This window comes from Lemur catta, chromosome 1 (genome assembly GCF_020740605.2).
Source record: "Lemur catta isolate mLemCat1 chromosome 1, mLemCat1.pri, whole genome shotgun sequence".
Lineage (NCBI taxonomy): Eukaryota > Metazoa > Chordata > Mammalia > Primates > Lemuridae > Lemur > Lemur catta.
The window spans coordinates 75687873-75934882 of NC_059128.1; the positions used below are offsets into that span (position 1 = coordinate 75687873).

General features: G+C 39.2%; 5 protein-coding genes and 1 non-coding gene across 6 annotated transcripts; 3 read left to right on the top strand and 3 right to left on the bottom strand.

Annotated features, from left to right (window-relative positions):
* Window positions 1-1879: 1879 nt before the first annotated feature.
* INO80 (INO80 complex ATPase subunit) lies at window positions 1880-117559 on the bottom strand. Its single transcript, XM_045536394.1, has 36 exons — window positions 117249-117559; window positions 96580-96765; window positions 96158-96327; window positions 95999-96066; window positions 93041-93202; window positions 91083-91203; window positions 88890-89104; window positions 87469-87522; window positions 86667-86870; window positions 83391-83586; window positions 82093-82160; window positions 80997-81206; window positions 80360-80440; window positions 79452-79547; window positions 74170-74229; window positions 73602-73744; window positions 72431-72515; window positions 71045-71162; window positions 69816-69901; window positions 66707-66874; window positions 66357-66490; window positions 64750-64817; window positions 63783-63876; window positions 62145-62316; window positions 49714-49854; window positions 43720-43945; window positions 39287-39414; window positions 29426-29520; window positions 20862-20934; window positions 11455-11613; window positions 10748-10850; window positions 9926-10014; window positions 6805-6960; window positions 6382-6541; window positions 5453-5668; window positions 1880-3490 (listed from the first exon to the last, which is right to left on the bottom strand). Exons 2-36 carry the CDS (start codon window positions 96720-96722, stop codon window positions 3273-3275), a joined length of 4680 nt encoding a protein of 1559 aa, XP_045392350.1. The 5' UTR covers window positions 96723-96765; window positions 117249-117559; the 3' UTR covers window positions 1880-3272.
* A 285-nt stretch (window positions 117560-117844) lies between these two features.
* Window positions 117845-127953, top strand: LOC123627078 (EKC/KEOPS complex subunit LAGE3-like). Its single transcript, XM_045536511.1, has 2 exons — window positions 117845-117968; window positions 127102-127953. The coding sequence occupies exon 2, from the start codon at window positions 127193-127195 to the stop codon at window positions 127502-127504; it is 312 nt and encodes a 103-aa protein (XP_045392467.1). The 5' UTR covers window positions 117845-117968; window positions 127102-127192; the 3' UTR covers window positions 127505-127953.
* A 17748-nt stretch (window positions 127954-145701) lies between these two features.
* LOC123631163 lies at window positions 145702-145810 on the bottom strand. Its single transcript, XR_006733032.1, has one exon. It is a non-coding gene; the product is annotated as a U6 spliceosomal RNA (small nuclear RNA).
* Window positions 145811-156847: 11037 nt separating this feature from the next.
* On the bottom strand, window positions 156848-184248 carry EXD1 (exonuclease 3'-5' domain containing 1). Its single transcript, XM_045536628.1, has 11 exons — window positions 184116-184248; window positions 181667-181735; window positions 178637-178694; window positions 178204-178331; window positions 174901-174959; window positions 171120-171206; window positions 164276-164380; window positions 164117-164197; window positions 162104-162247; window positions 160711-160902; window positions 156848-158281 (listed from the first exon to the last, which is right to left on the bottom strand). The coding sequence occupies exons 1-11, from the start codon at window positions 184246-184248 to the stop codon at window positions 157613-157615; spliced, it is 1725 nt and encodes a 574-aa protein (XP_045392584.1). The 3' UTR covers window positions 156848-157612.
* Window positions 184249-187734: 3486 nt separating this feature from the next.
* On the top strand, window positions 187735-222145 carry CHP1 (calcineurin like EF-hand protein 1). Its single transcript, XM_045536708.1, has 7 exons — window positions 187735-188049; window positions 196100-196172; window positions 204484-204564; window positions 209025-209152; window positions 216737-216798; window positions 219929-220051; window positions 220181-222145. Exons 1-7 carry the CDS (start codon window positions 187983-187985, stop codon window positions 220232-220234), a joined length of 588 nt encoding a protein of 195 aa, XP_045392664.1. The 5' UTR covers window positions 187735-187982; the 3' UTR covers window positions 220235-222145.
* A 534-nt stretch (window positions 222146-222679) lies between these two features.
* On the top strand, window positions 222680-237714 carry LOC123633381. Its single transcript, XM_045544622.1, has 4 exons — window positions 222680-222691; window positions 225754-225959; window positions 227501-227590; window positions 237331-237714. The coding sequence occupies exons 1-4, from the start codon at window positions 222680-222682 to the stop codon at window positions 237338-237340; spliced, it is 318 nt and encodes a 105-aa protein (XP_045400578.1). The 3' UTR covers window positions 237341-237714.
* Window positions 237715-247010: the final 9296 nt, after the last annotated feature.

Sequence of the window (247010 nt, forward strand, 5' to 3'; positions counted from 1 at the left end):
GCAGTCTCAGAGAAGCATGGAAGAGCAGCCAAATTGTCTCCGTGCCCCTGAGAAGGGCTCAGGAATTAGTTAAGGAAGCTGACTGATCTGGAAGGAGTGTGGTGGTCATGCTAAGAGGACACACTGCACAGGAAACAGCGAGCCCAGGGATCACAGATGCTCTAGTGAATGACAGCAATAAGAGACAGGTAGAGGCCACAAAGGAAGGGGACAGTAGCAAATCAGAGACCTTCTCTCAAACTTAACATGCTCAACAAAGGTGCCAGCCAGGAGGGAGAGGGGGATGGAGAAAATCATGGACTGACAGTTTTAAAATGAGGAAAAAACAAAACAAAAAAACAAAAACCCAAGAAAACATGTATATGGGACTGAATTTTCCTGGAAATGCTAGGATTTCATTTTCTGTCATCAGGTGAATTAAGTTCAGTGATAGAAAAAATAAAGTAGTATTTCCTGCACAGGGCTTCCTGGCTGTGGTGGGGGCATACAGGCAAAGATTAGAGTTTCTTCTGACTGGCAAGGCTGGAAGGTACTCTACGGCCTTGTTGTTCCAGGTGTGGTTTGAGGACTAGCAGCTCAGCCTTCACCTGGGATTTGGTCAGAAATTCAGTCTTGGCCAGGCACAGTGGCTCACGCCTGTAATCCCAGCACTCTGGGAGGCTGAGGCAGGAAGACCTCCTTGAGGTCAGGAGTTTGAGACCAGCCTGAGCAAGAGTAAGACCCCCGTCTCTACTAAAAAATAGAAAGAAATTAGGTGGACAACTGAAAATAGAAAAAACTAGCCGGGCATGGTGGTGCACACCTGTAGTCCCAGCTACTTGGGAGGCTGAGACAGGGGGATCTCCTGAGCCCAGGAGTTTGAGGTTGCTGTGAGCTCGGCGGATGCCATGGCACTCTAAACAAATTGAGACCCTTTCTCCAAAAAACAGAAAAGAAAAAAGAAATAAAAGAAATTTAGTCTCAGGTCACACCCTAGACCTTAGGAAACAAACCTGCATGTTAAGATCCTAAGGTGATTCATGTGCATATTAAAGTTTGAAAAGCATTGCCTTAAGGGATGATTCAGAAGGTTTCAAATTATTTATTTTTAAATGAAAAAATCTTTACATAGCAGGTAAAGACATAGCTGCTCTATTCTGATGTTGGTCAGTTTGGTGCAAGGCCTTGGTCAAGTTTAGCAGCAGAGTGATAATGCTTCTCGAGATCAACAAAATGAAGAAAGGCTGATGCTTGTGACTGTGGGTGAGCAATAGCTGCCCAGGAGCCGGCCCACCCTGATCAACAGTGTGCAGGGTGAGCACGGCTAGGGAAGCCACAGCCAGCACACTCGGGAACAGCACGAGCCCTGCTCACAGGTGACACAAGAGCCTATCGGTGTTTGGCCCAGAGAAACACTGGCTGCTGGTCCAGGCAGAGCTCTTTTCCCAGTTGATCACTGAGCTGTTTTCCAAGCCTGGATGTCTTTTGAATCCCTAGGAACGTATTTCACTGTTTCTTTCATGATTCTTACAAGTACAGCTACCTTGGAGGACACTGTCAGTATTACGATTACCGCTATGTCACTGTGCTCAATGGTGGAACAGGCCAGGGTGCCCACGCCTAGGTCCTGAGTCATAAAGAGCCCACACCCAAAGGCCTGGGCCGCTGCATGCCAGGCACTTGGTCAAGCCTCCTCTCTGATGGCTGGAGGCAAATTCTTAAGCCTAATTAATTGTCACTGGGGAAACACCCACAGCCACCCCCTCGTCCCACTAACCCCTGTCCTCTCTGATCACAGGAACAACGCTAGGGCTCTGCCTTCCCTTTATCCTGCCACATCCACCAAGGGCCCGACTTTGCCTCCAAGGAGAAGCAGCTGCAAAGACCACAGACACCCTAATTTACATAAAATTATCTCACTCCATTTTATTTAAGATTTTTTTATCCAGTTAGTAAAAGAAAGATGTGTCTCTCTTTATACATATGTACAAGTTCAGTTATAAAAATAGACAGCACATTCAAAGAGAAAAAAGGCTTGGCATTTTTCTGATTCCCTCTAAATAGCATCTGTACACAGGAGTCTGGGTTTGGGCAAGGGAATCTTAATGATTTAAATTAAATGATTCCCCTACAACCTCTACTCCCCCCAAAAAAAAGTTTTAAAAATCAATCTATCTAAACTCAATTCCGCGATTTTCAGGTGTGCAAATTAGAGGCTGGCCCGCCCGGAAGCACCTGCTCCATCAGGGACATCAGGCCGGCCGGCAGAAACACCTCCATGCAAACACTGCCCCTCTGCCTGTGCTGGAGGGCGCACACTCAGGCCCATGGGGCTGGGGCTGGGGCTGGGAGGGCCGGTGTCCAGCTTGCCCTCTCTCTCCACCCTCTCTCCCTCACTCCTGCTGTCCCTTCCTTTCTCAGTGCAATACAGACAGTGCATACAGCCAAGCAGGGGGCTGAAGGGCAGGGGCAGGGAAACTGTGCATTCAGGATGGACAAAGGGGAGTCTACAAGAGGGGCAGGGAGGATGTCCTGCTGATTGAGGTGGCTCCTGGTCTCTTTACTGGCTTCTGGGAGTCCCTTGGGTGGGAGCTGCTGCTACTGTTGCTGGTAGGACCTGAAGGTTCTCTGGTGTGAACCATGCAGGGCAGTGGAGGCAATGCTGGGAACACAACCGCTGCCTGTGGGTATGCTTCCTCTAGCCTGTCACCCTTATCAGCCACTACCTTCTCTCGCACTCACTGTTCTCTTCAACAATAACACGCTGGCAAATAGTGTCTGGAGACCTGGAGAGCTGCCCAAAGGCTGTGGACACCAGGTACACGATCTCCTCCCTTCCTAACCTTACAGGAAATCATCACAACCTTAAGAGAAGTCTCCACCATGGAAGGCTCTTCACAGCATCTGTGGAGCCTTTGCAAGGGACGTGGTCAGAGCCAAAGAGTGGAATGAGGATGGAGACAGTGTGCCTGAGCATCTAAAGGGGGCTACTATGTCAGGCCCTTCCCTGGTAAGAGGTTTAAGACTTGGCTATACAGTTCATCTGAGATGCTGTGGGGCTGATCCCTGTCCCGGGCCTTGCTCCCATAGGTACCTCAGACACTCCTTTTGAGACACAGGTGATAAAAGTGCTCACACCAACCACCTGCCCATTCTTCCCTTGCCACACTGGACATCTCTGCCCTCTGACTCAGGATGTTAAGATGCTGCACTGGGCAAGCCATCCAAAGATGATTTGCAGGCCAGGACTCTAGACCTTGGTTTGGTTGAAGGAAGTTGGAGGGTCCAGATGGTTACCGTCCTCCAGACAGATTGGTGCCTTTGCCCTGTTTCCGGACTAGGGAGTCTGAGGCTAGGCTGCTGGTCATGTGGAGGTTTTTGGGGGTCCCAGGAACATTATTTCCTTTGCTCAAAGGGGAACTCAAAGGAGAAGAGGCGCTTGAAGGTCCAAAGTCAGCAAGGCCAGCAGGCCGAACAAGGGATGTCTGCAGAGGACTGCTGGCGGAGATTCCTGTGGGAATGGAGAAAGAGACAAGAGTGTAAGCACCAGTCCTGCAAGAGCTTTCTTGGAGCCTGTGATCTTGGTAACCAGAGTCCAGGCCGGAGGACAGGTGGTGGAGAATCGCTCCCTGCTACTCCTTGCCAACCTCTTCCTATCAACTGTCTTTTCAGTAAGGGGGATGGGGTTTTAAGAGCAAATGACATCTGCCTAGCCCTCTCCATATTACTTCATCCACAGACAGTAAAATGTTCATCTTGGCATTCCAGACAGTGCACACACAATTTGGGACACCAAGGCCGCAGGATGAGAGCTGTAACTTAACAGACACCAATGCATTTTCCTTTCCTTTTTTCTCAGGACATCACTTGTGGTTAGCGGTTTAATTTCATAGAAGATGTTTTCTACTCCCCCAGAAGTCTGGCCAGGGGGCATAAGGCTGCCCACTATCTACCCTGTGTCTATACTCACGCAGTTCTACTTACGCAGGCTGTGGCCACCCCTGCTCTCCAAGCTATACCATTGCAAGAACGCAGTTCAAATCCCTCATCTTTAGTGATGACTCCCTGGGCAACAGTGAACTTTCCTTTTTTCTAGTATGAGCCAGGCAAATCTACTTACGTTGCCTAATATGATTCTTCAACTGCTTCTTGTGTAAAAGAATTCTAAGTGTTTGGTGGGTAGACATGCCTCTCTCCTCATCCACAGTAGAACTGCAGGTAACCTCTAAACCCCTCGCTTCCCTCGTTGCCAAGCACAGCTGATTTTCCTCATGCTGCTGTACCCTCTTTGTCTCCTTCCCCCTCCGGCCCCCTTTTCAGTCATGTTCCTAGGAGAAACCCTGATGAGTGTCATGCTCTGCCCCATCTATGGGTGAGACCCTGCAACAGCAGCCTTGACTACTGGCATGACTGTTCTCCAAGGATGTGATGAGTTGGCAAAGGGTTAAGAAACACTGGGCTAGGCTATTATAATTCATATTTCCTGGATGAACCAATAATGAAAGGTGAGATTCCTGTAGTAGGAGAGAGGGGAGGTAAAGTAACACTTACTGAGCACTTACTACAGGCCAAGCACATTCTATTTGAGAATGCCTTTACTTGCTATAGTGATTGATACTAAGCTCACATTTTGAATGGGGAGACAGGTCTATAAATGGGCTCTCCCTTTCTCACTATGCTCCGATGTCCATATTCCATGGCTACCATCATTGTTCATATATCACAGTCACAAGAGCCACTTCTCAGTTTGGCCCTTGCTGTACACACCTGCTAAGGTCCTGCCTATCAGGTCTCGCCATGTCTTTCCAGCCTTGACACCCACTGCTTCTCTTCACTGCAACCTGGCTGACCTGCTTGGTGACCCCAATGCCTGTCACCAGTTGAAATCCTTCCTCATCCTTTTCCTTTTTGAATTGCAGCTTGGCAACCTTATCAGCAGATCCATGGTTCCTCCTCCTGACCTACAACCGCAGTGAAGCCTCTGCTCTCTTTCCCCGCATCTGTATACTGCCTTGCATGGCTGCTGAACATACTGCACACATGGCTTCCCCTTCTCATTGCTATAGTACACACAGGAGCAGGGTCCATGTGTTATATTCCTATGCATACAGCAGGTGCTTAATGCCTAAGGTGATGGATCATCCCATAGCTGAATGAATGTTAATTATGCTAGTGTGGATTACTGAAATATGCCTCTTAGAAAAAACCTACTAAGAAAAATAAAATCAATTTCCAAAAGGAGGAAAAACTCTGAATGTCTAAAGTAGTATAGCCCACAATTTAGCACTCTTTTCACAGCTACTTCCAATTCAAAGGTGGCACTGTACCAAGTCATGAGGTCAAGGGGAGAATCAAGACTGCTCAATGCAAAGTGGAACCTCAATCTGGGCTCTGGGAAGGAGGTGCTGGCCTGAGAGTTTCCCACATGTTCTACCTGGCAGAATGAGCCTAAAGCCACATGGGGCCTCCGCACCTTTAGACACGTTGTACCCGTACGCAGCATAGGCAGCTGCAGAGGCCGCCGCAGCCCCTGCTTTGGCTCCTGCCATTGCGGCGGCACTGCCCGCCGTGGACTTCCGGCTTCGGCCCTTCCCTGCTCCTTTGGCTGTGCTTCCTGAACCTTTGGGGCGGCCTCGGCTTCGGGCTGAGTGACCACGTCCTGCAGCTGGCATTTCCTGAATGGAAATTCCTGTGGGAACAAATTGGCCAAGAGGAAAAAAATGCATCTCTTTAAAACGTTAACATAATCTTTCCCTGACAGGGAAAGCTGGCTCTCAGGGTGTTTGTTTAAGGACCCCTGAGGAGGTCTATGTCTCCATTCAATGGCTAGGCCATTGAGTCACACAGAGTTGCTAGGAATTCTGAACAGCTAAAACATCCTTACTCCTCACACCACTTTTCATTGTAAAGAGTGGTCCTGTTACTCCCGAACTTCTTCTTTAAACTAGTCCATTACTAATTGAACCTCAGGGACTTGCTATCTGGGATTTACCTGCCCACTCTCATGTGCTCCTGTCTTGAAGAGTCAACTATCATTCCCAACTTTTAAATTTAGAACTCCCCAAGAAAGAGCAGCAACACTGGTCCCCACAACAAACTGAGGAAAGGCCCAGAAAAGATAACATTAATTCAAAACTAGACAGGGATGACTGGAAAACAAACAAGTTTTGAATCTTTATAAAGTTCTTATTTTGTTTTCTCTAAACCTTCTCTTTCTTCCTTTCACTTGACAGGGCTACTGAAAGAATAAGCTTACAAAAATCTTTTTGCTCCATTCCACTCTTCTCTAAAGAAAGAAGAAAATGCCATAATTCTGGAAGGAATCAGGACTTTACCCCATCACCACTCCAATGCTGGGCAGTGGACCAGGCCCAAGCTGGAAGACATAGCAGCAGCACTTACCATTTACGGTGTCTGAGACAGAGCCTGTTATGGACGCAGGAGAGTTGGTGGCTCGAGACTGAGGGGCCGAGGAAGCTGGGTCATCCACGATGACCAGCATGTCATTGCTACTCTCATCAGGGGGAATGGACCCAGTGTGCAGTTCACTGCTGATGGAGATCTAGAAAAGGAAGGGTTGAGATCTCTACTACTCCCAGTACCCACTGCCCGTGGCCTTGCACCTATATAAGAACATGCATCACAGTGGAGGCTAGATCCACCTTCTCTGGCTCCCAAGAAGCCAACCTGTCCACATTTGCTTTTCTCCATATGGATCCCATATGCAACCCTCTTCTATTAAGGCAGGAGGACTCTAGGAGAAGCAAAGGCTGCCCAGCAAAGCGTCCCTAGTATAAGGTCAGGACACAGTCCCCACCGCCTCACCTCACTGAAAGGGCTGGGCATGGCTGAGTCCACACTAATGAAGGAGTCATCCCCATCAGCAGAGAGGTTGGAGTTATCAGCGGAGGGAACAAATGGGATCACCAGGTTCACACCTTCTTTTCTCCTTTTCCCATCCAATTCATCTTCCTTTTTCTTCTGGGGAACACAGATTGGGAAAATTGGAAAAACTATGAGGATGCACTCTGAAGAGTAAGTGGGATTAAGGAAGAAAACGATGACAGAACTTTTATACTTTATTTTATAAACACCTCAATTAGCATATTTTTAAGGAAGAAAAACTTGATAAGGAAGAATAAATGGCTTAAGGAGAGTTCATGTGTATTTTGTGAGACCCCATTTCTACAAAAAATAGAAAAATTAGCCGGGCATGGTGGCATGGACCTGTAGTCCCAGCTACTCAGGAGGCTGAGGCAGAAGGATTGCTTGAGCCCAGGAGTTTGAGGTTGCAGTGAGCTATGATGACACCACTGCACTCTAGCCCAGGTGACAGAACAAGACCCTGTCTCAAAAAAAAAAAAAAAAACCAAGCCTGATCCTCGTAGGGTGAGGGGTGTAGCCAGCCTCTGGTACATCCAAGCTGCAGCACTTATGGGGGCTGAATGAATGTAGTTTCACAAAAGATTGCAGTGCTGTCAATATATTTTCTGCATATCTGTTTTTTTAAAAGACTTTATCTTTTTAGAGCAGTTTTAGGTTCATAGAAAAATGAGAGCATGCATATCTACTTTTTCTCTGCACGTTTTAAATATGCATGAGGAGACTGAAGAGCTTTATATCCAAGAAATAGTGGAGTTCCTTTGTCACTATTTCCTCAAACTACACACAAACTCTTATGGGTTGAGTGACTGAGATACACTAAGCAGTTGTAAATCAAGTTCAGTAAGGCTCTGTCACAGTTTAAGGACCTGAAATCATAAAATGAGCTTGGATACATCTGAGAATCTCATTCACCCAAGGTACCACTACATTTTTGTCTACATCTATAATATGGTTAATATGCCATGTCTTTGTGCAGTTTTTAGTAACATTGGGCATTTATTAGTCTATGCTTACAGCAGAGATAGTATCTGCTGCAAACTATTAAATCCGACAGTGCTCTATGTGAGAAAATAATCTTTTCTTCTTTGATATTATTTCTGAATATTAAAGCTATTTTACTTTAAACAGTAGTAAGTAATAGGTTAGACATTTGAGGATGGAATCATAAAAGAGCCTGGGGAAATGGGTAGAGATGGCAGCACAGGCTAGAAAGATTTTTTTTTTTTGAGACAGCGTCTTGCTCTGTTGCCCCAGCTAGAGTACAGTGGCATCATCATAGCTCACTGCAACCTCAAACTCCTGGGCTCAAGCGATCCTCCCACCTCAGCCTCAGTAGCTGGGACTATAAGTGTGCACCACCATGTCTAGATAATTTTTTAATTTTTTGTATAGAAGGGGTCTCACTCTTGCTCAGGCTGGTCTCAAACTCCTGGCTTCAAGCAGTCCTCCCACCTTGACCTCCCAGAGTGCTGGGATTAGAGGCATAAGCCACCACACCAGACCGGATTTTGATCCTTCATTCATAGGATTTTTCTACTTTGTAAATGATGTGAGTACCAGGGGCATCCTTTAGACTACAAACAGTTCTGCTTAGAGGAGGTCTAAGTGAGGATGTAGATTTTGCAGCAGGAAGAGCTGGTACATCTACTGGAAGATGATGATATAATACAGACAGGCACTTAGGCTGCTGACCATCAAGCATGCAAAGAGCCATGAGGTCCAATACAAGCATGGGCAGGGGTAAGAAGCTGACCTCCACTTAAAAGCAGAACCAGGCCGGGCGCAGTGGCTCACGCCTGTAATCCTAGCACTCTGGGAGGCCAAGGCAGGCGGATTGTTTGAGCTCAGGAGTTCGAGACCAGCCTAAGCAAGAGTGAGACCCCGTCTTTACTAAAAATAGAAAGAAATGATTTGGAGAGCTAAAAATCTATATAGAAAAAAATTAGCTGGGCATGGTGGCGCCTGCCTGTAGCCCCAGCTACTCGGGAGGCTAAGGCAGAAGGATTGCTTGAGCCCAGGAGTTTGAGGTTGCTGTGAGCTAGGCTGACGCCACGGCACTCACTCTAGCCTGGGCAACAGAGTGAGACTCTGTCTCAAAAAAAAAAAAAAAAAGCAGAACCAGTCTGAACATGTAGCAGATAACAGGTTTCAGGTAAACCAAACAGGCCAGGGAAATGGGGCACGAACAAGGATGGGATTTGAGGGACTAGAGCTATGGAGATACTTGAAGCTCAGGTGGCTATCTTGTTTAGGAGTCCAACCAGGGCTGGTGAAGATGGGAAGGGTAGTATAACCCAAAGGTAAACTAAACCCACTAGAAAAATTTAGCACTCTCAAGAAGATAGTAAAATGGTACGAAACCATAGCCTGCAGGCATAATATGTCTGGAACCTAATCAGAGCTAATGGGCTGACCCCTGAAACAAGAATAAGTCCTGACAGTCTCACTTCCAATTTACATGTCAATAAAGATCGGGGATAAGAATTACTGATGCAATACTTGAGTAGAAACAGCAAGATAGGAAGAAATGTAGAGAAATGACATCCCACTTTGTAGCTAGCCTGGTAGGCTCAAGCAGGAAAACTCAGAAAGCAGACAAAAAACAGCTCAAATCGTTGGCATGAATTGGATAAAAAGAGATGAACAGACTGGCCAGGGATTTATTTTTCCAGTGGTAGGAGACACTGAATGATACACTAGCAGAATTACGGTAGAAGGATTAGATCTCATGACCTCTTAGGCCCCTCCTAATATTTTACGGAATCTAATAATGTATGTAAATAATATCCACCTTACTCATACTTTAGCCTTGTGCTTTGTAACAGCCCTGAAAAATGGTTTCCATAATTAAACTGTGACCACTGAAACGGGGTATGTGTAGGGAGTACAAATCTACCAAGGCTGCATTTCTCCTGAAGTCAACCCAGAACTGCAACTATCACACACAGCTGGAGCTGGATACCAACCAATAACCAAGATAACAAGCCATGTACACCAAAGCCTTTTCTGTAAGCACCCCACGCCCCACCAGCCCCTATCTGCCACTCCAGGCTGAATATACCTTCTCTGCATACTTCTCCCTCTTACGCTTGCGCTCTTTCACTCGGTTGCTTTCCTCCTGCTGCCGTTTCTCTTCCTGTCGCAGTCTCACTACCAAGAAAATAAAAAAAAAAGATCTGATGAAGTACTTGTGGCAATCATGATCCTCGTTCTCTGAAATTAAGGTGGCCATGTCCTCTGATGTTTATGTTCTAAGATATGATTTCCGTCTATTTAAGGCAGATAACCGGTAGTTTTCTAACTTAGAGAAAGAACAGAGTTCTCGAATTCCTAATAGGTTTTAGGCTTAAATTGAGATTTCATTTAATTATTATGGGCCTTTTCTTGCCTTGTCTTTCCCCTTTTTTATTTTCAGCCTTTTACTATCTCTGCTTTGCACAGAGTTCTGAAAGGCTTTTAGAAGGTGCTGGCAAATGTGAACTTGTTTTCTGGATATGATGCTGTGGGAGTCCTCAGAGGCTCACAGGATAAATCTGAACTCAATGTTCTCAAAAGCCAGAGACACACAGGAGAAGGGTTTGTATGGCTACAGCAGTGTGCTGCTCTAACTTCGCCACATAAATATTTCTGCTGAGGGGTCAGGTATATAGCAGTCCTTGAGCAAGCTGAAAGTTACGTGAAGTCATATTTACTTTTTAAAACACAAATTTCACCTGGTCTACAACATGTTCTTGTTTGGGTTTTCATATGAAATATTAATATAAAAATGTTTCCCCAAATACAGCCTTGGCTTGCCTACCCTTGGCACATAGCCAAGTACCCCTTCCATTCTAGCTATGTGGGGCTAGAGAAAAGAGCACATGAAGCAGTTTAGAGTACATACGTTTCTTCTCCAACTCTTCATCGTCTAGAAGAAGACTAACCACCTCTTTGGGCTTCAAGGTATCTGGTTTGAAGTTCCCACCTGAAATCACCATCCGCTGAATCTATACAAAGACAGATCAAAACATCACCTCCAGGCATCCATTCCCTTATGGCAAATATCCAGAAGGAAGTAAACATCTTTCTCAACTCGCTCCTCAGGTGAGGCCTCTGTTTTTGCTATTTCTTTCCTGTTCATCTGACTGGCTCATCCAGATTATTAGTCCAAAAGAAAGGACAATGAGAACTTCATTGCTTGGGACTGCTAATAGACAGCTAGAAAGTCCAATAATACTGAATTAGGATGAAGAAAAACAAAAACAATCATTTCTTCAGAAACTAGCAAATTTGGCATACAACTCAGAGGCAGATAAGCTGAGAGTTCAAAAATGTCAATCCTTCTTCTGAATGTGAAAGGCCATTACTGGTGTCAGTCTCATATGAACAATAGGCAAATCTGGGCTGTGGATACCCTCTGGTGGAAAGGGAATGAGGCACGGCCAGGACAGTCGAGACTGCTGTTGCATAGGACCTGATTTTATTTTCTATTCAGAAGAAATTGTAGTGTCTTCATGACCAACGAAAGGCAAGAGAGTCTCAGTGTAGTCATTGTGACTGGACTTTCTATTCTCTCCACTGGTACAGTAATTCCTCTCCCTTGTAGCTTACCTCACTCTTCTCCTTGGCTCTCTGCAGAATACGTTCTTCAATGGTGCCTTTACAGATGAGCCGGTACACAGTAACCTGCTTTGTCTGCCCCAAACGGTGGGCCCTGTCCATGGCCTGCTGGTCCACAGTGGGATTCCAGTCGCTATCATAGAAAATCACCTGTATAGGCAGGATGAGAATACAGCAAAGACTGAAGCACTCTTAGGGTAGACAAGAAATTCAGACTGCAGCTAAGCCACTGTCTGTCTTCACCTCTCTGGTGTTACCAGGGTCAGATTTCTTTTTAACATTACGATGAGAAGATACATCTACTCATAAAACTAACCATTCCTTTACATCGCTTGAGCAAAAGAGACATGCTCCCGGCTTTTTTCAGTTTTCGTTAAAAAGTGAGAGTATGGCTGGGCACAGTGGCTCAGCCTGTAATACAGGCACTTTGGGAGGCCAAGGAGAAAAGCTAGCTTAAGGCCAGGAGTTTAAGGCCAGCCTGGGCAACATAGTGAGACTCCATCTCTACAAAAGGCAAAAAAATAAAATTAGCTAGGCATGGTGGCCCACCCTTGTAGTCTTAGCTACCTGGGAGGCTGAGGCAGGATTGCTTGAGCCCAGGAGCTCAAGGTCACAGTGAGCTATGATGGTGCCACTGTACTCCAGCCTGGGCAACAGAGGGAGACCCTGTCTTTAAAAAAAATAGGAAAAAAAAAAAAAAAAGAGGCCGAGCACGGTGGCTCACACCTGTAATCCTAGCACTCTGGGAGGCTGAGGTGGGAGGATAGCTTGAGCTCAGGAGTTCGAAACCAGCCTGAGCAAGAGTGAGATCCCGTCTGTACTAAAAATAGAAAAAATGAGCTGGGCATGGTGACACATGCCTGCAATCCCAGCTACTCGGGAGGCTGAGGCAGTAGGATTGCTTGAGCCCAGGAGTTTGAGGTTGCTGTGAGCTAGGCTGACACCACGGCACTCGCCCAGGCAACAGAGTGAGACTCTGTCTCAAAAAAAAAAGGTGTGGGGGGGGAGCAGTAATATTAGTAGTTAACATTTAGTGCATAGTACATCAATAATAGTAGTTAACATTTAGTGCAGTCATTGTTCTCAGTGGATAAACTAATTTAAATCCCACAATCACTATGATTTGGGTACAATTAAGAACCTCCCATTTTACAGATGAGGAGAATGAGGCACAGAAGAATTAGAGAATTTACCAAAGATCACAGGGCCTACAGTGGTGGGCCTGGGATGTGAGGGATGGGAGAAAGCTTTCTCCTTAAGACTGAAGCTATCTTGGAAAGAGACAAACATGGCCTTCCTGGCATTCTCAGGCTCCCATCAATGAGGTCATTACCTGTCCCACAAATTCTAAGGATGGAATGCTGAATAGGTTCCCTGAAAGCTACTTCTAGTTTGCTGAACAAACAACAACAACAAAACAGTACTACCGGCCAGGCGCGGTGGCTCATGCCTGTAATCCTAGCACTTTGGGAGGCCGAGGCGGGAGGATCGCTCAAGGTCAGGAGTTCAAAACCAGCCTGAGCAAGAGCGAGACCCCGTCTCTACTAAAAATAGAAAGAAATTATCTGGACAACTAAAAATATATAGATAGCTGGGCATGGTGGCACATGCCTGTAGTCCCAGCTACTTGGGAGCCTGAGGCAGGAGGACTGCTTGAGCCCAGGAGTTTGAGGTTGCTGTGAGCTAGGCTGATGCCACGGCACTCTAGCCCAGGCAACAGAGTGAGACTCTGTCTCAAAAAAAAAAAAAAAAAAAAAGTACTACCACCAAGTGGTCCTAAAATCAATAGACTCCTGTGTCCTTGAGGCTACTATCCAACACAGGAGACCTCCAGAAAGAATCCCAGTTCAAAATGGCTCTCATCTCCCATGTGTGCTCCTTGATATTCAATCAAAAGTCATCAAACCCAGCCAGTGCTTCTTCAGAAATGAACATGTCCTTTCTATAGTCCCACTGTCACCATTCTGGACCAGGCCCTCACTACCTATGTCTAGATCACTAGTGCTGTTACATTAGTGGTCTTCCTAGATCTCAGTCTCCTTCTTCTTCAGCCTGTCTTGGGTACCAATGTACACCACTCCATCTCTCTGCTCATTATGCTGTAACATACCAAGTCCAAACTCCCCTAATAATCAAGCCCTGATATACAGAGCCAACTTCATTTCCTATTCTTTCCTAACACAAACACACCCCCCCTTCTCTTTAGTCAGATGGGTTTCTTCAGTGTTCCTCACTTACATTTGTTTGTACCTCTTTTTGCTCAAGTTGTTTCTCTATAGTGGAATTCCTCAACTTTTCTTTCTTTTTTTTTTTTTTTTTTTGAGACAGAGTCTCACTCTGTTGCCCAGGCTAGAGTGAGTGCCGTGGCATCAGCCTAGCTCACAGCAACCTCAAACTCTCGGGCTTAAGCGATCCTACTGCCTCAGCCTCCCGAGTAGCTGGGACTACAGGCATGTGCCACCATGCCCGGCTAATTTTTTTCTATATATATTTTTAGCTGTCCAAATCATTTCTTTCTATTTTTAGTAGAGACGGGGTCTCGCTCTTGCTCAGGCTGGTCTTGAACTCCTTACCTCGAGCGATCCTGCTGCCTTGGCCTCCCAGCGTGCTAGGATTACAGGCGTGAGCCACCGCGCCTGGCCCTCAACTTTTCTTTATTGGTCCTTTTAGGTTCAGTTCAAGCTTTCAGCAAGGCCTCCCTGATTTCTCTTGCCTATAACATTTCCTTTTCTTATCCCCCCTGAATTCTTATTAGAAATAATAATGGCTAACATCTGTTGAGTAATTACTATGTGTCTAGGACTAGTGTGCCTACGTATCTTACTGGATTCTCACAGAAACCCTATGTATCTATCCTACATTTTACAAATAAGGAAGAGACTGGACTGAGATCACAGTGAGTGGCTGAGTTGGGGATTGACCTAACAGTCTCCCTCCACAACCTACACTAGCAACAATACTCTGCATTGGCTACCTATCTTGGTCCAAGTCCCCACTTAATCAATATCTTCTATGGACATCCAATTATTTCATGTATACTATTTTAAACAGTGAGTCACCTTTTTGAAACTGTTTCTCTATGACACTTTTCCCATTGCTTAACATTAGTCCTATGGAATTTATTTGCTTTCTCATTTAAAGATGGAGGCAATTCTGCTACCCTCTGCATAAATTCAGACCTTGGGTGAAGATGGACAAAAGGCATCGGCGTTTTCAATGCTCTTGCCTCTACTGATAAGAACCCTACTGGCTCTTTCTTAGGGTGTTCTTTTGGTCTTGCTTCTCTATGAGGCATGATCCCTTAATTTTTAAAATAGGTTACAATCCTTGGGGAGAAAATTGCAAGCTGCTGGCCAAAGAAAAAGTCATTGTGAAAGCTTACTGTTAAATCCACAGTGTCCTACAGATCTAAGATTTGGAATTATCAGTGCCTGTCACTTGTAGAAGAACACACCAAACCTGACCATAGGACATTTTGGAGTTTCAAACAGGACATGTAAAATTCTAGAAAACTGAGTTTAAACTTTCAGGGAGAACAAAAGAAGTGATGACAGAGTTAACAAAAAGCAGGCCTCCAGTTGGACTGGGGGTAACATTACTTGCCCAAAGTACCTAAAATGACTACTTATGTGGAAATTGAGGGCTGATGTCCTACCCAAAAGACAATACCTTGAGTGGCCCAAGCCTGAGCCTGTGGTTCAGCATGAATTCATAACAAGGAGGCCTATGTCATGAATCATTTCATAGCTACAGCCTTAACATTTACATTTTTTCCTAGAAGTCTCAGTGGCAATGAAACCCGATTAACTCTGGTTCTTTTGAGCTCACAAACAGTAAGAAGATTAAAGCCCAAGCAGACAGGTTTACAATTTAATTAAAAAAAAACAAAAACAAAAAACAAAAAACATATTTACCCTGTCTCTACAAAAAATAGAAAAATTAGCCGGGTGTCGTGGTGTGTGCCTGTGAGTCTCACCTACTCAGGAGGCTGAGGCAGAAGGACTGCTTGAGCCCAGGAGTTTGAGGTTGCAGTGAGCTATGATCATGCCACAGCATTCTAGCCAGGGTGACAGAGCAAGACACTGTCTAAAACAAATAAACCAAAACAATAATAACAACAACAATAACAACAACCCCAATTTAGTGGTTATTTATCCTTTAAATGGATTAAAAGAGGTGGGAAATCTGGGAGGAAAATAGAATAAAAATAGGATTCTATTTAGAAAAATAATTACACAGGAAAAAAAGGAAATACATATCAGCTAATAGGATAAAAACAAGAGAAAACTAAAAGTTAAGAACAAGAGTAAGAAAACTAAAAAGCAAGACAGATGTATGGTTATCATCCTATTTGACAACCAAACACTAAATCCACTGCGACGTGACCCGGCGGGGAGGGCTGGGGAAACAATGCTCCACAGTGGGTTAGAGATGACACCTATATTTAGCAAGCAGGTCTATGGAGCTCAGTGAGACATCCTAGAGAAAAACAAGTAACAATTAATTAAAGGACTAGAGCAACTGACTTAACTAGGAAAAATTAAAGCAAGTAAATCCACAAAGCGTGGCCCAGCAATGACTAAGGGGAAATATATTAATAGTCAGCACCTTCATGCAGTTGTAAACACCAAGTTGGGCGGGCATAGGGGGCGGGAGATGAGAGTGGAGATGGGTGGAGGGGCCTGGCTATATAGGTCAATGAGGAAGAGTTTCAGGGGACAAGTGAATGAAATGGAAAACAGGAAAATTTCTAGAGGAACAACCGGAAAAAGTTGGACCAACATTGGAAGGTGGAGCCTTCTTCTCCCAGGAGAATGGGGGGAAGTTCAGTCCCTTAGGGGGAGGGGGGGACTAAAAGCTGACCCATGGGACAAAGAACTTCTCACATTGCTACTAAAGGACAAAGGCTCCTTCCTCATTCTCTTTACATGTAACCATATAAAACAAGTCTGACACAGAAACGAAAAACGAGGCTGTTTATAACAACCCCTCACTAAACAGAGTCAAATGCAAAGATAACCCTACTCCAGGGAGAATACACAAAGATCAACACAGACAAATAAGGGGCAGCTGCCATTCATCATCTGCTAAAATCATGTTTTACTAACAGAGCGGGCCAGATGGACCGCCACTATTTACAAATACATGTTTACATATGCATTCTCAACCACAAGACATTATTTCTGACATTTGCAGGTTGACTAACCTCTTCCTTGTCTATAAATAGTTCTGGGATCTCCCCAAACTAAATAAATCTCAGGGCAAAAGAAAAATGCCAGACAAGCAGCTAAACCCATTGTTTCTCTAAAGTACACACACACACCCCACCCCCTCCCATAATTTGAGTTTATACAAAGCATAAACTAGGAATTAATTTCAATCTTGCTGTCCTATTTTTGGAAGGAATATTCTAGGAGCTTCTAATTTACAAGTGATCCCTAGGCCGTTCCTCCCTGCAAAATTAAAGTATAAATTATTTTAGAATTCAGAGCTTTTCTCTAGAAAAAAGAATTTCTACTTCTATTCTTCTAGCTGTGAGTCAGGGGCCTAGGCCCACTTTGAGGCTTTGTGTCTGGCAGGAACTCCTTACCCCCACAGGGCAAACTATGTGAACCTTGTAAACATGATACCTATCTCCCCCTTCAAATGTGCTTATGTTTTTGACTATTCACATGAACAACTAGAGGAACTATCCCTTAAGAAACCACAGACTGAGATAGGTAAGCTAAGAAGAAGGGAAATACATTTTAATATAATGAACTTATGCCAGACCTCCCCAGGTGACCTCATCTAGTCTGATGGTCTCAAATATCCTCTACAACCTGATGATTCCAAAATACATCTTTGGCCCTAATCTTCCTCCTGAACTTCACTGCCACTTAATGTCTGATACCCCTAACTGATCTTTCTGCTTGTACTTTTCTCCCTATAGTATTTCATCTCCCCCCCTTTCCAAACAGAAGCCAGAGGGATGTATTTAAAACCCAAGCCAGATTAGCCAGGTGTGGTGGGTGCACCTGTAGTCCCAGTTACTAGGGACTGAGGCAGGAGGATCATTTGAGCCCAGGAGTTTGGGATGTAGTGAGCTATGATGACGCAACTGCACTCCGGCCTAGGCGACAGAGCGAGACCCTATCTCAAAAACAAAACAAAAACAAACAAAAAGAACCAATCCAGAACATGTTACTCCTCTGTTCAAATTCTTCTAGTTGGACCCCCATCTCAAAGCCCTTACCAAGGCCTACTAAGATCGCACACGATCTGCTTCTGCAACACCCATCTCATAACACTCTCGCCCTCATTGATTGTTCCACCTACTCTGGGGTCCTTGCTGTTGCTTGACTATGCCAAACATGTTCTCACCTCAGGGCTTTGCACTTATCTTCTCTGCCTGGAATGCTCTTCTTTCTGCCAGATACACGCTTGGCTTGCTTCCTAACTTTCTTCAGATATTGGCTCAGATGTCACCTTATCATAGAAACTTTACCAACTCATATAAAACAGCACCCCCTGATTACTCCACCACTCCTTACCTGCTTTATTTTTCTTCACAGCATTCATATTATTTTTTTCCATTTGTTTATACTCTGTGTCCCTCCCACTTCTCACTAGAAATGTAATTTCTAGTAATTATGAGGACAGAAATGGAACTTTGTGTCACTGCATGCTGAATTCCTAGAGCATAAAACAATGTTGCGCCCTTGGTGGATACTCATTAAACGTTTGCTGAATGAATGAACGAATTACCAAACTGTTACAGGCACCAGAAATACAGACTTATGATACTTCCTTCCATTGATGAGCTCAAAGTCTAGTATGTAAAATAGTTACTTACAATATGATTAACTTGAGTGGCGGGGGGGGGGGGCGCCTAGGAAGGAATGCTGACACCAGAATGGCATTATAAAGAGCAAATAGAAGCTTACTATGTGAAGAGGAGGCTCACAGGAGGAAGGAACACTTTATGCAACAGTGTGTGATATGGCATGGTGTGTTCTGGAAACTACAAGTCAATCATTATTTCTGGAACAAATATTTTGGAAGGGAAAGTGGTATGGCAATTAGGCTGGAAAGGCCACAAGTGAAAAGCTTTGTATGCCATGCAAAGCTTATACTTTACTTTATTCCATAAATGATGGAGAATCTCTGAAGAGTTTTAAGCAAAGGAGAATATAAACAAACTAATGGAGTAGCAGCATAGCAAAGAATGCATTTGGATTAACAAGTATAGAGCTGGGAACTGAGACTGGAGCCCAAAAGATCAGCTAAGAGAAAGTGATGAATCTTGTACTCACAGGGAGAGTATGACTATGCTGGAACTGTATAAAATGCTTAAAAAAACAGAGCAAGAACCAAGAAGAAGAACAAGGAGAAAGGCAAGTTTCTACTATCTGATATGGCATCAAGTGAACCACTACATCAGAGAACCCACAAGAACACTACCTACCACCACGTGACAACCTTCCCATAAGATGACAGAGGCTGATGATGTGCATCTACCCAGCTATGCCTCCAGCGAATCTCAGGCCCTGAAGCCCTGCCCCATCTGATTAACTGACTGAAGAGGTTTGGATGCCAAGAAAGGCACAACTGAGTCCTATGACTGATATTACAGAATCCATAATTTCAGATAAATAATTTTACACAATCTGTTTTTCATTCTTGAAGGCAGGCAGTGTTCTATGGCATAGTAAGGAGAAAGAGTCGACGTATCATAGGAGTGGAGACTGGGAAACAAGGGATGTGGTTTCAGCTTTGCTGCTGTGAGTCTACTTAAGCCTCCACAACTCTGTACCTCATTTCTCCATAGCCCTACCGAGTGAGCATCTTCCTCATACTTGTGAGGATTTCGATGCTCTGTATTTCACAGACAAGCATCTCAACAGTCACAGTAAGTGCCATTTTTAGAGGCATGTCTTTTGTAAAACGATTTCACACTTATGCATTTTTAAATCTCAAGGTTCTGCAATTGTTATTACGTATATCTGAACACTTGAGCTCAGGAGTTTGAGGCTGCAGTGAGCTATGCTCATGCCACTGCACGTCAGCCTGGGTGACAAAGTAAGATCCCTGTCTCTTTAAAATAAGTAAATAAATAAATAATAAATTAACTAACTAAATAAATTTGAATCCTGGGAATAATTCTGAGATTCAAAAGTAATGTTCTTTTCTTCTCCCTTTCATACACTGAAGGATTACTATAAGGAGATTGGGTATAAAAGGATAGATAATTTGTCAAAATGTCTTTTTTATCTTTGAAATTACCAATTTTGTTGCTCTCTAATCGCCTTTTGAAGTTTAGGATACAAAAAACATGAATTTTCCCGGTAATGGAAGAATGCATAAGAATAATGAAACAATCCTTTCTGATTTGTTCAATTACATTAATAGTTCCTAAAACAAATCTGATTGGATTTTTTTTTTTTTTTTTTTTTTTTTGAGACAGAGTGTCACTTTGTTGCCCTGGCTAGAGTGAGTGCTGTGGCGTCAGCCTAGCTCACAGCAACCTCAAACTCCTGGGCTTAAGCGATCCTACTACCTCAGCCTCCCGAGTAGCTGGGACTACAGACATGGGCCACCATGCCTGGCTAATTTTTTCTATATATATTTTAGTTGGCCAGCTAATTTGTTTCTATTTTTAGTAGAGACGGGGTCTCACTCTTGCTCGGGCTGGTCTCGAACTCCTGACCTCGAGCGATCCACCCGCCTTAGCCTCCCAGAGTGCTAGGATTACAGGCTGAGCCACTGCGCCCGGCCTTGGACTGATTTTTTTTTTCCAGTCTGTTTTCACTAATGTATCCCAAGTATCAGACATATATGAGGCATTCATGAAACATTTGTTGAATGAATGTGTAAAAAACTTATTCGAAGAAAATGGATCAAAAAAGTCCCAAAGGAAAGCTAAAATGCTTCAGTTCCAGTGAAAGCACAACTATAGTATGTTTTGTTTTGTTTGTTTGTTTGTTTTTTTAAACAGACAGGGTCTTGCTCTGTTGCCCAGGCTAGAGTACAGTGGCGTAATCACAGTTCACTACAACCTTGAACTCCTGGGCTCAAGTGATCCTCCTGCCTCAGCCTCCTGAGTACCTAGGACCACACGTGCACACCACCATGTCCAGCTAACTTTTTATATTGTTTGTAGAGATGGGGTCTCGCTCTGCTGCCCAGGCTGGTCTCAAACTCCTGGCCTCAAGCAACCCTCCTGCTTTAGCTTCCCAAAGTGCTGGGATTACAGGCATGAGCCACCATGCCTGGTGCAACTATAGTCTCTTAACACAACAAAAGGCAAAGAAAAAGAAATAAAAAGTATGTGACAACGAAGCAAAGGATAAAACAAACTGAATGGCATTTACAGTAGAAAACCTGTACCTCCAGTGTACAATGGTCTCATTACTTACTGTATCTGCAGCAGTGAGATTGATACCCAGTCCTCCAGCTCGTGTGCTTAACAGGAACACAAAGATATCATTTCTGCAGGAAAAGGAGGGATATGTTAAGAGGAAAAACTGAAAAGGAAAAATGGCATGTAGCAAAAGAGAGAGATCTATGAATATATAACACAGAGTCTAGGACACTGTACAAAGCTGCTCTGTTGCTTAAATCAAATGATGGATGCCATCTTCTAATTTCCAGATAACCTTTTGCTGCCTACTAATGTCTGACTGATAGACAATACAAATATAGACATGAAGTAAACATAACAGAAAAATATGTTACCACAGAAATACAGAACTCTCTCTACCCAATAGTCATATTTTTAATAAGTCAAAACATTCTTAATTCATACAGAGGGCCAAATAAAACAGTATTTCCCGGTTTCCCCCAAGAATCATGACTTCCAATAGCTTGGGAACTAATGACTACTATTTCTTTCTTTCTTTCTTTTTTTTTTTTTGAGACAGAGTCTCACTTTGTCACCCGGGCTAGAGTGCTGTGGCATTAGCCTAGCTCACAGCAACCTCAAACTCCTGGGCTCAAGTGATCCTCCTGCCTCAGCCTCCCAAATAGCTGGGACTACAGGCATGTGCCACCATGCCCGGCTAATTTTTTCCATATATATATATATATACACACACACACATTTAGTTGTCTTTTTTTTTTTTTTTTTGAGACAGAGTCTCGCTTTGTTGCCCGGGCTAGAGTGAGTGCTGTGGCGTCAGCCTAGCTCACAGCAACCTCAAACTCCTGGGCTTAAGCTGATCCTACTGCCTCAGCCTCCCGAGTAGCTGGGACTACAGGCATGCGCCACCATGCCCGGCTAATTTTTCCTATATAGATTTTTAGCTGTCCAAATCATTTCTTTCTATTTTTTGGTAGAGACGGGGTCTCACTCTTGCTCAGGCTGGTCTCGAACTCCTGATCTCGAGCGATCCACCCGCCTCGGCCTCCCAGAGGGCTAGGATTACAGGTGTGAGCCACCGCGCCCGGCCCATTTAGTTGTCTATATAATTTCTTTCTATTTTTAGTAGAGATGGGGTCTTGCTCTTGCTCAGGCTGGTCTCTAACTCCTGAGCTCAAAGGATCCACCCACCTCGGCCTCCCAGAGTGCTAGGATTACAGGCGTGAGCCACCATGCTGGGCCTAGATCAGTATATTTAAATTGCAGTTCACACCTATCATGAAAACAGTTTAGGGGATCTGGACTGCATTAAAGCAATAAATTAATAAAGGAAAAAAAAAGATTAGAAAATATTCAAATGCATCACAGGAAATAAAGCTAAGCACTGTTTTGTCAAGTTTCAGATACGGTATACAGGTACTAAATCACAATGTAAAATGATTTTATTCTGTGAGTTCCAGTAACATAAATAAAGAAATAAAATAAAATAAAGAAACATATTGACATCAGGATGCTCCCATCTCTTCAGGCTATTCTTCCTTGGTAAAGTCACTTGACTGTTGAATGCCTATTTCCTGGACTATAAAATGAAAATGCTCTGAATACAGTTGAAGTGACTAAGTGATGACACATCAGTGTCAAATATGAATATCAGTGAAGGAACTATTTTGAAATAAGCATCCTGGTTAATCACTAAGCTGGGGAGATTTTAGTAGAAATCTGCTCATTATTTTTATTCAATTAAACACAACTTTCTTAGAGGCAGGCATGGATAACAGAACATGTCTGCAGGTCTCTCTTACCTCATGATTCCAAAAGCTTTGTATCCCCAGGAAAAGTTCTACTAGTATATCATTGAATTTTATCATGAAGTTTAATATTTCATAATTTTACTTATTTGATTTATAAAATGTCATCTTTTATGATTAAACCATACAGTGAAAACCAATAAGTTGAAGGGTGCCAAATATATTGATTTTGTTTTTGAGACAGAGTCTCTCACTCTGTTGCCTGGGCTAGAGTGCCGTGGCATCAGCCTAGCTCACAGCAATCTCAAACTCCTGGGCTCAAGAAATCCTTCTGCCTCAGTCTCCTGAGTAGCTGGGACTACAGGCATGTGCCACCATGCCTGGCTAATTTTTTCTATATGTTTTTAGTTGACCAGCTAATTTCTTTCTTTTTTTTTTTTTTTGAGACAGAGTCTCACTCTGTTGCCCGGGCCAGAGTGCCATGGCAACAGCCTAGCTCATAGCAACCTCAAACTCCTGGGCTCAAGCAATCCTACTGCCTCAGCCTCCCAAGTAGCTGGGACTACAGGCATGCGCCGCCATGCCTGACTAATTTTTCTATATATATTTTTAGCTGTCCATATAATTTCTTTCTATTTTCAGTAGAGACGGGGGTCTCGCTCTTGCTCAGGCTGGTCTCGAACTCCTGAGCTCAAACAATCTGCCGTCCTCAGCCTCCCAGAGTGCTAGGATTATAGGCATGAGCCACCGCACCGGGCCTCTAGTTTTTTTTTTTTTTTTTAGTAGATACGGGGTCTCGGGGTCTCCCTCTTGCTCAGGCTGGTCTTGAACTCCTGAGCTCAAACAATCCTCCCACCTCGGCCTCCCAGAGCGCTAGGATTACAGGTGTGAGCTACCACATTTTGATTTAAATGGAAGCATGGTATCTCACAGGTCCACAGAATATTTAACCACAAAAAGTCTTCAAATGAAAACTGATTGAGTTTCTTTGTTTTCTGTTTTTGGTAGAAAGGGGGTTCTTGCTCTTGCGCAGGCTAGTCTTGAACTCCTGGCCTCAATGAATCCTCCCACCTTGGCCTCCTAAAGTGCTAGGATTACAAGTGTGAGCCACCACAGCAGGCTCTGATTGAACTAGTCTCTAAAGAATAATCCCCCCTTCCCACCCTGGCATTGAGAAGATTGCTTTTGTTCCATATATCTTCCCTCCTGCTTTGGTAAGTACAGAGGCAGGGGGTCAGAAGTTTCTCTTGTGGTACCTGTGTCAGAGCTGACAGAGCCACCCAATGGCTGGGGTTTTTCTGGCAATTCCTTAAAGGAGCCCAGGATCTGAGCATGGGGTAGGGGTGGGGGTAGAGGACGGTGGGGGAGGTAGAAGGCAGTTGAGAAATACAACAAAAGAAAGGATAGAAGCAGAAAGAGGGGTCATTTCCATAGTTTGGACAGCCAGAGAGCTGAGTGTCCAGATGTTATAATCACTTACAAATAGGGACTATATACAGAATAATACCAGTGAAAGAAATGTAGGCAAAAATAAGTTAGTAGAAAAGCTTAGAAATATAATGGCTTCTTCTGGATATCAATTATGTATTAAGAAAATACCTTCTGATGATGAGGTAGATGGTATGTAGCAAGCTTTGGCTACATTCAATGTAATTTTATCATAATGGAAAGAACAGATTGTAGAAATCTTGCATTGTTATAATCAAATAAATTAGTTCATATCCTAGATTATACTGCTGTATTATTTATAAACAAAAACATCTAAATCAAACTGCTAACAAGTTCCTTTCTACTTAATAAATCTAGTATTAGGGCCAGGCATGGGGCTCACTGCATGTAATCCTTGCACTGTGGGAGGCTGAGGCAGGAGGATCACTTGACCTCAGGAGTTCGAGACCAGCCTGAGTAAGAGCGAGACGTTGTCTCTACTAAAAATAGAAAAAATTAGCTGAGCAACTAAAAATAGAAACAAAAAATTAGCCAGGTGTGGTGATGAGAACCTGTAGTCCCAGCTACTCAGGAAGCTGAGACAGGAGGATCACTTGAGTTCAGGAGTTGGAGGTTGCTGTGAGCTGGGCTGATGCCATGGTGCTCTAGCCTGGGCAACAGAGTGAGACTCTGTCTCAAAAAAAAAAAAAAAAAATCTAGTATCAGGCTGGGCATGGTGGCTCATGCCTGTAATCCCAGCACTTTGGGAGGTCTAGGCGGGAGGATCACTTAAGCCCAGGAACTTGAGACCAGCCTGGGCAACATAGTAAGACACCCATCTCTACCAAAAAAAAAAAAAAATTAGCCAAGCATGGTGGCACATGCCTATAGTCCCAGCTACTTGGGAGGCTGAGGTAGGAGGACCATTTGAGCCCAGGAGTTCGAGGTTACAGTGAGCTATGATCAGGCCACTGTATGCAGCAGCCTGGCAACAGACAGAAACCCTGTCTCAAAATAAAATAAAATAAATCTAGTATTGATAACGTGAATTAATGTTTCAGGGGCTCTGACTGAACAGAAGAAAAAATACCAGAAGGCTGGGAGGGAAGTGGAGGGGACGGGTAAATTCACACCTAATCGGTATGGTGCACACTGTGTGGGGGATGGGCATGTTTATAGCTCTGACTCAGGTGGTGCAAAGGCAATATAGGTAACGTAACCATTTGTAGCCCCATAATATTCTTGAAAAACAAAACAAAACAAAACAAAACAAACACAAACCCAGAAGGCAAGATGGTGGTTTGGGTGCCCTCTAGGGGGCTGAAAAGGAATCTCAACCTAGAGTCTTTGATGGAACAGTCCTTAAGAGACCAGGTTCTGGGTAGTCTGTAGGGCGGCCTATGAAACCATACAGCAAAGACATGTGTAGGTCTCACTCTCATTCTTCTTTAATGATCCACTGAGGCTTCGCTGCACCAAAATACCCAAATAGTGCTAGACACATAGCTGATAGCTATAAAGGCTTGTTGAATGACTGAAAAAGAACCACAATTAAAGATGACACTAGAGCTCTATAATACTCTCAGCAAGGAAAAAAAAAAAACCCACGCAGTACTCACTTTCTCTTTTGTTTTCCAAAGAGTTACCGTGAGTGGTCAGATAATGGGGTGGGGATCCATTTGGTAAAGGTCATGGTGTAAGAGGAAGGGAAGCAAAGGCCAAGGCACCATAGAGCAAAGACCTTGTTAATGGTTTTTAGGATCACACATTGGTCACATGTTCTGAATGTTGCCCAGTCAGGACATCCTGGCCAAACAGTCTTTAGTCTCAGTCAGACTTTTTCCTGGAAGGATCCCTCATAAATAAATCTTGTATGATGGGAATGTAAATGGCTTTTTATAGGAGCTCTTGTTTACTCTGGCTGACCCTTGAGCCACGGCTTTCCAGTTGAAACTACAATTTTTTCCTTTGATGTCTTTCATTAATAATATGAAAATATTTGGCAAGGGATGCTTTTTTGTTTTCAAAAACACCTGTCTTTTTCTCTATATTGGGCTACTGCAGCCACTCAAATTTTAAGTTGTACTGTACTGTTTTCTCCCCATTTGGAGGGGTCAGATTGACAAGTTTCTGGTCAGCAGAGGCACAGTTCAGATTCTGTACATGAGAAGTAAGTAAATTATTTCTGAGCCATTATTCCAACTCTAAGCATCTAGCTTATAATGTAGGCAGGGATCAGAAAGGAGACTTTAATTTCTTCATTTTGCCTAATTTTAGACAGAAGGTGTTAAAACAATGGTTACCCAAATGTTCACTATATACACAGTCACTGCTACCTAGGAAATTCTCAGTTGTAGGATGTAGAAGCTCAAATAAGGTTTCCTAATAAGAGCTGTGCAAAGTGAGATATTTACTAACTAGATTTAGTACAATTTAATGGTTAAAATACCATTCTTTCAGAGATAAGCTTTTCAAAACAATTATGCACTACTGGGATTGCCCAAATAAATCTGCTTCATAAGTTAAGTGGGAGATTTTAGAGGTAATAAGTTAGATCCATTTACTGATTTTTTTAAACTGCAGAATACACTGAGACCTGGATCTCATAGCCCAGTTTTCTGGGGAATTGGGTCAGCTAGGAGAACAGTTATAGCTCTACAGCTCAGAAGCCCAAATCACTAGAAGTCAAAATACTACAGCTGTGGTTGGAGTCTACAGCAGTAGAAGTTTTCCATCAAGCAATATGACAATACGCATAGAGTCTTAAATGTTCTTATCCCTTTAGCTAGTAATTTTCCTTGTTTGAATCTATGTTTGAAAGTAGGCCGGGTGCGGCGTCTCACACCTGTAATCCTAGCATGCTGGGAGGCCGAGGCAGGCGGACCGTTTGAGATCAGTTTGAGACCAGCCTGAGCAAGAGTGAGACCCCGTCTCTACTAAAAAAATGGAAAGAAATTAGCTGGACAACTAAAGATATATATAGAAAAAAAAAATTAGCTGGGCATGGTGGTCCGTGTCTGTAGTCCCAGCTACTTGGGAGGCTGAGGCAGTAGGATTGCTTGAGCCCAGGAGTTTGAGGTTGCTGTGAGCTAGGATGCCACGGCACTCTAGCCAGGGCAAAAGAGCGAGACCCTGTCTTCAAAAAAACAAAAAGAAAGTAATCTAAAAAAGTATTGATAACAAAGATTTATACACAAAGATATTCACTGAACATTTTAACAGTAGAAAAGTGGTATATATACCCAGTGTAATGGCATTTTGGTCATAAAAATGATTGAAAAGACTTTTAAATGATATGTGAAAATATCATGATATAATGTGAAGTGGAAGAGATCAGGGCACAAAATCCTATTTACAATATGTTATCAACAGTGTAAATACAACCATATACATAACACTTAAGACTAGAGGAATAGGCCAGGCGCGGTGGCTCATGCCTGTAATCCCAGCACTATGGTAGGCCGAGGCGGGTGGATCATTTGAGCTCAGGAGTTCGAGACCAGCCTGAGCAAGAGTGAGACCCCGTCTCTACTAAAAATAGAAAGAAATGATTTGGACGGCTAAAAATATATATAGAAAAAAAAATTAGCCGGGCATGGTGGCGCATGCCTGTAGTCCCAGCTACTCGGGAGGCTGAGGCAGGAGGATTGCTTGAGCCCAGGAGTGTGAGGTTGCTGTGAGCAAGGCTGACGCCACGGCACTCACTCTAGCCCGGGCAACAGAGTGAGACTCTGTCTCAAAAAAAAAAAAAAAAAGACTAGAGGAATATATCAAAATGTTAACAGTAATGGGATAGTGGTGGATTTTTATTTTCATCTTTACATATTTTTCAAATTTTTCTCAGTAGGCATTTCATGGTAATATATATGGACCTCAATTCTTACTGAAAAAAACAAAACATTACTGTTAACAAGATCCTCAAATGTATGATATCAAATATACTAGTGGAAAATAATGCAAACAGTACTAGGTGAAAGACCTATTACTTAATGGCTCTTGTCATAACACACAATGCATACCATCCCATACCAATGTGTCCACACCACAGACGCACTGGCATAACTGGAGAAAATACAGTCTATACATCTTGCATATAAGATTCTTGTCAATCGGAGGTCTTAGGTTGGAGTAGGTAAGGACATGGTAAAATACAACTCACTGATTTCAGAATCAAAAAAAGACAAAGATCACCTGATACGCTTTTTTCTCTTTTTACCATAACAATGTGGTGTGTTACGTGGCACTGCTGTGCTTATTCATGTTTCAAATAATCAATTTTAGGATCTGTGGATAACTTCTGCTAGGTGAGAAGCTAGGTCAGGCTATCCACACAGCTGCTCCAAAGTAGCAAACTGAAATAGGTTCAAAGTAGATCTTCCCCTCCATTGTTGTTCAAATAGCTACTTATAATACTGGTGTATAGTTTTAACTTAGGAGTTAGTGGCCTAATGGGGTACACACTGTAAACAAAAACATCAGGATATATATCTCCTTATCTGTGCTCCATTGTAAAAAATAGCATAATAGCAAAAATTCTTAGTCAGAGGGCATTCTTTGTTCAGTTATGGATGTGTTTTGTGCTAATTTTACATGTGAATTACACCATGCTTTAATACTGAAATGCTTTAAAACAAATTAAAAATTGTAATATAAATACAAAAGGCTATGTACTTAATTTTCTCCCCTAGAATTCAAAATATTAACAGGCCACAAAATTAAAGGGCAGAAAGTCAAAATTGTTCTGATTTTCAAACATTAAGATCTACTTTATTCCTCAGTTTTCCAGGACTAAGGAAGAAAATAAAGATGGAGTTCAGCAGACCTGTCAATAGCGGAGCTTGGCTTTCTCCTCGGAGAGAGGGGTAACAAGACTCTGCTTACTACAAAGAGAACGTGCACTCAGGATAATTATGGCTCTATAAACCATCAGCATTCAACAGGTGGTACTTGAAATTTCATAGGCTCATTAGCAGGTAGGAGAGGTGCTGTGGGTGAGAGCTGCCAGCTGAATAGACTGCACACACTGTAATTTGTCATATTGCACTGTACTGCTGCTATGCTAGAAGGAAAGCAGCAAAAAGGTACTTTTCCTTAAACTTATACAAAATGAAACAGAGAAATAAACTAAAAATCAACTCTAAAGTCAATGCCCAGAAACAGCTATTGTTAACAATCAGGAATACAGCCTTGTGGACTTTTTTTCTACATACGTATTATCCATTGAGGACGATCTTGGTTCATACTCAGATCCCTCTCCCTCTCTCTCTCTCAGATACATAGATCTGAATCACTATAAGCAGATTTAGCAATTTAGCAACCTCTTAAAATGGTAGGAATTATATGATTGTTTAACAACATGGATGTCTTGGCATTTCTTTTAAATCCAACACTTCAAGCACTACAGAAAAATAAAAATAAGAATTTTTATAATTTCCATTAATGTTACCTGTTCTGAAAATCAGCAACCATGTCCCGCCTCTCCGAGATCTTGGATGAGCCATCAAGCCTCATGTAGGTGTGCTTCCTATAAACCATATATTCCTGCCAACCAGGGAAAAAGAATATAATAATTCTAATGCAACTGTATTCTCATTCTCACAAACATCTAGCCACTTTCTACCTCATCCATACTAGGGGGCACGGGATTATATCTAGAATGGGGAGACAGCAACCCCCAAAGCACAGTAACTTAATTTGTAAGTAAGTTTATAGCCAGTGTTTGAAAATCTAGGGCAACCCAAAGATTATAATCACACTCATTTTCAATTTGGAACCTAATCTTACTCCTGCAGATTTCTGTAGCTTTCATGAAAAAAAAGAAGAAATCTCCAAACCAAAATGTCTTTTCAGTCATCAACCAGATGTTTTTCACAGCTATGAAAATATCCAGTTTTCTTTCAGTGAGTAACATTCACCCTAATGTACTTCCCTCCAGCAAATCCTTGCTGATCAAGCCCTTGACTTATAATCTGAGCTTCCTTCTCCCATCAGAGCATGCATCACTGTTAAGCAAGGGCTAAGCATCAGAGTGAAACAGAAGACAAGCTGGTTTTCCATGGCAGAGAATGTTCTTGACATCATATATGAGAGGAATTACAACTTTTAAAAATAGAGAGGAGACATCAAGAGATTCAATGGAGAGAATGTCTCTCCATTTTATAGAAGTTGCAATTCCTTTCAGTTATGTCCAAATGAAGACTGATTTCCTCTTTTGTTACCTCTGATCAAACTACAAAAGTCCATTTGTAGAACTATTATCAGAAGCTCAACACAGCTGCTTATTTATAAGAAAAACCATGATATAGTTACTTTGGTTCTAAAATAACTTTTCTTTATTGAAAAAGACTAATCATTTGTACGTCTGGGAAATATTTGTGTTAATTAGTTTTCTGTGGTCAAGTGTTCTTATATCGCAATATTTTCACATGTAGCTCTTATACTTGGCTGGCATTTGAGCACACAAGGTTGCTCTAGTTTGGTATGGCTCGTTCAGCGTATGTGGCAGCCTATTCTTTAAGCAAGTGAACACCAAGAACATGGCAGAGGTCTCCCGCTTGGATACCTGTGAGGTGAGGCTGGTTAACAAAGCAGACAAGCTCATTGACACACACATCGTCATTGTGTTTTATGGGTTTTTTTTTGTTTTTGAGACAGGGTCTCACTCTGTAACCTGGCCTGGAGTGCAGCTATGCACATAGCACACTGCATCCTCAAACTCCTGGGCTCAAGTGATCATTCTGCCTCAGCCTTCTGAGCAGCTAGGACTACAGGCGTGTGCCACCAACCCCAGCTAATTTTTTTGTTTCTAGATTTTGTAGAGATGGGATCTTGCTTATGTCGCCCAGCCTGTCTTGAACTCTTGGCCTCAAACGATCCATCTGCCTTGGCCTCTCAAAATCTATGATTACAGGGATGAGCCAAAATGCTCGGCTCCGTAAGGGTTTTGATAATCAAAGACGGGTGGAAAATATTCATTCAAAGTGAGCTTCAAGTTCACACTTAGTGGTATAGCCCTAAAACAAGACGGAATTAATGGTAGAAAAAGAGGCGGTGTTTTGGACAAGAAGGAATTCAGGAAAGAAGGAGAAAGATGATAGCATGATGATGGTCTTTAGAGGTTTGTTTTGTACATTGGCAGCTAATCCAAACAGAGAATGTTGTAGTCTGGAACATCAAAATAACTAGACTATATCAAAACAGCTTACAGAGAGTCATCCATGCCACAGATTTGGGTTTTAACAAAAAGGTAGGCTTCCTGCACAAGTACCCTTTTTGCCTTTTAAACTAGAACTTCTAGATTCATGAAAACACTGATGAATGAATCTTCCTGTAAATTTCGCTGTTCACATATTTATACATCAAGGTTACCACAACACCAAGGGTATTAATCTTAGACCATAATCAAACCAACCCTTATTACAGACAGCCTGTTACTCAGATAACAGAAGTGAATTTCTCCTTTTTACTGCTTCAAGCCTTAGCTTTCCCACCCAGGGGAGTAGTGGGATTTCAGAGGCTTTAGATAAGTTTAGATTCTATTTCAATAAATATCTTCAAAATAACAAGAAAATGGATACGGAAAAATCTGTTAAAAGCTGAATAAAGCAATGTCTATATCCTTGTGCTATAGGAAAAAAACCTAAAAGATACACACTAGGCTAAAAAAGCAATTCAATATGTCTTTCATTCAAAAATTCTAACTATTCCAAAGCTATTCTAGATGTCTCTCTAAAATTTCAAGTTGTTTAGAAAAAGATAAATGTTAATTTGTAAAGAAATCCTTAATTTTTTCGAACAATAAATTTTAAGAATTGTGCCCACCTCCATTCTTCGTTCAGTTTTCACATGATCTAAAAAAATCTAATGTTTCAGTATACAATTCTATACTGTTAAAATGAAAATATAAATGTTAGTCAGTTGTGGTGATAAGCACTTGCACCTCCCCCTAGCTACTTGGGAGACTGAGGCAGGATATCACCTGAGCTCTGAAGTTGGAGACCAGCCTGGGCAACACAGAAAAACTCTATCTCCTAAAAAATAAATTCTAACAACAAATGATATTATGGTACTTACAGCACTTTTCTTGAAAATTTATTTTAAAAATCTCAAAAAAAAAAAAAAAAAACCACAACCCAAAAAACCCCTGTCTCTACACACCAATTTCTATACCAAAAGATTTTCTAAGATCTACATTTTTTTTTTTTTTTGACACAGAGTCTCGCTGTGTTGCCTGGGCTAGAGTGAGTGCTGTGGCATCAGCCTAGCTCACAGCAACCTCAAACTCCTTGGCTTAAGCGATCCTACTGCCTCAGCCTTCCCAGTAGCTGGGACTACAGGCACGCGCCACCACGTCCAGCTAATTTTTTCTATATATATATTTTAGTTGGCCAGATAATTTCTTTCTATTTTTAGTAGAGACGGGGTCTTGCTCTTGCTCAGGCTGGTCTCGAACTCCTGACCTTGAGCAATGCACCCGCCTCGGCCTCCCAGAGTGCTAGGATTACAGGCATGAGCCACCTCGCCCGGCCTACATTTTTTTTTTGACACCAGGTCTCACTCTGTTGTCCAGGCCAGAGTACAGTGGCATCATCTTAGCTCACTGCAACCTCAATCTCCTACCTCAAGCAATCCTCCCGCCTCTGCCTTCCGAGTAGCTGGGACTACAGGTGTGTTTCACCACGCCCGGATAATTCTTCCATTTTTTTTTTTTGTAGAGACAGGGTCTTACTCTTGCTCAGGCTGGTCTCAAACTCCTGGGCTCTAGTGATCTTCCCACCTCAGCCTCCCAAAGTGCTAGTATTACAAGCGTGAGCCATCATGCCAGCCACTCTAAGATTTATCTTAAGAGCCTTGCTTAATATGTTAACAAAGCCAGCAGCTGAGACCTGGTTAATTAGAAACTGTCTATCAGCTGAATTTTGCAGCTAGATCTCGCATCCCTACAGGTGTGCACCACTGTGCCTGGCTTAGATTTCTTTTAAAGGTGGTACAATCATTCCCATTCATTTCTCAACTGTGTACAGTTCACTCTCATGTCTAAGGACCACTGCTGGATGATTAGTATGACATTACTATGGTTTGCAGTAACTGTGTTATGCTCAGCACTTCTGTGTATTAAAGAGGGCTTAGATATAGGCACAGAAAGACCAACCATCACCCAGTTTTTCCTTACACAGGGCACTCTGTTGAAACCAAGGATATCTCTCACTCAAATCCATTTTTGGCATTTAGGAAAGGCTCACAAAATGATCCATTAGTATGACTGAATTTCCCGGAGCCTCATAAAGCAATTAGAATTCCTTTTGTTCCATCTAAAGCAGCAAATAGAGAAGAGAACGCAAGCACAGACCTTTGTCCTCTCCTGGAGGTCTCAAAATTTACGACCTCCTTTGATTAAACAAAAATGAACACAAGTACTTTTTCTTTTTCTTTTTTTTTTTTTGAGACAGAGTCTTGCTCTGTTGCCCGGGCTAGAGTGAGTGCCGTGGCGTCAGCCTAGCTCACAGCAACCTCAAACTCCTGGGCTCAAGCAATCCTACTGCCTCAGCCTCCCAAGTAGCTGGGACTACAAGCATGTGCCACCATGCCCGGCTAATTTTTTCTATATATATTTTTAGTTGGCCAGATAATTTCTTTCTATTTTTAGTAGAGACGGGGTCTCACTCTTGCTCAGGCTGGTCTCAAACTCCTAACCTCGAGTGATTTGCCTGCCTCGGCCTCCCAGAGTGCTAGGATTACAGGTGTGAGCCACCGCGCCCGGCCTGAACACAAGTACTCTCAAGATGACTCTAGTAGGATCAATTAGCTGTGAAGTAAATAAGCTCTAACACTACTTGCATAAAATAATAATTATGGCTCTTAACATTTAGGAAGCTTTGAGACTTATACGGTTCCAACAGATAATATTTTATGTTACACTTCCATGTTCATTGCAGCATTATTCACAATAGCCAAAACATGGGACCAACCTAGGTGTCCATCAACAGATGAATGGATGAAGGAAATATAATACATATACACAATGGAACATTATTTAACCTTAAAAAGAAGAAGGAAATCCTGCTATTTGCAACAATATGGATGAACCTGGAAGACATTATGCTGAGTGAAATATGGCAAACACAGAAAGACAAATACTGTATGATCTCACTTATATGTGTAAACTCATAAAAGCAGAGAACTGAAGGGTGGTTGCTAGGGGCTTGAAGAAATGGGGAGATATTGGTCTAAGGGTACAAAGGTTCAGTTATGCAAGATGAAAAAGTTCTGGAGATCTAATGTACAGCATGGTGGCTATAGTTAATAATATTGAGCTGGGTATAGTGGCTCATGCTTGTAATCCCAGCACTGTGGGAGGCCAAGGCAGGAGGATGGCTTGAGGTCAGGAGCTGGGTATCAGCCTGAGCACGTGCCAGACCCTGTCTCTATAAAAAAGCAAAAAAAAATAGCTGGGTATGGTGGCATGCACCAATAATCCCAGCTACTCTGAAGGCTGAGGCAGGAGGATCCCTTGAGCTTAGGAGTTCAAGGTTACAGTGAGCTGTCATTGGGCTACTGCACTCCAGTATGGGTAACAAAGTGAGACCCTGTCTCTAAAAAAATGATGATGATGATGATGATAAGAATAATATTGTATTGTATACTTGAAATTTGCTAAGAGAGTTAATTTTTTTTTTTTTTTTTTTGAGGCAGAGTGTCACTGTGTTGCCAGAGCTAGAGTGCCATGGCATCAGCCTAGCTCACAGCAACCTCAAACTCTTGGGGCTCAAGCGATCAACCCTCCTGCCTCAGCCTCCTGGGTAGCTGGGACTACAGGTCTGCTCCACCATACCCAGCTAATTTTTTCTATTTGTAGTCGTCTGCTAATTTCTTTCTATTTTTAGTAAAGACGGGGTCTCGCTCTTGCTGAGGCTAGTCTCGAACTCCTGACCTCAAGCAATCCTCCCGCCTCAGCCTCCCAGAGTGCTAGGATTACAGGCATGAGCCACCACACCCAGCCCCCAAGAGAGTCGATCTTAAGTGTTCTCACCACACATACAAAAAATCATATGTGAGGTATGTTAATTAGCTTGATTGTGGTAATAATTTCAAATGTATACATATATTAAAACATCACATTGTCCACCTTATGTAGAATACAATTTTTATTTATCAAGTATACCTCAAAAAAGCTGAAGGAGAAAAAGTGTCAAAGACGATTTGAACACATACATTATATCAGCAGCTGAGAACAACCACTACAGAGGGAAGGCAGGACAGTGCCCCTTTGAACCTTGTTGTTCAGATATTCAGGCATAGCCCTCAGGCAAGCAGCACTGGCAACACCTGAGGTTTGTTAGAACCTACACTTCTTTTATCTAATACAGGGCCCTCTGGAGCAAGACCCTAACACAAGGCAGTCTTGGGCCCATAATAATCTGCCTTCAACCTACTTGTGTTAAATATTTCCTTTTCTCCTATGCCATATGTTTCAGTCACAGTGGACTACTCTCCCCAAACATCTTATATTAATACTTTCTCATCTCTTTGCCTTTTTATAACCAGTGTCCATAGTCTTAAATTCTCTTCTCCCTGATGGGTAAAATTCTACTGAAGTTCAGTTCGGATGTCATTGTCTACGTGATACTTTCCTCAAGAGTGACCCAGTTAAAAATAAACATATCCCTCTTGCTGTGCTCAGTTCTGTTCATGCTTCACTTTGGCACTAGCATCAGGGTTCACTTATTTGTGTCTGTATGTCTTTTCCGCTAGATACATTCCTTAAAGTCAAAGGCCATGTTTAACTGGTATTTGCATCTGCCTAGCATAATACTTGCTCACAGGTGGCATGGAAAAAAAAACAATTTAAAAGATTATAAACAGCATGGTTCTAAGATGAGAAATTTCCTTCTATCATTCCTAAGACCTAATGCAAAGTGTAGTTAACAGTCACCCCAATTTGCTTTTCATTCCATGGGGCAGTTTTAGAATACTCAGCTTCCTAGTATGTTCAGAATCACAGCTCCCAAAGGTAACTTGGTAGTTCTAAGAGAAATTAGATCATAGATGATAGAATGTCTGTTCAGGATGAATCCTTCCCCAGTGAGGTACAGCACTTGTATAGCTGTCTGGGCAAGTTACACAACCCAGTGTCTCAAATGTCATCATTAGCTATGGAATATCTGGATTTAATTCTGTGTTGCACTAGTTTCATATACTGGTACAGTTCAAGGTTTGTCTAGATTTCAGTACTTAACAATCACACCACATATAGCATCAGCTGGCTGACCCTTTCCAAGTACTTTTATGTTGCACAGAGAATACTGAGTGGCTAATTTTCTTAAACTACAGACTTAGTTGCTTAATGCAACAGGAATGAAACTCAAAAGAGAAGACCCAGAGATAATATAAGTCATTTGTAATGAGTTAAAAGCTCTCTGCACCTACTAAAATATGGAGGGGGTTCCCCGACTATGGTAAAATTGGTGGTGGTAGGAAAAGTTTTGTCTGCTATGCAGCTGGACACCCCCATCCCAACTGCACAGGGTTAATGTCTGTTTCCCATAGTACACCCCCAACAGCCAAAACTTTAGAGGTGGTTCAGTAAATATAAAATAAACCCATAACATGACATTTAGTGATCTATGATATCCTCATGTATTTATGTCCTTGCCTTCTGTCTGTGGCAAACTAAAAGTTCCTAGACCTGGAAATTAAGAAGTCACTTTTTTTTTTTTTTAAATCCCCTATCCACAAATACTAGTTGGATGCCATGTGAAAGTATAAAACATTTCTGAATACAGAATTCTATTTGGAAGAAGATTTAATATATACACAAGAAATTTAAATTAAAGTCAGATTTTTACCCAGGAGAAAAAAGAAGCTATCAATCACTTCAGAAAATACTGAGCAAATACTAAGTGTCTAGAACTAGTATTTCTCACAGAATAGAAACCTGGCCATATAGAAGTATTTGAATTTTTACTGTCTTCTAGTTCTGCTGAGTCCCAGAAATAGAGACAAACAAATAGCCAGGGCTGAGGCACAGAAAAACAACAAACCAAAACCGCTGTTGGATAAGAGAAGTTGACATACTCCACAGATACAAAACAGAGCTTCAATGCCTCCAATGTGAATTTCTAAATCTTACTCTATTGGAAGCTTTTGTCTCTCTCCTTGTATAGGGTATAAGATTTCAAGGGAAAAAGGACAATCCTGAAAAAAAACAAAACAAGCAACATTTTGAGACCGAAGAAGTAAGGCAAGATTATTTTGTTGTTGAGTTTTTTAAGAGACAGTGTCTTGGCCAGGTGTGGTGACTCGCATCTGTAATCTCAGGACTTTGGAAGGCCCAGGTGGAAGGATCAGTTGAGCCCAGGAATTTGAGACCAGCCTGGGCAACAAAGTAAGATCCTGTTCTCTACAAAAAGTTAAAAATTAGCCATGTGTGGTGGCATGTGCCCCTGGTCCTCGCTAATCAGAGGCTGACGCAGGAGGATTGCTTGAGCCCAGGCATTGGAGGCTGCAGTGAGGTATGATCGTGCCACCTGGGCCATAGAGCAAGACCCCGTCTCAAGAAAAAAAAAGAGAGAGAGAGAGATGGGGTTAGTTTTTGAAACATACAAATAGTTGCAACATTTTCTGGCTTCAGCATTTAGATGCATGTTATACATATGGCTAAGGAATGTCAGCAGTTGTGAAATTCAGGCTTTGAATTTGCTTTTCCCTAATTTGGAGTCCCCATAGGGAGATGCATCTAAATTTACAGAGGTTTTCAAGCTGCCTTGTTTATAAAACCTACTTACCAGGTCCATGCCCCCAAAATAACTGCTGGATTACAGATAGGTAGGAAATGATCTTTATAGACAGGATTTACAGAACTCACCCTGAACAAAACTCATTATCATACTTTGAATTACTTATTTTAGTAATGTTTTATGAAAACCTAGAAGTGCGCAACATACAGAAGGAAGGACTAAAATGTAAGGCTGTATCAAACTTAATCCACCTACACTTACCTTCACCTACCAGAGTTAGCTTATTTTTTGATTGCTCACCCACAATCCCTAAGAATTTCCCTTTAGTATGAATCAACTTTTAGGACTCTATAATATACTGTTATAACCTTGGAAAAGAAGGATCATTACCTCCCTTGCTAAATCTTTAGCATATTGCTTTTTCTATAATTCTTAGCAGCTAAAGATCACTACTGCATCTATTACTTTCCCTGACTCCTATGGACAACTCAAGTGCACTTTACCTAAAAAAGGGAGTTACTCAGATTGGTTTGACTTTTGACATCACTTGGTTTGAACAGAACATTAGAGATGCAGGCAGTCCTTTTATTTTGGATTACTGCTGTTAGGACCTTCCCTATTGCTACTCTTCATTCCTTCTGTACTGATATGGTCCCTATGCTTTTATTCCTAGACAGGGACGATTATGGCCAATTTCCACTTATCACTATTCCATAGAGTAGCAAGGCTAGAATATTAAGACTTATATATAAAAAACCCAAGAAAAAACCACGAGAATATTTATACACCCCTGATACCCAGGTGCTTTAGCCTCTCAATCTTTCTTGTCTAAAGACTTACTCTTGTGGTTTGTTCTCATTTTCCCTCTCCTGTTTCTAGGTCTATGAACTCTCCTCTGTCAAATAATAAGCCACTACTCAGACAAGAAAGTAAGAGAGAACCTCACCACACAAGTATTAAATAATTAAAGAAACAAAAGCTGCCTTGCACAGTAAGACACAGCTATTATCTTTCACTACTAACTCAGAAGCTGTCAACCTTGGTTGCATATTAGAATCACTGCAGGAGCTTTCAAATATCCTGATGCCCAGGCCTCATTCCAAACTTATTACATAAGTAGCTCTGGGGATGGGACCAAACATTCATATTTTTTGAAGCTTCCCAGGCAATTGCAGTATGTAGTGAAACTGAGAATCACTACATTAACTCGGGTTGAATAGCTAGCTACTCTCTAGTTTTTCACATGCAGAACTAATCTCAAATCTTGCTTTCTACACAGAATTGCAGAGGACTTTCCAAGATTTCTAGGTTGTGATCTACTTTAAAATCAGGGAATTTCTTCCTTAGTAAAAGAAGGGCATAAGAGGTGTTCTATTTCATTGGTATAGGGAAGGGGGCAGCAGATGTCTTTTGCCATCTGCCACGAGCTGCTTCTGTTCCCTTTATAGACTGTAAAATCAAAGGAGGAGTTTAGGGGTTCTCACTAAGTAGGACTGACATTAGTCATCGTCATCTGATTTCTACAGGTTAAATGTCAAGGTATCCTAGTTCCCCAAAGTTCCTTCTCCTACCTCCAGCAGGTCTATCATCCTGGTCATCTGGGAGTAGATAAGAACCCTATGCCCTTGAGACTTGAGTCGAGTCAGCAGGACATCGAGGGCATACAGCTTTCCACTGTCAGTGATGAGGCTCTCCTTGCCTGGGGAGAAGAAAAGGGGGAGGGGGGAACGGATTTAATTGAAGCAACAAAATCACTCACTGCAAAGCTGTATGCAACCAAAATTACTACAACCAAAATGCTTGTCATCATGAGAGCAGGAAAGTACTCTAGAGGAAGAATGCAAAACCCTGAAAAAATCATGACTCCAGAAGCAATCTAGGAAGAAATATCACGAAAAGAGGGAGGTGTAGATTCCCTCCCAACTGACAGCTCCCAATCAGACATCTGCTGCTAAGGCATTTTAAAACTCCCCTGTTCCATATCTTTACTCAAGGGACACCAGGTATACATGGACATCTTTGCGTCATGTCTATGTCCTATCTGCTGTGACTTGAAAAATCTGTTTTTACTTTGTTCATCTTATCTCTAGATATCTGTGTTTACTCTTTTTTCTTTTTTTCATTGCATATTTCACTGCAAAATGTGCTAGATCTGTGATTAAGTGTTTATATCTTGAAAGCATGAGAATTTATAGAAACAAGAATTGCTCCTGGCCGGGCACGGTGGCTCATGCCTATAATCCTAGCACTCTGGGAGGCCGAGGCAGGAGGATCGCTCAAGGTCAGGAGTTCGAGACCAGCCTGAGCAAGAGTGAGACTCCGTCTCTACTAAAAATAGAAAGAAATTATTAAGAAAAAACAAACAAAAAAAAGAATTGCTCCTGCCTGCCCTTAGAGACACTTAAACACCAAGAAATGCAAATAAATATACCCACCCTTGACTCCCCCTCCTCCCCCTATACTTTTTTTTAAAACCAAAACTACTACTCCTGGAGAACTGCAAATAGGTTGGCTCGTAAATATCATTTACCCAAACTGTAATTCAATGAAGACACCAGGGCTTGTTCTGCTTTTCAGAAGACCGACTTTTGGGTTTCTCCGCAATGAAGCTGCTTTCACTCACTAACTTGTGCTTTCTCCTTCCTCTTCCCATAAGAAAAGCATTTCAGCCACAGATCTTTAAAGAACACTCAACTCACGAATTTTCTTATCCATTCAGTATCATTAAACTCCCATCGTATTTCAGGAAGGAGAGTTTCCTGTTTGCACACTGGTCCATAAACATGCCCTGAACAATTGCTGCCATTAAGAGGAGAAGAGATGAGGCACTTAAGGAGTTGGGTAAAAGTATATGTGGAATTGGCCACAGGACACAAAAAGGGAGAGAGAAAGGATGGAGATAGTACACAGACAACTGAAAACTAAGAGTAAAAGAGAAAACTGGTAAGAAAAACACTGTCCATCCTTAGTTTCTGGGTTTGAACCCACAGCTTTTCCTCAGAACCACAGAGGCTGACTGTTGAGAGCAATCCAAGAGTTCTTAACAGTCATTTCTCTGTTCTCACCACAATTTGCCAAGTGCACAATTATTGTATAAACTGAACAAAAACAGATGTGCTGACAGTACCATAACAAATCATCAACCACTTTGTTTTTGCTACAAAGTCACAGGTCCTAGTTGTTTACTCCCGGGCACCGAAGCCTGTTTTCTCCCACCTTCAGAACACAGCCAGGCCATATCTCTCCCTCCATGTGCCCCCCTCCCTGACACTATTGTACACACCTTTGTTCAGTCTCTTTGTTTGGTCCTGTTTAGATTATTGAAATGCTCTTCTTTTTGTTGGTCTCCTTACCAACACAATCAAATGACTGCAGCTGGGACAGGACTGACTGCTAAGCTCTCTCTCTGGTACCAGACAAGGAGGCCTATATAAATTCCAAGTCTTAGCAGGCAGAAAAGCTTTCATGACAACTTTAAAGTTTTCTTCTTATCACAATTACCCTTGTCCATTAATTGGATTTCCTGGGGTCTCTCGACTTTGATAGCTCCTAAACATTCCCCACAGAGCTACCAATCAGCTTTAACCATGTTTCTTTCTGTTTTAATTAAAAGCCCAGGAAAGTAAAAAAAAAAAAAAAAAAAAAGAAGCCGCCTATGTTTTTTAGCCATTGAGTGACAGTGCACAAGTTAAATTCATCAGATTTCTGCAGCCTGCTTATTTTCTCTCTCCATTCAGATATACTCTCTCAGCACAAATATTAAAGCATATCCAAATCTGTCTTGTGTCCAAATTTTGAGAAGTTTCAATTCACTTCAAAGTCAAGATTCAATGGTTTTCACACATTCCTGCTTCCCACATCTATTTTACTTTGCTACCAGAATGAGCTGATGTAGGATTAGAAAAGCTTAGAGATGAAGATGTGCATACACTTATAAGGACGGAACTCTGATGCACCTAAAGGAAGCAAGAAGTGGTACCTGCTGTCAACCTGTTATTATGTAGGTGGGAGAGGTGAAAGTGGATGGACTGAATTTCTTTGGACTTCCCTGAAGAAACAGACTTCAGAGGTAGCCTTAAAACAGACAATGAACAACACTTCTGATTCTCTGGTGAGCATGTCAGACAGAGGAAATCAGCCTCTAGTATTTGACCCTAATAAGATATATAGAAAAAATATGTTTCCTTTTCTACACACACTGACGTTTTTTGGGCCTGGCATTCATTAACCAATTTTTTGGAGTACAACTTTTGGAGCTACCAAAGTTGTACTGGACAAGAGCACCATCTATTGCTAAGCTGGGCACGGAGCCATGAGGAGCACAATTCCCTAGGAATCGGGCTGATTTTGCCAAGTCAAATCCAAGTCCAGCCCTTTCTTCACAATAGGAGCTCAAAAAATATTGAAATGAACAAACCTATCCTACTGCCTTACAAACCTATGGTACAATCTTACAGTACTTTCATTTAGATACAAGTTCTTCCTGTCCACAGTATAAGATCCTGTTCAGAGACAAAACAAAAAGAATACAGCCCATGGCACCAAGGAGGCTTCTGAAAGGATTGCACATCTTTCTGGTGAAGCCACAGAGAAGGAATCAAGGTGTGAAATCCAGGAGATTTTGGTCAGTCTCTCAAGGAATATGGAACCAACCCATCCCAAGGAAACAGCAAATGTAAAAGTATAGAAGAAAGAGAGGTAAAATACAGGTTCCAGTGAGCTCCTCCCCCCTCCCGCCCCAGCTAGTCTACAGAGCACAATGGGGTCAGTGAGGAGCTGGTTGGTTCTCACAGTAAACAGCCAGTGAGGCTGGTGCTTTTTATCGATGCGAAAAGAACTCAGACACTTCCTGCTATTTAAACAAGGCCCATTTTTCTTTCAAAGAACAGGAAAAGCCACAAGAGATTCCCACAGCACCAGCAATAAGCTTTCTACTCCTGCACTGGGAACTTAACAGCTAGAATGAAGAAGGGAGAAAGAAGTAAGGTGCTATCTTGCGTCTTTCAATTACGGGTGCTCAGCTCCTGCCTGGGATTCTGTGATTTCTCTGCAGGCTTGTTTACATTTAGGTTTCCCCCTGATTTTCAAACAATATACCTCTACCCGCTGCTTTCATGTGTTCTAAGTCAGCTATGAGGCCATATGCAATACCGCCTCCATATACCCCAAAAGGCATCTTTCAGTTCAAAGCACTCCCAAAACTACTAACAGGCTGACACAAACCCCTTGACACTTGATAAAGTTAACATTAAATGGAAAAATCAGGCCTTAAAAACTGGAATCCAATTATCTCTTAGAAATAGCAGATGTTCTCTTTTGAATGCTTAGCTCTAGTTTACTTCCATTACAGGCCAATAAGATGAATACAATCAAGATATCAGAGAATTTGGATAATCAAAACTAATACTGTAGCTACCGCTCCAGCTTGTGCAGCAGGTATAATCAAAGAACATGAGCCTACGAACCTTCTGTGTTCAGTTTCCTTAAAAGTAGTCTCACTAAAGCAAAGATGAAAACCTAGTTTCCTTTCAACTCTTGACCTTGACCCCAGGGGGTCTGGGAATTCGCTAGCATATTGGCACAAATGCACTATTTTTCCTCTTGTTATCATTTTGATCTCTAGTACTTCATGCAGGATGCTGTTTATGCTACTTAAACTAGACTTTCTGGGAGTGACAACATTCTCATTCACTTCACTGGCAACAGCATAAGACAACGGTACTCCTTTGACCTGGAGCCTTTCCTACCAAGGCTCATTTCTACCTTTTTTTTCTTTAAAGCAGCATCCCTTTCAGATGTAAGCACAAATCTAAAAATATTTATCTCTCCACTCAAGTCACAAATTACTAGTATTCTTATCTATAAATTACTTAGGGGAAAAGAGAAAATAAAAACCTCAAGAACACTGAATTTCAAACAACTGAAAGTACCACATGGAGTAGTATCTCTCTGGTTCTCCACTTGCCAAATCTGGGAATATATTCCAAGAGAATGGTGAACTTACCTGGAATCCTGATGAAAGACCAGCCGTTCTGAGGCCTGATGCTCCACAGCCCTCCAACTGGCTCTGGGAAGAACTGGGATCGCCGATTTAGCCAGTCTGCAGCCAGTTCAGGGGCCCCATTCAACAAACACTGCTTGGCTGGCAGACTCCCTCCTTCCTTCAGAATTCGTCGCTCATATTCTGCACTTCGGTCATTGCAGTAAGAGTCCAATGGCACTGCGGTAACCTGCAGTGAAAGATTCACATGAGATGGCTCTTTTATATTGTCCCCATGTAGTAAGCCTTTTGGGTACCTCTACTTTGAAATCAGACTAATATGGATAATTCTTAGGCTAATGGCTTTAAATATTCTGTTCTGACAAACTAAGCCATCCCTAGTGGCTGACATAGTGAGCTTCTCCACGTGCAAGGCCAACCTCTTATAAAATGAACCTGCAAACAAACTAAAGATCCAAAGGGAGCTGGAGTTTGCAGATAAACCAACATACCAGGTCAGCAATAATTCTATTACATACATATATATCTGATCACTTTGCCATCTCCTTTCATTGCTAAATATTGTTCTCGGCAAAGTTCTATAGCCATGCACATGATAGTAATGCCAGAAAGGGAGCTGGAGCTAGTTAGATATCATTAAGGAACTAAAGAGTATTAACTTAGTGTATCTGAAGCTATCTTTAAAAGATGGTTTTGAGGCAAAGCTCCCAAGTTTATCAAGACTTCTTTCCCCTCTTCCCTGACCAAGGTGCTGACTGACAATCTAATAGAAAATAAAAACAACTTTCTTTCAGTCTGTAAGCTGGGAAAGGGAGAGTCAGGAGGGTAGAGGATGGGAGGGAAGCAATTGCCAGAGAGTAGCATATTCATTTCCTGGCTAGGGCAGAGGCTATGCACAGATTCTTATCTCACCAGATGTGCAACCCAACAACACTTAAATGCTGCCCTCCCTATGGAATAGGGGGTTCCTGCAAATTTAGAAACATAGGTTTTATCCTTCTTCACTATCTGGGTCTATTCCCACTCTAAGAAGCAGCTGTGTATTTAGATAGCTATGAAATCAACTGATAAGGAGCCCGCTGAAGATGACAAGGCTACCTTTTGTTAAAATGTGGAGGCTGTGATTATCTGCCAAGTCTAGCTTGATAAAATGCTAAAAGCCCATTACAAATTGAGTGTCCCTAATCCAAAAATCCAAAATCCTAAATGTTACAAAATTTGAGTACTTACATGACACTCAAAGGAAATGCTCATTGGAGCACTCTGAATTTTGGATTTTTGGATAAGGGACACTCAGCATATATTAGCAGTGAATTGCTCAGAAGAACCCTGGAGCTAGACTAAGAGCTAGAGAGAAACTGAGTGTAAGAAGCAAGGGCCAAGGTATAGGACAGATTAGAACATAAAACATTGGTTGGACTTAGCAAGGAAGTTCAATTATTTCTTGGAAGTTAGGCACCTAGCAAACTCTATCTTGCTATTTATTAACTCTTCTATTTTCATGTCAATCAATCTTTAGGGCAATGGTTGTCAAGTTTTGGTATGTATAAGGGCCTCCAAGCCCTGAGAATACTGCCTTGGGGCATATGAAGAGTCAGCTAGCTGGCCATGGGGCTGCAGGTGCCTCTGCTGGGAATAAGAGGGTACCAAGGTTACAAAAAGAGCATCATTTACCAATAACCAGAGAATAAACTACTCTGGCTTGCAGATGAAGCTCAAGTGAGTTTGCTAGGGAGCAATGCCATCTACGGTCCAGACGGAAAACTACAGAGGGGCACAGCAAACCGGGCCTGAAGTTCGAAAACCCACACGGGTTCACCACAGAAATCAGTTTATACAGACAGTGTAAGGAGCTCATATCACCTTTATACTCTCCAGAAGTTTAGTTTCTTGCTTTCTACTTATTTGTTTTTCCCACTCATACGTGAGCACAGGCAAATAAAGACTGAAAGACAATGCAGGTGGATAGAAATTGGGTCTCTCTTGCTATGGCTTGTTCTGGCAGTACCCCAGCAGGTCCTGGGCCACAGCAGACATTTTGCATGTAGGATATGTGTCCCAGACCCTCACAATTAATAGCAGCTGTACTTCTATAAAAATAGTTAAATAAGTAGTGGGATGGATTATAGAAGTATGACCAGGTCTTTATATCTCAAACAGCATGTATACTTTTGGATGAGTAAAGCACATTAGTCTTTTTTAATGGAGAGACTCATACAAAACAATTTTGGTTTTTTTTTTTTGGTGGGGGGGGTAGAAGAGATTAATAAAAACTTTGGGCCCATATTCTCAAGATGAAAAGTCAAAAGCTAGAAGTTCAACATGAAGGAATAAAGGGAGAACAGTCACACAAAAAGATTGTTTTTTGTTTTTTTGCCTGGGACTCATTTCTAGGCATTCTTATAGTTTGAAAGCAAAACAATTTTTTCCAGTTATAAACATTCACCTATTTTCCAATTTTCATCTTGCTGATAACCTTCCAAGTCCAGGGCTGAATACTGGGAGGTTTGCAAGACACGGTTCTTAGTGAAATATTTTTTAATGTTTTGATAAGCTTCTTTGGCGAGGAGCCCTGGATCAAGATATATGCAGAATCACAGAATGCCATGTTGTAAGTGCGTAAGCAGTGTACTCATGAGGTCCAAAAGAGGACAAAAAAGTCCATTTCTACTTAGAATAAATCCTGCTTTCTAAGTCAGCTTTATCCTACACAGCCTCCACCCGTTCTACTAACCCCACGTGGCTTTCCTGATTGCTTAGAAGCAGGCGGAGATGAAGCATGACATATCATTCTTCCCTCCCCACAAATGGAAATGCATACTCCCTCTAGTCCCACATGAGCTAGCCTGCTTCTTGCTTCATTAAGCTCTGAAACTACCGTACCTTCAGGGGTTGTCTCCTCAAGTATTCAGTGCATTCTTCCCAAGGACACGTATGTTCCTGCTCTAGCTCTAAGAAGCGTAACGGCTCCAAGCGTTGCAGTATGTTGGTAAGATGAATTCCCAGGGTCATAGTTTATTAACTCTGTGGAATTATTTCCTCAGCCAATGATAAAACAACTCCTATAATTCCTTCCTGTCACAAAGAAAGTTCTTCCTAAACTGACCCTAAGGTTTTCATAGCATGGGCTAGGGAAATTAATTTGTATTAACTTAAGGCCATGATTGAGGATTCAAAGGAAGTCAGTTTCTCTTTCCCCACCACAGACGGGTTACAAATCCATATAAGATAATTAAGGGGCCGGGCATGGTGGCTCATGCCTGTAATCCTACCACTCTGGGAGGCCTAGGCGGGCAGATTGTTTGAGCTCAGAAGTTTAAAATCAGCCTGAGCAAGAGCGAGACTCCGTCTCCACTAAAAAATAGAAAGAAATTAGCTGGACAACTAAAAATATATAGAAAAAATTAGCCGGGCATGGTGGTACATGCCTGTAGCCTCAGCTACTTGGGAGGCTGAGGCAGGATTGCTTGAGCCCAGGAGTTTGAGGTTGCTGTGAGCTAGGCTGACGCCATGGCACTCCAGCCAGGGTGACAGAGTGGGAATCTGCCTCAAAAAAATAAAAAAATAATAAAAATAAAAAAATAATTAAGGTATCTCATGAAATGTTGCCTTACTTACTGATCTGAACTCCAGGTGAAAGCAGTGTATGTGTGTATGAAATACTGAGATATATTTAAAACTCTTCTTCCAGCCCTCATAACCATGGTGCAATTACTCCCATTTTCAGGTTTAGCACATGCTACTGAGACGAAACTCCACAAACAAATATGAGAGGGGTTGAGTTGGAAAGGCGGGTGCTGGGGAGCAGCCTTTCAGGCAAACAATAAAAACTGTCTCCTGTTCCCTCCTTGCCACCACACGTTTACAGCTATTATAGTTTTCCTCAGCTACATTTATTATTCTTGAGGAAAACAGCAGCACCAAGCATGGTAGTTTAGATTTCTGGCTCCTGTGAAAACAATACTGAAGAAGTACAGCTGGGGCATGCACATGTGACAGAGTGGGGCTGTTCTTGAAAGAAGATGGCATTAGAGATTTTGGGAGCTCTGAGTGATAACAAATGAAGAATTTTTATGTCAAAAAATGCAATTATAGGCCAAGACAGCTCACTTTTATTGGCTCTACAAAACATTGGGAATAAGAGAAGTAAAAAAGACTTGACATATCTCTCTCAGAAATCTAACTTCTTCCTATTAGGCCTCTTGGTATACACCAATCAGACTAAGAGAACAAAACCAACCGTGCAACCATGAAGACTGAAGGCTATCTTTTATGGAAGCACTTGGCTTTAGATGCTTCCTGGAAAAAGCGCATTTCCCTGCATCAACTTGAGCTTCCAAGACCAAGAATATTTTGGAATAACAGGATACATACAAAATCCAAATACTTTCTGGATAGTCGATATAAACTAAACAAAGTCGATAGTGGTACGATAATTAAATTCAGGGAGCACAGGACCAGCAAAAGAAACCCTGGCATGCAGGATTCAATAGTTCATTTCTATTCATCTTTCTTTGTATCCCCTGTCAGATTCTGTCTTTGATAAACTTAATAAAGGATGCAAAGTGATGATAATAAAAGGTAGAAAAATATTTTCCAAGAAAGACTGAAAAGGCTCCTTCTTCTTTAGAACTGTGAACCAGTAGCCTTGCTAGGATGAGTGGAGAAACAAGATAAAAACAGAGAAGGGTAAGAAATGTCAACCTCTTAGAGGTCCCTGGCTAAGTGAAAACTGCCCTTTGGAGCAAAAGGAAACAACAAACTGGGAAGACAGAAATTCATTCTTTGCTCTGATCACAGAATCTGGCTACATCTCTGCCTCTCTCCCTTCACATACTTCTTCATGGATGTGAGAAAAGATCTTTTGTCTGGCTCTGATCAACAAGGACAGGAAAGAATTGGAAGATGTAAGCAAAGTAAACAACCCCAATGTGCCAATGGAAGCCTTTGCAGTGAAGCCTGTCAGCAATTGCAGGAGTACTCTGTTTTGATAAACAGGGTATTAGGAAAGATCCAGACAGCTGCTCAAAATTGAAACTGCAAGAGAAACTACCCCCGCTCTGCAAATATGAGTACAACTGCTGAATGGTGAATAAGAACCAACAGTTCCTTTTCAGATAGAACAGCATTATGAACTATACAGTCCAGGCAAGGCTGCTTAGGAAAACAAGAAAACACCAGACTGAGAAGTTTCCTGATGCTGGAGTGTTATGTTTCCTTTTGTCGTTTAGAGACTGTACTGAGGTGATAAGGCCAGATCAAATCTCCCCCCTTAATATGGCCTCCTCCTATGAAAATCCTCAAAAACTTTAATGCCGATGACAAATGGCACCCTCTCCTCTGACCCTGCTGCTGGGTGATAATCTACCTGACAGATGGCTTATGCTCATCATAGTTTAGAGCCCCTGACTAAATGAGAGGAAGAAGCTATCCAACATACAACTATTCTCAAGTCAACAATTCAAGGTAAGAAAGTGCTGTCTTGGGAAGGAGAGATCCATGGATGACCTTTGTTTTGAATATGAAAGTTTATGTTTCTTTCTTTTTTTTTTTTTTTTTGAGACAGAGTCTCACTTTGTTGCCCAGGCTAGAATGAGTGCCATGGCGTCAGCCTAGCTCACAGCAACCTCAAACTCTTGGGCTTAAGCAATCCTCCTGCCTCAGCCTCCTGAGTAGCTGGGACTACAGGCATGCGCCACCATGCCCGGCTAATTTTTTCTATACATATTTTTAGTTGGCCAGATAATTTCTTTCTATTTTTAGTAGAGACGGGGTCTCGCTCAGGCTAGTCTGGAACTCCTGACCTCGAGCGATCCACCCGCCTCGGCCTCCCAGAGGTCTAGGATTACAGGCGTGAGCCACCGCGCCCAGCCGAAAGTTTATATTTCTTAAAGTCGAAATAGCTTAAAAAAGTTCCATTTAAGAAATGAATCCCTTGAAAATTGGGTTATTCTTCTAGTACCATCCATTTTGTCTCTTCCCTCCTGTGTCACTTACTCGTGGACTGGCCACACACAAAAAAGATGGCAGCTCAGTGAGCAGACAGCAACGAAGCGAGGAGGTAGCTGATCTCTGTTGATGGACGACCTGGTCTGAGTAGCCACTCACTGCTTTACAGTGGCTGCTAAAAACAAGAGACTACAAAATAAAAATGCAAATTAGTGCCAATGACAATAATGTTTAATGTTATCAAAATGGAAAAAATGCCACACATTAAACTTAAAAAACTTTCTTCCTAGTGAGTATTATTAATTCTAATATACAATGAACCACTAATTAGAACCAAGCATATAATACAGTCAAAACACATATTAATTTCAAACTGTGGTTTCATTAATGTACCTTAAGCAACTGTGATTTCTAATTCTACCCTTTTCTGGAAAAGATAGTGTTAATCACACCTAGGCAGAACAAAACTTCAGTGGACAACACACTGTGTGAATGTGGGGGGGAGTTTGGTTCATCTGCTATACTGTCGAAGAAAACTTATGTCTTGAGTTAAAAACAATGATGACTAACACTATTTCCTTCTAAGTCTTTCTTTAAAGCAGTTTAGCATCATGTGTACTAACATGGTACAATGTAGGTCTCGCAAGAGTAGTTGTCTTATTTATTTATTTGAGGACATCGATACAAGTAGTCAGAAACAGAAAATAGTTGTTTTTAGTTCCTCTGACAACCATTTATAATGGAAATATAAATTATTTATATTACTGTATCAAAAAATATTTTAATAGATTTCACAGCTCATGTTAAAGCTTCAGTTTACAGTCATTCAGATGAAAGATTTTAAGTAAGAAATGTTCATATACAAAGAATTACTCAGTGGGACACAGTATTCTATAATGGAGATGCAGAAGTTCTTTCTTCAGTATGTTATACATTTTATCTTTGGATGTGTATTCTTGATTACTTCATCTATTTGTTTTACTGGTTTCCAATAAGGCAGGCTGATAACGTAAATAACCATCTGGCTGAAGATAATAACACAAGGCAGTCTAATTTACACATTGTTGTAAGGTCAAGAATACAAACATCAAGGTCAGAACAGCAACCTGGACCCTCTACAGGAAAATAGTTATAATTTCAGTACCAAACCTCTTAGAGGCTTCTTTGTTTACTATAATACATATCTTGCTCTTCCACTCATGTAAGTCTATTTTACACAGGGCTTAAATCTCCTGAAGTAAATGGGTTCTTTAGGATCATAGTTTGAGAGGAGTCATCTCAAGTTGTCTACGAAGACACATGCATCATTACCTGCTTCCACAAACCAATCAGCATCTTCTATAATAAATAACCGTTATGAACAAACTGAAAAGACTTTAACTGTTTCCCAGTATAGCTAGGCTGTCTTTGGAGGTTTCTAATCACACAGAATGGAGTCTTTACACTTGATCAGTGGTACCCAACCTTTTTGGCGCCAGGAACCAGTTTCATGGAAGACAATTTTTCTGCAGACCAAGGGAGGTGGGGTGGGGGGAAATGGTTTTGGGGTGACTCAAGCACATTACATTTATTGTGCAGTCAAACCTCTCTGCTAGTGATAATCGGTATTTGCAGCTGCTCCCCAGTGTTAGCATCACCACCTCAGCTCCACTTCAGATCATCAGGCATTAGATTCTCATAAGGAGTGTACAACCTAGATGCCTCGCATGTGTAGTTTACAGTAGGGTTCGAGCTCCTATAAGAATCTAATGTTGTAGCTGATCTAACAGGAGGCTGGGCTCACATGGTGATGCGAGTGATGGGGAGTGGCTGTAAATACAGATGGAGCTTTGCTCACTCTCCCTATGCTCAGTTCCTGCTGTGCAGCCTAGTTCCTAATAGGCCAGGGACCAGTACCGGTCCAAGGCTCAGGGGCTGGGGACCGCAGCACTTGATTAAAAGCTGGGCCCATGTAGCTATGACATGTTTGGCCTATTTTCTAGATGTTGAGGTCCCTGTCATTACCCAGAAAAAAAATTTTAACCTTCTGATAGAGTTTTTCAACAGCACCTTTGTTCTCATCTTTATTTTGGCCAGCATTTGCAGTGAAGTTCATCCAACTCTCTATATGTTTGTGTCCATTATCATCTGAATGCCTTATTTGAGGATCATTACAAAGAATATTTAGCTGGGTACCACCCTGTTATTCTAAGATTGGATACTGAATAGCTAGGAATATTACCCCAAAAAATCCTATTGCTAATATACAGATGGAGGTAAAAAGATGTTGCCATTTTTTTTTATTTCCTAAAAGTCCATTTCTGACATTAGCAGTAGCCCCTCTTGCCCATTGTAGGTGACAGAAGAGGTGACTCAAGTCTAACTTCTGCTCATCTCAGCCAACTACGTAGTAGTTCAGGGCTGGTAGCCAGGATATCCACTGGCACTCGGACCATTCCTGGATAGGTAACTGACGTAGCAGCAGTAGTTGACCTAAAGACATTTGAATTCTTGGCCAGGTGCCGTGGCTTACACTGGTAATCCCAGCACTTTTAGAGGCTGAGGTGGGAGGACCACTTGAGGCTAGGAATTCAAGATCAACCTGGCCAACATAGCCAGACCATGTCTCTACAAACACATGAAGTAAATAATAATAATAAAAGCCTTCTGAATTCTTACTAACTTCTAAAGAACAATAACTACACAATGTCTCTTGTAAGAAAGCTCTTTAAATCACCCTCATTTTAGGAACCTGATTCAGATTAGATTTTGTTCTCTTTTTTTTTTTTGCAAATAAAATCTATTTAAAAAAATCACCCTCATTTTGAATATTCTCAAATGGCAAAATTCAGCAGAAACCTATTTAGTCCAAAAATACAAAGGTAGAAAATAAGAGAATGAACATTTCCTCCAATTATCTTCTCTTAAACATTGTAGTTATTATTAACAAAGGGATACAACTCACCATAGAAAGTCCTTTTAATAAAATATATTATTTGTAATACCTTTCTGGAAAAATGTCTTTCTAGCAATATTTCTATTCCCAGGGGTGGTCATTCCCAAATTAGAACACATTCACTTGTCTTTTATGAGCTGGGTTAAGATAGTATTCTCACTGGAAGTCACTAAGTCAAGGAGATTTATAGTTTTCTTATTCCACGTTAAAAAAAAAACAGCTTACTCGTTCAAAATCCTTAACATACAGACTTAGCTTTAGAGAAACCCTGACTACCCCTGGAATATTATGTAATTTATACTTTTCTAGAGTATCTTCTCTTAACATTAGTTCCATCTCTCGTCCTTGGTACCATGCTATCCAATTCCCCTTCACATAATGACATGAACTGCTATGGATCGCCAGACATAGAAATATTTAATGGTTGACATAGAAGACAAGGAACACCTTAAACACCAGCGTGTAGAAATGACCACAGAAAAGGAGGTTCATTCATTACTTCCTCAGCTTATTTTGGCCACATAAAATTTAGAAAAAAAGGAAACAGAATGCCACACTATGGGGAATGTGACTCGGTTTTAATGCAGTCACAGCTTTTGCTATTCTGTTGTGCCTTTCTCATGCTCTTGAACGTCTCATTAGCCTGTAAGCACTGGCAGCTGTGTGCGTCTTGCTGCCAGAACTACAATATGCACATAGTAGTGAAGAGTCTTTTCTAAAGAGTCTTTTGGCACCATGCAAAAGTCTCAAGTGAAAATAAGTAGGCCAGGATGACAGGCCCCACAGCTGCACTCTTCTTGCCAAAGCATAGCATAGAAAACACACAGATGTTTTTCCCTCAGATATAGACTTACTCTTAACAAGAGGCAATGCTTCACTCTCCATGTTTTGTTTAAAATTAAAAAGAATACTTATGTTAAAATTTAGGTCTCCATTATTTCGAAACTAGTTTTCTGCTTCTCTTCTTAACATATCAAACTTGGATATAGAGGAAAAGTTCTCACTTTAAATGAAAGAGTATAGTGTTTACAAATCAGCTGCTAGATACACAGATTCTGTTTTCACAGATATTTTAAGTGTCCAAACAAAACGGGAGAAAATAAAATGCAGAAAAACACAATGGTTTCCCAGAGCTTTCCACAAGGGGCATAGGCTCACAATCTTAGGAAATGATGATAGATTTAGATTGTGTAGCTGAAAATTAACATTTAGTAGAGGAGTTTTGAAAAACTTCCTGTTCGGAGATTCTTCATGAATAGCTAGCCAGCCAATGCTCTCTAAGCATTGAATAGAGTACAGTGTTTAAAACTTAAACACACGCCACACTTTTCAAAGCCATTCTTTGTTTACAACCTTTTGTATATATTAATTAAACTGCAAAATCTGAAATGTCCCCAATTTCTATGAACTACCTGACTCATGAGAGTTGTAGATTATAGAAAGATTTTAACACATACTATGCCTAAGTAGACCATTACTATGACAACACTTTCACTGAGACTGAGATAGGAGATGAAATCAATTTTGGTACTATACTTGCATTCTGACACCATCATATCTATCTATCTATCTATTTATCTATATATATTTTTTCTTTTCCTGGAGATAGACTCTTGCTCTGTCACTCTGGCTAGAGTGCAGTGGCATCATCACAGCTTGCTGCAACGTCAAACTCCTGGGCTCAAGCGATCCTCCTGCATCAGCCTCCCAAATAGCTGGAACTACAGGTACGCGCTACCACGCACGGCTAATTTTTTTATTTTTTGTAAAGACAGGGTCTCGCTCTTGCTCAGGCTGGTCTCTAACTCCTGGCCTCAAGCGATCCTCCTGTTTCGTCCTCCCAAAGTGCTAGAATTATAGGCGGGAGTCACCACACCTGCCCTAACCATCATTTTTAACATGACATTTAATTGGGTATAGACTAAAATCTGTTCTGCCCCAAGAAATATGACTAAACGGTATATTTCCTATAGGTTCTGCTTTTGTCTTTATTCTTCTAAGTAAAACAAGATTTAAAAAAATTCGTATACATGAGATTCATACTCTTTATCCCCTGCAAAACAGTATGAGAAAAGAGCTCTGGGCAGAGTACCATAGAAGGCAAGGAAGTATGTGAGACTGAATTGATGAAAGTTTTGAGCTAAATACTATTCCTGAAATTCTTGGCCGGGCGCGGTGGCTCACGCCTGTAATCCTAGCTCTGGGAGGCCGAGGCGGGTGGATCGCTCGAGGTCAGGAGTTCGAGACCAGCCTGAGCAAGAGTGAGACCCCGTCTCTACTAAAAATAGAAAGAAATTATCTGGCCAACTAAAAATATATATACAAAAAAATTAGCCGGGCATGATGGCTCATGCCTGTAGTCCCAGCTACTCGGGAGGCTGAGGCAGTAGGATCACTTAAGCCCAGGAGTCTGAGGTTGCTGTGAGCTAGGCTGATGCCACAGCACTCACTCTAGCCCGGGCAACAAAGTGAGACTCTGTCTCAACAAAAAAAAAAAAAAAAAAAAGAAATTCTTAGCAGTAAAGCAGAGTGGAATACAATACAAATTAAATAGAATACAGGAAAGCATACTGGCTTTTGCTCCATAAACATAAAAGAAGGAAATATCAAAAAAGCACTCACATCAAATAAGAGATTTTTAAAAGACCCTAAACATTGTCCAAAACACCCCTAAGAGTCAACTGATCAGTGTCCTTAGCCTAATTCTTAGTTCCCTGATGTTTACATATCATCCTGAAGCCAATAACATAAAAACGGTACTTCCTTGAATTCTGTAAGACAGAATTTAAATTTAATATTCACTGCAGGGTGAATACAGGCATTTTATAGGCACACTGTGGGGGTTTGGGGTAGAGCTTCTCACTGTCTAGCTTCATTCATATCCATGAGGAGAAAGGGAAGAAGGGAAGGATTTGGTTAGGCTGCTCAGTGTGGCTAAGACAGTAGGGGATCTGAGATAACTTACCAAGAACAAGATGACAACATGTAGCTAAGTTTTTGTTTGTTTGTTTTTTTAACAACTCTATCTCCACCCTCCCATGTAGCTAAAGTCAACACTCATTATCTGTCTTCCCAGAGGAATAAGAACAAAACCATCACCTTGATCTGATGATAGGATGCTGTATTTAGGAGATAGGCTGCTGGAACAATATCTAATACTCCTATAAAACAAATGAAGGCACAGAAGGGAACAGAATGAAGGATTTTCTGCCTTAACAGGACAAAGCTGAATTTGAGAAAATTAATTCAAAGCTAATTTGGTGGCTCCAAAGGAGTTTTATTCTGAAATATTGTGTGAATTTTACAAGAGAAAGAATGGTGACATTCCTTCTAATTTCTGCATTTCCCCTTGTCTCTTCTCTCAGGTCTATTTGCCTGAGAATAACCCCAAACCTCACCTTAAGACTGATCTGTAACATGGAATCTGGGTTCAACTCACATATTCTTCTGTTAAATCCCTGAAACATAATTCGTGTTCACTTTGCATATTAAAACATGGCTACTCCACTTCCTAGTACCACAAAAGAAAACAAAACAAATAGCTTAAGAAACTGCATCTCTTGTGAATTATGTTTTCAAATAATTAAAGTTACATAATCAGATCTGACATGGCAAATTAAAAGAAAATGCAAAATATAGAACAGACCTTGCAACCAAAAAAATGCACACAAGGAGTTAGAGCTTGTAATAAATCCCTGTTGAAGATGAAAACCAGATATTATACTGTACTTAGTATCTTTCCCAGCTGATATTTTCTGTAGCTAATAAAACTGTGAAGAGACATTGGTGACAGAGAACAGAGAACAAGGAGAAATTCCAAAATCCTTTCCAGTTTAAGAAGTTACATGGTGCCACAGATAGAAACCATCTATAGCCTAAGCCAAAATCTCACAACAGGGAATCCAAAACAAACTTCATAATAAGGTACCTAATACAATGGCATCAGCCTGCCCACAAGGGGCTGTGATAGTTTTAAGAATTGGCCACAAATTCTTTCATGCCCTTCTCTTCAAAATTTGGAGCCCAATTCCTCTCCTTGAGTGTGGGCTAGACATAGTGACTTCTAAAACTAGGCCACAAAAGGCATGGCACTGTGGCTCCTCCTTGCTTTCTCTCAAATCATTCACTCTACGGGAAGCCAGCTGCCATGCTATGAGGACATTCAAGTGGCACTGTGGAGAGGTCCACACAGCAAGTAACCGAAGCCATGCTATGAGGACATTCAAGCGGCATTGTGGAGAGGTGCACACAGCAAGTAACCGAAGCCTCTGGCCAAAAGCTAGCACAAACTTGTCCGGCATGTAAGCAAGATACACTGGAAGCATATCCTATGGCTCCAGTTGATCTTTAAGATAACTGCTTGACTATTAACTGCAACTTCATGAGATATTTTGAGCCAGAACCACCTAGCTAAGCTGTTCCTAAGTTCCAGACCAATAGAAACAGTATGAAATATCACGTGTTTAATTTCTATGTTTTGCGTTAATATGTTATGCAGGTATAAATAACTATTACAGGGATGATACCTACAGTTGAGCCATTTTGCAATTTCTCTTGCTGTTTCTATATATTAGCTTTTTTCTAGTGTTCCTCACTCCCCAAGGAATGTTGCCTCTAGTTCTCAGATCAAATGCAGGGCAAAAATAACACATGTACAATAAAATCAATGAATGATCAAACAAGTTACTTATCCCACCCACTTTTCCCAACCCCCTAGGAAAAGTTAAAAGTCTTCACAAAATTCTATTTTAATACTGAGTAAGACTACACATGTAATTTTAGGCTGGAGGACATTCCCTCAGATAAAAATATATACCATGTTCCAAAGAGTAATACACTACAACCGATATTCACTAAGTCATTCAACAAACATTTATTTAACCTTATAAGTGCCTAAAATAATCAGACCAAAAAGACAAGATGAACTACATAAAATGCCCAAACATCTGAACTGTTTCTCACTTGGAGGAGAAAAAGGAACAAAGAAAAAGAGACAGAATGGCTTAATAGGTCTTTTTTTTCTAATGTTAAGCTTTGTTTTAATAGTTTTAGACATTGTAAAATATTCTTTGTGGTAGAAAAGTCTCTTTCTGTTAATTTTTGAGTTCCTACCAGTATTCACGAGAGTTTTCCACCATATAAGAAGTGTAGTTAAACACATCTGTACTCCTATCCTTTGCTTCTCTTGCATGTTCGAATTCCCTCTTTAAGGTCATCTTCTCCTTAGTCTTCAAATCTGAAAGTCTCTATTCTTTTATAAATTCAACTTTTACTTAAACCCAGCTCCCCTCCCAAAATACTTACCTGTTCTTTTTAACTGTTACACTTCACTGCTCATTCTCTACATCTCCTAACCAGAATCTTTCTCCCTATAAATCCCTGCAATTGGGTTTCTGCCTTCTCTATTTTATGTGTACTCACAAATCAAAGAGCAACTTTAAATTTGAAAGTAGAACTTAATATTCCCATTGGATTCTGCGTTGAACTCTGGCTTTTGGAAGTGATTCCTTCACCTCCAATGTCCATCCATATCCAAATCAATCACAGTCCCTTGATCCTTTCTTTTTTTTTTGAGACAGAGTCTCACTCTGTTGCCCAGGCTAGAGTGCCGTGGCATCAGCCTAGCTCACAGCAACCTCAAACTCCTGGGCTCAAGCAATCTTCCTGCCTCAGCCTCTCAAGTAGCTGGGACTACAATCATGTGCCACCATGCCCGGCTAATTTTTTTATATATATATTTAGCTGCCCATATAATTTCTTTCTATTTTTAGTAGAGACGGGGTCTCACTCTTGCACAGGCTGGTCTCGAACTCCTGAGCTCAAACAATCTGCCCGCCTCAGCCTCCCAGAGTGCTGGGATTACAGGCGTGAGCCACCGTGCCCGGCCAAGAAATGTTTCTTGAGTAAGAAAAACTCAATTCAGAAAAACCAGTGTGAGAAATAGCACAATAGTGGTGATAGGCATATTCTCATAAGCCATTCTTAGAAGGTAGATGCCATAAACAAACTACTTTGCACAAGTTTGAATTACTTGTTTCTTTCAAACTTGCTTAATTTATACTATCTCTGAATAACAGGGATATAACAGATACCTGCTAGAATACAGAGATGGGCCTTGATCAATAACTGCATGTCAGGGTAACTCTGAAATGAAATATATGCATATTACTCTCTGAGTAGATTCTAGACTTCCCTTTTATATCCACAAACTAAGACTTCCTAAAGTTCCAAAAGGTCAGTACTGTGGACCAAACTGTATCCCCCCAAGAATTCACATGTTCAAGCCCTACCATCTATGTGATGGTTTCTGGAGATTGGGCCTTTGGGAGGAAATAAGGTTTATGAGGTCAAAAGAGTACGGCCCTCATGATTAGATTAGTGCCCCTGTAAAAAGAGACATTAGAGAGTTTGGGTCCCCTCTCTTTTTTTCCTCCATAGGAGGATGTAGTGAGGAGGTGGCCACTTGCAAGCCAGGAAGAAAACTCTCACTAGGACCTAACCATGCTGGCACTCTGATCTTAGACTTTCAGACTGCAGAACCGTGAGAAAATGAATTGCTGTTGTTTAAGCCACCCACTCTATGTTATTGTGTTATGGCAACCCAAGCTGATTAAGACAGTAAGTTTATTTCCACTCTTACTATTTAAAAGATTGATACAAAATCATATAAATGGGGACTGTATCTAGTCCTTTGGCTATTTTAATATTTTGTAGTCATCAAGTGCTGTATTTTTTAAACTGGGAATTGTAAAATCATTTTTTTAAAAGGTTTCAACTAACATTTAAAAAAACAGTCTGCATTCTGTGCCTCATGCCTGTAATAATAGTATTTTGAGAGGCCGAGGCAGGTGGATTGCTTGAGGCCAGGAGTTCGTGACCAGTCTGAACAACACAGCAAAACCTTGTCTCTACAAAAAATGGAAAAATTAGCCAGGTGTGGTGACGTGCACCTGTAGTCCCAGCTACTTGAGATACTGAGGCAGGAGAATCACTTAAGCCCAGGAGTTTGAGGTTGTAGTGAGCTATGATGATGCCACTGCACTCAAGCCCAGGCAACAGATTCTGTTTTCAAAATCAAAAACAAACCAGAATGAAAGAAAAGAAAAAACATCAGGGGACAAATATTACTTTGTTAATGTTTTAAAAATATATGTATGTATGTTATGTAAGTAATTTTTGGTATATGTATATACTTGTCATTTGGTGATGTAAAATATTGTTGACATGAGTCATATCCAAACTTCAAAAGCCACAGATTTAGTGGGCTTTATTACATTTTTATTAATTGTTACACCTGAAGCTTTAACAAAATAAATCTATTTTCAAAACCCAGGCTAATCTTTAAGACTAGCCACCACCTAAGGAGCATTCTGCTTAGCTTACAGCAGAGATTTCTTAAGGTTGAGAGTCATATAATTAATTACAAGATCAATAAACTCTAGCAAAATACATTGCTTCATTGGTATTTCAATATACACATGCTGGAGACGAGGATGATGAGATTGAAAGCAGAATAGTGTCTCCACATATACATGACAATCTTTCAGCTACCTGTATCCCACTACAACAGCAAATGACTTTCCACAACACAGATAAAACTAAAGAAGAGGAAATGCAAGAGAATCTTTAAATTAGGTAAACTTTCAGATTTTATTACCAATTTCCCATAAAGCATACTATCCACATATCTAAAATTCTCAGGCGATTCTAATTGATATAAGGACCTCAATGAGCAGATTCTCTAACATATTACTGTATTTTCAGAAAACACAGAAGAATACACAGAAGTGATGCATATCTCCAGGCGTTAACATACAGATGTCAACATAATAGGGCATGAAAAACCCTTGGGAGAATGATGCTTTGTGTACCAAAAACAGCAATAGTAAAAATGTATTACTACAGTAACATATATTACCAAAATTAGGGGTTGAGAGAAGGAAGTAGTCTACAGGAGGTTAAGCAATTCTTCACACATACCAGTGTTTCCAGATGCACTAGAAATATTTTACCAGTAGGAAATCACCCCGCCACCACTGTATACATTATTCCAAAATTGAAACCCAATTTTATTCTCCTTTTGCATTACTGACCCTATTCCAAAGTCCAAAAAAGTATTTGGACCAAAACTTGAGAAATCAACTACAAAATAGTAGAGAAGGAAATTATACGGGCCTTCCAGTGTACAGAGGGAAATACTGGATCTAGCAAAGAATGTCCTGTGCTTCCCTACGAAAACACATAGAATTTTCTAGAGGATATAAAAAAAATGATCTAGCATCTAAACTTTTAATCTAGTTGAAGGACTACATAACATACAAACTAACTGTCATTCCTCTTCTCAAAATTCTCTGGTAGTACCGATTTCATTGGAAATAAAATCCAAACCCTCAGTAATACCTCTGAGGCTCCCTACGACCTGGACCTACATCTATAACTTCATTTCCTATCACTTTCTGTGTCACGTACTCTGCAATGGCCAAAAACTGCAAGAAAAAATGCACAATGTCACTACTTTTCACAAAAACACACTTTAAAAACCACAATGATTTGTTTATATTTATCTTCCTCACTACACCAGAGCAGGCCATCTTATTATTCTTGTCTATATCTCTAGTGTCTTACACAATTTCCAGCTCCTTGTAATAGGTACTCAATAAATATTTTTCAAAAAAAAAAAAAGAAAGAAAGAAGAAAATAAAAGGATTCACAATGTCAGGTTTAGTGGAGGATGCTGAAACAATAGCAAATCTCACATTTTTGGTGGGAATGTAAATTTATAAAACCATCTTGGAAAAGTGTTTGGCAACAGCTACTAAATCTGAACATACTTACACCTGATGGTGCAGCAATTTCACCCCGGATATATAACCCAAAGAAATTAGTACTTATATTCATCAAAGGACATAAACAAGAATGTATACAACAGTTTTATTCATAATAACACCAAACTAGAAACAACCCAGAGTAGAATGGGTTAATAAACTGTGGTTCTATACTGACAATGTAACACTTCAAAGCAATAAAAAAGAATGCTATATGCAACATGGGTGAATATAATAAACATAATATTGACACAAAAGTATATACAAGATAACTCCATTTATATAAAGCTCAAAAACAATCTATGGTGATAAAAGTAGAATAGTGATTACCTTTATGTGTTGGTTGGTTTGTTCTGAACTGGAGGCATTAAAAGGGAAGGAGCATGAGGGGAGACTTCAAGGTGCTGAAAGTGTTCTATACCTTAATCTAGGTGGTTGTTACATAAGTGTATAGACATGTATAAATTCATAGAGCTGTACATTTAAGACTGGTGTACTTTACAGTAAAGTTATTAAAAACTTTATATTTTCAAAAGATATATACACTTAAAATGTATATACAAAATGAACATTAAGTTATAAATGAATACACTGCACCTATTCCTCTGGGAACTCTTTGGCTCTGTCAGGCCTTCATTTACTTTATTATGTTTTTTACTGATTCAAAGAAAAGAGAAGTGGGGACTCAGTAGGTAATTTACGCTCAAGTAATTGCTTACCTTTAACAAAGGGCAGCTGCTAAGGTTGGGATAGGAGAGTGGAAAATTAACCCCAAGAAGGAAATCCTTGTTTCTCAGATATCTCTGCTGGCTCTCCCCTTCTGGCTCTCCCCACGAGCGCAGCTGATGGAGCCTGTAGGAGGCTTTCAGAGACAGGAAAAGAGCTAACCATCTGAAACAAACCATAGCAGACATGCTTATTCAGTGCTCCATGGAGGTTTGAGGGTCATTCACAGCAGCGAGGAACCATCCAAGGGTTGTCTCTCATTAACACAACTTATTTGTAAATCTTCGTCACTTTAGAAACAGTCTTTCCTACTTTCAGATAAAGCTGATTTATACTTTTATTCTGTAAATTCTTTGGCATGACGTGGTTTGTTAATATGAAAACTAAAATCCTCCAAAAAGCTCCTCTCAGTATTAAAAAATACTCATCCTAACCACAAAAAATCCGTATCATAAAAACATCTTCATGGCCGAGTGAGGTGGCTCACGCCTATAAGCCTAGCACTCTGGGAGGCCGAGGCGGGAGGATCACTCAAGGTCAGGAGTTCGAGACCAGCCTGAGCTAGAGTGAGACCCCCATCTCTACTAAAAAATAGAAAGAAATTATCTGGCCAACTAAAAGAACATATATAGAAAAAAGGAGCCGGGCATGGTGGCGCATGCCTGTAGTCCCAGCTACTCGGGAGGCTGAGGCAGTAGGAATGCTTGATCCCAGGAGTTTGAGGTTGCTGTGAGCTAGGCTGATGACACAACACTCTAGCCTGGGCAACAGAGTGAGACTTTTGTCTAAAAAAAACCCAAAAAACAAAAAACAAAACCTTCATATTCAGGGGAGAGCCATTTCCAATGACACAAATACAATTATGCCAAAGAATAAGAACACAGAACTAAATTTCCCAGAACACTTGAAGGAAGCTATGCTGCCACCACCACTAACTAAATGAATCTCCAGCCACTGTTTGCACTATAGGAGCAAGTAAAACATAAGAGACTAACTAGAAATGAGAAGATTTGAAAATCTTCTAGTAGCATATGGAAGAAAAGTCTAAATAGTTTCATGGTATATCATGAAGAATCATGTAATTATTAAATGATCAAAAGAAAATTGCAATTCCCTTACAAATAACAAATCTTATTCTTTTTTTCCAGCTCTACCTATGACTGAGCATTATTCATAACAATAGAAAAAGAATGAGGCCGGGCGGGGTGGCTCACACTTGTAATCCTAGCACTCTGGGAGGCCAAGGTGGGTGGATCATTTGAGCTTAGGAGTTCAAGACCAGACCAGCCTGAGCAAGAGAGACCATCTCTACCAAAAAAAGAGAAAGAAATTAGTTGGACAACTAAACATATATAGAAAAAAATTAGCCGGGCATGGTGGTGCATGTCTGTAGTCCCAGCTACTTGGGAGGCTGAGGCAGTAGGATTGCTTGAGCCCAAGAGTCTGAGGTTGCTGTGAGCTAGGCTGATGCCACGGCACTCTAACCCTGGCAACAGACAAAGACTCTTGTCTCAAAAAAAAAAATAAAAAGTGAGAGGCTCTCTAAGATGATAAAATATTCCACAATATTCAATCTTTGTCCTAGTTTATTCCCTACTGCTCTCTTATCAAACAATAAGCAAACTTCTTACCTGGCCAAAAGTCCCTGAAGCATGAGGTTTGCCATTTCTGCTGGAGATACATCAATAAATCGAAGGAAAGAGAAACAGCTTTCTTCATTAATCCCTGGAGTTATCAAAGGACAATTTAAAACCCAATAGCAAACTAAGAGACTATACTCAACTAAAACCTGCTGAACGGCTGAATTTTGACTTAAGAATCAAAAGATACTCTAAAGGCTCTGATCTAGCCACTTGGATGGAAGTTAGAGTGTCATATCTTTGTACTACAATCACAGGTATAAGACGCAAGTCTACAAGATACGGCACATAGACCAGACTGGAGATGGCTCATCAGTTAACTTTGGGATTTTGGGAAACTTGGCTAAATGCCTTTTCTTTTTATCATGCTAGGAAAAAGAAAAGGACAGGACATGCAGAGTGAGGTGGCTCAAGCCTATAATCCTAGCACTCTGGGAGGCCAAGGCAGGAGGATTGCTTGATGTCAAGAATTTGAGACCAGCCTAAGCATAAGTGAGACTCAGTCTCTACTAAAAATAGAAAAAATTAGCCAGGCGTGGTGGCACATGCCTGTAGTTCTAGCTGCTTGGGAGGCTGAGGCAGGAGGACTGCTTGAGCCCAGGAGTTTGAGGTTGCAGTGAGCTATGATGACGCCACTGCACTCTAGCCTGGGCAATAGACCCTGTCTCAAAAAAAAAAAAAAAAAAAAAAAAAAGAGTCTAGCATTGACTTTGGAAAGAAACTCTTAAATAAAGATGGAAGGTCAATATAACCATTTTCTACTGCTCTCTGTTATAGCCACAAATCATAGAGCCTATACAGAAAAACACGACTAACTTACTTAAACCTTATCAATATTTTATAAAGGCCTAGTATATAGGCAAAACTACTACTAATTCCAAAGCAGTCACTCAGCCAAAGAAAGAGCACCCTGGTAAAATCCTGACATACTTTCCTTCCCAAAGATCAAAACACCTACCTTTTCTGTGAAAGAGAGACTGTTGGATGTAGTCTGGTGCAAACGGAGAAAGAAGAACTCTTAACCACCTGTGAAGTAAGTAAATAAAATAAATCTAAATCCAAATATACATAATGGGAAGTTAATTAGATTGGGGGTTCCAAATTAAGGAGAATCTTTTTGTTTTGAAAATGTTTCTACTTTTAATAAGTTTCTTGCCTTATTACCACACAAAAATCATGGAACAAATATCAAAAAGTATAAATTACTTAATGAAAGTGTAAGAAGATAATACAACTTCAAAATAGTCCCATTTTATTTCAGAGAATCATAAATTCTAGCACTGTAAGTTATCACATACTTTACTAAACAAAAAGTACTATAGCTCTGGCCTTTTATCCCTGCTCATCCACTTAAATATTAACCTGGAGCTATCACAGAGAACTCACAAAGTAAAATCCAAGAAATGTGTTTCAATTTCAGTTTCATTAAATTAAATATTGTTTTTTTTTTAACTTTTTTTTTTTTTTTTTTTTGAGACAGAGTCTCGCTGTGTTGCCCGGGCTAGAGTGAGTGAGTGAGTGCCGTGGCGTCAGCCTAGCTCACAGCAACCTCAAGCTCCTGGGCTTAAGCGAGCCTACTGCCTCAGCCTCCTGGGTAGCTGGGACTACAGGCATGCACCACCATGCCTGGCTAATTTTTTCTATATATATTTTTAGTTGTCCATATAATTTCTTTCTATTTTTAGTAGAGATGGGGTCTCACTCTTGCTCAGGCTGGTCTCGAACTCCTGACCTCGAGCGATCCACCCGCCTCGGCCTCCCAGAGTGCTAGGATTACAGGCATGAGCCACTGCGCCCAGCCTAAATATTGTTGACAATTATTTTTATAACACAGTTTATACTGTTCCTCTACAGAAGGAGATTTCTAAAACCATGTTTCTCAAATATTGGTGTGCAGAAAAATCCTCTGGGAGCTTATTATAAAATGCAGAATCCAGGGCCCTCCTAATTCATAAGTGTAGAATGGACCACACACCTGTTTTCTGAGTGGAAGTAGTCTCTAGCATATCAGCTAGGGCCTTTAAGGTCATCTAGTTGAAGCCGTATTAGTGCTCAAATTTCTACAAAAAGATCACTCAATAATAATTGTCCACCCTATGCTTAAATGCCTCATTATTGGGGAACTCATATTCTCTACTAAGCCATAAAACCCCAAATTAAAAAAACACTCAGGTTTGGCCAGTCCCGGTGGCTCACACCTATAATCCTAGCACTCTGGGAGGCCGAGGAGGAAGGATTGCTTGAGCTCAGGAGTTCGAGACCAGCCTGAGCAAGAGGAGACCCCATTTCTGCTAGAAATAGAAAAAAAAATTAGCCAGTCAAGTAAAAATAGAAACAAAAAATTAGCTGGGTGTGGTGGCTTGTGCCTGTAGTCCCAGCTACTTGGGAGGTTGAGGCAGGAGGATCACTTGAGGCCAGGAGTTTGAGTTTGCTGTGAGTTAGCCTGATGCCAAGGCACTCACTCTAGCCCAGGCAACAAAGCCAGACTCCATCTTAAAAAACAAAAACAAAAACAAAAACAAAAACAAAAGCACTCAGGTTAAACAGATATTATGACTTGCTTACCTGTCTCGTGAATGATTGAAGACCCTGATCTGTCCATGACGGTAGATAAACTTTGAAATCTGGTATGGCTTTAGGGAAATATGAAACGGAGACCAAGTTTCCTGCCGTTCAAATAACTCTGGGTGATTACATACCTAGGAGGAAAGGAAATAGTAAGAGAACATTTTCATGTGTAGATATTAGTCTATGAAATAATGGGGGATCCCAAATGCCAAATGTTTACCTCTGAGAATGTATACTTTTCCATTTTCCACTCTTTTTAATGAACTTTATTTGGCATCAAGACTAAAGCCTTTTTCTTGAAGTGGGATAATAAGAACAACTTCAAGGCAGCTGACTTAAGTTCTTACCTTCCTAAACTGCATGACCAGATTCATCAGGCTGCTGGTGGTGTTCTGTGCTTGTTGGGTAGAGCCCATAGAAGACTGCAATAAATCCTCAATAGAAATTTTGTTCTTTAGTGCTTGATATAACAGTTTCTGTCGGCTGGTCAGTTGGCAGTACATGAGAATCTCAATCTAAAAAGCAGTAAGAACACTTATACTTGGAAAAATAGTTTGTAAGAAAATTCAGTATCATCTTAAAGTTGAAAACACATACAAACCAGATTATGATTGACTAAATAAGACACATCCATGAACTATCTCTATAAACCTGTGATGTGTGGATCATTACCCAGAAAAAATGTTCTTTCCTTGGCCTTCTTCTCTTGTCACTCACTTTACACATGCTGTCCCTGGGGAATGTCTTCCATTTCAACTAGCACCAATGCTCTCCTCCCATATTACCACCTTAGCCACAATGGTCTGAATAATGTTTGTCAAAACATGTTACATATTTTAATATGACTCTACCTTTGCTCATGCCACCCTGTGGCTAGCACCCTGTTCCCATCGTATTTTGCTAGTACATGTCAAGTCATCATTCAAGACCTAGCTCACATGTCATCTCTGCTTTATTGTCTTCTCTAACCTTCCCTAACTATAAAGAGATTAGAAACATTAAACGATAGTTAAGAAATGTATACCATGTACACTGGTTAAGAAGAACCATACTACATCTTCTGATAACCTATTTACCACTAAACAACAAAAGTTATGACACTGCTATCATTTTATAAGCCCTTTCTAATATAAATGCCTGAAGGATTCACTTTTTTTTTTTTTTTGAGACAGAGTCTTACTCTGTTGCCCAGGCTAGAGTGCAGTGGCGTCAGCTTATCTCACAGCAACCTCAAACTCCTGGGCTCAAGCAATCCTCCTGACTCAGCCTCTAAAGTAGCTGGGACTACAGGCATGTGCCACCATGCCCGGCTAATTTTTTCTATATATATTTTTAGTTGTCCAGCTAATTTCTTTCTATATTTTAGTAGAGACGGGGTCTCTCTTTTGCTTGGGCTGGTCTCGAACTCCTGAGCTCGAGCAATCCTCCCACCTCAGCCTCCCAGGGTGCTAGGATTACAGGCATGAGCCACCACGCCTGGCCAGGATTCACTTTTTAAATAAAGTATTTTCCTCCTATGACACTGCTAATATACTTCTCAGCTAAAATCAGCCAGTTTGACAAAATAGCTGTCAAAATTTTTAGAAAAAGGGATAAAATGTAGGTACAGTTCTCGTCCTGTCTTAAGAAGGTATACATAGAATGCCTGACTCAGTGATTTTCTGACATTATGATGGGTTTATCCACATGTAGGTCATGGAGCTCCTGGTAACTTAGGATGGGATTAGAGTTTCTACTGAATAAGTATGGATTCTGCATAATCATAAAGTCAAAAAATCTTAAGTCATAGTAAATCATAGTAATCATAGAAAATCAAAGTAAGCTGGGGACCATGTGCTATGTTGTCAGCATTAAATATTAATATATTTTCAACTTAACCATATTTTCAACTTACAATGGGCTTTATTGGGACACAGCTTCATTGTAAGTCAAGAAGCATCTGTATATCCCTACCACAACCTTCCAGAGTTACTAGTTTCAAAATGATAGACCTTTCTGGCAGGGATGGGGAGAATCTGGGAAATTATCAAGATATTATCTGATAGATGGAAAGATATTAGATATTAGATAGATGGAAAGATATTATCTGGAAAGATGCATTTTAGGCAGAGAGTAGAATCATGAGGAACAGGTGAGAACTATGGAAGATGGGGAAAACTCCCAAACAACCAGAAACTGGGGAAAAAAGAAGGAAGAAAAATATAGGAAGGATTCACAGGAGATAACAGAAAATTATAGAAGTCTGATAAGGATCCTGCCCCCACCCAATTTTACCAGCCGGTAAAAAAATTACTGGATTTGTAGTAGAAAAAATGCTACAACCCGAAGCACATTAAACTTCTACATCTAACTCTCAGATTGCAGAAATACAGGAGACAGAGTAACATGTCAGGCAATATCATGATCATGCATTTAGCAAAATCTAGCATGTGGGAAACTACAGGACAAAAAACTCTGTTTCTTCAACAAAGAATTATAAGGTAGAAAAAAGAATGAAGGGACTGAAAGATACTTAAGGGACATATCACTCAAATGCTACGTTTGGACCTTGCTAATATCTTGATTTCAACAAACTAATTCTTTAAAAAAGACATACACACACATACACAAAGACAAATGGAGATATTTGAGCACTGACTAGATATGTGACATTATCAAGGAACTGTCTTTTTAGTACGGGTGATAATGGCATGTGGTTATATAGTTTTTAAAAGGACCAACTCTTTCAGAAATACACATGAAAATATTTATAAGTGAATTAAAAGACATCTGGGATTTGCTTTAGAGTAATCTAGACAGGTAGGGGTGGCTATGACTCATTGTTGACACTGTATGATGGAATACAAGAGAGTTCATTACATTACACTATTGTTTTTACTTTTGTAACATTTCAAATTCTCCCATTAAAAAAGTATAAAACAAAAAGAAGGGGGGAAATATTACTTTCCTTGATTATTTGCCTCATTTTGGGGGGGGGGGACAGAGTCTCGCTCTGTTGCCTGGGCTAGAGTGCCGTGGCGTCAGCCTAGCTCACAGCAACCTCAAACTCCTAGGCTCAAGCGATCCTCCTGCCTCAGCCTCCCGAGTAGCTGGGACTACAGGCACGAGCCACCATGCCCGGCTAATTTTTTCTATGTATGTTTAGCTATCCAGCTAATTTCTTTCCATTTTTAGTAGAGATGGGGTCTCGCTCTTGCCCAGGCTGGTCTCAAACTCCTGAGCTCAAACGATCCTCCTGCCTCGGCCTTCCAGAATGTTAGGATTACAGGCTTGAGCCACTGCGCCCAGCCGTATTTGTCTCATTTTAAGTTCTCTTTGATCCACTCAAGTTTAAAAGTCTTCACTCAAACATTCTAATTACCCTTCCACTAAACGTATATCAAAAAACTTCCCAAACCTTGAAACCCTAAGTTGGTGCCTACTGAGGCTTAAACTCATGAGGTCTTCTTTCCTTACCTTGTCAGACAATTCATTTTCCACATCTTTCTTGATTCTCCTCAGCATAAATGGCTTCAAGATCATGTGTAAGCGAGAGAGTTGATCTGAAATGCCAGGAGCCCCCCAGAATAATATATTATACTGATTTAACGCAACCAATCAAAACAAATACTATGCTTATCTCTCATTAAACCCTTCAAACACATTTTAGCTCAATGATTCTCTGAAAGTAGAATGGAACTTTTTCCCCAAGTAGAAAACCAAGGAGTTTTAATTTTCTGTAATATCTTGTTATAGTCAAATGGTTAAATGCATCAGGCTCTATTTTCATTAGAATTCACTTTTACAAGTTTTTAGGAACGCTTTTTTTAAATCAATAATAGGGATTTCATATAACTCTAATGAAAACTATCTGGGACTCTCAGTATTCCCTAAAAATTATCTTTCATGGAATGTCAGCATATTAACAACTTACAGTATACAATCGCTTAAGGACTTTTATATCAGTAAGTAGATGTCACCTCATGTCTATGTAATAAACACTCCAGATGCTCTTAAAATCAGGCAGATATAATTCAATAAAATACAAAGTATTGATAAACAAGGCTAAATACAATCTAAGCATTTGTGATAATTATTCAGGATCTAAAGACAGGATTGCTGCTCCCCAGGATTTCAAAATGTAATGGATAAACAGACGAATATAAGCACTGGAAGGTATGTGGAATACTAATCGGAAGAAAAACTGGAGGAGAATTTCTATTTCCTATAGTATTATTAAATCTCACTTTTAAAATTAAAAAAAGGCTAAAAATGTTCAAATTGTAAAAAATCCTAATATATGTAGAAAATAACAAAAATGACCCTTCTAATATTTTCTGGTTTTACTACAGGAAAAAAAGCCTTGACCCATTACACAAAGCATATAATTCTAATATGAATTTTTCAAGATATATGTGGATAATGGGGAGTCAGCAAGCCAAAATGTAGTACTTTATAAACTAAACCTATTTAGCATTCATTAGTCAAGAGTACAGTAGCCAACACCTATACTGGTCCTTTACTTTTTGACTCAGTTAAATATATACAAAGAACGTAATTATTTTATAAGAGAAAAAACCTCTTTTGCCCTAATTCTTCTATGTATACTTCAGAAAAAATTCTTCACATAGAAGAAAATATACAATTATGTGGTTGCCTACATCAATAAGTAGAAAGAAAGAAAGAAAGCTCATAATGGTACTCACTCTCATCAATGGCAGATTTGTTTTCGGCATGGCTCTCAATGTCCTTGGAAAACCATTCATTAAATTCCTCATGTGAATCAAATAATGTTGGCATAATGAAATGCAGCAGAGCCCAGAGCTGGAAACAAAGAAAAAACAAAACAGGTGTAAGGCAATAAAATGACAGTTTGTAAGGATATATTAGGAGAGAAAAAGTGAGAGAAAGTTGAAGGTGCCTATGTATGTATGTGTGTAGACACAGTGTGAGAGAGAGAAAGTGAATTGAGTACAAGCACATGCCTCATCAAGCAACTTTAATTCTGTTAGATGCTGTGATTATTTTTCAATTAATTTCAAGTTAAAAGTTTGAAAGTGCAAGTCCTGCTCAGATTTTATAGTGGGATAGTTTAAAAGATCTTATTTTTAAAATCCATTCCACAATTGAACACAATCTGAGGTGGCGTAACTTGCTACTAATAACACTACACCAAAGGTCACAAAATTATGGCCTGTAAGGTCAAGTCTGGTCAACTACCTATTTTTGTAAATAAAGTTTTATTAAAACATAGCCATGCACTAGCACTCTGGGAGGCCAAGGCGGGAGGATCGCTCGAGGTCAGGAGTTCGAGACCAGCCTGAGCAAGAGCGAGACCCCTGTCTCTACTAAAAATAGAAAGAAATTATATGGACAACTAAAAATATATATAGAAAAAATTAGTCAGGCATGATGGCGCATGCCTGTAGTCCCAGCCACTCTGGAGGCTGAGTCAGTAGGATCGCTTAAGCCCAGGAGTTTGAGGTTGCTGTGAGCTAGGCTGACGCCACGGCACTCTAGCCCAGGCAACAGAGCAAGACTCTGTCCCCTCCCCCCCAAAAATAAAAAAACCAAAACATAGCCATGCTTATTCATTTATATGTCATCTATGGCTTCTTTCACATTACATAGGCAAAGTTGAACAGCTGCAACAGTGACTGTATGGCCTACAAAGTCTGGAATATTTACTATCTGGTGTTTTATAGAAAGCATCCTGACCCTTATTCTAGATGATTAAGTTTCCTAAAGAAAAATTTTATTGTAACTTGTCTCAGTGTTAAATAATATTACTTTTTTAACTCTAGCATAAAAACATCTCTGCATTAGATGGATAACATTTCCTAATGAGGTCACTATTTATTACATAAAGGAATAAAATAATTCATTGGCCTTATGCCAGAGAGTATGAAAATAGGAATGATGCCTAAAAGATGACTTAGGGAAAGTTATAGTCAAATTCTTCCTTTTACGTGGGGACTATAATTTATAGAGAGGAGTAACACTCCAGGGGGACAGAGGTAGAGAATTCTATGCTTTGCTGGAACCATTCTGTTTTATGAAGACATAAACCTGGGACCTAGACTAGTGCCTACCTCTGCCATGGTGTTCTGGATAGGGGTCCCAGTTAGCAAAAGTCGATTCCGACACTGGAACTGTAAAAGGATCTTCCAACGAACACTGTTTAATAAAATAAATTACAAATTCCATGTTAGCAATAAATTTTCCTTTAATTACTCTATTGACTCCAGATTTCTAAAAATGTTTTCCAAAAAAAGTAACACTCAGAACCTAATACTCCATCACGTACACAACTGAAAAAGATTATTCAACAAAGCTGATAATAGAAAATTTCAAGGGAACTGACTCTTCTATACCAAAAACACGATATTAGGGCTTAGAAAAAATAGCCCTCTAATAGGCAAAGTAGGATCATTTCTGGCTTCATAAACTCCTCTGTTATCTTTGGTCAGTTTTGTTGACGTAAGTCATTTAATCAGAAGTTACTTATTTGTAGTATTTACACTACAGTAAAATTATTAATCTGTGCACTTCCATTGTAAGTGTGGAGGAAACAATGGAGGAAGAGGGGATATGAGAAGAAAATATAAAATTAGTCTGCATTGCTCCTGGCCACAGGCATATCCTCCTTCAAAAGAGTGCAATATGAAATAACGCTATTGAGAGGATGGAAAGTTCCATGGAAAATACCATCCAGCCACTTAACATAGAAAGTTCTTTGGCCTCACCAAGAGGTAATAGAAATACATCAAATCTGAGGTTTAATATCACCAAGTAACATTTTATATTCAGTCTGGGATGTCAAAGGTATTGAAATACTTTAAACATGTAACTTAAGATAAAAGGATTTTTGGAGATCTAATAACCTTTCAAGGACCGAGACAATCTACTAGAACCTAGAAATCACATAATGTAACATTTTATTTCCTACTTAGCACTCCCATTTAAAACAACCTCTTAAAGAAAGGGAAGAGACCCCTTCGTCTATAGACATTTTCCTTGAAGAAAAACAACCTGTTAAAATGTCATATTAATTATGAAATAGGGAGATAAAAGTTTATATAAAGCTTTGTATTCTGTGTATTAATATTTGTGTCCCATGAAAAAATATAAAAGGGAATTTCTGCCTTCTGCTCAGTTACATGGCTGATGCAGAGACCATGTCGTGCCACGTTCTTTGATCTCATTCATTCATATATAGGAAAGGCCCAATCCACTGAGTTTGGTTTCTACTGCTCATATTACCTGGAACTACTCTTGAGCGCCTGAGCCTCATCCAGTACCATGTATTGCCACTTGACCCGCTGGAAATACTTTACATCTTGCACCACCAGCTGGTAGCTGGTGATAACCACATGGAAGGGGGCATCCTGAGTGTAGAGGGTTTTCTGTAAATTAAATATAAGAGGGGAAGGGTGAAAAGGGATACCTAACAATTCATAATAGGGTAATGAAGTATGGACTATATTTTCTAGGGCCTGGATATTTAAGATAGCCCTGAAAATGTGTTTCTCCCATGTGGTAGGGAGATGTGCAATGAAGTGAACCATAACTATTTTTAAAAGTCACCTTTATCACAAACTATGCTAAAAACTGGTTTTCAACTTATTAAAGAAAAAAGTAATTACTTAATCTTGGACTTCAAGTCCAGCTGATTGCTTATAACATGAAAAGTATATTATCAGAAAAAATGGACAGTTGCTCAGTATCCAGAAATATATAATACATAAGATTTTGTCCACAAGAAGTTATTCAAATCAATCAGAGAAATAATGACTATATATATGTACGTTTGCAGTAAGCAGAAAGTTACCTGACTCCAAAACCTCCTGATGACTTTTCTATCATGAGGATTTCCCCAATATGGTAGCACCTGGAAAAAGGGCCAACATATACATTATTTTCTATCAATAATCTTAAGATTATCATCACAAATATGTTAGTTATTTAGAATGATTTAAAATAGAATGAGTATAGGAGTTCGTCTGCTGTCAATGGTGGACTAGGTGGTTTAACCAATCCTTATGGAGAACAAATAGAAACATATACATGATACACTCGTTTGAAGGCATCAGAGAACTACTACCCAGTAGAGAATTATGGAGCCAAGAACAAAAAAAAAAGGAATCCCAGACAGGTAAGCCTACTATGTGGTATACTTTCCCATAATTATCTCTAGAATTTTTCCTATACAATGTCTAGCATATAATTTTAAAAAATATGGAAGACCACATCACAAGACTGAAAACCAACACAAAGGACAGATAACAGAAAAAAAAAAAACCCAGAGGAGATCCACACAATGGAGATATAAAAAAACAGACTTTTAAAAACATGCTAATTTAATTTGTTCATATACAAGATTGAGAGTATCAGTGGTGTATTATAAAAGAACCAAGGGGAATTTTTAGAACTTAAAAATTCAGTAGATGGGTTTAATGAGAGATTAGATGTAGGTGACAAGGAAATTAGTGAATGGGATGATAGGATAGAAGAAAATATCCAGAATAAAGCATTGGAGAAACAGAAGAATGCAAAATGCAACACTTTTAGCCAGATGGAAGCATAAATATGTAGGAAGAAATGAAGATCAAGAAAAACAGTGAGCATGTAATATGAATAAATCAATAAATGTAAAATGTATAAATAATAATGTCTCATGGGATTTAAAATACGAAAAATATAAAAAATCAACAGCATGTAAGTCTAGAGAAAAGGGATGTAGTTAAAGTATACTGAGGCCCTTGTACTATCTAGGAAATATTAACAGTATTGATTTATATTACTTTTTTAAAAGTTAAGAATGCTTGTTGTGTTCTCCAGATTATCTTATCTACTAAAGAATAAAATGAATATATAACTAGTGCTATGGTTTGGATGCATCCCCTCAAAGTTCATGTGTTGAAAACTTAATACCAAAAGTAACAATGTTGAGAGGTATGACCTTTAAGAGGTGATAAAATCATGAGGACAGACCCCTCATGAATGGATAAATGTCATTATCATAGGAGTGGGTTACTACTAAAGGATAAGGTTAGCCCCTCCGTCCCCCACCACACATGCACCACCCTACCCCTCTTTGTACTCTTCTTGCTCTTCCACACCTTTTGACGTGGAATGACGTAGCAAGACAGCCCTCATGAGATGAGAGCCCCTAAACCTTGGACTTCCCACTCTCTGGAACTGTACGAAATAAATCTCCTTTATTAATAAATCACCAATCTCAGGTATCCTGTTATAGCAACACAAAGAAAGACTAGCACAACTAGCAAGCTAAGAGAGGGGGGGAAAAATAATAAAATTTAATCAATCCAAAAGGACATAAGAGAGAAGAAAAATTGAAGAGGTGAAACAAGTAAAAAACAATCAGCAAAGCAGTAGATTTAAACCTCAACATATCAATAATTACATTCAGAGCACAGCTGGGCGTGGTAGCTCATGCCTATAATTCTAGCACTTTGGGAGTTGAGTTGGGAGGAACCCTTGAGCCCAGGAGTGTGAGATGAGCCTGAGCAACATAGCAAGACCCTGTCTCTATAAAAAATAAAGAAATTAGCCAGTCATGGTGATGTTTGCTATAGTCCCAGCTCCTTAGGAGCCTGAGGCAGGAGGATCACTTCAACCCAGGAGTTTGAAGCTGCAGTGAGCTATGATGACGCCACTATACCCTAGCCCAAACAACAGAGCAAGATCCTGTCTCAAAAAAAAACAACAAAACACAAATAATTCCAAACAAAAGACATGAAAGATACTTTAAATGTAGAAAGCAGAAAAAAAAGGGAAATGAACAAATCTATAATCATGGTATAATTTAACATACCTCTCTAAGTCAGTGATAGAATAGACAAAAAAAAAAAAAAATCACTACAGATACAGAAGAGCTAAACAAGTCAACAAACTTGACCTAATCAAAACACACATAATACTGGGCGGAACTGCAGAATACCTATAATTTTCAAACACACAAGGAACATACAAAAACTGACCATATGCTAGGCCATAAAAACAAGATTCAACAAGTTTCAAAGCATTAAAATCACAAAAACTATGTTCTCTTACCAGAATGGATTTCAGCTATAAATTAATAATAAAAAAAAAGGCACCTGGAAAATCCTGTTGTTTGAAAATTAAAAATTATACTTTTAAATAAACAATGAATCAAAGAAAAACTTGCAATGGAAGTTAGAGATTATTTTAAACTGAAAGATAATGAATATGTGACACATCAAAACTCTGGATGGCTAATGTCACAGAAAGCAATTAATTCCTTTAAATGCACACATTTTAAAAGCTGAAAATCAATACTCTAAACTCCATCTCAAAGCATTAGAAAAATAAAAAAGCTTAAAAAGAAAGTGAAAAAGAGAAGTAGAGAAGAAAATGATATAGAAAACATATAGAATAACCAATTTCAGGAATAAAAATTGGTACAGTAACTATTAATATAACATAAATCACATTTCATGGGGAAAAAGAAGGAAGTCAGAAGAAACAAAGAGGAAGTTAGAGGCACTAATCACAGCAGAACCATGAAGAATATTACCTTAGATACCTGACAAATAAAATGAACCTTCAGAGTCCACATCTATGTTCTATAGGGAAGTGAACACATTTCTGACAACATAAAAAAAGCAACTGTAATTGAAATAATAAATTAGCTACGGCAGGGGCCAGCAAACCTTATTTGTAAAGATTCTAGGCTTTACAGTCCACACAGTCTACATCACAACTCAACTCTGCTACTGTACTGCAAATAAGGCATAAGTAATACCTAAATAAAAGTGTGGCTGTGTTCTAATATGTATGTATTTCAATTTCATATATCACATCTTAAGAAATATTCTCTTTAAATCAATAATTTAAAAATGTTAAAACTATTTTTAGCTTACAGACCATACAAAAAAAAAGTGGCAGATTCATAAGTAGAATTATGACCTAGCAATCCAAAGGTATACACCCCAAAGAAGTGAAAAGAGGACATGTATTCAAACAAAAGACTGCAAACAAATGTTCATAGCAGTACTATTCACAACAGCAAAAAGTATTAACCAATGAATGGATAAACAAAATGTGATATATACATATAATAGAATATTATTTAGCCATTAAAAGGAATAAAGCACTGAACGAACATATGCTACCACATGGGTAAACCTCAAAAACTTTATACTAAGGAAGTCAGAATAAAAGACCACATATCGTATGATTCTATTTATATGAAATGTCCAGAATAAACAAATCCAGTGCCAAAAAACATATTTGTGGTTGCCAGAGTCTGTAGGCCGAGGGGAATAGGGAGTGACTGCTTAATGGGTAGGAGGTTTCCATTTAGGGTGGTGAAAAAGTTCTGGAACTAGATAGCACTGATGGTTGCACAACATTGTGAATTGATTTAACGCTGCTATACCATACACTTTAAAACAGTTAAAATCGGGCCAGGTGCACTGGCTCACACCTGTAATCCTAGCACTTCCAAGCCTGGTATTGCTTGGGTTCAGGAGTTCGAGATCAGCCTGAGCAAGAGCGAGATCCCATCTCTATTAAAAATAGAAAAGACTGCTGGGAGTGGTGACACATGCCTGTAGTCCCAGCTACTTGGGAAGCTGAGGCAGGAGGATTGCTTGAGCCCAGGAGTTTGAGGTTGCAGTGAGCTAGGCTAACGCCACTACACTCTAGCCCAGGAGACAGAGCGAGACCCTGTCTCAAAAACAAACAAACAAACAAGACAGTAAAAATGGTAAATTTTATGTTATGTGTATTTACCACAATAAAAAATATTTGGGGCGATAGAAAAAAAAAAATCAAAGATGTGGCAACCAGAATTGGCCCACAGGCTATATTTTACTAATCCCTAAACTAGACTTTCAAATAGAAGCTCAACATACAAATTAAAGCTTAGTGTCAGGCATAGGTATAAAGTCAAAGGAGAGATACCAATCACACTAGTAGTACCACATTGCCATCTATCAGCCAGTGGAGGAACTATTGAAAACTTAAGTGGTTTGATGAAAATTTTTTATAAGGCTTTTAATTTTTCAACATCCTGATTGTTCAACATGTACTGAACATTATATGAAAAAAAAGAGGGAGAAAAAGATGGTGATCTCCATATTCCATATGACAAACAATTCAAGAATATTCAATAAATTATCATAGAATAATCTCATCATCATCTTAGACGAAAATGAGTCAGTCAAGTTAAAAGCTATATACCTAATATGTCTTGTAAACAGTTTCTATATCTACAATTTAGCCACAAAGATAGAACAACAGCCATAAAGCTGCCCCCAAGTGGGAAATTCCAGATAATATCCTATTCCTTACAAAGCATAAGCCTCCCATCTCCACCATACTCCAGGCCCTTTAAACTACATCAAACTGTTACGTAGACCCAAAATTAGACAGATCATGTCAACAGCTCTTGATAAGTATTTCATAAAATCCTCCTGACCATGCCCCTTTAGGGACAGAAGACATAATTACCTCATTTTCCCCCCTTTTAATTTGCAAACAAAATGATAAATCCTACCCATTCTTTTTTATTAATACATCCCTACAACTTTCTATCACTAAACCCTTGTTTAAATCTTGTCCATGTCTTGCCCAACCCGAGACAACATACTTCCCTGATGATCACTTCCTACCTCAAACTCAATTCTTTCTCTCAAATTAGTTAAATCAACTTTCACATTATTTATTTTAAACATTATGAGCTGGACGAAGACCAAAGATCAGCCTTTACAGTAAAAAAAATGAATTATTTATGAATAGATTTGAAGGGAGGAAGCAACATCATAAATTATAGGATATGTGTCCTAATGATATGATTTGTCAAAATCTATGCTAAACGAAACAAGGTAGACATGTTCTATCATGGCAGTTTGACCAGAAGTGTCAATTCACGTTGCTAAATGTAAAATATCATCTCTTATTGCTCCCATCAATAACTTTTATAGTGAATATATGCAAGGTATTTTGGAAACAATGGAAAAAATGTAAAACGATTATGAGGAAACAAATTAGTAAAGGAGCAAAAGAAGAGTCAGAAAGCTTATTTTAAACAGCAACAGATTTTTTTGTTGGGCTGATTTTTACCTTAAATTTAGGAACAAATCTTGTAAACTCCTGGTGCCAATTGTTAAGTGTAGAAGCAGGTGAAATTATTAAGAAAGGTCCCCAAATGTTCTCTCTCTGTAACAGAAAAACTGGGTCAGCCAACTGTAGAAAAACTGAAGATATTTAATATTAATTATTAATGAAAAGAGCAGTTTAAGAATAGGAAACACATTATAACAAGAGAAATAGTGCCTAATTCCCAAATCTGCACAGTAAATAATAATATACTATGTTAATAATAACAACATAAGCAAAGATATAGCTTGAGAAAAAAATACCAAGCAATTACTACCCTTTCTGGCCTCTTATAGGGCTTAGTTTATATCATTCACAAAGCATTTACAACAAACTTGCTTAAATGTATTGTTTTTTCTTATACTAGATTATCATAATAATTTTATGATTACTTAATTGGTATACAGCTTTTGCTTTTTTCAGTGTTTTAATTTTCTTATTTAATTCTCACAATACTCACTTTATGCTCACTTTACAGAAGAAGAAACTAAGCCTCAGAGAGTTAAAGTGAACTGACTAGAAAAGAGATTAAGTGAATTGCCCAAGTTTATGTTGCAAGTAAGGACAGAGTTCAGACGTGAATCAAGGTCTTCTAACTACAGTGTCCTTGCCACTACACTGGTGGTAATCAATACGGAGTGGGAGGGAGTTTATCAAACCACACATGCTCAAAATAGTCCTAGCCTTCTTGAAAACCAAGAAGTTATACTATACCATCCCCTTGTAAAAAGCCTTGAGGGCAAGGATTAAGTGCTACTACCTTGGTATGCCACAGAGTGTAGGGAGCATAGTGCTTTGCAAGTAGCTAATTCTCGATGGAAAATGACCCTAAATTCTGAAAAGAGGAAGACAGAAAAACTGCATCTACCTACCTCAGCCAGATGGGCCAGAAGGGCAATGCTCTGTACTGTTTTACCAAGGCCCATTTCATCTGCAAGAATGCCGTTAATACCCTGAAAAATAAAATACATGCTCATTACCTCGTGTTTTATCACATAGGGTTCAACCTAATGCCAAAAGTAACTATCCAGGGTAATAGACTTGTTCAAACAAATGTGATTAGAAACCAAGCCCAGTGGCTCACACCTGTAATCCTAGCACTTTGGGAGGCTGAGGTGGGAGGATTACTTGAGGTCAGGAGTTCTAGATCAGCCTGGGCAACACAGTAAAACCCCATCTCTACAAAAAATTTAAAAATTAGCCAGGTGTGTTGGCACAAGCCTTTAGTCCTAGCTACTCAGGATGCCGAGGTAGTAGGATTGCTTGAGCCCAGGAGTTTGAGATTGCAATGAGCTATGATGATGCTACTGCACTTTAGCCTCGATGACAGAATGAAACCCTGTCTCAAAAAAATTAAAAATAAATAAATAAAGATAAAGCTTTTTAAAGGGCTGAAATATAAAACATTATCTTGTACTCATTTCACAATTACATTGAACTGATGACTTCAGGAAAACAATAAATGGAGAGAATTAGTAAGGTAGCAAAAGTCAGAAAGCTAAAATTCACCTGTTCATAGAGATTGGCCAACCAATTCATGCCTTTCAGCTGATAACCTTTCAATTTGCCATTAAAAATTGTGGGCTGTGGAATATCTTCACCAGCCCGGATAGATGGATTTGCTAGGCTATAACTCTCCCCAAAGCCAGTGCCAGACTTGTTTGCAGCCCGTAGGGCAGCTGCTCGACTTTCTTTTGCATCTTCATCAAATGACCTTGTCTGGAAAATTTTAAAAAGTAGAAGAAAAATATAAGAGGAAAAAATATGAAATGCAAATAAAATTCACAGTAACAACATATCTATCTATCCTGTGCTAAGAAAAATAACTGGAACAAAATTTCTGACAAAATAATCTGATAATATAATATGATATGTATAAAACATTATAATAAAGTATATTACTCATTTAGTTAATATAACAATTAATATATATAATATAATATATACAATAATATAACAATTATATTATTAGCTTCAAGGAACTTGTTAAAGATTTGATATAAAATTTGTTTGGTTAGGGGTGGTTGGGGGAAGGTTGTTCCATGTCTATCCTCGACTTGAACCCTGTCAAAGTTAGTCTCCTATGCAGAAAATTGCATTTTCTTTACTTAGTTCAACCTAACTGCAATTTCATTCTGATTTTATTAAACTCACTATATCATGACTAACACAGAGCAAGTTATCACTAAAGTGAAAGAAAATAATAACTTAGCAGTTTTTTCCAAGTATGATAAAGCTTTCTCAATAAACCAAGAGTATGGGGGTCTTTTTCACTAAATAACCACAATATATTTCATACTATATTACCCCTGATAACTCAAGAGGAAAAAAAATACAAAAACTATTCTAACTTTAAATCAACACACTCCTAAAACTTAGGCAAGTGAATGCCAGTTTTTCTGCCTTTCCTCAAGTATTCCTACGACTCTAGACAGAAATGCAGCCCCCAGGACTCTATACACATAATCACACACATATACAAGCTGGCCAGTGCCTTTATTAAAACTGAAAATATGACTAAGACTAAAGGAAGACCACCTAAGTAAAGGATTGTGAGGTACTTCCAGGGCCAATTACACGATACCTTTTCATTTTTAATACTTACCCGAGCTTGGTGAATATGGTAAGCATTTTCAGCATTCTTCAGGGCCTGGGCTTTGAAATGGTTACTATCTGAAAAGGAAAACTTGTAGATTATCATACTTCATCAATTAATCTCCTTCAAAGATGCAATTCACACAACATGTGTGGACCACTAATTCCCTCATTCCCCTTATCCCTAAGCGCACAGAAGGTGGGGGAAGAGAAAGGCTAAATTCTTAGATGTAAGGAGCTAGAAGTGTAATGGAGGCAGAGGGCTACCATGGTCTTCAGTAGCCAAAGCTAGCTCACAAAAACCACCTGAGGTCCACTATCTCTCAGCCCTGGGGTTTCTTCTTTGACTTGATGCCAATTGGCAGGAAAAGCAAGACACTGAGGATTCAAATTTTCATTATGTTTATGCTGGGTGAAACTATTTAAACAGAAGACAGACAGATGTATAACTCCCAGGATACTCTAAAACACTTCCACTCTTATTTCTAGCTCAACATGATCTGAATCACTACTCTCTGTGAAATTCCTTTCAAATGTCACCCCAATTCCTTCCTCCCCTTTCAGTCACGAAAATACCAAAACTAAACACTCTCTTTCTCATGATTGCATAACCAACAATCTTGTTATATGAAAGATTATTTTTCTCTGATCAAACATGTTCACTGAATTCAATTCACCTTTTATTTCTATTAACAAATCACAACAGGCCGGGCGTGGTGGCTCACGCCTGTAATCCTAGCACTCTGGGAGGCAAGGCGGGTGGATTGCTCAAGGTCAGGAGTTCGAAACCAGCCTCAGCAAGAGGGAGACCCCCGTCTCTACTACAAACAGAAAGAAATTATCTGGCCAACTAAAATATATATAGAAAAAATTAGCCGGGCATGGTGGCGCATGCCTGTAGTCCCAGCTACCCAGGAGGCTGAGGCAGGAGGATGGCTTGAGCCCAGGAGTTTGAGGTTGCTGTGAGCTAGGCTGACGCCACAGCACTCACTCTAGCCCGGGCAACAAAGCGAGACTCTGTCTCAAAAAAAAAAAAAAAAAGAAAAACAAATCACAACAAATAAAATTTCCAAATTTGCAAGATCACATAACCATACCCTTTCCTTTTTAAAAATTCTTCAGTAAGTTATTTTATAGGCTTGTTTTATAGAAACATACACTTTCCTAACTCCAATACAATAAATCCCCCTTTTCTGATCAATATTACCAATGAAACAGGATAATACTTGCAAGAATTAATAATGTATATAACATTGTATTTGAAAAATCGGGGTATCCACTTCCTCTAGCTCCTAATTCAGGACTCACCATAATCCTCCTGTGTGATGTTAACTACCACACCTCCACCAATGTCAATTTGTCTCTGGGTAGAACTGTCTTCCAGTTTCCTTAGGATTTCTTCCTGAATACCATCATGACCAATGTCTCGTTTGCGACTCATGAAATGGGCATACAATTCTGTCTGGGTGATTAAGAAGTTGAGTTTTCGCTGTTGCCTCTTCGCCTAAAGGGGAGAAAAGTTGAAAATGAAAATAGAGACAAATCATCAATTATATTCAAGAAGTCAGCAGAATTCACCAAACCTTTATATAGTTTGCATACAAGTCCTTTACAAATCCTTTACTTTTATAAAGGCAAAAATTGCTAATGAACAATTTTATTTTAGTAAAGTCAGTGGCACTAAAAGCAATGAATAACTTTCATTCATAGTATAATAATGACCTGTGTTTTGCTCTCCTTTACACTATGTATCTTTTATCCATTACTTACTCGCTATATTATTTTATATAGTGGCACTGAGACATCAACTAAATTCAAACACCACATTCTATTTTATAACCTTGGTGGCAGATACATGTGTATAGCCTTATTATTTTTAAAAAGGTAAACATGTCAAAAACTTGTTATCTATCACTGAAAGTCAAAATAAGTGGCAAAGAGCTACGCATTATACAGTATTTCAATATAACATCATATGAGATTAAGAGGCCAAAGGAAGAAAACACTCTCCCCAAAACAATCTACAGTTCATCTGTGATTATAACAGCTACAAAACATGAATAAAGACTGATTATGTGTGTGCAAAAATTTTTTTTTTAATGTGAGAAAGCTAAGTTAAAATTGCCTCTGAAATAAGCAGGAAAGAAAAATAATCACTGTGTCAATAAATAAAATTATTCCTAAGATAAACAATAAAATGAATAAACAAAATCATCCAAAAGGCTAAATTATATGGAATATAGCGCACACTATAAACACCAAATTAAAGGCATTGTTTTGAATACCTATTTTAGAATAAAATATATATGAAGTATACTTGATTTATCCTTGATCTACCTCCCCACAGGAAAAATAATAAAATAAGGAACACAGCAAAAAAAGGACAAAAGTCCAAAACTATATTTTACAAACTAATAAGCTATATAAAATTACCCTTTCTCTTTAAGGCTTTATAGCACTTGACCAGATTCTAATTAGAAGAAAATCTGAGAGAAAATGAGAGAAAATTGAAGTTTTTCTCTTTTTGTTTCTTTAAACACATAATGTGACATGTTAAGAAGTTTTTCTCTTAATGGATGTTCACGAGTTAAAGCTAAAGTGCTATCAAGAAAAACTTTCTAAAGTACAAGAATTAAGAAAATGAATAACATTTCCCTTCATATTAAAGTAGTTAACTGCCACATGTTTAAATGAACAATGTAAATTTTTTCTTTTTAATTTTTTTTAGAGACGGGATCTCATTCTTGCACAGGCTGGTCTTAAACTCCTGAGCTAAAGCAATCCTCCTGCCTTGGCCTCCCAGAATGCTAGGATTACTTACCACCGCACCCAGCCTGACCAATGTAAATTAAGGGAACAACGAAAGTACAGCAAAGTTTTATTTCTCTCTCTCTTTTTTTTTTAAGACAGAGTCTCACTCTGTTGCCCGGGCTAGAGTGCCATGGCATCAGCCTAGCTCACAGCAACCTCAAACTCCTGGGCTCAAGCTGTCCTCCTGCCTCAGCCTCCTGGGTAGTTTGGACTACAGGTGCATGCCACCATGCCCAGCTAATTTTCTTTGTTTGTTTCTATTTCTGCCCAGTTAATTTTTTCTATTTTTAGTAGAGACAGGGTCTCGCTCTTGCTCTGGCTGGTCTCGAACTCCTGACCTCAAGTGATCCTCCCACCTCAGCCTCCCAGATTTCTAGAATTACAGGTGTGAGCCACCATGCCCAGCCAGCAAAGTTTTATTTCAAAAGTTAAAAGATACATAAATCAGCATAACCACAGAAGAAATTCATATCAACTAGCTATCAACAAAATTGAGAGAATCTAGGTCTCACAAATCTAGATTATAAGGCAAGCCACTTAAAAATTTAAAATTCTTGGGGAAGGGGGCGAGAAAGAAAAAATAAATAAATAAAATAAAATTTCCAAATGCCTCTAAACTCAGTGAGTTAAATAGTCCCAACAGCATCAAATGTTTACACTAATTTAGTAATACATTTATTTTATGTGCAAAGATACAAGTTACTCAAGGGACTTAAGAGAACTGAGCAAAATCCTTATTTATCCTCAAAGCCATGATAAAGAAGGGAAGATCAAGAGTTTAGAAGGGGCTCCAAAGCTGTACTTTGACAAAAGTTACTACCTATATCTGAAATAAAACATCATCCAAACCACTGATTCCCTTCTTGCTTTAAACTTCCACTTTCCTTCCATTTTTCTTAACTATTTTACAAATGGCAACATACTGACTTTGCCCTCTTGTTCCCTCCTCTTGCTTCCCTCAACAATATACACAGCCTAGATCAGCTGACATCAGGTCTAGCAAAAGTAGTGGCTGCAAATTAAAACAGTAAAGTAGGTGGGGGGTGGGTCTCAGAAAACTAACGTAATCATCCACTGTCCCTATCTGGCTCTAAATTTGGGATCTAGCCCTTAATACTCAACAAATCAAAACTACAGGCCAGGCGCAGTGGCTCATGCCTATAATTCTAGCACTCTGGGAGGTTGAGGCAGGAGGACTGCTTGAGCTCCAGAGTTTGAGACCAGCCTGAGCAAGAGTGAGACCCCATCTTTACTAAAACTAGAAAAAAAATTGCTGGACAACTAAAAATAGAAAAAATTAGCTGGGCATGGTGGTGTGCACCTGTAGTCCCAGCTACTCAGGAGCCTGAGGCAGAAGGATCGCTTGAGCCCAGGAGTTTGAAGTTGCTGTGAGCTATGTTGACGCCACGGCACTCTAGCCCGGGCAACAGAGCAAGACACTGTCACAAAAAATAAAACAAAACTATAGCCAGCATCTGGAAACAAGCCAAGATGAACTATAAAATGCTTTCTTTTCTTTTACTCATGCGTTGTTGAAGAATAAGGCTGCAGAGAATACAGGAAGATAGCATAGAAGAAAAGAGGCAAAGATCAGCAGGAGGGCATTACCGAAAGAATAAAACCAGAATTAGTTTACTGGAGTAAAATCTCTACCTTCAAGTTAAGTCAAATTGACAGTTTCATTGGTTAGATGTACAATTTTCAAATTGCAAACCAATCACTTGATATGGCTGTAATAATTAGGGTTTTCGAAATTTTATGCTTTTGCCTTACCTCCCGCATTTCCTCATCCAACTTCCGCTGTTCCAAAGCTTCCTTTTCTGCACGTTTGCGGTGCTCCTTCTCCACCTTCTCATATTTCTTCCAGTACAGAAGCATCTCCTTGGTGAGGCGGCGGGCACGAGGCAAAGTCTCCTTACAGTTTTTCTGGGCCTGCAAGGCAGCTCGACGCACCTCCTTCATGCACTGGTGGGCAAGCTGCAAACAACATCATTATCACAACAGGGCAGACCCAATACCACAGGATGGTTCTCCATGGACTCTACATCATTCCTTAATCTGTTTGGTACAAGTAGTAATCCCATGGCCACATCTCTTTCTCTCCCAACTTGATTAACGTCCCCGTATAGTAATGTGACCCAGACCCTGCAGTAATATCAGGGATAAGAAATCTATCCACATCTATCACTTTAGAAGATAAAACAAAATATAATGACTAAGAAGGCCCTAAGACGTGCTAGGAAGTTACAAAGTGTTATCACACACATCAATAATAATAGCTATCACCACTTATTATATGTTCAGCACCATTTTAACATATATTAAACTAATTTATCCCTCACAGAAACCCTATGAAGTTGGTATTACCGCAATCCTCATTTTATAAATGAGAAAAATGGTTTAATAAGTAGTGCAGGGAAACACAACTAGTAACTTTACCTCCTCTGATCCTCAAAACAACTCTTAAAGGAAGTTGTGTTATTTCCTTCTAAGGGAAGAAATTCACAGCATCATTTCTTAAAGAATAGATATTCCAGCAAAACATGAAATGGAAAATTTAAAACTACAATTTTACCTTTCGGCTATTGGTGAGAAACAGGTTACGAGCTGAAGCTTTCTGCTTGTTGGCCTAAAATATTTAAAATAATATTTCATTTAGGATTAACTTTTGAAATAACATTATGTAGACTGACATTGTCTTTTATTCAATTCCTAGAGGGTGGGAAAAATAAAATGTCAAAATGAAAAACAAAAGAAACTGTCAAGCCAGGCATATACGTAAGATTAAAGTCATCCAGATGTACTGTCTCAGCATTATACATAAGGCTATTAAAGAAGCATTAAGAAGAACAAGCTAGTATTGCAGCTGTCTTAAATAGAACTTTCTGCATACTTTTGGAAAGAATTTAAGTTATATATAAGGCTTTAAGTGGACTAGGAAAATGTGACACACCCAAACCTTAGCACCATCCTGATTAAAACATGCTGCTTTCCAGGGCCAATCTACAAAGCTGACAGAACAGGGCACTCAGATACAGGAATCATTAGGAGAAAGGTAAAAGAGTTTCCCAGGTTGTGATTCTAGACCCATCTCCAGCCAGGGCCTCCTGTCACTATTAATCAATTTCTGCCACCACTTAAGCTTCAGTTCCAATAAAAAATTCAAAGGCAGACCTAACACAAGAGGACCCAGCAGCCCACAACCCATTCTCCAGCTATTTGTGTCCACTAAAGTGTAAAAAACAAACCAAAAAAAAAAAGGTCAATAAAGAAATCTCACTTCCCTAGCTACTCTTGCATACTGACTTTATCCATATGGACTTCAGTATCAACTTGTCCAAAGTCATAAAATATCATAATTATGAAATATCCAATTTATAATGAAATATCCTGCTCATATCAGCATTAAATGTAATTCATCATTAAGGGTATGATGCAAACAATTAGGGAATCTCAGTAAAGGGTATGTGAACATTCCTTGCACTATTCTTGCAACTTTTAATTTTGTAATTATATCAAAATGAAATGTTAGCAAAACCAAACAAAAAGAGAAAAAAGAATGTTTATACATGTTTCTTTTTTAAACCATTCACATTTATTTCTAGTGCCTGTAATTATCTGCAACTTTCAAGTGTTTATAAATTCTGTAAGAAACATATCATCTCCTTCGTATTTTTGTTTTCTCTATTATCACCTATCAATCTGCTGTCAAATCTCTATTGCTATTCTTAAGAAAACTGCATTCCTTCCTCTAAGAGGTTTCCATCCATTTTTCTGGCCAAGGAGCATCAGACAATAACTCTCTTGTGAATTCTGACCAAATTCTAGAAAAAATAGTTAATAAAAGAATACTGCTCAGAATTCTCTTAATTCCAACAGATTAGTTTCCTTTCTGAATCCCTATTTGTATAGGTATCTAGCTGTCATAGCTCCTCCTTAGAGGATAAGGAGAGAAAATATTATCCACATCCCCCTCTACTGAAGCCACTCACTTACCTTTGGGAGTTCCTTTTTCACAATGCTGAGCCATACTTTCCTGCGACGAGCATTAAGCTGCTCAATGGATAAGTGCTTTTTCTTGGTGCCAGGGGGAGGTGCATCATGAGAAAATTTCGCAAAGACTTTGGTCTGGTGGTGATGACGACGAGGGGATTCTTCAGAGGAAAGTTCTTCATCTCTTCTTCTTTTTTTCTTCACTTTTTTCAACTTGGCTGCAAAGGAAACAGATGCTAACAAAGTTGTATTTCTCCCCCACCACAGGAGATAGTCACAAAGAAATTTTATCATTTTTAGAAAACTGAAGGTTCTTTCCTTATTCCACCTGAGAATGGCAACATTTATCTCTTTATCTAATCAGGCCCATGAATATTCCAAGAGGAAGATCTCACCAACCTAGAAAAGAACACTAGACATTTCCTGTTTACATGAAAGAGAAATACAGAATAAAACCTGAGTACCCAATTTCTTTTGAACTCGACAGTAGGAAAGGAGGTTTATGAAGAACCACAGGCTCAAGTAATAGTCACAAGATTAATATGTATTCAACTACAGTGTATATCTAAAGCCTTAGAGCTAGTCAGGTGTTCCTCCTACCTTATACCATTACTCTCTAATCCTACCTGGTCTTTAACAAAGCACTAATAATCCTGAAGATAATCACTAGTTTGCTGTGCTTTTTTGTAATTGTTTTGAATCAATTAATATGTACTATACAAAAACAAAAATCTGGCCAGGCATGGTGGCTCATGTCTATAATCCTAGCACCCTGGAAGGCTGAGGCGGGGGGAGGATTGCTTGAGCTCAGGAGTCAAGACCAGCCTGAGCAAGAGCGACACCCCATCTCTACTAAAAATAAAAAATTAGCCAGGCATCATGGCATGCACATGTAGTCCCAGCTACTCAGGATACTGAGGCAGGAGGATCACCTAAGAGTTGGAGGCTGCAGTGAGCTACGATGAGTCACTGCACTCTACCCAGGGCGACAGAATGAGACTCTGTCTCATAAAAAAAAAAAAATCCTGGTGAAAAGGTAGCTTGTAAAAAAAAAAAAATAACAGTAAAAAATAGTCATAAGAATGAAATCTTATTTCTACCTGGTGGCTATATAAAGTGGCTAAAAAAAAGTATTAATTGATATGACACTAAGAATTGTGGGAGAAAAATCATACATGAAACAGAAACTTAATTTGGGTTGGTGGGAGGGTATGGAGGATGAAAAAACACAGAGATAAACAATGAGCAAGTGGGAAAAAGTGAAGAAGACCAAAAAGAGCCTTTCTGAGTAGAGTTCATACTTTCAGAACAATAAAATATGCCTTACATAGATAGTTTAAATTTTTCCCATCATGTTTTCTTCCTGATTTCCAGCTGCTCTGAACTCAGCAAGAGAGGAAAGGACATTTCCTGGCAAGTATGCAAACAAACAATACAGACGATCACCAGGAGGTGATCTATTTTAAATCACCTCTAACAGCAGCAACTATAACTTATTCCTAACACATTGAGTTACTTTTCATACTTTCCTGAGCATAACCAATTTTCTCCTATCTCAGAATATTTTCAACATTTGTAGAGCATGTAGAAGAAAAAAGGAATAAAATAATTTGCCCAAACGTTTAGCTAGGAATCTGTGTTCTTAAGTCTTTCCAATTCTAGAAAAGACCATAACCCAAATATGAAATGAAGTTAATAACACAGTCAGCCCTTCATATCTGTGGGTTCTGCATCCATGGATTCAACCAAGAGAGGATAAGAAATATTTGGGGGAAAAAAATGAATAGTTGTACCTGTACTAAATGTGCACAGATTTTTATCATTATTCCCTAAACAATACAGTATAACTACTTACATAGCATTTACATTTTATCAGGTATTTTAAGTAATCTAGACATGATTTAAAGTATATGAGAGGATGTGCACAGGTTGTATGCAAATACTACACCATATAATATAAGGGACTTGAGCACCCCTGGATTTTGATATCTGCTGGGGGTGGGCCTTGAACCAATCCCCCATGGATACCAAGGGACAACTGTACTTACTACTAATTAGAAAGAGGAGACTAGGGTTTTTGAGATAAAGCAAATTTCTACCATATGGATTATATATAAAGTCCAAACACACTTGCAAGCCACACACAATTCTGAAACTAAGAATGAATAAATATGGAAGGCAGTTCAACATGCTCACCTTTAAGTTTCTTTTCCTCCTTGAATTTCTTTTTTTTGGGTCCAAGTAGGTGCCGCTGTTGCTCATAGAAAGGGTCATGTGTGGAGAGCAGGCCTGCACTGTAGTATTGATATTGCTGCAACTGAACCAGGCAAAGACCATGATGGGTCTGTCTGTATTTTATAGCACAGCCTTCAAATCATCTTTACTACAGAAAGCTGAGCCAGAAGAAATCATCGCTCTTAAATACAGTATTCTTCCCCAGAAAAGAATTTAGTCCATCAAAGGAAATTATTTCCTTAACTTAAAAACAAAATGAGTTCAACTGCTATGCAGAGGACCAGTTACTCAAAATAATTAAAGAAAGGAAAACTCTTCATGCTTCTGAATTTCTATCAGAATATTTACTTAAAATTATATACATTTGAGAGATACAATTAATTCCTTGTAGAAAGGTATTCCCCTGGAAATTTCTCAACAAGAAATAACCCATATTTCTACTACCAATAGCTCCTCAGAGTTACAAAGGCTCCTGATGTTGCTATTCTGGCTCTTGGTTTTACACTTGCTTTTAATGGTCACCAATCATTCCAATTCTTGACCCTTTCAAGTCTCTTCTCTCCTCATTTCCCACCAGAATTCTAACATATGAATAATTTTACTCATCCAAGAAGTGGCAAATACATGCAAGCACTTCACTTCAATTGACCCCTAAATCTCTCATTAATTTTGTCTGACTTATTACTAATGCATAAATATGAATATAAATTAAAATTAGGTACTCCACTGTTGAATCTCTTTCCTGGATTATAACCAAATGAATTGTTCAAGGACTGAAACTAAGATGAAAGAGCAACATGGAGTACTATTACTAGGTCCTATGTCAAAGGTCAAAATTAAATGAACATTCATCAAGTTAAATATTTAATGTCTGTGAACTCTCCTCTATGGATGTTTTACTTCAAGTTAAAAAACAAGCAAATATTTGGATCACCAAGTGCCTTAGCACTGACCTTTATGAAGGAATTCTGCCTGAATCAAAATGGTCAGATATTTTGTTTATCACTTCTATAGGTTGATATGCTTCAGCCTATTATTCAAAGCTCCCTGAACTAACTTTGGATGTAAAGTAATAGCTGGAAAATTATTAGGTCTTCAAATATGCTGTTGCTCATTATGTACAATGTACAATACTAGTGGAAAAACTCAGAAGGCTCTGGTGACAGTGTTTAAATAGTTGTCACTTAAAACTATCATAGTTTTAATGTTAGTGTGTGAAGAAAGGGAATTTTGCATTAAGAAGCAACCACTACAATGTAAAACATTCTGACAGTTCCTCAAAAGATTAAGCATGAAATTACCATATGACCCAGCAATTCCTCTGCAAGTATATTACCAAGTGAAATGAAAACATAGGTCCGCACAAAACTTCTACGCAAATCTTCATAATAGCATTATTTGTAGTACTCAAAAGTTCATCAACTAAACAATAGATAAACAAAATATGGTACAAACACAATAGAATATTTGGCAATAAAAAGGAATGGAGTACTAATACATGCTACAACATGGATGAACCTTGAAAACATTACACAGAGAGAAGCCAGACATAAAGAATCACATGTTTTATAAACTGTTTGTATGAAATGTCCAGAATGGGCTGCCTGGTGCCAAGTGGGATGAAGAAAATGAGGGGCACCAGCTAAGGGGTATAGAGGGTTTTTTTTATACGATGAAGTGTTCTGGAATTAGACAGTGATGACAGCAATACAACTCCAAGAATATACTAAAAATCAGTGAATTGCATACTTTAAAAGGTAAATTATATCTCTCTATGATCTCAGTATATGTGAATTATATCTCAATGAAGCTATTAACAACCACCACTAACTAAACAGTTAAAATGATGTATCCCTTAATGACTATAAACCAGAGAGTGAGTACCCAGTGTGAAGGTCTGTTTCTCCTGAAACTCTCACCTCTTTCTCTTTACTATATTTATTTTGGTGAAGTTTCTTATATTTGTGTAGTCTAAGCATGTTGTGAAGTTCTTCTCTGCTGAGATTGAGTTCTTCTTCATCATCATCATTGTCTTCACTCTGAGAATCTGCCTCACTAGACTCATCACTTAGCAGAATGCTCTGAAAAAGGGCAAAAATAGTAATATAACTTTTGCTGTGAAGCATTCTGTTTATAATCCAAGCATTTATTTTTTCCCAGATCCCAAAAAAAACAACAAAAGCAGCTAGGACAGTCATTTCAATTTCCCTCATCTTTTTTTCCTTTTGTTTTTTTAGACAGAGTCTCACTCTGTTGCCTAAGCTAGAACCATGGCATCAGCCTAGCTCTCAGCAACCTCAATCTCCTGGGCTCAAGTGATCCTCCTGCCTCAGCCTTCCAAGTTGGTGGAACTATACAGGTGCTCAACACGCCTGGCTAATTTTACTATTTTTAGTAGACACAGGGTCTCGCTCTTGCTCTGGCCGGTCTCGAACTCCTGAGCTCATGCGATCCTTCCCCCTTGGCCTCCCAGAGTGCTAGGATGACAGGCGTGAGCCACCGCACCCATCCTCAATTTCCCTTGTTATACACCTTATCAATTCAACAGAAAAACATGAGGATCTTAATTAAATCTAGTGAGCACAAATTAAAGTGCAACAAAGTATGGGATATGCTATAAACAGCAAAAATACTAAATTGGTCTAAGTACTTACGCTATATATAAGATATTCTAACCAAATGTCAAATACCAAGGAAAAAAATCAAAACAAAACAAAAAAACTACCTATAGCGTATGAAGGAATATAGAAAGCAAGCTATTAAGGCTAAAAAATGAGAAACAACCCAAATACCCACTAATTGACAAATAGATAAACAAAATATGGTATATCCAGACAATAAGATATTAATATTATTCAGCCATAAAAAGGAATGAAGCACTAATGGGGCCTACAACATGAAGAATCTTGAAAACATTTTGCTCAGTGAAAAGAAGCCAGTCACAAAAGGCCACGTATTACATGATTTAATTTATATGAAATGTTCAATATAGGCACATCAATAGAGACAAAAAGCAGATTAGTGGTTGACAATGGCTGAGGAAAGTAGAGAATGAGGAGTGACTACTAATGGGTACAGGATTCATTTTAGGGTGTTAAAAATGTTCTAAAATTAGATTGTGGTAATGGCTGTACAATTTTGTGAATATATTTTAAAACCACTAAATTGTATACTTTAAAAAGGTGAATTTTATGGCAAGTGAAGTATAACTCAATTTTTCAAAATGAGATAGCTAGCATAACAATTTCTGCACACCCAACAATCTAAAATCTTACTGATATGGAGCAAATCAGACCTTTTACACATGAGCCTTTTAAAGGGCCTAGTGATGATAATGAAGGTTTTAAATTGTTTTGAATACTTCACAGAAAAAGTATAAAATAGAGAAATAATTAGTTTCAACACAAGAAATACTATCCTCATTTCAGTTTGGCCACTGACAATAATCTTAAAGAGTATAAACGAAGCCGGGCGCGGTGGCTCACGCCTGTAATCCTAGCACTCTGGGAGGCCAAGGCGGGTGGATCGCTCGAGGTCGGGAGTTCGAGACCAGCCTGAGCAAGAGTGAGACCCCCCCCATCTCTACTAAAAATAGAAAGAAATTATCTGGCCAACTAAAAATATATATAGAAAAAATTAGCTGGGCATGGTGGCGCATGCCCGTAGTCCCAGTTACTCGGGAGGCTGAGGCAGTAGGATCGCTTAAGCCCAGGAGTTTGAGGTTGCTGTGAGCTAGGCTGACGCCACGGCACTCACTCTAGCCCGGGCAACAGAGTGAGACTCTGTCTCAAAAAAAAAAAAAAAAAAAAAGAGTATAAATGAGATTATACCACTCCTCTGCTTGTAAACATTCCAACGGCTTACAACTATAACTTAAAGTAAAATACAAATTCCTCAATTTGGTATACAAGGCCATTCTGTGATCATACTCTCTAACTTCATCTTCTACCATCCTCCTCATTCACTGTGCTCCAGCAATATAGACCTCCTTTTCCCCTAAACATAATAAGTTGCTTCTTTCCTAAGGACAGTTGTTCCTGTTGGCTAAAATGCTATTACCTTAGACCTTAACATGGTTCTCTCTGAACATTCATAAATCAGTTGAAATGTTACCTCTTTAAAGAAGCTGTCTTTATTTGTTTATAGGCTTACTCATTGCCTGCCTCCTTTAGAATATAAGCTCCACAGGGCAGGAAACTTGCCCATCTATAACAGTATCTGGCACATGGATGAACTCTAACAACACTGATGGAAGACAGATCAACTATCCTGATTACAATGTGAGCCCATGAGGCCAACGATCAATTTTTTAAATCCCTTTCCCCACAGGGATTTATAATAGGTTGTGCATTCCTACTCTGAAATTCTGATATGCCTCAAAATCTAAAACTTTCTGAGTGCAAACATGATACCACAAGTGCAAAATGCCACACCTGACCTCATGTGATGGGTCATAGTCAAAACACTGGTGCACAACAGAGTTTATTCAGTGTTCCCAAGGGAAAAATAAAATTACCTTCAGGCTATGTGTATAAGGTGTACATGAAACATAAATAATATTCATGTTTACAGACTTGGGTCCCACCTCCAAGATATCTAATTATGTATTGCAAATATTCCAAAATCCAAAAAAAATCTAAAACATTTCTGGTCCCAAGCATTTCGGATAAGGAACACTCCACCTGTACTCAATGTTTGCTAAAATGACTTCATTGACTCTTCCAGATTTTCTCTATCATCTCTTCACAAAACCATATCCACTATAAAAGACTAACATCTGGAAAAACATCTGTCCATGTGCAAAAATGACTGATAACTTTCCCGTCTATTAATAATGTTAGTAAATTATTTGAATTACATTCTGCATTATCCCTTACCTTTAGCCACTTTCTGCTTTTCTTCAACTTAGAGAAGTTATATAAATTCCCCTTGTCAGATTTTGATTCTGTATAAATAAACATAAACAATAAAAAAATTAAAGGATGACTGTTTCAAGATAACTGATAGTCCAAAGAGGGATGTTATATGACACTGACCTGACTGTAGAACTCCATTCAGGGAATATGTGTTTAACATTCCAGAACTGCCTGCTCCAGAAGTTTCACCAAGCAATGAATTTGGAGGTTCTTCCTTAACTTGTATTAAGGGATCCCCAGACTGGGGCAATAAGGGATTGCTATCATCCAGTCCATCTTCACTGTCATCACTATAAATTGAAAAATGATGAATCCACAATCACAGCTGACCCATCAAAATATTCTAATTTAAGATAGAAGAACTGGACATTTTACAGCAGAAATCTATCCTTTAAATAAGTTGAATATGTTTTATTTGAAAGAAGGAAAAGAATATACCAAACATAACAAAAATCCTAAAATACTTTAATCCAAAAATCTATAGGGATGATGGAAATCAGAAATGTGGTTAAACATTATACTGCAAAGATAGAATAACACACCTAGAAATATTCCTGTTGAAGATGGCTGATGTTTGTCGCAAGAAATGGTCCAACCGGAGGGCCCTCTCCAGGTACTGAAGATAGAGGGGCTTTGCCAGCTCAGTGCAGCCGCCATCGTCCCCGGCACCCAACTCCGAGGCCATAGAACAAATCTGTCTTCATGCACAAGGGCCTCCGACTGCACAGCTGCAGAATGGACATAAGTAGTTAAAGATGAAGTGCTACAAGAGAATACATTCTCCCTTTCTCTTGCCTACTTGTTCTGAAAGTGAAATCGGACCTTCTAGAACACAAGACACTGAAAAGATAGTAGTCTGTAGAAAGAGCATGATAAAGCCCTTGTTAGACACTGCCTCCTAACACAATGCAGGAGGACGGGAAGAACATCAAAATATAGAAATAGTGCCATATGTCACAATGAAAATTCATAGATTTTATTTGAAACTGTACCTTAAAATGTGCACCCACTTTCCTTTCTCCTCACAATTAACATTTACTAACAACTATGAACAAACAACTATCCAAATCCATACCACAAGCCATCTTCAAAGACTTAAAGGGTTAAGTCAGGATTAAATACTTAGAAAACTTAGAGCAATTAGCCCACCATCTGACATACAGTGAGTACACAATAACCCATAAATTATTTTTTAAAAACTCCCAATCCAACAAACTATTAATAAGCTTTAAAGACAATCATAATATCTTTGTGTTGACTTCTCTTATTCTAATTTTTTAAAATTTCATAATATAATCTTTCCACTTAAGACAATGTTAAAAATTATTATTTCCTAATTGATCTATAGACTTAATACCACCCCTATCAAAATTCCAGCAGGCTATAGAAATTGATAAACTGATCCTTAAATTTATATAAAAACATAAGGCCGGGTGTGGTGGCTCACGACTGTAATCCTAGCACTCTGGGAGACTGAGATGGGAGGATCGTTTGAGCTCCGGAGTTCGAGACCAGCCTGAGCAAGAGCGAGACCCCGTCTCTACTAAAAATAGAAAGAAATTATGTGGACAACTAAAAATATATGTAGAAAAAATTAGCCAGACATGGTGGGGCATGCCTGTAGTCCCAGCTACTCAGGAGGCTGAAGCAGGAGGATTGCTTGAGCCCAGGAGTTTGAGGTTGCTGTGAGCTAGACTGACGCCATGGCACTTTAGCCCGGGGAACAGAGTGAGACTGTCTCAAAATAAATAAATAAATAAAAGAAAAGAAAATTACAGCAACATACCATTTTATCCTTTAGAATATCTGCAATAAGAAAGGTAGACAATAACAATTTTTGGGGAGGATGTGGAGAAACTGAAACCCTCATACACTGTTGGTGAAAATGTAAAATATAGTCACTCTGACAATGTACAGCAGTTTCTTAAAAGCTCAATATAAATTTACCACATAGCCTGGCACTTCCACTCCTAGATATCTACTTGAGAGAAATAAAAATACATACACCCAAAACCTTTTATGTGAATGTTCACAGTATTTTTCATCACAATCAAAAAGTGAAACAATACAAATGTCCATAACTAGTGAATGGATAAACAAAATGTGACACATCCACACAATGGAATACCAGTCAGCAATAAAAAGGAACAAACTATTGACATATGCACAATGTGAATGAACCTCAAAAACATTATGCTAAGTAAAAGAAGCCAGACACAAATGATCATATCTTGTATTATTCCATTTATATGAAATATCTAGAAAAGGAAGTCTGTACATTAGTGGTTGGCTGGGGGGTACATACCAGAATGACTGTAAATGGGTATGAGAGAACTTTTGGGGGGAGATAAAAAATGTCCTAAACTCACATTATAATGATGGTTGCACCATTCTGTAAATTCACTAAAAGACATTAAACTGTACAATTAAACGAGGTAAATTTCACAATATGTAAATTCAGTCTTGATAATACAAAGAAAAAACAATGTTAAAAAATACTTCAAAGATTTCAATAAATTCACCTTTTCAAAGTGAGACCTAACATACCAATTCCTGAAGATTTCAAGAAATTGAGTTTTAAAGATACAGTAAAACTCCCTTAATTAGAAACAGGAAATAATTCACCTTGATGTATGCAATTATAAGTATATAAAATCCTGCTTGGTTTCTTCCTGAAGTTTTATTATAAACAATTGATCTCATGCTCTATTTATTTGACCTGATAATGAAAATGATCCTAATTAAGGAGGTATGACTAAAATGTAACACTGTGTCATTCAAAAAGAATGGGATGTTTTCAAAATTCACTCCTCAGTAAACAGGCTATATGTGAACATGAAGTCAAAACCAATTTGTTGAGAAAAGATCATAGTTACTTATACAGTCCTACAATGCTCGATATATACTCCTTTGTGACACCTAGTACACATCAATTCTGTAGTTTAATTTACCCCAGAATAACCTTTGTAGCATATCACCATTGATGGCTGAAATGGCAGTTGTGATGTATAGTCCATAAGACTAAAAAGAAAAGGTGCTACAAGTATGAAGTTCTTGACATATCTCCACAAGAAGTCTTACAATGATTTATCTGGAGAGCCAAGTAATAATACTTCTCAAGTGTTCAATTATTTTCTTTCTTGTGGTAAAATATACATAACATAAAATTTACCATTTTAATCACTTTAAGTGTACAATTCAGTGACATTAAGTACATTCACATTATTGTACAACCATTACCACCATCCACAATTTTTTCCATGATCTGTGATTTTGTTTTAATTATCTTAAGTTATGATCACACATAATTTTTAAATTTGTGTGTATCTCCTCTACTTTAATCATTCTAATGAGCTGGTAAAAGCGCCATTACCAATCACACATACACAGCAGTTCTACAGTTTTATGTGTTTTTGAACAGCTATTTAAAGACAATCCTAAATTATAACTCAGTTTGACTTAGTAAAGAATTCAAAAGTTTAATTTGCTATTGCTTGTCATATTGACTTTTAAAAGCATTTAACCTTATAGATTGTCTATAAAATGTGAGCAGTGTTAAACATTCTTCATTTGATAATACACATAAACCACACTAAAACACCTTTCAGTAAATAAGAGGCAACATTTTAGTAGACACAAAGAATTAGATTGGCATAATGAGGACCAAAAATATAAAGTAAACATTGCTACCTTATCTCTAGCCCTCGCCTTTAACAGGCTAATGAACACAAATTAAAATACCAGTGAGTCTGAGACAGTGAAGGGATTTCCCTAGTATTTAAATATATTCACATAACCAGTTATATAAGTCTAAATATAAAACCAATCTTCAATTTGTTTTGAGATGGCAATTTAACATCTTTGTGAAAAGTTGAACATTATTAATTAAATCCAATCATATCTTTAGAAGGGGAAAACAGTGATAACATTTATTGAATTAGAATTAGTGTCAACAGGATGTGCAAATCTTAGGTCAAAAAAAATTACTATCAAATTCAAAAAATTGATCACATTCATTTAACCACAAGCATGTCTTAGGTAAATGAGGACTGTCCAACAAAAATTTCTGTCACTCGTTCATGATCTGAATTTACTGTTTACATGCATGCTTTATTACTCTTACTAAACTATAAACTATTTGAGGAAGGAGTACAAATCTCATGAATCTATTTACTTCGGATATTTTACAAAGGACTACATTAACTTCCTTTTTTATCCACAGTCTTAAATGTCAAGGCTACAAAACTCTGGTTCTAATGTTACATTCTATATAAAGATAATCTGTAGTTTAATGACCACAGGCCTCCAGCTCCATCTGGATACATGATTTGGAAACAACAGTTTAAATAAAACCAACCAAAAGATTCAAAAGTAGCAGAACGGGTCCAATCATTCATAACCACCCTTGTGAACAACGACAAGAGAATTCAAGAACTGTCCTTCTGGAAATCTTCTATAAAAACTGTCTCTCATACTCAGGAGACCAAGCCAGGAGGATCCCTTGAGCCCAGGAATTCAAGACCAACCTGGGCAATATAGCGAGACCCCATCTCAAAATAAATAAATAAAATGAAATAAAATAAAATTTAAAAAACTGTATCTCAGACAAGCTATTAAATATTGGGCAGGTGAGATCAAGGTTTTATTATACTTCTATTCTAGATAAGAACCTGCAGTGCACCTCTACCAACCACCAATTTTTTTTTCCTTTTTTTTCAGTTGACACATAATTGTACATATTTATGAAATACAGTAATATTTTGATACATGTACAATGATCAGATCAGGATAATTAGCCTATCCATCACCCTTAACATTTATCATTTCTCTGTGTTATGAACATTCAAAATTCTCTCTTCTAGCTTTTTGAAAATATACACTAAATTACTGTTAACCATGTTTACCTACAGTGTTACAGAACACTAGAACGTATTCCTTCCATTTAGCTATAACTTTGTACCCACCAACCAATCTCTCCCTGTCCTCCCCTCCCCCTACACCCTTCCTGGAATCTAATAACCAGAATTCTACTTTCTACTTCTCGGAAAACTCAATTTTTAGCTCAAGCATATGAGGGAGCACATGTGGTATATACACCTTTCTGTGCCAGACTTATTTCACTTAACATAATGTCCTCTAGGCACATCCATGTTGATGCAAATGACAGGATTTCATTCTTTTTCATGGCTGCATAGTATTCCATTATGCATATAGATCATATTTTCATTATCCATTCATCTGTTGATGGACATACATTTAAATTCCTACAAACAGTGTATAAGGATGTTCCACATGCTTGCCTCCATTTGTTATTTTCAGACTTTTTAATTTGGTCTTGTTTTGTTTTTTTTTGTTTTTTTTTGTTTTTTTAGATAGAGACTCCCTCAGTCACCTGGGCTAAATGCAGTGGTGTCAGCCTAGCTCATAGCAACCTCAAAGTCCTGGGCTCAAGGGATCCTCCTGCCTCAGCCTCCCAAGTAGCTGGGATCACAGGTGCACACCACCACACCCAGCTGATTTTTCTACTTTTAGTAGAGATGGGGTTTTGATCTTGCTCAGGCTGGTCTCCGATTCCTGAGCTAAAGCAAGCCTCCTGCCTCGGCCTCCCAGAGTGCTGGGATTACAGGCATGAGCCACTGCACCGGGCCTATTGTTTGACTTTTTGATGATAGCAATTCTAACTGGAGTGAGATGATACCTCATTATGGGTGGTTTTGATTTGCATTTCCCTTATGATTAGTGATGTTGAGCATTTTTTCATATACTTCTTGGCCATTTGTATGCATTCTTTTGAGAAATGGCTATTCAGATGCTTTGCCCATTTTTAATTGGATTATTTGGGGGTTTTGCTGTTGGATTATTTGAGTTCCTATTAGGCCCTTCTCAGAGAAATCATTTGGAAATATTTTCTCCCACTCAACAGGTTGTCTCTTTATCCTGTTGACTGTTTGTCCTTTGCTGTGTGCAAGCCTTTCTTGTTTAATATAGTGCTATTTGTCTATTTTTGTTTTTGTTGCCTGTGCTTTTGAAGTTTTACCCATAAAATCTTTGCCTAGACAAATGTCCTGAATCGTTTCCCCTACCGTTTTCTTCTAATAGTTTCATGGTTTCAAGTACATTTAAGTTTTTCATCCATTTTGAGTTGATTTTTATATATGGTGCAAGATTAGGGTCCCAAATCACCAATTCATACCTGAGGGAGGATTTACACCTTTCTCCAAATGAAGAGTCTAATAACGATATCTACTTGGAGAGAAAGCCACACTATCTCTGGAGGAAAACGAGCTAAGCAGCACTGTTCAAATGGCAGCCCAGTCTAGCAAACAGTTTTGAGTCTGGCTTTTTTTAACTTTTATTAATAAAAAGGGGGAGGTTGGGCACAGCTCCTCACACTTGTAGTCCCAGTTACTTGGGAGGCTGAGGCAGGAGGATCACTTGGGCACAGGAATTTGATGTTGCAGTGAGCTATGATGATACCACTGCACTCCAGCCTGGGTGACAGAGTGAGATTCTGCCTCTAAAAAAAAAAATAAAAAAAGTAATGCTTCTAACTTCCCACAAAGAAAAGCAAAGGCCAAATGGCTCCACTAGTGACATCTACCAAACATTTGAAATAGAACTAATACCAATCCTTCACAAACTCTTCAAAAAAACAGAATAGGAAATAACACCTGTCAACTTATCCCATAAGGTCAATACTACCCTGATTCCAAAACCAAGCAAAGATATCACAAGAAAATTGATATCACTTATAATAGAAACAAAAATCCTCCACAAAATATTAGTAAACTGAATCCAGCCACATATAAAAAGGATTACACACCATTAGCGTATGCAAGGTTGGTATAATAAACGACAAAACTCATATGATCATTTCAATAGATACAGAAAAATGATTTGACAAAATCCAACATAATTTCAATATAAAAACACTGAATAAACTAAGAATAGAAGGGAATTTCCTCAACCCAATAAAAGAAAATCTATGAAAAACCTGTGGTTAACGTCATACCTGTGGCAAAAGACTCAATCAGACACAAAACAAGTATGTCCACTTTCACCACCACTTCTATTCTAGCCAGGGCAATTAGGAAAGGAAATGAAATAAATGACACCTAGACTGGAGAGAAAGAAGTAAAACTTTATTTATAGATGATACCTTATATACAGATATATCTAAGGAATCCACTAAAATCTGATCAGAACTAATAAGCTCAGCAATCTTGCAGAGCACAAGATCAATATACAAATATATTTCTATACACTAGCCGTGAATCATCTGAAAATGAAATTAAGAAAGTTCCATTTATAATAACATCAAAAACAACAAAATGTGTAGAAATAAATTTAACCAAAGAAATGCAAGACATACACTGAAAGCAGCAAGACATTGTTGAAATTTTAAAAGACATAAATAAACAGAAAGACATTCATGTTCATGTGTTGAATGATTTAATATTGTTAAGATAGCAAGACATACAGATTCAATATAATGCTTATCAAAATCTAAGCTGGCTTTTTTGCAGAAATAGACAAGCTGATCCTAAAATTCATATGGAAATGCAAGGACTCCAGGGTAGCCAAAACAATCTTTGAGAAAGAACAAGTTGGAAGACTTACACTTCTCAATTACAAAATTTACTACATAGCTGCTACTGCAGTGTGGTACTGGCATAAGGCTAATTATAGAGAATGGAACAGAATCAGAGTCCTGAAATAAACCCTTATATAGAGTCTACTGATTTTCAACAAGGGTGTCAAAAATTAATCAATGGGAAAAGAAAAGTTTATCAAAAAATGGTGCTGTGCCAACCGGATGGTCACATGCACAAAAATGAAACTGAACCCCTTCCTTATATCATATACAAAAATTAAAAGAGATCACAGAAATTAATTTAATAGCTAAACTATAAAACACTTAGAAGAAAACATAGGGATAAATCTTCATCACCTTGGAAAGGTAATTCTTGATACTAAACTAACAGCGGAATCAACAAAAGGAAAAATAAATGGGATTTTATTAAATAAACTTTAGCACCATAAATGATATCATAAAGAAAATGATGAATGTAAGAATATATCTACAAATCATATATCTGATAAAGAAATAATATCCAGAATATTTATTTATTTACTTATTTATTTTTGAGACAGGGTCTCTCTCTTTTGCCTAGGCTAGAGTTCCGTTTTCTATCACAACACATTAATTTTGTATGCTCTAGAAATTTAAATAAAGGGAATCATAATTTATGTACTCTTTTTTCCAGCATGTTTTTGAGATTCATACCTGTTGGTATATGTATTACTAGTTCACGCCTTTTTGGTAGTGAATCAGAACACAATTTGTTCATCTACTTATATACTGATGGATATTTGGGTTTTCATTTCTCTCTGGGTAAATTTCTGGGAATGGTTGCTGGGTCACAGGCAGGTATATGTTTAACTTTGTAAGAAACCATCCATTAGGCTGGGCGCAGTGGCTCATGCCCATAATCCCAGCACTCTGGGAGGTCAAGACGGGAGGATCGCTTGAGGCCAGGAGTTCGAGACCAGCCTGAGCAAGAGTGAGACACCGTCTACAAAAAATAGAAAAATTAGGTAGGCTGTTGGCACACGCCTGTAGTCCCAGCTACTGACCCAGGAGGATTGCTTGAACTCAGGAGTTTGAGGTTGCAGTGAGCTACGATAACGCCACTGCACTGTAAACCAGGTACAGAGTGAGACCATGTCTCAAAAAGAAAATCACCAATTTTCCAAAATGGTCCTATCATTTTACACTACCACCAAGAATGTGTAAGAGTTCTACTTGCTTCCCATCTTTGTCAACTTTTGGTGTTATAATTTTTAATTTTGGCCATCTGTAATGCCAGCTATTCGGGAGGCTGAGGTGGGAGATCCCCTGAGGTCAGGAGTTTGAGACCAGCCTGGGCAACACACAGAGATGCTATCTCTAAAAAAAATACAGTAATAACAAAAAATTTTTAAATTAGCCAGGTGCAGTGGCACGCATGTAGTCCCAGCTACCAGAGAGACTGAGGCAGAACAATTGCTTGAACCCAGGAATTTGAGAATGGCCGGAGCAACACAGCAAGACCCCATCTCAAAAAAATATTGGTGGCTGGATGTGGTGGCTCACACCTATAACCTTAGCACTCTGGAAGGCCAAGGTGGGAGGACTGCTTGAGGCCAGGAGTTCAAGACCAGCCTGAGTAAGAGCAAGACCCCATCTCTACAAAACACAGAAAAATTAGCCAGGCATGGTGGCACGCGCCTATAGTCCCAGCTACTTGGGAGGCTGAGGCAAGAGGATTGCTTGAGCCCAGGAGTTTGAGGTTGTTGTGAGCTATGATCACACCACTGTACCCTAGCCCAGGCAACACAGCAAGACCCTGTCTCAAAAAAAAAAAAAGGAAAAAAACCTTTTTTTTATCCATTCTACTATGTTGGTAGGTAGTGGTCTATCATTTTGATTTTAATTTGTACACCCTCGATAATTGATAAAGTTGAGAACTTTTCATATGGTTTGGGTTATCTGTATAACCTACTTTGTGAAATGTCCGTTGAAGCTTTTTGAACACTTCTTTAAAAATTGTAGTCTTACTGAGTTACAGGTGTCCTTTATTAATGTACCTGACAAAGGAATTATATCTATGATATAGATATATTACTATATGTATTACTAATACATGTTCTTGGATTGGAATATTGTTAGATATCAATTCTCCCTTAATTCATCTATAGATTCAACACATTTCCAATCAAAATCAAGGGTTTTAAAGAAACTGACAAGTTGAGTTTAAAATTTATATGGAAATGCAAAGAATGTAGAATAATCAAAACAAGTTTGAAAAAAGAACAAAGCTGGAGTTTACACTATCTGATTTCAAGACTTACTGTAAGTCACAGTAATCAAGATGATATTGTATTGGTATGAAGACAGACAAATAGACCAATGGTATAGAACAGAGTCCAGAAAGAAACCTACATTTACATGGTCATACTAATTCTTGACAAAGGCACTAAAACAATCCAACAAGGAAGAAAAATTTTTCCAATAAATGGTGCTACAACAACTGGAGATCTGTATGGGGGGGGGGGGAAGAACCTCAAACCCTTACATCATAACATACACAAAAATGAAATTAGAGATGAATCATAGACTTAAATGTAAGCTAAAATGATGCAGCTTCTAAGAAAAATATAAGACCATATCTTTGTGACCTGGGGTAGGTAAAATTTGCTTTGAACACAAAAAACACTAACCATAAAAAGAAAATAATTTTTTAGCTGGGTGCAGTGGCTCACACCTGTAATCCTAACACTCTGGGAGGCCAACGCAGGAAGATCACTTGAGCTCAGGAGTTCGAGACCAGCCTCAGCAAGAGCTAGACTCTGTTTCTACTAAAAATAGAAAAAATTAGCCGAACATGGCAGTGTGTGTCTGTAGTCCCAGCTACTTGGGAAGCTGAGGCAGGAGGATTGCTAGAGCCCAGGAGTTTGAGGTTGCTGCGAGCTAGGCTGATGCCATGGTACTCTAGCCCAGGCAACAGAACAGAGCGGGACTCTGTCTAAAAAAAAAGAAAATATTTTTGTAGAGATGAGGTCTCTTATTGCCCAGGCTGGTCTTGAACTCCTGGCCTCAAGTGATCCTCCGGCTTGGCCTCCCAAAGTGCTGGAATTACAGGCCTGAGCCTCCACACCTGGCCTCCTTTCATTTTTGAAAGTATACAGGTTTGAATAATCCCGGTAGATAATTTGGTCACCCTACCCATAAGAAATAAGAGGTAAATAAAATCACAAAGCTCATATTTACCAACAGATTGCCATGTATCATACACTGAACCAAACACAAGCCGCAAAAGACCTTGCCCTCAAGGAATGGAGGCAGACAGAGCCCTCCACTCCACCGTAGAACATGGAGGTCAGAAACAACCTGCTCAACCAAAGGGATCACTAGACAAGCATGGAAATAGTCTAGCAATCTAACAAGCCTAGGGTTTACCCAGAGCACAAAGTGCTGGGGATAAAAATAATACCTGCACTTTAAATGGAATGAAGAACTCCTGGCTAAAAAAAAAAAAAAAAAAATGGCCCTTCCATAAATTTCTAAAATAGCAAAGGAAAAATACTTTGCCCCACCTAAGTATATCATGAGAAATTAAGAAGTGCTCACATATTGTTTCCCTTCCCTATTTTTCTTCCTTAATGAAATTTGAATATTGTTTCCCCAAATGAAATATATTACCAAGGACAACAAAATCAGTAGCAATGCATTTGCTTTCTTCTAGGAAAGAATCATTTCAACTTCCTAAAAGAATATCTCCAAGAAGATGAGGAAAAAAACCATCAGAATAATAAGAGAAATTGCCTTATTTGCACAACTGCCTAACAGGAGTTCAGACAGAACATTCGGTCAAACAAGTTTAATCCTTATTTATGAGGTATTTAGGGTCTAAGTATTACTAAATCAAAAAGTCCAAAAGCAGGGGGAATGTTTCTTGATCTAGCTGGTAGACCTTTCACGTGGAAATTTTTTTTAAAGTTAGGCTATGTTGGTAGCCCCTAGGCTTATTTCATAAGTCTTCTGACAAAAGGCACCCAACATGCAGAACAATTTATTCAATTAAAAATTTAAAAACAAAAAGATCCCTCTCACTGAAGAATCAGTGACTTCAACAACTTTGACAACTATGTCCATGAGATCACTTACCTTATTCAGGGAATGAGATAGCTGAGAAAAATATGCTTCTGTAGGAGAGATAATTTATTTGTTTACTTCGGGGGTTGGGGGGGGTAGGGGGTGGGTTGGGGGTAGATAATTTAAAGGACTGAATTCAAAGCTTAGAAAATTTTGATCAGCTCAATTCATTCCTCAGCAAAGGAAAGATAACATTAGCTTACTTGGTAGTCACTTGTGAAATGTAGAGATCCCACACAAAGTACTGGGGAAATTTAGTTATCAGTTCAATATAGCCAATCCTCCATTATTACACAAGTGATAGTGAGAGGTTATTATTGAGAATATAAAAAGACATGGAAAACCAACTGATATTCTAAAATTTGATTTTATATTTATTACTATACCAAATGTCAGTTTTCAATTTGGGAATGGACACACTTAACTGATGTGGGTGGTAACAGAGAAGCTGGGTAGAATTGTGTTCTCCAAAGGAATACTGAAAATCTAAATTCAGGTAATTCATCCCAGAGATAAACCATCTGTAAATAAGCATGAGTTGAATCATACACTAATTGGATCCTGCTTTTCAATCTCTAGATATTTCAGCCACTTAGACCTGTGATTGTTATATTAATAGCAAATAAAATTACTTCCATTCTCTTTACTACATGGTCTAACAATCTGAACAAGGAGGTAAGTTTACATTAAACTAGGTGGTCAACAAACATTTGTTAAATTAATATTAGATTTGTTTCCTCTATACAAGAAGTTGGCTGGGGGGAGGGAGGAGGCTTCCATTACAAAGAACTACAAGCAGGGTCCAAAATTTTTATTTTATCAAATACTACTGTAATAAAGAGGCTACATGTAACACATTCTACTGAGAGCTATGTGCCAAACATTTTATATGCATGTCCATTTTATATACGCACTAACTCATTTAAACCTTATATGAGATAGATATGATTACAACCACCATTTTACAGATACAGAAACTGAGCTTAAATAATTTGCCCAAGGTACACAGCCAGAGTGGGCCAGGATTGGAATCCAAGAAGTCCGACTCCGAAGCCCCACAAGATTAACTACTCCAATATCGTCTGAAGTACCTCCAGGAAATCAGAGGCTCCCAGGACATGAAACCATGCCACTGGAGTAATTCAAGCAGTACTTTAAACTATTCAGTCATTTGTCTATATCAATATAGATTCATATATTTATTTTATACTATGGGTTATAGTCCAATACTTCTTTATTTCACTGCTCAAAATTGTTCCAGCTTTGGCCCATTTGTGAGCTCTTTCAGAGGGTTCTCATGCTCCTTTTTTTTTTTTTTTTTTTTTGAGACAGAGTCTGGCTCTGTTGCTCGGGCTAAAGTACCATGGTGTCAGCCTAGCTCACAGCAAACTCAAATTCCTGGGCTCAAGCAATCCTTCTGCCTCAGCCTCCAGAGTAGCTGGGACTACAGGCATACACATGCATGCCCAGCTACTTTTTTCTACATGTATATTTTTGGTTGTCCAGCTAAGTTCTTTCTATTTTTAGTAGAGACGGGGTCTCACTCTTGCTCAGGCTGGTCTTGAACTCCTGACCTTGAGCGATCCTCCCACGTCGGCCTCCCAGAGTGCTAGGATTACAGGCGTGAGCCACCATGCCCGGCCTCCCGGCCTCCTTTGACATAGCCCCATTAATGTGGAGTTGTTGTTGCTACCTATTATTGTTTAGCACTTCCTTACTTTCTGGCACTACAAGATGCTCAAGGCTCATCTTATACATATATTTCTTGCCCCAAGCCTAGTATCAGCCATTTCTTCAAGGAGCCCTAGTTTCTTTTATTGGAGAATGGTATTAGAAACTTAAGATCTGGGCACCAGGTATGCTCCTAGGTCTTGTTTCTTGTAACTTTCTCAGCTGACAAAACATGGAAATATATGTGTGTTTATTAACTCAAGTATGGACATATATCTACAAATATTTCTACATGTAAACATGGGTCCTTACTGATATCTCCACCTCTACTGTATTACCACATGAATCATTCTAGCCTCCTGCTCTTATCTGTAAATTCCCACTCCAACAGCGAGAAGCCTATCTCCTGCCATCCATTTACTTAATTGTTCAATTGCAGTATACATGCATGTAAGTATCAGAAATGTTAACCTGTACCCCTATGGGACATACCTTTATCAACTAGAGTTAAGTGCTTATGTGCAGTTCCTTTTGTCTCACAGATTCCACTCATTTCCAGGTTACTTAAATCAGCATTTTCCTCCCCTCTTCCCTTAGGGTATGATACAGTTAGATTCTTTTGTCACAGTCTGCATTTGTTCCTAAAATCCTTTGACCTCCTAAATGATTTTTTAAATTTGCACACATCAGGCTGGTCCAATGGTAGTGGGTTATCAGAACTTAACATTAGTGTCACTAAAATTGGCATTCAACCCCTTCACTGCTAAATTTGACTGGCTTTAAAAAAATGAATATATACATTTGCACACATTAAAAGTTTACTCTTGGCAAGGCCAGGCGAGGTGGCTCACAGCTGTACTCCTAGCACTTTGGGAGGCTGAGGTGAGAAGACTGCTTTAGGCTAGGAGTTTGAGACCAGCCTGAGCAATACAGCAAGACCCTGTCTCTACAAAAAAATAGAAAAAAAAGTTGGGTGTGGTCATGAACACCTGTAGTCCCAGCTATTCAGGAGGCTGAGGCAAGAGGATTGCCTCTTGGAGTTTGAGGTTGCAGTGAGGTATGATGACACCACTGCACTCTACCCCAGACTACAGGGCAAGACCCTGTCTCAAAAAAAAAAAAAAGTTTATACTTTATGCTGTAAAGTTCTACATGTGCATCATTAGAGTATCAAATAGAACACTTTTTATCAAGCAGTAATTTTAACTGAATTAAACAGTACTACAACCCTTGATGGAAGCAGCATGGTAAGGTAAGCTGGTAAGTCAAGAGCTGTGGATTTAATCCATTGACAAGCCACAGACAGGCTTTAGGACTAACAGTTATCCTCTCAGGGTCCCAAAAACCTCAATGTAAAATTGGGGGTTAAATTAGATGATAATAATATATAGCATTTACTAGACACTATGTGTCAGGAATGGTGTTAAGCACTTCACACGGATTATCTAATTTATTTCTAACAACTCTATAAAGTAGATAGTATTATTATCCCCATTTCAAAGATAGATTGGGCCAGGGGCTGGTCCAATACAGCCTATAACCCAAATCTAGCCTGCTGGCCATATTTGTAAAGGGTAAGCTAAGAATGATTTTTACATTTTTAAGTGGCTAGAAAACAAAAACAAAAAAAATTGTGACATGAAAATATAAAATTAAAATTGTAGTGCTTATAAATTTAATTGGAATATAGTCCCACTCATTCACTTACATATTGACTACGGCTTTTCATACTACAATGTCAGGGTTGAACTGCTGCAACAGAGAAGGCATGGTCTGTGAAGCCTAAGACATTACTATCTGACCCTTTACAGAAAAACTTTCCCAAGCCCTGCTGTAGAGCCTGACCTCTTATTATATTCTAAGAGTGATTCTAAAAGGGAAAATTATTACTAACATTAGAATGACATCCTGGACAGAAATATTTTAAAACCTGAACTAAAAAGCTTAATATTGTAAAACACTGCCTCTTTGAGTTATAATCTTAAGTATTTCTATTAACATCTACTGGCATTCATTATATAAACGCAAAGGTTAATGCAATATAATTAGTTTTTTATTGATGTGTTTTTCCCCGCCTTATCTAAAGAAAGACATTAGATATTTTCTACTCACAGGAAAAAGGTTCTGATCTCAACAGTTTAAACTAAAACTCTAGGTTAAATTGCTTTAACACTTGTTGAAAGCACTATGTGCCAGGTAATATTCCAGGCATTTTCTATGTACTCATTTACTTTTCACGATTATCCTCTACAATGTAGGGACTATTATCCTAACTTAACAGATGAAGAAACTGAGGCTTAAATAGTTTTCCAGAGGCCACAAAGTTAAGAGGGAGAGCTAAAATTCAAACCTTCTCAGTCTCTAAGATCTGTATCTATAGTTAAAAAAAAAAAAACAACCCAACCCAGATCATCTGAATCTAGAAGAAATTCGGCTATCCTACACTGCCACTAGAGTGTTGATTATTAAAAAGGCAGCTTAGGGCCTTTAAAAAATGAAAAGAATGTCTCAATATGATTTAAAAACAAACAAAAAACTAAGTACTGGTAATTCATATCTGCACCTCAAGAGAAACATTTAGGTTAATACTTCTCCATGGCACTTAAGAGTTTGCCTAATAGTGTGTTTACCTTTGTAGAGCCACTCTGAACTCTCTACACTTACATAAACAACTGGATTGATTCCCTTGTATGCCCCACAGACTCATACAGTCCCTTGAACATGGCAGATGCTCAAGAAATGGTTTATGGTTGGATCAAAAAGTATTCACTGGCCAGGCACAGTAGCTCACACCTGTAATCCCAGCACTTTGGGAGGCCAAGGTGGGAGGATCACTTGAGGACAGGAGTTCAAGACGAGCCTGGGCAACATAGCAAGACCTCTCCTCTAAAAACATAAGAAAAATTAGTCATTAATTAGTCAGGCATGGTGGTGCACATCTGAAGTCCCAGCTACTTGGAAAGTTGAGGCAGGAGGATCACTTAAGCTCACCAGTTCAAGCTTGCAGTGAGCTGTGACCACGTCACTGCACACGGTCTGGGCTACAGAAGCAGACTTAATCTTTTCTTAAAAAAAAGAAAAAAAGCTTTTACTAGATTTCAATAAATATTTATTGAGCGCATAAATCAATGGAATAAGAAGTTTCATAAACCACTAGGTACAAGTATCAATAAATGGTTTACTGACCAGAACTGAAGAAGGGTTGGATCACAAAAGTCTCTGGCTTTATAATCTTTAAATTGTGTCTGGTCTCTGTTCTTGAGCCTTAACCACCTTCTGCACTAAGGAGTTTTGAAAACAAAACATTCATTATTCAAGTCCTGTCAAGCAATATTCATTTTTCAAGCTAGTTCTAATTTTCCCGGATTATTGTTCATGTTTCTTCCCCAACTCAATACAATTCACAGTCTATCTCATTCTGGGGTCATATTTATTTATTTATTTAATTTTTTTTTTTTTTAAGAGACAGAGTCTCACTGTTGCCCAGGCTGGAGTGCAGTAACCACCCATCACAACTCACTACAACCTTGAACTCCTAGGCTCAAGTGATCCCCCGGCCTCAGCCTCCCAAATAGCTGGGACTACAGGCATGAGCCACTGTACCCAGCCCTCTTTACCTTCATATGAAAGCCTCGCCACTGCCTTCATCATTTTTACTAACACTTTCTGGAAACTTCACTGTTGCTCAATTTGCTCTTTCTTGAGATACAATAATTGGAATCTCCATTCAATAGTCTAAGAGTGGATGTATTGAGATTTTTCTTACTAAAATAATACAGTCCATTTTTAAATTTATTTTTCATACCCTTCTAGGGAATAACTAACATTTTATTGGCCCTTCTGGCAACATATTTAGGCAACATTCTCAGGGATATAAACTGATCGCTTGGCCTACCATGCTTTTTACCGTATCAATGTTCACTAGCCATTTTTCTGTTCATGCACACAGATATGAAAGATTTAACCACACTTTATCCTACATAGCTACTAACTTCTTACCAGAAGAGCTGTTGCATGCAAACCCAGAGGCACATTATTTGTTCTTTTACAAGAAATAATACTCTTAGTAGCATTCCTAAAAAGGTGTATTCTATACTTGAATGACTGAGAAAACTTTATGTCCATTTATGTTGTTTCTTCCAATTACATAAATTATTTCCCCTCTTCCAAATCAAAACTAAATGTATATCATAGTTTTTGGCATATTTATTTCTTCAAAGAAGAAAAGACACTAACATTCACTGATGTGTTGAGTGTTTTTGTTAACATGTCATTTAATCACAGAAGCAGAAATTGTGATCCTCAGTTTAAAAATAAGAACTGAAACTCAAAAAAGTTCAATAACTTACCAAGTAGGTAGAAATCAAACCCAAGACTTTTTAAGCCCAAAACCAATGCCCTTCCTATACTACCAGGTTTCTCCTTAAAGTATTAATGGCTCGTCTTATAAGAAGTCATGTTCATGTTCTTGTGAACAAGAACTTAAAAGTCAACAATCCTATTTCTTGTACAGGAACCACCAGTTGAGCCCACATGAAATAACTTAGCTATGTGGCCAGGACTCTCTAGGACAGGGGTTCTTAAACTAAGGTCTATGAACTTGGATGAAAAAAATTTACACCTTATTTTCACTAATTTATAATTGAAATTATAATTATATACTTATAATTAAATAATTATAATTATGAATGTAGGCAGCATACACAGCGCTTAGCAAGACTATCACTAGTTATTTAATTCAATAATAAAAAGCAAATTTCTAACATTACAAATTGTTTTTAAATACAGGAACTACATTTTACACATTTAAAAGTCACATTCTGAGGTGTTGACAGGCTTCATTAGACTTCATTAGTCCCAGGCACATAAAAAGAACCCTGCTCTAGAGACAACACACAGGCTGTCAATCCTTGGTAGTGAAGGTTTATATAAAGGCATGTTGACTAGGCAAAGTGTCTCACGCTTGTAATGCTGGGGGGACCAAGGTAGGAGGACTGCTTAAGGCCAGGAGAGTTCGACACCAGCCTGAGCTTATAAGTACTTTGTGACCAACTTTTCAACCCTAAGTAAACCTACTGTATCATGATTAGCAAGTGAATCTAATGTTTCTATAACTGAATTTCTGACTTAATGTACATAAAAAATCTTAATAATTTTAGAATATTTGGGAAGGCAGAAGGACTATATAACAAGAGAATAATGGGTCTCTCATTTACTGGCTTTGTGATTTCACTGGGTTTCAATTTTCTCATCCGTAAAAATGAGAATATCTACCAGAGGGATTTGTGGGGATCAAAATTATAAGGTACCTCCATAGTTACTGGCTCACTAAGAGACGTTTAACCAATATTAGTGCCTATGCTCTTCTGATCCTCTGCATACTATAGCCTATCATATCAAAATTCTGATGCTTAAGATCCAACTTTAAAACTTATCAACTTGGTCAGCCAAGGTGGCTCACGCAGGTAATCCTAGCACTCTGGGAGGCTGAGGCAAGAGGACCGCCTAAGCCTAGGAGTCTGAGGTTGCAGTGAGCTATGATGATGACACTGCACTCTACCCAGGGTGACAGAGCGAGACTCCGTCTCAAAAAAACCAAAACAAAACAAAACTTACCAACAACTATTTTCCTAAACTTATCAATAACTATTTTCCTACAAACACAATTTCCTATTAGCCCTATTCCCATTCTGTGCACTCAAAAGTCCACAGCATTCTAGCATTTATATTTTGTGTGAACTTCTATGTTGACACGTTAAATCTCCAAGTTGGTTTTTATCTTCTTGTGGTCAGAAAAGGTGTCTATTATTCCTTCCCTATCCCTGTGTCTACACAAGTAACTAGCAGTCAAAACTGTGTTATGATACCTTTTCTTGGTAATACTATGACAAACTTTCATTAAGTGAAATTATAACGCTATAGCTTATGATTTGATCCTTTGATTTAATATTTCCACCTTGATGTATTCAAAATATTTTTATTACTCCTTAAATTTTCTAATCATTTTCGTGCTCTCTACAGTTACTTTCTATCAAAAGATGCAGACTTTCAAAAATTAATTTGGGGCAGGTGTGGTGACTCACACCTGTAATCCTAGCAATTTGGGAGGCTGAGACAGGAAGATCGCTTAAGCCCAGGACTTCAAGACCAGCCTGGGCAATACAGCAAGACGACATCTCTACAAAAATTTTTTTAAAATTAGCTGGGCATGGTGGCACACACCTGTAGTCCCAGCTACTCAGGAAGCTGAGGAAGGAGGATCGCTGGAGCCCAGGAATTTGAGGTTGCAGTGAGCTATGATGACGCCACTGCACTCTAGCTCAGGCAACAGAGCAAGATCCCGTCATTAAAAACCGTCATTAAAAAATTTTGACTTGTATTCTTCTGAATCAAAATGTAGAGGAAAAGAACAAAGTAAACTAAAACAATGGAATTTAATACCTTAAAAACAAAATTAATTTTAAAATCTAGAAGGTATACAACTTTTACCACACATAATAATCCTAAATAGCTGTTTTCTAAGAAGAGGAACTTGGGAATTTCAAGCATAAAACAGAACCAGAATGGAATATTATTTGGCATTAAACAGGAATAAAATCATGATACTTGCTACAACACAGATGACCCTTGAAAACATACTAAGTGAAAGAAGTCAGACACAAGACACATACTGTTTATAAAAAAATGGAAATATCCAAAATAGTCAAAGAGACAGAAAATACATTAGTGGTTACCAGAGGTGGGGACAGTGGAAAGGGGAGTGACTGCTAAGTGGCTTCTAGAGCTTCTTCTTGGGGTGATGAATTAGTGATAATAGCTGTACAACTCAATGAATATACTAAAAAAAAAAATCCCTGAATTATACACTTTAAGAGGCTAAATTTTTCGGTACATGAATCATAGCTCAATAAAGCTGTTATTTAAATTAAAAAAAAAAGAAAAGCTGCCACTGAAAAGCCACAATGAAAATTTTATTGGGAAAGGAAATCATGAAAGTCACTGGAATACTAACCTGTGATGTTAGCGAGGTCAACCTCGAAATTCCCTCCCCCACTCCCAACTAGTACAAGAACAAGAAATGAGACAGTGTGTGAATCAAAGAATTCCAGGCACAGTTGGCTGTTAACTAGAATAATAAGTGCCTTCTTAGGCTCTATCACTCCTAAACTGTAGGGGGCTTCCATTCTCAGTGATTACGGAAGTAGTATTTTTCACCAGCAAGCTCAAGAAGGAATGTCAAAATAGGATGACACTTGCCTAGACGCCCTAAAAAACCAGAAAAGGTGTCACCTACACTCTTAAATCTATGCACGTGTTAGCCTGCCCCCACCCAACACCAACCAGCACCGTGCACCATTCAACCCTATCCCAACTTGCTCCCCACAAATTGACACTTACAAGCCCTTAAATCTCATTTGTTTAAAATGACAGGTATAACCCTCACTGGGTTCCCACTCCAGGCCAACCAGCCCCCGCCCTGCCCCTCCCCACCCCCAAACCCACACACGTGTTAGCCCGACACCGCCCCATCGAGTCCCACGTGCACCTGGTCTAACACACACCCCACGTGTGGGCGCCCCACGGGCTTCCTCAGGTAGCTAAGGTCATCGCCGTGACCCCGGACGTCCAGAGATATGAGAGGGGAAAGAAGCGCCCCAGATTCCTAAGGTCCCAACCCTGTGGGGAGTGTCCACACCCATCCTCCATACTAACCCCAACAAATCCAAGAGCCGGGGGCGACTGCCCCTTTAAGACGCGGCCCAGTCATCGCCCGCAGAGAGGGGCGCAACGGGGCCTACACGACCCCCCCTCCGTTCGCCCGCCCACGTCTAATCGCCTCACCTCGGGCCGCCGGGCCCCGCCGCCGCGACGGCGGCGGAGGGGGGGCGGGGTGCGGGCGGGGTCCGGAGGGGGGGGTCGCCCCGCCGACTGTGGAGCCGCGGTTCGCTCTTTGAGGCCGTGGGACCGTGACTGCGTTGGGCGTGGACGCTCCTAGCTCGCTCCCTCGGCGGCTCCTGGGACCCCAAGATGGCGGCGGCGCTGAGGCGGCTGCGGGCGCTGGGCCGGCGGCGGCGGCGGCCACTTTCACTCACTGAGAGGAGCGGAGCAGGGACACGGGGAGCCATGGCGGGGGGGAGGAGAGGCGCCATAGCCAGGCCAGAACAATCGAGCAGCTACTCGGCTGGCCTACCCCCGCCCCGCCCCCACTCACTGCTCGTCACCAGCCCGTGGCCGCTCGCAGTGCCGCTGCCGTCGGCCTCGTGCAACTCGCACCCCGCCGCTGCTGCCTGACGCCCCGCGCCGACCGGGGTTCGGGGGGAGACTCTGATCCATGCCATCTGAGTGCAGATTGGTCGGGGCTGGGACTGGCGAAGATTGCCGAAAGGCGGTGGGGAGGAGGAGGAGGATGTCATCGCTAGAGTGAGCCAGCAGATCTTGCGGGAGCAAATGTCGCGAGAGTTCTCCAGGCCTACAACCGCCGAAGAAAGGTTACTTTTCCCGGAAGTAACGTCAATCGAAACCGCTGGGGATCCTGGGAAGCTTCGTCGCTGCAGGCTGAAGGTAGAAAAGTGTTACCAAACGCTGATAAGATCACTTGAGGGGAAGGACCGACTCGAAGCTTTTATCCTCAGTTTCTGGCCCCTCTAGACGGGGTAGCAGATTATCAGGGAAATGCCTGGTGTTTTAGTACCATTCCTATTGTTACAGTAAGTGTTACTGCGAGTGGTCCCGAGGACAAACCGAGTGGCACACGGAGAGTCAGAGAATCAAGGTTTATTTGCCGGCGGGCTCAGAGGGGTCTCGCCACTAAATTTTGAGCCCCGTCTACCCAATTTTTCCCACTTTCATTAAGTCGGGGTGATCCAAGGGGTGGGGTCTCAGGTGACTAATGCCTGCCAGGAAATAGGTTAGTTGATGTGTCAGGTAATAGGTTAGTATTATGTTGATGTACCAGATAGTAGGTTTAGTGTTACGCTGATGTGCCAGGATATAGATTTAGTGTTATGCCGATGTGCCAGGTAATAGATTAGTTGATGCGGGTCTTCCGTGAGGGGTAGGGGTCTCTGGTGGCTGTTGTGTTAAGTAATAGTTGGGATTTTTTTCTTATCACTATATCGTAGTTTGGGCATCCCTTTAGACTCTGGGACCAAGAGAGCGATAGGTTAGGTAAGATGGCATAGTTAGATTAGGTATATATGTGAAGGTTTTAGGATTCAAAGATTTGGAAACCCTCAGATCTGTTACCAAAAAGGTCACCCTGTTTTCATATCCACACTGTGAGCCTCTGAAAAGGGAATAATTGATTTTGTCTGTGCCAACTCTATAGTTTCAGTCCCCCGCTATCCACATTTACTAAAGTTAATTCAACCCGACTACCAGAATCTACGGTGAGAAATACCAAGTAGAGCCTAGCTATGGGTAAGGATTAGAACTTCCCAAAAGTTAGATATGCTAGTATTTCAGTTCCTTCATGTCTCGTGTCTCCAATCTGGCCTTTAGCATTTAAACAGAAAAGGCATGGCTTCTTGTGCTAAATTCACTGAACTTTAAAAAGCTAAGTTTGCTTAAGGTCAGAAAGTATAGTCAGTGGGCTCTGCATTCCTGGATTCAAGCAACAGCAAATCAAAAATATTCAAATAAATGAAAAATAATACAAATTTTAAAATACAGTATAAGAATTATTTACATTGTATTAGGTATTATCAATCTAGAGATTATTTGAAGTATGTGGAAGGATATGTAGGTTATGTGCAAATCCTATACCATTTTACATAAGGACTTGAGCATCAGATTTTGGTATCCTCTGGAGTCCTGGAACCAATCCCCTCAGATACCACAGGACAACTGTTCTACTCCAAAAGAAAAAAAAAGGAATGTAAGAAAACACAGATGTCTGCTCATTTGTGTAAATGAAATTCAAGATTAACCATAAACTAACATGATTGATTTCTTGTATGGGAAGTGTAGGAAGAAGGAAAGGAATGGGAATTTTGTTTCTGGATTCAGGAGGGAATGGTAAATCTTTTTGTATAGGGCTGTGAACCATAGTAATGTTTCACATACCCCTCAAGTACCCTAAAAATAAACAGCTAAAACCAACTAGAATAATATTTGAGTAACAACGTGCTGTTCTGTCTGTCTGAAGCAGAAGCCAAAAGGAAAGGAATAGAGAAAAGTCAGTAGATTAGCAAGACCAAGTTGGAGAGGCCTTTAAAGTTTGTAGCTTGTATATTATATTAGTTTTCTACTGGTTTGCTAACAAATAACCACAACTTAGTGGCTCAAAACAATACAAAATGATTAGATTACAGTTTGGATCTCACTAAGCTAAAATCAAGGTATTGTTTAAAATACATTAGAAAATAAAGAAAAGATACAGAATATTATTTAACAATCATTTTGAAAAAACTATATGTCTACATATCCGGATAGTAAAGCAATAAAGAAAAACCAAGATGTGTAGGGGGTGAGGGGAGACCCAAAACTGAATATAAACACTAACAAATGAATTTAGCTATATTACAGATTAGTAACATGGCAACTCTGAAGAGGGTGGGGAAGAAAAGAACTCACCTAAGTAACAGACGGTGTCTTGGCTGGATACTTAAGGATAAAACCAAGTAAGCAGTATGTAAATGCTGTGATCCGATAAGTTTTTCACAGGAGAATGGGTTAGCAATTTGAAACTATATACTAGAGTAAATAAATATACCATATGTAGATCTATGGTCCCCAACCCCCAGGTCATGGACCAGTATGGGTCAGTCCAGGGCATCTTAGGGACCAGGCGGCAAAGCTCTGCCACCCCACCCCCAACCCCCATGGAAAAATTGTCTTCCATGAAACTTAGGAAACAGGGTGAGGGCAGGCCCCCCACCCGACCCCGCATAGCAGGAGGTGAATGGCAGGCCAGCAAAGCTTTATCTGTATTTACTGCTGCTCCCCATCACTGGCATCACTGCCTGAGGTCCCCTTCCCCCTCCCTCTCCCAACCTCTGTCAGTGAAAACATTGTCTTCCATAAAACTGATCCCTGCTGCCAAAAAGGTTGGGGACCACTGCTGTGAATAATGTGCTGGGTTACTCCTTGTTAGAGGAGAAAAACAGAATACTAAAATGAAGACTGTAGTGTTGAATTGGAAACAGATATATCAGTATAAACACAAGTTTTTTAATGTATATGGTAGATACAGAAGTATAGGTCTGCGTGTATGTGTGAATTAATGTACATATATTTTCTAGTTCTCTCTGCTAAGAGGGTATAGAAACAATGAGGACACCCAGATCTTGATTTCTACACAGAATTCTCCAATTAAAACAACAAGAAAAACCTCAGAAAACAATTCTTCAGCTTAGGCAGGGAAAACGCAAGATAAGCCTGGAATAACTTTTGGTGCCAGAAAATAAGGAAATGCTCACAAAAAAAAGATGTCACAAGCACACAGGAACCAAACTGAAAGAGCTCCTGAAGGCCAAAGCAGCAAAGTAAATAAAGACAGCATTCGATTATAACCCATAGACCTATATATATTTATTTAATATTCTTACATCCACACTGATATAAATAAGTGCTTATTTCCCATCAGTGGGAAAGCTGGGGACATTTGTATAAGGTCTTTAGTTCATTGTCTTGCACCATTACTAATTTCCTTGTTGTAGTAATTCTATGGTTATGTAAGATTTTAACATTGGAGAAGCTGAATAAGGACTATAAAGGAAAATTTCAACTATTTTTGCACCTTTTCTGTAAGTCTAAAATTAGTTCAAAATAAAGTTTTTTCAGAAGGAAAATGTCTTTAGGGAAAAAAATTAAGTTTTTTCATTCCACTTAATTTCTCAACTGTATTCAACTCTATTCTTGAAACACCGTCTTCTGTCGACTTTGGAGTTACAATATTCTTATTTTCATCTTCTTTTTGGACACTGTTTTTCATAACCACAGTAAATATAGTCCTCTGGTTCATAGATTCCAGTCGTGACAAAATTAGTGATATACAGGAACTACATGAGAATACGAAAATATTGTATGACACATGCTTCTCCGAGTCCTTACCTAACTTGAAATCACAGAGAAGGCAAAGGCATAGGCATAGGGGACTTCACTTATAAGATGCTGAAAGTATGAAAACAAATTTTTCTCAATGTGGGAGAGATGGTAACAATATGAGCAACCATAACCATGAAACTGCACCCATCAACCACCAGCTTAGAGGATATAGTTACCACCATCCTGGTTGCTCTCTGAGATTGTAGGAAAAACAGGGAGGTGAAGAACAAATGCATTTTGCTTGGAATGTACAGCACACACACATTTTAAGCACTAATGTAAGCACCAGAAACTGGTGGTCTTAGGCCCATAACTGGCCTTCAGGTGTGTGATTTTGTTTGTTTTGTTTTGTTTTGAGTTTTTTCTTGAAAATTAGAAAGATCTAGCAACCCTGGTCCAACAGCTGAGCGGAAGTGAACCCTAGCCTCTCCCTTTAGACAAGACATAGGCTTTCCTGCTCACCCAAGACTCTGTCACTACCAGATACTTAAACCCAATCCACTGATACTGTTTCAAACTTCTGCAGATATTTCAGTATGTAATTACTACAATAAAAGATTGTTTTAATTTATTTGAATTTTTCACTCTCAGATGGTTTTTGTTTCAGTTAGTACAGGTTTGTAAATGCTGTTTTGAAAGCACATAAACGTAATAGTAGCTAATGTTTTGTGAACACCTGTGAGCACCTACATTGTGCTGAGTAGTGTTTTGGGGCAATACACATTTAACCTTCATGAAAACCCTTTATTCCCATTTTTTGAAGAGGAAACAGGCTTAACGTGATTAAGCAACAAGTAACTTGACAGAGCTCACACAAATAGTGATAGAGCAGGGACTCAAACCCAGGTCTCAAATGCCCAGTTCTGTATTCTTTCACTATATACCAAATGTTCACCTGTCTCCCATCCTCTCCAGCCTTAAGTGACCGCTAATTTACTTTCTATCTCTGTAGCTTCACCTATTCTGGATATGTAAATGATATCATATAGTATGTGGTCTTTTGTGTTTGGTTTCTTTCACTTAGTGTACTATTGTCTTTTTTCTTTTTCACACCCACAGAGCCATCTGGAAAGTGTAGTAGTTTTGAGATTCATCCATGTTGTGGCATATGTTAGTACTTCATTCCCTTTCATGACTGACTAATATTCCATTTTATGGGTATACCACTTTTGTTATCTGTTCATCAGTTGATGGATATTTGGATTATTTCTACCTTTTGACTATTATGAATAATACAACTATGAACATTTGTGTACAAGTCTTTGTATGAACATATGTTTTCAATTCTCCTGGGTAGATTTGCTGGGTCGTATAGTAATTCTATATTTAATCATTTGAGGAACTGCTACCCTGTTTTCAAAAGTGGCTGCACCATTTTACATTCCTGTCAGAAGTGTATGAAGGTCCCAATTTCTCTGTATCTTCATCAACACATGTTAGTACTTGCTTCAGCAGCACATATATTAAAATTGGAACAATGCAGAGATTAGCAAAAAAAAGAAAAAAAATACTTGTTATTATCTGCATAGCCTCCTTAATGGGTATGGAGCAGTATCTAATTGTGGTTTTGATTTGTACTTCCGTGATGATTAATGTATCAGACATCTTTTTGTGTGTGTGTTCTTGGACATTTACATATATTCCTTGAAGAAATGTCTGTTCATGAGGTGGGAGGATCACTTGTGCCCAAGAGTTTGAGACCAGCCTGGACAATATAGTGAGACCCCATTTCAAAAAAAGAAGAAGGAGAGAGAAATGCCTGTTCAGATCTTGTGCCCATTTTAAAAACGGGTTATTTTTCTTTTTATTAATGAGTTGTTATTTCTTTATATTTTCAAGATACAAGTCCTTTTTCATATATTAAATATATGATTTGCAAATGTTTTCTCCCATGCTGTGGGTTGTCTTTTCACTGTCTTGATGGGATCTTCTGAAACACAAAAGTTTTTATTTTATTTATTTATTTTTTATTTTTATTTTTATTTTTTTTTGAGACAGAGTCTCACTCTGTTGCCCGGACTAGAGTGCCATGGCATCAGCCTAGCTCATAGCAACCTCAAATTCCTGGGTTCAAGCAATCCTCCTGCCTCAGCCTCCCAAGTAGCTAAGACTACAGGCATGCGCCACCATGCCCGGCTAATTTTTTCTATATATATTTTTTTAGTTGTCCAGCTAATTTCTTTCTATTTTTAGTAGAGATGGGGGTCTCGCTCTTGCTGAGGCTGGTCTCAAACTCCTGAGCTCAAATGATCTGCCCGCCTCAGCCTCCCAGAGTGCTAGGATTACAGGTATGAGCCACCACACCTGGCCTATTTTATTTTTTATTTATTTAATTTTTTTAAGAGATAGAGTCTTGCTCTGCCACCCAAGCTAGAGTACACAGGTGCCACCTTAGCTCACTGCAGCTTTGAACTCCTGGGCTTAAACAGTCCTTCTGACTCAGCCTTTTAAGTAGCTAAGACTACAGGCATGCATGCTGACACCATGCCTGGCTAATTTTTTTTCTTTTTTTTTTTGTAGAGATGGGGTCTCTTTATGTTGCCGACACTGGTCTCAAAATCCTGGTCTTGAACTCCTGGCCTCAAATGATTCTGCTGCCTTGGCCTCCTGGGTCACTAGGATTACAGGCATGAAACATCATGCCTGGCTCAAGAAAAGTTTTTAATTTTAATGAAGTTCACTTTATCTACTTTTTCTTTGAGTATTCATGACTTTGCTGTCACATATAAGCATCCATTGTCATGAAGATTTACTCATATTTTCTTCTAAGAATTTTGTAGTATAGGCCTTACATCTAGGTCTATGCCCAATATTGAGTTCATCTCTGTATATAGTGTCAGTAAGGACTCCAACTTCATTCTTTTGCATGTAAATATCCAGAATCATGTCTTTCAAAACTTCTTTTATAGAAGATATTTAAAACTAAAAAAATGAAAATAAAAATTATTCTTATTAAATGGTCTTGCCACCCTTATTAAAAATCAATTGACCGTAGACACATGATTTTTTTCTCCTTCTTTCTCTTTTCCTCTCTTTTTGGTACTCCCATGGTGCATATTTTGGTGTGCTTGATGGTGTCCAACAAATCTCTGAGGCTCTATTCATTGTTCTACATTATTTTTTCTTTCTGTTCCTGAGAGTGCATAGTAACTATCAATCTATCTTCATGTCCCCTAATTCTTTCTTCTTCCAATTCAAATCAACAACTGAGTCCTCTGAGTCACTTTTTCATGTCAGTTACTGTATTTTTCAACTTCAGAATTTCTCCTTTTTTTTTTTTTTTTTGAGACAGAGTCTCACTCTGTTGCCCGGCCCAGAGTGTCATGGTGTCAGCCTCACTCACAGCAACCTCAAACTCCTGGGCTCAAGCAATCCTACTGCCTCAGCTTCCCAAGTAGGTGGGACTACAGGCATGCGCCACCATGCCCGGCTAATTTTTTTCTATATATATTTTTAGTTGTCTGTATAATTTCTTTCTATTTTTAGTAGAGACAGGGTCTTGCTCTTGCTTAGGCTGGTCTCAAACACCTGAGCTCAAAGGATCCACCCGCCTCGGCCTCCCAGAGTGCTAGGATTACAAGCGTGAATCACTGCGCCCGGCCTCTATCTCTTTATTGATAATCTGTATTTTATTAATATGTGACAGTGCCTTTATACCTTCTTTTACTTCATGAACAATGTTTTCTTTTAGTTCTTTGAATGTAATATAATGAATGGCTGCTTTGAAGCCTTTTAAATCTGACATAAACTGCTTGTGTTATAATCACAGGCAGTTTGTTTCCTGCTTTTTTCCCAGCATATGGGTCATACCTTCCTGTTTCTTTACAAGTCTCATAATTTTTTGTGGGAAACTGGACAATTTAAAATATTGTAGTAACTCCTTGGGTATTGGTCTGCCCTTAAGGGGCTGTTATTTGATTGTTTATTTGTTTAGTGACTGGCTGGATTACTTCAGTGAAATATGTTTTCTCCTCCTCCCGCCAATAGTGGTAAGCCTCTGATGTTGGTCTTCATGGCCCACAGTCTTGGGTATGCCCACAGTGACCCTGTGTGACAGGGATTTTGTCAAGGAGCTCCCTTGCCTTTCCCTGAACTCACCCAGCTGTTAAGCTCCACTAATTGCTGATTGCACTATTCCTTTCAACAATGCCCTTGATCACAAATTGCTTCACAGAATAATGCAATCTAATTCAGGCTCTTTAACGGAAAGTGGTTGTCAAGGTCAATGTTTGAGATTTATTCAGTCCCAAAGCAGGCTTATAACAAACATGTACCTCCCTGGTTCTCTTGGGCAAACTAGCCAACCTACATTTTAGTTTATATACCCAATGATTGCAACAGTCTTCTCTCAGTTGCCTTTCATCACAACCTTCACTATTTTTTAGAGAACCCAAGGCTTGAATTCTTCCACACTCTGTTTCAAATGAAGTCAGTTCTTCAGGGAAAAGATTAGGAGCCACCTGCTTTAAGACCTACTTCTCAGAGGCCAGGACATGGTAGCTAATGCCTTTAATCTGAGCACTTTGGGAGGAGGATTGTTCAAGACCAGACTGAGCAACATAGCTAGTCCTTGTCTCTACAAAAAATAGAAAAATTAGCTGGGCAGCATGGTGTGCACCTGTAGTCCCAGCTACTGGGGAGGCTGAGGTAGGGGCATCGCTTGAGCCCAGAGGTTGCAGTGAGCTATGATCACACCACTGTCCTCATGCCCGGGCAACAGAACGAGCAAAAAAATAAATAAAAATCCAAGAACTGATATATGAGTTCAGCAAGATCTCAGGATATAAGATATTCACACAAAAATCAATTGCATTTTTATATACGAAGAATGAACACATGGGCACCAATATTAAAATACAATACCGTTCGTGACCAGCCTGAGCAAGAGCGAGACCCCGTCTCTACTAAAAATAGAAAGAAATTATATGGACAGCTAAAAATATATATAGAAAAAATTAGCCGGGCATGGTGGCACACGCCTGTAGTCCCAGCTACTCGGGAGGCTGAGGCAGAAGGATTGCTTGAGTCCAGGAGTTTGAGGTTGCTGTGAGCTAGGATGATGCCACGGCACTCACTCTAGCTGGGGCAACAGAGTGAGACTCTGTCTCAAAAAAAAAAAAAAAAAATACAATACCATTTAAATTGTTCAAAAAAACACTTAGGTGTACATCTTGCACATAGGACTCATTTGCTGAACACTACAAAATGTTGATGAAAGAAATTAAAATCTAAATAGAGGCATCCCATGTTGGTGGGCTGGAAGATGCAACATAGTGTAGATATCAATTCCCTAAAAATGGATGTACAATTTTAATTAACAGGGGTTTAGCTAAGTTTTGTTTTTTTTTTTTTTTTTTTTTTTGAGACAGAGTCTCGGTGTGTTGCCCGGGCTAGTGTGCTGTGGCGTTAGCCTAGCTCACAGCAACCTCAAACTCCTGGGCTTAAGCAATCCTCCTGCCTAAGCCTCCGGAGTAGCTGGGACTACAGGCATGCGGCACCATGCCCGGCTCATTTTTTCTATATATATTTTTTAGTTGGCCAGATAATTTCTTTCTATTTTTAGTAGAGACGGGGGTCTCGCTCTTGCTGAGGCTGGTCTCGAACTCCTGACCTCAATAAGTATTTTTTTAATTTTCAAACTTTCTAGGTGCAGCGGGCAGCGCTAACGACCAGGGGCGGGAGCACGGCGGCAGCTGTGGCCAGTGGAGCTCCCACGTGGCGCGGGCACCGCCTGCCCCATGTCCGGGCGGAGACGCAGAGACTTAGTGCCTGCGGCCAGAAGGCCGGGAATTCAACCACACATATTCGCCCTCAGCGTGCCTTTCCCGAACCCTTTGGAGGCGAAAATCGCCCATGGGTCCCTGGCTCCAGATGCCGAACCCCGCCAGAGGGCGGTTGGGAAGGATCTTACAGTGAGTGGCTGTATCCTTGCGGTCCGCTGGAAAGCGGAAGACTCTCGCCTGCTCCGAATTTCTATCATCAACTTTCTTGACCAGCTTTCCCTGGTGGTGCGGACCATGCAGCGCTTTGGGCCCCCTGTTTCTCGCTAAGCCTATGCCGGGAAAAGGAGCCGAGGTCTGACCTTGCGTCTGCTAGGAAGTGCATCATTCCTTAGGGCAGTGATTCCCACAGTAGTTGCTACTTTAGCGTAGGGGCCTAAGGTTTGCCTGTATCAGCTCTTGGCTGTTCAGGGTGCCCTTGTTTTATTTGATGGTTTGTTATGGCAGGAAATAAAACTGAGCTGCTATTCCAAGTCTTAATTTCTTTTCAGCTGCAGCACCTCCACATATTCTCACCATTGCCCCTCGGGTTGCAGGGGAGGTTGTGGGATTCAGATATGCAAGTAGTACAAGGTAATTGAGGACAATTTAGGAAATGGCAGAAAATGAAAATCTGTTGGGTCATGTCATTCAGCATTAACTACTATCAAGATTTTGAAATATTTCCTCAGTTTTACAGTTATGTTTATGAAATAAATGTGTAACAGTAATATATAATTTTTGCAAGTTTAGCATTAAAGTTTTTCCTGATTTTTAAAATCTAAAAAAAAAATTTCCAATTGACAATAATTGTACATATTTATGGGGTACATAGTGATATTGCAACACACAAAATGTATGGTGATCAGATTAGGATAAATAGCATATTCATCATTTCAAACATCATTTCTTTGGGGAATATTCTATATCCTAGCTATTTGAAACTATGTAATATATTATTAACTATAGTCATCTTAAAGTACTATAGAATACTAGAGCTTATTCCTCCTATCTAGTTGTAATTTTGTATCCTTTAACAAATCTCTCCCTATCCTCCCTATCCACCCTTCCCAGACTCTGGTATCCTCCCTTCTACTTTTTACTTCTATGAGATCAATTTATTTTTAACTTCACATATATGTGAGAACATATGATGTTCAATTTTCTGTTCCTGGCTTACTTCACTTAAGATAATGTCCTCCGGTTCCAATTATGTTGCCACAAATGACAGGATTCCTTTTTATGGCTGAATAGTATTCCATTGTGTATATATACCACATTTTCTTTATGCATACATCTGTTGTTAGATATGTAGGTTGATTCCATCTCTTGGCTTTTGTGAATAAAGCTGCAATAGACATGAGTGTGATGTCTCTTTGATATACTAATTCCCCTTCCACTGGATAAATGCCCCACCGTTATAAATGCGCGGCAACATAAATGGAACCAGAGGACATTATCTTAAGTGAAGTAAGCCAGGAACAGAAAGTTGATCATATGTTCTCACATATATGTGAAGTTAAAAATAAATTGATCTCATAGAAGTAAAAAGTAGAAGAGAGGATACCAGAGTCTGGGAAGGGTGGATAGGGAGGATAGGGAGAGATTTGTTAAAGGATACAAAATTACAACTAGATAGGAGGAATAAGCTCTAGTATTCTATAGTACTTTAAGATGACTATAGTTAATAATATATTACATAGTTTCAAATAGCTAGGATATAGAATATTCCCCACACAAAGAAATGATGTTTGAAGTGATGAATATGCTATTTATCCTAATCTGATCACCATACATTTTGTGTGTTGCAATATCACTGTGTACCCCATTGCTGGATTATATGGTAGTTCAATTTGTGGTTTTTTGACGAACCCCCATACTGTTCCTCATAGCAGCTGTGCTTGTATACATTCCCACCAACAGTGAATTTGAGTTCCCCTTTGCATCCTTGCCAGAATTTGTTATTCTTTGCCTTTTTGATAATAGCCACTCTAACTGGGGTGAGATTATTCCTTGTGGTTTTGATTTCCATTTTCCTGATAATTAGTGATATTGAGCATTTTTTCATATATTTATTGACCAGTTCTATGTTTTCTTTTGAGAAATGTCTGTTGAGATCATTTGCCTATTTTTATTTTTATCTTTTATTTTTTTTCTTTTAAAGACAGGATCTCACTCTGTCTTGCTGGCATGCAAGGCTGGCATGCCTGATCATAGCTCACTGCAGCCTCAAACTCCTGGACTCAAGCGACTCTCCTGCCTCAGCCTCCTGAGTAGCTAAGACTACAGGCATGCGCCACCACAGCAGGCTAATTTTTTTCTTTTTGTAGAGACAAGGTCTCACTATGTTGCCAAGGCTCCTGGCCTCAAGCAACCTTCCTACCCTTCCACCTCTGCCTCCCAAAGCACTCCATTTGCCCATTTTTTAAATTGAACTTTTGGTGTGTTTTTTTTTCTGTTGAGATGTTTGAGTTCTTTGTATGCTATGGATATTAATCAGGTGAATAGTTTGGATGAATAGTTTACAAATATTTTCTCCCATTTTGTAGGTTGGGTTTTTACTCTGTTCATTGTCTCCTTTCTGTACAAAAGCTTTTTTGTTTAATATAATCCCATTTCATTATTTTGCCTTTGTTGCCTGTCTTATTCATGAAATCTTTTCCCAGACCAATTTCCTGAAGAATTTCTCCTAAGTTTTTTTCTAGTAGTTTTATAGTTTCAGGTCTTACATATAGTACTTTCATCCATTTTGAGTTGATTTTTATACAGGGTAAGAGATGGGGGTCTATTTTCATTCTTCTGCTTATGGATATACCTTTTTCCCAGCACCATTTATTGAGGAGACCGTCCTTTCCCCAATGTATGTTTTTGGTGTCTTTCTCAAAAGTTAGTTGGCTATAGATACATGGAATAATTTCTGAATTCTCTATTCTGCTCCCTTGGTCTATGTTTCTGTTTTTGCGCCAGTATTATCCTACTGTTTGGTTATTAGAGCTTTAATATATACACACACATATATATATTTATTTATTTTATTTTATTTTTGAGACAGGCTCTCACTCTGCTGCCCAGGCTGGAGTGCAATCGTAGCTCACTGCAGTGTAAAACTCCTGGGCTCAAGCAATCCTCTTGGCTCAGCCTCCTGAATAGCTCAGACTAGAGATGCACACCAGCCCCAGGTTTTGTTTTGTTTTGTTTTGTTTTTCTATACTAGTCTTGAGCTCCTGGCCTCCACAATCCTCCCACTTAGCCTCCCAAAGCACTGGAATACAGGCATAAGCCACCACACCCAGCCAGCTTTGTAGTATATCTTGTGGGGTTTGTTTGTAGACATGGGGTCTTACTATTACCCAGGCTGATTTCGAACTCCTGGCCTCAAGTGATCCTCCTACCTTGGCCTCCCATAGGGCTAGGATTACAAGCATGAGCCACTGCACCCAGTCTGTAGTATATTTTGAAGTCTGGTAGTATGATGCCTGCAGCTTTGTTCTTTTTTTTTTTTTTTTTTTTGAGACAGAGTCTCACTCTGTTGCCCAGGCTAGAGTGCCATGGCATCAGCCTAGCTCACAGGAACCTCAAATTCCTCAGCTCAAGCGATCCTCCTGCCTCAGCCTCCCAAGAAGCTGAGACTACTGGCAGGCACCACTATGCCCAGCTAATTTTTTCTGTATATTTTTAGTTGTCCAGCTAATTCCTTTCTATTTTTAGTCGAGACAGGGGTCTCCTCTTGCTCAGGCTGGTTTTGAACTCTTGAGCTCAAAGGATCCGCCTGCCTCGGCCTCCCAGAGTGCTAGGATTACAGGCGTGAGCCACTGCGCCTGTCCTTAGTCATAACTTCTTTGCCTAGGATGATGTCTAGAAGAGTTTTTACTACATTTCCTTCTAGAATTTTTATGGCTTTATGCCTTACATTTAAATCTTTTCTCCATCTTGAATTAATTTTTGTATATGGTGAGAGATAGGGGTCCTGTTTAAGAGTGCTTTATATGGTCTAGATATAAGTCCTTTATCAGATATATGATTTGCAAATATTTTCTCCCATTCTGTGAAATGTCTTTTCACTTTCTTGATGGTGTCCTTTGAAGTACAGAAGTTTTTAATTTTGATTAAGTACAATTTATTTTTTTTCCTTTGTTGCTTATGCCTTTGGTATGATATCTAGGCAACTATTGCCTAATACGAGTCACAAAAAACAACTGAATTGCAAAATCAAATCAATGGAGGAAAGATAGTCTTTTCAGTAAATGTGCTAGAGTAATTGAACATTCATAGGTAGAAAAATGAAGCTTGATCTAAGTCTCACACCACAAAAAAATTAACTCAGATTGATCATGGTCTTAAATATAAGATGTAAAACTATAAATATTTTTAAGAAAAATATATAGCAGAAAATCTTTGGGATATAAAAAACTTGACATCAAAAGGATTATCCATAAAAGTAAACTTTGATAAATTTTACTTCACCAGAATTAAAAACTTTTGCTCCATAAAAGACATTATTATGAGGATGAAAACACAGCTACAGACTAGAAGAAAGTATTTACAAACCACATATCCAACAAATGACAAGTTCTAGAATATATAAAGAATTCTCAGGCCAGGATTGCTTGAGACCAGGAGTTCAAAACCATCCTGGCAACATAGCCAGACCCTATCTCTAAAAATTAAAAAACTTAGCCGGGCTTGGTGGCATGTGCCACAGCACTCCAGCCTGGGCTACAGAGTAAGACCCCATCCATTTAAAAAAAAAAAAAAATATATATATATATATATATATATAAAATATTTTCACCAGGCTCGGTGGCACACACCTGTAGTCCTAGCTACTCTGGAGGCTGAGGTGGGAGGATCACTTGCTCCCAGAAGTTCTGGACTGTCTATGCTGATGGGGTGTCCACACTAAGTCCGTCATTAATATGGTGACCTACCAGGGGTGGGGGACCACCAGGTTGCCTAAGGAAGGGTGAGCTGGCCCAGGCTGGAAACAGAACAGATCAAAATTCCTGTGCTTTTTAGTAGTGGGATTGCACCTGTGAGTAACCACTGCACTCTAGCCTGGCAACATAGCAAGACCTCATCTCTTAAAGAATAAAATAAAAACAAAGAAAAAGAAAATTCTTAAAACTCAACAGTAAAAAGAAAATAGTCTAAACAATCCATGGGCAAAAAACATGAAAAGACATTTTAATGAAGATATACAGATGGCAAATAAACATATGAAAACATTATTAGTCATCAGGGAAATGCAAAATAAAGCCACCTCACCCGTACTCACATTGCTAAAATAAAAAATGCAAATAGTTACAAGTATTATGAAGAATTTGGAGAAACTTTATTACTCATACATTGCTGTTGGGAATGCAAAATGGTACAGCCACTTTGGAAAACAATCTGGAAGTTTCTTAAAAAACTAAACATACAATTACCACATGACGCAGCAATTGTGCTTCTGCACTTTTATTCCAGAGAAATGAAGACTTGTGTTCACAAAGAAACCTGTCCACAAATGTTTACAGTAGCTTTTTTTCATAATAGGCAAAAACTGGAAACAACCCACATGTCCTTCAACAGGTGAATGGTTAAATAAACTGTGGTTGATTCATATCATAGGATACCACTCAGCAAGAAGGAACTATTGATACATGCACCAACCTAGATGAATCTCTAGAGAACTATGGTGAGTGAAAAAAGGCAAATCCTAAAGGTCACAGATTGTGTATGACTCTATTTATAAAACTTTCTGGAAATGACAACATTACAGAAATGGAGAACAAATTACTGGTTACCAGGGTTAAGGAGGTTGGACATGGGAGGGTAGTGGGGGTGACTATAAATGGGCAATGTGAGGGATCCCTCTGGTGATGGAAATGTTCTGTATCTTGACTATGCGTCAGTGGCCTAGTTGTGATACCATAGTAGTATAGTTTTTTAAGATGTCACCATTAGGGGAATCTGGGCATAGGGTATACACAGGATTTTTCTTTATTATTCCTTAAACTACATGTACTCTATAATTATCTCAGAATAAAAGCTTAATTAAAAAATAACGGTTATATTTTTCAAAAATTATCAATGCCATGAAATACAGAGAAAGATTCAAGAACTGTTCTAGGCTAAACAAGACTTAAAATACCATGACAACTGAAGACAAGACATATTGTTGGATTTTCGTTTGCTATCAAGGATATTACTGGGACAGTTGGCAAAATCTGAAGAAGGTCTGTAGATGATACAATAGAATTGTATCACTCTCATCTCCTGATTTTGTTAAATATACTCTGGTTACATGAGATAATTTTTAATTTTTTTTAGTTGTATACTGAAGTAGTAAGGGGTAAAGGGGCATCATGTCTGCAACATGACTCTTAAAATGGTTCAGAAAAAAAAAATAGAGAAAGAGAAGGGAAAAGAAAGTATAGTTACATGCTAACATTTGGAGAACCTGCATCAAGAATATTCTGGAATTCTTTGTACTACTCTTGCAACTTTTTTTTAGCCTGAAATTATGTCAAAACACAAAATACTCAAACCAAAAAATATCAACTATGGTATAACCATACAATGAAACATTATTATGCAATAAAAGGGAACAAACTAGCTGGTGTGGTGGCTCATGCCTGTAATCCCAGCAGCTGGGGAGGCTGAGGCGGGAGAATCACTTGAGGCCAGGAGATGGAGAGCAGCCTGGGCAACATAGTGAGACCCTGTCCTCTTAAAAAAAGAAGAAAGAAAAGGAACAAGCTGCATGGAACAACATGGATAAATATCAAAAACATGCTGAATGAAAGAATCCTTACCAAAAAGTGTACATATTGTATGAAACCATTTATATGAAGTTCTGGAACAAGTAAAATTAATCTATGATTGAAAGAATGGGAACAGAAGTTGCCTCTGGAAGGTAAGCTCACGTTTCTGAGAAAGAAACTTTCTGGATTAATGCTCAGGCTTTTCTCAATCTTGACAGAGGTTTTGGGTTGCACAATTGTGTATATTTATCAGAACTCATCAAATGACACATTTATGATTATGCATTTCTACTTCAGAAAAAAAGTAACCAAATGCTGAACTGTACTTAATATTATACATGCTGGAATGTTTAGGGCAAAGTGTTCTGTCTCTAACTTATTCTGAAAGCTGCAAAACACAAGATGGACTGATGGATGGGTAAAGGGATGGATATTCTATAAACACTGTGTAGTAAAATGTTAATTCTAGAATTAGATGGTGAATCTACTGCTCACTGTAAAATAACTTTTCTGTATGTTTGACATTTTTATAGTAAGACACTAGGAAAAAGTCACTGGAATCTAATGGCATACATTCAAGACTTTTGAAAAATTCTAGGATCCAATTGCATACAAATAATGAAAATATTTAACACTGCTACTTGGCCAAGATTTTGAGGAATTGCTACATAATTCCTAGTCCTAAGAAGGATTCCACAAGTGACCTTGTGAACTCTGACCAGTACATTTTATTTTCCTTACTTAGCATTGATTTCTCAAGCCCCTTCAAATTTTAACTCCTGCAGGAAACTTCCTGATTTCTTTTCTGTCTTGGTAATTCCAGTCAAATTGGATCTGTTCCTTTCTTTTGCAAAAATCACATTCTGACAGGAACTGCTGCTTCCTGTTTGTTCCCCTGCAGCACATTTGTGAATACTGACATTCAAAGGGGTAAGTAGAAGTCTGTCTAGTTCCAAAGTCCACTCTTTCTACTTCATCACCTGGACAATCCCTCAGGTAGGCTGGCTGAATCATGTCGGTATTACTTTGGTGATATTTTAGTAAACTCAATACATTTGTTAGCAGTGCTAAAAGATTTAGAAAAGTTTCCAGGAAATCCCTGGCAAAAGTCCTGCCTTTTTTCTCTCAATACATGTAGGTCACCGGAGATAATAATATCTAGTGATTCCAAAATTTAATGTGCATTTGGATCACTTGAAGATCTTATTAAAATGCAGATTCTGATTTAGTAGGTCTGAGGTGAAGTAGATATTACATATTTCTGTTCTTTTTTTTTTCCTGAAACTTTAATGAAAATGTAAATGCAAAGACTTTGTATTCCACTTCAGTAAGCTCATGGCATCAATCAAATTTGACTGCAATTAGCCATAGGGAAAATTTTGGCTAATTGAAAATTATGTATACATAAAAAATAGGCCATAGGTGCTTATGTTGATAAAATCAAAATGAAAATAAACAATAATCAGGTAGTTCAAACAAAACCAATGAAAAGACAATGAAAGTTTAAAATAATGAGGTTACAGTAATATCAAAGGAGCATTACCAATTAGTCATGAGATCCATGAATAATGAAAGTAGTCAAAACTATAACCACACTTGTTATCCTGAAAAAATGTATAACTTTTATATTGTTTTATTTTTATTTTTTTGAGACAGTCTTACTCTGTTGCCCTGAGTAGAGTGCCATGGCCGTCAGCCTAGCCCACAGCAACCTCAAACTCCTGGGCTCAAGTGATCCTCCTGCCTCCTGCCTCAGCCTCCCAAGTAGCTGGGACTACAGGCGTGTGCTACCACCCCTGGCTAATTTTTCTATTTTTAGTAGAGACTAGAGACGGTGGAGGAGGTGGGGGGGTCTTGCTCTTGCTCAGGCTGGTCTAAAACTCCTGACCTCCAGGGATCCTCCCACCTTGGCCTCAGAGTGCTAGGATTACAGGTGTGAGCTACTGTAGCCAGAAATGTATAACTTTTAAGACTCTTACTTAAAAGCCAGAAGGCTTCAAAATGAATGAATCAACTGTTATGGTATGAACTGTGTCTCCCCAAAATACATTTGTTGAATCCCACTTTTCAAAATGTAATTGCATTTGGATTTATGACCTTAAAAGAGGTAAGTTAAAATGACGCTGTTAGTGTGAACCTTAATCCAATCTGACTGGTCTCCTTATGAGAAGAGAAAGATACTCCAGCAGCTTGTTCTCCATTTGTCTCTTTCTTCTTCCCCACCCTTCTGTCCCATTTCCACATTCACAGGAATAGGAAAAAAGTTGTCCCTTGTCCAGAAAGAGCACATTTTCCAGCGGGACATCAGGAACATAAACATAACCTGACAGGCACAGCCAGTGGGATAGGATTGGGGAAAGAAGAACACAGGGTGGCACAGCATAGGGGTGGGTTAACTCCCCCAGTAGGGGACTCGGGATCCTCCCTAAGGTGGGGGCTGTGAACCAGGAGGCCTGAGGACTGCAGGACTGGGTTCCAGAAGGACTTGAAAATGGAAGGAGGGACTCAGGAAAGGACATTTCTACATAACCCCAAGGGCCAGGGGCAGTGCACAGCTTCCTGGCCCTACACTTGAGGGGCCCAAGGGGTAAGGCCGGGAATGCAAGAAACAAGGATCCACCTGCCCAGTGGGGAATTGCGGTTTGGAGTGGGGAGGGGTGATGGTGAAGAGACTGAAGCAGATTCCTGATACTGTATATTTCTTTTTCTTTTTTTTTTTTTGAGACAGAGTCTCACTTTGTTGCCCGGGCTAGAGTGAGTGCCGTGGCGTCAGCCTAGCTCACAGCAACCTCAAACTCCTGGACTTAAACGATCCTACTGCCTCAGCCTCCCGAGAAGCTGGGACTACAGGCATGCACCACCATGCCCGGCTAATTTTTTCTACATATATTTTTAGTTGTCCAGATAATTTATTTCTATTTTTAGTAGAGACGGGGTCTCGCTCAGGCTGGTCTCGAACTCCTGACCTCGAGCGATCCACCCGCCTCGGCCTCACAGAGGGCCAGGATTACAGGCGTGAGCCACCTCGCCCGGCCCTGATACTGTATATTTCTAACAAGCTTCCAGGTGATGCCAATGTTCCTGGTCCATGGACTACACTTTAAATAACAAAGCTCTAGAGTAGTGCTATCTAATTGAACTTTTTTGTGCTGGTGGAAATATTCTGTACTGTCCAATAGTGTAGCCACGCTGGGAGGCCAAGGTGGGGGTGGATCGCTCGAGGTCAGGAGTTCGAGACCAGCCTGAACGAGACCCCGTCTCTACTAAGAGTAGAAATAAAAATTATCTGGACAACTAAAAATATACATAGAAAAAATTAGCCGGGCATGGTGGCGCATGCCTGTAGTCCCAGCTACTCGGGAGGCTGAGGCAGGAGGATCATTTGAGCCCAGGAGTTTGAGGTTGCTGTGAGCTAGGCTGACGCCACGGCACTCACTCTAGCCCGGGCAACAGAGCTAGACTCTGTCTCAAAAAAAAAAAAAAAGAGAGAGAGAGAAAGAAAGTCAAGTCATTTCAGAAAACAGTTTGGCAGAAAGCAGTAAAGTTGAATGTACACATACCTAGAAATTTCACTCCTAGGCTGGGCGGTGGCTCACGCCTGTAATCCTAGCACTCTGGGAGGCCGAGGCAGGTGGATTGTTTGAGCTCAGGAGTTCAAGACCAGCCTGAGCAAGAGCAAGACCCCGTCTCTACTAAAAATAGAAAGAAATTATATGGGCAGCTAAAAATATATATAGAAAAAATAAGCCAGGCGTGGTGGCGAATGCCTATAGTCCCTGCTACTCGGGAGGCTGAGGCAGGAGGATCGCTTGAGCCCAGGAGTTTGAGGTTGCTGTGAGCTAGGCTGATGCCATGGCACTCTAGCCTGGGCAGCAGAGCGAGACTCTGTCTCAAAAAAAAAAAAGAAAAGAAATTTCACTCCTGGAGAAACTCATGCACGTTTGCACCAGGATGCATATACAAGAAAGCTCATGGCAACACTGTTTGTGATAACCAAACACAGAGAACATAAATAGTGGTGGCAAATGGTACCCTCTTTTCTTTCAAAAGGACAATATATCTTTTCCCATGTGACTTGTTGTGACTCCTGGTGTGGAATATTTACTCCACCTAATTGACTTTTGGCTTGGCTGTGAGACGTGCTTTGGTCAATAGAATGTGAGCAGAGCAGACGTAATATATATCACATCCAAGCAGAAGCTTTAAGAGTCATAATGAGTTTTCTGCCAGAGCTATTGCTTCTGCCTATGCCACAAAAAGACATGTCCCAGACAGAGTTTGCTCTATGTTTTAGAATGAGAAAACACACGGAAACTAAGCTGGTACAGTTTACAAGTATCAAGAGCAAGAAACAGATACTTGTTATTATAAGCCAGTGAGACTAGGAGTTCTTTACTGCAGCAAGGCTAATACACACAATAGAATAGATAAATTGTGGTATATAGCAACAATGGAATACCATACAGCAATGAAAATAAATGAGCCATAGACACACACAGCATACAACAACAAAATAGTGTAGAACCAAAGCCAGATACAAAACCATATATACAATATGATTCCATCTAAAGTTTAAAAAAGCAGGCAAAACTTTGTTGGGGGGAATTCACAGGTTAAGGTTAACACTATAAAGAAAACCAAGGACACAGCTGCTGTAAAAATCAGGATAATGATTATCTCTGGGGGTGGAAAGATGGGACGGTGTTGTGACCGACACAGGATACAAGGTGACATTCTATGGTACTGCAATGTTCTGTTTCTTGAACTGGATGTCCACTTGTGATTTTTTTTGTAAACAGCACATTTTCATTTTATTAACTTCTATGTATATTTCACAATAAAAAGTTTTTAAAATTTTTCCAGGCATTGCTCACTTGTTCCTCTAAGTCTTCCTTGAAAGTTTCCAGTTAACACTCTCACCTGGAAATCACTATAAATTAGTTCCGTAATTGAGATTTCACAAGATGCTAGATCAAAATGCTTTACTGACAGCCCAATATAGACTGTCTAACACTTCACTCCTTCTCTTATTCCTGGAATTCTTAATCCAAAAAACCCCCAGAAAACCACTCATACCAATCTGGCAAGGTCCACTATTTATAATTCATCACTGCTGTTGATTAGTCAGAATTCCTTCATCCTTTAAAGGCTTACACATTTTTTTCTTTTTAAATATTTATTCCATTATTTTATTTAACGTTGAGATCATAGTTGCATTATGGTGATTTCCAGAAACATTTTCTGAAATTCATGTATTCATTCCTCTTTCTCCCCAAATTCCTATTAGTTGTTTAGCACCTGCAGTGCACATACAGATGTATGAAAATAATGACACATTGTTGATATTCTATAAAAGGAACAATAAATGGAATGTTTAACCTATGTCATATAATGAGAAACACTACTAATGAATGATATTTTGATTTCCCTGTTGTTTTCGAAACATTAGCAGCAAGTCACACAATATTACTGGTGTTTGCATTTCACCGTGAATGGTCCTATTTTTTTCTTACTAAAGGGACATTTTCAATATAGTCAGCTTTTTGTTCATCTGCCTGACTGAAATCAAATCCTCTGACACCTAATTTCTCCTTGGCTGTCATGTTTCTTGTAATCTCATTTGTAGTACATCACTCCAAAGAAACTTCCTTTCCTACACTTACAGTTCATTAATATGCCATTTTCTAAAATATCATTATTGTAAGCTTTCCTCATCTAATTACAAGCACCTCTGAAAATAAGGTTTCTCTTATTCCTCCAGGCATTACATGGGTGGCAGGGCACAAATAGGAAAATACAAATTCATAATAATTCCCTGTCCCTGGGAGAAAGCACAGGTGATTGTGGTAAGCACTGCAGATACCCTCTTATAGCATATATCTTCCTAAAAAATTATGTAGTATACCCCTGTACTAGTGAGGCTCTAACCAGGAAAACAGATAGTACTCTAAGCGTTTGAAACAGAGGAAATTTTATGCAGGAAATTAATTGCACAGTTGATGAAGGAGATGAGCAGCCAACAGTGGATGGTGAGGCAGTCCAGGGATAATCAATGCCAGGAAGACTACTACACCTTAGCAGAAGGGACAAAGCCAAGAAGTGGTATTACTGGGGCCCAGTTGCCAGAACCACACTGCAGAAGCTGAAAGTGTGACAGGCTTGTCATGCTGGTAATGGAACCATGGAGGAGATGAGACCAATGCTAGAGAGACCACCCAGGGCAGAGTGGGGGCGTGCAGCATCCTGGCTTCTCCCTCTCTCCTATATTCCACTAGTGCTTTCCATTAACCAAATCCAGCTGAAAAACAGCAGAAGCAGGAAAACAGGGTAAGGACAAAAAATGGAGTGACTAGGAAGGAAAAGGAGATTCAGAGAAGTCGTAACATTTATCTCCAAGAAGTCAAAGGGCCATCACTTGAGAGAGGGAATGAATTTATTCTCCACAGCACATGGGAGGCCCAACAGATGGAAAATTCAAGACAATAAATTTCAACTCGAAATTAGGAAGAATGTTTAAATAAGCAGAAGAGTATTAAAAGGGGAACAATTCGCCTTGAAAAGTGGTGATCTTGGAGCCCACAGTTCTGTAAATATTGTTGAAATATTACCAATGAAATGGTTTTCTACAAATTCTATATGATGTCATTAAAAGCCACAGAAGGACATTCATGGTAGAATCTAGGTAGTGGGCATGTGGGTGCTCACTGTAAAATCTTTTGACTTTGCAGTATATTTGAAATATTCTATTAATATAATAAAATGTTAGAAAAACATCACTGAAGGCAGCAAGAAAGATATCTAAGTTCACAAAATGAGAATATCTATTCATAGGTGCATTAGTTATTTATTACTGGGTAACAAATTACCCAAAATTTAACAGCTTAAAGCAGCAAATGTTTATTATCTCAAAGTTTCTGGGGATCAAGAGTCCAGGATTAGTTGAGCTGGGTGGTTTTGGTTCAGGGTCTCTCACGAGGTTGCAGTCAAGCTGCAGGCTGGGCTGCAGTCATCCAAATGCTTGGCTGTGGAGGCTCCACTTCCAAACTTAACTCCTCTGTTTGTTGAGGACATAGTCTCTCACAGGCTGTTGGCTGGAGTCCTCAGTTCTTTGCCATGTTGATCTCTCCATAGGAAGGAGTGCTCAAGTGTTCTCCCAACATGGCAGCTCAATTCCCCAGAGCAAGTGATCTGAAAGGGAGAGAGTGTACCCAAGATGCAAACCACCGTATTAGACCTTTCAGTAAGAATAAAAGTATATACCAAGATTCTGAGAAGATGGCAACAGTCTAGTAGTGGCATAGTTTTTAGATTTTCCCAAACTCCCATATAAAAACAGAATAACTAGCAAAACACAAAACCCACAAACAATATTTATAACACTAGATGACAAAGTATCCCATAAACCTGAAATTGCAAGCACATGAAGACAAACCAAGAGCTATTGACATCCATGTAGGAAAAAAACACTAGAAAGTGCTAAGAGCCAGTTTGAGAACAATCGCTGAAACCAAGAAGGTTATTGCCCACTCCAATAGCAGGTGTATGTAAGGATCCCACAATATGAAGGTCTACAAAGGCTGGAGCAGTCTAGACCCTATAAATGCTGGATAATAACCAACCATGGATCCCTCCTAGGATAGTTTCCCACACTAGGGAGAAACTACTAGAAATGGAACAAAAACTGAGCATGGCAGAGACAACCTAGAAGAAGGAAAGAGAAGAAGGAAAGCTAAAACTAGGGGAGGAAAACAGAGCCAGGAAAAATCTCAGAAAGCAAACCATGTAGTTTTAACACTACACAAAAATGAAAAAAAAGGAAGCTCTGTAAATTTAAAAAATTAATTGAACTAAGCCTTCTTCCAAGATTTTAAGAAAATTAGTCTCACATAAATACAAGCAACAGAAAAGTGTGCCATTCAATTTCCATACAAGTTACTACAAGAAAAAAGAATAAAGAGCAGAATAATATCCAAATGAAATCATGCTAAAAAGTCATACTCAATAAACAGATTAACACTCTAATGTGTTACTGCATAAGAAGCTAAAAGCCATTAAGAATATGATACAAGATATAAAAGAACATAAATCAAAATAAGAAATATTCAGAAATGAGGCAACAGAACCTAAGCAAGAATTACAATTTTTAAAAACCACTTTAAAAATAAAGACTAGGAGGCAGGGTGGCGGAGGCAAAAAATAAATAAATAAATAAAGACTAAACTAAAAGGAACACAAGAGCAAATAAGGACAAGTGAGGCATTTTTGAAAAGAAGATGAAAAGGAAGAGCATTCTTTAAATAAAAAGAAATGAAGAAAGTAAAAGGATTCCAGAGAAAGTGACAGCTATTGAAGACAGACTAAAAAAAAAAAAAAAAAATCTAACACATGGATAATAGGAATAGGAGTGCTTAAAGAAAAAGAACAGGCCAGGCTGGTGACACACACCTGTAGTCCTAGGTACTTGGGAGGCTGAAGCGATATGATCATTTGAGCCCAGGAGTTCCAGGTCACAGTGAGGTATGATGATGACGCTGCACTCCAGCCTGGGTGACGGAGCGAGACTCTGTCTATAGAAAGGAGAAGGAGGAGAGAGAAAAAAAGCAAGGAGAGAGGATAAGCACTAAAAATATAACTCAGGAAAACTTTCCTAGAATTTAAAAACAAACAAGTTTAAAAACTATACAAGGCCAAGCTGGGTGGCTCATGCCTGTAATCCTAGCACTCTGGGAGGCCGAGGAGGGAGGATCGCTTGAGGTCAGGAGTTCGAGACCAGTCTGAGCAAGAGCAAGACCCCGTCTCTACTAAAAAATAGAAAGAAATGATCTGGACAGCTAAAAATATATAGAAAAAAATTAGCCGAGCATGGTGGTGTATGCCTATAGTCCCAGCTACTTGGGAGGCTGAGGCAGAAGGATCGCTTGAGCCCAGGAGTTTGAGGTTGCTGTGATCTGGGCCTACGCCATGGCATTCTAGCCTGGGCAACAGAGTGAGACTCTGTTTCAAAAAAATAAAATAAAAAATAAAAACTATACAAGTCTGGCACAGTGGCCCACACCTATAGTCCCAGCTACTCAGGAGGCTGAGGCAGGAGGATTGTTTGAGCCCAGGAGTTCGAGTCTAGCCTGAGCAACACAGTCAAACCCCCTCTCGTTAAAAGTATATTTTAAAAAATCACACTGTGTTTCTGAAAATGGTAATACAGAATGACCAACACCAAAAAATAATCTAGTAAATTTATTTGGGTTGAAAGAAAAAGAAAAATAATCCCTATGGGCATCTAGATAAGAATACTGCATGACATAAAGTGAGAAGTGAAATTGGATAAGTATTATTAGACTTAAACAGCAATATTTTGTGTCAGAAGAAAATGGAATAATAGGAAATGTGTTCCTAGCTTGTGGCTGGAAGTGTTTCCCAGACTGACAGAAAGGCCACTGCAAGTAGCAAATTAAAAGGTATGTTTAAAAAAAAATATGGCCACTGCAGGTTGAGACCCCTTTATGAGAAATAAAGCTCTCTTAAAAACAAAAAAAGAAAGAAAGAACATGTTAAGACACTTAACAATATAAAATATGAATCAAGGATATTTTATCCAGCAAAACTGACATTTAAATATAAAGGTCACAAATACAATTTTTACATCATGCATTAGCTCAGTGAATATTGTTCCCATGAGCCACTGCTAATAAATCTATTAGACAAAGAGCTTCAAACAAGCAAAATGACTAGAGGGTCACTGATATAATATACTGGTGGTAAACATTAAATATATAGTTCCTTGTAGAACTACAACTAAATGAAGGTTAAAAAAGAAGAGAGATTATAGTATGTAATAGCTACATGATCTAACAATTTAAATATACTAATAATAGTTATTTTAAAATGTGGGGAGAATGAGAACAACATATGTAGAAAAACTCTCTTTGTTTTCAGTATTCATAATTTGGTGGTGGTAGTAGTAGTACTAGTGTTAACATTATGAAACATCTGCATGTGCAAAGTGGATAAAGCAAATGTTAGTTACAGAATATTCTAATTCTAATATCCCCTGTGTCCTTAGAACGTGAATTCTTGGCTGGTCCGAAGGTACTGAGTTATCTTCACTTGATTGTTCACAGTCAGTTACAGATTGAAGTTCTTGTTCTACCACTTTCCCCCCTTCTCACTGCTGCACTTGACTAGTCTAAAAAGAAAAAGGGAAAAAAAAAAAACTGAATTCTTTTATTTATTTATTTATTTTTTAAGGATGGGGTTTCTCTATGTCACCCAGGCTGGAGTGCTTGATCACAGCTCACAGTAACCTCAAACTCCTGGGCTCAAATGAGAACACCTCAGCCTCCTAAGTAGCTGGACTACAGGTGAGCACCATCACCCCCAGCTAATTTTAATTTTTTTTAGAGATGGGGGAGTCTCACTGTGTTGCCCAGGCTAGTCTCAAACTCCTGGTCTCAAGCGATCTTCCTGCCTCAGCCTCCCAAAGCACTGGGATTAGATGTGAGCCACTGCGCCTAGCCCACAACTTGAATTCTTGATGTGGAAGAAATACAGATGTAATATGATAATCAGGATGGTGCTGCTTTTGGACAGAAGCTGGGGTATATGGAGGATCTTCTGGGATGGCATGACCTGGGTGTTTGCTGCAAGACAGATTACCTTATTATACTAAGTCATAAAGTGTGTTATCTCCTCAAAGTAATTATACATCCAAAATATTGACTAAAGAAATGTTTAAAATAATTTGTGGTTAATGGTGCAACCACTTTGAAAAACAGTTTAGCAGTTCCTCAGAAAGTTAAACATAGAGTTACCCTATGACCTAGCAATTCCAATCCCAGGTATATAGACTCAAGAGAAATGAAAACATATGTCCACACAAAAACTTGTACAGAAATGTTCATAACAGCATTATTCATAATAACCAAAAAGTGGAAACAACTCAAATGTCCATCAACCAATGAATGGATAAATAAAATGTTGCATGTCTATACAATATAATAATAGCTCAGCAATGAAAAGGAATAGTGAGGCCAGGCATGGTGGCTCACACCTGCAATCCCAGCACTCTGAGAGGCTGAGGCAGGAGGATTGCTTGAGGCCAGGAGTTTGAGATCAACCTGGACAACATAGCAAGACCCTGCCTCTACAAAAATTTTTTAAAAAATTAGCCAGGCATGGTAGCATGCACCTGTAGTCCCAGCTATTTGAGAGGCTGAAGTGGTAGGATTACTTGATCCCAGGAGTTCAAGGCTGCAGTGAGCTATAATTGAGCCACTGCACCCAGCCCCTCTGTATCCCTCCAAAATCCAAGCATTCACCATTTCCCACTTGTATCAATACAAGTTTTTTTTCCTCAATTTTTTTTATTTCAAAATATTAAGGGAGTACAAGTGTTTTTGTTACAAGGTTATCTTGTATAATGCTTAAGTCAGGGCTTTTAGTGTGGCCATCACCAGAATAGTGTTCATTATACCCAATTGTAAGTTTTTATCCCACACCTACCCCCCCACCCTCCCCACTTCTTGGTTTGTCATATCCTTTATGTCCTTTCATGCCCCTGTGTACTGAGCTATTGGCTCCCACTTAGTGAGAACATATGGTGTTTGGTTTTCCATTCCTGAGATACTTCACTTAGAATAATGGTCTCCAGTTCCCTCCACAGTGCTGCAAATGACATTATTTCATTCCTTTTTATGGCTGAGTAGTACTCTATGGTATATGTGTGTGTGTACCGTGTTTTCTATAAAAGATAAGGAATGCTTCATGAATTTCCATGCCAGCCTTGCGCAGGGGCCATGCTAATGTTCTCTGTATTGCTCCAATTTTTTAGTATATGTGCTGCTGATGCGAGCACTCAATCCCAGTTTTTATTCAAGTCCTCCTCATAAAATTCTAGCTCCTTTTCAATCCCTCCTCCAATTTAAACCAGGATCTATAATCTACATTTCTGACCATCTCAGTTCCTTGCTCATAACTCTTCAATGGTTTCCTTTGGTTAGGATAAAACCTAAGCTCCTCAACAAGGCATATCTTCAGTTCCCCCTTCCTCTGGCAGTGCGCTTAGATTCCTTTGGGGGAATTACCTTTCCCCCACTGTGGGTAGTGTTGATGGGACAATAAATCAAGGTACCCTAGACAGGTGGGTCCATGCTATAAGGCCAATTAAACTCTCCTCAGGATTTTGAATCCTGAGTCGAATTATGCAGGTATGGAAAAAAAACATATATTGGCACTCACTCCTTCTGACAGTTGAATGTTCCTGCTGCCTAGAGTTTTGCAGCAGCCCTTGATCCTTTTTCCAAGCCTAGTTCTTTAGCTTTCCCGTCAATTCTGTGAGCCACCCATCTTTCCAATAAATTCCTTTTTTGTTTGTATTATCTGAGTGAGTCATTTTGCTTATGACCAAAAAACTGTAACAGATACAAGGACCTTGTCTATTTCCCGCCTTACCTCTCTCTGGCATACCCTAATATGTTTTCCCCTCTTCCAATAGTGAATTCCTTATAGTCTCCTACTCAAAGTGTACTCTTCCCTCACCTCTTAAGAAGCTGTTGACACACATCTCAGTTCCAGGGCAAGTGCAATCTCCTCTCCAAGGATACTCTGCCTTCCCCTATATCCCTACAATGCACTGGTATACCTTGAACATAAACCATTATTTCAGTTATAATTTTTTGTACATGTCTCTTACTAGACTCTAAGTTCTTGGAGTAGGGACTGTGTCTTTTTATCTCTGATTCTCCAACCCAGTCCAGTGTCTGGCTCGAAAAGGCATTTCAAAATGTGTGCTAATGAATGCAAAAAACAAATGAAGGCACTATTATGGCAGCTTTACAGCTATGGCTCAGAGATCTCTATTTTAAAGGCAAGTATGACTATGTGCTGGTCACACATGTAATATTTTCATTTACATTTTACTTCTTTTAAGTTGGCCTTCTCTGAAAGAAGGGCTGAGGAAGAGTTTCCATTTCTCCAACATCAAAATTTTGTTATTTCAGGCTGGCTGTGGTGGCTCACACCTGTAAGCCTAGCACTCTGGGAGGCTGAGGCAGGAGGATCGCTTGAGCTCAGGAGTTCGAGACCAGCCTGAGCAAGAGCGAGACCCCTTCTCTATTTAAAAAAATAAAAAATAAAAACCCAAAAGATTTTGTTATTTCAATGATATCTTAAAAAGCAAACTTTGGATGGCATCCCAATGAGTTACACAATAAAAAAGAAAGCTGTTTTCTCTTATTTCCCTCATTTCCCTCATTCCTGGAATTTACCATTTTGGCTCTTCCTAAGGAATGTTTTCGTTAGAATTTGTTACCATTACAAGGTTCTTATTTAAAATAATCAGGGTTTAGCCATCAGGTGGCTTTCAAGTTATAAACAATAATGCATTTGGGGAATTTGAGAACTCCAGAATGTGGAAGTGTCTCATACAAATCAGAGAGGCTACTGTTGCAATGTGGAGAGACCAGCAGCCCAAGGCTTAAGTTACTGGCCCTCTAGTTTACCTTGAAATTAAATACCTTTCATCAACCATTTCACAACTACCTCTGGTTCATTGGAAAAACAAGAAAAAAAAATTTACATATTAAAAGTGGACAGCTCTGGGGAATAGGACTGAGGTTAAGAAAGGATGGGGCAAGGGAATATTTATTTTCATTATTAGCCCTTCTGTACCATTTATTTTATAACCTTGTGCATATATTATTGTTTCTCTTAAAATTTTGTTTAAATTTTATCCAACTACAGTAGTGACACATATTTGCTCCTTCTGTTCTTTGACATCATTTAACAGAATGTTGTGCCCCTCATCCCCTATACCCACTAGACCAGTGGCATCCAAATTTTTTTTTTTTTTTTTGAGACAGAGTCTCACTTTGTTGCCCGGGCTAGAGTGAGTGCTGTGGTGTCAGCCTAGCTCACAGCAACCTCAAACTCCTGGGCTTAAGCGATCCTACTGCCTCAGCCCCCCGAGTAGCTGGGACTACAGGCATGTGCCACCATGCCCGGCTAATTTTTTCTCTATATATTTTTAGTTGTCCAGATAATTTCTTTCTATTTTTAGTAGAGACGGGGTCTTGCTCTTGCTCAGGCTAGTCTCAAACTCCTGACCTCGAGCGATCCACCCGCCTCGGCCTCCCAGAGGGCTAGGATAACAGGCGTGAGCCACTGCACCCAGCCTAAATATTTTTAAATGAACTTTATTGAGGCATAATTCACATACAATCAAATGCACCTATTTAAAGTGTACTGTTAAACGAGTTTTAACAAATGTATCTATCAGTGTAACTACCTCCATAATCAAGGTACAGAACATTCACATCACCTGAAAACATACCCGTGTACCCTTAGCAGTCAATCCCCAACTCCTGGCCCTAGCCCTAGGCAACCACTGATCTGCTTTCTGTCACCATAGATTAGTTTTTACTAAAATTTTATATAATAGAGCCATACAGAACGTACTGTTTTACATCTGGCTTCTTTTGCTAGGCAAAGTTTTTTGAGATTTGTCCATGCTGCAAAAGTATCATAGTTTGCTCTTTTTTATTCCTTAGTACTATTCCATTGTGTGGTATGCCACAGTTTGTTTTGTTCATTCTCCTATTTTTGGGAATTTGAGTTGTTTCCAGGTTGGGGCTATTAAGAAAATAAAGCTATCGTGAACATTTGTCTCCACATTTTTCTTTGTATAGATATATACTTTCATTACTGTTGAAATAAATCCCTAGGAGGGGATACAAGAAATTGACTAACTGTTCTTAAAGTTTTACAGTGCTGGTTGTCCCACATCCTGCAACACTTGGTATTGTTAGTATTTATTTTAAATTAAAAAAAAATTGAGGAATAAATACCTAGGAGTTCAACTACTGACTTGTATGGTAACTATATATTGAACTTTTAGGAAATTTTTAAGAAATGGCCAGACCTTTTCCCAAAATGGTTGTACCATTTTACATTCCCATCGACAATGTGTGCGAGTTTTGATTGCTGTACATCCTCACCTATATTTGGTGATGTTGGTCTTCTTAAAGACTACTGTAGGCCGGGCGCAGTGGCTCACGCCTGTAATCTTAGCATTCTGGGAGGCTGAGGAGGGCAGATTGTTGGAGCTCAGGAGTTTGAGACCAGCCTGAGCAAGAGCGAGACCTTGTCTCTACTAAAAATGGAAAGAAATGATCTGGAGAGCTAAAAATATATATAGAAAAAAAATTAGCCCGGCATGGTGACACATGCCTGTAGTCCCAGCTACTCGGGAGGCTGAGGCAGGAGGATTGCTTGAGCCCAGGAGTTTGAGGTTGCTGTGAGCTAGGCTGATGCCACGGCACTCTAGCCTCGGCAACAGAGCGAGACTCTGTCTCAAAAAAACAAACAAAAAAAAGACCACTGTAGTGAGTGTGTTGTGGTATCTCATTGGGGTTTTAATCTGTATTCTCTGACAATGAGTAATGCTGACCATCACTTCATGTGTTTACTGGCCATTATTATATATTTTTTTGTGAAATTAGTGTTCAAATCTTTTGCCCTTTTTTTCTTTGCTTTTTTTTAAGAGACAGTGTCTTGCTCTGTCGCCCAGGTTGGAGTGCAGTGGTGTCATCACAGCTCACTACAACCTAGAACCCCTTGGCTCAAGAGATCCTCCTGCCTCAGCTTCTTGAGTAGCTGGGACTGTAGGCGTGAGCCACCAGGCCTGACTAATTTTTCTATTTCTTGTAGAGACAGTGTCTCACTCTTGCTCAGGCTGGTCTCAAACTCCTGGCCTCAAGAGATTCTCCCACCTAAGCCTCCCAAAGTGCTTACAGGCATCAGCCACTGTGCCTGCCCGACAATTGCTTATTTTTTAATGTTTTTTTATTTCAGCATATTATGGGGGTACAAAAGTTTAGGTTACATATATTGCCGTTGCCCCCTCCCCCCATCAGACCTTCAAGCGTGTCCATCCCCTAGATGATGTGCATCGCACTCACTATGTATGAACATACCCATCCTCTCCCCCGCCACACACATCTGCCAGACACCAGATTAATGTTATTCCTAAATGAGCTCTTAGGTGATGATCAGTGAAACCAATTTGATGGTGAGTACATGTGGTGCTTATTTTTCCATTCTTGGGATACTTCACTTAGTAGAATGGGTTCCAGCTTTTTAAAACCAATTTTTCCCCATGGAAGTTACCTTTGTCAGACCTCAACTGTTCCATTAATCTTGTGACTACCTTACTCTAATACCACACTGTCTTGATTATTGTTACTTTATAGCAAAGTCTTGAAATCAGATAGTATAAATCCTCTAACTTTAGTCTTCCTTCTCTAAATTGTTTTTAGCTAATCTAAGTCCTTTGCATTCTAGTATAAATTCTGGAATTATTCTGTCAATTTCTACATAAAAGCCTGCTAGGCTTTTGATTGGGATTGCAATAAATCTATAGATCAATTTGAGATGAATGGACATCTTAACAATACCTAATCTTCCATGGTACATTTTCCATTTATTTAGATCTTCTTTAATTTCTCACAGCAACATCTTGCAGTTTTCGATACACCAGTCTTGCACATGTTTTGTTAAACGTATCCCTAAGGATCTCGTGTTTAGGCATTATTGTAAGTGATTTTGTTTTTAAATTTCAATGTCTGATTGTTCATTGCTAAGTAGTTTTTATAGATTTACATTTTGTATACTGTGTTGGCATTGTATCCTGTGACCTTGCTAAATTAAATTGAGTTATAGTAACTTTCTTATAGATTCCATAGGACTTTATATGCACATGATCATGTCATCTCCAAATACAGTTTTACATTTTTTTCTTTCCAATCTATATGACTTTTGTTTATTTTTCTTGCCTTACTGCACTAGTTAGTACTAATACAGTACAATGATGTATTGAAGCAGTAAGGTTAGATATCCTTTCTTTCTTTTTTCTTTTCTTCTTTTCTCTCCCTCTTTTTTTTTTTTCTTTTTTCCTAAACATCCTATAATGCACAGGAAGCTATCCTTTGTTTATTCTCAATCTTACTGGGAAAACAGAATTTCACCATTATAAATGTGATGTTAGTAATAGTTTTTTTCCAATTTATTTATTGTGGTAAAATGGATACAATATAAAATTTACCATCTTATCCATTTTATTTATTTATTTATTTATTTTGAGACAGAGTCTTGCTCTGTTGCCCATGCTAGAGCACAGTGGCATGAGCCTAGCTCACAGCAATCTCAAACTCCTGGGCTCAAGGAATCCTCCTGCCTCAGCCTTCCAAATACCTGGGACTACAGGCACACACCACACACCACTTAACAATAGGTTTTTAAGAAAGGCTTTTACTAGGGACATGTCTCCTGCTAATTCTAGTTTGCTGGGGGCTTTTTTTTTCCCATTATAAATAAAGGCACAATTTTGTCAAATTTTTTTCTGTAACTATTGAGATAATCATATGGTTTTTCTCCTTAATTCTGCTAATATGAGGCATCACCTTTTCACATTATACGATACTTGCATTCCTGGGACAAACTCCACTTAGTCATGATGTATTATCCTTTTTAAATATTTCTGGATTCTATTTGTTACTATTTTGTTCAGGACTTCTGTATCTATGTTGATGAGAGACATTGGTCTATAGTTTTCTTACAATGTGGTTATCTGGTTTTGGTATCAGGGTAATGCTGGCCTCCTAAGATAAGTCAGGAAATGCCCCCTTTTTTTATTTCCTGGAAGGATTAATATTATTTCTTCCTTAAATGTTTGATAGAAATTCACCAGTGAAGATATATGGATACAAAGTTTTCTTTTTGAGTTGATCTTAAATTATGAATTCAATTCCTTTAATTGATTTAGGGCTATTCAGGTTTTCTATTTCTTCTGGAATTAGTTTTGACAATTTGTGATTCTCAGTGAATTTATCCGTTTTAGCTAAGTTGCCCAATTTGTGGGCATAGTTTTATCTGTAGTATTCTCTCATTATCTTTTTAATATATGTAGTATCTGTAATGATGTCCTCTCTTTTATTCCTGATATTGGTAATTTGCATCTTTTTTTAAAATCTTGGTCTGGCTATAGGTTTAGCAATTTTATTGATCTTTCCAAAGAACCAGGTTTTGGTTTCATTGATTTTTCTCTATTTTTAATTTTGTTGATTTCCACTTTTTTTTTTTTTTTGAGACAGAGTCTCACTTTGTTGCCCGGGCTAGAGTGAGTGCCGTGGCGTCAGCCTAGCTCACAGCAACCTCAGACTCCTGGGCTTAAGCGATCCTACTGCCTCAGCCTCCCGAGTAGCTGGGACTACAGGCATGAGCCACCATGCCCGGCTAATTTTTTTGTATATATATTTTTAGTTGGCCAGATAATTTCTTTCTATTTTTAGTAGTGACGGGGTCTCACTCTTGCTCAGGCTGGTCTCGAACTCCTGACCTCGAGCGATCCACCCGCCTCGGCCTCCCAGAGCTAGGATTACAGGCGTGAGCCACCGCGCCCGGCCGATTTCCACTTTTATCATTATTTTTTCCATCCTTCTATTTACCCCAAGTTTAATTTACTCTTCTTTTTGATATAAGAAGTTTATAGCATTCGTTTTAGATTTTTTCTTGTATTATTGCAAGCATTTAAAGCCATAAATTTTCCTCTGTGCACATCTCTAGCTATTTTTTTACAATAAGCAAGAGCAAAAGCACACATATCCCAGACATATAACAGAGGGGGGGAAAAAAGTTTCACAAAATAATACTTTCCCTTACTATGTGCAATGCACTCTGCTATTTTCTGTTCTATTCCACTAAGAAATGCTGTTTATGACTTGCTAACTTGAAGTGTAGCTTAGACTTTTTTTTAACAACATGTTTTAAGATGGGTTGCTGATTATGCCCTGATTACAATTTTATTTTATTTATTTATTTATTTATTTTTGAGACAGAGTCTCACTCTGTTGCCTGGGCTAGAATGCCATGGTGTCAGAGGTCACAGCAACCTCAGACTCCTGGGCTTAAGCAATCCTTCTGCCTCAGCCTCCCAAGTAGCTGGGACTACAGGCATGCACCACCATGCCTGGCTAATTTTTTCTATATATTTTTAGTTGTCCAGCTAATTTTCTTTCTATTGTTAGTAGAGAGGGGTCTCACTCTTGCTCAGGCTGGTCTCGAACTCCTGACCTCAAGTGATCCTCCCACATCTGCCTCCCAGAGTGCTAGGATTACAGGCGAGAGCCATCGTGCTCACCTCAACCATATTTTTTATAATGAATATATAAATTTTGGTTTTATTTTAGGTTTTCTATGACTAAAATCTTTTATACATACTATTAATGTTATCCTTACTCAGAGATTAGGGACCTTTATCAGGATTCACTTATTCCTAATAGTTATGCTCTCATCAATCTTCATTGCATACAAGTCAGGTAAGTTACAAAAAATGACAGAAAACCTATCTAATTTATGGATGAAGAAGTTAGAATTTTGAAAGTTAAAAGTATGCCATGCCTCTCAAGAAAAAAACCTAATGCTCTCAGTGGAGCATAATTACTACAAAAATTGAAGGCGACGATATAATTAGTCAACATTTTAGAAAGCAACTTAGCAAAATTGGTAAAAACAAGCAAACAAAAAGCACACTGTTTGATCTGCTAGTTCTATTTCTAGATTTTCATTCTAACAAAATGATCCAAAACATGGGGAAAGCTTTATGCATGAAAAAAAGAATTGGAAATAACCTGAATATACCAAAATACAGTTAAATAAACCACATTGCATCCTCTTAGAAATATTACGCAGTCATTAGAAATCTTTACAAAGAGCCAAGCATGGTGGTGTATGACTGACTGTAGTCCCAGCTACTTAGGAGGCTGAGGCAGGGGGATTGCCTGAGCTGAGGAATTCTAGACTGCAATGAGCTATGATCATGCTACTGTACTTTAGCCTGGGCAACAGAGTGAGACCCTGTCTCAAAAAATAAATAAATTGGCCGGGCATGGTGACTCATGCCTGTAATCCTAGCACTCTGGGAAGCCGAGGTGGGATGATCACTTGAGGTCAGGAGTTCGAGACCAGCCTGAGCAAGAGTAAGACCTCATCTCTACTAAAAATTATCCAGGCGTGGTGCTACACGCCTGTAGTCCCAGCTACTTGGGAGGCTGAGGCAGGAGGATCGCTTGAGCCCAGGAGTTTGAGGTTGCTGTGAGCTAGGCTGACACCACGGCACCCTAGCCTGGGCAACGGAGCGAGACTCTGTCTCAAAAAAAAAAAAAAAAAAAATATATATATATATATATAAATACATATAAATAAATAAATAACCATCTTAACAAAGGCTACTTAACAGTACAGGAAATGATTCATAAAGCAGAATATATATATACATATGATTACAAGTATGTAGTGGAAAAAATCCTATCCATAGAGACTGAAATTTACAAAAATGTTACCTGCTTTTTCCCTTGGGTTAAAGAAATAAGTATATTTTTTCCTATTTTCCTGTATTTTCCAAGTTCTATTTAATAGTACATTGATTTTTCTTTTTTTTTTTTTTTGAGACAGAGTCTCACTCTGTTGCCCAGGCTAGAGTGTCATGGCATCAGCCTAGCTCACAGCAACCTCAAACTCCTGGGCTCAGGTAATCCTCCTGCGTCAGCCTCTCGAGTAGCTGGGACTACAGGCATGCGCCACCATGCCCGGCTTATTTTTCTATACATATTTTTAGCTGTCCATATAATTTCTTTCTATTTTTAGGAGAGACGGGTTCTCGTTCTTGCTCAGGCTGCTCTTGAACTCCTGAGCTCAAACAATCTGCCCACCTCGGCCTCCCAGAGTGCTAGGATTACAGGCATCAGCCACCGCGCCTGGCCAGTATATTGATTTTAAAATGAAATATCTATTGAAAATGTTGGGTGTTAGGATATAAAATAAAAAAATACACAGCAAAACACAATAAATGTATTTACAGTCTAGTTGTAACTATGTTTCAAGTGTTTGTGTGTGGTAGGAGAGAGTACAGAAAGTAAAATGTCAAAATGCCAGGAAGAATTATATAAAGTAGGATGGTAGTTGAGCAATTTTTTCTCTTATTTTCTAAATTTTCTGTATTTATTTGTGTTAGTTTTATAAGAAATACCTTTTGACAAGTGTACCTGGCTGACTCACAGGGAGTCAACTGTACCCAGGCCCTCTAGTTTACCCTGGGCCTCATCTCAGCTCGCTGCTGGGACTTGTGTCAAGATGATGAGAGGCCTATAGGGCATTAAAATTCTATTGTGTCATAATTTATCAAGCCACAGATAAGAGGCAAAGCTGCTGCAATGATTTTCCATTCTTTAGTTGAAAGAACACTCAATGGACCAAGAAGCCAAGAAACATTGGTTCTATTCTCAGTGCTGCATTTTTGTTCAGGGAGTTCATTTAACCTTGTTTCCTAATTCCAATACTAAAAAGGTCAGATTACTTACTCTAATTGCAGGTCATATACCGAAAAGTCAGCTGAGATGGGGAGATGCAGAAAATTAGTAGTAGACTGCAGCGAGACCCCAAGAGTTTGGGAAATCAGGCAGTATAGTTTATGATCTCTCAAACTAGTTCTTTACAGAGTAAGTAAAGAACTCAACAATGGGTTGATACAAAACCCCAGGATTTCCAAAAATTCTGGGCAAGATTTAGACAAGAAATCTGAGTAACAGCACAGAACACTAGCAACAGGGCTTGAATAACCCAAGGGATTTTATACACTCTAGCAAAGAATAGAACTTCATGGCAAGGTCTAACCACACACATAGAATTTAGGTAGACACTACAGGCTAGAATGGTGAAGTGAAGCAAAAATGCAGTTTCAGGTATATAAGTGTTTTTCTGAGAAAATACTGTGATGAAACTCAGGTTCATTTAGTCTGGGGAGTCAAAGTACTTCTCAAACACATTGTCCAATAGAACTTTCTAAAATGATGGCAATGTTCTAAATCTGTGCTGCTCAACACGGTAGACACTAGCCACAGGACTAACGAGTACTAGGAATGTGGGAAGTGTAACTGAGGAATGGAATTTTTAATTTATTTCATTTTAATTAACTTAATTTCAAATTAAATAGCTACATACGGCTAATGGCTACCACACTGAACAATGTAGCAAAGGCCTAAAACAGTCCTGTTTTAATTAATTACTTTATTTATTTATTTACTATTTTTTAGAGACAGGGTCTTGCTTTGTCACCCAGGCTGGAGCACAGTGGCCCGATCATAGTTCACTGCAGCCTTGAACTCTTGGGGTCAAGCAATCCTCCCACCTCAGCTTCCCAAAATGCTGGGATTACAGATATGAGCCACTGTGCCTGGCCCTGTTGCTATTTTTAAGTATAGTCACAAACCTATATAATGAAAGAAAAATACTTTATTTAATATGAAGACAACTATATGGTATTAATACTTTGTAGCATATATGTATATGTGTTGTGAGTGGTAACTTAATAATTCCATAAGAAGCTAAATCAATTCTAGGAATTCATGCCATTTCCAGAGTAAACTTAGACTCAACCTTATGATGCATCCACTCAAGATGAACCAGTAACCACTTTGGGCCCAAGTGACCTAAACGAGGATAAAGTGAGACAAGGCAACTACAGGGCTGAGCCAACTGCTCTTGGGCCTGCCTTAATCTTAAACTCAGACTAGATCTGGGCTCTAGAGTTTGGTAGGGCACAGCAATTCTTTCGGTGGCACTCATAATAGAATTGGCTGGTGCAGAGAAGGATGTTCCTAATCTTAGCTTCTCCCTCAGTGTATGAGGTAACAGAGAGTTAGAGTCCGGTAACAGAGTCAAATTACAGATTTATAAACTGGACTCTACACCTAGAAATCCAGACATCTCTTCCTACTCCGACCTAATGAACAAAAGTGAGAGATAATCTAATGCCAAAACAGGTTTATTGGTTATTTCACACAAAAGAATGTTAGCAGCTTGTAAGTATTTAACATAAAAAAGGCTCAGTACAAGCTGCCTTTCTTTCACCATAAGTACATCCATTCCAAGCAAAGAGAACAGAGTCAAACTTCAAGTTTACATAACAGACATAATAATAAAAAGAAGCTCAGAGTCCCTGCTTTGTTAGGAAAATGGACAAAACCTTCTAAAAGTAAATGAAATAAAAAGAAATTAAAACTAAGGTATTGATTCCTATAATAACATTAACTAACGTTTGTCTATGACATGAGATAGAACATTCAAAATTCAAACATAAAGCCAATATTTTAAAACAGAAAAAAGTACTGGTAAACTTCTCAGGTACCAATTTTTTTAAAAACTCATTACTAATAGTTTTACCAACTCCCTTCAAACCAATCTGAAACCCAAAAACAAAAAACAAAAATTTAAGAATTATAGATTCTTCCTGATACTAAGCCCAAGAATTTTCCTTTCTTCAAATCAGAGGAACCCAAATTATGATAAATAATTCACTCCAGCCACTGGGAACATTATTGCACAGTGACATAATCAGAAATTTTACTTCTTCCATTATTTAACTTGTTCATTTCCACTCTAATCCAAATACCAGGCATGTAGGAGTAAGCAAGAAGATGTAATTTTCCCCGAAGCCTGTGACTGAACATTACAAAATTTACAACATGAGGAACTTAAACACTGTGGAAGGTCCTGATGGCAGGGGAAATGGGCCACTTTTATGGCCTTAAGAACAAATTGCAAATCTCTAAGGCAGATTTAGAGAAGGATTTATCCAGGGATCTGTCTTCTCCAAAGCTGGACAGGGAGGCAGTGTGGAAAGCACAGCTCTTCTTACAGGATGAAATACGGCACTTGGAGATACTCTGGTTTCCTGAAGAGAAGGAGACGCTGAGACATCTTGTTTTGTGCATTTTAAATCTTCCTTGTTTTCCACCATCAATAACTGTTCTATCTCCTCTTTCAAAGTTAAATTTGCCTGAAACTCATGTTTGGGTATTGTAAAGTGTTCTTTTTGAGTTATTTTCTGGTCCTCTGACCTCTTTGACTCCAGGCAAATGAGTTTATTACTGGAATCCTCACTGGCTTCCCCATCCTTTATGGGAGGCAGAAGTTGAGCTTTTGTAGTTTCTTTACTCTTAGATTCTTCTTTCAGAAAATTCACATCCTCATGAGATTCAGGAGATATATTAATAAAACTTGGAGATTTATTTGTCTGCGAATCTTTACAAAATAAGAAACCTTTGATATTTTCCTCTTTTCCTGCTGTCTCTGTCAATAATTTCTTTGGATGTAGCACTGTCCTTATTAGGAGGCCCTGTGCATTCACCCTATATTCTTTTACAGCTCTCTCTCTGCGCTGCTTCTGAAAGTCCTTGAGTTGAAGCAGTTCCTCTGGCAGCTCCATACATGTAGGCTAGGAAAAGAAAATGAATCTGTTACTTAAAATCAATGGTAATTGGCAAGGGAGGGTCTATTCAAATGTGCTCATATAGCACCCTCTAGTGTCTTCAACTATAGTAGTAATACTTTTTTTTTCTTTTTACTCAAGTAAACTTAGCTACAGAATTGTACTTTTTTTTGAGTAATTTAAGTATTTTGAAAAGGCAATGAATCTAAAAGAGAGTGCATGTGTATATGCATGTATGAATAAAGATTATACAGGAAAAGAAATTCTCTCTTCCAATCTGGCACCAGTTGCCTTAGCAGGTACATCCTCTAAAAAGCAATTTCCTGTGTAATCTCCCAGAGATAGTCTATGCATGTATGATCATATGTATATACATATATCTCTTACTAAATGTTTATCCTTTTATTGGAGTACATTTTTATTTTCCCCCAAATTTTTATTTTTATTTATTTATTTATTTATTTTTGAGACAGTCTTGCTCTGTCACCTGTGCTAGAGTGCAGTGGCATCATCATACCTTATTGCAACCTCAAGCTGGGCTCAAATGACCCTACTGCTCAGCTGGGACTACGGGAGTGCACCACCATGCCCAGATAACTTTTCTATTTTTTGTAGAGACAGAGGTCTTGCTCTTGCTCAGGCTGGTCTCAAACTCCTGGCCACAAGCAACTCTCCTGCCTTCAGCTTCCCAAAGTACTAGGATTACAGGGGTAAGCCACTGACCCAGACTCACATTTGTATTATTTATTTATTTATCTTTGAGACAGAGTCTCACTCTGTTGCCCGGACCAGAGTGCTGTGGCGTCAGCCTAGCTCACAGCAACCTCAAACTCCTGGGCTCAAGCAATCCTTCTGCCTCAGCCTCCCGTGTAGCTGGGACTACAGGCATGTGCCAGCATGCCTGGCTAATTTTTTCTATATATTTTTTAGTTGTCCAGCTAATTTTTTTCTATTATTATTATTTTTTTTAGTAGAGATGGGTTCTCACTCTTGCTCAGGCTGGTCTCGAACTCCTGAGCTCAAACAATCCACCTGCCTCAGCCTCTCAGAGTGCTAGGATTACAGGCGTGAGCCACCATACCCGGCCTCAAATTTTTATTTTGATAACTTTTTCTAAAAATCATTTTCTACAAATGGTAACACACTATTATATTCTTCTGCATCTTGATTTAAAAAAAAACTGCCTTGGAGATTTTTCCATATTAGCATTTCTAACCACTGTATATACATACACCATAACTTATTTTTAGTTGCCCAGCTAATTTTTTTTTCTATTTTTAGTGGACACGGGGTCTTGCTCTTGTTCAGGCTGGTCCAAACTCCTGACCTCAAGTGATCCTCCCACCTCAGCCTCCCAGAGTGCTAGGATTACAGGCATGAGCCACTGCGTCTAGCTGAATATGATTTTTAAAAGTTCAGTATTTATGAGATAATCAAAAGACTTTCTCGGCTCTAATAAAATGGAGAATTCTCTAATGTTAACCATGCTTGCAACTAGAATCCAGCGAAACATTAAGAAAAAATAACACATCTAAGTTGAGTTCATATGAAAAATGCTACTATTTTATTTAGAATTTTGTATCCACATTCATAAGTGTGAATGCTTTATAGCAGTAACTGGAAAACTTTTTCTGTAAAGAGTCAAATAGTAAATATTTTGGCTTTGTGAGCCACAAATGAACTCAGTCTCCTATGCTACTTCTTTTTCTTCTTCTCCTTTTTTTTTAGAGACTGGGTCTCACTCTGTCACCCAGGCTGGAGTGCAGTGATATAATTATAGCTCACCGTAACCTTGAACTCCTGGGCTCAAACGATCCTCTTGCCTCAGCCTCCCAGGTAGGCAGGATTACAGGCATGCAGGATTACAGGCATGCCACCTTGCCCAGCTAATTTTTTGTTTTAAATAGATGTCGGGGGACACTTCATGTTACCCAGGCTGGTCCCGAACTCCTGGCCTCAAGCAATCCTCCCACCTGAGCCTCCCAGAGTGCTGGGATTATATGTACGTGCCACCTCACCCTGACTTCTTCTTCTTCTTTTTTTTTTTTACAATCCTTTAAAAATGTGAAAACTGTTCTTAGCTCATGAGTTGTACAAATACAGGCCATGGGCCAGATTTGGCCAGTGGGAAACAATGTGCCAATTCCTAGTCTGTAATTTTCTTATATTACTCTGGCTGCAGAAAACTAACGAAATATTAAATTTACCCATTCTTTCATAGGAATATTTCTTGGAAACATAATTTAATATTGTGAAAATGTGCTCAAGGGGATGGATTAAACCCAAGCTGTAGCCCCTTCAAAAATATTTATCGCCAAGTCTGCCCCACAAAAGTTGCTGCTGCTATGAAGAGAGGGTATCACTGTGCCTGTTCTCCATAAGGAAGAAGACAGAAAGGAGGTCCTGAAGACACACCCACTAAGAGCTACACCTACCTCTATGCCTCCAAGCCGGTCTGCAGACCCTTCTCGATAGGTACTTAGGTACCTGTCCACCAGGGTGGTTAGGTCAGACATCATCTCATCCATGAGTATCAAGCGAAGGGGTAGAAGATAGGTAGCTTCCAGGGCCAAAATTTTCAGTAAAGAGGGTAAAAGGGGTCGTGTGAACCATACTTCTGGATTTTCCTAGAGACAAGAAAATAATTTTCTCTGAATAGTAAGCAAGATTTTAAAGAAAATAACTGTTTAAGGGTTGCTTAATTTAAAACACTGTCATTTTCTTCTATTATTACCTTCTACTTTCATACTATTGATAGCCTTATGAGTGTGCATGTGCACACACACACACACACACACACACCTAAGGGGAGAGGTAGGTCAATCAATCAGGACTTCTCGTTCAAGGCTGGAGGCAACAGACTTCATTATATGAACAAAATTTTAGTCAATATAGTCAAGGATATTAGGAGCTAATTTTTTATGGAGAAATAAATGGGGTGATTTTGGTTTCGTTGCCTTAAACCAAATAACCACAAAAATTCCCCCCTTGTCCCAACTTAAAAATTTATTTCAGAGTAGTTTTGTTTGTTTGTTTGTTTATTTTTTGAGACAGGGTTTCACTCTGTTGCCTGGGCTAGGGCACAGTGGCGTCAGCCTAGCTTCCTGCAACCTCAAACTCCTAGGCTCAACTGATCCTCCTTCTTCAGCCTCCGCAGTAGCTAGGACTACAGGCGTGCACTACCATGCCCAGCCAATTTTTCTATTTTTTTGTAGAGACAGGATCTCATTATGTTGCTCAGGATGGTCTTCAACTCCTGGCCTCAAGTGATTCTCCAACCTTGGCCTCCCAAATTGCTAGAATTATAGGCGTAAGCCATTGTACCTGGCCCAAAGTACTTTTACTTGATAACCAACAAATCTGGATCCTGGCTTTTATCCACTTGAGACCACAAACTGTTCTTATTTGGCACAACTAAGATTTTAGGCAATGCTTATAATTATATGGCAGCTGTCATTTCTCTATATAATAGGCTGATGTTCCTGCTCAGAAAACACTTGAAAAAATTAACATCGGCCGGGCTTGGTGGCTCACACCTGTAATCCTAGCACTCGTGGGAGGATTGCTTGAGCTCAGGAGTTCGAGACCAGCCTGAGCAAGAGTGAGACCCAATCTCTGCAAAAAATAGAAAAATTAGCTGTCTGTGGTGGCTCATGCATGTAGTCCCAGCTACTTGGGAGGCTGAGACAGGAGGATTGCTTAAGCCCAGGAGTTTGAGGTTGCTGTGAGCTAGCCTGACGCCATGGCATTCTACTCAGGGCAATAGAATGAGACTCTCTCTCAAGAAAAAAAAAATTAATGTCATATGGGACATCTTTTAATACTCACCTGAATTAGTTTTTGTCTCTCCTCTAGAAAGGAGAGATATTTAGGGGCTACTTTAAGGTGTCTGATTAAACTTTCCTGCAAAGTGCTGATGCAGTTTGGAAGAAAGCCACCTGTTTCCATGGAAAATTGAAGGACATCTGCTACCTGTGGTATTAAAAAAAGACGAACAGAACAGTTGAATATATACAGAAATCTATCTTATGGCAGAAATACATTTAGAGACAATTCTTTAAATACAGTTTTCCCCAAGGACCCACATAATAGACAATGCCACTAGGAAATTTAAAGTTGTTCAGTCAACTTATTCTAAAAACACGTTTTTAAAAAAGGAAAAAAATAATACAACTTTAATAGGTCCTTGTCTACTTTCTTTTCTACTTCTTTTATTTGCTTGCTTTAATGGTCGTTTATTACTCTTTGGTGCTTCTGGTTAATAGGAAAGGAAGATAAATTCAAGAATTATGTTTATTACCTATTAGGAACTCTGATAAAGTTTTGGTATGGAAAGCTAATAAAATTAAGAATTACAATAATTATTTGTGTGTGGTAGGCTAAATAATGGCCCCCAAAGATCTACTAATCCCTGGAACCTGTGAATGTTATCATCCATGGCAAACGGGACTTTGCAGCTGTGACTAAGTTAAGCATCTTGAGATAAGGAGATTATCTTGAACTATCCAGGTAGAGCCTAAATGTAACCATAAGTGCTCTTTTAAGAGGGAGGCAGAGGTAGATTTTACTATAATCAGAGGAGAAAGTGATGTGATGATGGAAGCTGAAACTAGAGTGATGGACTTTGAAAATGGAGTAAGAGGCCACAAGCGAAGGAATATAGGTGGTTGTTAGAAACCGAAAAAGCCAAGGAAATGATCTCTCTCTTCAGACTCCAGGAGAAACCAGCCCTGCTGACACCTTGACTTTAAGCCCAGTGAAAGTGGTTTGAGGCTTCTGACCTCCAAAACAGTATTAGGCCACTAAATTTGTGGTGATTTGTTACAGCAAAATAGGAAACTAATACAGTATGTTAAAGAAAAACAAACTGGTCAAATTCTGATTTCCTAATTCTTATACAATGGAAATCTGAAAAGAAAACACTGTCCTCATTAGACAATAGATTTAATCAAGAAGCCTATCGGCCTCAACGAAAAAATGAGTAATTCTCTTACATTTTGGAGTAAGCATATAAGCAATTTCTATATAATGAAAGATCCTGAAAGAAGGCACAAAGGAACATGTAAACTAGAGAAATGTAAAAGTCTGTTATGAGTAGATAAACAAAGAGCAAAAGTGAACCACATATAGTAACACAAAATTGAATTTTAGGAATTGCTGCTCAAAAATAATTGGCTAATTCATTCATTTCCTCTCTAAAGACTCTAGACTATGCATTCAAGACATCCCTTTCACTGGCATAAACCTAGAAGAACTTAAAGAAAACATCAGGAGAACTAATAGTTTTACTGTTCTCACAGCCAAACCAGAAACCCAGATCAGCTCTAAGGGTTACTAGAGTCTAGGGATTTCTCATTTCTCTAAGGTCTCTTAGATGAGAGACAAATCACATCTCTTTAGGCTGTTTTGGGCCAGAATAGTTTTTTTGGGGGGCATATCCAGAACAACCTGTACCCCTGAGATAGATGCCAACCTGCCTTAATTGATACATATGGCAGAAATGTGATTATTCATCTTATACTAAAATTTCCCATGTCAGGCTTCTGAATGATCCTCAAATTGCTCCAGTTTCTGAACGTTATGAAGACCTTGCTTCTTATTTGACAAATTCTGGAGCAAAATGAGGAAAACATATTCCTAAATAATTTTAAGTAACTTTCCTACAGTGCTTTTATAGTACACCAATGTTCTTACATATCATATTATACAAACATCTTACATAAGAATTGGGCAGGAATGGGGCACCTAAAAAAAGAAGACTTTCAATCACTAATCAGACAAGGCCTATTTTCTACAGAAGCTATGTGTACTGGTTTGAATCTAGCATTTCCCTTCATGTACCTGTGTGTCAAAGACATTATTCAGCACAATTCCATACTGGTGAGAGAGGCAATCAGAAAGCCAACGACAATCATGAATAACCTAAGGAATCAGAAGGAGACAGAGTAATTAGAATCTGGCTGATAATCTTACTAGGGAGGAATCAGCTTACACACTTGCCTTCAAAATTCTCTTGTCTTCTAATATCATCTGAAGTCCATTGTTGAAAGCACGACTTCCCAGAAGGAAAATGTCAAATAAGTAAACTCGGCTATTTGTGGCCACCTACAATAGACCATCCAGACATACATATCATAGGATAAGGAAGAACTGGGGGAAGGGATCTGGGAATCAAGAATAAAAGATATGCAATAAAATATTTAACATCTTCACATTTAAGAAATAATAGTCACTCAATGATTTTTAGGGGGAAAAGGTTTAAAATAATCTTAAGTAAAAAAAAGACACAATCACTGTGATTTTCAAAAGGAAAGAAAAGGATAAGCTGATGACTCATACTTTCACTTTTTACAGTCCGAACTTTACTGTTTACCAGTCTTACCTATGGCATTCTAATTGTGATACTGTGAGATATATATTTGGTCTTCCTCCAGGTTTCCTGACATGAAGCTCCTAAAACTCTTGGAATCATGGAAATGATAAGAGTGTCTTTTGTATGTTAATGAGATGGCTGGTGGTTGGGGGCCTCTAGATAGCTTCAGGATGAGGGCTGGTCACAGGAAAAATCCACAGCAGGATTAGAGGGTTGAGACTCATCCCTACTACCCAAATTCCAGGGAGGGGAAAAGGCTGAAGGTCAAATTGATCCCTAATGGCTAATGATATAATCAATCATGCCTACATAAGGAAGCTTCCATAAAACCTCCAAAGGAGGCCGGGCGCAGTGGCTCACGCCTGTAATCCTGGCACTCTGGGAGGCCGAGGTGGGATGATTGTTTGAGCTCAGGAGTTCAAGACCAGCCTAAGCAAGAGCGAGACCCGTCTCTACTAAAAATAGAAAGAAATTATATGGATAGCTAAAAATATATATAGAAAAATTAGCCAAGCATGGTGCACATGCCTGTAGTCCCAGCTACTCGGGAGGCTGAGGCAGGAGGATTGCTTGAGCCTAGGAGTTTGAGGTTGCTTTGAGCTAGGCTGATGCCACGGCACTCCAGCCCAGGCAACAGAGTGAGACTCTGTCTAAAAAAAAAAAAAATCCTCCAAAGAACTGAGTTCAGAGGGCTTTTGTATAGCTGAGCGTGTGGAGGTTCCTGGAGGGTGGTATGCCCCTTCTCCCATACCTCACCCTACACATCTCTTCCATCTGGCAGTTCATCTACATCCTTTGTAATATTCTTTATAATAAGAAGTGGGTAAATGTAAGTAAAGTGTTTCCCTGAGTTCAGTGAGCTGCTCTAACAAATTAAATCAATGAGAGCAGGGGGTCATGGGAACCCCAATTTATAGCTGGTTGGTCAGAAACATTGGCAACTGGCCAGGGTTGGTGGCTAACGCCTGTAATCCTAGTACTCTGAGAGGCCAAGACGGGAGGATTGCTTGAGCTGAGGAGTTTGAGACCAGTCTGAGCAAGAGCGAGACCCCATCTCCACTAAAAATAGAAAAGTTAGGCTGGGCGCAGTGGATCCCGCCTGTAATCCTAGCACTTGGGAGGCCGAGGTGGGTGGATTATTTGAGCTTGAGAGTTCGAGACCAGCCTGAGCAAGAGCGAGACCCCGTCTCTACTAAAAATAGAAAGAAATTATCTGGCCAACTAAAAATATATAGAAAAAATTAGCCGGGCATGGTGGCGCATGGTTGTAGTCCCAGCTACTAGGGAGGCTGAGGCAGGAGGATTGCTTGAGCCCAGGAGTTTGAGGTTGCTGTGAGCTAGGAGGACGCCACGGCACTTTTCTGGCCCAGGCAACAGAGTGAGACTCTGTCTCAGGAAAGGAAAGGAAAAAGGAAAGGAAAGGAAAGGAAATAAAGGAAGGAAGGAAGGAAGGAAGGAAGGAAGGAAGGAAGGAAGGAAGGAAGGAAGGAAGGAAGGAAGGAAGAAAGAAAGAAAGAAACATTGGCATCTGAAGTAGGGGGCAGTCTTATGGGACTGAGCCCTCAACCTGTGGAATCTGACACTATCTCTAGGTAAATAATGTCAGAATTGAATTGAATTAGAGGACACTAAGGTGGTATCTAGTGGAGAATACACAGCAGAACAGCATGCTTGCTGTGTGGAGAAACAACCTCCACATATCTGGGGTCAGAATTTTTCTGTGTTGGGTAAAGAGTAGAGACAAGGAAAAAAAATTTTTTGCCCCTGTATCTCTAATTCTAATACTCCAGGGATCACTGGCTTAAAGTAAATGAACAGCATCTCATTGTTATTAACATGAAATGCTACTTCTCTGAGTTCCATAATATGCATGATTATGTTAGATGTTGCATAAAATTACACATAAGCGGAGATCTCTGCCTTCTAGCGGTTTAAAACAGGCAACAAATAAACTGGTACAAATGTTAGAATGTCAAATATTCAACACTATTTTATAGATCAATTTTATATAAGAATTCTAGATTGTTTCTACTCACAAAAGCAGCATAGCTGGATGACCTACTAAGACAGAGAATGAAGGCAAAAAAGATACAAATGGGTCTAAAAAGCCAGCCATGTGAAGTCTGATGACATTTTTGTTACTTTAGGAGCTGAACTGTTGCTATAGCTACAATTGCCAGACTTACCTACACCCATTCTAAGAACTTTCATATTTTTTGCTAGAATTTGACAACCAAGAGTGAATCCCTGCTTCTTTAATTATAAAAATTGAATAGATGTTTGGAAAATAATTCTCTACTAGACTGTAAACCCTATGGTAGAAGAAATTATGTAGGGTTCACCACGAACACCACTCTAACAACTAGAACAGAGCTGAACAAATAGATGGCTGTTACACATTTCTTCAGTGAATCAATGTATGCCATCCATATGCAAAAACTGTATATGGTTTTAACAACATGCATTCAAATTCATATCCTGCTTTTTCACTCATAAACATTCAAACATTTCTCCATATTGCTCTCATCAATTTTTGACAGCTGTATAAGATCTATCAAATGTACTGTAACATCTATCATTAACCATTTAAAATCATGCCCAGATAAATAGGTTCTTGCGTATGTTTTTTTCTTCATATTTTGAATTACTTATGATAGATTCCTAAAAGTGGCCCTGAGAAGTGGGCCAAAGGATATAAAACACTGCATGACTCTTAACAAATATTTGCCACCTACATCTTAAGACATGTTATTATATCTGAAAATATTTGACCACAGATGAAGATTAAATATTTAAAAAAAGTTAAGAAAAGCTGTGGCAAACATGGATAGAAAGGAAGCAGATTAGGCAAAACAAAACAAAACAAAAAAACAAAATAAAGGTTTAGGAATTTAAGGTGCCAAATACTAAGAAAAGTGAGGAGATGGGAAGGGGGGGGTGTGGGGGGAGGGATGGGCTAAAGGTCTGCGTAAGGGGAAGTTAGCTCCCCAGTTAACCTCACCCTTTCCCTTCCCACTGAGGACAGAACATACATTCTGTGGATAAATCCAACCAGAGAGGCTCTTGGGGTCGGGAACATAAGAGAAGGATATGGGTTCAGTAGAGGAGTAAAAAATGAAACTCTGCACACTAAATTGTGAGCCTCTAGTCTAGACACCTTCTCTTGTCGCTTCCAGGCTTAAGAACATCAGCCTACATTGGAGCAGGAGGGTAGAAGGCTCTGGGAAAGATGGCTTCAAGACAAAAATGCAACATAATTTAGCAGGATAGATTTAAGCATGTGAAAAAAATTGTATGGAATTCTTGAAGATGTGGGAAGGCTTAGTCATAGGTGCAAAGAAACAAAGCTAATAAAATCAGGCAATTACTAATTCTGTGAAAAACAGAAAGTTGTTCAAGAAAAGAAACAATTCTTCTTGGCTTACATGGTCAAAATAACAGATAGCCTGAATTCTGTCTTAACCAAAAATTGTGACATAAGTACATTGGGAAGACCTAAGAAGGCGTGAGTCCTATAAAGGAGCGAAATTTGAATTCACCATAATAGAAGTTAAAAGATAATTTATAAAACTGATGAAATCAAGAGAAAGCAATAAGCATGTTATTAAAAACAGGAATATAGCAGAAACAACATTTTGACTGTTAAAATTGCCTCTGTAAATGAAATAATGTTTGTCAAAGTGCTTTGTAAACTGTAAAGTATTACTTTGTTTTAACAATCCTGTTACATTCTAAAAGGCTGGGCATGGGTGGCTCAAATCTGTAATCCCAGTACTTTTGGAAGGGTGAAACAGGAAGATCACTTGAGACCAGGAGTTTGAGACCAGCCTGAGCAACACAGTGAGACCCTGTCTATAAAAAAAAACCAAAAAAAAAAAAAAATTAGCCATGCACGGTGGCATACGCCTGTAGTCCCAGCAACTCAGGAAGCTGAGACAGGAGGATGGATTGAGCCCAGGAGTTTGAGGTTGTAGTGAGGTACGACTATGCTCTTGGACTCCAGCCTGGGTGACAGAGCATGATCCTCTTTTTTTTTGAGACAGAGTCTCACTCTGTTGCCCTAGGTAGAGTGCAGTAGCATCATTATAGCTCACTGCAACTTCAAACTCCTGGGCTCAAGTGATCCTCCTGCCTCAGCCTCCTGAGTAACTGGGACTACAAGCACTCCCCACCACGCCAAGCTGATTTTTCTATTTTTAGTAGAGATGGGGTCTCACTCTTGCTCAGGCTGGTCTCAAACTCCTGAGCTCAAGTGAGAATGCTAGGATTACAGGCATGAGCCACTTCACCCAGCCAATACTGCCTTTAAAAAAAAAAAGTAGTGGGATTTTTCTTTCCTTATAAAACATTTATCATTATTCGTGGGGGTTTAAACACACAAGCCCAGGGACCTGGTTGGGCAAAATGTGCCCATTAATTTGCTTCTAGTCACAAAAAGGACAGCTATAATCAACTGGATATCCCCTATGGTACCTAGAAAACCAAAGGGGACAAATTAGGAAATAACGTAGAACTGTCCAGACCCGAATTACCAGAAAGTCTATGCTTTTGTTTCAGTAGACAGAAGTTTTGGTTTGTTTTAAGTTATTTGTGGCTGGGCGTGGTGGCTCACAGCTATAATCCTAGCACTTTGGGAGGCTAAGGCAGGAGATTGCTTGAGGCCAGGAATTTGAGAACAGCCTAAGCCACATAGCAAGACCCTGTCTCTACAAAAATAGAAAAATTAGCCGGGTGTGGTGGCATGTGCCTATAGTCCCAGATTCTAGGGAGGCTGAGGCAGGAGGATTGCTTCAGCCCAGAAGTTTGAGGCTGCAGTGAGCTTTGATGATGCCACTGCACTCTAGCCTGGGCAACTGAGTGAGACCTGAAAAAAAAAAGTTATTTGTGATTGTACTGCTAACTCAAATCTAGCCATCTAAAAACTAAGGTTTATCAAGTAAGTGCACAGAACAAGAGAGAGGCAATTTAATCCTTGAGCAAAACTAGACTCAGACACCTCCATTCCTTTCCCTTGGAGAAGTACATTCCAGAGGGAGGAGTTCAAGAAGACAGATTGCCAACGCCAACAGAAAATATTCTCTCAGTGAGTGGCAGTAGGTCCTGAGTCAAAGCACAGAAGACACTGACTGAGGATTCGGTGTGTTCTCTTGACCACCCTTAAATACCGATGCTGCTGGGTTGGATCCAAAAGTGGCTACCCATCCTCTATCTATTTGAGGCTCACCAAAAAAAACCTACTTTTGATATAATGGAGACCTTCACCTGACATCTCCCAGGTACAGAAAAACAAAGATGGTGTGATAGAAACTTGCTGTGGAAAGCTACCACTCTAGAAGAGAGAAAAAACTCTTCATATATCTAAGGTGATAGAACAGAGGTGGGAAAGAAGACCTCAGTCAGAGCCTATGAGACAGCAATGATGGTGAAAAAGTGAATCTATGAGGAGAGACAAACTCTTTCTTTTGAAAAGAATAAATTGAGTACCAGAAGGAAGAACATTCCAAACAAGTTACAAAACAATGACACTGAGTTGACAGAAAGAAGACAATTAAGAATAAATCTAGGCCAGGCGCAGTGGCTCACGCCTGTAATCCTAGCACTCTGAGAGGCTGAGGTGGGCGGATCGTTTGAGCTCAGGAGTTCGAGACCAGCCTGAGCAAGAGCAAGACCCCGTCTCTACTAAAAATAGAAAGAAATTATATGGACAGCTAAAAATATATATAGAAAAAATTAGCCGGGCATGGTGACACATGTCTGTAGTCCCAGCTACTCGGGAGGCTGAGGCAGGAGGATCACTTGAGCCCAGGAGTTTGAGGTTGCTGTGAGCTAGGCTGACCCCACGGCACTCACTCTAGCCTGGGCAACAAAGTGAGACTCTGTCTCAAAAATAAATAAATAAATAAATAAATCTACCAGTGAATCTATAATTTCTTTTTAAAAATTTGGTAGAATATACTGATAACATCAAACTGAGGATACCATTTGTTTATCAGGAAAAATTTTACATTTTTTTATACAAATAGTTTTTTGCTACATGGACGAATTGTATGGTGTGGAAGTCAGGGCTTTTAGTGTGCCCATCACCCAAATAGTATACATTGTACAGGATAGGTAATTTTTGATCCCTCACTCTCTTCCTACCCTCACCCCTCTATAATTATTTAAAAATAAAGTTTTCAAAAATCTGGGCCAGTGAGGTGGCTCGTGCCTATAATCCCAGTACTTTGGGAGGCCAAGATGGGATGATTGCTTCAGGCCAAGAGTTCGAGACCAGCCTGGGCAATACAGAGAGACTCCATCTTAAAAAAAAATTAAAAATTAGCCAGTTGTGGTGGGCATGCACCTGCAGTCCTGGCTACTTGGGAGGCTAAGGCAGCAGGATCAGTTTAGCCCAGGAGTGCCACTGCACTCCAGCCTGGGTGACAGAGCAAGACCCTGTGTCAAAAAACAAAAAACAAAAACAAGTTTTACCTGAAGCCAACACAGTTTCCCATGACGACACACATTAGCTCCTTCTGCTGCCACACTGAGGACACTCTGCTTCTTGATGTGGAACATCTGGTAAGAAAAGGAAGAAAAGGAAAATGCTCCAAGGAATAAATGTTGCCATTATAACACCATGAATAGCACAAGTAAAATGGCCAGTCATTTTAAAAAGTGGATCATATTTTTTAAGCTTACAAAATTTGACTAATTCAAAACACAGAGTCTATTTCACATACACACATAAATCACCACTTGATACTTCTGATTCTCTTTTTAGTTTTAGCAAAAGTATTCCACAACTGGAAAATAAATCACTCATACCCCAAATGCTAATAAGAGTTGAAAACTCAGGCACCTTTTGTTACCATTGATGCTTCCAAGAAAGAATTCTGATCTTTATGACGAGATTCCTCATGCAAATTTATGCCATGCCCCTGACATAGGGCAATTTATTGTATCTGAAAGGAACACATGTTGTGGCTAACTCTCACTGTGTCTACTATTCAGAATGACAGAAACAAGGACTCAACAGTTCCCTTAAAGCCATGGATTCATTAAGTTACTTAAAACTGAAATAGTGGTACCCCTGGAATACCCTCTTGTACTTTGATTATCTATAATCTCATCCTATTTCAAAATATTATACAATTCTAAAATCCGCAATCCATAATCCATAAAATATTTGCATGATATAAGATTCTTCCCATTTTATAGGTAGGTAAATTACTTGAGAATAGGAGGGAATAGCAATTTACACTGGCACTGTCTTCCTTTAGAGAGCATAAAGTGTTCTACATTCTGAGTATCTCTCACCAATGATGTGAAAATGGGACTGCATTTCAGTTTCATCTGCAATCAATAATAAGAAGGCTGCAGAACTGGCAGTAAAAGCTATATTTCACTATTGATAAGAATTCCCAACTGCCTTCTCAAAATTCTAGAGCAAAAGTTCTTACCTCATTTTTTATTGTTGTTGTCATAGACCCTATAAAGAATCCGTGATATATAAAGAATTCTTACAATGCAATGATAAAAACAATTATCACAACTCAACTAAAAAAATGGGCAAAGGATCTAAGCAGATATTTTTCCAAAGAAGTTACACAAATGACCAGTAAGTTCATTGCAAAATGTTCATCATAATTAGCCATCAGGGAAATAGAAACCAAAACCACAACACAATGGCTATCTTCAAAATGACAGATAATAACAAGTGTTGGCAAAGAAGTGGAGAAATTGGAGCTCTCATACACTGCTGGTAGAAATGTGAAATGGTACAGCAGCTTTGGAAAACAGTCTAGCCATTCCTCTAAAAGTTAAACGTAGAGTTACCATACAACCTAGCAATATCACTCCTAGGTATCTATCTAAGAGAAATAAAAACATATGTTCATACAAAAACTTGTACATCAATGTTCATAGCAGCATTATGCACAATAGTCAAAAAGTAGAAACCACCCAAATGTCCATCAAGTGGTGAATGGATAAATAAAATGTAATACATTTGTGGAGTGTGGTGGCTCACTCCTGTAATCCTAGCACTCTGGGAGGCCAGGGTGGGAGGATTGCTTGAGGTCAGGAGTTCAAGACCAGCCTGAGCAAGAACCAGACCCTGTCTCTACTAAAAATAGAAAAATTAGCTGGGCATCATGGCATCCACCTGTAGTCCCAGCTAGGGGAGAAGCTGAGGTAGGAGGATTGCTTGAGCCTTGAGCCCCGGAGTTTGAGGTTGCTGTGAGGTTGCTGACACCAGGGCACTCTACTCAGGGCAACAGAGTGAGGCTCTGTTTCAAGAAAAAAAAAAGAAAAAAAAGTAGTACATCCACACAATAGAATCAATAGAATATTACGTGGCAATAAAACAAAGTAAAATACTGATTCATGATACAGTGTGGATGAATCTTGAAAACATTATGCTAAGTAAACAAAGTCAGGTACAAAATAATCCCACACATATGTATGATCCAATTTATATGAAACGTGCCGAATAGGCAAATTCATAGAGACAGAAAGTACATTAGTGGTTTCCAGGGGCTGAGGGGGGATTGAGAGTGATGACTAAGATGTGTGGGGTTTCTTTCTGGGTATTAAAAATGTTCTAAATTTCATTATGGTGTTGGAGGTACAACTCTGTGAATACACTAAAAACCAATGAACTATACATTTAAATAGGCGAACTGTATGGCATATGGATTATATCTCAATAATGCTGTTTTAAAAAAGAATCTGTTGGCCGGGCGCGGTGGCTCACGCCTGTAATCCCTGTAATCTCTGGGAGGCCGAAGCGGGAGGATTGCTCGAGGTCAGGAGTTCAAGACCAGCCTGGGCAAGAGCGAGACCCCTGCCTACTAAAAATAGAAAGAAATGATTTGGACAGCTAAAAATATATATAGAAAAAAAATAGCTGGGCATGGTGGCACATGCCTGTAGTCCCAGCTACTCAGGAGGCTGAGGCAGAAGGATTGGTTAAGCCCAGGAGTTTGCGGTTGCTGTGAGCTAGGCTGACGCCACAGCACTCTAGCCAGGGCAAAAGAGCGAGACTGCGTCTCAAAAAAAAAAAAAAAAAAGAATCTGTTGATAACTAACTCTCCCTTTAAAAATGCATCCATGTACACACAAGCATAGGTTTGCACCTACACAGAAAGCTCAGCGACTCTCCTGAAGCCCATTTGTGAACCACACTCTAGGATAATTAGATACTGCCACTTCTCAAATAAATACATGGTTATAGAGAAATTGCCTAAGTAGAACATCCAGAGTGGTCCTTCTAATTTCGGTTTTTTTTTTTTTTTTTTGAGACAGAGTCTCACTCTGTTGCCCGAGCTAGAGTGAGTGCCGTGGCGTCAGCCTAGCTCACAGCAACCTCAAACTCCTGTGCTTAAGCGATCCTACTCCCTCAGCCTCTCGAGTAGCTGGGACTACAGGCATGAGCCACCATGCCTGGCTAATTTTTTTCTATATATATTTTTAGTTGGCCAGATAATTTCTTTCTATTTTTAGTAGAGACGGGGTCTTGCTCTTGCTCAGGCTGGTCTCGAACTCCGGACCTTGAGCGATTCACCCGCCTCAGCCTCCCAGAGTGCTAGGATTACAGGCGTGAGCCACCGAGCCCGGCCGGTCCTTCTAATTTCTGACTCTTCTCCGAAACTGCCAATGGTTTGCCATGTCATTCGACTCGAACTCAAAATCCTTATATTATAACATGCAGAAAGCCCTACATGATCTGCCTCTGGGCTCCTCCCCATTTCCTACCACTGTTCTTCACTGTGTTTCTGCCACACTGACCTCCCTGCTATTCCTCCACTCAAGTCAGGAATGCTTCAGCCTCAGTGTCTTTGCACTTGCTAATTCTACTTTAGTGTCTTCCCCTAGATATCCACATGGCTACCTCCCTTACTTACTTCAGGTGTCTGTTTCAATGTCAACTCCTCAGAGAAATTCTCTCTGTTCATTCCATATAAAACAGGACCTCCCTGCCACCCTATTCTGCATACCATGCTTTATTTTTCTTCATACCATTTATTGTCAGCTGAAATACCATCATTTGTTTGTCTTGCATTAGAATGTAAACTCTTTGAGGGCTGGAACTTTGTTTTGATTATTGTTTTACCCCAGATCTCAAAACAATGTCTGGCATATAGCAAGTACCTAAATATTTTTGTTTAATTAATAGAGAAAATATCAAAGATCTTATAATAAATTTATGAGACACAGACATAATACCTATATACAGACAATACTGGGAATGACTGAGGACTGTACTTACAGCAGCACCAAACTTCTGCTGGAACTGATCAATGACTATGTATGTCACCTCCTCTTCTTCTACAGGAGAAGGATGGCATTAGATACATTTCTCCTCCTTTGGCAATAGAATAGCCTTCCCACTAATTTTGGCAACACTCATATACTTCTACTCTATCAACTCAAATGTCTAATGTTATTTCATTATCACTGGCATCAGCCCATCACAGAGTGAACCCTAATTAGCATCCTGTTTGTCAACTGAGAAGAAACAAAATCCCCACCAATGATATAACCTTACAAATTGAATTTTTTACTCATTTTCTGTAATAGTCCAGTAATCTTTCCCTCCTCATAGATGTATATCTTGAATACTTTAAGACATGAACATTTTAAAAGCATGTGCATAATAAAAAATAATAACTTAAAATAAATTAATTCTGGAGATGGGCCAATGCCCATACTTTTAGAATTCTCTGGATCCCGACAGTTAATTATTATTAAAAATCATGTAATTTTAAAAATGAAAGGTATAACAGAACACAGAGTTCCTTTTCATTTCCCAATCCCTAAAGTTTTGGAGTGGCACAGGACACAGTTCATGTACCTCTTTCTTTTCTATCCATGCTCACTTTTTTGGCAATCTCATTTAGTCTCAAAGCTTTAAATATTATCTATAGGCTGACTCTTGAATTTATCTTCCTCTCCATCTCAGAACACTCTCCTCATTCTAGGCTTTTATACCAACTTAGGGTGACCAGAACTGAACTCCTACTCGTCTCCCCAAAACTTTTTCCACCCATAGTCTTTCCCATCTCAGTTTAATAGTGACTCCATACTTCTGGCTGCTTAGGCCGAAGTCCCTGAAATCATCCTTGATTCCTTTCTGTCTCTCATATCCACATTTAATCTATCAGCTTTCCTGTGGGCTTCATCTTCAATGTACATCCAGAATTCTACCACCAGGATCCAAGCCACCATACCCACTTGTCTTTTTTTTTTTTTTGAGACAGAGTCTCACTTTCTTGCCCGGGCTAGAGTGAGTGCCGTGGCATCAGCCTAGCTCACAGCAACCTCAAACTCCTGGGCTTAAGGGATCCTACTGCCTCAGCCTCCCGAGTAGCTGGGACTACAGGCATGAGCCACCATGCCCGGCTAACTTTTTTTTTTTGTATATATATTTTTAGTTGGCCAGATAATTTCTTTCTATTTTTAGTAGAGACGGGGTCTCACTCTTGCTCAGGCTGGTCTCGAACTCCTGACCTCGAGCGATCCACCCGCCTCGGCCTCCCAGAGCTAGGATTACAGGCGTGAGCCACCGCGCCCGGCCCCCACTTGTCTTTAATTATTTCAATAGCCTCCAAACTGGTATCTATGCTTTTACCCTTGCCTTCCTCTCAGTGTCTATACAGCATCTAGAGTGATCCTGTTAAAACAGAAGTCAGATCATGTTACTTCTCTGGTGGAAATCTTCCAATGGGAAATTGTTTTAAAAAAGACCATTTGTAATAGATTTTTTCATTTTTTTAACCCAATTACTATGCTGTGTTCCATTTATAATAGTATAAAAATGTGAAATATTTAGTGATAAATATGACAAAAGATGTGAAAGACTAAGAACTATAATACACTGCTGAAATTAAAAATGATCTAAACAAATGGAAATACATACAAGGTACATAGACTGGAATACTCGATTTCTTAAAAATGCCAAAATTCCCCAAATTTATCTACAGATTCAATGTAATCCCAATCAAAATTCCACTGAGTTTTGTTTAGTTTGTTTTTTTTTTAAGAAACTGAGTAGCTGATCCCAACATTCATAGGGAAATACAAAGAACCTAGAACAGCCAATATAACTTTGAAGAAGAACAAAGTTGGATAACTAATACTACTTGATTTCAAGATGTATCATAAATTGATGATAATCAAACAGCCTAATATTGGTATATAGATAGAAAAGTAGATCAATGTAAGAGAATAGAAAGTTCGGAAATAAACAGATACAGATAATTGATTTTTTTCATTTTAGAGATGGAGCCTTGCTCTGTCACCCAGGCTGGAGTGTAGTGGCCAGATCATAGCTCACTGCAGGCTCAAATTCCTGGGCTCAAGTGATCCTCCCACTTAGCTTCCAGAGTAGCTAGGACTATAGGTATGCACCACCAGGCCCAGCTAAGATAACCGATTTTTGACAAAGATGCAAAGGCAATTGATGGAGAAAGTACAGTCTTTTCAACAAATAGTGGTGGAACAATTAGATACCTATCTATCTATAAAACCTTGAATTATACCTATCATGTATAAAAATTAACTCAAAATGGATGATAGACTTAAATGTAAAACCTAAAACTATGAAACATCTAGAGGAAAACATAAGAGATGTTTATTAAAAAAAAAAAAGAACTGTCCTGTGAGATATGTTTTAAAAAATAAAAAGAAAATAGGGCGGGCGTGGTGGCTCACACCTGTAATCCTAGCACTCTGGGAGGCCGAGCCGGGTGGATCGCTCGAGGTCAGGAGTTCGAGGCCAGCCTGAGCAAGACCAAGACTCCGTTTCTACTAAAAATAGAAAGAAATTATCTGGCCAACTAAAAATATATATAGAAAAAATTAGCCGGGCATAGTGGCGCATGCCTGTAGTCCCAGCTACTCGGGAGGCTGAGGCAGTAGGATCGCTTAAGCCCAGGAGTTTGAGGTTGCTGTAAGCTAGGCTGATGCCACGGCACTCACGCTAGCCCGGGCAACAAAGCAAAACTCTGTCTCAAAATAAATAAAGAAAGAAACAAAAAAGGAAAAGAAAAAGAAAATGAAAACATAGGAGAAAATCTTTGTGACTTTGAGTTAAGCAAATATTTCTTAAATACGACACCAGAAGTACAAGCCATAAATGAAAAAACAATGGGTAAATTGGACTTCATCATGATTAAAAATGTCTGCTCTTCAAAAAAATACTTTAAGAAAATGAAAAGGCCAGGAGTGGTGACTCATGCCTATAATCCCAGCACTTTGGGAGGCTGAGGTGGGAGGATCGCTTGAGGCCAGGAGTTCAAGATAAGCCTGGACAATATAGTGAGCACCATCTCTACCAAAAATAGAAAAAATTAGCTAGGTGCAGTGGTGCTCTCCTATAGTCCGAGTTACTCAGGAGAGTGAGGCAGGAGAGTAGCTTCAGCCCAGGACTTTGAGGTTGCAGTAAGCTATGATGACGCCACTGCACTCTCCCCGGGGCGACAGAGTGAGACTCTGTCTCAAAAAAAAAAAAAAAAAAGAGTTCTCAACCACAATAAAGAGAGCCTAGAAAATTCGGAGCCCCAGTACTCACCTGATGGGCTGTACTTGAGATCATTCAGCAGGGAGTTGGTTGGTGCCTCAGGGTCAGGAGAAGTAGGCTCACATACATTTAGGTTTTCATCTTTCATTTTATCCATCCTGATTCTTTCTGTATTTAGACTATTCTTACAAAAAACAACACTCAGGTGAACTTGTTCTTTGTTGCTGATGTCATACACAGATTCTGCCACACCTTAATGGTAAGGACTGTGGTCCTCCATTAACTAAAGGATCCATTTATCCATTATTTACATTGACTTGAGGGTGCTATCTAAAGACGGAAGAAAACATCTGTATATTTCTTCTCATTTCTATTTTCTTATTCCATTTTAGGAATCAAGCAGCTAGTGAATTAGAGTTAAGGCTTTCTACCCTAATGTGCACATATGGGAAACATCATAATCAAGAAAATAATTCCATCATACCTAACAGAAGATGCCTTTTCTCTTGCTGCACCTTGCTCCACTTCATCCAGTAGTTCCACTATAAAATAAACAACTGACTTCCAACAGTTTCCAATCTGAAAACAATTAACCACTCCCAACCATCACACATCCAGTCTGAGTAGGTACTGTAAACAGTAATTGAAATTTCAGTCCATAGGGCTTTCATTGGCCAGCAATAAATAGAGCAGAAAAGACTATCCAAAGTACTGAAGACTCCCAATATCATGTCCTTACATAGCTTCTTGGTTATTCAGCAGGATTAAAAACCTCTCTACATATTCCCTTCACCCTTTTTGTTCCAGGGTGCCTTTGTTGTCTTTCACACTGGTTCTAGAGATTTTTTTTCCCACTTATCCCAATTGTAAAGCACCTTCCCTCACTCACACTGTGTACTGTTTGAGAGTTTCCTCTTTAATCATTCACAGATCTCTCCCTGCCATTCTCCCAGGCTGGTGCATTAATAGTTCAGTCACGTGAAAGGTAATGAAAGCTAAAATGGAAATCCCCCCAAAATTATGAGAGAAATATTGCATGGAAATCCTGAAATCATTTATTTTTAATCTAATTGTGCAGGTAATGTGCAGAGAAATATTATATTTCACTGATTCTAACATGTACATTTTAAATAGCTCTGAAATTATTGTTTACAATATTAATAAATATATATGATAGTTTAACTGGAAGTTTCTTTTTCTTATGGTGCAAAAAGCAACAGGTGTCTCATAATTAATAGCATCTTAGATTCAATGAAGCATGTTTAGGTACTTTTCAAGGAAAAAGCCTCTCAGAGGGCCACTATGTTTTAAATGTCTCTTTTCTCTGCACTATCTAGAAGTGTTGAATCTGGGGCAGAGAAAAGTAAAATTCAGTAAAAATGCTGATTAGCTATTATTATCCTTCATCTTGACAATCCTTATCTAAGGTGCTTTTTGAGGGGACCCCTCCGTGGCTGATTGGGCCACAGGGCAAAGAAAGAGAGGACCATCTTTTGAGATTAAAAATTATGAACAGGCCGGGTGCTGTGGCTCACACCTGTAATCCTAGCACTCTGGGAGGCCGAGGCAGGAGGATCACTCAAGGTCAGGAGTTCAAGACCAGCCTGAGCAAGAGCAAGACCCCGTCTCTATTGAAAAATAGAAAGAAATTATCTGGACAACTAAAAATATATAGAAAAAAATTAGCCAGGCATGGTGGTGCATGCCTATAGTTCCAGCTACTCGGGAGGCTGAGGCAGACGAATTGCTTAAGTCCAGGAGTTTGAGGTTGCTGTGAGCCAGGGCAAAAGAGCAACTCTGTCTCCAAAAAAAAAAAAAAAAAAAAATTATGAACAAAGGCCAAGTCCTGATAAAGAATTTAGGAAGAGATGAATTCTATATGTACAGATTACAAAGCTGGTCAGTAATCAGCCTTCTTCTGAGCTAGGGAGAAGGTAGTGTTGATTCCTTTGCTTCTCTCTACAAACTCATCCACAGCCTAGCTTTGTTCCAGTCCAGAGCTCGGTTTTACTGCAAAGGTTAATAGTTAAAACACAGTTAAGAATTCCACTACTATCACCACCATCAATGGTATTACAAAAAGGTATTCAACGGACAAAGAGTGTTTATGGTAGCATACTCAGTGAGAATGGATAGTTAGGTAGCTGTCCAAACTTGTGGAACTTGCAATGGCTCTAGATTTGCAGTCATTAATTTGGTGAGATTTTCATCTCCTCCTAAATTCTAGTTTTCTCACAAAGTAAAGCAATCTTTTAAGCAGTAGTAAACTGTCCTTTACTCTGATCTGCCCCAATGGGGAGAAATGCACAGCCCTAAGAAGCCCCAGATCTCCCATTCCTCCACTCAGCGCTGATATTCACTCCTCCTTGGAGGGTAGAAGCAGATAGCTCCTGAATCCTTGAAAGCAAGAAATGTTCCTGTTTTCTCTTATCCTACTTGACTTGTCTGAAGCACACTGACCAGATGAGTTCCTATAGCTATACTTCCAGGCAAACAATTGTACCTACTCTTGCTAAATGGCTTGTACTAGCAGACATAAAAAACAGGGCTACTTCCTGCAATTCCAAAATCCAAAAACCTCTGAAAACCAGAATTTTGTTGTAACTCTTTTAGCAGCAAAACCTGACATGCTATTTATAGTCCTGTTTTATTCCACTTATTAGAATTAACTCTGGAGAAATGTGTTATATTTCAGAGTGTTGCCCAGACCTTCTTGAGGTAATACGAACAGTATGTTCTCTGTGTTATGTTTTCCAAAAGTGCAGGATAATTCTGAATTCTGAGACATTTGGCCCCAAGGTTTCAGATAAGGAATTGTGACTGGACTGTGGACCTATAGCATTTAACTAGCTTGTTTAGCAAGACAATCCCTTCCTAGGCCAGGCACGGTAGCTCACGCCTGTAATCCTAGCACTCTGGGAGGCCGAGCCGGGTGGATCGCTCGAGGTCAGGAGTTCGAGACCAGCCTGAGCAAGAGTGAGACCCCCGTCTCTACTAAAAATAGAAAGAAATGATCTGGCCAACTAAAAATATATATAGAAAAAATTAGCTGGGCATGGTGGCGCATGCCTGTAGTCCCAGCTACTCGGGAGGCTGAGGCAGTAGGATCGCTTAAGCCCAGGAGTTTGAGGTTGCTGTGAGCTAGACTGATGCCACGACACTCACTCCAACCCGGGCAACAGAGTGAGACTCTGTCTCAAAAAAAAAAAGACAATCCCTTCCTATTCAGGCTCCTAACTGCCAGCTGTCCAAGTCTCTAGTGATGAGCACCAGCAGACCTCATATTATAAAACCAAAATGATTGCAATTCTGTAAGCCTATTCTTCTCATAGAGTACCCACAGAAACAGTAAGAAAGGGTCAATTCTCAAATACCAACTTTAAGAGTTCATAAGTGCAATATAAAAGGCAAGACAACACCCCATTTTATTTCAAATAATGGAATAAGGGAGACCAATGAGTTTACTCCTACTGCAAATCCCAGTACCAGCATTCAGGGAAGATGAAATTCTCACCATTCACAATCTCATGCCCGAAAAACATCTTCACTCCTGGGACACTTCGACCCGTCTGTACATTCTTCACTGTTACAGAAAACAATTCATGCAGTTAATAATAAAAAAATATTTTCCTAAAACAATAAGAAAACACTCTTACTCTCAAAATTGCCCAAATCTGAGTTTTATAAAAATACCCAAATTATTTTCCCCAAGAAATGAAGAGTCAATAATAAATTACAAAGGTACAGCCTTGAAACAAGTATTGTAAAGAACAAAGTAAACCCCATTATGGTCCAAGAGAAACCAAACAGGGCAGCAGTAGGACACTGATTTTAAAATTCTCCTGAGAATATTCTAAGGCCTTTGGGGCTCAAGACTACCTATTAATTATATTTCTGTTTATTTTTATTGCACCTAGTAACTCCAGAAAGAAATTGAAGGCATCTGACTACTTCTAGAGTCCACACACTGCTTCATGTCATGCTTCATGCTCTAAAATAGTATCAAGGACAGCAATCCAACTCCTGGTTGATATGTAAATCCTTCTGATCTGTTCCAAGCCTACTTCTTCAGCCTTATCTCTCATCATATCCTTATACTGAAATTTACTTAGTTTTTCTGAATGTGCCAGGTTTTTATGTCTCTATGTATTTGTACATGCTGCTACTTCCGCTTTAAAGTATGGTTCTCTCAAAGTACAGCTCCAGTCAATTTAAAAAAAAAAGAAAAAGAAAAGAAGTGTGGCTTCAAAGCACAGTATCATCTATTAACTTGTTAAAAATGCAAATTCTGGACCTTAAGAATCAGAAATTCTGGGAGTAGGGCTCAGCAATCTGGGTTTTAACAAGTCCTCCAGGTGACTCTGATACACAACAAAGTTTGAGAACCACTGGCTTAATACAGGCTTCTCTTTTCTCATCGCTAACTCATATTCACTCAGATGTAGTTCCATCATCAATTTCTCCTTCAGGAGACTTCTCCACTGTCCTAATCCAAGCACTCCCTGATCTAAATTAGCTGAGCCTTTGTGCATCTCTCCTCTATCAGAAAGGATATCACTTGTCTACTTATTTGTCTCCTTATTGGATTAAGTATTTTGAGGACAGGGACCATGTTATTCCTACATGTATCCCTAGTACGAACCACAGTACCTGGGATGTAAAACAATCAATAAATGATTATTGAATAAATTAATGTTGTAAAAACCTATTATAGTCCCATCCTAGCTCACAAAAGCCAATTTTAACTCAAAATATGGCTTAACAATAGCAGTAATATCTCAAATGCAATTTATACATGTTTCAATTGTGAACTTTAAATTTATCATGTCAGGAAAATAACTACCCTAGCAAATCAGTACTGCATCTGAATAAAAACTCTATATATTGAAGCTTTGGGGCCGGTATACATGGAGGTGCTGGGAGGGTGATGCACCCGGAGAGGGCATGGAAGTTCTGTGTCCCCTTCCCCATAGTTTGCCCTATGCATCTCTCCCATGTAGCTGTTCCTGATTTGTACCCTTTACGATAAACCAGAATTGAAGCCAGGAGATGTAGAGGCTACCTTGTGACCATGAGCATGACAAAGGATCACAGAGGTGGCAGAGCAGGAGCACAAGGCACCTGGTCTCTTCTAGTGTCTTTCAGCTACTACACTATTCCTTAGCAGCCTACTTATGGAATTCTTTTTGCATGAGAAAAACCAACTTCTTACTGTCCTTGTGAATTTGTCTGTTGAAGTCAAAAGCAATTCTAGGCCAGGCATGGTGGCTCATGCCTCTAATCCTAGCACGCTGGGAGGCCAAGGCGGGTGGATCATTTGAGCTCAGGAGTTCGAGACCAGCCTGAGCAAGAGCGAGACTCCCGTCTCTACTAAAAATAGAAAGAAATTATATGGACAATTAAAAGTATATATAGAAAAAATTAGCCAGGCATGGTGGGGCACGCCTGTAGTCCCAGCTACTTGGGAGGCTGAGGCAGAAGGATCACTTGAGCCCAGGAGTTTGAGGTTGCTGTGAGCTAGGTTGATGTCATGGCACTCTAGCCCGGACCACAGAGTGAGATTCTGTCTCAAAAAGAAAAAAAAAGCAATTCTAACTAATACAGTGGTTGTTTTTAATTGCAAGATGCATAAGGACACAAATTAAAAGAAGTATTCAATTAAAAACTCTCTCACCACCTCACTGCTCTGGGAGGAAAAAAAGAGAAGAAAAAAAAAGAATTCTCTACATTGAAATTCTGCTATCCTGTCAAAAGTATAGAAGTGGGGACTACCAGCATATATAGTCACATTGTTCTGTTAGAAATGTTCTGAAAATGGTATTCTAACCCTCCTCCCACCCTTTCCCCAAAATAGGGATGATAATGCCACCTTCCCAGTTGTTAATAATGGTGCCCAAAGCCATCAATTAAATTCAGTCATTAATCTCTTAAAAGGCAGAAGATCATAAGAAATAGAATGAGACCTTTTTTTAGGACAACAATCTTGTTAGGGTCCACATGCTGGAGCACACCCTCGAAGACGCCACAAACCAATGTGAGTTTTACCCTTCTCCACAAAATCTGATTGAGGAAATGGTAGTCACTGCTGAGATCCATGCTCATTGATTCCAAAAGCTGTCTTCAAATAATCTTCTTTAAGCATCCAAACACTTGAAAATTAATAGATTTATGATTTTAAAATGATTTTTTAAAGTTATTTTTCCTTTCCCCATATCTGTAATGGACAAGAAGAATAAAAATATGAATAATTCAGTTTTGTTCATCTTTTTTAGAATGATGAGAAAAGGATCATTGCAAGCACTAATTCTCATATATTCAAAACTAAAAACTATAAGATTTTGGGCAAGGTAGGCTTGGCTTCTTTGTCTCTAAAATGGGGATATCACCTTCCCTTCCTTAGATAAATGGAACAAGCAGAATATTTAGAGGCTTTTTTCTTTTTTTTTTGAGACAGAGTCTCACTCTGTTGCCCAGGCTAGAGTGCCGTGGTATCAGCCTAGCTCACAGCAACCTCAAACTCCTGGGCTCAAGCAATCCTCCTGCCTCGGCCTCCCAGAGTGCTAGGATTACAGGCATGAGCCACCACGTCCGGCCAATATAGAGGCTTTTAAAAGACACATACATACATAGTTTTAACCAAAAAAGGAAAAAGAACAAATTTAAAAAATTGACATCAGCAAAAATACTTGCCAACACATACTGCAATAAATTGTTTACCCAGAAATGTCTCGGATGCAACCTCTTCTAGATCTATCCTCTGCTGGATTAATAACATTTCCAGAGTTTTACACTGCTATCAAATAAAGCATAACTCACTTAGAACTATCATAATTGTCTATGGCCATACTACCTTGAATGTGCCCTATCTCATCTGATCTCGGAAGCTAAGCAGGGTTGGGCCTGGTTAGTACTTGGATGGGAGAACTATCACTATTTATGCATTGCCAATCCAGCTGCCATGATGTCACTGCAAGGGTCATTCCATACCACCCTGGCCACAGCTTCGGGTCTGGGCTGCTGTAGTGTCACCAACTAGTCATGTACAGCCTGACACATCAAATTGCCACATGCCATACACTCAAATGTTTTGTAAAAATGATACATGCTCATTATAAAGAATTACAACAATATAGAAATATACAAAGTAAGGAAAAAATATACAAAGTAAGGAAATAGCTCATTCATAGTAGATACTCTTACATTCTTTAGTGTAATACAGTCATTTAAAAGATGAATGCTTTTTTTTTTTAAAGTATCTCTTAGAACTATTCTGTTATTTGGATGTCCTTGTATTTAGAACCCTAGATAAATGTTCTTCTATGGTGGTTTAAATTTAAAATCTGTTTGCCTTTGCCACAAGAGGAAAATTCAACCATTGAATTCTGCAATTTAACTATAAAAACACTGACGAAATAACTAGAGCCTAATTCAACTAGGAAGAAGGTGAGAAGTTACATACCACTTTTAGCCAAATAAATAACCTATTTTTTAATTTTAAAGTCTATCAAGTGCTTATACAAATATTATTTGATATTTAACAACAACAACCTAATTTACAAATGCAGAAACTGAGGCTTAGAGATTTAAGACACCTGCTTGACGTCACACAGCTAGAAGGTAATGGAACCTGAACCAAGACCAGGGCCCTAGTAGGGATGTTTCTAGTGCAAGACCAAGTGTTATGCATCCAGAGAGAACATAAAACAAGTCATCAGAGAGCCTAAGAAAAATCATTCTGAGCTGATCTTGATGGCTCACACCTATATCTCTGCACTTTGGAAGGCTGAAGTGGGAGGATTGCTTGAGGCCAGGAGTTCGAGACCAGCCTGGGCAACCCAGCAAGACCCTGTTTTAAAAATTAGCGGGGTGTGGTGGTGTGTGTCTGTACTCCCTGCTACTTGGGAGGCTGAGATGGGAGGATCACTTGAGCCCAGGAGTTTGAGGCAGCATGGGGCCTATGATGATGCCACTGCACTCCAGTGTGAGTGACAGAATGAGAGCCTGTCTCCAAAAAAAAAAAAAAAAAGAAAAAAATCATTCTTTACTCAAGTTAATCAAACAGGGAAAAGGGGATTTTTTACAAAAAGAAAAATATAAAAATATAAAAATATAAAACTGGGGGGAATCCTTCAATAGAGGCAAAAATTAATTTATATTTTAAAAAGATACCAAAGAAAGAAAAGTTTGTGAATTGCTTGAAAAACAAGAACATTTTTTAAATGTCAAAGAAAAAAAGAGAAACGTTAAATTAGAAAAATATGTTAACACGAAGCAAAGAAAGCTTTGACTGGAGACAGCTGCAAATGGTAAGCTTCAAGATTAGGAAGGAAAAAGTAAGGTCAGGATCAAGAGATGGGCTTCAAGGCAGACTGAGAAAAGGGATAATCATGTGGCTGACATCTCAGTTTTCCTACCACACCCATATTCGCAAAATAATAAGCAGCTCCAGTGGCTTCTTAGGCGGGCATATCCAAAATGTTTCTCTCTGCCTAGGAATGCCTACATCACTTGGTCAGACAAGAGCAAGTCAATCATGAAAATAACTGTGAGACTAGAATTTCAGCCTACAGGGAACCCTCAGGCTAAGCTGTAAGGCCTTAGGTAACGTTTAAAACTAGTAACTTAAATTGATTTGGGAAAGCTTGCTAAGGTAAGAATACCCTAGTACTTAGGTACTAAGCGATAGTGGTCAGAATGTGGTTCTTTCATGTCTCAAAAGAAACAGGTGAACGAGTAATACAGTTGAAGACACAGGAAAATAACTGGTTCACCAGAGAGGGTGTACTGATTTGACGGGTGTCTTTAAACTTTATCATCAAAACAAACATGCCATAAGAATAAAATACAAAATTCCTCATTTTTAAGACAAAATAAACGGCGGGCCATACGATAAGAATTCACTTTCTTCCTCCGTCAGGTTTTTTTTTTCCCCCGAAGGAAGTGTGGAACATCTGGATCCTAATTTCAGCCAAATGGTGAGTTCCTCGAACTTCAGTCTAGAACTAAAAGAAGAGGGACTGCCATTAAGACAGCAATCCCTGGGTGCTTCAAGCTCCCCGGCGGCGGTTAGCAAAGCATAACGAAGACAAACCGGAGGAAAGTACGCACTGCCCGGCACCCAAACCGCAGAGCGGACGCGCGCCGAGAACAACGCCAAGTCCCGGCTGTTTGCCCAGAGCCAATCGGCGCGCGGCCCGAGGCGGGCTCCCCAGCGCCCCCTGCGGCCTGGAGGAGGGAGGGCCGCCAAGGAAAAATGAAGAGGGGCGACTCCCGGCTTGCAGTTCCCAGAGGACACACCCCAGGGTTCTCCCTCACGAAGTTTTGTCTATTCATTTTTATTGTTTTCCGAAATCTGTACCGCCTGTAGGGTAATATTCCTACTGTTAGACTCCCGTGAGAAAGGGTAGGATACAATGTCTGTCGCAGGTTAGTTTGTTGTAAAACGGTGGGTCGATGGAGCGACCCTTTTAATTGAGGTCGCTAGCGCCAGAGTGGCATCGCCCCTTTAAGGCCGGTAGCAGCCACGGTTCCGGGGGCGGGGTCCGTCTTCAGCAGGACTCAGGCTGGCTCAGGGCTGCTTCATTTTGGGGCTGGAACTCGCCGCACAGACGTCGGCTCCTGCGCAGAGCGCAGCCTCGCTCCTGATTGGCTGGTCCCCGGGGCCGCCCTCCCCCGCGCGCCACCCCTGGGTTCCCTCCCAGGTCCGCAGTAGAAACACTGCCCTCTCCCTTCTTGACCCCTAACCCTTCCTCCCTTCTTCCTTTCCCTCCCTCCCTTCAGCCGCCGTTGCTTCAGGCGTCGCTGCTCCCGGAGGAGCTCCCAGCTCGGTGATGGGGTCTCGGGCTTCCACGTTACTGCGGGACGAAGAGCTTGAGGAGATCAAGAAGGAGACCGGCTGTGAGTTCAGGGTGGGGGGTGGGAACGCTGCCAGGCACCTCCGGCTGGCTTCAAGTCCGAGGGTGGCTGTCGCTAAGGTCTGGAGGTGGGGTGACCGTGTGTGTTGCGGGGGGGGGGGTCCTGGGCAGCCTCCAGGTTTGAGGACCGAGGGTTGGGAGGACCTGTTCTTCCAGCTGCAGCTTCCCGGAGCAGGGATCTAGCTCTTGTGGGGCTGTCCTTCCCCACGAAGGCGGGATCCTGGATCACTCATAGAGCGTAGAAACCTCTTTTCTCCTCCCACCCACAACCCCCAGTCTCTGAAAGTCCCCGGCCCATGAAAGCCTCCGACCAAACTCCTGTCCTCTATCCTCTCCCATCACCTTTCCGTATGAACAGGCGTCCTGAACAGTGGGTAAGCCGGAGAAGCAAATTCAGGAATTCTGGATGGATTCTGTAGAAAACATAATCTGTTCTTGGGCAAGGACCTAAAACCACTGACAACTGTGGGAAATCACAAACAAGTTCTTGCCACAAACTGGATAAACAAATCCAGAAAGCAAGACCAAGTTAGTAGTAAGGCTTTGGAAGACGCGACCCAGTGCCTGGAAACCTTTAATCAGGGTTCTGAGAGTGTGAGACTTCTTTCAATCTGAACTTTTGGAGAAAAAGCACAGTTACTGTGACCGCCAGTTTTTTTTACTTACACTGAGCATACTTGGCTGTCTTAATTTCGTGTATATTGATTTGTACTATGCTGGTAAGCTTTATGCAGTCACAATTGAAATTGGATGTGCTCCAAAAATCTCAGTGTGAATTTGTACTAGGAACTGATTTTTTTAATAGTTTAGTCTCTTCCTCATTAGCCTGAACAAAGGAGCAACAGGGCTCTGGGAATTCAGAAGCTCTGTAAAATACCATCATACATTTGAATAACCGTTGATAATGCAATGTATGATACAATTGTATTGATGCATGCTATATTTTCTCAGTAATCCTTTATCATTCTAGTTGAGTTTTGAGGTATTTAAGCACCTGACCTCTGTCTCTTCATGATACCTGTCTTTGAAAATTACGTGAGCAGTAAGTAACTCAATATACCATATGCAGATAGTACTGAGGATCACTGAGGAAACTACACAGTTACTCAGGCAGTGATGGCTTGGGTTAAATTAAATGGTGTCCTGTGCTTTCTGAGAAGTTCAACTTTCTAGAATCTTTAAAGTGGTAGGCATGTTCTCTAGGCCCACCCCTTGTCTAATTGATTTACTTCTTTCAGAATCTCCTAACATGGCCCGTAAGCCTCTCCATAAAGACCTTTAATGATGATGACCTCACCACTTACCAAGACAGTCCTTTTAATGATTTTGAATGAATGACAGAAGGTAGTTAGCTATTCATAATTTGCAGTACTTGTTTGGCCACTGAATGTTATAGTCATTTTATGACTTAATCTGAGTCCAGGAATAGAAATATAGGCAGTTTGCATTTAGAAAGCATTTTATTACATTTTGTGGCTATGACCTATGGCCACACTCATAAGTATAATAACTATTTTAGGTCTAGGGTGACACCCAAATTAAAGCGGTTGTGCTTAAAAGTCACATAATAAGGAAGTGTAAACCATAGTGAACATGAGAAAAGCCATTTTTGCCTCAGAGTGAAGGGAGCAGTAATCCCATTCTGGTTTATTTATATTTGACCAAATGAAAAGGGCCTGGATTGCTATAGGACTCTGGGATGTTTTACCATGTGACTTGTGGACAAGCAGAACTAAGTACTCATGAAGAGCTCTTTATGTTGCCAAAGAGTGAACATGGGGGAGATTCTCAATCACAGTCAATGCAAATGTATGCATTGAGCCAGAATGCTAGTGAAACAAGAACGTACTGAATTTTCACAGTATCTGTTCAGTACTATGCTAGGTACCCAGAGCAGATGGTGACAACAGATGCCCACAACCTCATTGGGAAGATAAGCCCAAGAGAGTTATGATTAGCATGGTGACATTAGGAAGCTGAAAAAAAAAAAAAAAAAAAAAGGAAGCTGAAATTGTGTGGCACCCACCTTCAGAAATCAGGGAAGAGAGAGTCCTTGTCAGCTGGCCTTGTGGAGGACAGGAATTGGGCCTTGGTGCATGCATAAACGGATTGGATTTGGATAAATTAACCTAGGGCATTTTGGATGGCTTCCAGGAGTGATCTCCCCCAAGCCTGCTACTAAGCCATTCCTCTGCCCTGAGAGTTGAGCCATCAGTTTATCCAATTAGTGCCCATCATCAGAGTTGTTTTTTAAAGCAGTAATTTTTAGTATGATGCAAAAGGTTTTGAAGAATAAAAACAACAGATACCTGGATGGTGGAGTAACGAGGTGGAATTTGTCCTATTTTCATCTGCTTCTTGTTTCATGAAGAACAATTGGGGAACTATATCAATTGGAAACACTTTAAGAACAAGTAGACATTTTACTACTCTGTTTGCCAGTAAGAAAATGTAGTATAATTGGGAGAAAATGACTTGATAGTCAATATGAAAGCTTTGCATTGGAATTGATGATTATATTTAAACATTTTTTGTAAATTTAAATTGATTAGAATTCATATATGACTAGTTTAGCTGGTATTTAAAAGTTAACCACTAAGTGTTTGGAAAAGTAATTCTAGGTAAGAATTACCTGTGAGCCTCAGTTTCATCATCTGTAAAATTATAATAATAGTAGTACCTACTTGGCTCGAGCCTCTAGTCCTAGCTACTTGGGAGACAGAGGTGGAAGGACCGCTTGAGCCCAGGAGTTGGAGGTTACAGTGAGCTATGATTGTGCCAGTGCACCAGTCCAGCCTGGGTGACAGAGCAAGATCATCTATTAAAAAAAGAAAAAGAAAAAAAGAAAGAAAAAGACCTACTTTATAGAATTCTTTTGCCAATTGAATGAGGTGAATTATGGAAATTAGAATAGTGTCTGGGGCTGGGCGAGGTGTCTTACACCTGTAATCCTAGCACTCTGGGAGGCTGAGGCGGGAAGATCGCTTGAGGTCAGGAGTTCGAGACCAGCCTGAGCAAGAGCGAGGCCCCATCTCTACTAAAATTAGAAAGAAATGATCTGGACAGCTAAAAATATATATAGAAGAAAAAATTAGCAGGGCATGGTGGCACATGCCTGTAGTCCCAGCTACTTGGGAGGCTGAGGCAGAAGGATCACTTGAGCCCAGGAGTTTGAGGTTGCTGTGAGCTAGGATGATGCCATGGCACGTGGCACTCTAACTTGGGCAACAGAGTGAGACTCTATCTCTAAAAAAAAAAAAAAAAAAAAAAGAATAGTGTCTAGTATAATAGATTCGGTGTGTTAGCTATTATTATTTTGAATCATAGATAACAATCATTTTATTGGGAAAATACCATTTGCATGTGCTAGTTATAAAAACTATGTGTAGGGCTATATAATTGGGGGAGGTGACAGTATTTTATACATTTTCTATTTTCAGTAGGCATTGGCTTAGGAATCAAGTACAGACGTTTTGCCAGTTCTAAGGAAATAATACTTTTAAAGGAGTAGAAATTATATTTTTAACAATTTAAGAAACATGGTCCAAGAAACGCTTCGGGTTGGCATAAGACATTTGCTATACTGTCTTTGTTCTATTACCTTCTTTCACACTTCTGCATTTTCATAAATTAAAGCTCATTTGAATAAAAGATGAAATTGGGGGAAAGCCACAAATATCTTTGGGATTTTTGTAATCCCCATCCTTAGTTTACTTAACTGTAGCAATAAGCTGGCTGTGAATTATTTAAAACCTTATCTATGAGAAGCAATTCATACCAACAAAGTAACAATGAATGCAGATTAATTTATTTTAGTCTCTAGCTCTGGTGTGTGTCACGTGGTATTTGGGGCGTGTTGAACAGATTTAGAAAGTAAATTGTACAGACTGGTGAGATTTTGTTTGTTTGAAAGGGTGTAGTGATGATAAAACCAATGTGGGTTTCCCTACAGTTCCACCAAAGTACAAGGCTGGCAAAGGCAATTGCTTGAGAACAATTTCCTGGGCTAGAATGTAAGTGAAAGTGCAACTCCTGGCTGCTACTGCCTCCAGTGCAGGACCCTTTTATGGCCCTCACCTGCCAAGCCTTGGTGCCTGAAGGTTGTGTCACTACAGAAGACCCTACTATCTTCTTCCTTCTATTGAAATGGAAATGAATGGATAACTAACACCTTCAGCTTGTTTTGAGTTACTTAATTTGTAAAGCTCTGTACTTTTCTAGTTCTAGTACAGAGTTTTATTCTCATTTTGTTTCCAGAAAGTGGTAAGAGGCAACCACTTGTTACATTAGAGAGGGCTCTGCGGGAGGGAGACTCTGGAAACTTTTTTTTTTGGTAGGGGAAGGTGGTCCAGAGCATAGAGTACTTGGAGTTTTACTCATTTAGAAGATAATTAACCCCTGCAGCAGCTGCAAAGATAAAAGCTTTATCTATTTATGTATATTTTTGATGCACCATTTGAAAGTTGCAGGTATTGGAACTCTTCATCCCTAAATACTTCTACATGTATCTGCAGAGAATAGGGATTTTTTTTCCCTACATAATCACAATGCTATTATCACACCTAAGAAAGTTGATAATTCTATAATATTATCTACTATTTGATCCATATTCAGATTTCCCCAATTATGAGAAGGTAGGGTTTGTTTGTTTTACTTAATGTTTTTTAAGTCTTTTTTTTTTTTTTTTAGAGAGATTAAAAGAGGCCAGATCTTGAAATCTCATGTCAGGGGAAATGTTAAGATGAAGTGTTCAGGAGGAATGATTAGGGGTATAGGCTTCAACTTTAAAAATCTTTTATCTTTTTATTAAAAAGAATTTTTCTTAGAGACAGGTCTTACTCTGTTGCCCAGGCTTGGAGTACAGTGGCCAGATCATACCTCACTGCAGCCTCACACTCCTGGGCTCAAGTGATCTCCTGCCTTGGCTTCCCAAAGTGCTGGGATTACTAGCATGAGCCACTGGCCCAAAATCTTTTATCTAGAGCTACCTTTGGCTACCCTTTTATGCTTTACCTAGGTTATCAGTTGTTCTTCTACATTAAGACTTAGGATAAAGGCAAGGGCAAAATAACTTTTTTCTTATTTCCTTTTTGTTCTTATTCTTCCCTCTGCCATTTTTCCTTGGTGCTTGGCACTTCTCTGAAACACCTTTCTCCTCTGAGCACAATGCAGTGATGATAGAAAGATTTATAGTCAGGAAGGTTAACATGGTCTTCTAAATAATCTTTTAAGGCATTAAAATAATTATTTGCCCATCAGTGGAGAAAAATATAGCTTCATTTAAGACATGTCCTTATGCACAGTGTTTTCTGAGAGTAACTGTCAACTCCTGAGACTTCCTTTGGGTTACCAAGAATTGTGCAGGTTTGGGGCACCTATCTGGCTAGCTTAGTGCCTTCAGGTGAGGATAGTTTACTGGAAACATGCCCTGACATCATTCGTGCCAGTTCTAATGCCTTTCTGCATATGGATTGTGTAGCCTCTTTATAGATGGATTGGGGTTGTTCTGAGCTCTACACCTGGAGGTTGCTTTATATTCTTTGTCACGGTGGATTTAGCATCAAGATTAACACTTCCTCTCATTCTTTTTTTTGTTAACAAAGCTTTTTGTTACAATATAATTATAATATTAACTCCATAATTTAGGAGATAGGCTCAGATGTGACCATATTAATTTTAAAAATTGACATTTGATTGTACATTTCTCCACTGATTTCCATATAGTCCTGGGAGATAGCAATTTTATGATTGTTTTGGTTACTTGTTTATATATTTACATATTTATTTTTAACATATTAGTAAATTGTGAATTCAAGCAGCCATAAACTCATTCCATTTTTTCTTTTTTTTTTTGAAATATGGATGGGATGTAATGCCATACCAGTACTTACTGAGGGAGTTTAAGAAATCATAATATAGGAGATTTCAGTGCCCAGTTCTTGTAGATGGTAATCTAGATTAGAAAGATATGTGGCTCATTTCCTAATAGAAGGAGTTGGACTAGGTAATATTCTTTCCAATTTTAAAGTTTTCTAAATCACTATATATATACATATACATATATACACACTCATAGATATATACTCACATAATACATATACTCATAGAAGATTCCTAGAAAGATTCCCAAGAAACTGATAATAGTGTTGGCCTTTGGCATAGGACACTGGGAAATTGGGGTGTTAGGGTGACTTTTCATTGTGTATTTTGTACTTTTTGCATTTTTACCATGTGCATGGATTATTTTCTCAAAAACAACTAGTATAAAAAGAAATAGTTTTCCTTCTTAAAGAAAAGTAACACAAAATACTTAATATTCTAAACACTAAAAATTGACCCAGTGGACCAAATATTATGCAGTTATTAAAAAGGACTCCAAGCAATATAGAAAAATTATGAATTACTAAATGAAAAGTAAGCTATTAGAACTATATAAAGTATACACGTGACTGACATTATAATAGATGATATATGAAGAAATGGAAACAGCAGTGTTGGGATTGTGAACAAACTGTGTTTTTTCAGAAAATATTTTGGGAAACTTAGTAATTTTTTAATGTACTTATTTTTGCTAAACTAAAGGGAACTTTAGTATAAGAGTAGCCTTTAAGGCCTGAGGCCAGAACTGGAAGAAACTAGTCAAGTTCTTTAAAACAGTTATAACTGGCAGAGTCAGGAGGGAAATGGAAAGTAATTAGTGCAGCAATAAAACTGTGCCTTCCACTCACAACATAAAGATGATGATGATGATAGCTAACTTGGAGTGCTTGTCATATGCCAGGCACTTGGCCAAGCATTTTCCTTTCATTGACTCAGTTCGCACACAGTGCCATTCACTGACCCCTCACTGGTAAGCTATGAAGCTATGAATGGAATCAGAATCTGTCTGCCTGACCCTCACAAGTGTGTGCTCTTTATAGTGAGCTATTCACACCTGGCTGGCTGGCAGAACAGTCCACAACTGCTTCCTGAGTCGTGGCTGGAGCTCTGCTGCCCCTGCCCTGGATAGGAGTGATTTTGCTCCCTTCCCAGCTCTATGCTCACCTGAGAACCATAGTGTAGAACAGAGCCCAGCTTTGAGGGTGAAACCTAATGCTAAAGAATTCACAGCCACACCTAGTATGTCCTCTCATCCCAGCTATGGATCATTCACTTCCTGCTTGCCCCTGTTTACTTTGTTCCATTGTTCCCAACACTGCAAGTAAATTTGTGTTTCTTGAGCTGAGAGAGGAGAACAACTATCAGAACTATTTCAGCCACCCCTTTCAACCTCTGAAGGTACAGCCTAGGACAAAGTCCACACTTGTCACACCCTTTTTGGCTGTTGGCTTTTCTCCTTGTGAAAACTCTCACGTGCCTTTTTGCAGTTTCAAAGTTTTATTGTGTACCTGAAGTTACTATCTCATTAAAATTGTCACCTTGTGCCTGAATTTATGGTGTTTTATCTATTTTCTTTCTTTTTTTTTTTTTTTTTAAGAGATGGGATCTTGCTCTTGCTCAGGCTTGTCTCGGAACTCCTGAGCTCAGGCATTCCTCCCGCCTCAGCCTCCCAGAGTGCTAGGATTACAGGCCTGAGCCACTGCTCTTGGCCCCAAGATTCAATTTGGATTGCTCTTTATTTAATTTTCTAACTTCTTTCATTCTTTAGGTTTTAAATTTTCTGCATTGATGCTCTAGAGGTAACTTTAAAATATTTTTGGAGAAGGGGTCTCCCTGTTACCCAGGCTAGAGTGCAGTGGCATGATCGTAGCTCACTACAACCTTGAAATCCTGGGCTCAAATGATCCTCCTGCCTCAGCCTCCTGAATAGCTGGGACTAAAAGCACGTCACCATGCCCAGCTAATTGTTTTATTTTTTATAGAGATGGAGTTCTTGCTGTGTTGCCCAGGCTGGACTTGAACTCCTGGTTAGAGACAACTTTAGAATTGCTGTATCTCCCTAGCTTACTCACTGGAAGCATTTGACAGTAGGGGGCGGGTTCAGTTCAGGTGAGGGCTATTTCCCCAGCTGGGACTAATTTTGTGCTCTTTAGTTTCCCACAGTCAAATTACTCGCCTCTACAGCCGGTTCACCAGCCTGGACAAAGGAGAGAACGGGACTCTCAGGTAGGCAGTTCTCTTCTTTATTTTCCTCACAGAAACTAGAAACTCTCTGGCAATGTCTGAATAGCTGCCTATGTCCCAAGAAGCAGACATGATAAGCATCCAGCTTTCAGAGGGCAGGGACCATTTCTTCACTGGTCTTTGAGTATCGCTGATCCACAAGGAGTTAAATCAGCAGAACAATGACATTAAATTTGTCACCAGATGCTTATTGTTTTATTCCAGCTCCCCTTAGTTTAAATGGCCATTATTCTGGTCCTATGAACATACTTTTGAGGCTTCAGCTCTCTCTGCTTACATTTTCCCTCAATCCTTTCCCAAACGTTAGCTTTTATGAAGTTGACCCATAGCAATCCCAGGTGTTCTAGGGTTGTTCTGTCTTCTCTCATTTCCCAACCCAACCCATAACCCTAGGGTACATCACTTTATGTATATTAATTTTAGACAAGATATTCAGTATTTTAGTCTATAGTCTTGGTTCTCATCTGAAGGCCATTTTGCCACCCAGGGGCAAAATCTCTGGAGACTTTTTTTTTCTTTTGAGACAAGAGTCTCACTCTATCACTGGGCTAGAGTGCAGTGGTGTCATCATAGCTCACTGCAGCCTCAAACTCCTGGGCTCAAGAAATCTTCCTGTGTCAGCCTCCTGAGTAAGAGGGACTTCAGGTGCACAGACTATGTCCAGCAAATTTTTGTATTTTTTGTGGAGAATGGGGTCTCGCACTTGCTCAGGCTGGTCTCAAACTCCTGAGCTCAAGCGATCCTCCCGCCTCGGCCTCTCAGAGTGCTAGGATTACAGACGTGAGCCACTGCACCTGGCCTCTAGAGACATATTTGATTGTCATGACTGGGAAATGCCACTAAGGCCTAGTGGACAGCAGCCAGGGGTGCTGCTAAATATCCTGCAATGCATAGGACAGCTGCCACGACAAAGAATTATTCTGCCCTAGATGTCAACAGTGCCAAAGTTGAGAAATTGGTCTAGAGTAAGTATATGATCTCAGAATGATGTAATGCTGCATTGTTTTGTGTTTGTAATTGTCTTATCACAGTCAAATGAGATATCTACTTAGCACCATCTTCCACCCTAACTCTCAGTAGCAGCCTTTTTTATACTGTTGTTCTTCAGCTTTGGTTGACTGGCATGTAATGAAGCTGTTTGCCTTTCTGGTGGCTGGCATGAAACAGTTTAGGACATCTCTGGAAGGCTTCTAGCACAGGTATGGGATATACCATAAAGGGGGAAGAAATATAGTTGCTAAACCTTTGAACATAATCATCACCCCAAATAGAAACCCCATGTCAATTAAGTAATCACTTCTTATTCCCCCTTCCCTGAACCCCTGGCAACCGCTAATTCTCTCTCGGACATTTCATATAAATGTAGTCTTCTGCCATATAATATGATGTTTTCAAGGTTCATCTACGTTGTAGCATTTATCAGTACTTCATTCCCTTTTATGGCTGAATAATAAATTCCATTGTATGGCTATGCCACATTGGTTTATCCATTCATCAGATGGTAGACATTTGAATTTACACCATTTGGCTATTGTGAATAGTGCTGCTTTGAACATTTCTGTGTGGACATATGTTTTAATTTCTCTTGGCATATACCTATGAGTGGAATTGTGGCTCATATGGATTGTCTTTTCACTCTTTTATAGTGTCCTTTAAAGTACAAAAATTGTCCTACCCTCTCTAGCCTTAGAGATTAGCTGGTGAACTCTAAACTCTTTGTAGTGCAGAGAGAATCTGCTTCCTCCAGCCTTTGCTGCCAAACTCAGCTCAAGACCTATCTTGACCTTTCTAGAACCTATCAGGGTGCTCAGCTGAATACAAGTGGATTCCAATCTTTTGTTACCTGGAATAGCTCCCACCTTCTTAAGAAGGCAGTTGTGGTTATCAGGAGAAATATTTTCCCTTCTACACTTTTTGTTTTTACTTTCCTCTTCCAAGGTGCTCCATGTCTAGGGCCTGAAGCCAAATACTACAGAGTGAGAGGCTATAGTATACAGTTTGTCATTCTGTGTTCTTTTGTAGTGATCAGTCCCAAAGCAGAATCTATGGAAGGCTTTGGTTAGAATGGAGTTTTTTTTGTTTTTTTTTTTTTTTTGAGATAGAGTCTCCCTCTGTTGCCCAGGCTAGAGTGCCCCATGGCGTCAGCCTAGCTCACAGCAACCTCAAACTCCTGGGCTCAAGCGATCCTCCTGCCTCAGCCTCCCGAGTAGCTGGGACTACAGGCATGTGCCACCATGCCTGGCTAATTTTTTCTCTATATATTTTTAGTTGTCCATATAATTTCTTTCTATTTTTAGTAGAGACGGGGTCTTGCTCTTGCTCAGGCTGGTCTCAAACTCCTGAGCTCAAACGATCCATCAGCCTTGGCCTCCCAGAGTGCTAGGAATACAGGCGTGAGCCACTGCACCCGGCCTAGAATGGAGCTTCTTCAAAGTGATTTCAGAGATTCACTGCAAAGTATTCTTTTTTTTTTTTGAGACAGGATATTGCTTTGTCATCCCAAGTAGAGTACAGTGGTGTCATCATAGCTCACTACGACCTCAAACTCCCGAGCACAAGTGATCCTCCTTCCTCAGCCTCCTGAATAGTTGGTACTACAGGCATGCATCACCACGCCCAGCTAATTTTTCTATTTTTAGTAGAGATGAAGGTCTCACTCTTGCTCAGGCTGCCCTTGAGTCCTGACCTCAAGTGATCCTCCCGCCTTGGCCTCCCAGAGTGCTAGGATTACAGCCACCACGCCTAGCCTCCTCCCTCTTCTTTATTTGTTCTTTATGACATTTCTGTTGGTTGGCTATTGGACTACCATGGCTTAACTTTTCTTTTATATTTTTTGGCTCTTTGGCTTTTTCCTTTGCTGTCTAGAAGATATCCTTGAATTTATTTTTGAATCCTTTTGATGAACTTTTTAGGCCCACATTCATATTTTTAATTTCTAAGAACCTTTCTTGTTCTCTGACCTCTGTTGTATCATAATAGTTTATTTTTGTTTTACAGATGTAAACAAATGTCTATTAGACATTTTTATGTAAACAAAAAAATGTCTATTAGATTACTTATTAGAGTTCTTATTAGTGCTTATTAGTCCTCATTAATGCTGGGGGGGCCAACTTCCCATGCTTGGTTGAATCCCTGCCCAGGTAGATCTTTCTAATAGCAGTTCTCCATTTATTTATTTATTTTTTGAGACAGAGTCTTACTCTGTCACCGTGGGTGGAGTGCAGTGGCATTATCATAAGTCACTATAGCCTCAAACTCCTGGGCTCAAGTGACCCCTCCTGCCTCAGCCTTCTGAGTAGCTGGGACTACAGGCTTGCACCACCATGCCCGACTGATTTTTTTCTATTTTTGTTAGAGATGGGGTCTTGCTCTTGTTCAGGCTGGTCTTGAACTCCTGACCTCCAGCAGTCCTCCCACCTGGGCCTCCCAGAGTGCTAGGATTACAGGTGTGAGCCAATGGCCTGGCCAGCAGTTCTCTATTTTTTCCTTGGTACAAATGGTTTTGTAATCTTGGGAAGGGTACTAGGAGTAGTGGGGAGCTGGCACCCATTCTTTTTTCTTTTCTTTTTGTTTTTTTGTTTTAGAGCTAGGGTCTCACTCTGTTGCCCGTGCTGGCATACAGTGGTGTGATCATAGCTCACTGCAGCCTCAAACTCCTGGGCTCAAGTGATCCTCCTGCCTTGGTCTCTGAAAGTGCTGGCATTACAGGTGTGAGCCACTGTACCCGGCCAGGCCCATTGTTTACAAAGTCCTTTAGGGCCAGGTGCGGTGGTATACGTCTATAGTCTCAGATACTTGGGAGGCTGAGGCAAGAGGATCCCTTGAACCCGGGAGTTACAGTGCACTACGATCTTGCCACTGCACTCCAGCCTGGGTGACAGAGTGAGACCCTGTCTCTGAAAAAAAAAAAAGGAAAAAGAAAACAGAAAGATCCTTTAATTAATTACTTTGAATACTGCTTCCCTTACCTGGCACCTCTGAGTGTCTTGCCTCCCTGCGACTCTGCAGGGCAAAATGGCTCTCAGCTCTACTGTAGCCTATTCATGGAACTTCTACTCCAACTTACTTGTTATTATATGCACATCTACTTTCTAAATTCCAGGTTTTCTCATACTTCTTTTTTTTTTTTTTTTTTGAGACAGAGTCTCACTTTGTTGCCCGGGCTAGAGTGAGTGCCGTGGCATCAGCCTAGCTCACAGCAACCTCAGACTCCTGGGCTTAAGCGATCCTACTGCCTCAGCCTCCCGAGTAGCTGGGACTACAGGCATGAGCCACCATGCCCGGCTAATTTTTTTGTATATATATTTTTAGTTGGCCAGATAATTTCTTTCTATTTTTGGTAGAGACGGGGTCTCACTCTTGCTCAGGCTGGTCTCGAACTCCTGACCTCGAGCGATCCACCCGCCTCGGCCTCCCAGAGCTAGGATTACAGGCGTGAGCCACCGCGCCCGGCCTTCTCATACTTCTCTTACCCTGATTGTTTATATTGTGGATATGTTCTCATGTGTACATTTTTGCTGACATTTCAGCAAAAGGTTTTAGAGAATTAGGATGAGAAGAGGTAAACATGCATGTGTCCACCTCCATGAACCAAAAGTCAGAATGCAACCTTGCAGATCAGCCAGCCTGGCCCTGGAACCCTAAAATACACAACTAACAGACTGGCTTTGACATTTATTAGTACTTTATATAAAATAATTTTATTGTCAGAACAAGAAAATTATTATTATTATTATTATTATTATTTTTTTTTTTTTTTGAGACAGAGTCTCACTCTGTTGCCTGGGCTAGAGTGCCGTGGCGTCAGTCTAGCTCACAGCAACCTCAAACTCCTGGGCTTAAGCGATCCTACTGCCTCAGCCTCCCGAGTAGCTGGGACTACAGGCCTGCGCCACCATGCCCGGCTAATTTTTCTATATGTATTTTAGCTGTCCATATACTTTCTTTCTATTTTTAGTAGAGACGGGGTCTCGTTCTTGCTCAGGCTGGTCTCGAACTCCTGAGCTCAAACAATCCGCCCGCCTCGGCCTCCCAGAGGGCTAGGATTACAGGCGTGAGCCACCGCGCCCGGCCCGAAAATTATTAATTTAATTTAAAATATTGATTAAATGCTTTAGGTAATGGAAATTATTGGTCATTTCTTGTTAATAAATATCTTGTGCCATATGACTAATTTCTATTATACTAAAATAATCTCATTATATATAAGTCATCTAAAGCATCAACTTCTGGGTGCTTGAAATAGAAGTTACTTGTGAAGCAAAATCTCCAAATAAAGAAGGAACTTGCAGTGTAGAGGGTTGGCACTTCTGGTTGCTAACAGTCTTTCAAACTCTGGTTTTTCAGAGCATCCTTGTGCCCTTGAATGTCTGGAAAGCCACTCCTCACTGGGAATTTCTTGGCCACAAAGAATGCCATAAACATGGTTCCATACTCAGACTTGTCTACTACCTTTAATAATATCTTTTTCTCAAAAAATCTTTGAGGAAGATTTTCCTAGATATATCATGAGTCACAATATAATGTCAATATGTTTTTTAATAAGTACATAAAAATCTGAATTTCAAATGAATCTTGTACTTGTGGCATGTGGGCCACTTTGGAGTATTTATTTTTCTCTATTAGGTTTGTGTTGACGGACAAATTCGAAAATATAAGATTAGAGAAACTGCCAGGATGATCTATGTTCTATTACAGAGCAACTAATAATAAGTTGCAAATTGTTTAGGAGATGACAAACTATTTTTTATACTCTTTTCATTTTTATTTTGATACTTTCAGTAGTATTCCTCTTGGTCTGGTGACTGGAACCACATTCTATATACAATCTAAATTCTAAGACTGGAGTTAAATAGTATCAAAGGACAGGGTTTAGGTCTTTATTGAGATTGGAAGTCCAAGTCTAGATTCCCTTATTGAGATTAAAGGAGTTCAGGCTAGATTGTGCACCCAACACTTGATAGTAGACTTGGTATTTAAACTGTGCCTCTTCTCAGCTAAAATTACTTAAGCTTGTTAGATATTAAACTGAAGTATGTGGCCATGCAATTCAAATCAGCCTTAGCCTTCATTTAAAAGGGAGTAGTTATTGTTTCTTAACCTGTCAAACAAGAGGAGCTACATTTTGGTGATAATGTGAACTTTGTATTATAGAGCAAATTATGTAATAAAAGCTTAGTACATGTTTGTTGAATTAAATAATGAGGACCTCAGTGATTTTTTTTATCATCTTGGCCAATCTAATTATCTTATGATTGGCTTTTTCTGGTTCATTCATCGATGTAAAAATTACAACCGTGAATGATCAAGGAAAATTAGAATCCAGAGTTATTCTTCCAGAGCTTTGTGCTCAGTTCACTAGGTCAGTTTCTACCTGTGTCACCAGATGTGGTGGAAATGAGCTTGTTGAATTAATTAAGCACCACGTAAATGTTAAACCAAAAGAGAAACAGAGTGTGAAGACTTCTGGGTTAAAATAGAAGCATTTGATGATCTCTTTTGTCTTCATTAGCATTTAGTATAAAGTGGAGGATTGTGTTTTATCTCTTCTGTCACCAAACTTCTGGAAGGCAGGAATCAGATTCATTCAAGTTTATATATATATATATATATATTAAACATTTTATCTGAAAATAATTTTAAACTTAAAAATAACAAGAATAGTACAAAGAGAATTTTCATTCTAATATCCAGATTCACCAATTGTTAACATTTTGTCACATACTTCAGTGTATATTTACTATAACAAAGACATTCTCAGATCAAAATCAAGAAATTGGCCAGGCATGGTGACTCATGCCTGTAATCCTAGCACTCTGGGAGGCCGAGGCAGGCGGATCATTTGAGCTCAGGAGTTCGAGCCCAGCCTGAGAAAGACCAAGACCCCCATCTCTACTAAAAAAAATAGAAAGAAATTAACTGGACAACTAAAAGCATATAGAAAAAATTAGCCAGGCATGGTGGCACATGCCTGTAGTCCTAGCTGAGGGAGGCTGAGGCAGTAGGATCACTTGAGCCCAGGAGTTTGAGGTTGCTGTGAGCTAGGCTGATGCCAAGGCACTCTAGCCCGGGCAACAGAGTGAGGCTCTGTCTCAAAAAAAAAAAAAAAGAAAAGAAAAGTCAAGAAATTTAGCATTTTGATGTAGTACTATTATGTAATAGTTCATATTCTATGTGGTCCGTGTTCCATTTTCACCTGTCACCAGATGTCCCTTATAGCAATATTTGTCCTTGTCCAGGATCGTTCATTGGGTTTAGTTGTATGTCTCTTTAGTCCCCTTTGATCTGTAACAATCCTCTGCCTTTCTTTGTCCTTCATGACATGGATATTTTGAAGAGTACAGTGCAGATATGTTGTAGCTTTGTATTCTTGGCACAGGACATCAACCAAAGAAGTTTAAAAAAAGTACTTACTGAATATTTTTTGGGAGAGCAACTTTCTTTCGAGAAGTTTAATATGGAAAAGAAATGTGGTTTTTAGAAAGAGAACACATACTTTGATTTACAGACTTAGGTTTAAATCACAGTTCTGCTACTTAGTAGTGGTGTGGCACTGGCCAAGTTACTTTTCTATGTGATTCTCAATTTCCTCAGCTCTAAAAGGATATAGATAAAACACGGGCATGAAGAAATGAGATAATGTTTATAAAAGCAGCACATAATATATGTGCAATGAACAGTAACTAACATTTGCTACACCCACCTAAGTTACGTGAGGATGGCTGCTCTTTGTTATGTTCTCCATTGCCTCTACAGCTCTAGTGTGTAGAAGGAAATAGAAAAAAAGCTAGAGACAGAGCAAGGAAATATGGAAATCAATGGGTTCTCATATTGATATAAGCTTGCCTAAGAATTCATCCAATTTCATAGGTGCTTTAGATCTTCTTAACAAGGATATGGAGACCCCTCTAAATATTTTGCCCCCATATTTAAGTTCCGTAGTATTTGATACTTTCCATTTGCTGTTCAGTCTCCAAACTTAATAACTAAGTACAAAATGGTAATGTTCAAGGAATCATTTACTAAGGGACAGCTTAGTATTTGCTTGTCAGTTGTTTTATTGTGTGCTGAATTCACTGGAATGTGGCATAGTCAAATCTGGCTTCTTCCACTCCTGAGTTGGTGCAAGAAACACTTGGCAGCTATTAAAGTGCTATTCTTTGCAGTTATTTGGTATAATTTGCCACAGAAGTAAATTCCAGGAGATATTCTTACTAGGTTGTACCCTCATTTAGACTGAAGGAGTTTATGCCAAGGGTCAATGGTCTGTAACTCCAGGTGATTCTCTTGGCAGCCGGGAAGATTTCCAGAGGATTCCAGAACTTGCCATCAACCCACTGGGAGACCGGATCATCAATGCCTTCTTTCCAGAGGGGTGAGTCAGTGCAGTTGATATACTTTGTTTCTGAGGCTGTCTCAGCCTCATTAATTGCTAATCTGAAATAATGACATTGGTTGGGTCATCTCAGAGTATGATCCCTTTGATTATGTTGGGCATCCTTAATTTGGTCACATCTAGAATATCTCTTCTTTTGTACTCTTCTCTGTTTTAAACTTCAAGTAGATATACAAGCCTGTCTTCAAAATTCTGTCTTTTTTTTTAATTTTTAAAAAGTTTTTGCAGCCGGGCGCGGTGGCTCATGCCTGTAATCTGGGAGGCCGAGGCGGGAGGATCGCTCGAGGTCAGGAGTTCGAAACCAGCCTGAGCAAGAGTGAGACCCCATCTCTACTAAAAATAGAAAGAAATGATGTGGACAACTAAAAATATATAGAAAAAATTAGCTGGGCATGGTGGCGCATGGCTGTAGTCCCAGCTACTTGGGAGGCTGAGGCAGAAGGATTGCTTTAGCCCAGGATTTGAGGTTGCTGTGAGCTAGGCTGATGCCATGGCACTCTAGCCCGGGCGACAGAGCAGGATTCTGCTTCAAAAAAAAAAAATGTTTTGCCTTTCTCCACATATTCTAATCTTATTTTTAAATTATTTATTTGTTGAGATAGGGTCTCACTCTGTCACCCAGTCTAGAGTGCAGTTGTGTCATCATAGCTCATTGCAACCTCAAACTCCTGGGCTCAAGCCATCCTCCTGCGTTGGCCTCCCAAAGTGCCAGGATTACAGGCATGAGCCACTGTGTCCAGCAAAACCTTGTCTTTAATCTCTGTTTATCACTGATGTAAAACTAGACTTTTAAAAAATGTTTATTTGGAAATAATTTTAAATATCATTTACCCAGATGCATCTATTGTATTAACATTTTGGCTCATTTGTATACTCTCAATAGTAGCCAATGAAAATATAATAGAAGCCACATATATAATTGTATATTTTCTAGTAGCTGTATTAAAAAAGTAAAAATAAATTAAATTAACTTTCACAATATATATTTTATTTAACCCAATATATTAAAAACATCGTTTCCATACATAATCAATATTAAAAATTACTGAGATATTTTACATTCTTTTTTCATATTAAGTTTTTGAAATCCAATGTGTAATTTACACTTACAGCACATACCAACTCAGACGAATGTTTCAAATGCTCATAGCCGACAGTGCAGTTGCATACCCATGCTCACTCTATACACACTCTCTCTTTCTACCCTCCCCTTTCTCTCTCTCTGTACATACTTCCCTCTCAGATACATATACGTACACTTACCTAATTGTTCTGTGTGTATGTTCACATAATTGTATTTTTTAACCTTTTGAGGGTAAGTTGCATAGTCGTGGCCCCTTTACCCCTGAAAGCTTCAGTGTGTGCTTACTAAGAATAACAATATTCTTTTTTATATCCATGATAGTTATCCACTTCAATAAACTAAAGATTGATATAATACTTTAATCTGTTACTCTGTTTTATTAATTTATTATCTGTTTTATCCTAATCTATTATTTATATTCTAATTTTGTGTGTTCATCCATTAATTAATCTCCTTTATAGCACTTCCCCTTCTCCAGTACAGGATCTAGTCTGGGCATAGTTGTCATATCTCTTTAGCCTCCTTTAATCTGGAACATTTCCACAGCCTTAGTTTTACTTTTATGATATTGACTAAGGATACAGTTCTCCTCACCACACATGTACTTTTTCAAGTAGATTATTCCTTAAGTTGGGTTTGTTTAATATAAAACTAGACTTTTGATATGCTTCACTACCTAATACACTGCCTTCAGAGTACTAGTAAATATTTATTGATTTGATTAGCTACCTTTTCATGAATAAAGCTTATCATATAATCTTGTTTTAAGTAATCTCCTAATAGTTTCTTCCTGGCTCCATGTGAAGTGTCTATATGACCGAAAGGATTGTAAAATATTACATGGGTGCCAGTTCTTAATAATGAGACTGTCAGCAAGGACACTAACAGATAAAATGCCTGGAGAGGAAATTTTAGAACTCTGAATTGAGAGCAAAGTAATTTGCTAGTTGAGAGGGTTGGGCACTCAATAAATTTGAATGACAGTAGGGGAATGGAGACTGGTAGTTAGTTTATGTAAAGAAGGGAATTGAATCAGACTTCGACTTATTTGCTCTTTTCAAATTCATGTTGACCATGACTAATCTCATACCGTTCCTCTTTTTTTCCTTTCTCTTTCCCTGAACTGCTCTGATTGTTTCAGGTGTGGTTTTTATGCTGAATTCTTCCATTTTTCTGCTTCCTCTTTTGGCCCTTGCATAGCATTGAACCCTGTCCAGAGATAACTTTCACAGCTATGGTTTGTATCCAAACCTTTTGTAATGAAAAGTAAACCCAACAGAGTCATTTTGCCAACTTTTTTTCAGAGTTCCTTAGTCACCATTGATTACTTGAAACAGCTTGTGGAAAGCTATTTTGTAAGGCTAAACCACATTTGCTCTGACTACAGTATCACTTGCCATCCTGTCCACCAATCTACTGCTGAGGAAATCAGGCAGGGTACATATGAGGAAGCAGAGGACTGTAGTGGGCTCTACTGCTTAGCTCTTAGCAGGCTGCACCTCTGCTTCTTGCTCTAATCAGATAGATACTTGGCGTCTGGGTTTTTCTTTCTTCTCTAGTCTTAGGCACATGGAATTTTTTGTTTGTTCGTTTGTTTTAAAGAATGAGAATTGAAAGTGAACCATTGTATTTAGTTCCTTTTTACTCAGAAACTTTATGCTAATAATATCCATTAATCTGTTTGTTCTGGCATATGACTTACATCTTATTCCACATTATTTGATTCCTTGGATTTTACATTTTTTACCAGATACTACTCTATTAGCAGTATAACTCCCTTGAAGAACTAAAGGTAATTCTTTTGAGTACAGTGGGCTCAAAAGCTAGTCTTTCTTTTTTTTTTTTTTTTTTTTGAGACAGAGTCTTATTCTGTAGCCCAGGCTAGAGTGCCGTGGTGCAAGCCTAGCTCACAGCAACCTCAAACTCTTGGGCTCAAGCAATACTCCTGCCTCAGCCTCCCAAGTAGCTGGGACTACAGGCATGTGCCACCATGCCCGGCTAATTTTTTTCTATATATATTTTTAGTTGTCCAGATAGTTTCTTTCTATTTTTAATAGAGACAGGGTCTTGTTCTTTCTCAGGCTGGTCTCGAACTCCTGACTTCGAGCGATCCTCCTGCCTCAGCTTCCCAGAGTGCTAGGATTACAGGCATGAGCCACCATGCCCGGCCAAACTGGGACTTTTTTTAGGTAGCCACAGAACCAGGCTGTCTGCTGTTTCCATGACTGCCTTAGATAAATAAATAATTTTGTCACTTGAGACATTGTTTTTTAATATTAAAGAACATTCTTTAAGTTTTGAGAATTTTTTCTTATAGGATTATTGATTAGCCTGTGGCATGATAAAAAGATTTTCTCTAAGCCTAGGTACTGAAAAGGCTTTATACACAAGGAAGTCTTTTAAAACATTGCTTATGATAATGAAAAATGAGAAAAAATCCAATTATGAGGGAATAATAAAATCATGATATATCCACATAATTATTATGCAGGTATTTAAAATGTTCCAAAGTGTTTATATTGATTGGAGAAATACTTAAAAGTTTAAAAAAAAAAGAAAAAAAATCTGGATATTGTGGCATGTTCCTGTTGTCCCAGTTACTTAGGAGGCTGAGGCAGGAGGATCACTTGAGTCTAGGAGTTCCAGAACAACACAGCAAGGCCCCATCTCTTAGAGAGAAAAAAAAAAAATGCAGGGTACAAAGTTTATATATACTATGTTCACAATTATCTGGAAAGCATCGGAAAGTTATTAGAAGAAAATATATTAACAATAGTTGGTAGAATTGGGAGTGATATTTTTCTTTTTCCCAAATTTTCAAATATATGTTTAATTGCTTCTACAACTAAATAAACTTTATTTTAAAAGGAGCTTTTCCATAATATGTCTTAATTTAAAAATATCCCTAGGTATACATTACTGTAGGGGAGATTGGGAGGTGGTTGAGGAGTCCTTGGGTTGAAATGACTAGCTTGTGGCTCACTGCAGGGTTCAAAGCAGTGAGTTCAGGTTCTGGCTCTCATGTTTGTGCAGCTCTGGCACTATCTCTAAATCGTTTTTTTTAAGAAAAGAAATATAAGTAAATTCAATAGATAACTCTGACCCTGATAAATCATGCTACTTCCCTAAGTCAGGTTAATCATTTATAAAGTGGAAATATTAACATCTACCTCACGAGGTTGGGGTTAGGCTTAAATGATATTCTATGAGCCCTAAAGTATAATGCATATAGAAAGAGACCTCATTAAATGGATTTTCAGGCCACTGTAGCTAAAGCTGTTGCGAATACATAGAATTCATAAGAAATAATCACCCTGATCGATATGGTGTTCTGTTTGTTATATTTCCCCATCAGAGAGGACCAGGTAAACTTCCGTGGATTCATGAGAACTTTGGCTCATTTTCGACCCATTGAGGATAATGAAAAGAGCAAAGATGTGAATGGGCCAGAACCACTCAACAGCCGAAGCAACAAACTTCACTGTAAGCAGCAAAAGTCTTCTGGTTGAAAATATATGCTTTTCATTCCTTAAAAATCATTTATTTGCTCATTTATTCATTGAACAAGCATTTACAAGAGCATAGCAGTTAAGAGCTCAGACCCTGGAGCTAAACTGGCTGAGTTTGAGTCCCAGCTCTACTACATTTTGACCTTGTGACTTTCGGCAAGTTACTTAAAAATTTTGGGGCCTAAGTTTCTTCTGTAAAATGGGATATTAAGGTGTTCTGCATCAGATCATTGTGAGGGTTAAATGAGTTGATTTACATCAAGTGCTTTAACAGTGCCTGGCATATACTAGGTACTCAATAAGTGTTAGCTATCATTATAATTCATTGAGCACGTACTGTTTGCCAGGCACTGTGGTAAGTGCTAGAGTAGCAATAGTGAAGAAGGCCTAGGCCCCATCTGTAAGGAATAATGGCAATCCTCAGCCTATCTTAGAATTTGATAGACTCTGGATGTGCCTTATGTGGGGGTGGACAGCTGGATTAGTGCAAGATTTGATTTTTGTCCCCATGCCTTTTGCTTCCTTTTCTTGAATATTTGTTACATTTCCCTTCTGCTCTTGTCAGTTCATGTATGATTTTTTTTTCTTCCTTTGCTTTCGTTACATGCCAAAGAAGTTTCTGCAACTTCATGTATAATATTGCCCAATGCCTTACAACACTTCTCCAGGAAATTGAAATTTCTCTTTTCATTCAACACAAGTTGAAATTGAAATTGTATTAAACTTACTGAGCCCGAGCTTTTCTTAAAAGAGTACACAGTGGAATACAGAGAGGTTTGAGAAACCACAGAATAAATGGAGTCCATCAAAATTTTACTTGGTGATTTAAAGAAAAAATAAAGGGCTTTTTAATGTTAAAACAAATAATAGATAAATTATAGAATATAATGCCAAATTTATGTACATTTGAAGAATGGTACATGAAACTTAATTTTTTAGTTTGTGGCCCTTGGTCTGTATCTCCAGATCTCCTTGGGTATAGGAGTATAAGTTTACTTCTCTGTTGATATGTTAGATGAAGGGCCAGCATGGTGGCTCATGCCTGTAATCCTAGCACTCTGGAAGTCCAAGGTGAGAGGATTGCTTGAGCTCAGGAGTTTTAGACCAACCTGAGCAAGAGTGAGACCCCATCTCTACTAAAAAATAGAAAGAAATTTGGCTGGGCAACTAAAAATATAAAAAATTAGCCAAGTGTAATGGTGCACACCTATAGTCCCAGCTACTTGGGAGGCTGAGGCAGGAGGATCGCTTGAGCCCAGGAGTTTGAGGTTGCTGTGAGCTAAGTTGACACCATGGCACTCTAGTGCCAGCAACAGAGCAAGACTCTGTCTAAAAAAAATAAAAGAAAAGAAAATTAAAAAAATATATATGTTAGATGAATAGTTCGAGGAGCACTGAAATGAGGAAGATTTTTGAAACAAAATACTAAAATACTGCTCAGCCTACCCATAAGATCATGTATCTTAATGAAAAACAGAAAACCTAAATATAAACAAAATTGATTATAGAAGAAAATAGAACTCTAATGAATTATCCTCAAATTTATTAGATATTTTGTGTTTATTAGTGAATTTTTTTAGACAGCCCCCCCAGAGAAGACATATTAGTGAATTTCTGTTCCTTATTTCAAGACCAAATACTGTTTGAGGCAAAGCCTTATGTCTATGTTTTGATAAGAATTTTAGCATATATTGAGTATGTTTGCCTGCTTCTAAGATGTAAAATTTCTATGGTAGAAATTTTATTTCTCAATGCTGTTAGACCAGGAGTTGATCAATAATTGAAAAAGTCAGCTATAGCATAGAATCATAGAAAAAAATACATGGTTTAACATTCTATTTTACCTTAAAATATTTAAAAACACATCATTTGCCAATCTTTTGATGTAGTAGGGCCAAGGGTTATTTTGTTTAGTTTTGTGTTAGTGTAGGTCTGCTGATGGGAATTGTATGACTTTTTTGTATAGAGCACATCTATAATGTATCATCATAGGTTTCTAGTTGCATTTTCTTTTAAATGCAAGGAGAACTTAAAGATGCTCAAAGCATTCTGAGAATAGAATCATTCTGGGTGTTTACATTTTTTCTGTCAATCTTTTACAGTTGTGTTGCCACACTTTAGCAATAGTTTTCATCTGGTGACTTAATTTTGAGTCTTTCTGAAGTAGTCAATCTAATTTGCATAGAAACAATAAGTTTCTCTTCCATATTCGTGTTTCATTTTTTATCAAATTATATAATTTTATTAAAAATAACAATAGGCCAGGCATGGTGGTTCATGCCTGTAATCCTAGCACTCTGGGAGGCTGAAGTGGGAGGATTGCTTGAGTTCAGGAATTCGGAGACCAGCCTGAGCGTGAGCAAGACCCTGTCTTGTCTTTTTTTTTTTTTTTTTGAGACAGAGTCTTGCTCTGTTGCCCGGTCTAGAGTGCCGTGGCATCAGCCTAGCTCACAGCAACCTCAAACTCCTGGGCTCAAGCAATCCTTCTGCCTTCTGAGTAGCTGGGACTACAGGCATGCACCACCACGCCCGGCTAATTTCTCTCTCTCTCTCTCTCTCTCTCTCTCTCTCTCTCTCTCTCTCTCTCTATATATATATATATATATATATATATATATATATATATATATATATTTTTTTTTTAGCTGTCCACATAATTTCTATTTTTAGTAGAGATGGGGTCTCGTTCTTGCTCAGGCTGGTCTCGAACTCCTGACCTTGAGCGATCCTCCTGCCTCAGCCTCCCAGAGTGCTAGGATTACAGGCGTGAGCCACTGCTCCTGGCCACGAGACCCTGTCTTTACTAAAAATAGAAAAATTAGCCCAGCATGGTGGCGCATACCTGTAGTCCCAGCTACCCAGGAGGCTGAGGCAGGAGGATTGCTTGAGCCAGGAGTTTGAGGTTGTAGTGAGCTATGATAACACCACTGCACCCTACATAGAGTGACATAGCAAGACTGTGTCTCAAAGAAAAAGGAAAAAAAGGTGAAAATAACATCAACAGTTTTAGGACAGCTGTCACATCTAATTCTTGGTAAGCATCCAACTCAACAGGCAGGAAATATGGATACTCAAAAGTAGCCAATTATATTAAAATACAATTAACAAACTATTAAACAACTGCTACAGTAATATAAGTGCTTTTTTATTATACATTAAGTAAAATAATGTAGCATTGGGTCAAAGAACTATCATAATTTTGAAACAGGTAAGCACAAATGATAAATTGAGATACAACAGCTGTAATGTGAAATAAAAATGACCCATTTCTGTTGGTGTCAGAATCATAGGTACTGCACTGCTATTACTGCTGTAGTTTATTGCCAATATTCATAAATGGAAGGAAATACCAAATTTCAGTAGAGGCTGTGAGAAGAAAAAGACTATTTTTCCTTTCCACATTCACAGACTCCTTTGTGGACAAAGATTAAGAAGCAATGTTCCACAATATCCTTTCTTTTCTTGAACAGGGAATTTTATTGCATTTTCTCAGGCAGCCCTATCCATACATGAGTATCTCTTTTTTTAAAAAAATTCTTCCTTCTGTTGAACTGAAATGTCTCTATGATTATTGCATAAATTCTCTACATGATAGACTTTTATATATTTCAAGATAAATTTCAAACCCACAGTCTTTCTTTCTTCTGGCTTCATGCCAGTTCTTTCAAGATCTTCCTTATGGGAGGAAAAGGGGAGTTTAATGGATATAGAGTTTCAGATTTGTAAAATGAGAAGGTTCTGGAGATAAGTTTCACAACAGTGTGAATATTGTTAATATTACTAACTATAAACTTAAAAATGGTTAAGATGGTAAACTTTACGTTATGTGTTTTTTACTACAATTAAAAAATCTTTCTTATGATAATGATTTATGGTTTTTAGTGCCCCCAAACTTCTAGTTGCTTTCTTATAATTGTGCTCTAGTATATCTCTAGGATCCAAAATGAAACACAGTTCCAAGATATGTTTGTCCTCTTTAGCATAGAGTAGGATTACAGCTGTTACATTCTAGGGTGTTGTGTTTCTGTTGCTGTGTCCTGATATTACTTTACTTTGGGGTAGGGGTAGGGGCGGTACAGGGCAGGCAGTCACAGTGTATAGTGGCTTCATTTTAGGTTTACCCCTAGATCTTGTTCATATGTGTTGACTGACCCAAGTGTAGCACTCTAGTATATCCTTATAACATTCATTTTGTTACATTTAGTCCAGATTTTTTTGGCCTATCAAGATTCTTTTTGGTTTTGATTCTCTGGTCTTTTTGTGTTCATTATGACTCTGAGTTTCTAGTCAACCAAAAAGTTGATATATTTGCTTATTACAACTTCAATGAAAAGTAATGATGAAAAGGAAAACAATAAAAAGCTAACAGAGACCTTTATCATACCACTGGGAACCTCTTTCTGGTGTGACACAAATTCATACCTTTTGGGTATTCTATCCTGTTACCCCGTGTATACAACAATACCAAAGAAGACCTTATTAAATGTCTTCCTGAAATTACTGGATACCAGCTAATGCTGTGGAATATGCAAAGAGAAGCACATGACTGGATTTCTCTACCCGGTGTCATATTTTGGTTTTTGGTTTTGTTTTGTTTTTACTTTTTATTTTGAAATAATTAGGGAGTCATAGGAAGTTGCAAAAAATGTGCAGGTAGGTCCCATATACCCTTCACCCAGGCTACCCTAGTGGTATAATATCATCTTGCATAACTATAATATGCCATTAAGACCAGGAAATTGACATTGGTACAATCTACAGAGCTTATTCAGATTTAACCAGGAGGGGGTGTGTGTGTGTGTTGAAAATCTGTCACTTTGGTAGTTTCATGTAACCACCACCACATTTGAGATATGGAACCACAGGGCTAACTTGTACTACTCCTTTACAATTCTTAATCCCTGACAACCACTAATCTATTACAACTCCATAATTTTATTATTTTAATAATACTATATAAGTGAAATCATAAGGTATGTAACCTTGTGAGGACTGGCTTTATTTTACTCAGCATAATTCTTGCACGTTATCAAAATTCATTCTACTTTATTACATTTATTTATTTCATGGTATGGATGTATAACAGTTTTTTTAGCCGTGTTTTTTTTTTACACACTGAGGGACATTTTGGTTGGTTCCAGTTTCCAGCTATTATGAATAGCTACTATGAGCATTCATGATACAGTCACTCTGGGAAACAGTTTGATAGTTTCTTAAAAAACTAAATATCCAACTACTTTACTACCAGCAGTTGCACTCCTGGGCATTTAATCCAGAGAAATGAAGATCTATGTTTATGCAAAAACCCATACATGAAACTTTACAGCAGCTTTATATACATACTACTGAGCTATAAAAAGGAATAAAACTATTGATTCATGCAACTATGGATGCACATAATAATGAATCTCCAGAGAATTATGCTGGGTGAAAAAAGGCAATCCCAAAAGGTTACACATTGTGTGATTCTATGTATATAACATTCTTAAGATGGCAAAATTTGGAAATGGAGAACAAATTAGTGGTAGACAGGGATATTAAAGAAGGAGTAGAGTTGAAGAAGCAGTGGTTGTGGCTATAAAAGGCAACATGAGGGATCCTTGTGGTGATGGAAATGTTCTGTGTCTTTACTGTAGCAATGCCAGTATCCCAGCATTAAACTATCCTGTGCTATTAAACTATAGTTTTGCAAGATGTCATGATTAAGGGAAAGTGCATAAAGAGCACACTAGATCTATTATTTCTTACAGTTGCATGTGAATGTCAATTTATCTCAAAATAAAGAAGTTTAAAAAGAAACTGTTGAACTTTATGCTATATTGCTTTTATCTTAATAAAGCTGTTACCAAAAAACTCCAAGGAATGAAGCTGCCAAGCTGTTGTCCACAGTGGTTACATCATTTTACATTTCCAACAGCAATGTACAAGTGATCTAATTTTTCCTCATCCTTGCCAACATTTGGTGGTGTCACTATTTTTTAATTTTAGCCATTGTGATAGGTATGCAGTGATAGCTAATTGTGGTTTTATTTTCCTTTTCCTTAATGATGAATGATGTTGAACATCTTTGTATATGTTTATTTGCCATCTGTATATCTTCTTTGGTGAAATGTCTGATCATATCTTTTGCGAGTCTTTCACAGAGCAACCATTTTATTTTATTTCTTTTAGCGACAGTATCTTGCTCTGTTGCCCAGGCTGATGTGCAGTGGCATGATAATAGCTCACTGTAACCTTGAATTCCTGGGCTCAAGTGATTGTTTTGCCTCAGCCTCCTGAATGGCTGGTGCCAACACACTGGCTAATTTTTTTTATTTTTTTGGTAGAGATGGGATCTCGCTATGTTGTTCAGGCTGTTCTTAAACTCCTGGCCTCAAGCAATCCTCCCACCTTAGCATCCAAAAGTACTGGGATTACAGGGGTGAGCCACTGCGTCTAGCAGTATTTTTAATTTTGATGAAACTCGATTGATTTTTCCTTTTATGAATTGTGAAGTCTATAAAAATGTCGTTAATAATATTTGTTTACATGAATGTGTTAGAAGAATCAATATAGAGATCAATTTAGTTATTACTATTTTGTAGGTATAATTAGTTTGTGAGTTCCATGTAGAATCATAAAGCCATATTCTAGTGAAGGAAAATTTCAATTCTTGCTTAACTCACTTTTGCTAGGGATTAACAGTTCTCTCTGCACTGCCTCTTTCAGGTTGCCCTTAGGACAGTCTTTTATTAAGTGTTTTGCCTTAGGACTTCCATGTGTTAAAAAGTAAGACTTAAGATGTATAAGTAGAAATGATCTTACACGAGGTCCCTATTTCCCCTCCTGAAGCTGTGGATGATATTCTGTCAAGGAAGAAGTTTGGATTGCCACAGAAATGGCAAACTTTAGGATGACATAGAATAATAACAATTACTGTGCAAGTTATGCATAGTTTTTTCCATTACATACTTTAGTCTTGGCTCCTGGAGTAACTTTTTTTCTTTTTTTGAGACAGAGTCTCACTCTCTTGCCCAGGCTAGAGTGCCGTGGTGTCAGCCTAGCTCATAGCAACCTCAAAACTCCTGGGCTCAAACAATCCTTCTGCCTCGGCCTCCCAAGTAGCTGGGACTATAGGCAATGTGCCACCATGCCCGGCTAATTTTTTCTCATATTTTCAGTTGTCCAGCTAATTTCTTTCTATTTTTAGTAGAGACGGGGGTCTCGCTCTTGCCCAGGCTGGTCTCAAACTCCTGACCTCGAGCGATCCTCCCGCCTTGAACTCCCAGAGTGCTAGTGTTACAGGCATGAGCCACCACGCCTGGCCTGGACTAAGTTTTACAGGAAGCTAAAAATTAATTAGAATTCTGTTTCCACCGTGCCCAGTCAACTTTCCCTTTTTATCAAATATTCTGATTTGTTGGAAGGAAGATCATATTTCGCCAAGTAATCATAATTGCTATTGGAAAATCTATTAATTGGCTATCAGTTTTCTGTCCTGTGTCCTTTACATATTTAGTTCCTCGAGAAGGGGAAAGCCCTATAGAATTTCTACTAACTTCTGGTTTTTCCCTGCCAGTTGCTTTTCGACTATATGATTTGGATAAAGATGACAAGATCTCCCGTGATGAGCTGTTACAGGTATGTGGCTAACTTGTGTTTGGGCCCTGTCTGCTTGTTTTTGTGGGCAGGAATTGTTCTTTCAGTAAGTATTTATTTAATTACTGTTGTATGCAGAATCCCATTTTAGATATAAGGCTGTGTAGATGACCTGGGAAAACTTGAAATGGCTCACTGAGTTTTCACAGATAGATGTCTTTACTGTTTAAAAGCTAACTAAATGTCTTCTAGGTAATGACAGAGCTAAAATATACAACATAGTTTATCAAATAGTTTAGTTATTGGCAAATCAGCTTGTTGGCAACCACATAATTCTGATGATACTTAGGTAAATGCTGCTGTTTATTCTGTCCTTAGGCTTGAAATAAGAGTTAAAGAACTGCTGCTTGAGCTAATTGCTCACTGTCCTTTGCTGCTCCTGCGGACAATTCCTGGTCCTCCAACTAGCAAGGACTGGCATTTCATCCTATTAGCATTACCCTTCTTTTTCCCCCACCTCTTTTACGTTCCGTAAGTTTAGGAGGAGAGCAAATGATGCTTTCTAAAAAAGGTGTGTGTGTGTGTGTGTGTGTGTGTGTGTGTGTGTGTGTGTGTGTGTGTGTGTGTGTGTGTGTGTGTGTGTGTTATATGGCTTGTACAGAACCACTTAAGGGTTTTTTTATTTTTTGAGACAGAGTGTCGCTTTGTTGCCCTGGCTAGAGTGAGTGCCGTGGCGTCAGCCTAGCCCACAGCAACCTCAAACTCCTGGGCTTAAGCAATCCTACTGCCTCAGCCTCCCGAGTAGCTGGGACTACAGGCATGTGCCATAATGCCTGGCTGGTTTTTTCTGTATATGTTTTTAGCTGTCCATATAATTTCTTTCTATTTTTCAGTAGAGACGGGGTCTCGCTCTTGCTCAGGCTGGTCTCGAACTCCTGACCTCGAGCGATCCACCTGCCTCGGCCTCCCAGAGTGCTAGGATTACAGGCGTGAGCCACCGCGCCCGGCCGGGCTATTTTTTTTTAAAACATTCTAGGATAAGAATAAGAAAAAGGACATTTGACTTTCTCTTTGTATGAAGCTTTCTGATTTGTTGGAAGAGAGACCATATTTCATCAAGTCTAAGATGCTTAGGGTCTGGAGGACCCTTGGAGGCTAAGACATTCCTGAATTTCCATGAGAGATTTCTCCATTTCAAGAAATACCTAAAAAGTAAAGTGGCTTCCACTTATCCTTAAGTAAATCTGAATTTATTTAGTGTCTTGAGAAGTCTTCCAAGTTGAAAATTACTCAGGCTAGATTCAGGACCAATCCAAAGCATTCCTACATTTCTGTGTATGAGCAAAAAACTAAATAGTCTGCAGGTCAGTGTTAGTGTTCCTTGCTTTTGAGTTGGGAATTTCTTTCTTCAGTGAACAGAATTTGTTTTATTGAAAGTTGCTCCATATAAGGCTGCTGAGTTCTGAAGAGAAAAGATAGAGGCAGTCACTATAGTTGGCCCAGATATGGCTGCCAGAAAGATTTTTTTGGAGCAAAGGATTGATTTGTTTTTATTATTAGGATAAAGAAAGCCTCAGGCAGGGAGTGGGGAGGACACCATAAGGCCAGAGTGCCAGTAAGTTCCACTAGAGTGTTCCTGGGGCCAAGAATGACTTTGGGACAAATGTGCTCATCGACTGTCGAGATGTCACAATTAGTTTTATCCTGCAGGAAGGGGATATGAACATTTTACCAAAATGAGAGAAAAGAACAAAGTTTATCTTTCTAGACACTGCAATTCGTAAAACATTTGGAAACTTGGAATTCTTAGCTATTCAGTGGATGTTAAAAGTTTGTGATGAGTTTATCCTAAGGAAAGGCCGAGCAGTCACGTTTTCTTAATATGATTCTTGTAAAAAGTCCTGGTTTCGATTTTTTTTTTTTTTTTTTTTTTTTTTTTGAGACAGAGTCTCACTCTGTTGCCCGGGCTAGAGTGCCGTGGCATCAGCCTCGCTCACAGCAACCTCAACCTCCTGGGCTCAAGTGATCCTTCTGCCTCAGCCTCCCGAGTAGCTGGGACTACAGACATGCGCCACCATGCCCGGCTAATTTTTCTATATATATATATATATATATATATATATTTTTTTTTTTTTTTTTTTTTTTTTTAGCTGTCCACATAATTTCTTTCTATTTTTAGTAGAGACAGGGTCTCGTTCTTGCTCAGGCTGGTCTCGAACTCCTGAGCTCAAACAATCCGTCCAGCTCGGCCTCCCAGAGTGCTAGGATTACAGGCGTGAGCCACCTCGCCCGGCCTAGGCAATTTCATTATTGTGAGAACATCATAGAGCAGCAGTCCCCAACCTTTTTGGCACCAGGGATCAGTTTCATGGAAGATATTTTTCCCACAGATCGAGGCAGGGTGGATGGTTTCAAGTGCATTAGACTTACTGTGCAGTCAAACCTCTCTGCTAATGATAATCTGTATTTGCAGCCACTCCCTAGCACTAGCATCACCACCTCTGCTCCACCTCAGATCATCAGGCATTATATTCTCATAAAGAGCACACAACCTAGATCCCTTGCATGTACAGTTTACAGTAGGGTTCACGCTCCTATGAGAATCTAATGCCACTGCTGATCTGACAGGAGGCAGAGCTTAGGCGGTGATGTGAGCAATGGGGAGTGGCTGTCAGCACAGATGAAGCTTTGCTCACTTGTGGCCACTCACATCCTACTGTTTAGCCTGGTTCCTACTTTTGGCCTGATACTGGTCTGTGGCCCAGGGCTTGGGGACTGCAGTCATAGAGGGTACTTGACAAAGCTATGTGGTATAGCCTATTATATACTTAGGCAATGTAGTATAGCCTATTGCTCCTAGGCTATAAAGCTGTACAGCATGTTACTGTACTGACTACTGTAGGCAGTTGTAACACCATGGTAAGTATTTGTGTATCTAATATCTAAACATACCTAAACATGGAAATGGTACAATAAAACTACGGTGTTAAAATCTTATGGGACCACCATTGTATACGTAGTCTGTCATTGACCAAAACATGGTGCAAAGCTTGATTATATTTGAGGGCATCATAGGGAAAGTGGGGTGTGGTGGATTTATCTTTAATCCTAGTAAGAGTTGCGCTGACTTCCAGGTCCCTTGTATTGTCATTCCTGGCTCTTGTTCCTGCAGGTGCTACGCATGATGGTTGGAGTGAATATCTCAGATGAACAGCTGGGCAGCATCGCAGACAGGACCATTCAGGAGGCTGATCAGGATGGGGACAGTGCCATATCTTTCACAGAATTTGTTAAGGTTGGTCAATCACCTCTTTGTTTGAAAAAGTTAAATTCTACTGCAGAAGAGGGAGGGGGAGAACCATTATTTAGATATGAGCTGGGGACTGTTGCAACCTTCATAACTGTAATTGTTTTTTTCTGTCAGGTTTTGGAGAAGGTGGACGTAGAGCAGAAAATGAGCATCCGATTTCTTCACTAAGGGATGGAAACCAAACTGTTCATTGCTTTCTAGTATTTAAGAACTGGAACTTGAGAGTTCTCCCATCTACCAGCCCCATCTCCACCCATTATTCCCCTTATCCCAAAATACTACTGCTGTTGCATGACAACCCCAAATATGTTCTGTCAACACAAACCTGCCTTTGGTATATAAACAGGGCATTACAGAATGGTACACCCAGTCTATTTCTGTTCATTATCCATTCATCAGTTCTCCGTTTATAAATATCATTTTCCCCTGTTTTGCTAATGTATGCTACAGATACATCCAGTCTGAGAAAGTGAGAGGGAATAATGCCAAGAACAAGCCAGCAAAGCTCTTTCACCGTACGTAGACTGTAGCCATGCTGCCTTCCCTCTAGTGAGGCTTTGGCATACTTTTCATCCTTTTTTATATGTTCTTTGCTTCCTAATTCTCTGTCACCCCACAAACCATTCACTTAGTCTTACAGTCTCCCTGCTTTTTATTGAGTCTCAAAATCTCCTCTGTTCTACTTGGTACCCCAAGCTATGCCTGTTAAATACATTTCTGACTTGGCAGGATAGTTTGGTGGTCTGGCAGTTTTTATCACCTTCACATTTCAATGGGTCTCTGGGATTTTGCCTCTCCAGGAGCTTTTCGATAACCATCATTTCTCTCTGAAGAACGAGACCATCTCTTTGTCCCTTGCACTCTGTTCTGTCATCAAAGGGCTGCTAGGTGAAGATGTCTTTCTTGAAAGGTGGCCTTGGTGAGAGGTGTAGAGCCAAGTCTTGCCCAGGGTGCTCTACCTCTGGCTTCTGATTCTCAACTTAGGCATCTATGTGGCTCTGTTAGTGCAGTGTTGATTATTCAGAAAAGAGCCATATGCCTGCAAGTTTGCTTAGTTTTGGGACACTGTTACCACCAGAATGGCTGCTCTGACAATATGCTTGGGGACTTTCTCGTGGCTTTTTGAACAAGGAGGCTGGGCACCCCCTAAAGCCTCCTGAATTCACATCTGTGCGGCCTGATTTATGCCTCAGTGTTATGTGCACTGGAATGCTTTCCACTTCACGTTTCCAAGTAGAAAGATTAGTGTTATGGAAGTGCCTAATTTATCCCAGTCCAAAAGATTTAAAGATTGTCCTCAGTGTCTTGAAGTTTTATACAAAATTCTTTATGAATTTTACACTTGGCAAATGTTAATGATGGAAGCCACAGTCAGCTCCTAATGCAGGTCCAAAGCATTGAATGTATTGTATCATTAGCTGCCTGGTTGTATAAGCTTCTTAGTTCTTCATGTAGACCACTGCTAACCCTTAGGGGTCTGGCACTGGTGCCACAACCTAACGTGGCATTACAGGTCTTTGTGTAAGCCACAGCAACTTCTCTGCCAAAGTCAGCTTAGTTTAAGCTTCAATGAATCAGGCTGTTGACATCCTAACGTATGTCTGTATGAGTCAATTCATCCATATATCTGCCCTTGGCTGACTTTCTTTGATTCATTGCTTGCTTGCTTGCTTGCTTGTTTCCTCGCTTTGGAAGGCTAAGATGTGTACACAATTGCTTAGGAAGGGGATTGCTAAAAAATATCACTCACTGCAAACGGGTGGGGAAGGGTGGGGAACAGGGGAGTGGCCAGGCTGGATGGCTCAAGTGTAAACAAATGAGGAATTTTTTATGAAGTATCAGTCTATTACCAAGTGATATAATACAGAAATTGGATAAAAGGGAAGAATTGTCTGACACTGATCTGCTAGAGAGGTACTTCAGAGGCTCCTTGATTTACATATTTAAAGTTCCTAATATTATGGCTTTTCTCCCTTTTGGCTGTACAGCAAACTGTTTTAATCCACAGTTGTGCCTTATTGTTCCATTAAAATTGTATCATCGATCCATCAATAAATACTTGTGGTTAAAACAAAATAACTTGATTTTGTCTGTGTGTTTTATAAGAATTTTACATAACTGAGCCCCATCCAAGTTTGAGATCACAAACAGTATCTCATCACTCAAATTTATGGCTATAGTATCAGCTGCAGGTCTATTCTGCTGCTTCCTGGACATATGAAATGGAAATGTTCATCTAGGGACCATCACTGTCTGCCCCTAGGCACAGTTTTGTGAGCCGCTGCCACTTCCCATTCATTCCAGGTAAGATTCAATTTCTGTTCTTGACTTCCTGGCTCGTTGAAATGTAGAAAAAGCACTGGGCAAGGTGGCTCACACCTGCCTAGCAATTGGACTTGGGAGGCTGAGGTGGGAGATTTGCTTGAGGCCAGGACCAGTCTGGGCAAGAGTAAGACCTTGTTTCTAGGCCTCTTAAAAAAAAATAAAATGGAAGGACATTTATAAAAATGATGTGTTCTCAAGGAGCAAAATGGTGAGGAGATAAAGGGCAATTTATTGTTTTAGACAATTATAGGAACCAGGACTTTAACCCAGAGAAAAGAAGAGGAAGATATGATAGATATGGTAACTATATTCAGGTAGCTAAGGACCTGTCCTTGAAAGGCCCTCTGTTACATTTCTAGAGGACAGAATTAATGTAGAATATCATTTCTTTAAAAAGCAAGTTCTAGTAGATACAATAGTATTTTACAAAAATGGGAACTTATATGCAAGTTTGATTTTGTTTTCTTTACAGGAACACACATCGCTATACATACAGAATTTTTAAACAGGAAGGGGGTTGCTAAGAAGAGGAAGTGAATGAAACATAGTCTGTATCCCAGTTAACACTATTTCATAGATTTGTTTTTAGTTCTTCCCTAGTTGCCTGTGTGCTAGGAAGAAAAACACTTGTATCTGGGAGTGATTTTCAAAATATTTTACAACTAGTGCTACAGTGACCAATCAGAATGTAGGGCTGGAGCAGGGACTTGGAGGTCTTCTGTTCTGTGGGGCAGCAAGATACATAGTAAGTCTGGGAGGGTCCTGAGTATGTGAAGCATGGATGGGTTTCAGACAATGGCTACTCCTAAGGAAGTGTGGATATATTTTAATATTTTAATAACCTGAGCTAAATATCAATAGCCCCTGCCAGTATCCTGCATTGAAGAGACTATTCTTTCTCCAACAAATTATCTTGGTTGAAAATTGACCATAAATGTAAGAGTTTACTTCTGACTCTCAATTCTGTTCCATTGATGTATATGCCTATCCTTATGACAATACTACACTGTCTTGATTACTATAGCTTTGTAGTAGGTTTTGAAACTGAGATGTCTGGGTGCAGTTTTGTTTTTTGTTTTTGTTTTCATTTTTTTAATCTAGAGAGCTTGTTAAAACTTTTCCTCAACTCTTTTTTTTTTTTTTTTTTTTTATTCCCCCACGAGATGTGGTCTCCCTCTGTCTCCCAGGCTGGAGTGCAATGGCATCAGATCACAGCTAACTGCAGCCTCAAACTCCTGGGTTCAAGTGATCTACCTCAGCCCCCTCCCCTAACTAGCAGGGACTAGTGTCATCTGCTACCACACCTGGCTCTGGCTGGAGTTTTTACAAAATGCAGTCATACTGTGTACAGTTATGGAAGGAAAAAAAAGACCAGCCTGAGCAACATAATGAGACCCTCATCTCTACAAAAAATAAAACAACTGGCCACCGAGAGTGTGCTTGTCGGCCCAGCTATATGGGAGGCTTAGGCAGGAGGATCCCTTGAGCCCAGGAGCTTGAGGCTGCAGTGAGCTATTAATATGATGCCACTGCATTCTAGCCTGAGTGACAGATCAAGATCTTGTCTGCAAAAAAAAAAAAAAAAAAAAAAAAAATTAGTGAATTCCTCCAACTTTGGTCTTTTTCAAAATTGTCTTGCCTATCCTAGGCCCTTTGGATTTCCACATTCATTTTAGGATCAGCTTGTCAGTTTCTAAAAAAAAAAGTGCTGGCACTTTGTTAGGGATTGAATTTAATCTATAGATCAATTTAAGAATTGTGGCCAGGCGTGGTGGCTCATGCCTGTAATCCTAGCACTCTGGGAGGCCGAGGTGGGAGGATCATTTGAGCTCAGGAGTTTGAGACCAGCCTGAGCAAGAGTGAGACCCCATCCCTACTAAAAATAGAAAGAAATTACCTGGAAAACTAAAAATATATAGAAAAATTAGCCAGGCATAGTGGTGCATGCCTGTAGTCCCAGCTACTTGGGAGGCTGAGGCAGGAGGATCGCTTGAGCCCAAGAGTTTGAGGTTGCTGTGAGCTAGGCTAACGCCACAGCACTCTAGCCTGGGCAACAGAGTGAGACTCTGTCTCAAAAAAAAAAAAAAATTTAAGAATTGCTATACTAAAAATATCGAGTCTAACCATGAAAGTCTGTTAAGTGTCTCCATTTATTTAGGTCTTCATTTCTCTCAGCAATGGTTTGTAGTTTTCAGTGTATAAATCTTGCACTTGTTTTGTTAAATTTTTTCCTAAGTATCTTTTTGGATACTATTGTGAATGGAATTGTTTTCTTCATTTTTGATTTTTTGTTGCTAGTATACAGAAATACAATTGATTTTTTATACTGATCTTGTATCCTGGGACCTTGCTACACTTACTAGTTCTGGTAGCTATTTTTGTTAATTCCTTATGATTTTCTACAGAAGATCATGTTATCTGCAAATACACGCAGTTTTATTTCTTCCAATCTGGTTGCCATTTGATTTTTTTCCACTGGCTACACCCTCCAATACAATGTTGAATAGAAGTGGTGGAGCCAGTGTCCGTGCCTTGTTCCTGATCTTAAAGGGAAAGTATGAAGTTTTACCATTAAGTATAATGTGAGCTGTAGGTTTTTCCATAGATACCCTTTATCATAAGCTTCTGTAAAAGTAAGAGTCCTCAGTCTCATCAGAAGACAGGGTTTTGGGTCTTGGGGAAGTGCAGCCTTAGGAATTTGTGTTTCTAACAAGCGACCCAGATGACAGCCCTCATGGTGTTTGCGAAGCACTGTGGACCAGGGGCCCTGCTCCCAGAAGAGGCGTCACCTTGTTACTCTCCCTGCTTCGGGATCAATCGCTAAAGAAAGGATCTGAGCCCTACCGTAGCGTGTAGGAAACAAAACTGCCAATTGTAACAGTTTTTCCTTTGGCAGGAGGGCCCTCAGGAGTGAGGAATCCTGCTCTCATGTACTGACCAAAGCTATAAAATGCAGGCCAACGTTCAGGCCCTTTAAGAGTCTGAATAGGTCAAACAAAGTCAGAGACAAACTGGAACCATTAAATTGTTTGCCTGGGTGTTATGTGACGCCTAGGACGCTCACTCTCTGCCCTGAGAATGAAATTATCTGTCCAATAGTTTAACCTAATAATGGCTTAAAATAGTCATGCGGCCCACCTAGGTTATCTTACCACTATGTGACACTGTTTCTTAGCGGAAATAATTTTCCATTCTTAAATGACTTACAAAAGCTTTTTCCACTATTACCTCAACCCTAGGATCCAATCCGACAGAAAAGGGATCAAGTGGGGCGAGCGCTATTGATCGACGTGCATTCCAACCAACCTACGACGGAAAGAGAGCGCGCGCGAGCAAGCTGATGTCCAATCATTACTCCGCAGCGGCAGCGTGGGCGGGGCTTGAGGAAACGGCTCGCCGCAGGGTTGGCGGACTTGAGAAGGAGCGAAGATGGCGGAGTGAGGCGTGCCGCTGCTGACTGGCCTCTGGGCCGGGGGCGGGTCGGCCCCCGGGAGGCCGAGTGCATCTGGGGGCCGTGCGAGGCGAGCCGAGAAGGCCGGCGACGGAAGGACGAACAGGCGGTGAGGAGGTAGCGCAGTCCATCCCAGCCAGGGACGGGAGTGCGCGGAAGCCTGCTGGCAGCCGGCCGGGGCCTTGCCCCGGCGGGGGTTTCAGCCCTCGGCGGCCCCACGGTGGCCCGCACCCACCTTCTGGGCGTGTAGCACAGCCCACTCCGTCCTCGACCCGCCGGGGCCCTTTCCAGTGCAGCGCCTTTGGCTGTCTTTGTGCTTTCTGCTTGTTCCCCGGGGATTGCACCCACGCTGGGCTGTATCTGGGAGCGGGTGCGTCGGCCATCCATTTATTTTTTGAAGAATATCTTTGTTTTGTTGATTTATTTATACTCCTCGCCTCACGACTTAGTGCCCCCTCTTTTGCCCAGAGGTTCCAGTATCAATGGAGGCCTGTTGCGGCCCTGAGTACTTTGTGTCCCCACCCCTTTGACCTTGAGATTTGGTAAAACAGGTTCCCCTTAGGATATTCGTTCAAGTATGTGTATTGCGGACGTCCTCTTGCAATCTTTACTATATCCATTCGCTCTCACTCCCACCTCCCAAACTTTTATGAAAAAACTGAGTGAGCAATTTTGTCCGGGTATGTTCTTAGAATGTCCCAATGGCGCATTAATTTCTGCTGACACTAGATCTCGGTAGAATTCACTAGTTTTGGTTTCTGATCCAGAACTAAAGGAATCCAGTGTACAATATTTTTTTAAAGAGAGAGGATGAGAAATAGTCTAGAGAAATGTTATTAAAACATGATTTGTGTAATATGGTGGGGTTGCAGAGTGTTAGTACTGTCAGGCATTTGCATTTGGTTCTTGTTTAACTTCATGGGATATCTCTTTTTGTAATTTGCATTATTACAATCCCTCATTCGGTCTCTCAGTTAAATTCTAGGAAAGTTCCTGTTATTAAATTTGTGAATTGGTGAGGCCTGTTTAAATATGTGGCACATTAGGGTCCAGTTTGAATGGACATATCGTTATATAAATGAATGTTCTTGGTAGATTATATGCTCTTTGCTGGCCCTGGATTTAGTAGATCTGCAAATATCAGATAAAGAAGCATTTCTAAATGTGACCTTTTTTGTTGCTTTTGTCAGTAGTTTTTTTCATCTTATCCAGAAGAAGAAAAAACGATACAGGCCAGAGGAAAGGAATGGAACATTATTGCTCCCTCCCTTACAGGGGAAGTGGTCATGGACACTAAAGGAAATGTTCTTATTAGGGGACTATAAACTACTGGGAATTTTATACACAATTATACATTTTTGTGGATAAAGGAGGGTCCATAATATTAGTAGATTCTCAAAGAGAATAGAATTCCGTAAAAGCTTGAGAACCACTGCTTCAAGAGTTCTGACATCTTTTAAAAATGATGCCAGTGCAGGTAGAGAGTAATTGCTTTCTTTTTTTTTTTTACATTGAGTAATTGCTTTCTTATTGCTCCTTTTGAATAGCTTATGATAGTAATGTTTTATTGGAATAGCTTGGTTTATTTGAATAATTTTGTACACTAATGCATTTACCACCAGTGAGGGCTATATCCTTAATTTTCTTTTTATTTTCAGGTTCCTTATCACAGGAAGAACATTTTCCTTGACCTTTAGGTGCTTTTATATTCATCTCAAAAACAAAATGCTGAACTCAGGACTTGGAAAGTAAGTAATAGTGGGCTAATCATTTCAAGTGCTGTTTAAGCAGCTTGAAAATAGCTAGATAGAAGTGGAACAATAAGCTGTTAGCTTCAACAGAAGATGAATATCAAAAATGACTGTAGGCCAGGGACTTTGGGAGGCTGAGGTGGGAGGATTGCTTGAATCCAGGAGTTTGAGACCAGCCTGGGCAACATAGCAAGACCCTGTCTCTACAAAAAAATAAAAATAAAAAGTTAACCGGGTATGGGAGTGTGCTCCTGTAGTACCAGCTACTCACAGGCTGAGGCAAGAAGATTGCTTGCACCCCAGAGTTAGAGTCTGTAGTGAGCTTTGATCATGCCGCTATACTCTAGCCTGGGTGACAGAGCAAGAGCCTGTCTCAAAAAAACAAAAAGACTGTAAATTCTGTAAATTATTGATGTTTAAGTTAAATCTTTTATTTTTCAGCAAATATATTAGGTAAAGAAAAAAAACTTGATCATTTGCCCAAACCAGTAATTTTTTTTTTTTAAGAGGGTATTGCTCTATCACCCAGGATGGATACAGGCGTGTGCCACCACGCCCAGCTAATTTTTCTAATTTTTTTGTAGAGAGGGGGTCTCGATATGTTGCCCAGGCTTGTCTAGAACTCCTGGCCTCAAGCAGTCCTTCCACCTTGGCCTCCCAAAGCACTGGGATGACAGGTGTGAGCCACTGCACCCAGCCTCAGTAATTTTTAATGGGTAAAGAAAAAAGATACAGATTTAATTAGATTGATCACCTGATTAAAAAGATAAATGTTACTGGACAAATTTATTTGTTTAAATACATTTTATTGTGTATATTTAAGGTATATAGCATGATGTTATGAAACAACCTAAAAATAGTAAAAAGATTATTATAGTAAAGCAAATTAATGTATCCATCATTTCCACAGTTACCCATTTTTTTTGTTTTTGTGGCAAGAGCAGCTAAAGTCTTATTTAGCATGAATCCCATTTATAGTATAATTTTATTACCTATAGTTCTCGTGTTGTACATTTGATCTCTAGACTTGTTCATCCCACATAATCTGTTACTTTATATCCTCTGACCTACATCTCTCAGTTTCCTATCCCCCAGCCACTGTTTTGTTCTCTATTGCTGTCTTTGATTTTTTTTTTAAGATTTCACATATAAATGAGATTGTGTAATATTTTTCTTTCTTTGTCTAGCTTATTTCTCTTAGCATAATGTCCTCCAGGCTCATTCATGTTGTGGCAAATGACAAGATCTTATTCTTTGTTTTAGGGCTGAATAATATCCCCTGGTATCCCCTGGTATATACGTACCCTAGTTTCTACAGTATCTTTATCCATTCGTCCGTTGATGAACACTTGGGTTGTTTCCTTATCTTGGCTTCAGTGAACATGGGAGTGTGGTTAATCTTTATGGGGTGATGATTTCATGTTGAGTATATGCCCAGAAGAGAGATTGCTGGGTCATATGGTAGTTCTATTTTTAATTTCATTAGAAACTTCCATATTATTTTCCATAGTGGCTATACCAGGCTGTATTCCCACAAACAGTGAACAAGAGTTTACTTTTCTCTACAGCCAGGCAAATTTTAGAATATATTTACTTAAGTTTTAATTATAGATAAATGATACTTTAATCTTCAATTTCTAGAAAACTTTTCAGTTCACGTTTAACATCCCTAGGTATGTGTCTGTTTTGTGCCAAATGTCGATATCTTCTGAATTTATCACAGAAGTAAAGTAGGTTCTGTTGCTCAAAGAGCAAGAGTTATGTGCTTTCTTAACGGACAGAGTACCTTATATTTACAAAATAGGCTTCATACCTGCTGTATTAGTTTCCTTGGCCTGCTGTAACAAAGTGCCACAAATTGAGTAGCTTAGAACAACAGAAATTTATTGTCTCAAAGTTCTAGAGGTCAATCATCCAAAATCAAAAGTGTTGGCAGGACCATCCCTCTGAAGACACTAGGAAAAGATCTGTTCTGGTACTTTCTTCTAACTTCTTCTGGTTCCTTGCCTTATGGCAGCATAACTCCAATCTTCACATCAATTTCTCCCTTTGTGCGGTCTGTGTCCTAGTTCCCCCCTTTAATAAGGACACCAGTAATATTGGATTGGGGCACACCCTGCTCTAATAAGACTTTGTCTTAGCTAATTACATCTGCAATGACCCTATTTCCAAATAAGGTGACATTCTAAGGTACTAGAGGCTAGGACTTTAACATATGAATTTTGGGAGGACACAGTTCAACCCATAACACCTACTTAATTATATACCTTGATTGTATTATATGAAAACCATTCAGTGTACAACTGCTTTAAAGATTATATAGTTAGGAGGATCACTTGAGGCTAGGAGTTCAGAGCTGCATTGAACTATGATTGCGCTTGTAAATAGTCACTGCACTCCAGCCTGGGCACATAGTGACCCAGCTCTTTGAAAAAACAAAATAAAACAAAACCTTATACACCACATATGTGAGGTACTTAAGAGTAGTCAGAATCATAGGAAAAGTAGAATGGTGGTTGCCCGCAGCTGTAAAGAAGGGAGGAATGGTGGGGGAGGGTGGGTATCGTTTAATAGGTACAGAGTTTTCGTTTGGGAAGATGAAATGAGTTCTGGAGATCGATGGTAGTAATGGTTGCACAACAGTATGAATGTACTTGATAGTACTGAACTGTTGTATACTTTAAACAGGTTAAGATGATAAATTATATGTGTATTTTATCACAATAAAAAAATTGAGAAAAGAAAAAAACTCTTACATGTATATGTATGTCTCTCTCTCTATTTGCATAGTAAGAAGAATAAAAACTGATGGGGTAATATGCCCTTTAGAGGATAGTATTTATTGTATGCCTTTGAAGTGGAGGAGGCTTTATCACTTAGATTTAGAACAATAATAGAAACTTGACATTAATATGGCATGACACTGATAGCAATCTAAATACCCATATAGAGGGAACTGCTGTAAATAAATTTAGGTATTTCTGTGCTTACAAGGTAGCTTTAGTTTGGATATGGAATGATCTGGAATGATGCACTAACAGAAAAAGCAAGGTGCAGAACAATATAGAGTGTGCTTTTATTTGTGGGGGGAAATATATCTATACAGATGTTATGTAGCCATCTCCAAAGGAACATACAAGAAACACTGTTTATCCCATTTTACCTTTTCATTTCATGTGCATATATTATCTATTCAAATAAATAGTTAAAATTTTTAAAAGAAAGGAAGCACTGAATAAATATTTGACAAATGACTGAAAAGTTACATTTTTGTTCAGGCAGTGATTTTACATTAGTAAAGTATAGTGTATCCATGTCTGGGGGCAGAAACTGTCCACCTATCCCAGCAAGCTGTTTTTAATAAGAGACTTATTGAAAACTGAATTTGATTGACAGTGATAATAGTATCCATTTTATTTTGTGAAATATATTCTGAATTTACTACTTACATAGCAAAGTAAGAAAGGAGTATTAACTCCTGTGATAGATCATTCTCCTTGTCCTTAGAGAAAGCTAAGTGTATTAGTTATTTATTGCTGTATAACAAATAACCCAAAACTTAGTGAATTAAAACAGCAACAAAATGTATTGCCTATCTCTCTTAAGAATTTGGAAGTAGATCGCTGGAGCGTTCTGGCTTAGGGTCTCTTATAACGTTGCAGTCATCTACTCCAGTTCCATGGTGGTGCATTCACATGGCTGGCAGATTCATGCTGGGTAGGGGGATGTTTCCTCCCAATGTAGGCCTCTTTCAGGGCTGCTTGAGGATCCTTATGATATGGTGGCTAGCTTCTCCCTGAACAAGCAAGAGAAGGCAGAAGCCACAGTTCCCTCTATGACTATGACCTTGCCTCAGAAGTCACTCACTATCACTTCTTCCTCATGATATTGGTCACTATTCTGACACCAACTGGTTTACTGCCCCCAGACATGGATACACTATACTTTACTAATGTAAAATCACTGCCTGAACAAAAATGTAACTTTTCAGTCATTTGTCAAATATTTATTCTGACAATAACTATCCAAACTCCACAAATCAAAGGGTGTGTTCCCCAACAAAACTGCCCTCACTTCAGATGCCAGCTGCCCTTTGGAGGACCCCCAGGCCACCTGTACTTCTGACCAACTGTCTACAAATTTGGGGATTCCCAAGTCCCTCTTAGGACCAACTTTTGATTTCATTGGTTTTTCCCTATTTTTCTGTTCTCTATTTGTATCTGCTATAATATTTATTTTTTTCCTCTTTCTGCTAATTTTGGGTTTAGTTTTATTCTTTTTCTTGTTTCTTCACCTATAAAGTTAGGTTGTTGATTTAAGGTCTTTATTATTGTAAGCATTTACATCTGTAAGTTTCCATCTTAGCACTGCTTTCACTGCATCCCTTAAGTTTTTGGTATGTTGTGTTTTCATTTGTCTTAAGATAGTTGCTCATTTCCCTTCTGATTTCTTCTTTGACTCACTGGTTGTTTAGGAGTATGTTGTTTAATTTCCACTGGCTTATTTACTCTAAATTCCAAGAAGTTAGAGTCTCTTTCCCAGGGACAAAGGCCAAAGTCTTTGTTATATAATATAACAATCACATAGATTAACCCTGAACATTGTTGGAAGAGACTGTAAAAGAGCATGAATACCAGGAGGCAACAATAACTTGGACTATTTTGGAGGCTAACTAGCACACATAGTCATTGACTCTATAAGCTGGCTAGCCTACATTCTACACTGAAAATTCCTTTTCCCTTTCCATCCTCCCAGTTAGTCAGATTTTCTAGTACAAAGTGATTTATATAATCAATAGCACCAAACAAGGGACTTCAGAGACCCAGAAGCGCCTAGTGAAGCACTAGCTTTACAGAGAGTTTATTTTGAAGTGTTAATGCATCAGAATATGTAGTTCTAGATTTCCTTACCTAAACCTAGAAACTGTCTATTTAAGTTTTTAACTCATTGGCCAATTGTATTTAAGAGCCCTGCTATTCATTCATTTATTCAACAAATTTTAATAGAGTGCTTACCATGGGTCACGTGGTATTCTAGGCACTTAATGCTTCATCAGTGAACAGAACAGGCTCCTTCCTTGTGGATCTTACATTCTAGACTGGATACTAGGTTACTAAGTATGAAATGTCCGATTCCCTTAAGTAGTAAGTGACAGTTGATATCTCTGATGTCTTATTTAGACACTTCTTGCTTTGTTTGTTTTTTTGTTTTTTTTTTTTTTTTGAGACAGAGTCTCACTGTTGCCCGGACTAGAGTGCTATGGCGTCAGCCTAGCTCACAGCAACCTCAAACTCCTGGGCTCGAGCAATCCTTCTGCCTCAGCTTCCCGAGTAGCTGGGACTACAGACATGCGGCACCATGCCCGGCTAATTTTTTCTGTATATTTTTAGTTGTCCAGATAATTTGTTTCTATTTTTAGTAGAGACGGGGTCTCGCTCTTGCTCAGATTGGTTTCAAACTCCTGAGCTCAAACAATCCTCCCGCTTCGGCCTCCCAGAGTGCTAGGATTACAGATGTGAGCCACTGCGCCTGGCCCTTGTTTTATTTTTATTGGAAGGTATATCCTGAGTCTTTCGAATGCATGTTTTGACTTGTGATTATCTTTCAAATTTTTTTTAGAGCAATTTTTGTGAAACCATGGATAAGTTAAAAATTCATGTTATTTTCAAATAAGAGTTACGTTAGGGAACAAATGCTGTGCAGACAACTCAAAATATCAATAAAGTGTTTAGGCAGGATGTGGCTAATGAACACACAGTATGTTGGATGGTTTGAGAAGTTCTATTCTGGTGAGTTTAACCTTTTTTTTTTTTTTTTTTGAGACGGAATCTCACTCTTTTGCCCGGGCTACAGTGCCCTGGCATCAGCCTAGCTCACAGCAACCTCAAACTCCTGGGCTCAAGCAATCCTTCTGCCTCAGCCTCCCGAGTAGCTGGGGCTACGGGCATGTGCCACCATTCCCGGCTAATTTTTTCTCTATATATTTTTAGTTGTCCAGATAATTTCTTTCTATTTTTAGTAGAGTCGGGATCTTGCTCTTGCTCAGGCTGGTCTCGAACCCCTGACCTTGAGCGATCCACCCACCTCGGCCTCCCAGAGTGCTAGGATTACATGTGTGAGCCACTGCGCCTGGCCTGGTGAGTTTAATCTTGAAAATAAGCCACATGAGTGACCTGAGACCAAGGTGGATAATGATGAGCTGAAAGCTGTAGTGGAAGGGAATCCATCTCCACCTACTCATGAATTAGCAGCAAGGTTTAATGTTACTACTCCAACAATATTGGACTATTTGAAACAAATTGGCAAGATAAAGAAGCTGGATGGGTTCCGCATGAATCAGACAAGCATCAGAAGAGAAATTGTCTCGAAGCTTGCCTTTCTTTGCTGTCATGACATAAAGGCGAACCATTTCTACACCTGTATTGTTATGTGTGATGTAAAATGGATTCTTTTTGACAATTGCAAGCATTCGGCACAATGGTTGGATAAAGATGAAGTGCTGAAACACAATCCAAAACTGAATATTCATCAAAAAAAAGCTAATGGATGGCCGGGCGCGGTGGCTCACGCCTGTAATCCTAGCACTCTGGGAGGCCGAGGCGGGTGGATTGCTTGAGGTCAGGAGTTCGAGACCAGCCTCAGCAAGAGCGAGACCCTGTCTCTACTAAAAATAGAAAGAAATTATCTGGCCAACTAAAAAATATATATAGAAAAAATTAGCCGGGCATGGTGGCGCATGCCTGTAGTCCCAGCTACTGGGAAAGCTGAGGCAGTAGGATCGCTTAAGCCCAGGAGTTTGAGGTTGCTGTGAGCTAGGCTGACGCCACAGCACTCCCTCTAGCCCGGGCAACACAATGAGACTTTGTCTCAAAAAAAAAGCTAATGGTGTCTGGTGGTCCAGTGCTGGTATTATCCACTACAGCTTCATGAAACCTGGTCAGTGGATTACATTGGATGTCTACTGCAATTAATTGGATGAAATGGTGAGGATGCTTGCAATAAAGCAGCTGAGATTGGTCAATAGAGATAGCCCAATGCTCTAGCAAGACATACATGTCACACAAACAGCACTGCTCAAACTACAGAGGCTGGACTTGGAAACTCTCTGTCATCCACCGTATTCGCCAGACCTTGCACCAACTGACTGCTACTTCTTCCAGGCTTTGGACTACTTCTTGCAAGGAAAAATATCCAATTCTCAACAAGCTGTGGAAAATACCTTTTGAGATTTCATCACCATTCGCTCTCTAGGCTTCTTTGCTGCTGGCATAAACAAGCTAGTGTTAAAATGGCAAAACCATGTTATAGGCCATCCGTGTCAATAGCTTAGACACATACTTTGATTAATTTTACTGCTTCTTGTTTGAGATAGAATAAACTAAAGTTTTGGTTGGAAATCGGACATTTCATATTTAATGACCTAATAATAAAGGAGAAATGTAATATGTACCTTAGATAATAGGTTAGATAGTATTATTAATAGCAGGGTAAAGGGCAATGGTGGAAGAGTGTCTGTGGGTAGGATAGGGGAAGGATATAATCTTATATAGGGGCCCAAGGTAGGTGTCATCAAGAAAAGGACATTTGAGTAAAGATAAGACTTGTAGGAGAGGGAGTTAGCTATGCAGATACGGGGCGGGGGATTGTCTTCCCAACGTGGGAACAGCCAGTACAGAGGGTGTAAGGTAGGAGTATGTCTTACATTCCAGAAAGAGAAGAGAGTCCATTGTGGTTGGAGCCCATGAAGGAGGGAGAGGTAGAGCTGAAATCAGAAGAGGTAAGTGAGGAGGTACAGATCTTAAGAGGACTGAAAGGTCATGAACTTTGGCTTTTACACTAAGCTACCATTCATTGAGCCATTCTCAGATGGGTCCTACTATTTGTGATATACACATATACATGTGTGTTTAGAGTGTACAAATTTGAATTGTCATGTCTAAGATATAAAATTAGGCAGTTTGAAGAGAATACAAGCTCATGGTTTTTTAGCATTATTGCCTAACATTAAGACATAAATTGTTTGGAGGACAAGGTTTATATATTACGATGGTGTGCATTTTTAGTAATTGGTATTGCTGAAGTAATTCGTTTTTAAGAGAGTCGAGACACTTTCTTTATTAATGATATTCTTTTTAAGGGCTTCTTTGGTGCTTATTCGGTTTATATAGAATTCTTTCAGTATACTTACTTTTGGAAAGAACTAGCTAGTATCTTCTTTGCCTCTCAACATTACTGTCATTTATTTTGCCATTAGAATTGAATTGCAGAACAGCTGAATGACTGGTGCAAGCTTTGAATTAGCCTGAGTAAGCTTCTAATTGAAGCAGCCGTGCTGCCCTTAGGGTTCTAAAGGCTTGTCTGTGGACCTTTACTTTCTCCTCTTACTTCCTGCTGCTTTTGCAACAAATTCAAATTATGTAGTTCTCTTCCTCCTGATTTGATTCTGAATTAATTTACATTTGTCTTTAGGCTTTGTATCAGAATCCTGTCTTTAATCAGAAGAGGTTATTTAGGTTCAGTTTAGAGTTGAGGTATTTATGTATGTGACAGACTAAAAATAGTGGGCTAGGAAGACTAGTTAGCCAATCACTTGGCCATTTTTGTAAACTAAAATCATTTAAGCCTTTGTACACATCTGTGATTTATTTGTTTATTTATTTATTATTGTAAGACATAACAGAATTTAACCATTTTTTCTTTTCTTTTTATTTTTTAAGAGACGGGGTCTTGCTCTGTTGCCCAGGCTAGATTGTAGTGGCATGATCATAGCTCATTTTTGCCTTGAACTCCTGGGTTCAAGCAATCCTCCCACCTCAGCCTCCTGAGTAGGTGGGACTATGGGTATAAGCCAACACACCCAGCTAATTTTATTTAATTTTTTTAGAGACGGGATTTCTCAATATATTGCCCATGCTGGTCTTGAACTCCTGGCTTTAAGCAACGCTCCTGTTTCAGCCTCCCATAGTTAGTGGGATTATAGACATGAGCTACCATGTCCAGCCATTTTAACCACTTTTAAGTTTATAATTTGTTAACATTAAGTATATTCCACATTGTTGTGCAAACATTACTACTATTTATTTCCAGAAATTTTTCATCATCCCAAACAGAAACTCAGTATTCATTAATCAGTAACTTTCTATCTTCCCACAGCCCCTGGTAATCTCTATTCTATTTTCTGTCTATGAATTTGCCTATTCTAGGTATATCAAGTTAGTGGAATTATGCAATATTTGTCCTTTTGTTCTCACTTATTTTTGCAAATTTAACAGTTTTACATTTAGCAGCAATGAACTTGGTTTGTTTTTACATGCTTGCAGTTGGTGGTAATATATATTGTTTTACTTATGTTGATATTTTATAAAATTTTTATTCACTGGTGGTAGTTGAAAGTAATTCAAAGTAAGATGATACATATGGTTTTGAGTATTATATAAATAGACATCTAATTTGGAGTACAGTGCTGCTTTTAAACAAAAATGTTTTATATATAAAATATAAGCATATAAATCTAGCTTTTTTGTATCATGCTTATATGTATATATGTATATTTTTTCCGGCTTCTGCTGCTTTTTTGATGACAATACTGAATTTGGTGTTCTGGTTGGACGTTTTATTTTAGATAATGTGTAATCCAGAATATTCTTTTCTTGTTTTTAAATACTGTTTTGAAAAGTCAACTCATGCAGAAATTCCTGTTCTAATCTTTCTGTTTTTAATTTATTTTGTATTTCCAGGTATCTCTAAGTTGTCTCCTAGAGCGGGTAGTCCTGCTTCTTTTATCCAGCCACTTTCTGTATTCTTGAAATGTGGATATCTCTTCTCTACACATTACCTCCATGATTTGGAATGGAAAAGACCAGGTTTTTTTGTTGTTGTTGTTCCACCTCTCAGATTCAACACAGAGAAGCCCTTAAGATGCGGTTATCCTGCTTACTTCTCCAGGAAGAGAGAAGCAACTGACATGGGTCTTCTGCTGCTGTTTGCTTAATCATAAAGAAATTATTTTACAAGCTGAAGGCTGATGTTTCATTTGAAACAGGTGCTTAGGTGGTGGTATTTGTGAATTCTTTACTTTTTGTTCCAAATGAGAAGACTAAATAAATAGCAAGTATGGATGACTTCAGGGTTTTTAAAATGTCTTCCAGTTTCAGCCACTATTATGATAAGCACAGTTGAGACTGCAGCAGTGAATTCCAAATATGCATTCTAATTTGAAATGAAAGATGTTAAAAAGTTACATATATTGTATATCTAGATCCTAGCTCATCATGCTGTGACATAGATTTACAGAATAAGAATAAAAGTCCAGTTTTACAATTAAATCTTTGATGTGATAAAAGAAGCATAAAGATAAGATACCAACGTTAATTTCTTATGCGAACATGCCTTCACAGTGTCTGTACAAATACACAGTTTTACGTGTGTAAATCCACAGTTTTGGATCAGAAGAAGGATTTTTCTTCCAGAGAAGGAAGCTGTTTTTGGATTTCTTTCTCAGAAGTCTTTGGACATTTGGTACTTCTAAATGTTTTTCATTCTTCTAAGGAAGTACCAGATTGTGTAGCAATTAACCCTATGAATGCATGCTTGGGTTTAGTGAAAGGGCAGTAAAAGAAAACAGTTTTGAGTCCAGTGATCAACCTGTTCACTCCCCTAGGAGGAGAGACTGCTATAAATTGCTTCATTCTTTTTTGTGGAATCTTATTATATACACTTGAGACTTTGTTTTCCGCATTGCTAAGACTGGAAGAAAAGTGGTATTAAGTGGTTTTTTAGTTCAGAAGATGTGATAAACCCAATAGTATGACCTGCCTTCAACTTTGGACACAGAGGAGTAGGGGGAATGGGGAGAAATGAGAGAATTTTCCATTTTAACTCCTTCTAAGAAACAAAAATACCTAATGCAGATCCATCTAACTTTACAGTGTGTTATATAGCTTCATTTTTTTGTAAAAGCATAAATAACTCTTTCCTTAGACCCAAGATGGATACTTGGGTGTTTGATTTATTCTAGGTGATAGGTGTAGTATTATGCTGAAAAGGCTGGGACTCAGGTACTTTTCTCCAGTTGGGACTGAACTGTCTTACCAGAGAATGGGCTTCAGAAGCAATCTTCCCAAACTTGTGGATGGGTCATTGTAGTTTCAGGGAATGGAAAAGAAACCTCAAACAAGAAAAATAGTTCCAATAAGAAACAGAGATTTTCCCTTTTGCCCCTTAACAGTTATACAATATGATGTACAGACTATAGTAGAAAACTGTCATTGCTTCCAAATCAACAGAGGAACATTTTATGTACTGTCAGGTCTTTACATAAGAAGAGTAAAACTTTTATGATTCTTTGTGAGTATAGAATGAATTTAAAACTTCTTAGATGAAATTAAGAGCAGAATTGGATCATCTCTGTGTTTTCTGGAACATTTGCTCAGGGCCATGCATGCTGCGGTGGTGGTAACTTAGGGTAGATTAATCAAAATTTGAGTAACAGAAATGGCCCCAAATGGGAAATGTTGAGCACTCTTAATGATTAGTGAGATTGATCAACCAATTTGAATTGGGATAAAAAAAGAATTTTAGTAAAATAATTACATGATACAGATAAAATATAATTTCTTTTAATTGAGGGCAATCACTGAATCATAATGCATAGTAGAATTAACTGGGGTTAAAAGTAACTTAAATTTTTCTCTAAATAATCTCCAGGCTACTTCCTGATGTTTTCCTTTAGTATTTTGGAATTGTTAAAGACAGAATGAAGTCTACATACATGGGTCCTGATGGTATGTTATGAATATCTTATTATGGAAAATTTATACCTTCCAATTGTCTGTTATCCTTCTCCCCCATGTCCTTTAGCAACTTTTTTGGTAGGATCATTGGGCAGGGGATAGGGTACTTGTATTCATCAGCACCAGTGAAAGCAGCTGTGGCCCTGTAGTTTGAACAAGTATCAGACTAAGCTTTTCTAGATGCTTTGTGTTGTTTCATTTCTCAGTTCAGACAACCCGTGTTTAATGCTCTTTCAAATTGTTTTCTGCATCTTCCATGGCTGATATCAGATGTCATTTAACAAAATGGGTATATTCCAGTTGTAGTTGCCCAGTGTTTACTTATACATCTGTATTTTTTTTTGTCCATTTTGGTCCCCTTCTTGATGGCAAAAGCTATAATTTTAGGCAGGACTATGCCTTGATCTGGAGTTGTGCATCCTTCCTTTCCCTTTCCCTTCCATGTTAGCTGGCAGTTTTTCTTTTGAAAAGTTTAACAAAAATGGGATATGTGCAATAGGAATATATATATATATGTATATTTTAATACTTGTGGACAAATGTTACAAGTTGTTTAAGAACAACAAAATCACCAATGTCTTCCATTTTGAGATGTGTATAGTTTTGTAAGCATTAGTGCTTGGTAGCATATTGTAGTGCCATGTTAGGGATTAGTGCATGAACCTAGTAATAATTTTACACTTCAGGATGAATTGTTGATTATAACAATAGTGTAAAAAGAGTGGAAAATCTAGACTTTTTTTCATAAATATCTGAATCTGTGATATTCTCCCTGGGGAAAGGAGATTAAGGCCAAATAAGCATCATTTGTGAATAGAAATACGGGGTCAAAATCTTGAGATATTGTTTTTGAGGATATTTCGCTTTCCATGAGGTTAGGTGGAAAGCCTTTTTGTTTTATGAAATCTCAAAAGGAGACCCCGTTTCCTGATTCCACTTTGCTCTTAGTTTGATGTGATTTTGTTCTTAAACTGTCTTCATATTATATGTCTTTTAGGTTAATTAGTTTCCCATTCCTTGTCTGTCAAGGAATTATTTTACATTTTGCATGTCATACTAAGATGCCATGTTAGTTGTTTCAGTGAGTGCTTTTTTAATCTGCAGACCATTCACATTTCCTGTCTGCAGCATGCTGTGTGTAAATACTGTTAGTAATTCAGAGTGTCCTAGATTATTTGTAACAGGCTCTTCCTACTTCCAAATCTACTGAATTGTGTATTAATGGAATTTCAGACCTTTACCTGAGAATTGGAGATATAGCTGGATGGCACCTACCTATGTTGCCATGTAAGAAGTAGACTCTTTCCCTTGGTTATAGAAAGCCTCAGACAGCTTTCTATACTTTTTACTACTTTCCTCATGGACAGTTGTTTTGTTCTGAAAGTGTTAAGATAGCTTTCTATAGAAAAGGAATTCCTACCTCTAAAAGCTACCTTGAGAACTTGGAAGTGGCAGTTTTCTGAGGTGATTCTTAAATCTCGGTATCAAAGATTTGAGTCCAGGATTTATTGACACAGATTCTACAGCTAGTAGAAAACACAAAACTATTTTAATGTGGTTTATCTTGTATACAAGCAAGTTAGAATAAGAAGCCTCTGGCAGTAGATCTCCAGGGACTCAGGTTTAGATTCTCATAGTATACTTAAAGTAGTTGTACTCTTGACTCAAGTAGTTTAGTGCCTGGGAGAATCCATTTCTGAAAGCATTTAATTAAAAAAAAAATACCTCTGAAAAGGTAATGAATGCAAAATAGCACAGTATATAGGAAAGGATATTTCCTGTTGCAAAAAAAAAAAAAGCCATAAAACGAACTAATAATTTTCAAGAGGTAGAATTTTAATAGCAATAACAGTTTTGCTCGTATAGTAAATTGCATTAATAAGGTTATACAGTAGAATAAATGATACTACTTGAGTTTGTGGGGCTGTGTGATCAACAGAGTTGCACAAAAGGAAAAAGATGTTCTGGATAAAGAGCATATAAAAGATACTTTCTTTTAAAACAATATGAATGTATATGAATATATCATTGTTTGAGAAATAACTTTTGTGTAAGTTAAAGGTTGAAGACCCTATTTGTTTCCTAAAGCAGAGGATGAGAGCCGTTGAAATGAAACCTTTCTAGTGCTTAACTGGAAAACAGATATGCTTCTACAACTCCACTGAAGCTGTCATGTGGGTTTTTTGCTTAAGATGTTCTTTTTAGCAACAGGCATTTATTCTGTAGAATGGCATACTTTTCTGATTTGTCTCATTTTTCTCCATTACTTTCCTGTACATTTTTTTAAAAAGAAGAGAAAAGTTTCTGTGTTTAGTGTCTTAATAAAACCCAAGAACATGGATAGCTGGATTTTCCTCATGTTTATGGTTATGGAATTGGGATTTAAAGGTGGAAAGGAAAAGGATTGAAGGGAATAGCCAGTGATTGTATGTTGGTTTGTGTGTATGTGTTAAACCAGACTTGTCTAATGCAGATGTGGCCTATGGCCTGTGATTGCTTATTCTCTGAATAAGGAGAACCCAGCGAACTAGTTTCTTTCTTGATCTGAGGAATCACACAGTTCATATCAGGATACAATAATGGAACTAGGGTGATATCTTACTCCCATTTACCTCATGTCCATCTTTGCCATTTAGCACCTTGAAGATCCCTGAAAAGATTGGGTCTATGTTCCCTTGTCTCAGAAGAAAAAAATACTAAGATAAGTGGTATAGATCTAAGAAAATAGCATCTCTTGAATATTTAATTCTTATATGACAACTCTAACAGAAAGAGAAAAGGCTATTTTAAGTTGATTATAGCTCTTCTTTGAGTATCCTATACCATTGATGTTGAGACATTGAAACAATATCTAGATATCTGCATGATCATGGGGACAGGGGTACATTACAGTGATGCCAATAGTTCCATTACTTGGAACTTTTAAAGATTAACAGCCATGTTAATAGTCCTAAATGCTAAAATATGCTACAAGTTTCATAGTCTCGAAGTATGCAGTTAATTGCTTTGCAAAGTTATTGTGGTCTTATGTTTACTCTCTATGTACCTGTGATATGCAAAATATGAAGAGACCCTTGACCTCCAGGAGTTTACATTCTCATGGTGCTGCTGGTGCAAAAAAATTGCTTCTAGTTTAAGAACATTGCTTAGCTATTAATTATACCATATTTGGAAGGATCCCTTGGTGAACAATTTTAAAAAGCAGAGAGCTATGCTAAATTTCAGGGCATTGATGCTTGAGTTTACATTGTATTAGCTCTGCTCTTTATCATCTTTTCCCCAGGGAGCTGTGCAGGTAATGCTTATTAATGTGAATCAGAAAAGAAACCATTCTGCCTAAGAGCATCTTCATCTCCCTGTACCACCTATGCTCTTCTATGATATGGCTGTCAATAAATGGCCAAGAATACTTAACTGCACCATAAAACTGTACGTCTCTCCTTTCCCAGAGCTTTTACATCATTCTCTACTCAAAAGGGCAGGATTTGCATATAAGCCTTTTAAAATTGATTAGTGGGCCTAATGTTAACATTTTTATTTATGGCTTGTACCTCTGTTCTGAAGCAGTGTTGTGATAGATGTACAACATCTGCCTGCATTTCTAAGCAATTAACCCAAACATTCAGTTGAAACTTTGCATGTTTCCTTGTTATTTCCATAATTCCTCTCAATCAAGGGGTTTACTTTGCATGTTTGTTAAACTAAAACTGGGTCTGGTTGAAAGTGCAAGCAATATTGGCAGGCCCATAACTTGATTTTAGAGTACTGATACTCTAATGCATGGCTGAACATGTCCAGTGTTGTGGTTACTAGTAATTTTATATATGCGTTTATTAATAATGAAGCAATAGAGACTTAAACCAATAGCTTGAATTTATTTGGATTATTAGTTTTTATTTTTTAATTAAAGATTATCTTACTTCCATTGAAAATGGGAAGTAGAAGATAAACAGGGGCAACCATAAGACATTCAAACTGTCAGGAATAGGGCATAACAGTGCTCACCCTCTAACCTCTTTCCTGGTTCCATTAGTCCCCAAGCATGTTTGAAAACAAAAGGCACAAACTACGCATGTTGAATAAATAAGCTGCCATGGCTATAATATCAGAAAGGTGCAGAGTTCTAGAAAGGGTAGGAAAATAAAGATTGCCAATATGGAGTATATAAAATAACTGGGTATGGGGTTTATTTATGTTAAAATTTAGTAGATTAAGTTTGAGGTTTCTGAAAACTGGTATCTTGGAATTGAATTGAGTCAACACGCACATATTTCAGGTGTTTCAGGATTTTCAGGTAACTAAGCAACTGTTGTGGATGGTAGTGGTAATGACCAGCCATAAAGGACCTCTGCAAGGGAGACAGTCCTATTTGTAGGCATATTGATACATCTATGTTTTGGTTTCTGTTACTGTATTACATTAAAAAAATTTTTTATAGTCAAAGTTTTATCCTTGACGTTTAGTCAGACTGTACAATTTCTTGCCTAAAGCTTTTTTTTTTAAGTGATGGGGTCTTACTCTGTTGCCCAGGCTGGAGTACAGTGACATGATTGTAAGTCACTGTAGCCTCGAACTCCTGTGTCCAAGCAGTCCTGCTTCAGCCCGAGTAGCTGGGACTACAGATGCGTGCCACCACATCTGGCTTACTTTTAAATTTTTGTAGAGAACAGGGTCTTGCTATGTTGCCCAGGGTGGTCTCAAACTCCTGGCCTCAAGTGATCCTCCTGCCTTGGCCTCCCAAACTGCTAGGATTATAGGCATGACCCACTGCACCTGGCCCCTAAAGCTTTTGATCCCAGGTAAACAGGAGAAAGTTTTTTCACTTTAAAAAACAAGAAAATCCTTGCCATTTATTTTATTTGATGAATAAATAGATCAATTTATTATATAGCTTAAAATTTTCCTTGAAGATTTCTTACTTTGAAATAACCTTTATAAGTACAAATGATATGACAATGTATAAATGGGATTCATGTCTGAAAGAAGCCTAAATAGAAGAGAATTCCAGACTAAACTAGATGGTTTTCACTAGATTCCTTCCAGGTTTCATGTTCTATGATTGAAAAAAATTATTTCTCAAAATTAGTTTAAGTTCATATTCTTTGCTGTGGGACTTCACTGCAAATACTTCTGGGAATGAATTAAGTGGAATGGTAACTCTTCAGTGGTTCATAATTGAATTAGACTTCTTGTCACTGTGATGTTTGGTTTCCATTTAAATGTATGAAGTGAGGAGTCATATTCCAGATTTTCTCTTTGCCACTTAATGATAGCATGTCTGCCAACCGATGAAGATTTAAGGACAGAGTCTCTTCTGATTATTCCACTAAGTCTTGTCAAAATAGTTAATATTGGAAAACCAGACATCACAGATTTTTCCAGGAACTCATACTCCTAAACAAAGTCAGAATAGATATCTTAGAGTTTTCAGGTTTTGTCTCCCTTGGTGATGATACGCCATGCCATCACTTAAAATGTATTTTTCTTCCAGAGGTAAGAAAGGTAGTCTGGCAAGTCATTATCATCAATTTGTAAATAACAGTAGTAGTCTTGTCACTTACCTTAAAACCACCCATCTCTTGTAGTTAAAAAGATTAGTATTAGAGTGCCCTTCACATTATAGTTTACTTACTGTTCTGTATAATGTCCATATTATAGTTTACTGTCCTGTCCTGTAAGTACAGGAGTTGCTCACTATGTTTACTTGTTATCCTACATATTCTCCATTGCATCATTAGTATATGTTATAATGATGAAAGAATTTTATTGAATATGTTTGAAGTATTATAAAAGGCAGGTGGCTTTTTAATCTATGCATCTTTGGGATTTTGAAGAAGAAATTTTATTCTCTGATGTAAAAAGGAACTGTTACAAGAGTTGGAAACTCTGCACCTGTGTATATATATATATTTTTAGCAATAAAGCAGCATGGGCTGAGAATGCACTGAAATTTCATTGTGTGTTATTTGTTACTTGGAATGAGTAATTTCAAATAGTGCAGAAAACTATGATGGGAGAAGGAGCCTTTCCATAGACCTGTGGTCAGGTAGGCTCCAGACATCAAAGAACAGACCAAGGACAAGGTTTCTTGATACCTAGTTGTGGCAGTCTGTGGTATATGTTGTCTAGTGGAACAGGCAGCCATCTGAAGAAAAATGGGCATCCTGTTTCAACTGACTCCATTGCCCCGTTTTGCCAACCCATGTAAGATCTATCAACAAATAAATGTTTGGTTTCTGGTAAGGAAATAGCTAAGTTATTATATAATCATGACACACTATTGCAGGGAATCCTTCCTATCTGAATAAGATACAATGTTTAAGATGCTCTTATATCGAGTATGTAAATGTTGGCTTAGTTATTATCTAAAGAGGTTTTAACATTAATAATTAAAAGATGCTTCTCTTGATTCAGGAGAAAGGAAAGGTTTTTTCAAGTAAAGTAGATGTTACAGAGTTCCTTGGGACTGCCTATTGTCAAATGGGGAGGAACAAAGAAGCTATGTCGTTTTTGTCCATGTGACTACTAATGTAACTTCCTTTGATTTATGAAACTATTCATTTAATAAACATTTACTAGTACACTTCACTTTCCCAGGTACTATGGTAGATGTTGGGGTTATAAAAATGGAGATGGTTTCTAACATTAATTAAAAGTCTCAAAAATTTATAATTTCAATATGCAATATAATGCTCTTATAGCCACATGGAATTTTGAAATGCTTTTTTAACATACATAAAATTGCCTTTATGTTTATATGTGTGTATCCATATACATGAAGGTTAATAGCTAGTATTGAGCACTTACTATGTGCCAATAAAAAAACACAGCTCGAATTATATTAGATGTATTCATTAACTCATTTAATTACCACTATAGCTCTAGTTGCTGTTTTTATCCCTGTTTTACATAGAAGGAAATAAAAATAGAGATTTAATTCTTGAAGTTTATGGCTAATAAGTACGCAAGCAACAGTTTGAATCCAAAGTTTTGTTCCAGAACCTGGACACTTAACAGCATGATATTTTGTACCTCCCAAAAAAATGGAAGGGGAAGAAGTGTACTTTAACTCTTTATTTTATCACATATCTTTATCTGAATTTTTTCTAGAGTGAGCATGCAATTTGAAAAGAAAGAACCAATTTAAAGCCAGCCAGATTAATTTGCCATCAGATTGAAGCATTTAATTTTCTATTCTACATCTTAACCAAAATGGCAAATCCAGAGGTTAAGAAAAATAGATACAGAAGAACAGCTTTTTAATTTAGATAAAGAAAGGAAATTGTTGAGGTGGACATACCCATATATATATTAAAAACCCCAGGACGATTCAATATGATATTAGGTCCCATTCTTTAAAAGTTTTTCTAGTGCCCTTTATTGTCCTTGCTTATGAATCAAATTTGGCAACTCAAAAGCATATTTGCAAGCAAATCAAAATTTTCTCAGTATAAAACCTTTCTAAAGGAAAATGTCCTATATGCAGTATAAAGTAGAAAGAATCTGCCATAAAAAAATTGTACCAGCTACCTTTCAACCAAGTTAGCATCTATCTATACCACCACAACTTGGATATATAATTCCTTGATTATGCTAGTGTCATAGCCCCTCCTTAGTGTCTGCTT

Coding starts and splice junctions, on each gene's coding strand:
- INO80 (XM_045536394.1), bottom strand. CDS start 96,722: ATGGCCTCGGAGTTGGGTGCCGGGGACGATGGCGGCTGCACTGAGCTG. Junction 91,204..93,040: donor AATATAGTAAAGAGAAAGAG/GTGAGAGTTTCA, acceptor TGCCTGGTTCAG/TTGCAGCAATATCAATACTA. Junction 62,317..63,782: donor CTTCAGGGACTTTTGGCCAG/GTAAGAAGTTTG, acceptor GGTTTGTTTCAG/ATGGTTAGCTCTTTTCCTGT.
- LOC123627078 (XM_045536511.1), top strand. CDS start 127,193: ATGTCCGGGCGGAGACGCAGAGACTTAGTGCCTGCGGCCAGAAGGCCG.
- EXD1 (XM_045536628.1), bottom strand. CDS start 184,248: ATGGATCTCAGCAGTGACTACCATTTCCTCAATCAGATTTTGTGGAGA. Junction 181,736..184,115: donor GATTGTTGTCCTAAAAAAAG/GTCTCATTCTAT, acceptor TTTCTGTAACAG/TGAAGAATGTACAGACGGGT. Junction 178,695..181,666: donor CGGGCATGAGATTGTGAATG/GTGAGAATTTCA, acceptor TTTATTTTATAG/TGGAACTACTGGATGAAGTG.
- CHP1 (XM_045536708.1), top strand. CDS start 187,983: ATGGGGTCTCGGGCTTCCACGTTACTGCGGGACGAAGAGCTTGAGGAG. Junction 204,565..209,024: donor AATGCCTTCTTTCCAGAGGG/GTGAGTCAGTGC, acceptor TTTCCCCATCAG/AGAGGACCAGGTAAACTTCC. Junction 209,153..216,736: donor CCGAAGCAACAAACTTCACT/GTAAGCAGCAAA, acceptor TTTCCCTGCCAG/TTGCTTTTCGACTATATGAT.
- LOC123633381 (XM_045544622.1), top strand. Junction 225,960..227,500: donor GACGAACAGGCGGTGAGGAG/GTAGCGCAGTCC, acceptor TTTTATTTTCAG/GTTCCTTATCACAGGAAGAA.